This window comes from Melanotaenia boesemani, chromosome 7, assembly GCF_017639745.1.
Source record: "Melanotaenia boesemani isolate fMelBoe1 chromosome 7, fMelBoe1.pri, whole genome shotgun sequence".
NCBI classification, from domain to species: domain Eukaryota; kingdom Metazoa; phylum Chordata; class Actinopteri; order Atheriniformes; family Melanotaeniidae; genus Melanotaenia; species Melanotaenia boesemani.
In genome coordinates this window covers 14,749,029-14,992,890 of record NC_055688.1, presented here as the reverse complement: position 1 = coordinate 14,992,890, position 243,862 = coordinate 14,749,029, and the positions used below count along the sequence as shown (strand labels likewise).

The 243,862-nt window shown below is 38.4% G+C and overlaps 6 protein-coding genes and 1 long non-coding RNA gene across 12 annotated transcripts; 2 read left to right on the top strand and 5 right to left on the bottom strand.

Moving 5' to 3' along the window:
- Positions 1 to 14,562: 14,562 nt before the first annotated feature.
- On the bottom strand, positions 14,563 to 23,047 carry lrit3a (info leucine-rich repeat, immunoglobulin-like and transmembrane domains 3a). 2 transcript variants are annotated; one of them, XM_041990857.1, is made up of 4 exons: positions 22,430 to 23,047; positions 21,053 to 21,519; positions 16,398 to 16,703; positions 14,563 to 16,289 (listed from the first exon to the last, which is right to left on the bottom strand). In XM_041990857.1, the coding sequence occupies exons 1-4, from the start codon at positions 22,543 to 22,545 to the stop codon at positions 15,256 to 15,258; spliced, it is 1,923 nt and encodes a 640-aa protein (XP_041846791.1). In that variant the 5' UTR covers positions 22,546 to 23,047; the 3' UTR covers positions 14,563 to 15,255. The 2 variants fall into 2 exon arrangements, with proteins under 2 accessions (XP_041846791.1, XP_041846790.1); XM_041990856.1 differs by lacking the exon at positions 22,430 to 23,047 and having other exon boundaries at positions 21,053 to 22,336.
- Positions 23,048 to 23,965: 918 nt separating this feature from the next.
- Positions 23,966 to 39,572, bottom strand: gpm6aa (glycoprotein M6Aa). Its single transcript, XM_041990996.1, has 7 exons — positions 39,136 to 39,572; positions 29,696 to 29,888; positions 29,324 to 29,480; positions 28,441 to 28,594; positions 27,714 to 27,790; positions 26,903 to 26,968; positions 23,966 to 25,928 (listed from the first exon to the last, which is right to left on the bottom strand). The coding sequence occupies exons 1-7, from the start codon at positions 39,170 to 39,172 to the stop codon at positions 25,776 to 25,778; spliced, it is 837 nt and encodes a 278-aa protein (XP_041846930.1). The 5' UTR covers positions 39,173 to 39,572; the 3' UTR covers positions 23,966 to 25,775.
- Positions 39,573 to 54,151: 14,579 nt separating this feature from the next.
- asb5a (ankyrin repeat and SOCS box containing 5a) lies at positions 54,152 to 59,165 on the bottom strand. Its single transcript, XM_041989822.1, has 7 exons — positions 58,645 to 59,165; positions 57,402 to 57,481; positions 56,330 to 56,437; positions 55,931 to 56,081; positions 55,407 to 55,541; positions 54,947 to 55,138; positions 54,152 to 54,795 (listed from the first exon to the last, which is right to left on the bottom strand). Exons 1-7 carry the CDS (start codon positions 58,847 to 58,849, stop codon positions 54,668 to 54,670), a joined length of 999 nt encoding a protein of 332 aa, XP_041845756.1. The 5' UTR covers positions 58,850 to 59,165; the 3' UTR covers positions 54,152 to 54,667.
- Positions 59,166 to 59,526: 361 nt separating this feature from the next.
- On the top strand, positions 59,527 to 69,880 carry ctso (cathepsin O). Its single transcript, XM_041989821.1, has 8 exons — positions 59,527 to 59,825; positions 60,319 to 60,424; positions 60,702 to 60,826; positions 63,596 to 63,763; positions 64,023 to 64,144; positions 68,184 to 68,347; positions 68,988 to 69,080; positions 69,189 to 69,880. Exons 1-8 carry the CDS (start codon positions 59,607 to 59,609, stop codon positions 69,221 to 69,223), a joined length of 1,032 nt encoding a protein of 343 aa, XP_041845755.1. The 5' UTR covers positions 59,527 to 59,606; the 3' UTR covers positions 69,224 to 69,880.
- Positions 69,881 to 70,381: 501 nt separating this feature from the next.
- tdo2a (tryptophan 2,3-dioxygenase a) lies at positions 70,382 to 74,200 on the bottom strand. Its single transcript, XM_041989820.1, has 12 exons — positions 74,109 to 74,200; positions 73,859 to 73,961; positions 73,633 to 73,723; positions 73,394 to 73,464; positions 72,767 to 72,894; positions 72,452 to 72,638; positions 72,174 to 72,281; positions 71,953 to 72,064; positions 71,747 to 71,804; positions 71,128 to 71,207; positions 70,822 to 70,912; positions 70,382 to 70,546 (listed from the first exon to the last, which is right to left on the bottom strand). Exons 1-12 carry the CDS (start codon positions 74,141 to 74,143, stop codon positions 70,393 to 70,395), a joined length of 1,218 nt encoding a protein of 405 aa, XP_041845754.1. The 5' UTR covers positions 74,144 to 74,200; the 3' UTR covers positions 70,382 to 70,392.
- Positions 74,201 to 75,310: 1,110 nt separating this feature from the next.
- LOC121643655 lies at positions 75,311 to 94,075 on the top strand. Its single transcript, XR_006011147.1, has 5 exons — positions 75,311 to 75,523; positions 75,703 to 75,737; positions 75,814 to 75,878; positions 76,859 to 76,908; positions 93,995 to 94,075. It is a non-coding gene; the product is annotated as an uncharacterized LOC121643655 (long non-coding RNA).
- On the bottom strand, positions 79,459 to 230,265 carry si:dkey-237h12.3 (teneurin-3). 5 transcript variants are annotated; one of them, XM_041991187.1, is made up of 31 exons: positions 229,677 to 230,265; positions 217,882 to 218,344; positions 215,512 to 215,787; positions 166,155 to 166,380; positions 157,471 to 157,709; positions 148,605 to 148,730; positions 144,604 to 144,818; positions 140,852 to 141,062; positions 139,670 to 139,771; positions 137,414 to 137,608; positions 136,116 to 136,316; positions 131,279 to 131,464; positions 126,736 to 126,756; positions 126,197 to 126,220; positions 124,932 to 125,078; positions 124,187 to 124,403; positions 117,528 to 117,647; positions 114,683 to 114,944; positions 113,664 to 113,931; positions 112,532 to 112,675; positions 101,740 to 101,989; positions 99,100 to 99,120; positions 95,796 to 96,028; positions 93,967 to 94,121; positions 89,537 to 90,420; positions 88,249 to 88,424; positions 87,593 to 87,828; positions 85,731 to 86,027; positions 82,271 to 83,882; positions 81,676 to 81,806; positions 79,459 to 81,104 (listed from the first exon to the last, which is right to left on the bottom strand). In XM_041991187.1, exons 2-31 carry the CDS (start codon positions 218,150 to 218,152, stop codon positions 80,352 to 80,354), a joined length of 8,199 nt encoding a protein of 2,732 aa, XP_041847121.1. In that variant the 5' UTR covers positions 218,153 to 218,344; positions 229,677 to 230,265; the 3' UTR covers positions 79,459 to 80,351. The 5 variants fall into 5 exon arrangements, with proteins under 5 accessions (XP_041847121.1, XP_041847122.1, XP_041847123.1 ...); XM_041991188.1 differs by lacking the exon at positions 99,100 to 99,120; XM_041991189.1 differs by lacking the exon at positions 126,197 to 126,220.
- Between the last annotated feature and the right edge of the window lie 13,597 nt (positions 230,266 to 243,862).

Here is a 243,862-nt window from a genome sequence, read left to right as displayed (position 1 = left end):
TAAATTTTGCACATGCTAGTCCGGCATTGGAGAAAGGTCTTCTCAAAAACTGCTGTTTGTTTCTTAAGCAGAATGTGGAATATGCAAGAAAAGAGGTTGGGCTGAAAAAAGGCCCCAACAACATATTAGCCTTACTCCCCACCCACTGACCTATGTCCTTTGTGAATGTGGATGGATGTTTTCTGTTTGAGACAGAGCGTTTGTGTCTGGGCTAGACACAAGAAGATAGACATTACATAGAGCGCTGTCCCACAATGTTTATTAATTGTTTTTCAGTCTGTAAGACCATTCAAAAATTGCATGCTTACAGTATCAGCGTAATTTACAGGAACTAAACACATAGATAGTAGTTAAATAGATAAACACACTGTTTAGTGTTTTGTGTGTGAATGAGAAGTCAGAATGTCAGACTGTCTCCTGTTAAAGTTAATCTGGCCACCAAAGCAAATTGGCAGAATGAGTCATTTGTAGAAAATGGTGGAGAAATAGAGCAGATAAATCCCTAAATTGGTTGTCCTCACCCTACTCTGGAGAACAACTAACAAAGGCCAGGAACTACAACCTCTATTCATACCCTACATGACTGGGATATTGTGAGGAACCGCGTCACTGGAGACCCTGTATAGGAGCAGAAGATTTACACTGCTGAGAATGTTGCATTTTCCCCAGGGTACTGAACTTTTCCCACATTTCACCTCTAGCAGATGACAATAAAAGTATCAATGATCATAACCACTCTTAAGCTGATTATTGTGTTTGATAACAGTTACGCAGGAGTTTAAATAATCAGGTAGAGTCGGATTGAGGATTCAGATGTGGATACTGCAGTTGTTTAAACTGTAACCTCATGTAATTTAGGGGTTAAATCACATACAAACAGTAAGGATTCTCAAACTGAGATAAAATCAACTTTTTTTTTTTTTACAAGACCTCTTTTGATTTGTTGTAAAACAACAACGATAAACCATCTCTTTACAATCTTCTCTGTTTTTTCTGCCACTTCCATTAGAGCAATTCACATTTTAACTGGTGTTAAGCCCATTATGATATGCAAACTGTAATGTGTCCCGAAAGGTGTTTACCTGCTTATCAAGGACTTTTATATTGTGAGATGTTAGGGCAACTGGTCTGTAGTCATTTGGTTCAGATGGTTGGGGTTTTTAAGATACTGAGCAGAGGAGGTCTCAGTGTGTTCTGATGTGGAGGGAAATGAGGCTGTGTTAAGGTCCATGACTGAGTACAGGTTGACAGAGTGGCAGTGTAACAGAAAAGCTGTGGGTGCAGTGCATTTTACCCTCCCAGAGTAAACAAATAATTTTAGCTTTTTCTTAAAGCTTACCATATTATTATCTATAATCAAAAGTCAGGCAATTCATTCCATGCCACCATTGTTCTATAATTCATTGTCATGCCAATGCTTAAAGCCACTGGAATGTTTAGAACCAACATTTTGGTTGACACACTTTTAACTGGGTTAGATGGTGTGAATAAAAGTCCAGAGCCTGTCCATTACAGTTGAAACCCCTTTATTTCCATTCATTTCTTTTCAGTGAAATATAAACAGCATGCTGCATGATGACAGCGTGTTTCCAGCAAAGTGGCCAGAACTGATTTCCCTTTCCAGCCTAACACACACCCATACACACACCATTTCCTGTCTTATAGTGTTGCACTAATTGGCTCCTACATCTTCTGTTATAAGTTAGTTCTACAAGAAGGCAACAGAAAACAACATACAAATGTTTACCGTTTGCCTCGTGAAATTGTGTGTCACAAAAAGGAACCTTTTATACAATATTTCTTATGTTTTATTGATCACTATGTTTTCGATTAAACATATCAATGAGGTTGGGTATTTCTGTGTCACAAGAGGAGAGAAAACACATGGAAGTGTTTAGTTGCTTAAATTCCTCTTTCTTAATTATTATAGCCTACTTTCCTTTGGTATTGGTTGTCCGACCCATAATGCTAGAAGGGACAGAAGACCCTTGATTCGGAAGAACGAATCAAGATAAATGGCATCTAAAATAAAGAGATTGAGAGACATATCCTTACTTGGGACTTCTTTTTTTTTAAGTGTTAGTTCTAATGTCAGTCTATTCATTGACTAGAGTGAAACACAACTACTTACTTACTCAAACTATATCTTTGTTTGACAGACGCACACTTTTCAAACTACTGATAATATGTTAATAAAAGAACGACAAGTAAGAAATTAAAAGATTTAAATAATACTGATCAACATAAACATTTTACAGTATTGATTCCATCCATCTAGGGTCGCAGGGAAGCTGGAGTCCATCGCAGCAATATGCAGGCGAAAGGCAGGGTACACCCTGACCAAGTCGCCAGTCTATCACAGGGCCAACGCTGAGAGACAAACAACCATTCATGTTAAAACTCACTACTGGGGAGAATTTAGAGTGACTGTTTAAATTATCATGCATGTCTTTGGACCGTAGGAGGAAGCCAGAGGACCTGGAGAAAACCCATGCATACACAGGGGAAAACATACAAAGTGCACACAGAAAAGCCACTGTTCAAACCTCCCACCTGCCGAGGCTCGAACTAGCTACTGTCTTGCTGTGAGGCCGTGGTGCTATCCACCACAACATCGTGCAGCCAATATGCTAATAATATTAATTAGAGTCTGAGATTATTTCATTATATCTCTAAATTTCCATGCAATACCTATTTGAAACTACATTTGTGCCATTTGTTGCTACTTATAAGGAGGTGGTTATTGTATCTATTTATTAGAGATGTACAATGATTACCTATTCCCCTTTGGCTGGTGGATATATTAATTAATTAAGCCACTTCTTGGCGATCACTCTCTAGCCGTAAGTAGTAGTTAAGAAGGTGTTTGTCCTGGAAATTTAGGTCAGTTGGAAGGTTTCCCAAATACATCACATTAAAGCTATAAATAAAAAGGCCCATATGGTGCATTTTTCCTACAGTTCTAGAGTATCTACAGTGTTAAAACCATGTTTTATTACCTCCAATGTCACCGAATAAGCTTGTTTGAGAATTGTTATAAAATGTGTTTTGAGATTAAAGACCAAGTCTTCAGCCTCCCAGGGCATCCAGTGATCTTGGATCAGTGGATATAGTTTGGTTATTCTGGCCAGAAACACAGTCCCCAAAATGTTTGGATTTGTTCTTTATACTTGATGGACATCTTTTTTATTCACATGGTCCAACATGCTGCTGTCTTTGTAAGGAGACTGAAGCTATATGTTGAGGCTGTTCCAACACAAAGAAGGGTATGAGTTTGAACCTTAAACAGAAAGTGATATTAATGATCATACTTTATATACAACGTTATATATGTGTGTCATAATGCCCGGACTTTACTCACTACTGTTGACAGGTTAAGAACCCTCCTGTGTCAGCAGTACCTAAACTTCATTCAACCAAAGCCTGCAATGAGTTTTCCAAATTCTTCACAGACAAAATCCAGAATATCAAACAAGCAGTTGGTTCATCAACAGACACACTGTGTCCATTGAAAACCAGTTTAAACACCATGACACATTTTAATCCCATTAACAGCAAAGATCTGGGCGACATCTTATGTCAGCTGAACTTCTCCTCTTGCTGTTTGGACATCCTGCCCACAGGTTTTTTCAAAAAGGTCTCCAAGACTCTGGAGCCAGATCTGTTACAGATTGTGAAATTGTCTTTAATTTCGGGCGTCTTTCAAGAGCTTCTTAAAACAGCTGTAATCAAGCCTCTGCTAAAAAGGGCAATCTAGACAAGACACAAATGAATAAATACAGGCCAATCTCAAGTCTTCCGTTTCTAAGTAAGATAATTGAAAAAGCTAACTGACTTAAACACAAAACAACTGCTATGATGTCTTCCAGTCAGGTTTTAGACAGCACCACAGCACTGAGACTGCTCTGACCAAAGTCATTAATGACATATGTTTGAATACAAACAATGGAAAAATGTCAGTCTTAGTCTTACTGGACCTCAGTGCTGCATTTGATACAGTCGATCACAATATATTACTCAAATGACTGGAGAACTGGGTGGGCTTCTCTGGCACTATCACTACACTGGTTCAAAACATATTTAGTAGGGATGCACCGATATGAAAATTTTGCCCGATACCGATATTAATATTGTTGTTATGGCCGATAACCGATATTTACCGATGTCGATATATATATTTTGTTTTAAAAGGTTTAAGATAATCAAATTCTGTACAAAGTGAAAATAAGGCAAACATTAGGGGTGTTGGCTCCCCACCATTGTTTGTGAAGTTCTGGATGGCAGTTTTTTGGATGACATATCAAATTTGTGGTGCTAAACGAGTTGACACGGCATCCTCCTCGCATTACCTCAACTTTGCGGATATTGCATACTGCTTTTCGAGTACCTCCTTTTTACACCGTGAAAAATTACCACACAGCTGAAATTGCTTCTTGCTTCAGTTACATCCCACAATGAAGTGCTGCATCGCTGTCACATGTCCAAACATGGCTGCATCGCCAAACCTTCCAACACACGAACACAATCAGCAATTATACGAAAATAAATATCGGCTGTTAATATCGGCCCAGTTTTGCTTATCGGACCGATACCGATTTGTTAAAAAATGGCTAACATCGGCTGATACCGATATTAATGCCGATATATGGTGCATCCCTAATATTTAGAGAACAGAAAGTACTTTGTGTCAATAGGTAACTTTACTTCTGAACAGACAAGAATTACATGTGGAGTTCCCCAAGGTTCCATCCTGTGGCCTCTTATGTCTACATCCACATGCTCCCACTGGCACAGGTAACAAAAGAACAATAAAATCATTTGCCATAGCTATGCAGATGACTTGCAGATTTATATAACAATGTCACCAGGAGGCCGAGGTCCTGTACAGGCTCTTGGTAAATGCATTGAGGAGATTGATGACTGGATTGTATTTGGAGCCAAAGAGAAACGATTAAAGGTCACCACAGAGCTTCAGTCTATACACCTAAAAACCACCAACCAGACTAGAAATCTGGGTATATTGATGGACTTAGACCTAAACTTTTAAAAGCACATTAAGGGAATTACAAAGCCAACCTACTATCACCTTAAGAACATATCAAGAGTAAAAGGTCTGATGTCTCAGGAAGAATTGGGAAAACTAGTCCATGCTGTCATCTTTAGTCGGATTGATTATTGTAACAGTGTCTTCACAGGTCAACCTAAAAAATCAATTAGACACCTGCAGCTTATTCAGAACTCTGCTGCCCGAGTCCTCACTAAGACCAAGAAAGTGGACCACATCAGTCCAGCTCTGAGGTCTTTACACACTCTGTTTATTCAAATCCAAGTTAAAGACCCGCCTGTTCTCTGCTACACTTAAATAGATTTTATTAAAAAAAAAAAAGTCCAAATCTGCATGTTTCTTTTAAGCTTAAATTTTTTAACTCGATCATGTTTTAATACTGTTTTAACCAATGTTCTTTTTTTCATTTTTCTTTTGTTTTTAATGTTAAATTATGCTTCTTGTGTTTTGTAAAGCATAAACTTGCCTTGCCTAAATATAATAAAATTACTGAGCATGAATCTAGTTAATAAATAAAATGAGTAAATTCGGGTAAGTTCAGGAAAGGCTCGCCAATAAAAAGAGTGTTTAAAGACGACATTTAAAAGAAGAACAGACTGACTCTGCTCAGCTAATCTCCTCAGGCAGCTTGTTCCAGAGTTTATGGGCTTTGACCGCAAATGTCACCACTGGTGTTAACCTGTCTCTGGAACAAGAAAAAAACCCTCTGTCAGAAGATCTCAGTCTATGTACAGGCTTACGTAGTTCTAAAAGCCCAGATAAACACGAAGATGAAAGGTCCCGAAGGACTTCAGGCCGAGGAGGTCATTGCAAGGGAAGATTACTCGCACAAGAAATTTGATGTAACAAAAGACAGTATGTGTTTGCTCTATCGTGTTTTTCTTCAAGAGTTTTTAAGGCGGAAATTTAAAGTTTCTAAATCTGAATGCTTTCATACACATTTTGCATGGGCCAGGAGAAGTGTAACAGAAGATGGATTAGGCATGGAACTACCAAAAACTTCCAGTGTTGCGTTTTACTCAATTTTAAGCCCATTCTACTCACTGTTGTGTTTTTTATTTTAATTTTATAGTTATTTTTCTACTACATGTCACAGGCAAGAGTTGTACTAGTTACTGAGATAATATTAGAGAACATGAAAAGCTGAAATTAATGTCTTAATATTTTTTTTTTTATTAATTATTAAATTGATACTTTTGTAATTTTATCAAAGAACATTTTGATTGCATTTTGTTTAGGTATGAACTAGGCAGAGACTTGGAGCTACCAAGTGTGGTTAAAGGAGAGAGAAACAAACAAGAAAATTCTCCATGTGGTCTGTCGAAGTTGTGTGCAGACAGTACACAATTTGTGTTTTTTTACAAAAAAAAACATAAAAATAATAAAAACTAAAACAAAAATTGAGCTGATGGTGCAGCACTTTGTGTGTTCAACCACTGTCAGTTGTTTACCTCTATGTCCACCATACACAAGTTACCGATGTACCTGTCCATATTATCATACAAATGAAAATCTTTTATTCAGTCTCACCTCCACAAAGTGTACACAGCAGTCCATCTGCCCTGATCAGAGATACCTGCTCTAGTCTTACTTCTGGCACAGGGGAATGCTAAGGAGCACTTTTACAGTTCCACCCCCTTCATTTTATCTGGATTTACTCCAATGCCTCTTGAGAGCTTCAAAGAATATGGCAACTGTGACCCAGATTTTATGGGTGAGCACTTCTGGTTTTGTTGATAACTGAACATGTTATGTGTCTGCAATTCTTTCATACACTTTACATTAACAAATAGCAACTAAGTGCTATGTCTATAGTATATCATATTTTTCATTGCATGTTTCAGCACGACTTGACTCTTCTCTACTTTGTTTTCCTCTGCAGACATTATCTGCTCAATGTCACTGAGCTCATCTGCTCATCACAGTGCTGTGTGAATTAGCTGAGGGAAAAAAAAAAACCGTGAGAGTTTGTGACAGCTTCTGAGTTCACAGAGCAAAGACTGGTACTGGTGTGTGCAGAGCTTCAACCCAACTGCAGAAAAGCTGTTGATACACCTCCATGTGAGGTTCCTCTCTGGCCAATCAGTGATCTTCAGTGTTTTCATGCTACCACTTAATAATGGCTCAGCTTGCTTGGAGCATCAGCCCAGCTAGTACTCAGAAAAGTAGCTTGTACCAGGTACTACTCACAATAGAAAACCAAAGAACGCCAAGAGGAGTTAAGCTATGCTTTGGCATGGAAAGGGGCCATACATGGAAGTATTGTGTGTGACTCTTAGTCCACAATGTGTACTGTTTCAGTCTACTGTTTATGGAAGTTTATAAGGCTGTAGGACAAATTAAGATGGTAGAGGCTTTAATTAGTAGTCACAAAAATGTTTAATAATGCACCTTTTTAGTCAAAATAGTTGGTAAACAGTCGTGTTTTTGTGACTTTGTTAAATACATTTTTCAGATCCTTTCAGTAAAACAAAGACAAAAAAAATGAAGATAAGTGACTTTGGAGCAAAAGAAGAACAGTTTAACCCTTAAAGCACTGGAATTTTTAAAGCTTTTAGGGCGGGAATATATTTGTTGTGAATGCAAGCATACACGTCCGCTATGTTTGTGTATATACTTGCCGCAAACAACGGCTTTGGAAAAACGCTCAATACTGGACGTCATCGCAAGGGTAATTACACTGCAGCTGGACTTTGAAATAGTGAAAATATCAATCTACCGGTCACATTGTATTTCTGGGTCATCAACTCCCAAAACTCTTTTAGTTTGTTCCCAAGTGTTAAGGCATGAGGGTTTTTTTTTACTGTGTAATGGGTAGGAAAAATTATACAGTTGCAGGTTGTTGTGGATAGGGCTGCAACGATTAGTCGACGTTGTCGACAATTGTCGACAATAAAAATAGTCGACAACGAATTTTAGCAGTCGACTATTGTCGGCAAAAAAAAAAAAACAAAAAAAAAAAAACTACCGAGTGAGACATCGTCTTCTAATCGCATCTCTGCAGAGAGTTGCACAATGCACATGCACAAAGAGGGAAAAAAATACAGAGTGAGACATCGTCTTCTTTTTTAAACTCTGCTAAGAGTTGCACATGCGCAGAGAAGTCCGCCAGGGGAAAAATATGGTGGGAAGAAAACGGTGGCGGAGAACGTTAAAAGTCTGGGATAACTTCACGTTAAACTTACAAAATAAATTGAATACATGTGAGATTTTTAAAGCGGGCCTTGTGTACCACGGAAGTACGTCTGCAATGCTCGAACATTTAAAGAGGCGGCACGTCAGACTTAACAACCTTGTGCAAAATTTCAAAGCTGAAAGTGAAATAAAACCCATTTAATAATTATAAGATACATAATCGGATTGGTCGACTAGTCGTTTTAATAGTCGGTGACTAATCGACCATCAGAATAGTCATTAGTTGCAGCCCTAGTTGTGGACAAGGTCAGAGATACGGTCTTCAAAACTATTCGCTATTGTGTTTATCTCGGACCTGTCGTGTTCATGCTCTTGTTCGCATTAGCGACACTAATGCGACACATTACCTCATGTTAACGAGAGCTACCTATGTGCCAAACAAATGGTAGGAACGTGTGGCAGCCATGATACATACATAGATGCATCGTTAACAGCAAGTATATCCCATCCCTTAAGGTGTACTGTAGATGAGAAAAAAATTACTATGAACCATAGTTTATGATGGCAGTAAAATTATTATATGGCAGTCTAATAATAATAATAATAATAATATTTATATATATATATATATGTATATATATATGTATATTCAATAGGTTTAATATTTTTCAAATCTTAGTTTCCAAAATACCCAGTTGTCGTATCTGATCCACGTATCTGTTCTGATAGCCTTCTGATCCACCTGTGATGCACTTCCTCATTTTTCAAATACACCCAGCCATCATCATTGATATTTGTAGTACTATTTGGACCTATGTTGCTCGCATAGACTTTTCAGTGCTACGTTATCCACCCTTGCTGCCTTGACTACACCCAGAAACTCTCATAAATATTAGAATTCTGCCTCCCCGACCTCGGTTAGGTGAAGCCTCACAGTTGTTAACCCATATAGCCTATGTGTTGCTTCAGGTACACTATTATTATGGATGAATGCACTGGTATTTATAACAGAAGCATCACTTTCACTCACTATTAGATGACCAGTCATCATCCTCAGGAGGCCGTTATTCCCCTCCATAATCAGAGATGGCTAATAGCTGAGAAAGTACTACATCAATAGTGAAAAACCGTTTTGATACGTTATGTGTTTCCTCAAGCTCACACATATGCACACCTCACATACACACATACACATTTCAAATGACATGGTTACACTGCTGTTGCTGTATGAGCCAGGATTTTGTTTGTTTTTTGAAGGTGGACAGTTTAGTTATTGTCTTTATATTAGCAGAGAGAGAGCTCCACAGATTGGCCCCTTTCACAGAAAAAACATTCTGGAACTTTACAGTCTCCACATGTAGCTGCTCCTGTTGCTCTGGAGGTTTCCAGTCTGTTCACAAATTTACAAAGTGGCTGAGGTGCAAGTCCAGTCAAACATGTAAAGAACAACTTTAAATGACTAAAATGAACAAAATTCATAAAGTTTAAGATTTTGTGTTTACTTAAAATATTGCAGTGATGGAATTGAATGAGCTTTTTATCTGAAATTTTGAAGGCCCTTTTATAAAGCCTCTCAATAGGCTTTAGGGCGGTTTGACTGGTCTGAGACCAAACAGTGGTGCAGTACTACAGATAAGACAGGATCATTGTGTTCAGAAAGACATGAGCACATTCAAATGTCAGACAGCTCCTAATCATTCTGAAACAGTTTATACTGGCCTTCATTTTATTTGAGATGCTTTTGATGATATTTAAAGTTTAGCTGAGAGTCTAATATGACTCCTAAATATTTTTCTTGCTCTACTTGATGAATTCACCTTTCATTTTGATATTTAGGTTATTTGATGTACGAATTATTTTTATGGAAAAACAAATAGATTTAGTTTTCTTTATATTTAATGTTAAATATGAGTTGCTTTGCCATGTTGACACTTTCTCAAGACTTTTTGTCAATGTACTGCCGATAGCAGTAGGAGTTTTCCCAGACACATAAACCACAGTGTCGTCAGTGTACATTTGGAGGCCAACTTCAGGACACACATCAGGCAGTTCGTTCACATACAGGCTGAAAAGAATAGGCCCCAGTATGGTTCCTTGAGGGATTCCTGTATTAATTTTACATGGGGCAGATTTTACATTATCAATGACTACACATTGTTCTCGACTCTGTAAATGTGATTCGAACCATGAGAGTGCCTGGTGTGACATATTGAAGGATGACAATTTTGAGATAAGACGTCCGTGGTTTACGGTATCGAATGCCCTCTTCAAGTCCAGGAATACTGCACCCACCATGTTTCCTTTATCAAGTGGCTGCACAATATTTTCTAATAATGTGCAAACGGCTGATTCAGTCGAATGATTCTGTCTAAAACCATACTGTTGTGGATGTACATAGCGATGTGTTTCTAAATATTGAGTTAGCTTTCTGAAACTATTTTTTCCAATATTTTTGACATCACTGGAACTAGACTTATTGGCCGATATTTACTGACATCTGTGGTATCCCCGGACTTGAAGATGGGTTTAACTAGTGATTTTTTCCAAGTATCTGGAAATTTTTCAGTTTTAATAGAAACATTTATAATATGGGTCAAAGGCAATATAATAATTTGGGCATATTTTTTGAGAAAAACTGCATCTATGTTATACATGTCCTTAGAGTGGTATTCAGGTCTGATATAGCTTTCAATACCATAGACTGATCCACTTCTCTGATATTAAAATAATTCTCATCTACTGCTGGTATTAGGCCTGTCACGATAACAAATTTAGCTGTACGATAAATTTTCTCAGAAATTATCGCGATAAACGATAATATTGCGCAGAGCGCTAATGTGTCATTTTGAGACCATTCTCAACTAATATAGTGACATATGCCGTAATAATGCAAGTACACATTTTCAAAGGTCAATAAACTAAATAAATAAAAGCGCCTTTTTCACTGTTGCATCTTCAAATAAACTCCAGACAAGTAGACAAGCATGCCGGTTTTAATGACGAACCAAACTTCAGCACTTTACATCGAACAAAAACCCGTGTTCTTCTTCTGCTCTTCAAAATCTACTGCTTGTGAAACAAAGTCATTCTGCCCTCTGTTGGCCTTATAAGTAACTACAACCCAGCAGTTAGCTGGGATACCACATTCACATACGCCGGGACACCGGCCCAAAAGTTATGCGGCCCACTGGGAATCCTCCCAAACCTCTCGATTAGCCGGCATTGCTCTTAATGTGTATTTTGTCATATACGGTAGTATATAGGCTGATTCTATTTGCGTAATGTGCCTGCGGATTACAGGGGTTATTACGGTAGACCAGGAAGTGGGGGCTTTGTACTGACGTCGTAAGCTAGAATGTGTGTGTTCTGCTTACATGTGGGAAGCAGCGAAACAATAAAAGAGGAGATGCTTGCATCTATTATTTACATATTTCAGCATGAGAATCGGAGGTTTAGCGCGAGAGCGTGAGAAGCCACTTAAATACGCAAGTCTCACGGCCATTGCGTGTTGGCAGCCGTGCAAAACAAATGCGGCTTACCGGCTCGTGCTGCAACATGCTGCAGTCAAGTGTGACACTGGAGAGATCACTCCGCAAGAAACCAGAGCGTTTAGTCGAAATACTCCATAGTGAAACCTATTGTCATACACAGTCTATGGTAAAGGGGGGACGAAAAAAAATTATCGCGGCCGGCAAACTTATCGTGCTCTTATTTTCTTATCGTTCAATTAATTGACTTATTGCTTATCGCGACAGGCCTAGCTGGTATTATACTTAAATTGTTACTATTGGGCTCGTCATCTGAAAATTTAAAAGCAAGATCCTGTACAGATTTAATGAAAAATTTGTTAAAAGCATTGGACAGGATCTGATATGTTTTTTGCTTCAAATTTTAGTTCATATGAATTGTTTCTATTGGTATTAGGTTTAGTCAGACTGTTAATTTGTTTCCATATTGCTCTACAGTTTCCCTTAGCTTCAGTTAATATTTTCATGTAATAGTTTGCTTTTGAACTCCACAATTCTTTTACTACTTGATTTCATAAGCCTTTAAATAATAATAAATCTGTGTCATATCTGGTCTTGAGATAGGTTTTTAGAGCAAAGTCTTAGCTGTCACACTGCATCACTTACAAATGGAAGCTGTACTTTTCTTTGAGGCCTTTTACATAGTTTTAAAAACTTCTCTAAAATATTACTCATAGTTGAGGTAAATATATCACAACAGTCATTCACTTGACTATGTTTCAAAACTTCATCCCAATTGGTGTTTGTTAACGTATTCTCAAATTTAGTAGTGTCCTTACGTGGAATTATTAACTTTAGTACCTTCTGATTATTTTTATCTTCAGTTAGATGCTTTTTAGTGAGTGTTCTGGAAATTAATATCATGTTATGATCTGAAAAACCACATACCAAATTGTATGTTTTTAAGACTCTTCCGGGTTTATTTGAGAACACTAAATCTATTGCGTTCTGTGATGTTTTTGTTAGGCGAGTTGGTCCATTTATAAACTGATGAAAATCATATTTCAATGTTAATTCTTTAAGTTGTTTCCTACCAGATTTATCCAAACAATTAACATAAAAGTCCCCATAAATAAGCACTTCACTGTTGAATTTAAAACTTTTGAGTATTTTTTCTAAATTTTGATAAAATGTTTGTAAGCAGCTAGATGATGGGTTATGCACCACTAGGATATTAAACATCATGCGTGGGGATAAAGCAACATTTACACATACACTTTCAGTTGATAGAGTTTCATCTAATTGGACTTCCTTAGTGTTAAAAGAGTCTTTGATATAAACCAGAACCCCTCCTCCTCTTCCAGTAACCCTGTCCTTTCTATAGCACTTATACCCAGGAACATCTATCAGTGACGTAGGAATTCTATTGCGCAGCCACGTTTCACTTATACACAGAAAATCAATATTGGAACCAAGTAAAAGAATTCTGATTTCATCACATTTTGGAACCAGGCTTCTAATGTTTAGATGACCACCCAAAACACCTTTAGGCTTTACTGTAGGGTCCCAAACAATTTTTGTGTGATTTACTGTCTGGAAAAATAAATGTTTTCTCTACTTTAATATTGCTTGTGTCTGCAAAGCTTTTTTATTGTCTGTAATGTCCCTGTTTGTTCGCTTATTCTTGGCTTTATGCGTTATAGTGTATACTGTAAAGAGCGTGGTCTCTGGATCCTTGTGCGTTAAGTAGTTTTAAATCCTTCTCCAGTTCGACGTTTTCCGCTTCGTTGATAGTAGAATCTGCGATAGGAAGATTGTAGTTTTGGGTCAGGTCGCTCCAGGAGTCCGCCTGGCCATTTGTGGGCGCAGTCCCCACTGCAGCCAGGTACACGTGGGCGTATGGAGCTTCTCCCTCCGGGTTCTGCGGTGCCTGGGTCCGAATGCTGCTTGTCAGCTCAGGGCACGGCTCACCGATGTCTCTCAATGCAACTCCGCCGACCTGTCCCTCGTCCGCTTGCTGCTGTAGATGACGTACCAGCTCAGTTGCAGAGGTTCCTGCTAGCTCGCTAACTCGACCCGATGTTCCTCGTTCCACCGCCGCCGCCGACTCCATGCCGGTAGTTTGAATGTGCGGCGTACAGTCGGTGACAGGGCCGGGGTTAAGCTGGATGTCTCCTGCTAACAGGACAAGGAAGGAAAGATATATTATAGCGCGCACACTGTCTTTTTTCTTGCTATCCAACTCTGGCCTTGTGCATAATAAGCCTATTACGCGTGCATTCCCAAACTTCAGAAGTGAATGGTAGATGGTAAAACATCCATATCCAAAGTTGTTCAGGTATGGCGCATGGCACAGAAGACTCTCTGTATCGTTTTGTAGAATCCTTAGGAGGAGTGATCCAAATGTTAGCAGCAGAATAAGCCATACCAACCAGGTGAGTAGTAGGTCTGAATGCTCACGCTGTTTGTTTGCTCCACGCCGGCATTTCACTTGTTTCTCCTTCTTGTTTGTTGCGGCTTCTGGTTTAATGACAGATCTTTGTATCCGCTGCTTATTATTCTTAGTGTTGTCAGTAGAAAGTCTTGCAGAGTGTATGAAATTGCCAGATGTTACAGGCAAAAGCAAGAGGAGCACGGAGCCCAACCAAACGTGCACCATCTTGAAACAGGCCTGAAACCTTCATAGGCACATCAACATTGTCCTCATCAAATTAAAAAAAATAATATTGGTAGTCACAATGAAGAAAATATAGAAAAACAATTCTAGTGTATCTTTGAAATATTTACTATTCAAATGTTTGATATTTTCAATATGAACTTTCCAATGCTATTGTATAGCTGATCACTGAACTGATGCTCCTACCCTCTCAGATAATGTAATTCACAACACAAATGTGCTTTTAAAAATATTTAGTTTATTAAAAACCAAAGTGTACAGATCAGTTTACAGACATTTGTATACAAATAAACATATATATAGTGGCAATATTTATGGGATGAGTCACATACTGTATTCTATCAAACACACCGACAGTACTTTCACATCTAAGGCAACCGTTGGCTTAATCCTTAAAGCAACAATGATGCTGTAGATGAGATGGGGCGTATTATGGGTCTTCCGATGAGATCCCCACAATATTCATACCTGACACTTTACAACTTTGGCATTGGAATTGACATCTATCACCATACACAGATAACTGACATGCTCTTTGAAGGGCACCATTTTAAATGAAGCCCCACAGTAAAAATTCCTGTGTGAAGTATAAGGCTTTAAAAGCAAGACATCACTTAAAATATCAGCCAAACTTTTTTTTAAGAGAGGTTCTTTTGATAAACCTTCTGGGAGATTTTTGTTGTCAATTGAACTGTTTCAAATCATAAATATTCAGAAGTGAATCATTCTGTCAGCACATCACATCACTTTGTTTGTAGCCCACTGATGTAAAAAAAAAATGACATGTTTATAAAAAATGAATTCATGATTTTATAGTTAATCGTGTTTTGCGTATGTCCTGAAAGGCAGAGGGTATTTTGTATATTGTTCTAGCTATAATGGTGTTATGGTATTGGCCATGGAATTTGACCTTAGCAGAGATATTCAGACCGTGAGCTGTCACTCTTATAGGTCATCTGGGAGTCAATGCTTGACCGAGAACAAAGCAGTAGTCGCTCTGATTCATGAGTTGGCCTTCTTGCCCAGAGCTCGGTTGGATGTGTATTCAGAGTCCTTTGTTTCATTGAAATTGTCTCAAACTTGACATAGCTCTCTTTTTCTAGCTCCTCTTCCTCCAAAGCAGTGTTGCTTCCTTTGCAATAGAGAGCGAGAATCTTGTAGACTAATAGAGCAATGAGGGGCAAAACCAAAGCACAAGCGATGCCGCTTATAATGATGACAAGCTGATTCTGCCCACCATCCTCCACATTGTCCAGAGTGTAAAAGTCAATGCAAGGATCTTTTCCAGCAGCACTGCCTTTTGCTACCAGACAAACTGAGTATCTCATCCCAGGTGACAGTCCATCTAGGAGCATTTTCCCACTGCCAGCATTAGTCTCTACCGTCCTTTTAGCATCGTCCTCACCATAGGGTGAATAAACCACTGTAAGTGGGTCATCATTTAATAATCCACCTGCAGTCCAAAGCAACACTGCACTGTCAGCTGTTTCCTCTACAATCTTTAAGTCTATGATGGACTGCGATGCATCACTTTTCTTGCTCTTTTCATCTGCTGCAAGTTTCCTCCCATTCCCTCCCTGCTGATTTTTTGTTTGCTTGATTGAGCCTTTCTGTGAACCATTACCAGGGGTTGTTTTGGGCTTCTTTTGGATCCCAGAAAATGTTGTTGATGATCTTGGGAGGACTGTGGACACTGTTAATGGAGAGTTGGAAACGTTTGTTGGGGGAGTAAGAGTTGGACCTTGGTTGGTTGGTCCAGTTCCAATTCCAGGCTGTGATGGAGGGATGGTGGTGCTCATTGTACCAGCAACTGATAGAAAAATAGTGGCTTCTGCTGTGCCGGCAACATTCTTAGCTTTGCAGCTGTAGTTCCCAGCGTCTTTGTACTCAATTCCATGTAAGCTCATGATGGACCACTTAATGCCTTCTCCTGGTGACTCCTGAACTAAAAAGCAGAACAAAAACACAAAAATCAATATGTTTGAATCACTAGAACTGCACAAGAAACATTATTTAAACATATAATCAAACTATTCGAAGCTTCACGTTATACCTGTGTTGTTGACTGGTGAGCCACCTGACTTGGCCCAGTAAAGAGTTGGTGTTGGAGATCCTGTTGCATCACATCGCAGGAGAACATTACTGCCCAAAGGAGATGTGATCTTGGTTGCAGATGTCATTACTGATGGTTTGACACAGTTCTCAAGCTCAGCACGCTGAAAAAGGACTCCTGCCAGATTCTCTGGTGCAGCACAGGTCAAAAATAGATCCATCAAAACCACTGGTGTGTCAGCCATTTTAGAAATCTCAATGAGCTTGGAGATTTTACAGTCGCAGAACCAGGGATTGTCCTGAAGGCCTGGAGTTAAATAGAGAAAAGAAATCTGATTATCAATTGTTTAACATAACTTGTTGGAATTGCCATTTTCACAGTAGATAGGCAAAACAGAAGCAAAATGGCTGATTTAGATTTGGTTCAGTCACAATTTAAGGGCTTTTAAAAATCTAATTATGGTGCTACAAAGTATTTGACATAGTAATGCAATAATGTAATCCAAATTAAGTCAGTCTCCTTTGGAAAGAGTGGGCAATATTAAAGAGTATCATGCTACAGATATTAAAGCATTTATATACCACCACTGTCCTCATAATTCATTTATGTTCCTAGTTTTGATTTAAAAAAAAAAAATTCATAAGTCAAGGCTCCTGGCAGTTAATGGAGCTTCCTTTACAACTTGCTGTAAACACCTGATGCAACACAATATGTAAACTCGCGTATATGTCCCAGTGCGTGCAAAGCCGCTCAACCAGATTAGTTTGTCTTAACAGTACCAAAGCACCTTAGCTTCCTCTGGCCCTCCTGCAGTTTGTGGTAACACAGTTTCCATTAGCTTGGTGTTAACTTAAACATCATTAGATCAGTAACAACAAGCACTTTGTAATCCATTTGTAATTCATAATAAAAAAAACTATTTGAAAGGTGAAACAAACTGTTTTCTCATTTATGGAATAGTTCAAAATAGTAAAACCTAATGTTTTAAACAGAAACTTGTATTAGGATTCAGTAAAGAAGCTATTTGTTTTCTTCAGTAGTCATTTCCCCTTACTCTCTAATCCTGTTTGTTTGTTAGGAAGACCAAAGCACTCAACTATTATTGGCATGCAAAGAGTCAAAAAATACACAACAAAGGTTAAGTTATAAATAGGGAGAGGCAAGTGTTAACATTAACGTGTTGACATGAACTGGTGTCAAGTGTGTTCCTCCATCCATGCCAAACCTCCACTCCATCCACATGTGGAAAGAAGCAGAAGAGTAGTTACTGCAGATGTTTCATGGAGTTTGTATGGAAAGTGTTAAGCCCAGATAATTCTCTCTTTTTATGAGGTTTCTTTTTATTTTAAGATTTTTAATCCTAAAGATTCTCTAAAATAATGCTTTCCCTCATAATATGTGAGTCCTGAGGTTCTAATGTTGCTTGTTGTCTCAGCAGGGAAACACTCCTAATGGCTGGAAATTCACCATCAGATAATTATTCCTCCTGTTTAGCAGGAGGCAGGTTCACACAGCTTTAAATTCATCCTGCTGACTTTTCACCTTTAGTTAATAAATCCTGAAATGTTCATCCTTCTTTGTCATATATGTTTGATTTCATTACATTGGTATTTAATTTGAGATTTACAAGAAGTGTTTTACTGGTGATTTGTAAAGGGAATACTGTGGTTAAAAATCTGTTTGTTTAGAACTTTTGTTAACCAAAAGTAAATAGTTTCCGCTTTAATTTTTTATTTATCTTAAAGACCCATTTATGCTTGATGCAGAAGATGAATATGCAGACGGACGGACAGTTTTGTCAGTCTTCTGCATCGGTTACAGGCGTAATTTGGTCCGTTTTCAAGGAGCTTAGCTATCCGTCACTTGATGCAGAAGACGGATGAATACCACCAGAAATTGTGGGGGCAGCGCTGAACAGAATAGCTGACTTGCGACCAGCGAAAGAAACCAACCAGAGAAGAAGATAAGCATCAGGAAGGGAACATAAAAGCAGAAGAAGAATGAAGACGAGCACAAAATCTGTAGAAATTGCGCAAGCTTTTGAATAAAGATTGTATGTAAGTGTTTAGGGTTTGTTAGGCTGTTGGAAACAACTTTATAGCGACGCATTACCGCTCCCAAAACGGTGTCTGAAACCGACGTCAGCTGGTGGGAATGAACTCTGAACTCAGCTCTGCCCACTAGTGGAGGAACTGACTTAACAACCATGGCAATGCAAAAGACGCATGAAAGTATGAGGATGGGGTCGTATGATAACGTTTCAAACAGACTTCCCAGCTATAGTTATAATAATTGCTTACCACTGACTAAAATGCTAAACATGATGTTGCTGTAGATGTCTTGTGACATCAGACCTGATCAACAAATCCACCAACTGAAACGATCATTATTCATGCCTTTTTATGTCTAATAAAGACATTCTGTGAAGTATCACCCCTAAGGCCTACAAAACATACCTCAGCATGAAGGCCTGTTTTAGCTTCCCACTGCCACATTGGGGCAGTGCTCAAAAACAGGTTGAGCTGAACGTGTCTCTTGGTTTTGTTTTTCATGTTGATTTTGCTCTCACTGTATCAACTCTGCAGGGTAAGAAATATTAGCTTCCTGGAGGACCTCACATCTGTCTGTTTTCAGTTTGTGTAGGCTCTGCAGTTCTGCAGAGGAATTCAGACATATAAAGCAAAATGTTAATACGTCTTACATGAGTTACTTGGTTGGGTCAGAAAGCTAAGAGCTGCTTTTCAAACAGGTCGTTGTAAGACATGAGATTGAGACCAACATACTGTATTTTGTGCTATTAACATGGAAACTATTTAATAACACTTTTTTTTTCAGTTCCTGCTTGGGATTAGACAAAACAGGTACTTTGGTTAAAAAACAATCAGAGTTTCTGCTACAATACATTCTTTTCACAGCGTGGCCATTGCCTTCAAAGATGTTATTTGACTATCATTTTCCTGATTGGCTTTAGGCACTGACATGGTTAAACAACAACTAGACAGATAAACCAGGTTTCATGTGTCACTAACAGGAGATGCAGCTGATGGCTAAAGCCCCATTTTCCACCAAGGGGTCCAGCTTGGGACAGGACGGTTTGGTACAGTTGGTACCTGGTAGCCCAAGGCAGGCCTTATGCTGAATAGTGATAGGTGTGTCAGCTGTGTAATATTGTGATGTCATAGTGGCGTAACGTCTGCTTTGAATTATTACAAAGCGGAACACGACACAGAAGCAAAGCATGACAAAAGGCAGACATCCTGCATCCTTCTAAATAGCACGAGGCTTTAAATAACCAACAGTGATGATTCTTTAGACCAATCAATGGACTGCAGTGTCAAGCTCCACTATTTAAGGTTGTATCAGTAATATTGGAACCCTAATAAAAGGGTCTCAACAAACTGTAACAGCTTGGTTTTACTATTCTGGCACTTTTTTCCAGTTGTAACCTGTCGAAATGCAAAAAAAAAAAAAAAAAACAAAACAAAAAAAAAAGCGTACCATCCTGTCCCATACTGACCCAGACCCCCTCGGTGGAAACGATGCTTAAAAGTCCACATCAGGGCTGTGAAATTAAAATGATCATCATTCATACTTAATTGCTGCACTGTGTGATGCCTTATGTTCTCAAGTATTAGTTGTCTAGATATTTTTTATTTTGCTAAATTGATTTATAAGTGATTAACTACATAGCATATGATGCACATTTCAAGCAGTTTAAGTGCGTTGGATGGCCCCATTGTGTTTGTACTTGGATCAAGTGAATCAAATTTAGATTCTTATTCTTTTTACTGAGTATTCATAATTAAACTGGATAGGTGTTAATACTAGAAAGTTTAATTGTATTGTTTGCTTGTGTGTTTGTGTCTGTTTCTCATTTTCTGCATAATCAAAAGCCTGCACAGACACCTTTCTGAAATTTTGAAACATCCTCAGACTGTCACACAGTTTTCTTTTCTTTCTTTTTTTTTTTTTTTTTAAACTTTTTCATGTTGTTAAACCAAAATTCATGAAAGCGCTGTCAGACTATGCCTATCCATGATTGTAGTTTGTATGGAAGCACAAACAAGTCTGGTCTCTTTAATTCAAATCCACAGTTTTTGTGCAAACACAAAAAGTGTGTCTAGACTTAAAGACTTTAAGTTGTCCACCAATTACAGTGCACGGTGCAGTGTTCAAAAAGAAATCCATGCAGAAATATCTAAAATTTGAGGAATTGATAAAACGATTTAAGCAGTATAATGCTGCTCTTAGTACTATGACACTAAATGCTGGTTTTAAAAAATGATTTAAAATGCAAATGAAAACAACAGTGGAAGTCAAATTTGTAAAACTTCATGTCAACCTACATGTTTATATTATTTTATTAATTTACACGTTACAATCTTTACTTGGTTTACAGTTTTTAATTCTTTCTTTTACCTTCTTTTAAAAACCTGATGCCTTATTTTTAGAAATTACTGTAGTCTACACTTAATTAGGACAGCAATACCTAACAGTGAGTATACCTGTACTTAGAATAACCTAATTTGACTGTGCCCTGGCAGTCACCACCTCTCAGCTAGGAGTTCCTGAGGTCTTTACAAACACCACCAAAACTGTCCTGCCCTGGCCCTAATATCCTATAAAACCCAGACAGACAGACATTTTCCTCTTACCTAACACGACTTTCTGAGAGGCATTAGAAGAGATGGGTACTCCATTAAAGGGTGGCCAGATATCCATAAGATCAGATGGCAGCGTGGCTAATTTGTTGCTGGATAGATCCAAGTAAGTTATGTTGAGAAGGAAGGGAATCGCCTCAGTGGGAACATTAGTGAGCCTGTTGTTGTGAAGATCCAGAGTCTTCAGCCTGGGCATTTCTTTGAGGGACTCCCAAGGAAAAATAGAGATCATATTTCCATCAAGCCTAAGCTCATGGAGCACTTTTAAGTTGTAGAAACTTCCAGTATCTACTGTAGTTATGGAATTGTAGGTAATCCAGAGGTATCTAAGGTCCACCAGGTAGTAAAAAGCTTCTGTTGGGATTCGCCGTACTGCTGTTTTCTCTACACGAAGTTTGATTGTATCCACAGGGACATTAACAGGAATTTCAGACATGTCTGGGTCATTGCAGAGTACAGATCTGAAAGTCAAGTATAAAGTTAGAGTTAGAAAAAGGTTGACTGAGAATGCACCCTTGTATAAGCAGTTTGAGAAATCACATATCTGCCAATGAGATGTCAAGGAATTTACTTGTGCATCCATCCATCTAAGCATAATCCATCCATTCATATGGACACATCTCTAGTCCACCTGTAGAGCATCTCCCAGATCCCAAGGTCAGAGATACCCACTGTCATCATAAACATTGCCTAATCATGAGTGATAGGGGGGTGGGGGGAAGGAATCTTCATTAAAAGGGGAAAGAAACACCTTAAGCAGTGATATTAACTGATAAAATCCTGTGTCACTTTATTAGTGTTGATACTGATATACTTTTACTTATCTGTAGTTTTTCCACAGTTATTATCACACTTATCTGTGTTGTTTTTAGATGTGTTGTAAGATAAAGTTCAACACTAATTGGACCAGCCGTGCCGAGAAAGTAGGTCTTCCTTAGGTATAAGGGGATTGGCACCAGGCCACAGTATAAAACAAGCCTTGTCAAATCTCAAATCTTTATGGTGTTGCGGCCCGCCATTTTAACTGTTACTTGTGCAAACTGCATCACATTTTAACTTATTTTACAATTAAGAATGTGTGTAGGTATTTCTCACTAAATATGTAGTGAGAAAATTTAACTTTTAATAATTATTTTAGTTTAATTACACATCACTTAGTCTGATTGTTTCCCCATTGAAGATTGTTCTCATTCACATAGGTCATAATTGTCTGTCAATCATTCCAGAGAATTTTTAAAAACAACTTTTACAAACACTACGGTTTAAGAATAGCCTGTAATGTTTTTTATTTACTGTTCTTTTATTGAAATTAAACAAAAGGCTACCAAATTCTGCAATCTAATGCACAAACATTTATTCACAATCAATTACCTGGTTCCTGTTCCATCAGCACGCCCATGGAAAACACAGGTACACTGGGATGGACAAAAGGGAAGAGCCATACTGAGGCAGCATAGGAATACATGCACACCGAGAAGTCGACGCATGATGTCACCGAACGCACCCAGAAAGCTCACATCGAGGAGATATCAGGGAAAAAGACATCCGGATTCACTGAGAGTTCGAAGAGTTCTTCCAAGAAAAATAATGAAGGTGAGAATAATGAAAAAAGCTTAGTGAGTCCATAGGAGACAATGGTACACGAGCTGAGGATCTATCCTCAGTACAGGTGACCTGTCGGATTGACCGTGGCGGGGGGGGGGGTGGGATTAGTAAAGGATTTCAGAGGTTTGAAAGGGTCACGGAAGCTCACCACCGGGAGACACCAGTCTTTTCAACATGGTGCTTCTTCTTTCTGCTGCTCACCCCAGCGGATCAACCGTTTCCATCTCCTCTCTACGACATGTCGTTAATTAGTTTATTGTAGAGAGGTTTCCCCTCACGTGAGCGAACCATGCTTTTGATTGCTGTAGTTTGCAACATCTCCCTTTTTTTTTCTTTTCAATATTTCCCTCTGCCAAAAAAGTTTTTCTGCAAATTACAGAACTCTTTTTTGCATCTTGATATGTGTAGCTAAGACAAGACATGATTTATCCTTCCTTTTTAAAGACAATGATGTGTAATGTGTAAGAAAGACTGAAAGAAGACTGAAAGACTCTGTCTCTCTCTTTCTCCCTCTCTCTATGTTTATATATATATATATATCTATATCTATCTATATATATATATATATATATATATATATATGTATATATATATATATGTATTTTTTTCTTTTCTTTTTTTTTTTTACCTACCCAAAGAAGTCCTTAGATGCAAATGTATTACGCAAGTGTAAGACATTTAGGTAGTTAAGGGGGTTCAGTCTGGCACTGTGGTGCAAAATGTAATCTTGGAAATGATTTATCACCTGACTAGGTGGATCAGTGGCTTCGGACTGGGAGTCAAACTCAACCTGCCTATCACTGACAGGTTCCCAGTAGTGTAAACCTTTCATTAGCTTTGCACATTTTTGTTTTAATAATTTTATTTTATGTATATATTTAGTTAAGGCTCATGAGCATCGAGATGATTCTCAAAAGCTTATGCCCATGCAAAGATTCAAACTTCTAGTTTTTGTTAATCCTCTCAATTTCATTATTTTCTGAAAAATTAAAACTTAATAAACATGGATGTGGTTTTAATCCAAATTTTTCTCTTTTCGTCTTGTCTTTGTTTTTATTCTGACTTAAGCCTTACAAAGACTTTTGTTAGGAATGACTGAGGAAATGGAGACATCTAGTGTTGTCATGTTGGTAGTAAGTGTGTCAGTCCTTATGTGCATCCATTTAAATGTTTTAAATTTTCATATCATTTTTACGGGGTCGATTTTTAGCACTGACAGTTGATAATCTGGCTAATTTGGATGCCAATGCTCCTACCAGAATGACTGCTTAGCATCTAAACGCAAGAGACATGGAGCATTTATTAACAAGTACACAAGTGAATTTTATTTATGCAAGCAAATTTGATCATACAGGTCAAATAAGCTACTTCAAGCTGTTGGCACATGAATGTACAAAACAGATTTGATTTAAAGCCTGCTACTAAGCGTCTGTAGTGAAAGTACAAAAGACTAATACAAGGAGAGAGCTGAAAGCTTTTTTTCTGATCATTACAGAGTAAATGTTAAGTATCAGCTTCAAGACATGGTTTAAAGCTCATCACAAACTAAAAGACACTACTCAAAGACTACAGTCTCTAATATCAGTAGCATAACGCAGAAAGCGTGGGAGGTTCAGTACTGCACATATAAACAAAGGGTCGATCCAGCAAAAGTGTGAAAATGAAGAAGTGAAATAAAGTCATTTTTGAGTCAATAAGACTATACTGATGTGTGTCCATGCCACGAGAAACATCTAAAGTCACAGTCTTTACTAACAGTACAGTTATCCAACTTTGAGTTGAACACCAATGCGCTTACATCTAGAGAGAGCACAGAAATGGTCAAATAAGTGCAAAAAACTAGCTTTGATAAAATACCGATTTAAGAAGAAAAACAATGTCTAGGCAATGAAGTGACAGGCCACGTCTGTAGCCATGTGGCATCAGGATGTGTAGGCAACACAGTTACTGTCATGAACAAAAAAAATACTTCAACACACACTTTTATCACATCTCATGATTCCACCAAGAAGTGCCATTACACTGATGACTTTATCACCAGGCTTTCTTTCCATTTGAAACTGACAGATGCAGATTGGAGCCGTTTTTTCTTATTCTCATGGCAATCATCTTTAAACATCAAAACATATCAAATATGTTTGATATATCAGTATAAGCACTGCAGAGTTTTGCATGAACAGAATCTTAGCATTACAAAGTTACGCTGTCAAGAATTTATATTGGGATCATGAGAGCATGTGCTTTTGTGGCTTGTAATTCAAAGTCAATGGAGCCATTTATTTAAAAAATGCATTTCAGTGGCAAGATTATGATCAAATAACCCACAATTTATCTATAGTTGGCCAATCCCATCTCTATTATAAGTCAGTATTTCCTGTTTTTAACAGACTTGGCACATCTAGCAAATATTTCTTTTACATCGATTTGGCAATAATTATTGTGTTGTCTGTGCAGTTTGTTGTGCAGTTAATCCCTGGAAATACTGGTATGGCATAAGTTTACAATTCCTCTTAGTTGTGAGACTTGCAATATTTTCAAAAATAACCACTCATTCGCATACAGTACATAGTTCTTGAACAAGTAATCTCCAGACACACTACATGAGAAATGTGCTTGAAAACCCTTTGAAGCCCCTGTTGACCCCCTCAGAAAATCAGCAAAAAATAAATTATGCATGAGAGCAAAATGACTCTTAGTATCAAAATAAAAAAAAAAAAAAAAGAATTATACACTAAATATTTGAAAAAAAATAAAAGCTGAAATACTACTGCTATCTCTAATTCTACAAAATACACTAAAACTACTATCAGCACTAAACAACTCGTATTCAAGAGTAATACAACCGCCATAATGATAATCATAACACCATCCATGAGAGAGGTAAAGGGGCTTTTTTTCATTTAAAATGCTGCTTGTGACTGAGGAGCTTTGTGACGCACCCCCCCCAGACCACGCTGTCATATGACGCACCAGTAACATCAGCAGTGGCGAGGGCCCAAGGCGCCATCCGCCCCCCCTCGGGAGGGGATGGTAGAGAGAGACAGATAGAAAGAAAGAGGAGAGACAGAGGGAGAGAGGCCGGAGTGGCAGGGGCCAGGCCTCACGCTGCTCTTTATGTGTAGGCGTTGAGACGCTCCTTGGAGCGAGTGGAGTGGATGTCATGAAGCTCCTGCTCCTCCTTTGATTTGATGTCCTCGTACTTCTGCATCCGGCAGGCATCCTTCACGTAGGCCCAGTTGGCAGACAGCACCATCAAGTAGTGGATCTGTAAGGACAAATTGGGAAATATGAAACAAATACGTCGGCAAAATGAAGAAAATGTAGTTGTAGATCTTATTATTCGTTTCTCAGTTTTATTGATTTAGTATAATGTGAAGAACAATAATTCATAGTGTAATTAGGTTGGTCCTTTTAAGTTAAAAAGGAAAGTTCCAATGGTCCACCAGGTGGCAGTATAATGCCTTATGTATTTTTTGGCTTGTGTTGCCATGGCAGCTAAGATTATAATGAATGTATTGTGCTTTAATGACTGAGGTTGTAACTCAGCTTCTTTTTTTTTTTTTTTTTTTACCAGGAATGAGAGTTCCATAGGTGCACAGACCATTTTAAACACTAAAAATATTAACATTACTTGCCTTGTATTTATTTATTTACTTTTTTTCATGCTGTTTATTGATACACCTGCTGTACTTTCAAGATTTGTTTTTCCCTCTTTCCATTTGTAGGCTTTCAGTATTTATTCTGACCAGCTCATTAGGGACTTGGACTCTGGTTACCTTTTCTCCTACAATTTGCACCATCATCTCTGACTAGCATCCACTTTGTGTTACTTAGAAAATGGCTCCCACAAATTACTGAGTGATGTTTGCAACAATCTCTGTTCCTTTCTTCTCCTTGTTTCCATGACGACGGCATGACATGCTCGCCGCCTCTGAAAGAGGGAGGGAGACAAACCCTGTCTTCTTTCACTGCACCAAAATGCCTTCTCTCCTTTCTACATCTATTCTCTCACAAGCAAACACAAGCAGCCACAGCGAAATGCCACTAGTTTCCCAGCTACAATATTCCCCCTCAGTTACCTATCATTTATCCAAGCAGACCACGTTCTTCTATCAGACGATGAGATACTGCTTGAGCCAGTATAGATGTCATGTGTGGTATCTGCATCTAAAGAGCTTAATATGTGATGTTTTGGAGTGTATGTTAAATAATGTTTACATTGTTCTTTTGGTATCTCACCATAGCAATAACAGCAGCTCCTGCGCCAGCGAGAGCACAGATGAACAGGTGGAACGTCATGTCCAGCTGTATTCAAATCAAATCACATCACATTAGTCTGCAGTGCTTACAAGACACCGTTAGACATAACATTGAGTTAATGTTCGACATCCATACAATGTCTATACATCTCAGTTCATTCAAACACGCTTGAATCATTTAATACCAGAAAAGTATTTTGAATATAGTACAAATTGTTTCACTTCGTGAGCAAATACTGAGAATGAATTGAGTCTTGTGGGGGTCTACGTTTGGAATCAAAGGTTTGAAGTCACAGTTGAAACATTTTTCTGCTATACTTAAAAAAATAGAAAAGAAGTCTGATGAGAGAGATTTGCATCAGATTTCAGTTTTAATCTGTAAGCTGCATAAATAGTTTGTAACTTTGTCCAGATTCAAGTCAACAAAAGTCAGATGTTTATTATTTCAGATGAGACATTTTTCATTTTATGGAATAATGTATGTGTTCTTGTAAGAAAGCACAAGCTTTGTCACACTGTACAGTGACAAGCAAACAGATTATTAACAACATCCTGGTGCTTGATTTTACCAGCCACACCAGAGCTTTTGGGTCATGTGAATTCATGACTAGGTAGTAATATTATAGGTAAATTCATCTCTGTTTGATGAGTCTTGCTAGTGATTTGCATTAATTTCTGCTTGAAAACCATCAAAAAAGACTGATTATAAATTATAAAGATTATGAATTCTTGTGATTGTGATTATTAACATTTTTTTGGTATTTAAATATGATATTTTTTTTTTGCCATACCTCATTAGATTCGCACATCTTGTAGAATTTCTCAGATCCAGCGCAAACAGTTTTTACCTCAGCAATTGGCACAATACCTAAAATAATAAAGTTTTTTTTATATAATTCAGAAATAAATACCAAAGTGAAAAGTTATAACAGAGTGTAGAAACAAGGCACATGACTGGTCACAACTGGTTTATGAGTACCAGCACAACATTGCAATAAAGTTTTACTCATATGGGTTTAATGTCATGGTGGCAGCACAAAAAGGCTGCTGACAGACCCGCTATCAGCGGCTGTTGGTGGCTAATGGTCTGAAAGAGGTGGTGCTAATTGAAAACAATGAACCATGCACATGAACTCCTATGATGGATTTTTATACTCGCTTCACAGCAGTGTTATATAAAGTCTTTATAGGAAAAAAAATGCCAGGTATGAAAATCTGTCATTTTAAATAGACGGCAACACTCTTTACTGTCAGACCATGAAAGGAGTCTTTTTGTTAATTTCTAAAAGCTGGCTTCTTAAACTTCACTTTGGTGAAAATGACAGATCTCTTAATCAGCAATCCACAGCCTAAAGAGTAAAACTAGTGTAGCTGATTAACTGCAACAAAGTCATAGGTTTCATTTTCCCTTAAAGAGTTTGGAAGGATCAGCATTTTGCACATTGCTACAAACATGTGACAGTCTTCATAAATTATAGCAAGGAGATAAAAAAAAAAGTGGAGAATACCCATCCTTACCATATTGGCGTGGGTCCAGACAGAGTGTGGCTCCTTCAAGCACTGTTGCATTTTGGCAAATATTCCAGATATTAAAATATATAAAGACAGGAATGGAGGTAAAAGCAGTCACTCCAAGCCAAGCCAGCATGAAGATGTAAGTCAGCATGATGAACTGAAAGAGAAGCAGATCATGAACCATTTACAATTGATTAAATAATTAAATTTGCACCATTTAAAATTAAATAGCAATTTTCATGTGTGATTACAAGTATGACTAATGTTTTTGTGTCCAGCTGTAACTCTACAGCTGCAGACGAAAAGCTTAACTATTTTGTTTCAGGGTATTTTGGAAGAACACGTGCATTTAGAAAAATACAAACTGACTGCTGTGAACTTGGGATCCCTTGTATTATTGTAGGTGTTCCCAAGCTTATCTGTCCACTTGCCTGTTTCTGTCAGCTGGATGCTTTTTAAAATTAATATTATTAAAATGTAATGCTACAGAGCATCTCCACCCCTGTTCTCAGCTCTGTCTGAAGCACATATTGCAAAGTCTTCTTAAGTACTACAGCTGATCAGGGTACTGAGGTGTTGAGTTGTGCATTCTGGTTTATGTTATATATCTAGACAGTTATTAAACTGACCTATTCTTTCCTCTTTTCAGTAAATGTTGTATGCACTGTTGTATAAGCTCAGGTTATTGTGTGCTTGAAATACCATGAATGCCATCAGCTAGAACCTTAGCCTGCTCAGCCTTCAAGGGAAACTCTCAGAAGTGACCTGACATTTAGATTGTCTGATTACCACAATTTCTGGAAAAGTGCATGTTAAAGTACCCTTGGACTAGTAGAAATAAGCTGACCTAATTTTGAGCTAATGTGGAGTAAAATGGAGGTCTTACCCAAGCGCTGACACAGCGTCCACACGTGGTGATCTTGAAATCTCCATACAGGTCTTTAATGGCTCCACTGGTGAAGAATCCTTCCACCATCAGCAGGATACCATAGACGAAGAAAGCTGACGCAATACCGTAGATCACATACTTGATGATATCAATCCTGCATAATGATCAGAGAACCATTGAAAAGATCCACTGAAAACAAGCTGCAGGCATGCAAAGATACCCACAAATAAAGACATACATTGAACTATAGGTCAGATTTTGTCCTTTAGATGTGATTTAATTACTTTAAAAACAGCTAAGTTTGGGTCTTCTTTCCCCTTTCAAATAAACAACCCAGCACATAAACCAGTCTGAACCTTTCTCACTCACATGGTGAAGACATCCAGTGTGTCCACTGGGCTCCTCACCACCTCAAAGTAGTTCTGGAGGATGGTGACGGTGCCAGACAGGGCTTCATGTCCGCAACCACAGAACAGGGCCACACCCGCGTACAACAAGATGGTGGCTATGAGAGAAGGGTATGGGATCCCACCCAGGCATTTGAGGCAGCACTCAAGACATCCTAAACACAAAGAGGTCAATGAGTTAGTTTACACAGACAGTAGAGGAAAAAAATGAAAAGCAGAACTTTCACAGTGAGACTAGACTCTTGCTATTTTCCAGAACTTTGAATTATTCAGCAACACATTGCCAGTGGGCTAACGCATCAGCATGCTGCACACTCCACTTGCATTTACTTTTATGGGGTCTAAAACGCTCAAAGCATGGTCAAAAGACATCTATGCATGCATGGTGGAGCAAAATATGACAACTTTACTATGACAGATTTAAGTACAGATCCTCCTGAAATATGGACAACTGATTTGCTTTATGCACCAATTGTCAGAGTACTCAAAACACCAGAATCACATATTTAATCGCAACTTCACCTTTGTGTACACAGGCAGCTGGAACACACTTTCTCTTTTACACATTCATGCATCATTTGTACAATCAGTTGTTCAGCCCTGCAGATGATGCTAAGATTTTTTCAGCATCAACACCCTGAGCTTTTCATAGTGCCTGACCTTTAACCCTGTTCTTTTTTTACCTGAATATTTTTTTTGCCTTTTAGCCTGCTGCCCCAGGGACACCCTAAGGTGACTAATGACCGCTCGGTTCCAGCTTCAATCTCCTGTCGCTCAGATTGCTCCTAGAGAGGCTGAGTCTGTAAATACTCGTGTATGTGACTGTGTCTACATGAATTGCTTAGATTCAGATTCTCCACCTTGTGTTTGTGTTTGGTTTAGGCTGCTGAGACAGTCATTTCTCAGAGAAACAGAAATCAAGCTTATATCCTGAGCAGAACAGGTTCAATCATGCAGTGCACTGCAGCATATTAACCACCCAGACACATTTTTCACAAAACCACACCATTCTGAATTCATTGGTAACTCCTCATCTACACACAGCTGTTTCCTGAACATTAATTTCAAATTCCAAGTCATTAAATGCATGTGAAACATACAAATGTTCATAAAAACAGACAATTCTTTTAGATTACTAACACAAAGATGGTTACTTATGATTAAATTAATCTGCATATGAACTGCTGTCTTTGTTCTGAAATAAGACTGGTTTTGTTGCCAGTTGAAGCACTTCTCAAAAAAAAAACAATCGGGATGTTTTCAGCATCATTCTTTTGCAGATATTTCATTGTCTCGTGTTGAAAAGCAGGAGTCACAGCAATATCTCTCTCCTTCTCAACTCTCTCTGCTTCTGACTCTCATCCAGACCCGAGCTGAATACCAAGTAGCTGGTCTGCCTGCCGGGCTGTGCCGAGCACTCACAAGCTCGGTGCAGCTCCAACCCTCCACCAGGTGCTTCACTGCTAGTCTTTTCTGCATCCCTACTTAATTTTTAACAGTATTACCCACAAAGGAATTTACTAGACTGAGTTTTTTTCCCATTCACTTGCACAGCTTTTCACGTCAATCAATAACTTATTTGAAATGGACATTAGTTGGGTTGTCACGGTTTCTTGAGGCTCTCTTGTCATTAGATGAGCTGAAATATTATTTTACTATCTGAGATGTGACTGAGACTTTCATTGAAAGATTGCTGTTCTGCAGATTGCATCATAATGTGTTTATGAATTTAGTGCACATTTTTTATTACTTAGAATGCAGTTTTGCTCACTGAGATATAGAAGAGAAAGATCATCATTTTCACATGTACTTTTGTTTTTTTCTTGAATGCAAATAGCTTCAGCAAAAGGTTAGGCCAGAAAATAAACAAAAAACAACAACCTGCTCTGCAACTTGCTGTCCAGCATGATGGTGCTTTGGCCAATCAGATACATGCAAGCAAAAATTCCTGCCTTCTTTGCAACATGAATGTCCTGTTCTTTGCCTTATCATCACAACATAATTTCAAATATTTGCTTTAAGATAATTTTTCTGAGAAATTCAGAGTATTCTAAACCATTGTTCGGTGTTTTGATGTCTGATATGACATTTAAATCGAAGAGCTGTTGCTTAATCTGGACTCATTCATGTCAAAATATGTACTATTACTGCAAAAAGAAGGAAAAATGGAAAATAGCAAACACACCCCCTGTCCAGTTCGTTTTATTTTTATTTTGAATATCCTCCAAGATGGAAAATGATCTGCCACCACTTCTACCCTCAGATTCATTATCTGGAGTTGCTCTATCTGTTCAGGAAGCAGGCAGCGACAGGATTTATTGATTCAGAGCTGTTTACTGACAAGATGAGCGTGAAAGATAGAGGCCGGTCGCATTTACCCTCCGTGCTCTGGGTCAGAATCAACCGTCCGGTCATTTAAGGTTTTAACCAGCACATTTAAGACAATATTTAAAGGAATTTGTTCATTTTCATGCAGTACTGATGGTTCAAAATACCATTTACTGTTGATTCTTAATTAATTAAATTTTTATGTTAAACAAGGACATTTATTAGCTCAACTAGTTTTTCGAAGACAGTTATTTTGCAAAGCGCTATGAAGCTAAATCATGCAGTCTTTCCTTTAGCCATTTTTAACACACAGATTTGGTGCTGTAGGTGTGTGAGCCGGTGCTTAATGGAAGATGAGTGGTACTATAAATGATTTATATCCTGGACTCAACTGGGTTTTATTACCTTTTCATTATTTACATTTTTGCGCAAAGATTACACCAACACATCTATATCAAATCTATGTGCTCTTATACATATATATATATATATATATATATATATATATATATATATATATATATATATATATATATATATATATATATATATATGTATATATTTTCCCTGAGGCACAGTCAAGTCAATTATCATCAGTGTTTCTTACTGACCTAAATAGAACTGACTACTAGTCTGAATTTTTAAGACTTTTCAGCTAAGATAAATAATGTCTTCTACGTGACTTGACTATGAGGAAGCGTTGTTTCTATGGAAACAGTTGAATAAAGTTACAGGACTTGATTTGAGCTTTAGTGCGTAGATGTAATTACATAGATGCTTTATTGATGGTCTGCTCTTAATTTTGTGGAAATTCTCAGGCTCGATAAAAAGAGGAAAGGAGTGAATTAAATGATGATTTCACAGGCTGGCAAAGAGAACGTCCTGGTGAGTGTGTATGTGAGTAAAATCCTCTTTTTATGCAGGTGTTCTCTGTCAAATGTCTCTAGTTCAAGTTCATGAAACTAGTATTTGATAACCTTAATTCTAATAGCAGTTAATGTCTCATTTCTCCTCTGTAACAATTCATTGAGCTTAAATGACTAGAAGGTTAGACTGGTGAAAAATGGCAAGCAGTTGTGCTTACTGAGGAGGAAGAGTGAAGCCTACGTGACCCCAAACACTGCAGGCCCAATCAACAGAAGGCGTCTCCCTAATACAAAGAGAAAGGATGACCCCCCTCCCAGGGCCCCTCCCACCTCCCACTTCTCCTCCATCTGTCAGTGTCATATCCGACAGGCAAAAGAACAACACATGCTCAGATTCTCTCTGACCCCGTCAACGTTCACATGAGGGGTGAGGTTATGCTTAAATAATGCCTAGTGCTAAATGACGTCCATCAAAGCAAAGATGGCTCAGGAGGACAGTTGAGGTTAATTAATGAGGGATTTGTTTCTTTTTTTATGACTCCTGAGAATATGAATTTTGTCTGTCTATATTACTCATATTAGATCTGTAGAAATGTCAAACTACTTTCCATTTACGCAAATCTATAAGTAAATCTGCAATTTAAAGGAAGCACAGAAGCACTTATTAGCAAACTTAACATTGTGTTTTTATTTATTTATTTATTTTTTAACCAAACTCAAATTCTCTACACATTTACTTATATAAGAAAGATAAATTTGACATAATTATTAAAAGTTTTAGGAATCACCAATTAAGTTTTGTTTCAGGTGCTTTTTTTTTTTATCAAACTGAGAGCATATTTTGCTTAGTTCAGCTGAGGCTGTGATGTTTGGCATTGATGCCATCTAACCCCCTGTGTATATAAAATGAGCTGAAGGAAAAAACTTTCTTGCCTTTCAGTTAAATGTATTAAAGCCTGGACTGAGCTCCTAATCCAATGTGACATTTTAGCATGGCATGTGAGTCGCATGCCATGTCAAGCACATTCTGTGTGCGTCTTTGTATTTTAGCGTGTCATTTAACAGCAATAAAGGACACAGAAAATTATTAGGGTTAGGGTTAAAGGTCATTTGTGGGTCTTAATCACCTAGACTGCTTGGCATGAAATAACAAAACAAAAAGAACATGACTTGCAATGTTGTATGTATATCATTTTACGACTAACCAGGCTGCTGAATCCTCTGTTTGCGAGCTGTCAAGGCAAATTGGCAAAATCATCTTTATTATAGTTTTATAATTTGAGTTAAGAAAACATGAAAACATTAATAGCACCATTAACACCTGACAAGATATGACCTGTCAGAGTCTGACAGCTTGAAAGTTGCATTAAGAAAAAAGAATCCAAAGAAACATTTGCTTTCTTCTAGAATGATGATCTAATTTTATGTTAGATCCATGTTGATTTTGCTTGCACCACAAGGCATCCAATCAGACACTATTGTTGCATATACAGCCAGTAATTATTAGTGCTTGTTACCAAAGGAGTTCTGTATGGGGGTGGGGTGGCAGTCGGCCCTTCCAGAGCAAAAGAAAGAGAGATCTGAGTTGGGGGATGGTGAGTCTGTGTCAGTATGAGGGTAATGGGTGTACACACGTCTCGATGCTTTCCTTGTTCCTTTTAATGCAGCCTCCCTCCCCTGTAGCCAGTTTTTTTTTTTTTTTTCAAGCTCCCCCATCTCTTCTGCGCATGTTTAATCAACCAGTATGGTTGCCATGTCAACCACAGTGCGAAATCTGAGAATAGACCGGGTACTTCAGAGCCGTGACCCACTTACTGTATGTCAACAAATTCAGTGGGACAATAGTGAATGAGACACATTACACACATAACCCCCCAGGGCAAAGAGGATGTTACAGACCAGATCCAAAAGACTCAGCCACTGATTTCCTTTCTTTATTTCAGCCGAGTTTTTTTTTTTTTTACTGAGAGATGGGAGAGTCTCAACCGGACTGTGTAACTGCAGAGTGGGAGATGTGTCCTTTGTCCAACTTCTCTCCAACACAAGATGCAAGGAATCTTGTGCTTTTTGTTTCTGCTTTTTAGCTGTGCTAGTAAATCTCTTTTCTTGAATGAAATGAGCTTAAATGTCTCGTTCGCCAGCACAAAAGAATGTGGGGATTTAAGTCACAGCTCCCAAACAATGGATCACAATTAAGGCCTGTTCTCAGTGTTGAATGTGATAGTAGTAGTTTTACTTGAATAGTTTATGAATTACATAAATATTAATATATAATATTGATCAAAATAACTTTTTTCAATGAGAAAACCTCTTTAGGGCATAGTCATGACTAAACACACTCATCTTCCAGCATAGTGGATGTAAATTGTAGTGTTTATAAGTAGAATAATGCTAAATCACTATTATGCTAACATTAAGCATTTTCTAAATTTGCTTCTAGGTCATTGAGTATATTTTGAACACATGTTGTTAAACACTTGTGAAGTCATTCCTTCAAGAATAACAATAAGTCCCTCTAAAAGTTTCCACGAAAACCTCCAAAAATGTCAGAGGAACAATTGGTGGAACTCCCCTGACTTCTTCTGGGTCAGCATGGGCTAGGATTCAGGACATTTAGATAAAGAGGGGGGTGCACGTAAACAGAAGGCTCATGGATGATCAGAGGTCCAACATCTAGGCAAATACTGGACAGAGACTCCTAAACTAGAGTTTTAGCAGCTCTTTAAGATAAAATGGTCAACCTTCTAAAATGATAAAAAGCTTATTATTATTATTATTACTATTATTAATAATAATAATAAGCCTTAAGCCTTGTTTTCACCAACGGGTGCAGGGTGGGTCGGGACACTTTTTTTTTTCTTTTTTTTTTTTTTTTTTTTTTGCGTTTTCACCCATGAAAACTGGGAATGGTATCCTAATACCCTAATACTTACTTTTTTGGGATCCATCCGTTCGGGGATCAGTCAAACTGACTCAACCCAAAAGTATGGAACTTGACACACTGCAATCCATTGATTGGTTGAAGAGAAAAAAAAGTCACTTCCTGTGTGACCTGACATAAAAACAGAGCAGGAATAGCTCCTTGTTTAGAGCAATAGTTTTTTTTTTGTTGATTAGATCTCTGTTTAAAATGGCGTTACGAAGCTCCATTTCGTAGACGTCTGAGGTCTGCACTTTCCTCAAGATCACTGGGGAAGAAGAGGTCCAGAGAGAACTTGACGGGGCCATCCAAAACAAAATGTTTTGGTTATACTTTAAGGAAGGTGTCACGCTGCAACGGCATAACGCGATTACATAGCTCATGCATCTATCGCTATCTGACTGATGCTTCACCTTTCAAGTAAGGTTACAGCTGGCGGTGGGAAGAGCTTAAAGTTTAAAAACCATATTCGCACCCTAAGGTCTAGACCCTACTGCACCCCTTTAGTTAGAACAATGCAGAGATGACACTTATCACAGGGCCTACAAATTTTCAGTGCATGAAATTTAATGAATTGTTATCCAACACAACCCAATTAATAAATCTTAAAGTTGTGTTGTGCTTTTTGTATTTATTCCATGTTCTTTGACAGAAACTCGCTACTTATATACTGACAAAAATATCAATGAGATACTCAACTTGTGACCACTTGCCAAGTCAGAAGCCTGATCAAACCTATCAAACAGAAGGACAAGCTGTGCCTTGCAGAGAAGATTCTTGGCTTGGGAAGCGCTAACAGGTGTGACTTTCTCAGTTTTTCCATTGAAAGACAATTAGCACACTGGGTGTGAATGATATGCAGAATGTAGTTTGGTTGATTAGTCAATAGTATTAACTGTCATATGCTCATTTGCAGAACTACTCTGCAAAAAAATGAATAATTTCAGTCCCCTGTTAACCTTAGTGGAAGCCTGCTTGTTTAGGGTGTTGTTTTGCCCTCCTGTTGCGTTTGGCCACTTTTTGTAAGAGTCCACTCCCACATTTGGCCAGCAGCTGAGGTGAGCAGTGCCCACCTGGTGCATCTGACTCATAATCTGAGATTTGCAGCCTCACAAGAGGAAGACAGAAGGATATTGGCGTGCTGTGAGTGCACTCAGTGACACCTGCAACCCCTCAGAGGTGGAAGTACCTACTAATTCATCATTTTTTTCAGCTTGGATGATGTCTACAGCATACATTTTCAATATACTGTATATGTGAAGGAACTGTCTTTTAACATATCATTACATTGACACAGATTCTATGGTATAAGACCATGTACATTTCAAAAATATTTCTTTCTCATAGTTAAACATTTTTGTGCAATATCTACTTTGAAGTGGTTTAAAGTACTCATAACCAGAGAGAAATGCATGTTTAGAAATCTGCTGTGCACTCTGCTTGCATGAGTGTCTTCTCTGGTCCTGATGTGATGTTTTGTGGACAGAAGTTTGCACTGTAGAATAATCACAATATAAGAAGCTTGACACCTGCTCTTACCTGGAAGTGAGCAATGATTCTCACAAACAGAATTTCACAGAAAGATAGACATGAAATCAAAGTGACATGGATGAAAATGTGAAACGATGGTTTCAGTGTTTATCTTGCATTTTAAGAGAAGTCACTCCAATATAAGAGCAGCTGAAGGTCAATCATTTAAAAAACGATGCACTAAGGTACTTGTTCTTGTTCGATTACAGTGTAATAACACACTGAAATTCAGCTTTTAACAATCTTTTCTTTTTGAACTAACGTAGATCAAGCTGATTTAATTGCCTGTTGGTTTGGGGCACACAGGCTGCAGTCTGAACAAACGTCTCACACTTTCTTCTGTCATCTTTTAACAAATCCATTGCATATATATTGTTACAATGTGTCAGTCAGATGAGGTTGCTTAAAAAAAATAAATACCCAAGGCAAATTAAATGTCACTGGAAGAAATTAATTTTTGTTCTTCATTAATTTTTGCAGTAAGTGGTTCATAAAAACACATTAATATGAGTAGAAGCTCTCAAATGGGTAATCAATGTGCAGATTGTGGGTTAAGCCATAAAAGAATGGGCAGGGCATACAGAAATGCATGCACGACTTGTTCGACTGCATCTTCCATTTGAGTTGGCATTTGTGTTTGTGGTCAATATGTCTCATACCTAATCAGTGCAGTTTGCACCACTGCATGAAGTAATCCATATAATAAAAAATATTTATTTTCTGGGCAATTTTCCTGTATTACCATCAAGCTGTCATAGTGTTTTGCAGCAAGTGTGCTTTTCCCTCTCCTAACTTAACTGTATGCTGGTATGCATCTACACCCTGTTTTAGTCTCTTCTCCTCCCACACTTAGACAGTGAACTATTCTTGTGTTGCTGAATGTCATCAGCAGGAGTGGGTGAAGAGAGAGAAGGTAATGACTACACTTGGTCAAGTCCATGGCAACTGCTTCAGCTCCTGTGTGAGTCTGAGTGGTGCTAAGATGCAGGAAGGAGGGAGAGGAAAAAAACACAAACACATGAAGGCATGGCTGCCGCGTAAAGTAAATTTGAGGAGAGCTGGGACTGTAGAGATTGAAACAAAGGTGTTTTTGACATGACAGTAATATACTCCCAACCTGTGTTCATGAGATTTCTAGATTTCCTTAATAATTATGACTTTATTTATAATGTTGCAGTTCATTTGAAAATATAGCATTCCCTGCCCCTTGCTTGCCCAACCACATACTGAATCATTCATGCAGGGGAAAAGTAGTGGGGGCGTGAGGTATAAATAGCTATTCCACCTTGCACAAAGAAAACACAGCCCCTTTTAAATTAATGAAACAAGAATCTCTTCTGCATGAAATCCAAATGTCGCAAAGCATCATCCCAAGATGCATCATCTTGGTGTTTGGATAAAAATGTCAGAACCTGGAAGCAGATGGATAATGTCTACAGAAACCTGGTTCAGTTTTTCTCTCTTCATGTTTCTATGTCAGTCTGCATGACAAACATGAAAGCCTTATCAAGCAAACAAAGGCTGTTTGGCTGTCGCTGGAGCAGTTCACACCCCTCTGACTACCCAAACAACACACAGAGACGTGCACTTTTCAGTGGAGAACTGAACTCAATGGACAAAGGAATTACTGCAAAACAGCTGCTCCCCTGTTCAGAGGTGGAATAGCTAACATTTACGCAGAGACACAGCTGATACCACAATCAATTCAAATTTACCTTGGAAAAAAAAAGAGAAGACTGCAAAGAAATAGTTTCTTACCTTTCTGGGTCTGTCCCTCATCCATGTCTTCTTCCATTGTGCTGATCCTGTTTTTAGTTACTTAATATGTTTATTTTAAAAAAAAAATGCCTGTTTGGGTTGCAGGTTAAAAATCTTTTTTTTATTTTCGGAATAATCCACAGAGCACTTCCTCTTTGATTCTTTTGTCTCACTTTCCCTCACTCTCTCTATCTGTAAACGTACTGAACGGTGAGATTGGCTGTCAGCTGTCGTTTCTGTCAAGCGTCTGGGCGATGCAAATGATCACTGAGTCTTTGTGGTACTATCCATTGCTAGCTGCCGTGTCAAGTGCTGAGAACCTCCTTGGTCCCTGGTGGAGGAGGAGGAGGGGTAGGGGGGCGAGCTTGAGCAGAGGGTGGTCTCTATGGTAGGCAGAAAAGCGCATGTGTAACAAAGAGGTATATGTTTTAGAAAAAGGGCCGGTTTGCAGAGACTGTGGAATTGAAACAGTGAGAACAGCAGCAGCTGAAGAGGATTTAGACCTTTTGACTGTGTCATGTAGACAGCCGTGTCCATGGGTATGGGACACCATCACTTGCTTTAAACACCCCTGGCTCCAAAACAGAATGGTTACACCCATTAACAACCCCCTTCCCTCTCTACTCCTCCAGAAGCTGTTGCTTTACCGCATTAACTCAGCCTGTCCTCAAATAAGGGAGGGGATGAGGGGCATCTGATTTCAAAATGGGATTCTCCTAATCTTATTAGTCATACTGATTCAATTATACAATCACCAAGGAAGTGTCATTGGATTCTTATACAAACACACTGTAAACATACATTGCAGAGGCATGTTTGTTTTCTACCTTTGGTGAGTTTAGGATTTCAATTTTAGAACAGTCTTAATATTGGAAACAGACTTAAAAATGAAAGACTAGAGTATTCGGTTCATCTATGTATTAATACTCAATGCTTTGATACTTAGTACTGAGCTCATCCACATTCTGCAATCCTAATTCCCATAAAGTTAGGATTCTGTGTAATATGTAAATAAAAGTAGAAGACAGTAATTTACAAATTTAATAAAATAACGTTTAAGTCACAATGGAACAGAAAATGTCAAGCATTGCAAGTCCATTTTCATAAAAAAAATTTAGTATGTCTTAATTTTTAATTTTTATGACACATCTCCGAAAAGTTGGTAGTGGTCAATAAAAAAGTTGGAAAAGTCAGTGGGAATGAAAAGCAAAAACAGGAGGAATCTAATCAGTTCAACTGACAACAGCTCAGTAGCATGATTTGGTATACTAAAAAATACTAATAATAAATAAACATCTACAAATTGTTGAGCAATTTCAGAATATCTTTCTCAAACTAAAATTTGCCTTGTTTTATATTGCATTATTTACATCTGCAGTACATAGTATAATAAAAAGATCCCAAGAATCAGGAGACATCTGTGCACATGGGCTGAAAATCCATAAAGGACATGTGATCTTTGAGCCCTCAGGCCCACTGCACTAGAAACTGCTGTGATGTTATGGAAATAATTCTGTATGAACTCAAACACTTCCAGAAATCATTTTCTATGAACGCAGTCGACCTTGCAATCCACAATATGAATTAAAGATCTGTTGTTCAAAGAAGACATATGTGATTATGATTGATGCTGTTTTCTCTGGGCTAAAACTCTTAAAATGAACTGGAGCCTTTTCATTTTGGAAATCATGCATGCTGCATTCTCCACACTAGGCAAGGCAAGTTTATTTGTATAGCACATTTTATGTTCAAGACAATTCAGAGTGCTTTACATAAAGTATTAAAAGCGTTAAAGCAGGGAGCAGACTGAAGAGTAGAAGGACCAGCTGTTGTCAGTGCTCAATTAAGAAGCCTGCAAATTTGATTGTATTGGGGTATATTGATGTACATGAAGCTGTACTGGCAATTTGTACGTTTGGAAAATCAAGGCATCTGGGCTAAGTGCTGTTTACAGGTTTATAGGTTTACCAACATATGGTCCCATTCAGACATCCTTTGCTAGGAAGGATTTTTGTGTTTTAGCAAGACAACGTTAAATCACATAGTGAAGATGCTGGGCTAGTCTGTCTGCAGTCCAATCCTTTCCCTAATTAAAAAACATCTTATTAAATATGTCAAAACTTGATAAAAAGGGCTCACAACTAATCTCAAATATTTACAGACTGTTGTTAAGAGGGTATACTACACAGTGGTTAATAGTTCCCTGTTTTTTTCAGACAATTACTGCATGAATCCAGAGACTAATTAATATTTTTCATGAAAGAGTAAAATGCCCAGATCCGTCCAGAGTTCCTTGAGGCTCTGGATGCTGTAGGGCTGTCTTGGTTGACACACTTCTGCAGCTTTGTGTGGACATCGGGGACAGTGCCTCTGGACTATCAGACTGGGGTGGTGGTCCCCCGCTACAAAACAAAAGGGGGACCGGTGGGTGTGCTCCCACTACAGAGGGATCACACTCCTCAGCCACCCTGGTAAGGTCTATTCAGGGGTCCTAGAGAGGAAGGTGCGTCAGATAGGTGAACCTCAGATTGAGGAGGGGCGGTGTGTTTTTCATCCTGGTAGTGGAACAGTGACCAGCTCTACACCCTCTGCAGGGTCTTGGGGGGAGCATGGGAGTTCACCCAACCAGCTTACATGGGCGTTGTGGAATTGGGACACCTGTGGGGGGTGCTTCGGGGGTTTGGAGTGCCAGATCCCCATATTTGAAATGTCCGGACCCCGTACAACCGGTGCCAGAGCTTGGTCTGCATTGCCAGCAGTAACTCGGATTAATTTGCATTGAGGGTTGGACTCCACCAAGGCTGCCTTTTGTCACCAATCCTGTTCATAACTTTTATGGACGTAATTTCTAGGTGCAGCTGAGGTGTTAAGGGAATCTGGTTTGGTGACCTCAGGACTGGGTCTCTGCTTTTGCAGATGATGTTGTTCTGTTGGCTTCATCGGGCTGTGATTTCCAACAAGCGAAAGCTTGGCTCAAGCGATTTACAGCCAAAGCATGAAGCAGGATTAAAATCAGCACCTCCAAATCTGAGACCAAAGGGTGGAGTTTTTTCTCAAGGTCAGGAATGAGGTCTTGGCTGGCCTGGGAACGCCTCGGGATCCCCCTGGATAAGCTGGCAAATGTGGCCAGGGAGAGGGAAGTCTAGGCTTCTCTGCTTAGGCAGATCTCCCTGCGACCTGACCCCAGATAAGCAGCAAGATAATGGCTGGATGGATAGTAAAATACCTCATTTTCAGCATTTTATGTTATTTGTGTTCTACTGAAGAAATTATTAGTTTGTGAGATTTGCAAGTTGTTGTATTCTGTTTTATTTATACAGTATTTTACACAGAGTCTCAATTTGTTTGAAATCAGGGTTATACTTCTATCTCTTAGAGATACTTTTATAATTTTACTGGAATCCACTTGTGACATTGATGTGTAATTTCCAAGCAGGTCTTATATATTTTTTGTCTGTGCCGTGTTTTTTTTTTTAATGTTTGAAGATGGGATAAGACATGAACAATAAGTTAGAAAAAAGCTAAAATAAAGTCTTTTTTTAAAAATACAAACACCAACGTTTTCCTACTTAAGCCAACTTGGAAATGTAGGGACCTTTTTTATAAAACTGTGCGTAGCAAGGCAAACTAGAGGTGGCGTCTGAGGTGCAAAAAGGAAATGCTGCACACTTTTACTTTCAGATTTATAAAAGAGTGCGCACGCACGTGCTACATAAATCAGAATCAACTCTAAAGCAGGCGCACATGAGGGAACGCCTTCCCATGCCCACATGGTGACTATAAATGGTCAGGTGGATGCCTACGATACACATTCATCATATCATTTGCATGAAGGCTCGGGAGGGAGATGGAGTTAAGAATTGGAATTTTTCGGGGTGTGACACTGATATCCTGATGGGCCACATTGGAAAATGTAAAAATGTTTAATTGGTGGGCATGGCGTGGGCATTACTTGTGTAAGAAAGGTAGAATAGTGGCAGCAGGTGGCAGATGCTGTCATCGCAGTGTCAGAAGGCAAAACACGCCAGAGGCATCGGATGTTGGAGCTGGATATCTCAGTCGGTAGGGCATCCGTCTTGCGTGCAGGAGATTGAAGTTCGATTGCTCCAGGGGTGAACAGTAACACCTTCCATTTGGGTCCTTAGGCAAGGCGCTACAGCCCACAGTAAATCGTTTTGGAGAAAAGCGTCTGCTAAATGACAGTAATGATGCAGGTAATGTAGTCTTTTGTTTAAATGTATAAAATAAACATGTACAGATACATCTGATATTGGTAGCAGTTAATTTAGTGTTAAATTATATTTCTTTATAGTGTCTGGGTGTTCAGACTGGTTCGTCAGTGCTGCAGCTGTGATCGGAGAAACTTGCAGCACCTCAGCAGATGTGTCCTCCAAAGAAGTCCTGCAGGTGCAGAGGGACACAATCGACACTATTAACAATGTGGCTAAGGAGTTGCGGGAAATGGAGACGGTCATGATGGAAATTGGGACAACAATTATTAAAGCATTGTGTAAGAATAAATAAATAAAGGAAATCCACCTCTTGTGTGTTTCATAAGCATTGCATCACTTCTAGGTGCTCCGGTCTCCAGTCTGCATCCCACTCTGCTGGATCTCAGAATAAATGACCAAAGTTTACTTTTTGCATTTTCTTTTACTGACTGGTACATGTTGACGGCAGACTCTCCACCTCATAATTTCCTTGATTTTATTCTGTACCATTGGTGTCGCGGTTTCCTGTTTTCTCAGATTTTGTGCGTACACCTTTGTCAGAGTTGCCGTGGAGGTAGGAACATTTTCCTAGCAAGTTTGGTTTTTATAAATCCCTTTATAAATAAAGTTGGCTATATTTGGCATAGGCCGGTTTTTGTACCTACACCAGCTTTATAAATGAGGCCCCAGGTTGTGTAGGAGACTGTGTGGGCATGGCTGAGTAAAAACGTCTGGCTCACCAAAACCCAAGTGGTCCAAAGTTGCTTTGTAGAGATGTACAACTCTTATAGAAAAGAGTTCTGTGCTAAATCCAGTTGACATTCTATTGGGGGGCCCTGCAATGAACTGGCAACATGTCCGGTGTGTGCCCTATTGCTCGCATGCTAATTGCTGGGATAGGCTTCAGCTTCCCTGTGAACCTGAATTGGACTAAGCGGTAAATGTATGGTTAAATTCTATTGGGGAATTTGTCAAAAAGCACCTGAATCCTCTGATCTAATGAAGAGATAACTAATCAGACTGCTATTTCTGGTGATGTGCATCCAGTGCATCTCGTCATTGAGTACTACGTTCAACGAGGGTGATGAGAGTGTTGTTCTGTAGGAGTGTATTTCTACAGCAGTCTGAGCTTCTTCATAACACTGGACAACTTTGAGCAAAAACCTTTTCAAGAGTTCTCTAGACCTCAGGTTGGTGAAGGTGGGTTTTCCAACAAGAAGACAACCTGAAGCACACTGCCAAACAACAGATTAGCAAATCTGGCGACACCTGATGTTGTTTTGGTGATCCCATTCAACCTTGCAAGTTTCTGGTGGAGGTATACAAGTACCTTGGAGTTCAGCTAGACAACAGACTAGACTGGAAGTGTAACACAGAGGCATCTACAAGAAAAATGAACTATTACTGGTTTTATTTAAAAAAAAAAAAAAAAGAGCAAAACTGCTATGTCGTTGAATATAAAAATAAAGTATTTTTTTTATATTTTATTAATGTCATTTTATGAATTACTTCAAACCAAAACAAAGGTTTGAATACTTATGTCACTTTTTAAAAATTATTAATAGTTGTACAATTCATTCCAATAGCCTTAGGTTTTTAATTCAGAGTTGTGTGTCATATTACATGATGACCTGTATCCATTTGAAATGATTCTAAAATATAAAATTAAAAGATGTGAAGACTTTCCATCATTACTATATTAACTTGTAAATCATGTGACAGCTTCATATGTAATACCTTTTTTTGTCTGAGATGCATATCTTCAATTTACAAGCAGTAGACGCCAACATGCAGGATTGTTGATGCTGCACATGCTGTTTAAGAAACCAAAATATCCAGTAAGTATATGAATATGAGGTATAGAGGAAAATTGAGAAGCTATAAATTTAACTACTGTTAAATTAAATGTGCCTAATAAAATTACATTTTTGTTGACAAACTGTGGCCCGATGGTTGAATAAATGATCATGACAGGCGGATTAGATGAAACTTTAATGATGCCTATTGGAGGTTGAGCTTCTGCTGAAGCGGACAGGTAAACGCCAGTGGAAAATTAGGCAAATAAAGAGGTCTGAGGATGATGCAAATAAATGCATTGACTCAAATAAATTAAAAATAATAAACAGATCTAAGAGTTCATGGACAAATCTATTTGAATATATAGATGTAAAAAGGTTAGTTTTCTTTGTGTTTACTTTGTTCCTGTCCAGCCTAATTAAATTAACTCCTACAGCGATCGATACGGTTTCTGGAGGAAAAGTACTGTTGTCTTTATGAGGGTCTATTTAAAATAATTATGATAATGTTTCCAAATATATTTAAATACTTATTTATGCAAAAAATATAATAGTTTATTAAAATATATGTCACTGTTCAATATACTTCAATTAATAATTTAATTAGCCTCCTGTAAATTATTGTCCAACTAAGTCTGTGTCCACAAAATACCTCTCTGTAGATGGTAGTAGCTTCTTTTAGCAACTATTCTAAAAGAAAGTGTGTAATGTACCTGCTTACTGTTATTGTGATTTAAATTTTGAGTGTGATTGCTTTCACTGTATTTATGCGGCACATTTACCTGATTGGTGGCTTTATAAATTACCCCAAGAAAATCCATTTCATCATAAACCAGAGCATGTTTTACCATTCCTTAAACATGCTCAGTCCTTTTCAATTCAGTTTTATGTATATCGTGCAAATCCACAACAATCCAGACTCTTAAAATATCTAATCCAGTCCAATAATTTAAGCACTTTTTCTAAACAGTTTCCTTGTACGACTGCAGATTTCTATGTATGATGCTTATGCCCCGCCTCCATATATTACCACCTACTTTTATGGTTGAGAAAAAAATTCATGTATTACACAGAACTTTTTAGTTTTTTTAAAGAGTCATTTACGCCATTTTTCTAACAACTTTTTTTTCTGACGACACTGCTTTACATGGACTGACGTGCATTGGAACAAGCCTCGTCAAATTCAATGCAACTGTAGCTACCTTGCATTTATGCTATTGAAACTTTTTATTCAGACACGAGATATGTGGCTTTATTAATCTGTTAAAGCTATAGCATTTAATCATTCATAGCTGCATGTTCCTCACAGCTTCACAGAGACATGTCATAACTGTGACAGACTGCTGATGTTTTCCATTTTGAGACTGTACAACACATCCAGTGAATATATCTTGAAAATTTAGTGAAAAGCTTTCTTACAGTAACATGTCACAATGCCATGGCAGTTCATATTAAAATGTCCTGTGCTTTGTAGTTATTAAATAAATAATGAAATAAAGAAAGAAATCTTTATGTTATAAAGTTATGCAAATACATTTGGGACAGTTCTGTTATATATTTGATAAACTCTACAAATTATTATTTTCAAAGGAGATGCTATGCTTTGTGTTCGAAGTTAAATAAATTTTACATGGACTGATAAAGACTGTCTTCACATTTGTACAGAAAAGCATAAATTCCACTCATTCAGACGTGATGTTGACACGTTCAGCTGATGTCAGATTAATTAATATATTATTAAAATAAACAAGTGTCTGTTTGACAGGGGCTTAAGGGATTTTTCTTTCTTTTTATGAGGTTTTTATGAAGAAACTGAGTTGGGATGGGCTTAAAAGTCAGTCTAGTTCACCAGTAGGTGAGCTAAGCTAAAAGCTCCTCAAATGGAAGCCATGAGAAGGGTGTCTGAAACATCATAAACCTCAAGAATTTTATTGTGATTTGAGCAAACACTGTATATAGTGAATTTAAAGCACATTACCTCAGTATCAGACAGCTTTTTTTTTTTTTTTTAATACTTTATTTTCTCAAGCGCAGAACATCCATGTTACTACACACTGCTGTCCATTATAACACCATCATACAACATCAGGCAATTTAAAGAAGCTCTACAAAATTTTGGCAGTTTTTTTTTAGTGATGTACCCCCTAACAACAGCTAATTTGGCATCCTACCTTTGCTCTGAGCTCTCTCCAGACAGTAAGTCAGTCTGATGTTGCCTTTTATCTTTATCTTTATGTCTCTTTCTCTCTTTTTTTCCTCTCTTCCTCTGATAATGTTCTCTTGCACTAGTTGTTGAATCAGTTGGTGTGCATTCAAAACAGCCAACGACGCAGTGCGTAAAGTAAAACGTGGTTGTGACATGACATCAACATCCCAAGAGCAAAGGTTGTGACTTGCAGTTTCTATGCTTTTTTTATGTGGACCCTGTATATAAAAATGTTTTCAAAATGTTTGTTAGGAAACCTTTCTGCTCCTCCAATCTAAGATCTGACTCTGCCATATACTACAGGTAAAAGAAAAAAAAAAAGCTTCTGCTATTTTGGCCATGTTTCAAGGAGCTTAGTAGGTTGGTGAAGTGAGAAATGGGGCAATTTTTCAGATAATTTTCTACTTTTCATCTAGACAACCACAATTTTTTATTACAACCCCATATGTTTTCCCTTTCTGGCCTTTAGTTAGGATATTTATGGCTCGTCTGCACTGGATTTAAGAGACTGTAACCATTTTCAAGATTGTGCATGACAATATTTAAACCAATAATCTCTCAATTAAAAGTCACATATCACTGTAGGAAGGAAAAAGTAGCTATTCTAACATTTTAAGCCTATTATCATTAAATTCATGGTTTACGATCTTTCATTACATTTGCCTCAGTACTTTCTGTAGTTTTCCAGTATTTTCTTTAAATTTTAACTATTTTAATTTTACTGCTTTATGTCAAAGTTTGATCTAAACTATCTAATAAACATTTATACTTCCTATTATTTTAAAGTGTGAATGAACTATAAAACTAATGACCAGAGTTCAAATATTAAAGAACCTTAATTTGCATGTTTCAAATGAGAAAATACTCGTTGGCACTAACATTTCTGTTTCTTGGGATTGAGAGAATAAATGACCAATAAGTACAGTGTGTACTCTACATAAAAGTAGTTCAGTTGGAGACGTTAAATGAATTAACAATATACATCAGAATCTGACAAGCACATAGCCTTTAGCACAGCTGTGCCCATGTCGTACTCAGTGTGCCCCACCCTTGTCCTGAATAACCACAGATCAGCTTATTGTGGCTTTGTTAATAGGGGTGAGATTTATTCTGAGGGGGCTTTCTTTCTGGGGGAATCCTTAGCTTTCAATACTTCACAATATCCCCCCCTGGCTACTCATGTTCCTGTCTGTGTTTCCAACAAGGCACTGACACCCCTCCCCTCCCCTCCTGCTGCATCCCTTCGCCACAAGAGATTCCTCAACACTGGGCGCCATGAAGCTGATAGGAAAAATCAGCAGATGGTGAAACATTTTCTGAGGGCATTTTAAGGCACAGTTCCTAACATCATTTAACTGGCATTTTCAATGTCCATCTTACTTATTTAGCATTTGAATTCAAGTGTACATATATCTTAAATAAATCTTAAATAAATGGGCTGTCATATATCATATTACAATATGTATGCACATGCACAGCTTAATCCTACAGCCATTCCCTGTGCTTTTGACCAACAGAAGGAGCCAAAAAAAAACCTCACTAAGCCTATTAATGTGTCCTGGTTGCTCTCCAGTATGGGCTTGCTTGTTGCCATAGCAACCAGGACTTAGATTATTGCTCAGTTAGAGAGGCATGTTGCTGTAAAAATAAATATAAACATCACCTTGTAACCCTGACCAGTTCTTGTTATGCATAGCAGCTTATCTCACTTCTCATTATTAGTAATCAATATAAAAATATTCTAAAGCGAAGCTCTACGCCAAACACTCAAATTTCACTGTTGATCACTCGGCGCCTGCAGAAGTCAACAGGCGACAGTGCTCTCCATCTTAAGTGCGGATGTGTGTTAACGCCCAGTCAAGCTGAGGAAAATCAAAGGACACTGAAAGATTAAGGAGGTCAGGTTTTCAGCTCTGCCAAGGGAGTCGGTGTAAAACACTTTATCAACCATTAACTACCATGGAAACAGAACAAGCTGCAATGAAAAACTGTGAGATATGTTACTTGTTTTTGGACATGTTCAAATGTCAAAATCTGACACTTTTTTCCCAACAAACTAGCAGATTCCTTTTCTTTTTTTTCTTTTTTTTTATTTTAACCAGTTTTTGGTATGTCATTAGCCACTGTATGGTTTTTCCGTCTATAGTTTGAATGAAACTTTAACTTAATGTAATGTAAGAAATTAGTCTTATGGTCTAATTGGGTATATCAGATTCAATTTATTACATATATGCTCCACACATAGATTACAGAGCAGCACCATACACACTGGCCTGCAAAGGGGCATCCCAGCAAACTGCAGCCCAGAGTCATTTGAGGATGTAAAGATCATATCATTCCAGCATTGTCCTATTTCTCTATTGAAAGCACAGGCTCTTAGACCACAAGAAGCTAGGCAGTCTGCCAGAAACAATTACCATCCTGTCATCTGTTTTCACAGGCTTCACAGCTCAATGCACTGTGCATCCATGAGAGCTTAACGTTTTAGGACCTTAAGAGTGAGTCCTGTGGGTTTAGCACCAGAAACACTGCCATAAGTTTACAAAAAAAAAAAAAAAAAAAATCACTAGAGATGACATTGTCATCTGTTTTAGCAGCTTTTGTGTCATGGGTCAATTACTTTGAAGCAGTTAATGTTAATGATCTCTCTGGTAACTTCCTGGAGGGCATTTCATTTTACACCATCAGTTTTTAACAAAGTGAGTACCAACAACATGCAGTTATTACATAAATTTAGTACATAATCATGTAATTTATGTACAGCACCATGAATAACATGAATGCAGTAAATAAAAACAGACGACGTGGGTTAACCCACACATTCAGTTTTTATTTTTGTCTTGTCTGGTCACAAATATGGTGTAAAACCATATAATTCAAAGTATAAAATTTAGCCTCACAGTTGGTTAAAGTGTGCACAGTTTTAGTTTTTTTAATAATAATAATTATTATTATTATTATTAAATATTACGTTGTAAGCACCTGTCACACCACAAGTATGATTCCAAGTATGATCTCCATTTTTTTCCAACATACTATCACTAAATGAAAGCCGTAAAAAGTGGGGATGAAAATATTTCAGATTTATTCTATGCACAACTTTGTCTTTCTTTTGATGTCTTAATGGGACTTGTGGAGGTTTGAGCTGCTTTGAGCAAAGTTTCCTTGTTATGTCACCTGAAAAACAAGAAGAAGAAAAAAAACCCTTTCAGTTTTTAGTTATCATCATCATCATATTAGTAACATCTTTAAAAGCAAAACCAATGATTTAACTTTCAGAGTCATCACAATAATGTAGAAATATAAATCCAAGTTAAAGCCGCAAGCGGCGATGAAGGCCCTTACAGCTTCGGCCCCACTTCGGCCCATGACCTCCCTGCTACGGCACTCTCGCCCTTACCTGCAGCTTCGCAGGTGTGTGCAGCATCACCTGTCCATCCCTTATGCCAGAGTCAATGCAGCACCTGTTTGTGTGAAGGCCATTAAGTTGTTTGGAATCATGAGTGAGTGAAACGAGGCAGTATAGTGATGTTTTTCTGATGAATGCAGATCATTCAGAATTTAAAATGAGTAATCACCTGTTGCCAGAGAGCAGGGTCATAGCATTGACTTTGGTGAGTTGTGGGGCATGTTCAGGCACCCAAAAAAGCAATTCATTCAACCGAAGAATAACGATAAGAATACAGACAAAGAATAATTCACTTGCACTTCAATAGCCCTTTGCACCGCCTTCAGTGCTTGGGCCTGGCAACAACTGAGACATTAAAATATGTACCTATAGGTCTACAGCTGTATCAAAGTTCAGCACATGACACAATGCTTCCACCTACTGGTAAAGAACAAAAACAGCATAAAAATGAAGTTTTAGATTCTATAACATTATTTAAGTCATGTGATTCCAAATACATTAGAATCCAGTCAACACAATGATCTGAATAAGCATATAAACACATCACTGCATGAAGTGATTTGTGCAATATATTAAAAGAACACAGTTATGTGTTCAGATATCTTTATTGGGTAACCAAAGAGCATCTAATAAGTGTGCCTTTAGTTCCTCAAGAAAATGAAGGAGACAACTTCAGAACAGGAGAAACTGGATTAAAGATCCGTTCAGTTCATAAGTTCTGTAGACAGATATTGGCCCCCAAAGGAGAACAGTAACCAAGCAATAGTTTAGACTACGAATTTATGTTTAAGGAAATAATAAAGGGGCACATGTTGTCATTTAATTTTTAGTTTAGAATTGAAAATTCAAATTAATAGTTAAAGATTCCTTGAACTTCATCATAACTAGTCAGAATTGTGTATGTGAACCTTACCCCTGGGCCAACAAACATCAGCTGTCACAGTTGAGAATGTGATGGTAAGAAAATGTCATGAAATGAAGAATGTATATTTCTCGCTGAAAGACCTCTTTGTGTAAAAGTTTCAGAGTGAAAAGAAAACAAGTCTCACACTGTTTTTATGGTGGTACAGCACAATTTTTCCTGTTCAAAATTCCAATTTAGGATCTATTACATTTTTACAAAAAAACTAAAGATACCTACAATTTAATTTAGATTAGTTATAAGTTTAGTTAAAATATCTGTAAGTAGAGCTCTAAATAGGATGATGCAGATGCATTGAAATAAAGGTATTAAATGTATATCAAACTAAATGTTGACTTCTCCTCAGTAGATATAAATAATGAGAAACTTAATAATGTATAGCAAAAGTGACAGAGTTGAGTGACTGCATATATCTAAATGGTTTTTTTTTTACAAAAATTAATAAGTAGATAAATAAGAACAAGGCTTGATGTGCTGTGGTACATCCTATTTTACAATTAACAATTAAATGTCAGTTATTCCACCACTGGAACATCCACATAATAGGTGATCCTTTGGCAAGATTAAATTAAATTTGCAAATATTTGTCAGTATTATCCATCAATATTTGTCAGGGATCACACAAGACTTTGGTTTTATTTATTTGTGGTTGTTTTTGATGGAAACATGTTGGATGGTTTAGGTTTTTTGGCTGCCAGCTGTCTTTGTGCAGACTTCACTCAACTGCATCCTGCAAGTAAACAGAAGAAATTTTTGCAGCATCTTATTAAAACTACTGCTACTATCTTAAGGTGCCTCTTGAGGAGGATTTGTGCCTTCCACTGATGTTTGTTTATATGGGGCTTGACTTTCATCTCTGTAACTGTCAGATTGTTTTTTATAGCCTTGGAAGCTATGGAATAAGCCAGTGAAGGCCACAGCTTTGGCTGCTCTTCATTGGAAAAGTCTGACTCTTGCCACTGATACGGTAATGTAATGATTATATTGTACAGCTTCATGTATTTTACATATATTTCAACCCTCAAATTAAATATATTTGGGTCCATTCAAAGAGCAACATTACAGATGGTGCAATCTCACCTACAGTTATATAAAATATCATAAAGCTCCTGCATTAATATCTCAGGTTGTTGCATCAGTGGTCTTTATCATCTAGTACAGTTTATGTTTTTCTATAGACAAGAATAATAAAAAAAGGTACTGATCTGAATGTGGTGGGAAACCACTTTGTGATTTTTGTTCCTTAGGCACATGTAGCTTATGAAAATATCACAGTGGTTTACCACTGGGAAACATCTCTGGAAATGAAAAACCAGCAATGCAAAATTAGAATACTGACTTTTCCACTGATAGCGTTTTTTTCTTTTTATCAAATCAGTCTTTCATTTGCTCCTAATGTCTGACTAATATTTGACAATAGTGTATGGGTGAATGAGATTTTAACCCAAGGTTAAATATGGGAAATAATACTCTAAAAAATAAGGAGTGAGTAGGCTAATGTTCGACCTCTAGAATATATTTTTATATATATTTTGAGACATTTCACCAAAATATCAATTTGGCGTGGCTTTTGGTAAATGTATGCTAATTACACCTAGCTATCATTTACCTGGTTATTCACTGAATACTTTTTAAACAAAGGTTAGCATTTTTTTAAGGCCTGTAATCTTTTGAAAATATTTCTTTTTTTATATATCTAAATATATACATATAAATATGTACCTGTGCTTGCTGTTAAAGGGTTAAAATAAATCAAGGGTTTGGAACAACTCCATGACATCTCTTGGCAGTCCTGTTTTTTTTTTTTCTTTTGGACTTCTTTTAATAAATGTTGCTCTGACCTTAAAGAAATCTACAAACCTAAATGTTTCTGTCCTAGTAAAACAATGTAATTCTTGGAATCATGATTGGTCTTAGCTAATTAATTAGCTATTAAAACTCAATGTTCTTTATTTTCCCCACTGGCCTTTTGTGTAGATGTGTAGATGTTTCCATGACAACAGCAAGACTCTTTAATTTTGTCCTGTGGCTGCACCTACAGTACCTAACAATGTAGGTCTCCTGCCCTCTAGTGGATGTAACACTAACAGAATTTCAGAGAAGAAATGCATTTATTTGTTTCTTTTGGTCCCCATGAAACTTCATATACTTTTCTAAAAATATAAATTAAATTATTTTAGCTTTTTATAAAAACAGCAATGACATAATGAAACAAACCAAATTACATGTTCAAACGCAACTTAAGGTTTGATGTGATTACATGTAATATGGAAATGAAATTATTCAATTGGAATATTATGTTATTTATTGAATAACATGCAGTGCTTGCTTAAAAAAAACACGCTTTACAGTTGTTACAACTCAATAATTCATGCTTAATTCTATTAACTGTCTGGGTAGGTGGGTGAAGGGGGGGTGAATAATTATAAAAAAAAACAGGCACAGACAATTTACTACAAAAAAAAAAAAAAAAAAAATAGAAAAATAATGAGTGAGCAAGATTTTAACATTACTTTTAATGATCCAGTAGTGTACAATGCTTTAAGTACAAAAAGCATAAAACTCACTCATGCATATATTGTGGTCTTCATATAATCTTTAGTAAAGTTTTTATTATGCAAAGTGCTTTAGTCTCTTGTAGCTGTTTTAACTCTTCTGAACACACAGAAATCAGAAAATAATATATTTGTTTTATTACATAAACCATAAATCATTTCAGGGAATCCTGAGGACCCGTTATGGCAGCATCCTCCTTTTCATTCATCCATGTCCTTGCAGTAAATAGACATGTCTGCTGTTGGAAGTTATGCAAGCTGATCACAGCTTGGTATTGTCAGTTGCTGCTCTCTGGCTTATCAGTATTAATTGTGTCATGGCTAATATAAAAAAATTAGGAGGATTGATTTTCATGGCATTTTTGTGGTATTTTGAGTCAAAAACAAGTTTCTGGAAGTCCCATTTAGGTTGACAGTTTGGTTATTTTGCCTGTCATTGGTACTGCAGGTAGGTCTTGAGCCTGTTTGGCAGGGGAAGGTGGGAGAGAAGATGGAGTCTGTCACGGCCGACACAGTTTCTGATGCAGTGACGACACAACTGGCTCAGCAGTCGAGGTGTAGCTATAAAACATGAGACAATGAAAATACATTTATCATGTTATACTTGATGACAACTTTAATAGAGGTAGCTCTGAGAATTATTATTTGTCCTTTTATCTGAAGCTAACTTAGACAATAGATTGGGGACTAGCCAAGCTGAGTCAGTTTGTACCTTCGTAAAGCAGGAGAAAACCCTCTGTTATACTGCTGGGTGGAGCCACATCCACTGGTCTCTGAAACTCTGTGTTCCTGGCATTAATATCTGCACCAAAGTCCAGCAGCAGCTTCACTACAGCTGTGGAGTCTTTTTCTGCTGCTGCATGTAAGGGTGAATCCAAGGATCTGCCTTTCTGTACATTTGCACCTGTATGAGGCACAGTTAGATTATCCATTTGAGAGATATACAGTATATACTTTTTTCCTCATAATTAGAGATAATACAAGAATCATTTCACTGTTTACAATGAAATCTCAGTTTTTCAGAGGCTTTTGAAATCCTATAAGAATGCATTTAGTTTGCATTTATTTCCTCATGCGTCTGTTACATGTGTGCTTTTGCCCATGCATATTCATAAAAGACTTGTGTTTGTCTGTATGGATGCATAAAGATCCACACAGAGCTGCTAGCTGACCTTCCCTCAGGAGTTTCCTGGCACACTCCAGCTCCTGGCAGATGCAGGCAGTATAGAGCGCTGTGCCCAGGTGAGGAATGTCCATGTCCACATCTGCCCCCCAAGTCACCAGGGCCTCAACACAGCCATAATGACCTGTATGTAATGAAGCATGAAGACAGCAATCAGTAAGTGACAATGTGAGATAATTTTCCAAGCTGTGTACGTAGGTCATGTTGAGATTTATTTTTCAAAGCTGTTTTTCACACTGCAGGTTTGTTAGGAAGGACATTGTGGCACAGGAAAAAGACACAAATACAGGCTGAAAGATAATATCAAGTATAACTCATAATTTGGAGGATAATTGAAGGGTGAAAATACTGGAAATCATCAGCTATAAGAGGCTGTCACTGAGGCTTTTTCATTGGCTGAACACCAGAAAGGATTTTATTAAACTAACTTGTGACTTTGTAAAGACAGTGTCTGACCCTCTTACATTGGCCAGAAGCTCACTCTGAAGTGTGCAATATTTTGTCTTGATATACCTTTGCTGGTCGCTTCGTGTATCGGTGAAGGATGGTATACAAGGCTCTGGGGCTTTGCTCCATTTTCCAAAAGAATTTCAGTGCAAGCCACACTGCCCACTGTACAGGCATTGAACAGAGGGGTGACTCCATCAATTGTAGAAGCATTGACCTGTGAAAACATTTTCTTTTTTATTTTTATTTTTAGTCCTTGTTTAACCATGCAAGTTGACTAATAGCAACAGCCAGAGGGAACAGTTGAACGGGACCAACAATTTAATCGCTCTACAGTGACTATAGATGGAGAGCAATGTGTAGCTCATTTGTTATCCCCACCCCGAGTTCCCCAACCATGGAAATTACATTTGACCTGTGCGGAATGGCAGCATTAAAGAGTTTGCAGGCCAGTATGTGACTTACATTTGCTCCTGCATCAATGAGAGCTCTAGCACAAGCAACATGGTCTCCAACACAGGCCTCATGCAGGGGCGTCACATGGTCTATAGTCAGAACATTCACATTGTGACCCTGGAAAAAGAATCAAACAGCCACAGAGATTTAGTGGAAATAGACATTTTAAGGGGTCTTAAGCAACAGACGACCTGCCGGTCAAAAAACATCAATTACCAGAACATTAACAAAGCTTATCTCTTACAAAACAAACCCATCCTGCTCATCTATGATTGTCACTAATTCACAAATTGAAGGGATTAATAAGCCTGCTAATTAAAGCTTCAAACTGGAGGCTGGTTAAGAGCTAATAAATCACCATGTGAAATACTGTAATGATATCGCTGGTTTGACTTGAACAAGACATACTTGATATTGCAGCACAGCATTCCCACTGTGTGCAGCACAAGAGCCAAGTGGTTTTAATGCACTCCCTTTCTGCTTCATTTTAAAAATGTACTTCATTGTACATGCAATCAGATAGCTGTTTAACCCCTCCTCGTATGCTGGAAAGTTGTATGGTAAAAGCAGATGGGTAGAATAACCTTGGACAAAAATGGCATTTTTCCAATGATAGCTGCATGTTAGGTATTTAAATCAGATGTGGACATTTGGCCTCCCTCTTTCGGTTTCAGCTTTTAAAATCTATTGTAGCGTGGATGGGCCTTTACAAATCATTAACCTGTCGCTATGAAATATATTTAAATAAATGACACTGTCAGACTGGATATTGCCAGTTGGCTCTCAGACATAATAATAAGCTAATTATGGATGAGGTAGGTGAAAGACAAGTCAAATATGACTTTTTATCTTATTAAATATTCTGTGACAATAACTGCTCCTTGTGAAGAGAGCCAGAAAAAAGGAGCTACAGACAACTACTGCCACCCTGACACTTATCCACCATCTCTTTTCTGACAGGGTCTGCAAAGGTACTAAACCCAATTTGATGGCACAAGAGATGATTTCAATAAACACTTTGCTTCATGTGTGCAGATGTAAGGACGCACAATAACCTCCTCTGAGATTGTGTTCTTTTCACCTGTAAAATGAGGGTCCTTAGGGCCAGGAGGCGGCCCTGACTGGCAGCATCATGGAGGGGTGAGCGATCTGCCCAGGATCCTGGGACAGGAACAAGAATTCAGAGCAAGCTTTTTTGTCATATTTATTGTTATTTACTTGATTATGTTATCTTTAATTCTCTACAGTAATATAAAGAGCTGGGCAAACTTTTTCCTTTTATTATACATCATATAAGAAGTCATCATTCTGACATATATATGTATATATATATATATATATATATATATATATATATATTTGCAGCCACTTCATCTGCATTATCCCTTCAACCATCAAGTGCACCTGAATCAATGTCCAGAATTACAGCTGATGCGTTCCACACCTCATCATCATTATCCTCTTCCTCCATTTTTACTAATAAATTATAGACAATAATTAATTATTTCCTATGAAAGTCATGCTATTTTATTCATGCAGCCTATTTTCTTGACTGACATTGATCTGAAACACAGATATAAAGGACCAGCTAAAGACATTAAACAGCTTTCTCCTTACAAGGAAGACCATATCTACAGGACCGTGACTAATACCCTGAGCTTAGCTAATTAGTATTTCCTTTGAATGATAGCTACAAATTATGTTGTTGTCGTGTGTCTCTCTTGCCCCAGAATGTGTCTTCAAACCGCTTGTCCCTGAGAATGTGAAGTGTTGTTTTGGTTGCTGTGCGAGTGTGACATAGCTGGGAATGGAAACTAGGGCAGGATGATTGTGGGGGAGGGAAGAGAAGGATATCATGACTGTGTTCTATTAATACATTAGGGAGAAAGAGCTGCTGGGCCGGTGGTGTCTTCATTTAATATTGAATGTACACTTCAGGATTCATAAGTGGCTATTAAGCATGAAATGAAAGAATGACTTCTTTCATTCATATCTGCAGTAGCTTATTCATCAATATGAATACAATTATGGCTTCTATGGATACTTGATAAATAAAGCAGTTTTACAGCTCATGTTTAAATGCAGAATGTGTGTGTAAACTTGGAGCCCTTGCATTTGATTCTTGAGATTATCTTTTACATCTCAGCTTAATTGCAAAGCTGAGGTCACTTAGTGTGTTCTGTTAATTAAGTTGCATTGTTGTGCTTCATATTTGCCTTTATCATACAAATAAACATACATCAAATCATACGGCCTTCTGAAATTAACTCCTTCAAGAAATAATAATAAACGTCATTTCAGTACATTCTTCTCCAAGTACTCACTGTGTTGTTGGCCATAATCATAGAACTCTGCTGATATCCGGGCAGCTTCTTTACGGTTCCCACGGACTATGTAGAAGTATGTAAGTAAGTTTAGAGAAATTTTAACAAAGAGCTTAAAGCAGAACAGTGCCAAGATGCTGAGGTAAACATTGGACAACTGGACTGCGAAGGGCTTGTTGGTGAGTTCCGCTGTTGGATCTGACATTTCCTCTGGCACGTTACAAAAGAGCTTTGGTTATGATGAAGGCAGGATCAGATACCACTCCAAAAAGCACAACAGTAGCCTACTTTTGATCCCAGTGAACTGAGTGGTTGGCTTGTCCTGAGAAAATGCAGGCTGGAAAAAAAATGCTCAGCAGCTGCTGCTGTGTCTGAGAGCAACCACTGTAATGTTATTATACATGTGGGTGTGGATGGTCACAGGATATATAAATGTCCATCTTGCCTACTTGTTTCAGTTACAAACAAGGCAATTTAGTTTAAAACTGTTTTTAAATTAGAGAATAAGTATTTTAATAACACAATTTTTAGATACATTTTGGACAGTTTAATTTAGATTTAAAAATAATTGAAGAAAAGAAATCCTGGATATGAACTCATGCTTGTAATAAATTCTGATTATTTTGAAAATTCTATTTTTTAAAAAATCTATTTTAATGCATCTTACGAACTTTATTCCAGGAAACTGAATTAAAAATCTAATCCACAAGACCAAGAAACAAAATCAAGTAGTTTTATAGTGCCTCTGAATAATATAATTTAGGAAGTTTGAGGGGCTAAATTAATCATTTAACTGCAGTTTAGGTGTAGTAATTGTTTTAATTTACTCCTACCTTTGCGGTGGTAGCAATGTTTGAAACGCCTCCGCATTACGGCGCATGCGCCGCACATTACTTGACGCCTTTTCCGCGAACATTAAACGCTTCTTACTTCCTGTATGAACTTCTGGGCGTTTGTAACAAATGTCTTGTTGTCTAATGGGTGGTTGTCAGTTGTTTATATTTGTCTCATATACTGTGGGCGCACTCTTCATCTGTCTGTACTGCGGAAATGTGAGCTCGAGCGAAGCTCGCATCAAATTAAATGACTCTTCAGCTGACTTCGAGACGTTCACAAAAAAGTTTAACCGTATGTATGAAGTCGACGGCGAAGAATTTAACCGTCGTCATCTGTATTTTCAGGTAAGAGACAAGAAAAGAAGGTGAGAGTGATATAAGGTTAAAGAGAAATAGCCAAAACAAGTCCTCACTTGAATCGTGAAAGAGCGAAAGTGTACGTCAGTATAAACCACGCCCACCCAAGCAGGTGAACAAATGTGTAAAAAATGAAATGTTTACAGCTTATTGGGCCATAGATTAATCATTTGTCATTGATGTGTAGCGTTTGTACGTCTTGGTTAATTAAATAAAAATTGTTTTTTTTGTGTGTGTGTGTGTGTAACAAATGCACACAGTGAAAATGAAAGAGGGTTTATAATTTACATGTTACTGCTAGATTGTTCTGCTTTGGCCTTATGTTATATTGTCTACCATTATGCTTCACATCCTTGATAGCATTTTGATAATTTATTGCAAGAATTTCAACATTAGCCATTTATTGTGTTAGCTGGACTTGTCTATCTCCTTCTGCTGCCTTTCTAGTCAGTTTAAACTTGTGTCATTTGTGTTATTGCAGAATGCTGCAATGCGGCATATATACCTGAACTCATTTCCCACTGAGCCACAGTCTGCCAAGTATGGCATCAACCAGTTCTCTGACCTCTCACAGAACGAATTCAGGGGCAAGTGAAATTTCTTTTTTTGTGTGTATTGTTAGAGAATGTGAGGAATTGCATGTGCTGTGTTTTTGTTCAGGGAGGAGTTTTAAAAAAAGCCAAAAAACACACAATACCTTTTATCTAAATGGCATAATTCAGTTTATTCACTTTTCCTTAATTTGCCCACAGTATTATTTCAAATGTAACTGTTGGCTAGAAGAACACTCATGAATCTAGAGTCATTGCTTACCTGCATCTTTTTATCCATAAATGGCTTTGAAAGTGCATCTTTAATCCACAGACCTTTACCTGCGAGCGATCAGCAACAGAGCCCCTGTTTTCTCTGGACTAAGTATAGAAGGGCTTCCGGCCAAATTTGACTGGAGGGACAAAGCAGTGGTGGCACCGGTCCAGAACCAACTAGCAGTAAGGCTTACATACACAGATGAGAGATACACACATCCGCTATAATAGTGAAACCACCATCAGATGAAGTGAATGACATTAATTATCTTATTATATGACAATGTTCTGCTGGGAAGCCTTTGGTCCTGGCATTCAGATGGATTTCAACATGTAGCACTCACCCAAACGTTTAAATACAAGCTCGATCCAACTCCTGCGCTCTCCAGTGTGCATGGGTGGGAAATGTGGTGGTTCATCTTTCTTTTATAAGTGACAAAAACAGTTATTGAATAGCTGTGACTCACCAGCATAAACAGAACACAGGTTTGAATGCTTAATATAAGGGAGCTCTATAGTAAGTTGTGATATGAAATGAAAATAAATGTGTGAGACACTCACACTTAATTCCTGCAATCTGGCTTCAGTTCTCCATCTGCTTCCCCAATTCCTCCTTTCTTTAAGAACACATGCGTCAGAGTTTCCATACAGATGCAGGCATTTTCACATGTCAAGTTTATTTATTTTTTAATATCCCAATTTTTGTTTGGGAAGTGCTGTATGTCATTTTTACACCCTGTTTTGTACATACACTGCAGTAATAAATAAGGCCCTTCAGAATGCTGATCAGCTTACTGGTATAATGAGGTTAGTAGCCTTTTAGTTCTTATTAGAAATAAAATTTATTATGCCCACTGATAGATGTTTCTAATGGTGCTTCAGTTATAGGCAAAAAAGATTTTAAACATTGAAACACACACCTTTTCAGAACAGTAATTTGTACTTCGCTGCCAGAGAGAAAAAATAAATAAATAAATAAAATCACAGGAAAAGGCTTCATGTTTCCGAACAACACTTACCAGCATAGGGGGCATCTTAGGTCATGATTGTCTTGACTAGCTGTGATGCCAGATTTATGGTGAGTGCAGAGAAAATTCCCCCTTCAGAAGATCAATTTTGGTCCTCTAGTGTTCAGCTGAAGGTCAAACATTCAACTGAAGTAGTAATGAACAGAAAATGTATTTAAGTGGAGGGGGACTTCAGTGGTTATGGAAAAACAATGAGCTCAGGGAGCAGAATGGACCAAGGATACAAAAGGGAGAGGTTTAGTGAGATAGAGTTGTTGCTTGTCCTTTATAAGGGCTCACTTTGTGCTCTTTTTGTCCTTTATCTCTTTAGTAAGTCAGTTGGCTGCAGGGCATGATATTTTTCCTGTAAAACTCTTATCCCAAGGGAGAGAAATAACCTATACAAGAAAATGGCGAATTATAACATAGTATATACAATATTTCATTCTCTTGAATTCAGGATAAAGTTTAGCGCTCTTCGGGGAGGCTATAATTGAACGCATACCAACCAGTCAGCTTTGCTGCAATTTATCTGCCCAGATTTCTTATTGTCTGGCTCTGTCTGTGGATCTGCTTGGGCTGAGTTCCCACAGCAGATAAATGGATAAACAAAAAATAAAATCCAATACCATCCACACAAACACAAAATATCAAGCCACTTACATCTGGTAAATTCTTCTTGATTCAGTGTTTTCCTTTCCCTTGATTCTTGTTTTATTGCTTGAGTGCACTTCAGTGCTTTAAAGACTGCAAAGATTAGCTTTACATTTTGAATGCTCAACAAATACCTACCTACAGTCCAGGAAATGTCTGAATTTGATTTCTGTATTGAGCATAAGCCATGGAAATGTATATGTATATTTATATATGTATACATATATGTATGTGTGTGTGTGTGTATATATGTATGTATGTATGTATGTATGTGTATATATATATATATATATATATGTATATGTATATGTATATATATATATATGTATATATATATATATATGTATATATATGTATATGTATATATATATATATGTATATATATATATATATATATATATATATATATATATATATATATATATGTATATATATATATATATGTATATATATATATATATATATATATATATATATATATATGTATATATATATATATATATATATATATATGTATATATGTATATATATATATATATATATATGTATAAAACGATACCCAAAGCGCTTTACATCATACTTCACATTCACCCAGCGGAAGCTGCAATGCAAGGTGCTCAACCACGACCCATCAGGAGCAATTAGGGGTTCGGTGTCTTTGCCAAGGACACCTCAACATGAACCCGACATGGCCGAGGATCGAACCAGCAACCCTCGGGTTACGATATAGTTCTCTTCACAAATTATGAGCAGGAATTAAATTATGTACTCCCAGTTACTTCCTTCTCCTCCTTTTATGTTTCTCATTGCTTCAGTAAAACAGTGCAATCTGATAATGCTGATACCATAGATGACAGTGGAGTACACAAACTGAGGCAGAAATGACAGGTTTTACTTCGAAGATGTTTCTGTCAGTAGATGGCAGCAGAAAGCAATTAGTTACAATTCATTCAGACAAGTCAGATCACTGAGTCCCTGCCTTGGAAAAAAGCATCCAGGTCAGTGAAGGCACTTGATCAAAATATCTTTCAATGTCAAAGATTTAGTTGTAATCAAAACTTCACTATGACAAATCTTTATCTTTTATCTAAAATTTGAGTTGTTTATTAAAAAACAGGTTGAGTGATGTTCAAAGACACAGAATTAATTCATACAGTAAGGTTGCATTAGAGCAGATCACTCAGTATGATAGAAAAAAAAGTATGATACTGCAAGTTGTAGCTAGGGTCATAGCCTGGATTCAGATCTAAATATTTATTTATTTTATTTGTCTGTTTATTGTAATTTGCAGTGTGGGAGTTGCTGGGCATTTAGCGTGGTCGGTGCCATACAGTCAGTCTGTGCTATCAAAGGCTCCCAGCTGGAGCAGCTCAGTGTGCAGCAGGTTCTGGACTGCTCCTTCAGAAATGAGGGCTGCAATGGAGGCTCCCCAGCTCAGGCTCTGACATGGTTAAAACAGGTAAATTGATATTTCTATATAACAGGTTTGCAGGTCTTGCTTCCAAGATGATTACGAATCTTAACTAAGCTTTAGCTCCGTATACTTTATATGGACTAAAAATATAGTCAATATTTGTGTCAGTAAAGCAACTACTTATACAGGAGTTTATGATAGTCAGCAGAATAAGATTGCTTTTAACATATGAATTTCATCTTTCATAAATAAGTAGGTATGTTGTATTCTGATAACATACCGACAATTTTATTTTCCCGTTTAGACCAGAGTGAAGCTGGTGGCTCAGTCAGAGTATCCATACAAGGCCAAGACGGGAATCTGCCATTTCTTTTCCCAGTCACATGACGGTGTTGCCTTGAAGAACTTTACTGTGCATAACTTCAGGTAAAAGATACATCTCTACTAGTTGTTAAAAATGAATATAGGCTAGAAAATTTATGCTGTATTAAAAAATTTTTTATAAAGTTTTAACTTCATTTTCTTAGAGAACCAAGAACAGAGGAAAGGTGGTGTGGGACGAGTCCATTCTATTCTACTTTCTATTGTACGGTCATTTAGCAGACGCTTTTATCCAAAGCAACTTACATTCCAATGGCAGTGTTTATTTTTGTTCAGTAGCATAAAGTTTCCTGACTCTGGGTTAGCTGTTTTAAACCAAAGGTTACTTTTCTTTAATCACAAACTCAAGTATTCCTTATTTAGTTTTGAGCAGAACTGCAGCTTCCCACATGACATGATCATTTCTACTCTACTGATTCTTAATCTTGTGTACCACCAGATTAGCTTTGCACCCATCATAAAAGTGAAATTAGCCAATCAGGAGTATATTAAAGTGTCGTCTGACTGGCTGAATGTCAGAGTGGAGTGGCAGAAGGGTGGGGAATGATATATCAGAAGTTTACCGCAGTTCATATACAAATGGAATAACTTTTACAATCATGCTGTTTCTAAGCATGACACAACCTTAAATATAGCCGTGCGCCTTTGAGTCCGAATTGGTTCCACAACATGAAGGTGAACAGCACAATGAACCACCACAATGAAGATTACAGCAGGGCTTTTCTTTTTGGTAAATGTACTCCTTACCTACCGCTCTGCATCTTTAGGGCTTGTGTCGTCTTTAAGATCCTCACTGTATATATATAGTTTTGTATGAACACTCACCATTCACTTTATTAGGTACATCTTAATAATACCAGGTTTGACCCTCTTTTGCCTTCAGAACTGCCTTAACGGTTATAAAAACATTCCTCAGAAATTTTGATCCATATCGGCATTACAGCAGCACACCGTCGCTGCACATTTGTCAGCTGCACATCCATGATGAGAATCTCTAGTTCCGCCACATCCCAAAGGTGCCCTTTTGGATTAAGACCTCTCGAACTCATACGTGTGAACTCATTATCATAATCTAGGAACCGGTTTGTTTTAAGCCTTGTAACGTGGTGCATTATCCTGCTGGAAGTAGCCATCTGAAGATGTTACACTGTGGTGATAAAGTCAACAATAGTACTCAGGTTAGCTGTGGCATTTAAACAATGCTCAGTTGGTACTACAGGGCCCGATGTTTCCATAGAAAATATCCCCCACACCACTAAAACACCAGCTGCCTGAACCATTGATACAAGGTATACTGGATCATCATGTAACATAAATGCTACATCCTCCTTGATTACACGATTCCAGTAAGATTTTTTATTTTCTGTGACTGATGGTGAACTCCTGCATGCATTTAAGTCACACAAGAAACACAAGGCTGCAAACAGTTATTTGATGCTTTTATAACTTTTGAGCATTTTGGAGTCGGGCCTCAAACAATCTAAGCCTCTTTGACTTTGGACTCAATACAGAGGAAAAAGACCCACCAACATGCAGCAAATCGCTTCAGACAAACTACTCGGAAACAGAAGGACTGTCTGCTTGGTTGTAAATCTGCATGTAGCAGTCATCTTATGTGCAAAGAGGAAGAATTAATGACTTGCCAGGGCAATGGGAGGATGAGTGATAGCCATGGCCCAGTGCCGAGTGGTTTGTGATGCCACCAGCTGGCCTGCTCTTCCATCCAGACAAAGGGCCTCATAAGCCTGTGCTTACTAGGACACAGCCATGGGCAGCTGTAAAAGGGAGAGTTCAAGTGTCTCACTCAAGAGAAGATTTGATCTGCGGCTGCAGGACCTTGGAGGTCCAGCAGGTGACCTGGATAACCAGTCATCTTCATCTAAAGCGAAAAACTACTTGGAAAAACTAATAACGACTCCTCAAGCAGTAAGTATGTGATCTTTTTTTTTTTTTTTCCTTTTTTTCCTCCCCAAGACACACAAAAGGATAAACATTAAGAACAACACAAATCTGCTGCTTTTCAAGGGGTCTGGTTTGTGATGCAACAAAGAGTCTTTCATGTTCTACCTCTACTCCCAGCTGTGAAAACCATCATGTGCACATAGGGACCAATGACACTGTGAAGCAACAATCAGAATTTCTGAAATGAGTTTTTATTGATCTATTGAACGTGTTCTGCTTGTTTAATAGTGTGGTGTTTAATACTGGCCTTCAACTACCAGTTAGAAAGGGTAGTCAGTACACCACACTGTACTTTCTGTGTACTTTCCACAGCCATTCTTCTTTCTTTTTTTTTTTTTTGTTTGAACTTTTTTCTGGCATCGCAGACATCTTTACGGACTTAACTTTGAAGTAAGATAGTTCCTCTTTTTGTTTGAAATTTCAGCTGCACTTATCTGCTGTCCTTGTCAAGGCCAGGAAATATCAAAAAACAGCAGTGAGACCAAACGTGATGTATTAGAAACGTTGAATAAAAGACACCACCGCACCTGCTAGAGAAGAGTTTAAAACATGAGAAATACCAGAGCCAAGCCCCCACACAATGAGCAAACTTTCAAGATGTTTTGTTTCCCACCCTTTTACACCAAGCAGAGCAAGATTTAAGAGTTTCATTAAAAGACAGTGAGAAACTCAGCTTTACTTCCAGTAATTGTGAACTTGATAAATCATTGTGTGGTCTGGAAAACTTACGTTCATTTAGTGCTGCTGCATGTTTTATGATTTATCCAAAATTCATTTCTAGTCAGTAACTGGAATTAGACTAAGTCAGACTCAAACACAGTGAGGCTGCCGTTTCCTACTGTGTTGCATATGTATTGATGATTTAACATGAAAAAAATGCATCCCAACTTTAGCCTCTTGTGCATTTGAGTGATTGGTTTCTATAGTTCGTTCTTATTACCTCTGCCCAAGGCAGATTTCATGTATTCAGCAACTTCAGTTTGTTTGTTTGTCTGTTAGCAATATAACTCAAAAAGGTATGGATGGATTTTGATTTAACTTTCAGGAAATTTCAGAAATGGGATAAAGAACAAGTGATTACATTTAAGAGTGATTTGGATCACCGCCTGGATCCAGTCATTTTTAAAGGATTTTTGACTATGAGGAGATATGGGTAATTTAGCCGTTACAGCTTCTAATTCAAAAATAACGCCCACAATCATTAGCAAAAAGAAAAAAAAAAAAAGAGTGTTTCTAGTTAACTTTGCCTCTTCGGGGGGGCAACTTGTAGCTTTTTTTTTTCTTATTGTGGCATAACTACATTTATATTTTACTACTGGTTTGCATTTTTTTCAGTATTTATTTTGTTATTACTTTATGCTATTTGACCTCATTTCATTCTATTGCATTACAATTTATTTCACTGTTTGTCTCAGAATGGTGCCTGAATGTTTTTCATTACTATTTTTCTTTGCACTTTGAGTTACCCGTGTTTGAAATGTGCCATAGATACAGGCTTGCCTTGTTAAATACATCTTAAAAGTAAAGCAAGTAAATGTAAATGTCAATTTCATGCTGCTACTCGATTTGCTGGTGTACCCTTTTCAACAATCCACCAAGTATGAAAATGTCCCTTTTGACCTGCCCCTGTCTTCTGGAATTGGATGCCTCAGCGAGGAGGAGTCTCATCAGGGGGCCAGGTCTTTACTGATGCACAGCAAGAGACAAACATGATCATAAAGTCAGAATGACTTTTCTGTACATTTCAGCACAGACGCATGTTTCATGGACCCTATGTAATGAGCCTAGCAGTGTATGGCATCACAGATACCCCCAGTGGGAATCATCTGGCAAAAGGACAGGAAGGGGTGACGGAGGGGAGCTGCATATATATGGCATAAAAAGGAGAGATGTGCAATGCTTGTTGAGAGCAAATGTTCTAATGAGGAGATATCTAGAGAGGAGATTGATTCAAATGTAGAAAAGATGGTGAGAAAAAAAATTGAAATGTCAAAATAATCGTTCAGTGTTTTAGTGTCTTAGCCTTATTGCGTCTGACTAAACTGCATTTTGTACTTGAAAAAGCAATTTTATCACCAGGCCAAACAAGCAACCTGAAGGGGAATTGTTTATTTTTCCTTAGTGGTCAAGAGGAGGCAATGATGGGTCAGCTAGTGGAGCATGGTCCTTTGGTTGCTATTGTGGATGCTGTCAGCTGGCAGGATTACCTGGGAGGCATCATCCAGCACCACTGCTCCAGCCAATGGTCTAACCACGCTGTTCTAGTTGTTGGATATGACACTACTGGTACGAGCTGCCACTACATCACCATAAGAAAGAATCATAGTTCAGGAAACAAGGAATTTCATATTTTACTTAAGCTAAAACTGTTTTAGGACAATGAGGTAAACAAGGGAATGTGAAAGTGATATAAAATAGAAATATACCTGCCTTTATCACAGAAAAGTGTAACCTTGTGTAGGTGTTGGGAAGAAGGCAAATGTAGTAAGAAAATATTTTAAAACCTACTTAACCAAGATTGTATCTCTAACATCACATTTCTTTAAATAGCTAGTTATTTTCATGCTAACAGTAGAAGACATTTTGGATGTTTCCAGTGTAACTTATTTAATATTTTTCTTAATATGTATTGATGTGTGTTATTCAATCAGTGTTATTTGCATAATGTTTTTATTTAGAGGAAATAATTAATTGAAGCAGAGTATTCAGTTGGCATGTGTCATTTTAGTGTTTTAGTACTTCAGCCTGTTGCTTAATGCTGTTTGTCATCATTAGCAAACAGTAGAAATGTACTTGGTCTCACGTCATGTACCTGAGGTCATGTTTGTTTAGAGGTTATATAATGTTTTAGTTTCATGTTTTAGTTGGATATAAACAATTCATTCCCCTTTACTCTGTGAATGCTGTATGTGTTTTTATGTTACAGGTGAAATTCCATACTGGATTGTGCAAAATTCCTGGGGAACTTCATGGGGGAATGAGGGCTATGTTTATTTAAAAATTGGTGGCAATATGTGTGGTAAGTTCATTATCTCATATCGTCTTACACATCCTTTTGGGACATTTGTAGTCCTGTCTGGTATTGCCTGGGGGATTAATCATTGTGCCTTCTCTGGTTTCTCCTCAGGTATCGCAGATTCTGTGGCTGCTGTTTTTCTTTGACAAAAGCTTGTAAATTGTAACCTAAGTCATTGTATGGGCTTGTGTGATGTATTGTATGTGGGTGTTTACAAGTGCCAAATTGAAATCAGTCATCCACTTTCTTTGAGTGTCACTTTGGATAATGATTTTATTGAAATGTTACTATCTTTTATCACTAAAGCAAAATAAATCACTTCATATGTTTGCAAATGTTAGATTATAACAGAGCAACAGAACACTTACTGTACAAAATATGTCTTATTAAATACATAAAATAGATAAATGTTATAATAATAAGACAATTATAACCACAAGACTCGTGAATTCCTCTATACAAAAAATCACCTTAATTACTACATAAATATATACAAAATTAATTCAGCATCATATAGAATACTATACAAAATATATCCATAACAGCTACGTCCCTGGTATTATGTACACATTTTATTTTTTATATTATCATATTGATGTGCAAATAGTTCAGTTTAGGTTGTTCATGTTTCATATTATCTACACTTTCTTCCACTTAAGCCTCATGTCAGTTGTCCAAAATGGACCCCTTTGACTTCTTGACACATATATGTTGCATTTTATGTAAAAACCCACCAGCATTGTCCCAGCACGTAAAGTTTGATCACTTCTCCCACTGATTTGTTTGCCTCCAGGTCAGTCAGTGTTCATTTACATAATTTTATTGAAAGAATATCTAAGCAGCTCTTATCAAGGAGACATCTGCAGGACTTTGTGACCTACAGAGCAGATAAGAGTCAAATCTCCTGATTTGGTGTCTTTTTTTTAACATTGTTTTACTGACTGTAGCCTGATTTATCTAATTAAAGTATTCTGTGTGGTTTCCATTGCTTATACAAGCCTAATTACGACTTCACTTGTCTTATTTTAATGTTTCTACACATCAGGAAACATGTCAACCCAATTTCATGTCTAACTGGTACAAAACAAAAATCCTTTGAAGTTTACTACATGATTCGTGGTGCTTGAGTAAAGTAGAATATGTTTAAACTACCCTTATTCATTACAAAATATGCAAAGTATTGGCTCTCTCAGGTACACTGAGCTGAATGTAGTGTTTATCTTGACTAATAAAAACATCTGTCTTTGACAACATGCTGTCTACCTACACACCTGTCACGATAACTTTCAAGGGAAGCCAACACAGACGGCACAGTCTAGTCTGAGTCCTCACTGCTGCAGTAGGAGCTGTCGCAGCACTCTGCCATGTACAGGAAAGTGTGAACGTTGGGATTCAGCTTGGGCACCCAGCTCCGAGGAATCAGGAAAGTTGCCAGGTTGAACAGATCCACAAACACTTTGTAGCGGTCACTAAATAGACAGAAAATCGTGTAGCTGTAAATTCTGAGTTATATGCGCTTAACATTTTATTAGTAGACTAAATTCCTGCTCTGAATATAGTTTCCCTGAAAAAAGAGGGAAAGAAGTTTTTTTCCTTTAAATTTAAATGTATTGTGAGCTCTTCAGGACAAAATAACTGACAGGTTTAATAGATAAGCAGAGGACCACTGTCCCAACCTTATCTAAATTACTTGAAGGTTTTCAGTGTGTATAACTATGAGATAAAAGTTAAAATCATACAATACCTGACAGTAGATCTCAGGTACTGGTAGCCAGATGAACCCCCTGTGCCTGCCTTGCTGCCAATCATACGATGCACCATGCACACATGATTGTCTAGAAAAGAAAGGAAAGGCAAAGGGTCAAAACACTGGCTACATAAGCAGTATGTCGGCTCTGCACGAGCTGTACGCTGCCTAAATGTAAGCGAGACATAACTCAGTATTTAGCTTAGAGAACTCCACTGTTTGCCCAGCTCAGTCTGTAGGCTAACTATAAGCATTTATTACCAAATTATACACAGGAACTCACAGTGATGTTTAAATACTCACATCTCCATTTTGTCATGAGGGTGTCGATGTCCATGAGGTATGTGAGCAGCTGGAAGGGAACCTGGAACCTCGGCTCCTCCCTAAAGGGTAAGGGAAGATTTGATGTTTTACACTTGATGCTTTTTGAAAGTCGCTCTAAATTTTAATCACTGTAAAATGAGAGCAGCTGTCACCTGTTCACTACCAACCGCCCAGCAGTTTTGCACTAATTATCACTTTCCAGTAACTGTTGCATGACTTTGTTGGCTCTGGTGCAGCCTTAATGAGTCTCATGTGACATTCTGTCCTTATTGCATATGTTTTTACAAAACTAGCTCCCACACCTTTAGGTAAAAGTGGCAAGCATCTTTAGACTGTTGAAGCTTTCTCAGACTATCCTTAGAACTGCTGTAGGTGTCATGAATTTGATGCCACCAGGTTTTAGAACAGATCTTGAGATATGGAAATTTTATATGGGAAGGGAAGAATTAATGAGTCCTGCATCGGGAACTTGTACTGATGGGATTTTAAGCTTAATGTCTCTTTGGTGATGTCTGCACCTCTTGTGTAAAAACGCATTAGGTATAATAATACTCTGCAAATGATGTGGTAGAAAATGAAAGCTGCTGGCATGTCATACCTGTAGAAGTAGATCATAAGAGCACCTTGTAAAGCCTTGTAAGAGAGACGCCTCTCACCTAGTTAGTAGAAATATAAACATTTCACTTAAAAACAACAGGAATTGTCTGTATTTGTTCAGTTTTATGAGCTAAAAGTCCATCAGATACAACTTTTAAGTAAATTCTAAACAAACACAAACCATCACTGACAATTGTGACCAGTTACCTTTGCTGACCAAGTGGTCATGACGCTTTTCATCAAACAGAGATGTGAAGATCTCTCTCTGTTTGACCAGCTCAGCCATCAGCTCCTCCTTCTCTTCAGAGTCTGACATTTTCTTTAAAAGTAAACAATGCCCACAAATAAAAACACAGCTCCTGTCAGTCAACACTGCACTCTAGGGGGAGAGAAGAAAGTTTGTTCTGAATACTGGAGTCGTTCCTTACCTCAATTTTCTCCTTCTCCAGATTCAACCCATCAAATATATTGATTTCCAGCCTTGCCCAGAAATTGAATCCATCCACCTCTAAGCCAGGAGTTCTCTCCAGCCATTCCTGAGAGAAAAGTACATGGCTTATTGGCATTTATACTTTGGTTAGTATCACATAAGCATCTCCAGTGATGTACAACAAAACAGAAAAAAGATATGAGCAGATAAAAATATTCCTGTGTTAATTAAATTAATGTTTAAGTCGTATAAAGTCAATGTCCATGTGAGACAAACCTCCACCAGTTTGAGGAGTGTTGCCTCCTTTTCAGTGGCGAGCAGCATCTCACTCTCATGGCCCTTAAAATTGTCCCTGTAATGTCGTCTGTTGTATGGGACCCTCAAGTTTTCTGGCACTCCGATTTTGTTTTCCAGGATCCGAAACTGAAGGCTTTGGAAGCCAGAGGCTGGAGCCAAGTATTCTCTGTACACACAAACACAAGTAAGCATACGTGCACCCCACTCAACTGGAGCACACTATCATGAAGAAGTGCATCTTATAAAAATTTTACGGCTGAAGAAGAGAGGGCCACAAGTTATTTATAAGGTTACCTGAAGTCAAAAAAGTCCAAGGCTGTCATTGTTTCCAAAACTGCAAACTGGTCGACCAGCAGTCTGAAGATCATTACGATCCTGTGTGTGCGAGTGTTGACTTTCAGCATGTTACGTTCATCTCGAACCTGAAGGATTAGAAGATGTTAAAGAAATGGCTGCCTATTTTTAAAATCAATAGTAAAGTTGTCAAAATTGTAGTGGATATATTAGAGCTTGTTTGTTGTTTATTTATTTATTTACTTTTTCTTCTTTTTTGGGAGGGGGTTTTATATGTGTTTCTTCCCTGTGGAAGAGACCTATGGGTCACTTTCAGTGTGTCTCTTTCAGAAAGGGAGAAATAAATAAGTACCGCTCCAGAACTTGAGCCTGGGTGACAAGAAGGATTTCAATTTTCTTTTCTGATTGAACTCCAACACTAGGACAGCTGGTGAGTTCAGCTTAAATTTCAGCACATCTACAGAGGTTCAGCTATTCTAAAAGTACTCAATCCTGAACTAATTTAGATCTCAGGTTCCCTCTAAGCATGGGATCTGCAGTATATTGTATGTTGCATCAGGTTTTAAAGGGTCAGTACAACTTAAGATTTGAATACAGTATTACAAAATGTTGTTTCAATAGACTTACGTGTCCACTGATAAAGATCTCTCGCACTGAATCAAGTTCAAACAAAATCTGTTTGAACCACAGTTCATAGGCTGAAATAAAAGATAAATTCTTTATCATTATATTACATAATGAACATGTAGATCAGAAAGCAAAGGCTTTTAGATAAAAAAAAAAAAAATCAAATTTGTCTTTTTGTCCTTCTGAAATTAAAGCAACAATCTGGTTTAAATACTCAAACAATATGAGCGTGATTTTACCTTGATGGGTGACGATGAAGAGATGCTCATCGTGGATTTTATTGCCCTTCAGTTCACTTTGCAGCACCTGGGCCGTGACTATTTTGTCAAGCTGAGGGTTGGAAAGAAAAGGGAAAAAAAGCACATTCCACTTCTCATCTTTCTTTAATTAAAATAAAAATAAAAAAAACAGAGAAAAAAATAGCCAATTACTGAAATGGTACATTAGTCAGCTTGTGTCCTCTACCTGCAGGTAGTCTCCGTAGATGATTCCTCCTTTACTGGCCTTGTTAACCCCTGCCTGTGAGGCATCGTCATCTTCCTCTATGGGAGGTTTGTTTTTGAATAACCTGCATCATGAAGAGACAGTCTTTTATTATCTGCACTCTGTCCCTGGGATTAGTAATAGAAGAGCGTTTGCATTTAACGAATGAGGGAAAAATTGAAACCAAAATCCTTGAGAGCCCCCATTATATAAGATGACAGTTTGCACGTACAAATGCCTCTTCTCAAAGTACGGACATCCACTCATGACTACTCCAATTCAGTTGCAACAAAGATGTATTCTTCTTCCTCGACTTATATTTACTAAAACTGTCTTCTACATATTCCAGGTTTTTAAAGACTTGTCTTGTCCAATCAGTCACGGGCAATGAGTCAATATCCGGCCCGCCTCTATTTGTCCCATGAAGCCTCTTTTTACCTTTAGCCAAGTTTACTTCTGGACTTTGTTTGACTCACTAAAGAATAAACAGTCAAAGGTTTTCTTTTTGGATTTTTTTTTTTTAAATTATAAAAGTTGAAAAGACTGTTGCATAATTTAACTGCAATTTCCCTATTTATTCCAGAATTAAATATCCTCACTAATGTAAGATTATAAATGTGAAATCAATGGATTTTTTATACTCAGATTTCATCAGGAAACTTCTGTTGTAATGTTGCCGACATGGTCACAGGGTATCTTCAGTGTTTGCAGTGTCCTTCTGGGGTTTGCTGTTGTAATGAATGTAACAAGCTGAACCTGCTTACATAACTGACAGGTGGACACTTTCTTCTACATACAGTACCAGTCAAAGGTTTGCCAATAATGGCAAACTTTTGGCTGGTACTGTATGTATTGGGCTGACTGACCAGCCTACACTTTTTTTTTTTTTCTCAAATTTCTCTCTTCTAAAAACTTATAATTATGTTCACATTCACAACATCGACATTATGTTTTTTCATTAAAATTTTTTTCTCTTCAAATCTTTATTTGCTGTAAAATCCTGTTCACGAATTTTTTTAAACTTTGTTTTAACCTTTCCATGAACATATGACCATGCTATCTAGAAACCACTATAGCTGCTGTGGGTCATTGCACTCCTCTGTAAATATTTTGCTTTTAGTTAATATTTTATTTAGCTTATTGCTAGAGATGTGTAGTTCCAAGGTTATACTACTAATGGTGCATAATGTACTTTTTAAAAAAGATAATTGAGGTTTTTCTTTTCTTTAGTTTTTTTTTTTTAAGCAAAATATAATGCACCTTATTGACAGCTTTTTGGGAGCTAAAAGAATGTCTTTTTGGGCTGTAATATCAGGTGTCACACAAAGTTTGTGGCAACTATTTGTTTTCAGTCACACTTGGCAAGTTCATTTAAAAATAATGATACACTGATTGCTGTCCACAAACTGAGCCACAGCGTAACACACTGCCAGTTACAGCAGGCAGGTTTCTTTTGAAGAGCAGTCATGCCAGTTTATCAGTAAAAAAAAAAAAAGAAGAATCCGCAGTCCTCTCTGTAAATCTCACAGATCATTAGCTTTGTTTTTCTCTTTGTGGAATTATCAAGTGGAGTCCCATCAGTGTGAACAATGGTCCTACGAAGATCAGAGGAATCATAACAAGCAGCTATTTTTGAATTGGGACAAGGTACGAGCCTAGCATGTATGAGCCACAGCAGCCCCAAAATGCTTTGTTCTTGTACCCATTTAGCCTGGATGAATAGGACGCTAGTGGAGAGGACTGCACTGGATGAGATCCTTGAGACGATGTGATACTACCACTGTAGATTTTTTAAGATTTAACAAACCTGTCTGTCTTCTCAATAGGACACGTGCCATTATGTGTCATCGCCAAGGTCTGGGTAAGTCACTGATTAAAAGAAAAAACAGAAATGGTTTGTTTTTGTTCTTACTGCCATGTAACCCCCCCCCTTACAGTTTAACGCTACAGCCGTCCACGCCTCCCTGTCCTTCAACCCTGCAGTCAAACGTTCCTGCTGTAGGTGTGTTTTTATCAATGTCTGCATTGCCATCAGCTACATCTTTACTCATTACATCACTTTAGTCATTTTCAACTCTAAATCCATCATCCTAAACATCACTGTAGTTCTAACTGAAGTGTTTTAAAAAAAAAAGGATTGTTCTGACGAAAGCAGAAAACAGATGTATCAGCAGTAAGAGCTGCTGTTACCAGCTATTATCACTAAGGGAATCATTACAAACAGGAATAATGTGCATTTTTTAAAAAAAATAAGAAAAGGCTTAAGAGCATCATTTTCTCATCATGTCTGATTAGAAACACTAAAGATTTGAATACAAGAATGTTTTTATAATACTAAAAACTGTTTTTGTACACTACAACAGTGTGTATTTAAATTAAACACAATTATTATCTCGAGCAATTAACTGCAACAACACTTACATTTACTTATTGTATAATTTAATTTTAGCATGATGCAGTAATGTGGGATTATAAAACTTTGGTCAGTGGTGCCCAAAGAGAATGTCAAAACAGAGGAAACAAGTTCAGTTAGATAGAAACAAAGAACCCAGCCATTTTAAACATATTTAAATATTTTCAATATCAAAGTATTACAGCGTCTTCAGAAAGGGTTGCAAGCGCAAAGTCATTTAATGTTAAATTAAAATATGTGAGTTGGTTTTTTTGTCCATGAGAGAAGCTTTTAAGCTTGTTTTGCTGGAGAAAGTAAAAGGAGGACTGTGTGATCACAAGTAAACAGATCCTTCTGAACATCTGTTGTTCACACAGTCTGTGTGTGTGGAACATTTGCACTGCTTTTATCCTGCATTTTGTCACTTCTGTAAAAAACATTTGCAAATAAGTATAGGTGTATCTCTCACAGTAAAATAACTATTTATTTCTAAGTAGGCGAAATGAAACTTTTGTAAGAAATGTTTCCAGTAAATTAAGAGTGATATTTGGTTTCTATTCAGGCTCTCTAATGACCTTTTATCTCTGCAGGTTGGGTTGACTCTGTGCCATAGAGAGAATCCACAAGCTGGAAGCTGAAGGTGAGTTAGAGGAAAAATTAGATCACGCTCACATTTTGTGCTTGTATTGGGGGAAAAGCATCAAAACACATTAGATGCACTAAGCTGCACATAAACTAATTATTTTATATGCACTGCCATAAGAATGTAAATACAAGTTTTAAAATACTCTTGTATTTGTCAGTGTGATTCTCTACACAGTATTTTATTAGCTATTACACAGTCAAAGAACTCAATCTCTTGACTACTTTATGAGCTCATAATTATCTAATAAGCTTGGCTGATGCTCTTGATAACATATCTTTTTTTTTTTTTTTTTATAAATGATTGCCTCATTACTGTAAATTCAGCCTAATTTTAACATTTAATTTTAACAGCCTGCAGCTTCCCTTACTCCCAGTTCCATGCCTTAAAATCTTCATTTTAAAAAAAAATTCGGAGTATAAAGTCTCAGCTTTCATCTTAAATCCACACGCCTACAAAAATGTCAAGTATGAATACACAAGTTGTAGATGTTTCACTGCAGTGGTAACACATTTTCAACATAAAGTAACTGTACCACACCACAAGTCAAAACCAACTTCCTAAATAGATCCAAGCATCAAGACAAAGCATGCATGATACCATCTTTTGCTTCCTTTTAAGTCCTGTGACGCGTCTACAAGTTGGAACATCTTGTAAAATAATTTCATGTTTCATAGTGTGATTCCATATGGCTACCTTCATCTGAAAAAAAAAAAGTTCGATTGAAGTATACATGCTTGATTTTTTCCCACCCTATTCAGTTGCTCTGATGTGGTTATTGCACAATACTTTTGGGTCTTTGATGTTCTTGCAAAGTCGTCCCATCTCTTTTATATAAGCCTTTGAAGTAGGTCTAGTTGGAGCATGGTGATATACCACACTGTCTCTTTGGCAGTACTTAGTGTGGTCACACTGAGATACTGCAGCACTACTGTGATTCATTTTAATAATACTCGCTTAACTATTCCATTTGATGTCTCTTTAGATTAACCTGGATAATGTGGAAGTGATAGTTTAGCTCTCAACATATGGTGAACTAATCAGAAGAATTGACTTGTTTGAAGTTGGAGCTCAAAGCAACAATGCTTTCTGACCTTTATGAAAGTGCAGTGTTGGCTGTTGGTATGAAAAATGTGCTGCGATGTGATGTGTAGATAAAGTTGTCTGGATGACTTTCTGAACTATGCACTTTGTACCACTAGAGAGCATCAGAGGACTTTTGAGAGAATTAAATATTTGAGTGGCCCATATTTGATATGGCTAAGTTTGTGAGGGAACAATAGGCACTAACTCACAGGGGAACTTAAATAATACATTTCTCCATAGGTTGTTGATGGGGAGGGGTGGTATACCCAAAGGGAGTCTGATGAGGATATTCAGTGATGCAGCTCCATTGAGCTGCATATGTCATAAAACACTTTTAAATGAAAAAATAATAATGGCATGTTAAGAATCTGCGGGATGCTCGAGCAGCAGAAGGGTCAAAAACAACAGCATAAAACAGCTTATGAGCAAAGAATTTTCTGCTCCCATTTGGTTTGAAATGCCGTTTGAAGTTTATAATGAAAAGAAGCCACTTTAATATGAACGGGTTGTTTTCAGAATTATGCATTCCATCATCGGAGAGCTTCTGAGCTTTGATTAATAAAGCTTTGCAAGATCAGTGGGAAAGCTGATTACAAACCAAATGTTACTTGTAAAAGCTTCATCATTCACACAAACCTATACCTGAAATGCTTTCTAAGAGTATGACCCTTACTGAGTGGATGGTGCTTTGGTCAGCTGTACATTTCAGGTTCATAACACTTAAAATTTCCTCAGCGACAATTTTCACACTTTAGTTCAGAAACAGCTTCAAGCAGCAGACTTCAAAGCAGAGCTGTATTTGTCTTCTTTGGCTTTGTAGCTTAGAGGGTGTATTTTCAATCATTAATGCAATTTGTGATGTTTATTTTTTATTCAAATACTGATGCTATTCATGTATCACTACTTCGAAAGACTTTCTTTGATGATTTCTAAATTAGCGTCTTGATTAATCCCACACTAAACTCATTTTCATTTAAAAAAAAAAAAAAAAACATAAGAATTCATTTGTAGCAGAAAAACATAAAAGTAGCAATCCCTAAAATAAAAACAATACACCTAAAAGTACCTCAGAACCATGAGTGCATTTAAATTAAAAAAGTTACATACCGAGATCATGGAGGGGATCTATATTTGGGTCTTCTGTAACCTTGTTTATGTGGGATGGTTTCATAAAATATTTGTGTTGATGAAATATTCATTGGAAAGGAAGGCAAGTCAAAAGGCATTATGCCCAATAAACATTAAATTTAGTGGAAGTAATGGTTGACTGGATGCTATAGATACATCACCATTTGTAAATACTTATCACTACATGCACAAGTTTCTGTCAGTTACCTAAATAGAAGCCAAACAGTAGCTGAATGGGTCATAAAACAGCTTGAAAACAAATAATTCTCCAAAACTCATTATAACAATGTCCCTAGGGGAAAAAAAAAATCACGTAATATATAAAGACTTAAATTAAAACCAGCTGGACTTTATTTATGTATAAACACAACATAAATTACTGTTAATGACTCATACAGACAGTTATTCAGTTTCATAAAAAAGAAAATGACAAAAAATGCATAAAACTCTTGGATAATTTACAAAACATGGTGTCCCTGTGATATCAAGACACATCTGTGCGGCTCCACATCTCGTCCTTCAGAGTTCTTCATACCTTCCTGGTTTTTTTTTCCCCAGCCCCCACAATGAGTATTGGGTATTTAAACAGCTTCTTTTTCCCCCCATTTAAAAGCATCTCAAAGAGAATAAGATGTTTTGATGTTTACAGTGCTAACTCTGGTATACATAGTGGTTGTTTGGTGAAGATATTTCAAACATCAGAAGTCTCTGATTTTACAAACAAATATTTGCTCAAAAACACTCACTCTAGGACTGTGAACCCATGAGCCTGGTACTTCTAGAGAAGTGCAGATATGCATAATGTAAACATTCCCTCTGTTCACACAACACTCATTGAGCCAAATTTTTCTTGATGAACAAAAATAAAAAAATAAAACATAAAACACCTAAATAATCTCACCGTTTCCTCAAAGACATCATTGTTCCTCTGTGTTGAAGTCCAGAGTCCAGAAGGCTTGTGCTACAGAGGAACTGACCTGTAATTGCCATGTTAAGGCATAGTGTAATTGTACATTTAATATGAAGTCTTTGAGTCACAATGCACAGCACTGCTTTTGACCCCTCCCCCACACACAGTTTTTCTTTCTTTCTTTCTTTTTTATTTGTACAAAAACACAACACTCAATGTACATATCAGCAACTACTGAATACAGTTGCTTTTCATTTTTTCCATTTTTATCTCCACCAAAACAGAGTCTCTTTGGCAGAAAATGCACCTCATATTGTTACCTTTTCCCAATTTCACTTTGCCGAAGAAAGTGGATGTTATTAGAGCTATCTGCTAATTCTGGATACTGCTCAGTGGACAGCACATAGTACCCATCATAGCCCAAAACTTTTCCACTACTCAGTAGCTGCCTCTTCTCCCCTTCTGTCCAGGGGCGAACCCCTTCCTCGCCATCTCGCACTCGTTGCTGCTCTCGGGCCCAGGCACCTGCCAGGGCTCGCTGACGTGCAAGCTCAACAACCCGTGCCTTCTCCTCATCCACTGTGGATCCATAGCGGATGTGGAAAGCGAGAGCACCGGCACGAATCTCCACATCTGCGAAACGGCGAGTCCGACTATCCATGACTGTGGTGGACTGTGACACCGTCACGTTGATACCGTTCTCAAGAGTCTTGTGTCCACTGGTGAGGTGCAGTGCAGCAAGGTCAGCATCTGGAAGGCCTGGCTTAACAAAGAAGTGTGTGTCCCTCCCTTCAATAGTGAAGTGGAGGTCTTCCAGATAGAAGGCGTTGTTGAGAATCGTTGCAACCTTGATACAGTCTTCACTTGCCACGTTGAGAGTGTGAGTGTGGACACTGCCTTTGTAGATGGCAAACATAACAGCTCTTCCGATGGGAGACATTGCAGCTGAGAACCACAGCCAAGACTTTTCACCTCTTCGACCTCGACTGAGATGGACCTCTGGCAGTCGCTCAAATGACAAGAGGGAATGTGCTTGTCTGGTTACTTCCTGCTGGACCCCAGAGATAGACTGTAGGAAAAGTGCAGTGAAACGTTAACATCTGAACATGGCAGAACCTGATTCTCCAGGCTATTTAGAACCAGCTACTGCCCTGCTTCAGAGAGTTATTCATCCTCATTGAAGATGATGATGTTTTCAAGCTGTGTTCTCAAGCCAAAATTAGATAAATCCCCTGTGACATTTTTTTGTGTTAAGGTCTGAGACCAAAGGCGCATTAATAGTATAAAAAGACTGATTGTACAGTAGCTACACCAGAATATTACATATGAAACTAGAAAGTTTTAAACTGTGTTCAGCTGGTAACTAAAACAAGGCAGAGAAAAGCAAACTCGTGCATTTGATTTATTAATACAATGCAAATATGGAGCAATTAAAGCTGATATTCTGTGAAGCACATTTCAGTCCAATTAAGAAAAAGCATATTTTAAATATTTCAGCAGTAGGAAAACAAAAGTAAAATAATTTTGTTCTTAAGCCAGATAGTCTGCACTGGCTTAAGTTTAGCTCTTTTAGTTTTTAGTTATTTCTGTTTTGCTTTTTCTTTTGTTCAGTATCTATCAGAGGTACTTATTTTACCCACCGGCAGATCGTCCCAGAGCTGACTCTTCCTCAGTTCATAGGATGGCATGCTTAAGTCAAACTTTGGGACTGGAAACCCAGGAATGGTGTTGTGAAGGTGAAAACCAAAGGTTACAAGCCAGCTGTTCACATCTGGATATAAAGAGAATTAAAATTCATTAGAAAGAATGACCAAAGCTATGACTTGACCTGCTTTGCACCTCAACATTTTTTGGGGGGGGATTTTGCAAAAATTTTTCCAGTGTATAATGTCTTATTAACACATTCTCTTATACTAATACATATACTGAGAGCTCATATATTTGAATATTTATTCAGGAATAATCTGATAAAATGCATAAAAGTGTCCTTTTTTAACTCTCATACTAATAACCAAAAATTTGATAATGATGATAATAATGTGCGATTCATTGATTTATTTATTGACATAAAGATGGACAACTAAATATCTCAAAACAAAACTGGCTAAAATTATCAATGGTGATTCATGTGCCTATTTTCAGTATTTTCTTAATCTTGTATAACATGATCATTAATAGCAACCTTAATGGTTGTTGCCAGTACTTCCACCAGCTATGAAATGCAGCATGTCTCACCTGCGACATAGTCTTTCACTTCATGGACTTTGCTGATGGGGTTGTTATTTCTGAACATGTACAGATTAAAAGGGGCTGGCTCTTTGCCAACATTTTTCCAAGCAGAGATATCTGGAAGAGTCCATCTGCCAGACATAATGTCATAATCCTGCTCCCCAAAGTGCAGCAGTTTGGTGAGGGGGTCATACAGTCCTCCATGAAACCCGAGCACAAGCTGGAAATCTGGGTTAGAGTCGAAGTAGATCTCACCATACGCAGTGTACTGAAGCTGTTTGACCAGAAGGCCGTTGCTGGTGAAGACAGCAAGAGGTGTGCCGGTGTTATCACAAGCTATGTAGAACTCTTCTCCACTGCTGATTTCCATGGCAAACAGGTGGCCTTGGAGATCATAGTAGAATGAGGTGATCTCTGAGCTGGAGTGGTTGTATACATGAGTTATCCTAGCTGGGTAGCTCAGGTCCGCATAGAAGTACTGCAGGTGTTGGCCCAAGCTGGTCTTGGTGGATACCCTGCGACCAAGTCCATCATAGCGATACTGAATGGTCCAGCCACTGCTCTTACTGTAGACCCGCACCAAGAGACCTTTGGAGTTGTACTCGAAGATTTCAGCCCCCCTTTGTCGCAGGAAGCCGTCTTCATCCATTCTATACTGGATATCTCCAAGACGAGTGATGCGGTCTCTCAGGTCATATCGCAGAGGCAGAAGTCTGGCGCTGTTTCCTGCATTCAGCAAGTGCAGATTTCCATTAAGGTCATATGTGTAGCGCCACATAACTTTGTCATTTAAGTACACAGTCTGGAGCTGGCCATCTACATCATACTCGTAGCTGTATCTGGTGGTGTTGGCAAAGGGGCCAATTTTGATTTCTCTCTTGATGACCCTACCCACATCATCATACTGGAAGGTGATCCAGTACATAAGTGAACGAAATATCTCATACTGAATCTCCTTGATGCGCCCATGTGCATCAAAGTGCTTTGTGTATGTCATGACTGCCGTGGATATGATCTGATTTATGTCGTAATAGATCACACCAAACTTTCCAAACTGCTCAATCTTTCCTGAGATGTCATCAAACTGATATAGGTCGATGGGTAGTGGTGTCTCGTTGATAACTCCTTGCACGCTGGTGACACGCAGGCTGCTGTCATACGTGTAATCAAAACGTGCATTGACCATGCCATCTTCACTGAAGCGGAAAATCTGCCGGTCCACCAGGGGACCAACTTGACGATAACGAATGGAGCAGATGAAACCCTCATTCTGTAGGTTGACTGTCTTCAGCACCCCTGCTGTCTCATCATAGGTGAAGCTGACCCTTGTGCTGTCATAAAGGATCTCTGACAGCTTATTTTGCCGGCGGTATCTGTACAGGACTCTACGACCTGTGCCAAAGTGAGCTACTCTAAGTAGGAGGCCATCTTCGCTGAAGTCCATAGCTACTGAGGCGTTGCTCTCTGGGGGATGATAAAGGTTTCTATAGTAACCCACTGAACGGATGGTCTGCATGGTGTAGCGGGCTACGCTTGGCATGGTGACAGCAGAAAGCCGGTCCAGAGTGTCAAACTCAAATATATACTGGCGCTGACTGTGGAGCAGGAGAACCATGGACTAGAGGGAAAAAAAGCAAAAAAAGAAAGTATTTTCTTGAGTTATATAATATGTCTACATAATATATGTGCAGTATAAGGCAGGGTGAGCACAAGCAAAGTGTAGAAATTTCCTGTTTTGAGAAAAGGAGAAAAACAGTTTGTATAAAAAATGTAGGCGGTAGTATTGACTAATGCTGTCCTGAGACCACAGCTACCATTTATGTTGCACACAAGAATATTTACATGTTATATGTGACCTGTTAAAGTTTAGTGCATGGATATTTGACATTGGCTATGTTTCTTTTTTAACTCCTGGTGCCCAGATAGAGCTGTTTAATTCATTTAGAAAATGCACAGTTAAGTGCGTGGTCTGTCTCACAAAGGTTTACCACCCATTCTGTTAAAATGCCATACCCAGTCATCCGTTGCTATCCCTGTGCTCCCTGAGCCCCCTGTGTTACTTATGTCAGTGTTGACATGGCCTCTCCAGGTCACGCAATGACAGGATGCAGCCAAGAGTGGCTGAGAAAATGTCTGTATGTTTTTGTTGCTGAACATCCTTGTGCAATCTTAAAAGCAATTGCAGAATAGCTATGTGGACGGTATGGCGGCAGCGCCACATCAGCAGGAAGCTGTGTAACTTTTGTGTTATCTAACAACTTCTGACCTTTTTTGTATGTGTGTGTGTAGTATGCAAATACATTAAAATCCATTTTTCCATGGACTTAAATATAGTCCCATATATGATAAAAAAAAAAAAACTGGTATAAAGCAAGGGACATAGCTTTGAAGTAGGTTAATTAGAGAAATATTTTCCAAAAATATTTTTCATTTTGAAAATTAAATCAAACTAAGTCCCAATATTTATTTCAATGCTAACTTTCCTGTTAACAAAATTGTATATAATGTACAATTTCACTTTTTACAGAAGCAAATATGTAAAAGCATCATATCATACACAAAAAGACGGCGTCAAATATCCAAACATCAATACTAGGACAAACCTATATACATCTTATTTTTGAAAATGTGAAGTTTATTGCCTAAATTTCTACTGTTTTATTGTTAAATAACTTTTTTTTTATATGAGTGTACAAATGACTGTGACATTATGGAGACTGTCATTTTTTTTTGTACATTCTATGACAGTATCACAAAAAAAAAAAAAAATCCTCCAAATGTTTTGTCTGACAGATATAAACTGATATTTAATGACTGTAAATGAAGTCTTTATGTATTTGAAAATGTGAAAACCAAGGTTTCAATATTAGCCATGCAACATTATTATTTAATGGCTGGAGGAAATAGATGCGATGTTGCTGGGCTTCTTTTTTTTTTTTTTTTTTTGTATTTATTTGCATTACTTTTGGAGATCATGGACAATGTTAAGCATGAATTTTAACTCAAAGCTGTTTTGATATTCAGTCCTTTGGCAGGGCACAGAGGTTTAACAAGCTTACTTACTGAATACAGCAAGTAATGCTTTTTGAGTCATGTAGAGCTGCCTGCCCTCCTCAAGGTAGGAGGATCAGAGCCACACTAAGATTATCCACACTGCTGCTAGTATTATTTTGAGGTCATATGACATTTATTAACCCTGACAGACATTACATTAACATATGGATATTTTGTTTTTACATCTCAAGCTTTTTAAACTATGAGGACACTCATGATTTTGCAATTAGCAGTAATAGATGTGTTTACTAGATACATCTCAAGCAAACCTAAGCTAGTGGATATTGTAAATAAGCCTTTTCGGGTGACTTCTGGTACTGTACATGTTTAGATCCTAATTGTGGTGATAAAGGTTACACTGCTGCACAATATATCACACACTTTATTTTGTCTGGACCTGCTATTTTCTCACCTGCTCAAGATAGGTGTAGCTCCATATCTTTCCATCAGCGAACACCCTGGAAATCAGGCGGCCTTGGCTATCGTACGCGAGTCTCTCTGTGGTGGGACCTCTCTGCAGGGCACTGATTTGCCCGCTGCTTGTGCGGCTCACATTAACTGGGAGTAGCTTACTGCTGGGCACCCAGAGGACTGGGTGGCCTGCAGTGTCATATATAATCTTTAAAAGGAACTTCCTGTGGTCATCATAAATCTTCTCTGTCCTCAGGGTGCGATCATAATCAACAGAAAGAATGTTTCGTCCATTCACCTGTAGGAAAAAATTTAACGATGAGTTAAAAAAAAAAAAAAATTACTACAGCTAAGTCAGACAGAAATACTTCATTAAAAAAAAAAGTGGAAAAAAATCAGTTAAACATGAAAAAAGATCTTAAAAATGACAGTGAACACCATGCTGTAGTTTCAAGAAGAAATTCCATATTTTAATATCACTGTTTTATCTCAATATTAAAACTATATTCATAAAGATTTGCAGTACAGTTGTCACAGAGATCAACGCCTCCTTCATGAGGCTCATTAAACTCAGACACACTCTGGCGAATGTTCAGGTACATTTAAATTAAAACCTCCTAAATTTAGGGGTGACAAAAATAACCGTAAGGCAAAGCAACCACCTAAGTTAAGTTCATGAGGTACCATATATAATAAATCTGTGTCAGAGTCTAGGAAGGCGGAGTAAGAAGAGGTGGGCTTATATAAAGCACTAGAATATTAATGACCTTCTAAATCAGGGTAAATCTTGTGACTGATGAATTAAAATCTAAAGGAAAGAAATCCAGAAACATCTTCATGAGGTTAGAATTGCAGTGACACAGACATATGGTTATTTATGGACATTTTGATTGGATTTTAAATAAATATTTTGGTTACTTTGATTCATTCTTGAACCCTTACAAAGGTTTTAGGAAATACCCTCTATTTTGTGTTTAACACGGTTTCTAGAAAAGCCGAGATGCCTTATTAAATGTAAATAAAAGTAAATTCAGTGCCTTGCAAATTATTTATACTTTATTTGAAGTATTGTAATGTTAGCAGTTAAGATATTTGTCAATAAAAAACAAACAAACAAAAGACAGGATTTTTAATTTAATACCAGTAACACATTTAAAAAAGTTATGCCTTAGTTCTTATTGTGTTGCATCACCTCATCTTTTTACAATGCTTTAAATATGTTCAGCAGCAGAATAAAAGAGGGGAGTTTGTAGTCGTTATCAAAGCTAAGCATGAGCAGGCATATAAGACGCTGTGTAACTTTAACCAAGCAGAGCCATTATGCTCAGAACTCACCAAACCTGATTTTGATCTGTTGGATAATTACCGTTCCATGTCTTCAAATTTGTTGCAGAAACGTGAAATGAACATTTTTGGATGTCATGGATTTTTTGCATAATCCAAGATTTCAGCAGCTTAAAAGTTTAGGACCTTCTTTAATGAACAAAAGCCTTAAAACTGTCAGCAGCATTGAACTGCAGGTAGACCAGTTTTTTTTTAATTCCCAATCATGCACTGACCTGTTGTCAAATAACCAGAATAGCAGCGAGATGTGCCATAAGGTGTTTCCCCTTCATCATTGTCCCTATTCCACATTCACTTGAGAAATGCTGCTGGGACCATTGTTTAATGAATTTGCTGTAGTTTTATTGAAATAGTAAGCTTAAATAATCATTAGGAGTCAAACTATATTTAAATTAACATGAAATAATTTCACCTCTGATTTAATTATGGGTTGCATGTGTCACTCATCATGGGTTTTACATGTGCCCACAAAGAGAGAAAAAAAATAACTGAACAAAAACTAAAGAAATCTGGACATACCCTTAGCTTGCGTCCAAACACAATCACCTTCCCCCTGGCTTGTTCTTTGCGGAAACGCCACTCCACCAAGTTCTGCCCACTTTCTCCCGGTAAGCTCATGTTGCGCCGGGCAACTGTGGGGTTGGCGGCTCCTGTCAAGATGTGGGGCTCAGTCTGGTAGTGGGTGTCCATCCCATTGGCATAGGTAATCCTTAGCGAGTTGTCAAAGCCCACTTGATAGCTACTTCTACACTGGTCTGTTGATAGCAAACACAAGGTGAAACTTAATACAGTAAAATAGGTAATTAGACTGAAATTATGATTGCCGGCAGTCTCCTAGGATGATCATTGGTTGTATGTAATTAAGTTTAAGTATTTAATATTTGAAATTAGAAAACTCTGAGATGAAGGAAAGAACATGAATGATGTGAGGAAATAACTGGACCATCTGGCCGTTGCAGAGAGTGGAAACCACTTAGTAACAAGGTTGATGCGCCTCTCTGACTCTAACACCCCAACCCACAGTCCCAGAGAGTAATCATTTACACTGTCGTCTGTCAGACCCCCTGAGTTGTAATGATACACGACTTAGGCTTACTCAACATTGCCCTGCCGACCCCTGAAACAATGACAAATAACAACTGTTCTAGTGGGGAAGATGAGCGGCAAGGGCTTACCCTGAGCCAGAGTGTAGAAGGCACGAATGGTTGAGGTATTCGTTGTAATGCTGATTTCCTCCTCTGTCAAGGAGCTCTCAATATCCACCGTCAAAGCACTATATATGTCCGTGTACAAGTTATTCACCATTCCAGTGGGGAACGTCACATTCATTAGCCGGCCTTCACTGTCATAGCTGTGTGACAAAAAAGAACATCAAATGACAAAGCATTGATATGTATGAGAGCTCTCTGTGCCACAATGCATTCAATTATCAGCTTGCACTATACTTGAGTGAGACCACCTACTTTCTTGTAATTAAAATGTCACATTTCTTTCTTTGGACATATTCTATTTCCAGAGCATAAGTGGACAGATGTCTGCAGTGCAGGCTAAGGCAAAATTCAAATATTTTATATTGGTGAGTGACATATCTCATCAGCTATCAGTTTTATATAGAAACAAAAATTATACGTATTTGCAATAAATTCTGCTATTTGGATGATTGACGTGTCATAATGGCATCTGGATGCTTTGCTTTTTTTAGTTATAGTGAGGATATCATCCATGAAGTAATGTAACATGACAGGAAGAAACACCAGGGAGAAAAAAAATCAATCACAGAGAAGCCATGCTAGCAGAAAGTGGGTTATAATATTAAGTCCTGGTAGCTGGTTAGAATGAAATCCAGTAAAATAATTAAATTTTATCTTACTTTTAAATGTGTGGACAGCTACACAACATGATGTAATGTCAGTTAAGTAAAACATAAAAATGTAACATACTTTATGGACACTGAGTTATTAAAAGTATAACTAGGCTATTTGACAGATCTGAGGTCAATTTTATAAATAGATTTCAATTAAATGTGCACCCCAGAGCAGTTTGCAGGTAAGTATTGTTTCCATTTATAGTGTAAACTTGCAGTGCTGTGAGACGAGAAGGGACAACCACAGGACGATACACATATGTGTGCAAGTAGAAAACTTTTTTCTCATAGTGCTTATGACTTCAGATTTAAAGTAAATTAAAAGGGAAAAGCATTAGCTGCATTAACAGTCGTAACATGAGCTCACAAAATTTTCAGTTACAAGACTGTTAATAATGCCTTCTCATCTCCAAAAAGGAAGACTTTTGTATTTTTAAACATGAAGTATAAATAATTTGTGTTAGTATGCACACAAAGGGAGGTGTACTTTAATTTGCACAGTGGGCTGTTTCCAGAATCAGAGGACATAAATTAATTAAATCTTAAATCAATCAGACGTTAAAAAATAAAATGATCTTGCCAATGTTAATCATACTTACTCATAGAAAGTTGTCCAGCCAATCTCTGATGTCTTTGTAGCCAGCAGACCATTATTACCATGGTAAGTGAGAAGCACCAGCTCCTGACCCTGCGCTGTGAGCGTTTTCAGACCACCGTTGGTGCCCATAGTCAGCCAGATAACCTGGTTGTCAGGAGCAACAACGCGTACTGGCATGCGATTAGGGTCTCGTCGGATTCTTAGAGTGTTGCCGCTGCTGTCAGTGACAGCCGTGATGTCGTTCTCAGTGCTGTAGCTGAAAGTATATTTTAAGTCTCCAGTGAGCAAGCTCGCAGTGTGCTGGTGTGTACCATTGCTGTCAAATATATACAGCTCCTGAGCATCAGGGGAAGCCACCTCATATGTACTGGCACTGGAAGTCAAAGTTGGCCCGTTTCTAGAGATGGCCCGGATTCGGATGTTCCCTAGGTCTGCCACGTAGAGTGTTCCATCTGGAGCTGCCACTAAAGAAGATGGAGCATTGAGCCTTGCATCTTTGGCATAGCCATCCCCTGTCTGGTAACAGTCGCAATTGGCATCATTCTTGCAGTCGCAGTCGGAGATGGCCCCGGCCAAGTGCGTTATCTCACCATCCACAGAAACCTTCCGGATCCTGCTCATCTTCCTCTCATCTGTTTCTGCTATGTAGATGGCACCATGGTAAGAAATGGCAATGGAAATGGCAGATTCTAGTGGGGTCAAATGTGCCCTTTGACCACCAGCCACACCACGGTCCAGTCCAGCCAATGGGCAGTGGACAGGTCGACCCACTGCAATGCTCACTTGACCGTTCTCTGTGATGCGCAGCACTATGTTGTTGTCCAGTACATACAGGGAGTTGTCCATTGGGCTAACTGCTAGATCTGTGGGCCACTCCAAAATCACCTGGAAAACAGGACATCAACTAATTACCAGCCTGCCAATATGGAGAAGCAGTTTACACAATATTGTTTCAAACTCATATTAAAATCCTGGCAGATATATAGACATTTAGACTCTTTGCCTAGTAATTCTTTTGGATGTAACAGCACTCAATATTGCTTGTTTCTTTTCTTTCTTTTTTTTTTTTCATTACTGAGGCCAACTAGAAAGTATTAAAAAAAAATCCCAAATGTGTCAATACCACATGGCCAAATGAAAGAATCTTGAATTTGTGCAGATTGAAAATGAAAAGTAACAGATGTTGTTATCAAGAATGAAAGTACAAACCCTGGCCCTGTTCTCACCTCCAGACAGCTTGCTGGGAATGGCAGATTGTCAGTCAGCGATAGAAATGGTCACACACAGAAGCCTGTAATCCTTTGTTGTGGGGGAAGGGCCTATCTAAAGCATCTGACGAGGAATTCTGATGGAGTAAAGCGATCTCTTTAATTGAGCTATTTAGCCAAGATCATTAAGGAGAGTGAAGACGTGATGTGATAACAGAAAATATAGTATCCAATTTAAAAAGCTATACATATAGTTCAGATAAGAAAAAATACTCGTATATTGATTTATCTGGCATATAAAGTCAAAGCCCCGCTCTTCTTTAAGCCTACTTTGCTTTGACCAGTCGTATGCAGACCCTGTGATTTTCCAAAGACAATGTCCTCTGTCTTTTTAAACAGCTGAAATTTAACTGTTGTTTTATATTCTAACATAGCTGAGATCAACTTGTTGATTATTTCAATAGTACAGGAATCAAACATGCAGAGTGCTTATTCTCTAGTTTACCAAGTTTAGATATTATATGGTTTTAAAGGAAAACTTAATGAATTTACTGTATAATTCTTCTCATTATCATCTTGTTGTGTTGATTCCATAAGCTGTACAAAACAGACAGAAGTTTACTCCCCTCTGGACAATAGAGCCAGCATGGGAGCGCCTGCGTTAAACCTCAGTCTATCTAACGACAAAAATAAAATGCATATTTGTGCATAAGTCTGTGTGAAAGTTACATTATTTTTAAACTGCATTTAAACCTCTGTGGTATTAAATATGTCGTTTTGAGTCAGATTAAAGAGGCATCGTGTTTATTTCGAGAGATATGTTGTGATTCACAAGACGGTGACCATTGAGCTTCCAAATTCAAGTCCACAGTTTAATGGGTGATGTTGCAGTAGCTAAGTCTATCTATTTCACACAGTTTAAGGATGATACCTGCTGTACTTGCATATTTTAACTTTGTGCTAATGCTGATCTATGACTTTGAAGGGCAGCTGTGGCAATGCTACAACATTCTTTGACATATTTCGAACTAAGTTAAGTAACCCGTGTGACTTAAGTAGTCTCAAAAGAACATTGATTATGCACTTTGTGCTCTACTCATGCTGTAACCTGAGGGAAACGTGACATCCTGCAGGATCACTGATGACACAAAAGTAAATCCAAATTGCATGAAAGTTTAAGTCTAACATTTGCAAAGTGTGAAAGTGATGGGGGAAGTAATCACATCTTGTAAAATTGTAAGTACACATTATAAGCCAAAGCTGTAACCCTGGTCAGTCATTACAGCCTGTTTGTCTGCAATATGTGTATAAAAACCATTTGCAACAGCATAAATGAATGGTGTGGCCTTCAAATACAAAACCGTGTCATTAAAACTGCCAAAACACTCCTGAATTGTGCTTTTCCACAGTGTGATTAATAATAAAACACACTGTCTTTCAGGCTGCCGCTAGTTAAACTGCACTGAGCCAGTTCTCCTGTTCGGATGCCCGAGGATCACAGTCTCGCCAAAACCGTGTCTTCACTGGCTGGTGCCAAATGACTTGATTAATTAGCAAAAAGTGACAAGCTTTATCCTTTGTCTTCATGTTCTCTTATGTTCACCCCCTTCATGTTCACCACCCACACACATGCACAAACTTGAGGCTTTCTCTTCTGTTTACATGAAAAATATCCTAATATTGCCAAAAACATACTTTAATTTTAGCCTTGGTCTTTATTTCTGTTGATGTGTTTCATTTATTTTTTTTTTCATCTCTTAATAAGAAGCAGATTGTGAAATCTTCTGCAGATGTCACTTGTTTATGACTTTCTGTGCCATTTTATTTTCAGCCTTGTACTTTTTTTGTTCCTAGCTGATCCGCTTTGATACAAGCAATGTAATTAAAATGTGAACTAGTTAGATTTAAACAACAGAACTTTTCTCTTGTGCACATATAGAAGAGGTGGGAGAAACTGAGGCAATTTCATTCCCAACATCGGAAGCAGTAAACAGCTCATGGTACGAAAGAATCTATTTTGATGAGATAAAACCAATGCTTTTTTTATTTATTCGTTTTTATTTTCTTTTTCTCATTGTTGATCTTCGGTCTCAAAACTCTAAGGACTGAAATGAAGATGGATATTAATGCTGAAGCACAGAAAGCAACCCCACTGTTTTTGGAAGAAGTATCATAGTAATTCTTTCAGCTATTACGTCAGGAGCACCCTGCCTTTATGTCAACGCACCTACAGATAGATTGTAAATGCATATTTTCTCGGACAAAGCCAGCCATTGTCCGGCTCTGCCTAAGAAAAGGTTTTATATGCAGCAACCCTGCTTCCAAGTGCTGCCTCATTATCATGTGCAGTGTAAGTGTCCTCAATCCTGAAAATCTCAAGTGAAACACTAAACACTAATTTAGCTTCAAATACATGAAAACACCCCCACACCCCCACTCTTCTCCCCAACAAACTGCATAATAATTATTCCTCTATATCCTCAGCTTTGGCCTGAAGACTCATCTCTTGTACTTCCTGCAATGATCTCACCGTTGCTGCACATTTCCCCCCTGTAGTTTCTGCCCCCGCCACCACCACCATAAAAAAATATCTCCTTTTAAAAGCTTTCTATCATAATAGGCGGCAGCAACATTAAACAGATTGCACAAAAAACTCAGATGATCAGAGTTAAATAAAAACAGGATTAGAACGATCACAAATATAATTTACTGTATAAAGCAATTCAATGAACACATCCAGGAAAAAAAAGACTCAGCCTGCAGGGCAATCAAAGCCATTAGCATAAACTGATTTAATTTGATGGAATAATAAATGAATTACAGTAAAACATCCAGAATCTAAAGTACTATCAAATATTTGTAGCCAGAAAAAGAGTCTCCAAAGCAATGATTTAAATTTCCAAAAACTAATTTTGGTATTCAAGCTGCATTCAAAAAAACTCCTTCACCAAAGACTTAAGAGACTTCTTATAAAAACACAGCCTGGGAGATAAAATGAGAAAAAAAAATTGCCTGACTGTGTTGCTGTTACTTAAACTATTCATTATTTTGTGTATAACTGGATGCTGTAGTGTGCACAGATACACAACAATGCATGTTGCTGATGATTGACCAAGCTGAAATAGGGTTAGATAGCCGGAGGCACAAGGTGGCACTGTGACACACTCTGCAAGAGCATGATGCCAGTGTTAACAACTGTCTGGCACTTCTTTATTTAAGTCACCTGATTGATGTCCATGCTGCTGTCACAGGTCAGAGGACGAGCCGATGTCAGGTCGTTGGAGCCGAGGAAAGTGGAGATGATGCCGTTCTGGTCCACCTTTCTGATCGTAGTGCCATCAACAAAATAAATCAGCCCGTTCTTGTCCACTGCGATGCCTGTTGAAACCAGGTGAGAAGGGGAAAAAATGTGATAAAAAGAGCGAACAGAAAAAAGAGCTCGTGATAACAGGAAAACATGGTAGATGTGCTGCATCTCTGCTTGCATGACTCAGTGGACAGAACACGATGGATACATGTGTCAGGCTCGCCTTCCCATTATTCAGGTCACTGCAAAAAGCACAGCCATCAATAATTCAAAGGCTGCTTTTCTGGTATTAAATAATTTCTCAGGCAGAAGTGGGAAAGGCTGTATTCATGCGGTGTATATGCACTTGCCTTGTCTTGTAACCCTCTGTCTAAAAATGACCTCAGGAGGTGGGGGTGTCAATGAACGGTACTTTGTGGAGAATTTTTGACTCCTGTAATCATCAACAATCCACAGGGCATTTGAGAAATAAATAAGCGAAGGAATGGAAATGACAGCTTCTGACAATTTTACATGAAAGAGGTGAAAGACAAGCAGTTGCCTTGGTGACAAGTGTGGACTAAATTGTCTAAGTGATTGAGTGTTAGCTTAGACTTCTAAGTTGCAGCCAAGCTGGTGTGGAGTTGTAATAACCATATGTCCCAAACTGGGAAAATACATTAACGGGGCATGCCAGCCTCCACATCACTCTCTGTGTCACCATGCTGCTTAATAGAGATCAAGGCCTATGGGAATTCAGCCATACCTCACATGCAGGGAGGCTGTTTTTCATTCTCCACACTGGATTTAACATGCTGTGGTTTGGGGTTTAATTTCAAAGACTTAGCTGCTGATCTGAGGATTACGCTATAGTTTTTATAGGAATCAAAATATTCTGAATGTGCTATAACTTTATTCTCTCCTCCAGAGGATTTCATTTTCAGTCTTTAAAAGCCTCTATGGAAGGTTAGTGGTTTGGTTTGACCTGTGGCTAGGTCTACGCAAGATTGCTTTCTGCTAAAACATTGACGAGCCGTGGGAGCTCACGGTGAATCCTTGGGAGCTGGCTATCTGGCAGCCTGAGATTCTCAGACGGATGAAATGTGTCACATTTGAGCAGAGTTCAGCATAAAAAAAAAAGGAGAGAGAGACATTTGCTGTTTCTTCTCTGGTCACCCACTCCATCAATAGAGTCGTCCCTCAGATTGCTTTCACTCAAGCCTTTATCACCTTGCTGAATCTGAACTATTGCAGTTGGCACTTAGAGCAGACAGCAACGAGTGCAAAACAATTCAGCATAGCCTTTCATTCTGGAGGAATTTATGGATAAGTCAGTAATTGTACCAGATGTGACACAAACGCACATGTGCTCTCTGAACGTGGACAAGTTGTGCGTAGCACTTATTGACTCCTGGGTAGCAGTTATTTTCCTGCAAGCCTGGAAATTCAACTTTTACAGTCACAAGGAGGAAATGGGAAAAAAGTGAATATTTTTCCAAATAAGAAAAATAAGTTGTATTTTATAGGAGTGCACAGCTTTAATTTCCCAAGAATCCTTGTTTTTCTAAGTAGACAATCCTGTTAACTTTTAATTTAACATCAGAACTGAAACCTAAATTCATTAAATTGAGAAAGCCTTTAGCTGGCACAGAAGCCAAAGCATGCATAACTTAAAATGTCTCAGGTGCCACTTGTGAATGAGAAAGCCAACACTGCGTTCCACCTCTCCATTTGAGCACAACATCTTCATTAGTTTTAAATAATACCTTTGGGTCCTATGAGCGAGGCCTCTGGTGCTTTGCCTCCATCACCACAGTGGTTCTCATCAAAGGGCAGACAGTGTTCACCGGTTCCTGCTACCACCTCTGCGTTGGACTGCAGGTCCTTGGTTCCACTTAGAATTTTTGGTCGGAAGAGCCGCCGGGAGTTCGTGTCTGATACATACAGCTGGCCGGTAACTGGATCGGTTGCCAGGTAATACCGATGTGCTGGGTTGTTGCTGCATACAAAGTGATATTGGGGTTATATTGTGTAGCTGCAAGTGTTTTTTCTCAAAAGAAATCTTTACATTTTCTTATCTTTAGTTACATGACTTTATTCCTAAAATGTGATATAATGCAACAATCTCTGTAAAATACTTAAAAACACAGAGTGAAAATAAGTCTAATCTGCCTTCTGAAATTATCTTAAACAAATAGCATTTAGATGTAAGAAAGTTTGAACGTGTGCTTTATAAGGGATTGCAAAGAGAGTTCAAATATCTTCAGAAAAATGCTTTTTTTTCTTGGTGATGAAAAACTGTGAAAATAAAATAAAACAAAAACAATTTCTACACTCTGTCATGATGAACATTAAAGGGGACATATTAAGCTAACCTTCAGCTTTATGTTTCTGTTCTGGGACTTGGTTAAAAAAAAAGATGGATAAATAAATAAATTTATATTTATCATACTGGCTGTTAAGCCACCTGTTTGTTGAGCTTCTGCCAAGGAAAACAGCAACATTACCTATGGGGTCTTTAAAGGCTCCCTACCAAAAACTGCACTTTCCTCTGATTGGCCAGTATCCAGAAGCCTGCTGAGGGATGCTATTCTATGCCTGTGAGCACCACCCCATCCCTCTGCTGTTCTGAAGGTTCAAAAAGCTTCAGAAGGACTAAATTTGGAAGTTTTTGCCAGGTCAAAAGTTTAAACAATAACTAACACACCAATATTTTAATGTAACGTATTCCAGTGGGCTCAAGGTGGTGTTATATTATTAATATTATTAAAATGAATTCCAACAGTGATTCTTTGTTTTCAAGCTGTCATTAAGAAAGTTATTTTCCAAAATGCAAACACACCATGAATTAATAATTAAAAGATAAAACTTCTTTGTTGTTTTCCAAGCTTAAAATATAAACCTTATTATCCACCGCAACATCAGCATGTGCATGGATAATGAACTGAGGAGGAGAATAATTTTCTATTTTTAATGTTGTAAAGAAACGTTACGGAGAATTTCCATAACAGGGAAACATTTTAGAGCGTTTGGAAATAGAAATGTGGGAAAAAGAAGGCTGAAATGATGGAAGTTAAACTAAATTTATCAGGATACCCCCACAGTGGGGTTTCCAGTTTGCAAAGCAGAAATGACAACTTGTGTTACTGATCATTTCATTTATTGTCAGCCTCCTGTGAGGAGAAGCTTCTGGAATTTACAGAAAGACTGGCTTATGTTAACAAAGTGTGACAGTTGATGGCATCTGGTTCTGCTTATTTGCACGACTTAACTGTCAAAGAAACGATCACAGTACAAATATAGCAAGAATTAGGAATCTTACAACTCATGACTGATATTTTATCTGCATATCATTAAAGAAGACTAAATAATTTATAATAGAGTGTGACATCACATTTCAACAAACTAGAGATGTTTAGAAACAGTCGTATTAAGGTACAATGGATGCACAGCAGGTACTTAAATATAATTAAAGAGCTCAAAACAGAAGCCGTTAAAATGAAAAATAGCTTGTTTTACAGTGCTGTTGTAAACATGGATCCTCTGGTTGTACTCAAGCTTAATGGTACCTCACTCAATACTGGTTGGCTCTGGAAGTGGATAATGTGATGGCAAAATAAATGTGGCAATGAAACGTCTTTATAAAATGATAAAGATTGAGTCATAAAACTCGACAGTCATTACGAGTCAAAGTAAATGTTTAAAATAGGTGGCTGCTGTCAAGTTCCTATAAACTATTCAGGAAGTCAAACATTAGTAACCCTTTATGTTTGAGTCAACCTGCAGGGGGTTGACATAATAAATGAGACACCTGGTCCGGTGTTTTATAATCCAATGAAATACTCATGCAATAAATATTACCTTTGTGGAGCTTTTCATGTTAACACAAATGCAAGTTTTAAAGGAAATTTTATGTGGTGCCAAATTACCTACAGCTAGCTCTTTGTCAGTCTCAAATAAATATAAACAACTTCCACTGGAGTAATTTTTATAACGTTCTTTGCATCCTTTACAACATCTCATTTGTTTGACCACACCTGTCGCAGGTGCCAGCTAACTGCAAGTCAGGCAAACACAGCATCCTGGTAGCAGGGAAACATCTCAAGACATAACCTGCTGCATGTCCCTGCATGTCTGACTCCAAAGTAACCTAAATAGCTTCATGTTGATGTCCATAATTGGTTGAAAATCTTTCTGCTAGTCTTCTCATTCCATTTTACTCATTACAACTTGGTGTAATTTTTTTTATGATGAATAAAGACTTGTTGTGGACCAACTTTTTACTGGACTACTTTTACTGGACCCTTACTGATGTAACACTGAGTATCATCTTCTACTGGAGTACAGCACGGCTTCAAAGATACATTCCATTTGCAAACAAAAATAAATGTTTATCGAAACTACATTTATAATAAAATACAAAATACATATAATACATCTAAAATACATATTTATTTGCCATGTCCTGCGCACCGGGTGTCTTGTACCAATGGGTTAAAATAACCGGAAAATTAACAATATTTGGTGTAAATTTGCACAAAAGCCACATATCCACATCCTAGAATCACACCAGAGGATAGCCAGCTTTGTGAAGTTGCTGCAGTGTACTGTCTGGAGAACCTCTGGCACTTGTCATGTTAATCACTAGAACAAGCTAATTGCTGCCAATATGCAACTTCCCTCGATGCAATGCTGCTGCTGTAATCATGAATACAAAACAGTTGTGTGAGCCCCTCCGGATGAGAACATCTGCCAAACACCATCAGTGGATATATAATTGTGAGCTTCAAAATTATACTATTGATTGTTCACATGGAGGTGTTTCTTTTAATTTCTACATCCTTTTTTAAATCTGTAACAGATCCCAAAGTTTGTCCATTTCTTATTTAGATGTAACTAAGCTATCACTGACTTGCTATAATGATCGTTATGATGATCATCATTGCTGCTTAACCAATTCCCAATGAGGGATTCATAAAGTCTTCACCATAAAAGAGAGGTGGTCATATGTTCTCAAAGATAATGTGCAGAAAGAAGGCACTAAAACGTGCACTAACATAATACACCTACCTGTGTCTAAAGTCTTTATTTCTATGACAGGAAGGAAAGGAAGCAAGAAAAGAAGAGAGAGAATAAAGACAAAGTTAAACATCTTGAAGGGAGAGTATCAGAGGCAGTTATTTACCCATTTCGTTTGACACGAATTACTTCAGCTCTTGACTTGTTTTGCTAAAAAAACCAAACTTTTTTTTATTTGTTTCTTATCACGCGAATCATTAACAGTCAGCAAAGCAATTGATATAAAAAATATTAACCTTAAAGTCTTACTTTCCCCCAAAGGATCTGGTAAAGACACAAAAAAGTCGAAGTTGTCCCCTTAAAAAGTCAACACAGCTGACAGAGAAGGTCAACGACAGTCTGTTCAGCAGACAGCGAAGAGGTGGGATTACAACAGAGTTACAACCCACAAAAAGGAAAATGTCTTCCTGTGTTCATGAAGCGCCATCCTGTATTACCACTGCTATTCTCAATTTGACCACTCATATTGAAATATTGATTCAGCCCCTTGCTTCACTGACCACTGAAGCCAGAATCAAGCACACTTAACACTAAAGAGGTTCAGGAAATCCAGTTATACAACCCGATGTGACAGATACAGAAGTCTCAGAAGCCGGTTTGGGCATGCCACTGCGGGAGCAAATTGAGGTTCAGCCTAGTGTCCGGTTGGTGCTCTGGGGCCCATAGTGTCTCCCAAGTGGGTGGGTGTCTAGTTTTGTGGTAGGGAGGGTGTAGAATGGGTATATGGTGGTCAGGGCTCTTTGGGTGGACTACCTAGAGGGTGTCACCTCCAGACCTGCAAGGCTTTCTGCGCCTCAAGTTTAACAATTTTAACTGCTTTACAAACACACTATCCAACCACTAGTGAGCAGAGGAGCTGGTGGTGGTGGCTTTTCACACCCCTGTTTCCTGGGTGCTTCCAAGGAGGATGGAGGGTGATTTGATCCACTGGCTTGGGGTCTGGGCTGGTGTTACTGCTGGGGGCCTGCAGGTGTGTCCTTAGTGCCACCACTGGGAGAGAGGAGAGGGAGGAAGAGTTCCCCGGAGGGGTCATCGTGGTGGCCGGTGGCATTGGGTAAGCATGGACCTGCAGTTGGTGGCTGTTTGGGCTGGCCCTGCCCTTTCGGGTGTCGGGCTGGGCCTTCCACAGGGGCGTAGGTGGCTCTTGGGTTTATGGGGCCCTTGGTACGGCCCCCGACTCATGCTCAGGTGGCCAGTGCATAGCGGGGGCTTGCAGACTCCTGCCCCTGGTTTTCTGGGGCCTGCGCTCCGTGGCAGTGAGGAATCTGGGTGCTGCCTTCCTCTGCCTCCTTCTTTATCGGAGCGTGGCCATCCCTGCAGTGTGCCCTCCCGATTCTGTTCTCTGAGGGAGCTGCTGATTGCCCGATGCTTGCGGCCCTCTAGATCCACTTCAGATGCTTGGAGAGGGGCGTGGTTGCATTTGCATGATGACTTAATAAATTCACCCCTAATATTTTGTACACACACACACACACACACACATATGCTTGTTGCTGTTGTGTTCGTTGTTGTTCAGGGTTTTTACAGTTTTCTTAGGGGCCTTTAGATGTTTACTGTCTCTTTACAGCTGTAGTAACTGATTGTTTATTTTCTATGTTTGATTGCACAGTTGTAGTTATTTTCTACCTTTAGTTTCTCTTGTTTTTTCCTCTATACTTTTTCCTTCTCTTCTCTGTTCACCCTCTCCCTCTGTTCTTCTGGTCTGGTCCAGCCATTGTGTGTACATTTGGCAACAAACTAATATAATAATAAGATAAACTAATAAGATAAAATATTAATAAAGAATAACATTTAAGATTCAAGGGGAGCTTCATATTGAAAAGGTTCCTATTGGCAAAGCAAATTTTTGTTTAAAAGAAAAAAAAAAAACAACTGCAGTGGCTGATGCCAGAGCACAGCAGGTTTCTGGGGTGGATGAAGACGATTTTCCCCATTCTAGATTTTCCCAAATATCCACCTTTGCTATTTTAACCTAACTTACAAAACAACTGTTTGATTTTTAACTACCTGCCAACAATGCAGTGACCTTCATCTTTTTAAATCTTTCTTATGTGTTTGCCATGTCTAGATCTCATGTAAGATGATGGCTCAATGTACATTTTACCAACATCTGCCACTTTAAAATAAGCCAACTGGCCGAATCAGAGTCATTGCAGAGAGAAGCCAACTTGGCATGAGTGTGTAAATCATTCCAATTACACACTGAAGACAGGATGTCGTTCCTAATTATGGAGATGGATAGGGAAAAGATTTCAAATTTCTATGAGGAGGGGAAAGATGTGTGCAAATTGAAGTCTGCCTATGATTACATTTTAGTTTCCCTTCCCCATACTGAAGACTGAGTGTAAAAATGAGAAGCTAGATCTTTAGTGTCGTTACATTTTGGGGGTCATTTAGAGTACGCTGAGTTTTTTTTTTTTTTCCTGTCTTTTTGTCTCTTAATATATAATTTGCATATTTTCGATCACTTCATCTTGAATTTATATGCAACAATTCCTCTATACCGAATTTCAAAGTCCAAAGGCTAATATTTAAATTCTGAAGTTTGTGCCATCATAGTTAAAAATAATCTCCACAAACCAGTGGCACATTTCCCTTTAAATGATGCTAACAAAGATTATTAGCTTTTACCTCAGCTCCATGATACTTGTCACATTTCCAGAAGGGTAGATCCGGCGGATGAAGTTAAAATCTCCCACAAAGAGACTTCCATCAATGCCCCACGCCAGAGCCACTGGTGCCAACAGCTTGTTGCCCTGAGCTTGCCCGTTACAGCTGGGACACGAAATGCTCCTGCGCCGTCCATTCCCCATCACAGTGGAAATCACCGGGGGCTGGAGAGAGATGAACTGGTTCTCCCCACTACCTTTGTAAAGAATGCCTGAGAAACAAAGCAGCAGTTATTTACAGGTGTGAAAACATGACCCGTGTTCCTCAGTGGTGGCAGATAATTGGGCTGATTAGGTCTTTTTTTAACCAGAGCAACCTTCTGCCTCCTTCTTTTGTGGAATTTGGATTTTTGTTTTGTGCCTGTGTGGCTTTTCTGTGGAAGAACTGCTTTTCATCCACAGCTCAAAGACATGGGTGTTAGGTTAAGCAGTCACTGGAGCTTGCATGGGAGTGTGCACAGTTGTACGTTTGGACTGAAATGGACAACCAACTGGGCTCGACTTCCTTCTCTTGCAGATTTACTTAATCCTGTAGTTAGAAATAAAGCATTAATTTAATAAAAATCACATTTTAGAGGTGTATGCTGCCATATTTTTGCTTTTGCCCCGTTATCCACTTCACGGCTTCAGCTCACACCATCAGCTATTTTCAGAACAGCAATATCTCTTGGTAAGACAGTAATGAGAATATTTTCTTAATTTAAACATGTAGATTCTTTATTAGCCAATCAGCAACAAAAAAAAGAAGTGAGAAATTAGGTTCAAATCATTTCTGTATATTATCTTAAGAAACACTCAGATAATGATCTGTTTTATTTAAGGAGTAGAGGAGGCAAACAGGCAGCTACTGACCATCAATTTCACTGATATATCCCAGTACAGCAGAGCTAGCACTGCATCAGTGGATTCCTGGAGACCCTCCAAAAGGCTGAAGTATATTTTATGTAAACTTATGTTCTTTTAACTTGACAAGGCACATGTTTTCCCCAAGTCACAGAGAGGCGGTAAACATAAATACGGAGCTGTGGACATCCCCTTAATAACAGTCCATACGTTGCAGTGAGGACTGAGAATGTGGTGAGTCACAACAGATTAATATTTTAACAGGAAGCAGATATAACAGGCTTTTTTAGGGTAGGGTGGGGGGGCAAGCTTATAGCACTCTCTTCAAAGGGGGGGAAACACATCAAAGGAAAGAAGTGCATGCTGGGAGCACTTAATTATTCACATCCAGCAACTTGTGTGTGAATTCACTCTGCCTCTGTCCTAATTAGCAGATCTATGACACCACTGAATGGCCACATAATGCCGTTTCTCCCACGTCGCCGAACCGTAAGTCTATATAACCCTGGGTATAAGTGAAATCAAGCGTGCAGATGTTGCGGCTTGTCCCCTTCTCTGATTAGCTCTCTTCATTGATTTAACTGATTGAAGGGCAAATTCAAATGAAGGCACAGCCAGGCAACACTCTTGACGAGACAATCTGACCAATCCGTCTTTTGTATCCGACAGCGTTATACATGAGCCTCTAACAAAGACAAATAGTTCCGGGGCGAGGCTTTATGTGTGCCGCCTGGAAATGTGTGACCTTGGGACTTTAATTGAACTGTGATCCATTCGTCGGCTCACTGAAAGAAACACACAGCATGATGAAAACCCTCAGCAGGCTGAAAGGTAGAAGCTGCAACCAGGAAAAAAATGCATCAAAACTAACAAAGAAGCTGTAGAATTTGATTAGAATTTTAATGTCTGTCTGTGGGATAATTTCTCAGTATTTCCTTGAAAAACCAGACAAGACAAGTTTCTCATTTCCAGGACGTTATGCAGTGTAGGACATAGATCAGCCATATAGCAGTTGGCTTCCGTTCAGCTTTAAGAAACTAAATAAATTAAATCAAATAAAGAATGCTACAGTCATTTTGGCAAGCCACTGTGGCCCTTTTCATTTGCACTTCCATCACAGTTTACTGTACAGACAAGTCTTAACATAGGCTATTAGACGGTGTAACTGAATAGATTAAATACACTTATCAATCATCCCCTACCCCCCACCATCGCTCCTACATTTAGTATTGACACTATACTTTTTCACTCTGATTTCCTCACACACACAATGTCTTCCGCCAGCTTAAAGTGAGTGAGCAGATTAAGGTTCAGCTTTCTTCCCTCAAGGACACTTGGGCATGACACATTACTGCTGATGATTGTTGCAAGAATCAGACTAGTGACGTCTCAGCTGGAGAGCTCAACTGATGGGAATTGGGCTTCTGACTATCCAGTGCTCTAGGCTGCAGAGAAGCGACTCCTACAGTGTCTCCACTTAAAGGGCTTTGGATTCCACAAACATGTACTGAAAGATCTTTTTGCACTTTAACTTATTTGAGTCAGGATGCAAACTCAAAAACTGTGATATGTCCCCAAAGTGGGCCCCAACAGTTTATTCAGACAGTTCATATTCTTTGCAGAGACTAAAACAAACTCCCTCTGCAGATTTTTTTTGGAGAAGTCAGAGTAAGAGAAGTATGGCTGTACAAATATGGATCAGCAGGATGTGGCTGCACATTGATTAGTAAATAAATGTATTTTATGTGAATGTTTTATGTGAAGTGCAAAACAAATTTACATACAGTGAAACACTTATACATTTTCCCAATTCAAATTTACATTAACGCGAAACACTTTCACAAGTTTACCAAACACTTTTACAAAGATATGACCCAGAAATTATATCGTGAGGGTGGGGACAAGACCGTGTAAACAGGAAACTACTCAGACTTCAGTAAAGTTGGAAAGATATTCACAGATTTGGCTTTTCTGGAATAATAACTTATTAACTGAACATTGCTTCCACAAAACCGACACAACCCCGCAATCGCAACAATGTAGACTGCAAGCTACAATCGTATTTTCCTCAAAACGAGCCGTCCTCTGAGCTAGGAGACTTGCATTAGGCTCTATGCAGAGCCTGCTGGTGCTCAACTGGGCAGGGACTGTCTGCAAATTGTAACACCGAAAAAAATATGAAAGGAAAATATTCAATAACTACAATATGACATGTTGTAGTGCCACCAAACTCACAGTACAAATAAACATCTCATCTTGATCATACTACAGCTCTTACTTGGTAAAATATGCTTAAATGTATTTTGATGATTATCATTTAATTAAGTGATAAGTTTGCAATAACTATGACCACCAGACTGTCTGGTACCCCCAAAGCCTTTTCATTTTTACCATGGCATATAGATTCTTTCAAATAGTAATTATACACATATATATATATATATATATATATATGTATATACAGTCAAACATAGAATGTTTAATAAAAGTTGTTTTCCCATTTCAGTTCACGATCAAAGATTTGTGCTATTTTCTTTGCCAGATATGGCAAAAACATAAAGGTCAGCGTAAGCATTATGACTTATTTTATCGGTGATCAGATTTTTCGGTAACTCTAGAATCTACAATAGTGACTTGAAAAAAAAAATTATATCCATGTTGGAGAAAAAAAAATCCATTAAATTAGAAAAAAATGTTTCCAAGTTAAGTGTCATGATTTTGGATAAATGAGACCCCTATGCTGAAACTGAGTACTGCTACGATAAACTGAGAAAGAAATTATGTTGTTTTGGGGAGGTAAAATGCTCCTTCTGAACTGAGGGAAAGCCAGAATTCACAAGCCAAGTGATGTAGTGTAAACAACATGATGTGGAGTATATGTGATGTTGTTTATGTCATAATAACAATTGTAAATAAAAGCTTGAATTTATATAAAGGCAAAGTGAAATATTTATCATTTTACCAAAGTAAGAGCTGTAGTATGATCAAAATGAGATGGTTGATTTTCACTGTGAGTTTGGTGGCACTACAACATGTCATATTGTAGTTATTGAATATTTTCCTTTCATATTTTTTTCAGTGTTACAATTTGCTCAGTTGCCCAGTTGAGCACCAGCAGGCTCTGCATAGAGCCTAGTGCAAGTCTCCTAGCTCGGAGGACGGCTCGTTTTGAGGAAAATACGATTGTAGCTCGCAGTCTACGTTGCTGTGATTGTGGTGTTGTGTCGTTTTTGTAAAAGCAATGGTTTGTTAATGAGTTATTAATCCGGGAAAGGAGAACCTGTGAATATCTTTCTAACTTTACCAAAGTCTGAGTAGTTTCCTGTTTTGTCCCCACCCTCACGATATCACTTCCAGGTCATATTTTTGTAAAAGTGTTTTGGTAACTTGTGAAAATGTTTTGCATCACTGTAAATTTGTACCGCGAAAGTGTAAAAGTGTTTCACTGGATGTAAATTTGTTTTGCACTTCCCGGCCACCATAGAATCTGGATGGAAGTTGGCGAAAGACAGAGTGAGAAAAAACAGATGCCTGTTATATATAAATGTATATATATTAGTGCTAGGCAACGATTAAAACTTTTAATCCCGATTAATCGCATGACATGTTGCGATTAATTGTGATTAATCGCATTGTTACACGCAAATTGTCTCTTTCCTTTAAAAGAAGGCCTACGCCTATATAAAGAAAATGCAGTAAATTGTGGTTTACAAACACAACATCAGGGGTCTCCAACCCGCAACTCTGGAGCTGCAAGTGGCTCTCTGGACCTTCCACAATGCCTCTGAATACATGGCTAAAATATTTTTTTAAATCTGTCTTTCTTGTCATTAGGTTGGAAACCAGGGACTTTTTTTTTTCCCACAAATATCTACATCCCTTAAAGGAAGTTTGTCTATCCTCTTCTTATCAAGGTTTTTTTTTTTTTTATTTTATTTTAAAACCTAAAAATGGAAATAAAAATGTGGTTCTTCAAAAATAACAAACATCCTATGGTGGCTCTTCATTGAAATATATATACATATATTAAGTTGCGTTTTTGAAAAGTCTTGTAAGATTTGTGTCTCTAAAGGAGTTTTATTTAGCTGGCTGAAAGAAAAATGGCTCTTTGGATCAGAAAGGCTGCAGACCCCTGCACTAAACACATAAACAGTTTTAACAGCAGTTTCCTCTTTTTACAGCAACAGATAAAATATTTCTTCATATATATTCATAAAATCAAATATTTATGACAAAGAAGGATGAAATGTTTAGGATTTACTAACTAAAAGGTAAAAAGTCAGCAGGATGAATTTAAAGCTGTGAAGCTGCTTCCTTTTAAACACAGAAGGAACAATATGTGATGAATATCAGCATCAGGTGAACAGACAGAAAGCAGGTAACAGCTCAGTAAAACCATTTCTAGGACCACCAAACACAAATTATGGCTCCCTGTGTCCACCCAACGGCATTAACAGACAAACGACTCCTCTGCTGAAAACACACATCTCACAGATTCCAAAACTCTAAGTTTCATCTAATCTTTTACCATATCAGAGGCAAAAAAGGCCCAATTTATGCATCATGTTTGTAAAACATTGTCATGAAATGTCTTACCTTTGCTGTCTTGCCTCAAAACGTTTATCCTCCAGGATAAAACAGAATTTAGTAATTAAAAAAAAAAAAAAAAGCTTTGGGAGCAGTTTTCCATCTAAAAATCAAAGGTTTCTGCCCATTTGCATGGCTTTTAACAAAAAATTATCAAATAATAAACACAGACATTAATCTTGTAAACTTAAGCTCTAGTAATGTCTGGAAAAATGCTTTTAATTGCATTTTAATTTAAGTCAGTAAAAAAAAAAAAGAAAGAAAATATCCCTGCCCAAAACTGAACAGAACTAAATTTAAAATGTCATTTTAAGTACTATAACTAGCAGCTCTGGCTGTTTTCTGATTATCAGTTTACAACATGAAACAGTACTTTAAACTTTGGAAATCTTTTCACCCACACTCTTCATTAATAGACATTAATATCTGACAGTAAGCCTGGGCGGGATCAGCCAGCAGCAGCTTTGCACGTTTAATTTTCAGTCTGGTCATGGAGCAGAGGTGAACGTCTCCTGCTCTGACTGCAGCTGTGAGCGCTAATGGATGGAGGAGGGGAGGAGGCAATGCTCATTGAGAAGAAGTAAACGTGCTTTCACTTCAGTTTCCAAAAGTCTCCAATAACAACAGGGGGAAAAAAAAACTGTGTGTATATATATGTATATATGTATATATTCATTCTTTTAACAGCACTTTTAAAAAAATGCATGATTAACACATACACCATCTGCAACAGTGAATGAGATATGGAAGAAGTCTGGAGTCCATTTTCTTAAAAAAAATAAAATAATAATAGAGGAAAAAAATAGAAGAGAAGTCATTACATGAATATTTGAAAAAGGGCCAAAATGTCATCTTCACAAACTCTGGCTGCTGCCTTTATATAAAAATGATAATTCCTCACTGAGCTGCCCCAAACTGAATTGATTCCTTCCTCTGAGACATTACAGAAGGTAATAATTTGTCTGATAAAAGGCTAATTTGAATCATGTAGAGGGAAATAAAAAAAATTCTTTCATGTCTACATCACAGCTTCAGAGATGATTAATGGTGCAAATGCAAGGCCGAGCCTCTGTATGTGATAAAAAAAAAAAAACTGGAGCGCCCTAAGCAATGTCACCTTGGTGACACATGGTACAGAGTACAGAGATTGGTAGGGGACAAATGGGAGTGTGTCTTAATTGCACCCTGTCCTTCTTTGTTCTCCTTTGCACTGTATCTTTCTTCAAGAAACCACCCAAGGTCCCACTGATCCTGATTGAGGCTAAAAGCAGGCAGGAGACCTCTCAGGGCTTAAAATGCAGTGTGTGTGCCAGCCGCACAATACTTCTACTCAGAGATACTGTCTTGCTGAACCCTGGCTGTGTCCAATAAGTATCAGCTATGTTACCCGAGATAGAGACAAGCTGCAGATTGAGGAAAGGCATATCCACTTGTAACGAAGAAACGAGGGGCAGAAGGACACGACTACAGCACAGACACCAGCAATTTGCCTTATCTAGTTTGACAGGCTCTGGAGTGGAGGAAGAGTGAGGGAGAGGGCTTTTGCTCGGGTCTTACACCACAAACGATGAGAGGAAAAATCCTCAGATGTTCCAAGTGGTGCGAAAATGAAGCAGGAATAACAACAAAGTGCGATAGCAAATGTTTGGAGATAAACTGCTGTGCAGCTGCAGAGGACCACTGCTTGCTAACATGTCCGACGAGGACATTAGTCAAGGTTTACAGCATTAAAGAATCAATACTGGAGCAGCAATGAAGGCAAACAGTGATATTTGGATTCATCTTCTTGCCGACCGAGGATATCGAACTGCATTCCTCCCCCAAAAACCCACATGCACCATAAATCTCAAATGTCAAAAAGTGGCTGAATGCAAGTCTGAACAGTTCAGTTTGGATGGAAAAAAAAACGCAAGCGAATAACACCAGGTGCCTACTCTCAACTTCTAGGATAAAAATTAATGTGTGAGGAGAAAAGTAGAAACTATCACAAATCAGTGTGATTCTTTGTGATTCTCATGTAGCCTTACAGAGAGGGTTGTGAACTCTCTAAAATGACGTGCCAAAGTTGCAGATAAAAACATTAAGCCTCACTGAGCTCACTGTTTTAGCCTCCTGCAGCATCAAACTATTTTGCCAAACATATTAGACTTCTATCTGTAGGATGAAGCATGAAACCACAGTTTTTGTTCTGTTTTTCTTCCTTTTGCCAGACTTTGTTATGTATTTTTTGTAACAGGACAAGTGTGAAAAAAAACAGCAGCCTTGGGGAAGCTGCACCATTTACTGCATTATAAAAAAGAAAAAAAAATCCTCCACACCATCTGGTTCTTGTTTTATTTCTGTCATCACTATTTTCATGTACAACAACAAGTATGCGCATGATGATTTTTAATGCATTTTGGTTTCTGATAAATTCAGACAAAGTACAGCTCAATCTAATAAAGGATGCAACATAAATTAGCATATCACACATGCTACACCTATCTGTGTATCACAAATGCATCTCACAACAACTCCAACTGTGATGCTGCCACGGTGAAGGCTTTGGAGATGGCTGTGCTCTTCTTTGAGACAGGTGGGATGAAACGCAAATGGCACCAGCAGCAAACAAGCTAGAGGCATATTTTCAGTGTTCTTTTGCTTACTTCACAAACTTCAGGTTCTGAATAGCATGACAGATTGGGTTTGGCAATGAGCTCCTACGCCTCTTCTATTTAATGTTCAACAAAGACGCAGGACAAAGTAGCATGGTTTGAACAAAGGGAGGAAACAGCTTCTCTGACATGTTTTCCGCAACCGTATCTGATAAAAAAGACAGTTTGTGCAATATCTGAGATGTTATACATGCAGAACACATGACTGATATTGCTGAGAATTGTGCGATGAATAGCCGTGCCCCTGCCAACTGTGGGTGTGCATACAAGCTGCTAGAAAAGATTATTCATAACGTAGGCAAGAACCAAGTTCAAGATACACATTTCACCACACACACCACTCCTCTGGTAACTGAAATATCTCTTAACAAAAATAACCTCAGTGGTTTTCTTAAACTTTGATGGACTGGGCCAAAAAGAGACAGAAAAGAAGCCAATTTCTAGCTTTGTGTCTAGCGGTAGCAGAGGCTTTGAGAGGAAGCTCCAGAGCTCATTTGAACTTCTTCATAAATGTAACTTCACACAAGGGCGGTGGGGACAGTATGACATAAACCCTCTCTCTACTGTGACTCGTGAGCTTACGCTGCTTCAGCTGTCTGTTAAAAGTTCATGATACTGGTAAAAAAAAAAATAGAAAAGTAAGAAAATTCACCAACAAACTGCAAATATTTTGTGGATGTTTATTTTAAACGTTAATCATTTATAAACCATGATGAATAAACCTATGCCCTTTACCCACACTACGACTTTAAAGCGACAGGTTGTGTCATATAGGAACCAAGTCTTTGCCGATCTTGGAGCCTCATGTGCTGCACTTGATTTGTGATTGAATCATGTAATCATCCTGTGACAACTGCATTCAACGCGAACCAGCCTCAAAGTAGTGCACACAATGTGTTGATGGCGGCTCAAGGCCGAGACATTGACAAAAGCATAAATGAAAGCAGAATTTGTTGTATTTTTGCTGCTTTTTCATGAATCTACTTAATCACTTTTCAGAAACTGTTCTTAAGATGGGGGTGAATCACACAAACATGATACACCTACTGTGTGTTGGGTAAAGAGTGTGACCCTAAGAGCGGCTATAAAACTGTACAGTGGAAGCAGTGATGCATATTTTACATTCAATGTGATGAATGATGTTTAAGTAAAGATTATTGATACTAATGAATCTGCCTTCCCACCAGATGAGCACATGAGGAAATTGTTCATCCCACCAAAAGGTGGCAAATTGATATTAAAAATGAATAAATAAATCTACACTCTCTTGCTTATTCTCCACATTTAATATCCATTAAGCAATATAATGACATTTGGTTTAACCTCTTTTTAACTATCTACAGTTTTGAAATTGGAGGCAAATGACCATTATTTCAGAAAAGTTGAGTACTTGGACCCTGAGGTAACAGGTTTTGCCACCATGTTTTATGTAACGTTGCTGCCTCTTGAAGACCACCCTTGGCTTCATTAATTCCTAGAAACAACATACTGCACTTCAACAGACCTATACCTTTCCACATAAATAAACCTGATACATGCCCATCTTGAAACACAAAATGAGGAGAAAATAAAGAACTAAAAAAAAACTGTGTCCCCAGACTCTGAAGGGATGATATAAAAATTCAGCCAAAACCAAGCAAACTGTTACTACAGGTGTGATTTAGAGTTTTTAGTTGCATTTGAGGCTAATTTGAACACACTGTGGTGGGAGCAAGTGAAGCAGAAGGAATCTTACATTAATTTCCCTGAGCTGTCTGAGGGTGATTCATCACTGGGATATTGATTAAAAAAACAAACAAACAAAAAACAAAAAGAAAATATATGTAAATGTTAAACAAAACAAACGTGAATCACACACAACCTATTCAGTGAAGGAAAAAAAGACATTTAGTCACAAATTCCAATCTGACTAGGGGCCAACCTCGTTTATTTTCAGATGAAAGGGACACAAATTGTGTTGGACAACTGGAACAACGATTGTGCGCTGCAGAGGGTTTAATGTCAAAACAGCAGCCTGGCAAACTGACAATGCACACCAGCTTGAAGCCCTGAGGCATACTTCTTAGAAGTGCAGTCATATTACTGCATCCACAGCAGCAACACACTGAAACCCTTAAACACTGTGCTGACTGGATTCCTCAGATTATCGACTGTGACCTCGTGGTGCTGTAACCCAGCAGTGACTCTGCTGCATTTATACTTGATTGTTTCATTATGTGCAGTTCACTTTCTCGTGTCCCTGCCATAGCTTGACAAGACAGAGTCGTGTCCATTTATTGCACTTTCCGATTACAAAGGATCTGATTGATGACGAGGAATTAATTGCATTTATTGAAGTGATGCAAGAATTAAACACAAGGCCTGTTCATCAGAAAGGTGAGCCTTCATGGACAGCAAAAAGGCAGACATCCTCCTAAAATAGCTGAGTGGTGTAGAATCACAGTGAGCCCTGCACCCTGCTGACTTACTCACTGATTTATTCAGTCATTACTGTGAATGATCGGCCCTTCAAAACTCTCCTCTATTATCTGCAGATGGGATGACGAACCATATTTCATTCTGATTCAAGCATTTATAGCGGTGATTCGGGGTAAAGACCACCTGCCTGTAACCCTAAGTCGATCCTGCAGCCACACACAAACACATGATGTAAAGACGAGCATTTCTTACCATTCTGAATGTCCAATATGTGCTGTTTGTCCAACATCCAACCCCCCATGTTGGAGGCATCCAGTTCATAGCCTTGTAACACCGCTGTCCTCTTCTCCCAGAGCACCACATCAAGGCAGGACTCATATTCATATCCCACTGACACTGGAAGTAATGACAGCAGATACCTATGGTGAGCAAGGCTGCAACCTTTTTACTTGACACTTACAGCAGCAATGAGGCTTGTAACTTGGAAGACATTCACCACACCTTGCAGCTTTTTTTTTTTTTTTTTTTTCCCTGTATCTGCCGACTACTGGCTCTTTGACTATGTAATTCTGCCCAGCTAGAATGATTTTAGATGACCTGCGGGGTTTCTGTGTCTAACCTGCACTGTTTGGATTTTACGTCATTCCCTCTCATTTGTCTGTTTTATCTTTTGTAAATGCAAATAACCCAGAATGCAAAACTGACTGCAAAGTGGAGTGAATTATTTAAACAATAAACAGCTCAGATGAAGCACATTAAAGTAATTATCATATACGCTGCGATACGCTTGCAGCCATAAGCCGTGATTGAATCTTTTTCACTTTCGCTACAACATTCATCCCTCTTAACAAAATCCCCTTAGTTCTTTTGAGATTTTTCTCGGCTTTAGTAGCATGTGAGCGTTATGGCATGTAATTCTGTAAAACAAGCCAATATGATCATACAAAAAATGAAGTGTAATGCTTAAAGTTATGCTTTTATTATCATTAAAATATACATATGTAAAATCTTTCATTTCAATTTGAAGTAGTTATTGTTGTGACTATGGACTCTTTGGATATCTTTTTCAGGCCAATGCCTCATAGGCAATATTTTCATTCTTGCGCAGCTGCTGAAATATCACATATGCAAAACAAAGAAGTCAGCAAAACAGCAATGGCCTTCAAAAATGCAGCATTGGGGGATTTCAGGATTTCACACCACCTGCTATATATCTTTATTGCTCTTGGTAACAAAAGCAGTCCCTGGCTAAATAATCCCCAATTTAGAAATAAGTAAAATCAATCTCTAAAAGTTCAGCCAGGGTTCAGCGCCTGAAGGCATCTGACAGTGGACCTGTACTTGCGCAACATCATCAGTGGGAAGCTTCACAGCGGGAACTCACCCACAGCCTCTGCCAGGCCAAAGACCTTCTGATTGTAGGCGTCTGTTTTATCCCAGATGAAGGTGTAGGAAAGGTCAGGGAAGGCAGGGAAAGACTTCTGGAACTGACGGCCCATAACGGCAACCATCAGGTGGACCTTCATCAGGCCAAAGGGGAGACGCTCCTGGGTCAGGAGCACCTTGAGGATGGGCTTGTAGCCAGCTGCCCTGGAGCTCAGGTAGACCAGGTTGAGGTCACTGCCTGGTATGGCCACTTGCTCATGAAGTACCTATGAATTTAATTAACAGTCAGACTGGAGCCAAAACCACAGTGAGAAGTTGAGACACAAAAAAAAGAAAGAAAAAAACTGCTAAAAAGAGCAATGGGAGCAGGTATTTAACTTCGAGAATGACTCTAATTAGAGCATATAAAGTAAAGAGACCTGCATGTGCAAAGCAATCGCACCCCACAGGAAGCAAATTCATTATTATTAATTAGAAAAAAAAAAAAACTTAAATACCGCAACACTAATAACTGACTAGTCTTTTTTTAAGGAGCCTCAGTTCCCAGCTGCTATTATTTGCAAACACCACAAATGTAACAGAAATATTTTGTTCTGACCAATTTTAAACCACAAAAACTGCAGAGTCACTTATTTTAGTTTGGGGATTTTAACTCTCATTTGCTATAAATGGCTGCAAACCAAATCCTGAGGCATGTAACCCCTACACAATGTGCCTTGAAAATGTATTTATCAGTGTTGCTGTGAGAAAATTTATGGCTTAGCGTTTGGGGAGATGCCTTAATTCAATAAAAGCCCAAAGGTGGGCTGAAAGGCCGATTTGACTTGTTTAAAATAAACAGGAAAAGCCATGGTAAAATGAAGATAGCATAATCATTTTCAACCCTGCTGTCAATAATTTGGGGTTTAAACACAGGTCAAATAATTTCACCTGTTTCACACAATTTAGATATGAGCTGAATTGTGGAATTGGCAATAAAACACCCAATAATGCAACACCTCTGAGTCACCATCTCACCTGGGTTTCGGGGATGATGGGACTGTCCTCTGGGGAGGTCTTGTACAGAGTGGAGAGGGGCGTGGCCAGGATGAGGGGGTTAGGCCTGGTCAGGCCTGTCAGGTAGCAGCTGGGGATGTCGTTCTCTTCCCGCTTCATCACCACAGTGTCCATCACGTGGAAGATGCTCCAGGGCAGCCACACAGTGCGATACAACGTGGGAAACGGAGCACGCTCGTAACTCAGCGTCAAAGAGGCACCGCCATTAACCAAGAGGTCAAACCTTAATATAATAAACATATATAGTCAATAAAGAACAATAATTTCATAAACTCTAGATTTTTTTTTCTGAGTTTGATTTAAAAGAATATATTGTTTAAAGTATCTGTAGAATGCTCCGTTAAGATTTGGCAAAGTAATAGTAATATTTGAGATAGTGATAATTGAGAAAAATACTCTTAACAAACTGCACCACAGAAAACACCTTTGGGTAATATACTTAAAATATTACAGGAAAAAAATGAGGAGTCATAATTAGACACAAATCTGTTTTCAGATGTCAGACTTTTCCTCTGAGCATTGAGCTTTGGGGAGATGTTGGATGATCCAAACATATATTAAAATGAAACCAAGTAAAAAATTTTGAGGGTTAATCACTTACTGAGAGCTGAAAATATGACTCTGACTACACTCTGCTTTTTGTTGAAGATAGAAGCCTAAAGATCAGAAACATCATGTTTGATCTTATCACACCGTGTAAAATCTGAAGGTGGCAGATAAAAGTAGATGATAAAATGTTCCCCATTTAAATGAAGAGGGATGGAAATTCAAAGTAGCATAAAATGAAAATTGGAGCTGCACAATATCTGAAAATCATGTGCAATATAATATTTTTTTTATATTGTGATAATGACCCATCTAGTCATTATCTATACTTGCATATTCAACTACTGCTCTCCTAGAGATGGGTTAAATGCCGAGTCAAATTTCCCAATCGGGATTAATAAAGTAAATATTATTATTGTTATTATTATTATGGTTGTTGTTGTTTTTATTACTTCTTTCCACTGAGTTTATTAGGAATAAGAATGATGGTCACATCTTAGATGTCTTCTTGGGAGTGTCTTTATATCAGGACCACCAAGGACCACTACTCAGTATTTCATTTGCTGCTGACTTTCTTTGCACTGTTACACTTTACTCCAATCATTACATTGTCACTGTCATTTCATTTACTGTCACTGTTTGTTCTGTCACTATTATTAAATTTAAACTAATGGGATTTTTTTTTGCACGCTATATTCTGCTTCAACCTTTTTTAAAGTATACTTTTTTTTTTTTTTTTTACAGATATAAATGCATAAACTTACCTTACGCTTCATTCCATCCCTTTGTACTTTTATCTTTTTATCTTGATCTTATTAGTGTTTCATTTTTTTTATATTTTATTTTTTTTATCTTTTGATTAGATAGAAATAGAATTTCAGCTCTCCTCTATGCCTGCTGCATACAGCAAACTGATAATGGAAGTCTTTAAAATGTTGAATCTAAAGCAGGACAAACTTTTCCTCATTAATTGAGTTCTATCTGTTTAGCCTCCATATATCATTATCATTGTCTGAATCTAATTCATGACTTTGTTTAACGAGACATGGTGCTGGCAGACACTTTATGGCTGAGTTTGGTTTGGAGTGGTGAGTCTTGGGAGTTTCCTCTGGTGAACTGGTTTAATTAGTACAACATTACTCAGGGAAAAGTTACTGATTTGGAAATGAAGGGCGAGTCTTTGAAGTGCTGCTCTATATATTCTGTGAGCTTCACTACCCAGGGGGTAAAGCATCTGTGTGGTGACATTGCATGCATTCTCATGCACAAAGATGCACTCGCAGATCTGAATGCTTATGCACACCTCTCATGCGCACACACATACCCAGAATGTCACACATGCACACCACCAGCCAAGCTGTGCAGCTGACCTAAAACAGCTTCCTTCTCAAGCTCTCTCCACTTTTGCACTTTTGGGCAGTGGGGAGCTCACAGCTGCAAGAGGCCAGGCTTTGATGCTACCCCCCCCCTCTCTTCTTAACACACTGAGCGGATCTGTTGGCTAACCAAGTGTGATTATCCCCTACCATTTATCACGCTCCTTGTCAGAAGAGTTACAGGGCGGAATATCTGAAGAAATCAGCTAATCCTCAGCTATATGTGGACCCAAGGATTGTGATTCATAACAACAGCTGTACAATTCTCTGCCACTCAAAAAGCCTTTTTTACCACACTGGTGACACATAAACATGCTCTTTATCTGTTGAATTTGAACGAGGACCTGGTTCACATTATCTTATGACTCCCAGCAATATAAAGTCCCAGTCTGAGGTGAAGCCCCACCCTGTAAGATTTGTGACATACATTTGTCTTGTATGTGTTTGCACTCCCATTATTAAGGACCCATCTGTGGTAATAGCAGGAGAAGGTCAGACAGTAATCCCATGTTTTACTACTCTGCGGGCAGATTGATTCTACCCTTGCTGATTCAATGCATTTTAAACAGCTTGGTTCAAAATGGCCTCCACCACTGTGGCATTTGCATGAAGAATTGTTCTAGGGCACAATGTGCTGCTGTTTCGATTTCTTTTGAGCATTTTTTGGACAACCGCCAGGACTGTTCTCCCACTGTTGGACAGCTTTTTCTCAGTTTTTTTCACATTTGTCTGGAGAGTTTGAAGCGGTTCACACTTTAAAGAAATAATTTTTAAAGGCATGGGCTGAACCTCGGGACAGAGCTGTGTTTATATTTGCAAACTGGTCGCTGTATATCCCTACATGCTGCGCCTATTGATGTATGTGTGCACAGGGAAGCCCTTACATGCCGTCTTGCCGTGTGACGGTGTAGCCATACTGTGGGTAGTGCAGGAAAGACACGTTGACTCCAATCAGAGGCGTCCCGTCTCCCGTTAGTACCTGACCCCGGATGACTGATGCCAGGCTGTGTAGGCACACAAACAGAGAAAGAGCTGAATAAACAAATAGTGCCAGTCGGCATCAACAAGCGGCTACTGCATCAGCACTGCTAACAACTGTCATGCCTTTGCCAGCGGCGGGAGCATAGAGGTATGATTTACTAACCATTAGGAACACACACATGTCAGTGGCTGTTATTCATGAAAATGTCACCTAACAAAGCCACTTTCTGTGTCTGTTTACTGCTTTTAAAACACCATAATTCAAAGGGGGTTCTGTTAACATTTAGCAGCATCCTGAATTTGCATTATAATATTTACAATAGAGAAGGACACAGAGAGATGGTGGTATATTTTCTCATTCAAATGCCTTTTTTTTGTTTGTTTTTGCATTTTTTTTTTTGTATTACTCCAACTCAGAGGTGGGTAGTAACGTGTTACATTTACTCTGTTATATTTTACTTTGTACATAAATTGTATTTTTAAGAGCAATTTTAATATGACATACATATAACTTTTAGTCAAGTATATTTATGAAGAAGAAACTCTGCTAGTACTCTGTTATAATGGCATGCATTCTGCTCATTACTTTTATTTTTGATCATGTGTTTCAGCATGACCGTCTCAAAAATCAGACGTAGGCAGTGTCTGTCATCTATGTTTGACTCCGTACCACCAATCAGAATCACGGTGCATTACATCAGTGTGGCTGATTGGTCTGGCACTGACACCTGTGAACAGACAAAATAATTTGTGCTCATCTGTTGTTACAAATAATAGTGACAGTAATATTTTTTTTTTAAATGATCAACACGAGCAAAGCATGTGAAGGCAGAACAGCTGAGGTGCAGAAAAAAATGGTGGCAAAATGGCCTCGGAATAACGATGAAAGGGGGATTACAAATAAGGAGGCGGACAAGTGTCCGAAAATTTCGGATATTTTCAAATTAGCAGAAGCAATGACATAACAGGAATTTATTGTTTTATAAACGAATGACAGAGAAAAAATGGCTCGTGTGTTACAAGCTGCAGATCTGAACATATTTCTCATCAGCTCAAACATAAAAGCTACTGGTTATTCCAACCTTGGACATACAGCGGGTCCTATCTGGGATTTCCTACTATCATAGATAAAATATTAGTTAATTTTATGTGTTGTGTTAAAGTGACAGGTGAATATTTCAATGCTAAGGCTGCTCATCTAAACTACACATAGGCTACTGTCCACATCTGTCCACACCTGTTCTTGTCCAACTCAAAAACAGATTAATATACTATGATATGAATAATGGAATCCTGCAGTGACTGTTTTACTGAGTCTTTAGATGAGAGTATGAGAGAGAAAAGCTCTGGACCGGTGGCTTATAGTTGTGTGTGGATGTCAGTCTGTATAGAATATTGAGCTTCACTAGCCTATGTATGTGTGTGTGTGTGTATGCATGCGTGTGTGTACTTGCATGTGAGCATAGGTGTGCAGTATATAAACTGGGGCGGCCTGGGTGAGTGTATGTGATGCGCTGTCACCTGTGTCTGCCCAAACAAGTCGACATTTCAGCCAACAAAAACTCAACTTCGAATCTGAGAAAACACATTGCGGTATATGGCAAACAGGAGTAACATTATTCAGCAAGACATTTAGTCAGACATTGTGTTTATGTGTCCTTTATTCTGGTCTCAAAATTTTGTTAGGAAAGACTTTGACAGCCAGGCAGAAGCCAGTGCTCTGACAAAAAAATAAAAAATAAAAAAAAAATATATATATAAATATATATACATATTACACACACACACACACACACATATATATATATACATCTGTATTTTATTTAATATGATTGATGCTTTCATTTATGTTTATATTTATTAACATTTTATTGATCAATATTTATTTTAAAGGAAGTACAAAGTATTTGAGTAGCTTTTTTTTTCTTTAGGCATTTTACTTTTACTTAAGTATTTGGATGACCACTTTTTAATTGCACTTGAGTTATATTTTTCTAAAGTAACAGTATTTTTACTTGAGTATAATTTGTGTCAAATCTTCCCACCCCTGCTCTAACTGCAGTGCTTTGTTCAGCTCCTAAAATAGACATATCATTAATAAATTTCTGACATAGAGTAGCTTCCTCAAAACAATACTGAAAAACAATATAGAAAACGCTGTTTCTTCCATTAAATGCACATCTTTATTAAAGTGATGTGGAGTTATGACCACACTCAGCTTCACCTTTCTTCAGGATCTGTGTCTTTTGACATCTGTAGAGGTCTGAATACTTCAGTAGAGCATTTTATATTTAAGTCTCCCTCATCTACAGTTGGACCATGGGTAGATATTAGGCTAGGGATTTTTTTTTAGCTACAATTTAATAATCAGTGTTGTGCTGCCCAAGTTGCTAACAGTTGAACTGAATTGAACAGTTGTTAGCCATTACATTTGTAACAGACACGCCCTGACTGTCATGCAACAATATGTAGCTACCAGCCTCCGCCTGAAATTCGCTAGGTAACATGGACGCTCGGTAAACATACTGATGGTGCATTCAATGACAAAGCAGAAATATGAATTTCTGGCATCCAAATGACAGAAAAAAGTAAACTACAAGTCAGATTTCTTTGTTGAAATGTACAGCATTAAAGATAACTTCACCAGCTCATTTGTTTCTTGTATTAAGTTAACTAAAAAGTGATAAGATTTGATGTTAATGGCAAAAGCAAGAGCAGAAGAATTTACAAAATGATGGCAATATAATCAGTAGCTAAGGTTATGCAGAAATAACAACGAAGGAAGCTTGATAACTTTGTCTACTGTGGTGAATAAAGCACATACAACATACTGTTTTACCTACCAGTCTTCACAGTTAAATGTTTGTTCTGCTAAGTGAAGTTATACACACTTATAGTACAATATACTCAGCAGTGAGCCTATTAAAAGAGATAAACGAGTAGAATATTCAGAGAATTGTTATTACCCTAGCCCAACCAAAAAGAGAATTCTACTTGAATTGTATTTTAAGTGAAGGTGACTCATTCATGATTATTCAGTAGGATTGCTTCCAAAAAAAAAACCCTTCTGTCTGTTTCATAGCAAAGTTTTATGCTTGCATACTTGATAAATTTCTATGGTAATACTTGTCATCAAGGATAATCAACAATAAAAGTTGTAGAACACGCACTTTAGCTCTGTTACAGATATCCTCTCCATGCGAGAAGCTAAAAAAGCTTGGTGGCTCACGTGTCAAGAGGCACTTTATTGCAATTCGAAACAAAAAAATGTAATGCAGAAGGCAAATGATCACAAAGAAAATATGATAAGGGCTTGAAAAAAGGGAAAAAACAATGTTAAAACAAAAAGGGAAAGCCACAGGGGTTCTAGTAAAGTGGGTTCACAAGAAGTGTAAGTGTTAAGGAAAAGTGCAATTCACACACAAAAAATAAAATATTCAGCTGTAAGGAGTCGGAATACTGAGGATTCTGGTGGAGGGGGAAAAAAAAAAAGAAAAACATTTAATAGTTGTGGAGATTTTCGGGACACATTTTTACAAACATTCACGCCTGGCAGCTGCCTTGTATAACCTGCCTTCAACTGCTGGCCAAACAGTAATGCCACTTGAGCAGATAGGGGGGTTGAATGCTTCACTTCAGGCCACCTCTGTGGTAGTTAGTCTAGCATATAGGAGAGCATTACTCATGTGCTGTCCCCACTTAGATTTTCCCTGCTGGTAAATGGATTTGCTTCTGGTCAAAAGGCTTTGCACCTCCAGCGTCTCCTCCCCTGCTTTCACCTAAAAAAACTGTATTTTCTTTGGCGTTTTGCTTTATAAATCACAGACGCAGAAGATTCATACATGATTTAAACCTCTGATATCCTCAACCATTATTCATCATGACTGCAGGGCCTTCAGGTAGAACATGTCTAACACTGATTCTCATTCCTAAATTCACAGGTGTGAAGTAATTTGTTAAGTCAGTCTCTAGTGCGAAGGTGGGAAGAGGGGAAGACAATGCTATATTTCTTCATCCACATTTACTCATTGCCCACCTCTGAACCACAGAGTGGAATTTCAAAAGCATTTTTCCCTACATTTGTCATTGGTGGGCAAGAAAATGTACCATTTTGCTACTTTATCTCCGGGTCATTACATATATAAGACAAGGATGATCAACAGCTAGAGCTTCTCCCTTATTTCCCTGCCGCTTCATGTCTGGCACAACCGTCTCCCATCGTTTATTTACTGGCTCAAAGAACAAGGCCACTTAAGAGCTCCCACGAAGGCTCACTCTTTCTTCCCTGTGTCTCTATTAATCTTTTGAGAGGCAGACAGATGATAGTAGAACTGAACCCCCCCTTAACCAACCCAAAGTAACACCACCTGCTGAAACTCCAGAAATGAATCATATAATGCACACATTCTTATCTTTCATTGTCCCACTCTGGCTGTAGAAAAACACCATCTGAAAACCCAGTGGGAGACTTATGTGGGGACATGTGATACGGCTGGGGAACTATTGTGGGGGAGTAGTTTGGAGGGGAGTGCACTATACCACAACACATGTTTTATTCTCTATGTTAAGCAAGGGACGAGTTTACTGCTGAGTTCTGAAACCAAACCACAATGAAATCTGCTCCCCTTCTCTTGGCTTACACAATGGCTTCTTAAACGGGGGGCGGGGGGGAGGAGAGGAATGACCTCCAAGTATTTCCAATTTATGTACCGTTCCACTTCAGATGTTCTACGACTGGGTGCAACAGTCCCCTCTACTGTTGGAAGTCTTTTTTTTTTTGCCATTGTTGCCATGATTCAGAGACTCCTTTAGAAAGTATACTTTGTAAAAGCTGTTGATAAATTATTGACCTTATAACCTAACATGAACGCTAAAAAAAAATTTAGCCTCCATACACATTTTGCCAATAAACTGTACGTTAATGTCTTTTAAAAAGTATTTCCACAGCCAGTACAGTATTTGTGCTGGTAAGATAATGTAAAAAAATGAAATTTAATTTAGCCATTTTAGTGGCATGTGTGTTCGCAGAGGAACTGAAATTATGTTTCTGAATATAAAACTAACTTCCACAAGAAGATAAAATGATTTTTTTTTTTAAAAAATAAGGCTAATGCCACAGCCAGACATGCAATTGACAGTAAGCTGAAGACAATGAGGATGAGGATTACCAAGAAACCGTCTGAGGAGAATTGCCTCATTCTATATTTTCACTAAATCATGCTATTTACATAAGGATTACTTTAAACTGTTGGAGAAAATATTTCCAAAGCCTTCAGCACACAGTTGGCAATCATTTTCCTCTCCATCAGTTTAAAAAAAAAAAAGAGAAAAAAGCAGTAAGTGATTCAGAAGAAAACGTAGTGAGGTTTTGGTGAAAAACATAACCCTCTCCTTGGTTTGCACATTGACGTAGAACAGTAGTCTATTCATTTTGTAGGTCTTTTTGCCCTTTACATCAAACTTTCCAATCAATGACTTTGCCTTGGATAAACACGCTGAAGCTTAAAATCGTGCAACAAGCTGAATGAAACTGTGTAGGTGCATAACAAGGTGTCAAAACTAAAAAGACAGATATAAAATAATATTAGATGCAGGTTTCCATTGCTGTTAAAAATATCTTTGAACAACATTTAAACTCTCACTTGTAGAAAGTGTGGTTGATAAATCTTTAAGGGACATGCAGAGCAAAGTTAATCCAAATACTAATTTGCTAATTAGCACTAAAAACAAAGCTGAGAGGAATGTTGATATTTTTTAAGGTATCTGTAGAAGCAAGAGCAAAATAATCATCAGTTACCTTAAGGGAAAAATGTCAGCACAAAAGTCTGAGTGACCAGATGAACTAAACTTCCACAGAGCAGAGTGGTAATAACGTTACATGCAGCGCTTCACAACTTGCAGCAAAACATAAAACAACAACTTTATTAGAACCAAAGCATAAGCTTGATATCAAAGTGAAAATTGTGTCAAGTTATATATCATTTCATAGCACAGAAATGTGGACTTTTGATACATTTTTCATGCTGTGATAACTTAGAATATAAACTAACCCCCGTTTGATGTTCTTTTGTTGTAAGAGATTTTTCAAGCTAGTAAGGATCCTAGCTAATATCAAAGATTTCTCCATTTGTGTTCCAGCCTCAGATGTACGACGGCCCTGTGAGATGGTTGGCTCACTGACACAAAATATGAATACGTATTTCTAATAAAAGAGACATTTTATAAAATTACACCATCTTGTTATCTTGATGTAAGCAAGCTAATGCTCATGTTTTTACAGCCTTGACGGCTGTTTATTTACTTATTTATTTTTTAAGGAACAAGCTCACTCTAGAGCGGCTAGTCACTTGGATAAGTGAATAAATAAATGCCTCTCGTAGCCAAACTGTTGCAAACAAACTTGTCACTTTGACTCCGAAGACAAACAGAAGTGAGACTCTTGGACACTTTCAGAGTGGCTGCACAAACACAGGTGCCTCCCTTGGTGGGTAATGAGACATGGCAAACAGCTAACACGATCCAAACAATTAAGGAGCTGTCAGTAATGCACAAAGCTGCTTACCTGCTGTTGAAAGGGTTATCCCCAGGTATCACGTGACTGCCACTGGGGCCGATCAAAAAACTGATGCGTTCGTAAAAGCTCTTTGATGAAGTCTGGGTGGCTGCACTCTGGCCTTGGCCAGCGACTGCAGAGGGGTCATTTGAGCCACGACAGTAAGTTTGACCCTGGCAGGCGATTTGAAAGCAGCAGTCTGGGTCCATGCAGTCGACAAGCCCATCTGGTTAACAGGGAGGAGACAGGCAAGACAGGGAGGAAAAACTTTGTTGACCTGAATGCTTTGGGGTTTGACAATGGAAACACGAGGACCTCCATTACTGTGCTGAGCTTTTGGTAAACACAGATGACCTTTAGCTTGAACTTAGGTTCACTAAAGCAAGCACGAAGATGTTGCACTGACAGACAGTAAATATTTCAATATACTTAATATGATCCTCAAAAGTTCTTGTCTTGTTGATCAGGCCAGGGAGAAGTTCTTTAGAAATCCAGCTTGAGGAGTATTAATATATAATCCCAACCTCTCTCCTAATTGATCTATTGTATATTTTAAGGCGTGCTGTTTAACAATATGCTCTGCTGCTACATTTGCATATCCTTCCCACTGATGTTTTATGTAGGATTGATTTATTTTGTTTGTTAGCATTGTCACAAAGAAACCAAAACGAAATTAGTTTCCTGTCTAGCGCAATTAAAGGTTTCATGCAAGTTTTTCTGAGACCATTTATACAAGGCTTTTACTTCTTCCTACCTCCTTCGTTATCCTTGCCATCAGAGCAGAGTGTTTCGGTCGCGACATCGCAACCGAGCCCTCTCCAACCTGACTGGCAGATGCAGTGCCAGACGTTCTGATCCAAGACGCACCTCCCATTGTTGTTGCACAGCCCAGGGCAGCCGTCTGTCAACACATCATGCACGGGTCAGAAACAGCCCAGCAAATAAAGAGCGAGGAGATCAGGAGGAGAAGGTAAGGGAGGAGGCAGAAGACAAGAGCAAAAAAAGAGAGAGGGGTGGGGGGGTCATAGAGAGTGGACAGGGGGCAAAGGAGGGACAAAAATGATAGAAAACAGTAGTGAGTGAACATACAGTACAATAACACCTCTGACAGGACTGGGCATGAGGGGAGGTTGTGAGGGGTTACAGTCGTTTCACATGAGTTTTAGGAGCATGTACAACTATTGTGAGAAGTGAAATGTATGGGAGAAAGGGGGTGAAGCCTAGTGAGCAATTTACCTAGGAGAGCAACATTGCCAAGTCTCATTCTTAGTGGAGTTTTATGCATTTTTGGGGGTTAATATCAAACTTTCAATAGGGGTTTAAATGACTTTTAATATGATTTCATGAATCCACAGTGTGAGATTTTTTTTAATCTAAGGCTGTCCTCATATCAAATCCACAAGATGTTTCTATGGTAATCAACATTTCAAGGATATTCTTATTTTCAAAGTTGCACAAATCGCATTTATGAGGCTGAAAAACCCCTCGCTCGGGAAGTTCATTGGTTTTGCCTGAAAATAATTACAGCAGGAATAGCCCACTGCAGATGTTAGAAATACTCATGTGAAGTAACAGCAACATCAAAGGGTAAAGGAGGTATATATGTAAATACGGGGAAGAGGGAGAAGAAGAGGAAGGATCAAGAGGCTCCACATTTACAGAAAACAGTGCATTTGCTGCCAGATCGCATTCCTTCTAATGGAGGGTGAAGACAGGGAGCCGAAACATGACTAAACCACACCAGTTTGGGGCGTTTAATCTGGCAGACACAGGGAGTTACGACAGTGGGGGGTGGGGGTGGGGAGGGGAGTGAAGAAGGGACCGTGGAGTCTGGTGTGAGACTGGTTAAGACGGACAGGAGATGAGGGGACAAATCTGGTGGGGAGCAGGATCACAGCAGAAACATTATGATCGACTCGGACATAAAACAGGTGTATATACGCCGTGCTAGGAGAGACAGAGAGGCAGGGAGGGATTGTTCGTGACAATCTCCCTTGTGAGGGTAGTGGTTCAATTTACCTTTATATCCTATCTTGACTGCTCCTATTACACAACCGAGGAAAGGGAAACATTTGGAAAAGAAAATTACTTATCTCTGTGGTGGCAGTGTGCGAAGACTGGCAAACACATTTACTTAGTGTAACTTTCAGAAAGTGGAAATGGTTTCTGGCACACATCTGCCTGCATATGTGGATTAAATATTAAAAAAAAAAAGCTTTGCAGGTTGTTTGGTTGAATATTACTGTCTTCACCATGTGTTTCCTTCTGATCTAATTTCAGCCTCTTGACTGTGTATGCAAATCACAGTATTTACGCTGATTGAGCTGAATAGCTAACACTAAACATGAGTGACAGGACATGACTTAAAAATCTAAATGAGACGGAAGCTGGAAGCTCAGAAATTTAGTTATTCTTATTTATTTATTTTTTTTACAAAGGTCACCTTTTTTACTTTTTTTTTTGTCAAGCAAAACAAGTGTCAAGCTGGATAGTAAAAAAAAGAAAAACATCTAACATGAAGAGTATAAATTTCATGCAATGAGAAAACAGTTATTTACCTGATACTCTGGAATCCAGGGCTATATACATGTAAGCCAAGAGAGGGTTGGAAAGAGACAGAGAGGTAGGCAGACGGGCATACAGACACAGAATAGAGAAGAGAATGGATATAAGTAGGAGTTAGGCAAAGGAATGCAAATAAAAACAAGTAGAAAATATATTTGAGAAGGGAACACTAAAGAGAGAAGCTGCATATTTTGAGGAGGTGCAGCGAAAGGGAAAAAATCCAGTGGTTGATGAACTTTAGAGTGTGCTCTGTTAATTAAATGGCTGAGTGTTTAATTAGAGTTATAGATGTCTCTACTGTCAAAACCACGTTTTCTTTCCTGTAACAATGCCTTGAATTGTGATTATGTTTCTGTCTATAGAAGCAACATAATCAATTCAGCATCTGTACCTCGGTAAAATATTCATTGCTCGCACTCTTCATCTGCTTTTCTTTGCCAAAACAAGAGAGGCTAACCCACTACAAATAAGAAAAAAGAAAAAAGAAAGGAATAACATACTGTTTCTACTGATATCTGAGTGCTGTAGCACTCTTTGTTATCAGACCATATGAGTCAGTTTCATCTGGGTGTGCATTTCAAAACATTTCACTGTCTGTTTGTCAGCGTGTATACAGGCTCAGCCTCATTCTAATATGAATGCATCGTCAAGCAGAATATTATGTTTCTGTGTTTTTTGTCTTTTTTTGTCATCTCTGCTTCAGTGATTATAACAGCAGCATGCCAATGACCTAGCAGTACACTAACACAAATCAAAAACACCTTAGCAGTAAACTGCAGTGCTGAGAAAGCAATGACAATAGTGTAAGCTTTGCATACAAAACAGGATCTAGATGGTTGCGACAAAAGAATGACCAAGGAAGTGCTCCATTCAAACTCTGGCCATGTAATGTGATTAAAAGGCTCTTTGTGTGAATGGCAGTTATTCAGGATTTGAAAGACAAAATAAGCCCCCGCTTCTTTAAGAAAAGGTAGCGCACTGCCTATTCAGAACCACTGCATCTAAACCATGAAGTTACTTTCCTGACGGGAGCCTTGAACAGAGGGGGAGGGGGGCGGAAAATGGATGATGTGCAGGCGGCCCGGAGGAGGGAAAGATTAATAAGATCAGGAATGTGACCCCTCCAACAACTCCCTCACTGCAATCTCGTCTCCCCTCAGAAATGGATTTGTGCTGTAGACAGAGGATTGCTTATGAGAGAACTTGTAAATACATAATTAGGGTTCAAGAGTTTGCAGTGCCAGATATTTTTTTCTCAGGGAATGTGTTGTCATTGAGAGGTTGGAAATGACACTTGGGGGAATGGTGTTAGAGGCAGTGTGTCAAGGTTTAACTACAGGACCTTTGACAGAAGGTAAGGTGTCAAGGAAGTTTGAGTTAAAGGTCAATAGGAAGTGGCATCTCAGAACTCATTATCCTCATTAATGCCAGGCGAATCACAGCTATTTCAGAGAAAAAATTATATTCCAAAGAGGCCTACCCGTGGCTTTTTGGCTCCCTTAATACCTGCCCTTGACTTACGAATACATAAGCATCACTTTAACAGTCTAAAAGGTGGAATATCTAAATGCTTCATAGAAATTTCAAAGTTAATGTGATTTTTTCGAGGGATCATGCTGTAAAGGCAACTGAACAATAGGTGGACAAAAACTAGGAAATGACACACACACACACAATTGAGGGTGTTAGAAAAGTATTTTTTCATTTGCACTTGTTATGGCCCTTTCCCACTGGTACCCACTTACCCCAGCCCGACACCACCCCTTCCGATTTGTAGGTGTTCCCATCAGGATTTTACCGGGGCGAGTACATATATTTTTAGCACTTATTTCGTCTGGGTTCTGGAGGTGCAGAGCCGAGTTGAAAATCGAGATTGCAGGCCACTATTGACTAAAATTTGACGTCATGGGATGAGTCATGAGAGCGACTCCTGACCCCGCCATCTTTACAACCCCAAAGCTGTGACGTTGGATAACAACATAGGCAGTAGCAGAAGCAGCTGAGAGCATTTCTAAAACAATCACCATGGTCCAACGAAGAGGTGAAGACCTGTTTGTGCTTGTTGGCTGACGAAAACATCCTGAGAAAGCTGGACGATGAAACTCATAATGAGAAAGTTTTCCAGTTAATGGAGGTTCACATAGTTGTTTCATGTGTGTCAAACAAATGACTTCACCATACTTACTTGCCGCCTTGCTGAGACGACCCCGCCCACACTGAATGCGGCCTTAATTGTCCTCTGTTGTAATGGGAACAATCAAAAACCAGGGTGGTGTGGTGTCGGCTAAATTAAGATAGGGGCTAAGTGGGTACTAGTGGGAAAGGGCCATTAGTTGTGACAGAAGATGCACAGATAAGATAATATGCAGCACCTGTAGAATAAAAGACTGTGGGAAAAGGAAGAGAACCTTCATCCATGTAAGTTTATTTCTAACATCATCATATTAAGTTGCTGTCAAAATGATTTCCAAGCCACTTTATTCTCTATTCATCAGAGGAACTCTAAGACAACCTGGAATCTCTATTCTCTTCTACTCTCTATCTCTACTATACTATCTCTAACAACAGCTACATCCAGAACTTTCTACAGCTCTGTTATGTTCTTTGTCTTATTTGATTACATTTGTTTAGTTTGTTTTGATCAACGCACCATGAATTGTGTTGCTGAGTTGTCCCGAGTGGAAAGATGACTTTACCAAATGGCAAGGGGGTCGTGACGTGCCCCGAGTTTAGATTCACATCCCGCCATCATGTAGAATTATGTGCGATCAGCAAGCTGCAGTGACAGCTGGCTGTTAACTGCAAAAGGTTTTTCTTGTTATTGTTGTTCAGCTTGATGTAAGGTGTTAATGACTCTTCTTCACCTATGTGTGCTGTCTGATCCTGAACCATCAAAAAAAAAACAAAAAAAACATTAAGATATTTGAAATAGTCTTATGGCATTTATTTATCAGAGCAAACCCAGTCGACAGCCTTTTTTGATCTGAGTGCATCATGAATATTTTAACCGAATGGGTTCATGTTTATGTAGCCTATGTTACAGCCACAAGAAACAAGCTGAATTTGTGCTGGTTAATTTAAAGGCTCTTTATTGTCAACATAACTGGTTTTTAATCTAATTTGTGCTTCTCTTGGTATACTATGAAATATCTGAAACCAAGGTTACACTTGTTTTCTTATTATTTAATTGACAAGATATTTGGGGTGGTAGTGTAGAGTAGTTTGTTTCATAACTAGAGGGTTAAAGATTTGTATCCCCCTTCATCCCAGTCAACCTGTTGTTGTGTCTTAAGGCAAGACATTTCAGTCTTCTCACCTCCAGTTGGTGTATGCATGTAAATGAATATTTGGTGGTGATCAGAGAAGCCACTAGTGTGAACTGGCTACCACGTTTCCGTCAGTGTAGTTTACCATGATCAAGTATGAATGGGGACTCATGGATTTATTGTGAAGCACTTTTTGTGCTTTGAGAATCTACCAATATATCCATTATTATTATTTTACTTCTCAGGACATTTTTTATGTACCTGGATTTTCCCCAGATTCCCACAAAAAATTGACATCCATGTTTACAACTAAAAACACCAAAATCATTACAGCTTTTTGATTAATGCTGGTGAGTACAAAATGGAGACTATTTTCTGAATATCAAGCCAATTATTTTCATGTTTATTCTGGCCACTTTAGTTTTAAGAAAACAGTGGGAGTTTCTGAGAAGGTTTTACTTGCTTTAGAAAATCAAAATTTCTTGTTCTGCTGATATTTTAACCTTTTAAAATCTGAGGTTCTTCAATTGGGAGACTTTGAGAACAAATGATGCCAAACTGTGCTAAAATGGCCATTTTGGAGACCTCGTGTGAACTGTCTGTACTGAAATCTCTCTAATTTAATCTAAGCTCTAACAACTCGAGGTGTCGAGCTACAGCTGAATAATTCCAAGGGATTTCATTTTCACCTTGAAGGTGTTTTTTTTTTCCTTTCTTTTAGTTGATCCTAAAACCTTTATTTTAATTGTGCTATCTGCCATCGTCATTTATTCCTCACCAATAGCATATATACTGATTTTTCTGTCTTAACAAATTTCACAAGTCTTCTCTTTAACATGACTCCAAAAGTATTCAAATAGACCTTGCAGAAAGATGACATTTGGTGGAGTACTGTGGAAAAGAAGAGTAAGAATGTCTATTTCAAAGTCATATTTAAATACTTAAGTAAATGTTTTCAAGCAGCAAATATGGCAGACTACATCTTGGCTGCAGTGTTTGGTTCAGTGCTCTGATGTAGCGTAGAAGTTTATCTTAGGTTTATCTTTGTGCACTGAAAACACCACCAAAATGTCCTGATGACGAGCTTACCATAGTTGTTAAGAGAGTGTAGGCAGAAATATATCAGGATCTGGTGGCTAAAACCCTCTCTGACATTCACACTTCAGCGTTGCCCTTTTAAGCCTGCCAATAAATGAATTTTCTCTGTAGATGGTGCCCCTGTGTGACACATGTGTAGGTGTGCAGAGCTGTACGTGTTGCCGTGGCTCACCGATGGTGCAGTGTTCCCCCGTCCAGCCCTGGTGGCAGTCACACTTGCCCTCTCGGCAGACTCCGTGGTCGATGCAGCGTGGGTGACAGTCCCTCTGCTCACATTCTGGTCCTGTCCAGCCTTCTTCGCAGTGACACACACTGCCGATGCAAGATCCATGGGGACCACAGTCCACCACACACACCTCTGTCGCAAAACAGAGAGCCGTTGAGACATGTAGCTTCTGTTCTGTGAAAAAACTGTTTTGTTTTTGTTTTTTTTTCGCCCCTTCTGCACTGGTGTATTTTTGTATTCTGCATAGATGCGTCTGCCAGCACAGAAAAATGCTCTGATGTTTGCTGAGAAGTGCTCGCTTCTGTGGTTAAAGTGGGCCAATAAGTTTAACTGTAAACAAGACTTGTTTTCAACACTTTTCCTAAAAATGGTGCTATAATAAATTTTTATTTGTCACTGCTGTATCTGGTATTATTTAAAGTGACTTAAAATTACTGCTATTTGTAAAAGTTTTAGATGTTTTACACGGAAAATGTGTTTTTACTGCTCGTGATATTTGGATCTCAATAGATTTGTTGTGCACACACTTCTTTATTGCTAGATGAGTACTGAGTGCAATACAGAGTTGACATATCAAACATCAGTGGAGTGAAACTCAAAAGAAATTGAAAGCCCTATCAACTTTTATTCTGCTGCCACTTAGCCATGACACACAACGGGTAGTGATTTGCAGAAAAAAGTGCATAACTTTTCTTTCAAAGAGTATGATATTAATCTTGATAGTGTTATTATTTTATGGGTTCAGCCTATAATACAAACCCTTCCATTCTCAGAAGTTGACATTTCATTTAAAAGCTGTTTCGCACAAAACACAACGTCCTTAGAGTGCACTGAAACCAGCAGAAATGTGTCAACAATGCACACTGATGGGATAAAACCTCAAGCAGGACATTAAAAGGGAACATGTAATGTTTTTATAATAACAGTGGGATGCATTCCAGCTCAGCTCACATCTATTTTGACTAAAATTTCTTCAACAACTAATTCCAGAGAGCTTAAATTATCTTTTCAACAAGCTGCTTGTAATCTATGTAATGACCACCTTTTCTCTGTATGCAAAAATTACTGGTGTTTATCACATAAATTAAATATCTGTCTGAATAATTACACTAACATAATAGAAAAAAGACTTTTCTACTAAGCAGATAAACAGGAAACAGCCCATTACTGTCACTTTTGTCAGTGCAGCTACTTTAACTCAACATCATCAGAATAGTTTCACAGACCTCTTGATTTTTTGTTACTGGTGCACTGGCCTTAAAATGAACCAAAAGCTTGTCATTGTTCAAAAAGCCTGAACGAATGAAGCACTGCAACTACTTTGGGTCTAAAAACTTCTGGAATAACCACTTTTGCCTCGTATGAACTTTATTTAGATTTAGCTTGACAAACTGAAGCAAAAGTTGTGGATTTAAGCAAATTTTTGTCACGACTCATAGATACTGGATCAACATGTTTTCTCAAAATATGAAGCGACACAAACAGCAGAGAGGATGTTGGGAATCTGTGCTATCTTCAGAAAATTCAAATGACTGAATCCTTGGTAGGTAATCAGCCTGTAACAGGCTAAAGCTAATGCTCAACAAGCTGTGGCTGCTCTTGTCGGAGAGTTAGGAATGCTGATTTGCAGGAACTAAAAGCTTCTATCAAATCTTTTGAACAAAAAGCCCACAAAGCTTTGTGATGTAACAGAATCCATTTGGAGGAATGTAGTTAGAGTATATCCTTACATTTTAAGTGATGAGATGCTCCAGGAAAAGCATATAATCCCACAGCAGAAAAGTTTGTGACTTTTTTTTGAAAACTTGCTTTAGCCCTCTAGAAAACCAAATGAGCCAACATCATTCTGCAACTCCAAAAGCATCAGGCCATGGATAAAATATCCACTAATTTTTTGTGAATTTTTATTCTTAAGCCAATCTAGCAATGCTACTTTGCCATTATTCATCCCTTTTACTGAGGGTTTTTTTTTTAAGACTGTCTGTTCCAGTTCTCTGAATAGAGTTTTTCTTCGATTGAGGGACCTTGGATGGTTCTGATTAAGCTGAGCAGACACTGTAGAATATTAAGCATGCCTCTGGAGGGGAGTCATTCAATTCCAAAGGAATACCTCCTTCCCATAGAATCTATGCAATCAATTTTTCATTAGAGCAAAAGTGTTTATCTGCCTTTAACATGCCCCTGACTCGAGCTGGATAGGGGTTGTGGGCGGTCGATCCATGCTACGCGCTTGTTAATTAAAGTTTATTTAATTGAAGAAGAACCGCAGCATTAATTACGAAGGAATCCTCCACCCATCCAGATGGGTAAAATCTCCAACTTTTGGACAGCACTAAGGCCAGCCTCGTCTGTTCTGCTTTTAAAAAACCTCAGATGTCTTACTATGCAAGAGGATTGTGTCTGAAATTTCAAAAGCTTTAAGGGAATAGCAAATTACTTTTCTTTAAAAAAAAGAAAATAAATAGAGACACAAAAGAGAGATAGAGAGAAAAAGAAAAAAAACTTTTTCTCTCACATAATCATTCTTCAACCACACTGGCTGCATGCTGCTTCAAAAGGTCTACAAAGGCATCTATCATCTTCAACATGCCATCCAGCCGTCTTATGTTTTGATTTTCAGCTCAAGTTCAGCCAAGAGAAATATATTTAACAGCCTTTCATACTGACAGAAACAAACTGAAACTTCTGGTTTAATTGTTTGCCTTGGTATGTGTTCCTCTTGGGGTATAACACACAGGGAATGAGTTTATTCTGAGGTGGGAAACAGCGCATAAATCACCTTAATCTCAGGCGCAGATAGCAGATGGGAGGGGCCAGCCTTTGAACTAACACTGAATCTACCTGTGTCGGAAGACAAACCCACCAAATACAAAGCTAATAACAAATAGAGGCTCTACTGAACTGCAACAGATGGGAACACAAAATTGTCTCTTTTCCGCTACAGAACCAAAAGCTGCTACCAAAGACGATGCCTCTTTTGGAAAATATTTTCAACAAATCTATTTACAATGTAAGACTGCACACACATACACAAAAGTAGAGCATATGCTCAGTTACTCAAAGAGCCAAAGCTTTTGTTGTTAGCATATGCTGCGTATACAATCAGCACATGATTCAAGTGTTGATTACCAAACTTTGAGGGTGTGATCACACTCAGTTTGAATTATTGAATCCAAAACATTTTGAAGCAGTTATCTCTTTCTCTCTCTCTTTCTTTCTCTCATATTATATATATAAATATACATATGTAAGCAGATTTGAAGTTTCTGCAGATCAAGCTGTACTTATAAACACAAACTCTCCAAACACAAGTGACTTGCATATCAACATTTGTCTTCTCAAACCCAAGCCTTTTGTGTTTTAGGTTTGTTTCCTGTTACCGGTTCAGATTACTTTTTTACTCCTACTCGGGGAAGAACCGAGACACTGAGATGTGATGTCAAAAGATTTTTAATGTTGTGTATTACCCGTGCAGCTGTTACATTTTTAACCACTCCAAATGCACTGCAATTGCATCCATCTTGCAATGAAAATGCAAAAAATAAAGATTTAAAACATTTCTCAACAACAGAACACAAGTGGCAGTATTGTAACGCTGTAAAACCTCAATTAAGGCTAAAATTCATCACCGTGGGTGCTGACTGGGATCATGAATCAGCGGGACATCACAAATGAATAATTTTGTGTTCCTAATGCTCGCCTATGGGGGAAAAAAAAGGTGGCAAAGAAAAAAAGATTTATGATTGACTCAGAGATTTATTTCCAAACTGTGGCACATTCATTTCAGAAAGTAAATCGTTCCCCACATCAAGCTGATGAATCACCTTAAACTGTGATTATTTGCTAAACGTTAAAAATAAAAGCAGACATCACATTAATTTCTCTTAAAATTTCATAAGTATTTGTGTAACTGAGTTCAGCAATTATTCCTTAACTTCCGTAACCAGACACCCACATGTAGGGATGCTGTGCCATACGAGAGATGTTTCATTTCACCCTGTTAGTAAAGGCGTATACATCTGCTGTTTTGGCCACCTGGTGTCTAGCACAGCAAGAAGGGAGTTTGTTTAGAATAAATACAGAGAAATATGTTGCCAATTACTTGTTAGCGTGACTGAAACTTTACCCATAAAAGCAGTAAAAAAGACATAATACCATAGATCTGACTGCACTGATTGCAGCCAACATCACTGCACTAACATCAATAAAAAGGGATGGATGGAAGAAAGATTGCAGATTTATCTCTCTAAAGTTTTTTCAACTTTGGTGAGGCAACAGGATAGAATTAAAACTATCTAACTTTATGTCTCCAATGATTTCATCAAAACAGTTAAAAGACACCAGAACTGTCACATTTAATTAAAATATTCAAATTTCATTATAGCTGAAATCCTTGATTAATAATCCAATCAGTCAACACAACGAGCACTCAGCAATTCATCTGAGAATCACTTGTTTCCCATTTTACTTTCATATCAGAAGGTCAAACACTACCTGCTGTGGCTCCAGCTTCTCAGGTTTTTGAATTCCTGCTTTATTTGAATGAGCTTGTAATTTTAATATTTATTCATCATGAAATAAGCAATTTAAGTCATCTTGGGTCTGAGGCGAGTGTTTTACTGTTTGTGTGTTTCTTTCACTTTGCAAACTGTTAACGTTAACGAGGAAAGTAGCTGTATTTTCTGTTGATAAGTCTGTAAATGAGCTGCAGCCTTGAATTACACATAAACTATAAACATAATGATCTTTAAGGGTTGAAGAGGAAAGGGAAATGCTTTCTGACCTATAGAGCAGTCCGCCCCGGTCCAGTTGGCCTCGCAGATGCAGGTTCCTGAGTCCGTATTGAAGGTGCCATGACTGGAGCACTGCTCTGGACAAGTGCTCTTTAGAATCTCACAGCTGATGCCTCCCCAGCCCGGGTTACAGTGGCACTCGCCGTGATGGCAGGCTCCATGACCGGAGCACGTCGGGTCCACACAGTCCACTGCAGACACAAAGCGAGCATGACAGCAATGTCACTTTACCACTTCTAAACTGGATTTCAAACCTACTTAATTACTATGGCCACTTTGAATAATCTATCAGGCAAAAGTCTTTTTTAAGAGTGGAAATGCTCGAGTGTCGGATGATAGCTGGTGAGCCATGGCTGAAAGTGGGCAGGCTTTGGCGTTAGCCTGTAGTAATTTTCCACCCTGTTCAGTTAGCGCCTCTACGGTATATTATAGGGTACGTCCGACAGCATAATTACGACCCATTATAAGCACTAGGAAACAAAGCACAATTAGTGTCTAGACTGATATAATCAATTACTATCAACAAATTTTAGCTCAACCTGCTGATCTAGGTTAATAATTGGCAATTATGACCAACATAATTAACCCATTATTAACAAGGGAAAATTTTCAAACAATGTTTTTGTGTTTCCACAGGAGCTGCTTTTTCTGTGCATTTTTTTTTTTTTAAATCTACCCGGGCACTGATAAGGATCGTTTACCCGAACCAATTTCTCAAACAGCCTCCTCCCATATCTGTTATTTTCCCATGTTTTTTTTTTTTTTTCACTTCAAAGAAAACCACAACATATTCATTAAATCAACTCAATAGCTTTTTGCATGTAAGGTCAACAACTCCCACATGTAAATCTGAGCTGATAATTTCCTTTTATCTGCATGAAGATCGATAAAGTTAAATGCAAGGGAGTGAAAGGAGGTAGAAGGGTGGAAAGGGAGGTTGACAAGAAAGACAAAAGTGGTCCTTTCTTAGTAAACGGAGAAACAGATGCCATGTAATGATTGATTTTACCAGGTGTCGTCATCTGTGGAGCCCTCCAGTAGATGACTGCATCAATGGGCCATGTACAATCTGCTCTAGCTTGTAGCCTGATGTGGTTTTAACACTAAGAGAGAGTTAATTTATACACACAATGTCAATAACAACTTTCAAAGCATTATCCGCTTGGTGGAGTCGAAAACACTGATTGTTTCGCCAACACTCTGAGTCGATTCCCCCTGAGCATCACAGAAATTTGTTACATCCATCTGCTTTTGAGTCCCGCAGGAAGAATTTTTCTCTTTTGATTACCTTGATCACAGTTGACTCCTTTGTGGCCGGCGTTGCACACACAGTTTCCAGCAACACACAGTCCATGTCCCCCGCACTGAGGATCAATGCATTGGGAGGCAGGAACATCGCACTCGTTGCCCTTCCAGCCACTATAGCACTGACAGCGCCCCCTGGTGTACTGACCATTACTGCTGCACAGCACAGGACAGGCAGCTGAGGAGAGATGACAGGTTTTAAGAGCCTAAATTACAAATCTAAAGCCCCTCTTCTCATGTTCTGTAACAATTACTTTCATTTAAGTTCTAGTTTCCCTTAGATCCCATTCTAAACAAGTACAGTTTGTCCCGATAGGTCAGTGATGGAGCCAAAATGGTGGAGTCCAAGGCAGGTGCTCATTATTTGATCAGAATGTTAAAAAAAAAGAAGAAAAAAAAGCCATGAGGCAGGCTTCATGCAGGTGTATTTGAAATTTCAAAATTCTTTTGTACGTAAAAATGTGTTAATCTGCGACTGAGTCCAGTGGCCTCTCGTTCAGCAATAGGTGCTCTACAGGAAACCACTTAAAAACTGTGAGCATGTGTACTGTCTTTTTCTTTCTAGTGCTTCAGTGTCTATCAAACAAAGCCGATACTTCAGTACTGCAGTTTCAAATTTAAGATTGTTCTCGCTTCACACAGAGTTTTTGTCCATTCAGAGACACCACAAAAAAATAGTGGCATATATATATATATATATATATATATATATATATATATATATATATATATATATATATATATATATATATACATATATATGGCAGCTGCCATGTAAGTGGACTCACAGCAAGTAGCTATAAATGACTAATACTAGGAGAATAAAAATATGACAGTTATTTTAGTAAAACAATCAGATACCAATAGTTTTCAATGATATATTACATTTTTCTGTCATTGACTTTTGATTTTGTTACACACTACATCTTTAAGTAAACAATTAAAGAGCTGTGTTAGAGCAGTGTTTTCTGTAAGAAAGAATATTTTCATTTTATTGTAACTTTGTTGATCTTTTACAAGAACAGACTGCTTCATAACTTATTTAATCCCAAAGAACTTTTTTTTCTCCTTTATACTGCTATATTTACATTTAAATAAGGGCATGAGGGCGTTCTTTTAACCCATTCAAACTGAAGGCTTCATTTAAAACAGACTTCTAAAAACTGAAGGATTTCTTGAAATTGAACCTTAATATTTCCTCAGCCCCAAAAGAAAGTAAAAGATGGAATGAAAAACCATTGCAGAGTTTCAGGTGATCATGTTTCTGATTATCTTACAAAAAAAGAAAGTATTAAGTTTCTTTGAAATGTTGATGCTATTCCATGCTTGAGAGGTTAAAAAAAAAGAAAAGAAAAAAGACATTTATGCTGCTCCAGGTCATAATGGGTCAAAGCCCAGTGATGGAGTGAGGATCACATCTCGCCCTATGGCAGCTGGGAGAGCTCATATTCCCCTTCCACCCCTAAACAGGTTTGGAGAATGGATTGATGGATATTCTTTTTAATGACCCACATGCATAGATTTGAAATATTTCTTTAGACTGCCCTTTTGTTACCAAGTAGATGTCAGAAGCAGTAAAAATGGCAAAAATGTAGCAGGTATAGGAGGTAAATATATGTACTAAAGATACTGAACAAATAACATACAAAGACACTGATTAAATAGTACTTTTGAGTAAAAAAAATAGGATAATGTTTAACAACCAAAACAATAAATGAAAAGAATAAAACACTTGAAACTTATTTAAGCATCATAAAAATAAGCACAGTAATTTAAAACAATATGGAAATATTCTGTGATCAAGGTCCTTGAACCTGAGAATGTTTATCTCAAAGGAACATCAGGCCATTTCTGATCTGGGGTTTATTGCTTCATATAAACCCACAAGTTAAACTAACATCGGGCCAGGCAATTTATCAATAAAGCTCCAGAGATAGACATTGATTTTGTTTATTTCTATATTTATGTACTTTTCTAATTTCAACATGCACATTGAACAAAATTCAGTTTATCTGTTATACTGGGGCAGCAACATAAATCTAAAAAGAATCTAAAAACTGGGAGGAAAACAAATCGAAACCATGTGCATTCCTGACTGTGTAAGAGAGAAAAACACTTCTTGAAATTTAGGTGGACTGGGTTCATCTAACTCTTACCTGTTCAATTTTCCATTAATAAAAAGCTGAACTGATAAGCCTGAACTGACCCTTGAAGATAATTATAAAAGCATAGTTATTACCTCTGGAACAGTATGGTCCTATGAATCCAGGGAAGCAGTGACACGATCCTGCCACACACTCTCCATTCCCGTAGCAGTTGTGTGTGCACTCTGTCACAGATTCTGTGGGTGCAGAGGTGTGCAATTATTAATAATTTATCAGATTGTCACGTTGGAGCAAATCTGAAATTCCTCTTGAATTTCACATTTGACAACTGCACAGTTTATGATGTACTGCAAGACAAGCTCTTGACTTTCTGGGGTTTTTTTTAGGATGTGTGAGCATCTCTTCTCTTCAGTATTTGTATCAGGCATAGCTTACATTTACAGCTGTTTGTCCATGCCCACTAAGGGCTAAGCCTCCATAACAGTATGTTGCAGGCTGACTGTTCCCATCTAAGCCATGTTAAGTAAAACCCACACAGGCATTTTAAATTAGACCAAATAATTCAATTTCTTTGACACATTTTCCTTCCCTCCTGTCTCCTCTTCTGCTTCACCACCACACCAGCCCCTTGAATGACTGATCATGCCCACACAAGCCATGCAATCTCCTGAGTGTTTACAGCTCAAATCCTCTCTGAGTTGAAGTTAATCTGACATATCCTACAGACAGATCTTGTGTTCTTTCAACAGACCATCGCTCATAAATCGCGCCCCCCTAAAGACCCAGACCCTCATTTTGATCAGTGTTAAGAGAGCCAACTTTTACGTTATTACTCTAGCTTGTATTGGATGTTCATTGAGCCAGAGTCAGACCCAAGCAATTTTGGCCTCACACATCGATACCTTCATATTTGTAGCGCTGGATCAATGGAACTCCCCAAAGGAAATAGAAAAAGAAATACGCTAACTCAACCTTAGTGTTTTTCCTAGCTTAAAACCCACAAGGAAATTTCACAGACTTCAGAACACTGAAGAGGTTGTTAGGAAGACAGGATCAATGCTGGGTAGGGTGTCTTGCATTAGAGTGCTGAGTACAATAATCCACTCCCCAGCAATGAAAATCTAAATCTACCTCCTGTATGGTTAAAAGTAAAAAAAAAAAAAGATCTCATCTTGTTTGTGTGGCAGACAGATTTTCAAACACAAACGCTCCATGCAGGCACAGCTGTTTCAGGAAATTAAAGTCCTCTAAACATGTCATTACACATCATTCCAATCACACTCATTAGCCGTCCAGGCAGATGCGAGTCCTCGTACCCTGGATGATGGTGTTGTAGGAGACGGCTTCCACGCTTCTTCCATCGTTGTAGAACGCGAAGTGCCACACCCCTGAGTCCAGGTACTGAATGAATCCGGCTTGGTGGACAGTTACTGGGTGATCCACCCGGACCCTCGTGTCTTGTTCGATTGAAGTCCGATGCTCTTTGGCGATAAGCCGGCTGCCGTCCAGTAGCTCTACAAAGTCATACTGCAAAACAACACAGGGAAGAGACTGAAGCAGATGCACGAGGATAGTAATTTTAGTGCCAGTCTAATCAAATCAGACAGAAAATAGGCAGGAAGAGTTCAAAATGTGAGTCTTATTTTTGTTTGTTTGTTTTTTAAATATGGGATGCGTTGCAAGCATATTCAGTTTAACAGGAACTATGCACAGTTTTAATGCAAAACACAGCCAAAAGTAGTTTGTGCAAAGAGCAAATATTCAAATATAACAAATGCAGATTTTTTCAGTGGCAGTTATTTGGAGTTGATAGATGTTTTTGGAGAGTTGTTTGTGCATTGATTGAACTGATATTACTCTGACACAAACTCAAAAACTACACTCTGAATCCCGACGAGAGTTCACAATAAAGAATGAAGTGTTTATTATCGCCGTCTGTGAAAGTAGCATTTATAATGTTGAGTGTAGACGCTGCTGACACCTAAACTTCACATTGCTGCACTGGCTGAGACTGATTAAAAATAAACATCTACAGTGTTTTATTTTGTGCCATATTAATGTTAATTTTGCCAATAATCCTGAGACATATCCACTAATACCCAATGTGAAAAACAGATAACAAAAAACAGATAACAATAGAATAACCAATCTGTGCCTTTTCTTTATTTTACATTTGGAATTCAGCATCATAGTATCCCTATTTTTTTTTCCCTCAAACAAACATTGATTCACAGTGTAAACAAGTTGCTATGAGTAATTCCTGCCGATGAGTAAAGAGGCACATCTGCTCTCACTGCACCTGCTCAGCACCTGAACCTCGTTTTAACTGGAGCCGAGGAGTACAGAGCGCAGCAGCAGAAGCCAGTGTAACGTATACAGCTCAAACAGCGATCCCCAAACAGGCTACGGGCTGCAGAGGCACATGGCAGATGAAGGCAGCAGATTCCCTGGCTTAGGCGGTTGTTGGAAGAACTGAGTCTAAAGTGAACATCCAGGCAGGAAAAGGAGTCCGTGGGCTGCGTTAAGAGTGGGAAACAAACAGATTGACCCAGGAGCTGTTTTTAAAAATAGGTCCAGTTCAAATCGACTGATGAGGTTGTCCGCAGACAGCTTTTATTGATGAACCATCGATAATGACTCACAGCTAAACATTTCCAATTTAGATTTTAAACAAATGCTACAATATTGAAAAACAATTATTTAATAATAACATAGTAAAAATAAAGACACATTATTATTATTATTAATAATATTATTAAAAGCAGGAAATCAATGAAAAAAGTCCTGAAAAAATAAAATAAAATAAAAACACTGAAATAATAAGAAAATTATAAGATGATCACAATTATTCTAATAATTATAAGCAGTACTATTAAAAAATCAAAGCAAGAAATTGATTGGCAAAGGTCTAAAAATAATTAAGATATGTTTTCTTCTTTACATTGTAATAAATCCTTTTTGTTCCTTTGCTGGTCAAAGTTTGATGAATGGACTTTTGAATCCAGCCGTATGCTATACCCGGCCTAATGAACACACAGTGCACTTCCAATTGCTTGAAAGATGGAGGTAAAAATACATTAAAACAGGATTTTCAGTAAACATGATGGCACAGGTCAATGCTCTAATTTAAACCCCCTTTGAGCAAGATAGAGGGGGCTGGGTGGGCATATTAACCTGGTGGAAGTTGACTTCTTTGTGTTCTTGACTTAAGGGGAAAGTAATAAAAACAGTTCATCCCACAATCCTTTAACCCTCCTGCCCAAGTGCATACATCTTGATTAGCTGGTGTGAAAGCCGCCCTCCCTCCCACTCATCTCACTCCAACAATTTTGGTGAATCACAGTCAGGAGACCAAGCGCGGAGAGACTGCCGGTTGCTGCACGAACTGAGGAAGGATGCTTAGAGCCTGTAAATTCCACAACCTTTCGATGAAGTGAACTCAGTATTGTACAACTGAGTGTAAACCTATAAGCAGGGAAAAAACAAAAAAGTTTGTTTCTACGAACTTGTCTGGTTTGTATGCTCGCAGACAAACACTCAATAGCAGATGGAGGAAGTCTATATTTGAAGAAGGTGGAAAGGTTGTTGCACTTAAATGCTGTCTTGTCTTCCAAGCAGTGAATACGACTAACAGTCAATATCTCTCATTGGGGTCTTTCATGCTCAGTTAAGTAAATGCATTGATTTGTGCCCCCAGTACCTGAGCAGAATGTAATTTAGTAGAAGACACAATGGGCACAATGTCTGGCATTGACAAGCTTGAGTGTCTGAACAACAATAGCTTGAGACAGAAAAGTAGTGTCTTGTTAATTAGTACCCTTTGGTCTTTGATTTTGCTGGGTTACAGTGTTTTTGTTTTTTTATCCAGGAGGTGCAATCCATCTCTCCTAGTATTACTTGCATTGGACTTTGTTCCATCAAAGTGTTTCCCTAACTGTCTGCACTTGAGTAAAGATTGTCCTTACAAAGAGACAATGTCAAACAGGTGAAGCTGAGGGCTTTTGTTTCACATCAAGTGTGTTGGAAAATAACTTTGCCTGAGTACATTCATCACCATCTAAACACATTGGTGTGTCATTCAAAAGAGAAGTTAGACAGTTTTGGGGGGAAAAAGAAAAAAAGGAGAAAAAAAATCTTCTTCCAAATGGCTAAGATTTTGAGAAAATTGTGCGTGTCCACACATATGCCAACATAAAAGTAAAGAACAAATAATAACATAAGCCCCTGCAAAAACACAGATGCTCAACATTTAAACGCGTGGGTGAATTAATAAGGAAAAATTACCATATTAAATTATATCAATTTAGAAAGTTTGTTTGTATAAAAGTTGGGGACAGTTTGTCCAAAGCAAACCTAAACAGAATAGAACGTTTTTAAAGTACTAAAATGTTGAAGCTTAACAAGTAAAATTTATTAAGGGTGATTTCATCATCTACAGCAAACGATATCATTTACAAATTCAGAGAATCAGAGTAGTATCTGCACACAAGAGACAAGAACAAAAACCAATACTGAAGAGTGAACATGTTTTGGCCCTTAGGCAACACTGCTTTAGAAATAGACAGAATACTGTAGTGGAAATCACTGCATGGGCTCAGAAACACTTCTGAAAAACTGCTGTTATTGAATACAGCTTGTTTCTGCATCCAAACATACAAGTTGAAAACAATAATAAATAAAAATGTGTGAATCGTGCTTTCTGGAAATCATTATCACATGCCTTTCAGCCAAAAGAAAGCAACCCTCTAGGTTCTTATCAGTGAATATTTCAAATGCCAAAATCCATGATGCTTAGTGCACATGGCACAAATAACTGACACATTATAAAGGCACCATGCAAATGCTCAGTGATATACACGGGATGTGCAGCAACATGCCATCTAAAAGATGTCTTCCAGGGAAGGGCTTTCTAATTTCAGCAAGACAATCTCAAACCACATTTTGCATGCATTCCAACAAAATGGCTCTGTGCCCTGCTACAATCCAGACTGAAAGCAGGAATAGAGTTGTACTGCCTTTAAACAAATAAATTAAATCTGAAGGAAAAACATTTTTAAGAATCTTGTACCTGAGTGTGAGATGGTGCAAGACCCTTTCGCCCGTAAACTCCGATCAGTGCGTTCTTCTGCACCGAGATGTTGAACTTGAGGAAGCGTGGTTGCTCCATGCTTAGTTGGGAACGCCAGAAGACCCCAGGTGGGATGCTCTGAGCCACCTTTTTCCCAATGTCAACCTGCCCGGTATCGATGGAGTTGTTCTCCTGATGAAGTACGCCACTCCTTCCTACAAAATAGAAACGCACCCCAATGAATCACATGTGACAGTATTAAAACTAAAAGCGTAAGGTGTAAAGTAGTCAATAGGCTTAACCTTCTTTTTTTATTTTTCACATCTAAAGTCTCTTTGACTCTCTGTGATTTATTAATCTATGGATACCTATTAATGCTGAAATCCTCCTGTTACTTTTCAATGTAATCTTACTTCCTTATTCAAGCAAGGACATAACTGTAGGAATGTCACATCCATTCCAAATGAGCTGTGTCCAACTTGACAGGATTAAAAGCACTTTTTTTCATCTGAAACTTACCGAGAAAAATAATAAAAAAGAGAAATACCAGATATAATTGTCTTTTTATAAGACTCACAGGCTGAATCTCCCATCACTTCTTTGGTCCTTGTGGCTTATAGAGTGAGGTCTCATATCAGATAAGGTGTAAATGGAATCTGTCAGATACACTTTGAACTACCTTGCTAGAGCAATAACAACAAATCAAAACAATTTGCTGAATGATGTCCTTCAGTGGAATCCTTACAATGCCAGTAGTTTGTGGGTTGTAATATGGTTATAGTAGTCACACAAAAAACTGCGGTGTACAACACCATGCCAGTACCATGACAAATGTTATAGAAATGAAAAAATAAAATCAGTTGAGCTCCTCACCATTTCAAGCTGGGGTTGAGGAAAGAATGCATGTGGACGATACAGAGCAATGCAAACATCTCTGCACTGCTGCATGTGGACAAGTGCTGAAGCTGTGAGTATATCTGTTCATGCCAGACCTCCTTTATTTGCATGCCTCACTGTTGGGTGTGTAATGAGGCCATTGCCTGTCACTTCAGCTTCAGTCAAAGTGAGGCTTGGAAGCCAAGTTTACCTCTGGGGAGAATAATAGCTGGCTATTGATTGCCTTTAAACAGTCCAAAACCTGCCTCGTGCTATCTTAATTAGCAGTACTTATGAGGATTTAAATCTAGCCGAGTTTAAACAATTGAGCTTTTGCCTGGCCTCCTCAACTCAATTAATTCTTTCGTGGCCATGCATTTTAAATACTGCACTGTGCTTAGAGATTCATTCGGTGGCTTTTCCAGTAAAGGTGAGCTGAGATGGCCTACTAGCTCGTTGATGAATACACAATGGTCCAAGATTATGATTAGAGGGTACAAAGCTGTTTGGAGCCAGTCAATTGATTTTCAGAGGTTGAAAAGATTTCAATAAATTATCATGGCTCTGCATTGAGCTGAGCAAATGTTTTGCTGCTGCAGCTTGTCTAAGTTGTCATTTTACACTTTCCCTTTTTTAATTCATCTAAAAGGTTTTATTTTTAAAAAAAAAATCATCAAATACCAGATAAAGATTACAAATTCTCTCAAAATCTTGGGAAAAACCTTCAGCTTCCGGTAGGTTGCTTTCAAATATTACTTGGTTTTTAGAATTTGTATTTCCAATCTTTTTTTCTATGTGGAAATAATAACTTTCTATGTGTTGGGCTTGCAGGGAATCAGTCAGTATGAATGCAGTTTCGTGTTAAACCATATTTTATATGCATGTTGTTACAGGGCTTTTTTGAAGTCCTGATGTTTTTAGATCCTGAGGAATGGAGACCTGACCTGTGTGGATTTGGGACAGCATAATGTAGTAAGTCAGGTTTGGATTTGGCTGCGATCATTTTTCTGGATCTGTTTCCCTTAGATACTGTTCGGGTCAAATGTGACCCGTCTTGACACTTGACAGCAGGTGTTTAGCTCAGCTGACTGAACAGCCAGTTCATTTACAGAGGCTACAGCTCTTCTACACGGTGGCCATTTGCTGTATGTCTAACCCTCCCTCTGACCATCTTTAATGTCCACTAACTGTATAATAAAGGCCACTAGCGCCAAGAAAATCTTTGAAAAAAATATTATACTGATGATTTCTTAAAATACAGCTATTAAGACAGTGTTCAATGGTGGTTATATTGTAAATTCTAACAGTTCCAGAAACTTCAAAGCATTTTTAAATATAAAAAATATAAAATATATCCAAGGTATTATGACTTTTATATTTTATGTAAAACAGGATATGATACTGTGTAGTTATAGATGCTTCTTTCCAAAAACAAGTGTTATAAAACTAAAAAAATTAACTGTTCCTGCTCTCTTAAACATTTATTGAGGAAACATCATGTATTTATTAAAATGAAAAAAAGAATTTAGACATTCTAAATAAATCTATAGTTTAAAGTTTGATAAAAACACCTACTATGAGGGAAGTCTTGGTCCGGATCAATCTTGACCCTGACCTTACTACAAAATATGAACACTATGTAAGGGTTACTATTATCTGTAAAACACATGTGGGTCTAATAAGACCATTGCATGTTTATATAGCACTGATCATTAGAGATGGATGATTTTGTTATCTTGCTATATTGTGTGGCATTATTAAATCTGCAAGCGAACTACATAGTGCATCTGTAACCACATGCTGGTATCAAATGGCTTGTGTCAATTACCTCTCATACACGGAGAGCAGAGGTCAGGCTAGATGACAGTGAATCAGTGTTGCCAGCTATTTCTAATTAAATGTACCTAAAGGCTCCTAAAAAGCCTCTAAATGTAGCTACATGATGCCATATGCTAATTTACCTATTCATGATGTTGCATTTACTTTCTAACCGTGCCTGCCCTTTAGATCTTCTTTGCTTTTCTTTTATTAGAAGAGATAAATTTTAAATGAATCTGCTGCTTTCACGCACATTTTTTTTTCCTGTTTCTGTCATCACACAGCAAGAGAAGTTGTGACTGAAAAGTGGCCAATTAAGTCTACGTGTCAAACCGCAGCTAATGTCAGGGCATTTAGAGACTGCTGCTTCAATATTATCCTCATTTCATAAGCACAGCAAAATCTGACAAAAACACCATCTACAGAAGTTAAATATAGCTTTGATGCTGCAATTTGTGCTATATTTCCTTGTACAGTGATCTCTCAGACAGAATGTAAAATATGGAGGAGGATATCAACTTTTCCTCATGCAGGCCAAAACTGTGCTTGTGCAGTCAGCTTGCAAGCACCGCTGTGGCTGGTCTCACTGAGTACGTTGAAAGCATAAAGAGATGTCCATAAAATGGAAAAGAGACCTTATATGTGACCTAAAAGTTTCATAAAATGTCCCGAGTGAAAAAGCAACCGTACTGAGGCAATGTGAAAATAAAATGTTAAAATAACTTCACTAAATTGGCAACACTGCAGCTAATAAACAATGCTAATGTTAGTAGTTAATAACTAATGACCTAAAATAGTAGGCAAGATAAGGAAAAATGGAAAACCTAAATGTATTTTAACAACTTTGTTGTCAAGAATCAGGGTTCAAAATGACCCTAATGTTTGAATAAGTAAGAAATAGATTTTTCTTTTGACAATTTTCAAATGGATATTGTATTTTTTAATATCAGTAATATTAATTGTTGGATGTGTTGGTCGTTGAGAGCTGTGATTTTTTTATAGGCCTGGTACCAGTCAGGCTTCAACAGTTTTTTTTAATAAAGTTTTTAAATGCAGATGGGTCTAGTTCAGGTCTTAATAGTGACATTTTTTATATTTTCAGATTTATTTATTTATTTTTTTACACTTGTTTCGCTACTACCTCAAAAGATAGTGAGAGCTGGATGGTATGTGGAGGGTTACAGTCTGAAACTTCACCACTAGATGTCACTACTTCCTTCACACTGTAATAACATTATAATATGTAATAACATTACTGTATGTAAAATAACCGTATCATGGATTAGATATCAATATAATTTCCTTACCATCAGCAGCCAAAACTGTCACTATACTTGACTGAGTGGGTCTGATCTTCCCAATTCCTCCATTTTCAAAAGCTGGCTGGTTGTCCAATTCTTGGAGTTGCCAATTGAGGCCGAAAAGGTGCATCGCTGTGAAACACAAACACACAAAAGACTGTATGGGCTGGTAGAAAAATCATAAACAAGTAAGCAAACAGTAGCCCAAGAACAATCCGGCCGCTTAAGCACAAAAGACCTGGTGGAGTGCATGGTGGACGGACTCAGAGCAGGCAGAAAACAGCAGAAGTTTAACTCCAAATATTTTACACCACATTTTGTTTTCAGTGGCTACCCTGCCATGGGTGGCTTTTGTGTAAACACACCACTGATACAGGCCAGACAAAGTCATTTGGATCAATACTGTGGCATGTTTCCTCTGGGAGCGCTGTTCATTAAGATTCCAAAGTGTCAGCTCACAAGCAGCAACTGCATCAAAGAAAGCAGCAGGCTGACTTTATATTTTGACACAAAGCTTCCACTTTAGACAAGATACACTGGAAAAGTCTTAAACTCCCCATATCTAATACAAAGGAGATGGAGCTACATGTGTGTGAAAGAGTGAGATAGAAGAGGAGGCATAAAGTGAAAGACTTTTAAGAAAGTGGAAGGCAGTGTATTGAAAAAGACACTCACAGCAGGAGATGAAGTGAGAGGGTGAGACGCTGCAACACTCCTCTAGTTCTCTTACATAACTAAAACGTGTCTGGCTTTCATTCAGACATCCTGTTTTATTGTCACAGAATTGGATGCAGTCAAACTGTGTTCTTGTTGTTTTGGGAAACTGAGGTTTTTCTGTGAGCGCAGCAAGAGGCCCAATCTCCTTCAAAGTCACCAGCCAAGGAGCATGCTGAGGAAGCATCTTGATTTCCGACCATTTGATCTGCGGGAGGAACTTTTCTCTAACACCCATCGCTGGGAAGATGGATATCGACTGCAGCAAATAACTTGAGAGGTAGATGTGGGGCCAGAGAGAATATCAAATGTGAAGGAGACCAAAAGAGAGATGGGAAACTAGTATGAACAGTGTGTCAATAGATACTTTGTTAAGAAATTGGCTGCCTGTTTGCTTTGTGAAAAGTCTCCCTGATAAAAATATTTGGCACCGGTTGAGAGAGGATGTACATAGCCCTTGTCCTTCCTTGCTAGATCAAATAAACAGGTGCGGCATAGCCTTAGATTTCTGTTAGGCAATGCAGATTTAACATTTGAGCGATAACATTTGAGTGATAAGCTCATTCATTCAAGATCATGCTCCATCTCAGTATTCATTTTTGTTGGCGGTAAAGCCAACGGGGGCATATGACCAGCAGGTGCAGCAAATTCTGATTGTTTCATCAATAGTTGTAACGAGCCTGCTTTTCTTAGACAGAGCCACCTGATGTGAAAATCAGAGTTCAGGGCACATTTGTTACCACATGTGACAGCAGCATATCTGGAATTCTTTATATATTCCATCTGTGGACAAAGATGATCAAGGTGCATTGACAAAGCTTTAGGTTACACACAAGTACTAAAATGTAATAATGTCTACTGGAGGTCAATCCAATAATTTTTCCAGCTGTTAGTGTTCCCATTGCTAGTGATAAACATGTAAAAATATCTGGAATTATTATTTTTTTTTTTTTTTTTTACTGAAAGATTCTGATTTCTGCAAAACCAGAGAGACATCATTTGGAAGGAATCACACCAACCAACACACACAGTCCATTCTACTGAATCAGTATGTCTAATTCTTTGACCAACATGTCAGTAGCTTTCACTGGAGCAAGAAAGTCTACTAAGCTGGATCCAAAATTACAAGGATTGGCTGAGGACATGGAGCATTAAACAAAGTGAAACCCCTGCCTGGAAATTAAAAAAAAAGAGGGAAAATGACACCTACTCTTGCTAATGACAGCATCAAATTATTGCAGGTTAAGTCATTACTTAAAGAATGAAATGTAGCACAATCTGTTACTTGATTAAAAAGAAAAACAGATGACCATAGGAAAAAAAAAATTGGGACAAAACATTTTCTCTGATGTCCTGGCAGAAAACAGGACATCATATTTTATCAAAGGTTGTGCTGAATGACAAATAATATATTCTCTCACATGTAGCTGCCTCACGGCTGAAGTCTTTGCTTCAAATATGCATCAGGTGGAACAGGAATTGCTCTAGACGGTACATAGCAGCCTGTTGCAGCAGTTAAAGCCATGTCATGCGTTTCTCCGTTATGCTCTGGGGATTTTCTAATAAGCTTTTTCATTAAAAACACTGCTTTATTTGAATCATTCTTCACTGCCTGTTGGAATTGTTGGAATGATTTCTGCTTCTTCTCTGCTTCTTTATTTCTTTTTGTAACATCTGCATAACCTTGACAAAGGGAGATTGAGAATTTCAAAGCTGGAGTAAAGCCTGGAAAAAGATCCAAATCTAAGGGTTGAAAACAAGATCTTTGGTATTGAAAGCAGGAGCAAGAAGGGAGTTTAAACCTTTATTCCCTTTATCGTCATGGTGATTGTGAGATAACTTCTCTGCACCATGGGAACTTTGCAAGTTTCTGTCCACCTGTTTTTACCTGTTATGGTCTGTGGGTTTTGTTCTATTGCAGCCTTAGTTTATAGTCCTTTGTCGTAGTTTTGAGTTCTGGCTTGCTTCCTGCTTTTATTGTGTTGAGTTCATTCCTTTGTGTTCTGTTCACTTTACTTCCTGTTCCCTGATTATCACACCTTGTATCTTATCTCCCTGTTTCAGTTTTTGTATTATCTTCAGTTTCTTATCTATTATCATTAAAACCTCAGATGCTACTTAACATCAGCTCCTGTGTGTTTCTTCTGCATTTGGATCCTTTTCAACACCTCCTTCTCCTTGGACCGTGACATTTACCTATAGATGTAAAATACAAATTCATGGCTCAGTTGTTGTCGAGCTAGAAACTTAACAGCCTGATGCATTCATAGCGAACTGTGAAGACTTCAGCCATGCCTCTCTCTGCTACACTCCAACTGTTCAACAGTTTATCATCTGTTATTTTATTTAATACAATTATCTATACTGAACAGAAAGGATTTCTTTTCCTTGAGGGATTAACAAAGAGTCAGTCAAGTCAATATAATACTTTCTTTATACCTTTAGCTGGAGAAAGATTTGCTTCTTTGTTTTAAAACAAGACTCCATCATAGGAGTTATAGAAATGCAGTTTTAATCTGGAACAAAGTGATGGAGCACCCACAGGTGGAAATCACAGAAAGAGACGGAGAGTGTGGTGTTGGTGCCTGTGTGTGTATTGAAAAGTTTTACAAGATTTGGCACCCCATCAGTTTCCTCATAATGGCTTCGTCCTCCCCAGGTTTTTACCCCCTTCTTCCTTCCTGCACACATCCAGCAGCTCCAAACAGCTTTGTTTACCATGCAGCGATGTCAGCTCAAAGTCACAACTTCGTGAAGGGTAAATTATAACAAAGGATGCGTAAATCATTTGTCTCTACTTCGACAGAATAAAACGTGCTTGCAGCTGTAACCAGACCCTGTTTTTCCCCGCACTGCAGCAAGTGCAGCAGGCTGTCTCTACGGAAGCAAGTCAGTATATTTAACTAAAACTTTTAAGCTGTTTGGTTTGTTAGAAAGGTCAGACATTTATCTAAGTTACAAAGAGCTTTAGCCCCTTAAAGCCTGAATTTATTTGTTTGTTTATCAAAACAAACAAACAAAAAAAAGGAAGGAATCAGGAAAAAAAAGACTAATAAAAAACAATTAAATATTCAATAAATAAATAACAATTAATAAATAAAGGTAAATAATGAATAAATATTACTAAATAAAAAAGAAGGAAATTAATTAGTAAAAATGAAGTAACTGGATATAAAGAAATAAAATAAACAAAGGCCAGAAGTGGTTTCCCAACGTTTTTTTTTTTTTTTTTCAAGCAACAATATTAAGTTTTTATGGATTTGGCTTCATATCAGAGCTTATCTTAAACAGTCAAGTTGTAGGAATGATTTTTTTTATTACTGACTATTAAGCAGCTGCTATTCCATTGCTTAAACATTTACTTAAATACTAAACAAAATGTTTGGTTATTTCATCTAAATTAACTGAAAATCTTTCAACCCTGGAAAAATGAACTGAATTTACCTGCTTTAAGAAGTGATGCTACTCCTGTCAGTGTACATGTACTTTGTATGTATGTGTTTATATATTAGGTAGGGAGGTCAGTTGAAATGGCAGAGAAAATAAAAAGAGGCATCCAGTCATTTTTCAATACATTAAAACACCAAATAAGTGCAAAAGAAATGCCCTTTGTGGTTTGTAAATGTCTTCATTAGGAAAATGATTATAATGATAACAGTGTCACTGAGGAAAAGCAGCAGCAGAGACCAGAGACTCGCTTTTCTGATGGATAAAGAAACAGTGCCCCCCCCCCCCCACCCCCTTTTAACATTTGCCCTTAAAAGTCCTAAAGCTCACGTTCAAATGGGAATAACGACCCACGGGAGCACCTGAGCAGCTGCATGGTAAACAGGCCGACACTGCCGTCCCTTGGGCCAGGCAACCAGCATGACTGAAAATGAGTCCAGCAATGTTTAACCTACAGAAAATTAAAGAAATAAAAGAAGCCTGACACAAGTCTCTTTGCCTGAAAAGCATCTTTTCTTGGTTCCTCTTGATTGTGGTCCCTAAATCATTGAACACAGTGAGTTCAGAGGCTCTTGGCTCTACACGTCTTTTGTATCACAAACCTTCCACCAGAGAGGAAATTGTATGTGACAGTGGTCTCTTGTGTATCACAGGCACCACAGAACCACAGAGAGCCCCCCTACCTTCCCTGCTCTTAGTGCACCAGGGTCTGAATTTCCACTTACCTCATCAACAAATTGCTTTGAGGTGAATAGCCCTCAATTTATGAATTTGCATAAGTTATTTCTGCAGTCTGGGCCAGTTCAATTAATATTTATGGGCCATGAGCAATTCTCTTCCTGTGCAAGAAACTTGGAAAAGGCCTCTAATCGCCCTGTGGAGCATCAGCACTGCCCATGTAGGCGAGGCTGGTAAGTTCACAACATGCTTTTTAAGCTCTGACATCCACCGGATCAGTTGTGTTCAGAAGTATTAACGCTTCTGCAACATAAAATGTAACATGGACCTGAGAAAGCTCTCACGGCAAATTCACCTTGATCACATGATTGTTGGTTGTGTAGCCACCAGACAAGCAGTGTTTAGCTTGCCACATGTGAAAGATGTCTTTCTTCTTGTAGGTATAATACATATAAAAACAATCTAAGCCTTGGAGATTAGACAGCAAAACAGTGTGAAACTTTTGTATTTGTAATGCAGGTTATGCTGTTGGCCAGGAGAGAGAGAAAAAAAATAAATTTGCCAGACAGATAAGTGGCCCATCTGGAGTAGCAGAGCGCCATTAATGACTAGAAACTCAACAGCCACAAAATATTGAGATAATCTCTTATTTTTCCTTTTTCTTTTCCATTTTTGAAATAGTGTAAAGTACTTGTGCACAAACACTCCTGGTTCCTAGAAATAAGCTGCACAGCTCAGATATTCCTGTTCTCCAGGACAGGGATTCCATCAACCTCAAACTGATAAACACCCTCTGAACCAGAACACTGACCAACACAGGGCTTGTTTTATGCTCCAGTGGCAACTCAAGCTGGCCCAGAGTCTCTTTGTGTTAGCTTGGGATGTTTCTTGTATTTATTTAATAGAAGAAGCAGCCATTTTGCTCACTCAGCTTCACTCGCAAGCAGAGGCACCTGCAATGTCCTCTCTTCTCTTGTTATAGTGTAAATGCTGTCACCCTTTGATGGACTTATCTGACTTTTGTCTCTTTAGAAACATGTAAGATGCACTTGAGAAAGTAAAAGATGACAAAAAATGTTAGAAGAAAAAAAAAAAAAATTATCATCCTCCCTGCCGGCATTTGGTTTTGTTTATGCGGTTTAACTGTGAGCTTTTCCAAAAAATCCACATGGTGTTTCTGCACTCAGTCAAAACATCAAAGTTGGACTCTTTCCTGATTGGCCTTCCTCTATCCCAACAACAGCTAAAATCCCTCCAGTCAGGCCAGTTTGCAGAGCTGGAACAGAAATACTCACCTCAGCAGGTTTGCCTCATTTGACTTGCAGGAACTGCTGTGGCTGTTTTGCTAGTAAGAAATTTAGTTTTTTTTTTTTTTTTTTTAATAAAAAATAAGTTAAAAAAGGGGGAAAAAATAATAAAGTAACATGTTGCTATAAACGTCAAACACAGTCCAAATTAGGAAATAACAGATGCAGCTGTGCCTTCATTGTCTTTGAGCTCATCTTTGTAGTAATGGAGCTGTGAGAGGTGACTGCAGACAAGTATTAAAGTATGAGTGCACATTTGCTGCTATTTAAGTCATTGCACCTGGCAGGTGAGTTGGCGGTGGATGAAAGAGAGGGGAAGTTGTGGAAACACTCTCAGACACCTGAGGCAAGTGACATCTGTTTAACACATTCAAACACACACATAAATGGCGACTAAGCTGAAGCAGACACACACTCTGGAATCATGCCAAAAAAACAAAAAACAAAAAACAAAAACAAAATCCAAACATCCGATAGGTCTACAATTATACAAGTTAGTGATTGTTCAGATGGAAATGTGGAAATGAATCCAATCTGTTGGAACCGTTAATGACACCAGCTGAAAAAGAGCTAAGCGAGTTGAGCTGTTATAAGCAAAAACAAAAATAGCATCTTATTCTTCAGCGCAGATGAGCAGAGGCACTATATATACATACACCGTCATGCTAATTCATGATATGCAATCATGAGCCACAACAACTAACAAAACAGTTAAGTCAATAAAGGGATTATGAATATTGATACCCGTGGAGCACATTTATGACCTCTCCTCTGAGACAAAGCACTTCCTTCTCTGTTCGGCAATAAAGCACTGGTTATAGGATCTCTCCAACATCGCCATATTTCTCTTTATACAACTCTGTCACATTTCCTCTGCCTCTGACCTGGCTGAATACTTACATATCCACTCAAGCAGAAAGGCACAGTGCAAGGATTAAAGGCTTGGATGACAAGGGAGGACATGAGAAAAGATGAATCTGTAAAGATTTATAGCTGTGGTCAAGATTCTAAAGGTTAGCAAGAAGTCAGCTTTGACATATGATATAAAAACTAACAAACAAACACACAGCAAACAAACAAACAAACAGGGGCAGCTTGTGGAAAATAATGCCCAAAGGAAATGAGTGCAGTGAGTATCTTATCTTTCTGACTGAGATGAAAGCATTCCCTGTTTGACAGAGTAAGCCAGTTTTGGTTGTAGTACAACAAAGGCTTTGGGAACCAAGGTCGTATTTTTTACCTTTCAAGTGCTTGGAACTACTTTCTCTCCTATAAGAATTGAGCTCCTAAACCTGTGTTCCATTCTAATGTTGCCTTTTGTGCCATCTGAACAATCCTTCCGTCTCTGCATTTTAACAGAAATCCCAGCGGACGTGAATGGAGCTGGTGATCACAAGTGTGGGGATGATGCACAGCTTCCTGTCAAAGGGAAGCAGTCTGGGATGTCTTCTTAGAAACTGCACTGATGCCATGTCTGCATATCTGTCTGAAGGCTTAGTCTGATAGACTGAATCGTATCTGGACATCTGCTGCTGTTGCAGAGAGGAAAAAGCAGTGGAAGAGCAATGCCATCTCCATTCACCTCAGGCAGCCTGTCAATCATTTGTTCCATCTGACCGGAAGACAATTGTCAAACATCAAAGCAGATAATTTCCTTTCCCCAAAACTGAAATGCATCACTTCTGGCACATAAACTACTGGTTTCATGAACTCAGGTGACAGGAACAGTAATACTGCACCTTTTTATCAGGCAGCAAGAACGCTTACGACTTAATTGTGCATGACTTGATGGCTAATCTTGGGCTGTAAGGCGTGAAGCAGTTAGTACTGTTGCCTCACAGCAAGAGATTCAGTCCGTTTCTTGGCTGAGGCCACAGGCCAAAAACATAAATGTAAGGTTAATTTTTGCTTCTAAATTGACCCTAGGAGTGACCGTGAGTAGTTGCTTGTTTGTTTGTTGTGCACCCTGCTTCTTGCCTGATAACAGCTGGGACATGTTCCAGCCCCTCTGCAACCCTGAATTGGAAGCAAGTATAAAAGAAAATAGATGGATAGTTGCTTAATCTTTTTATATGTACAGATTGAAAAAATAATCCATATATTTGGCTTCTAATAGCGAAAATACTGTGCAAGATTTCAATCAAATAATAATTAGAATATTGACACTAAAGGCTCAGATTAAAAGATTTTACACTATTGGTATTCTAGAGCAAAGAGGGTAAAGTTGTGGTTGAAACCCACAGTCAGGCTTGAATATCTGTTGGTGTGAACAGTCTGTAGATTAGAGTTTCATCTGCTGAACTGCTCTCAAACATGAACATAGACCTTGCCTCATACAGTGAGTCGATCTGTTTGAGGACGGGAATGAGAGAAGTTTTTAAACTGCAGCTGCAACGTGCCAGTTTGAAAGACAGCCTCAGATGACAGGTTTGTAGAAGTGTGGCCTTGAATTTGATAAGGCTAATGTGTCTTCAACCGAACAGATGAAAAGGTGTGGAAGAAAAAGGGTGGTAAAAGTCAGATAATAGATAAAGAAAGAGGGCACTGGTGTGTGTCCATGATTGAGACAGTGCGAGAGAGAGACATGAATGTAGCACCTTTGAAGGTTTTTAGAGACATAGGCAAATCTTTTTAACAAAACAAAAAAAAAAAAAAAATACCACCATGTATGTGGTGCAACCTGGTTTTAAAATCACCATCTGTTCTAAGGCTGGTCTGAGCCTTACCTATGCAGTAGCAGAGAATGATAGACAGCACCACAGCTATGCCAACAGCGATCAGGGCGGTGCATTTCCAGGAGCAGTGTTTAGGTGACTTCTTGAACTTGAAAGCCCCTCTGGACAGGCTGTTTCTAGGCAAGGGACGCGCAGGTGTTGAGTAAACAGTCCCTGTTGCCATTGTGTAACCAGGGGCTGCTGTGCCGAAGAAAGGTGTCGTCCCTGTGCCTGTTTTAAAAAGAAAGTGCCTGTAGACAGAGGAAAAAAAAAAACAAATGGGAGAGAAGGTTACTGTATGCTAAGACCGTTTATTTTGTTATTCAGTGGAAATCTTGACTAATCTTGTGCAATGGTTAATGCCAATTATTTTTCTGGTAATTTCTCAAAGCTAAAAAATTCTAAATTAAATTTTATTAGCCAAAAGAATCACACATCTAATGCCCTTGTCTGTTATCTTCCAGGATGTAATACTCTGTAATAATCTGGCATCCAGTATTACCCTGACATTGGAAAAGGTGACCAAAAAGCACCTCATAAAAACAATCATCTCACTCCTGCCCTTTTACAACAGGGCCTTTGCTAATAGCCCATTATACCTGGGGTAATTAACAGGGTTTAATCAAATGCACTACGGAGTGATCGTCTTATTAACTTTTAAACCCCATGTGAAAAGCTCTTAAGTAAATGAATTAAGCCAAGTTGCCACCCTTGCCACTACTTAGAGATTAATACCCAAATGCCTTCAGGCTTATGGGGACAGCCAAGAAAATTGGACAGACTGACCATTCATTGCAGATGTTATTCTGGTCCATGACTGTAAAATGCAATTGCTTTGACAAAGCCTAGTTAAAATTAATTGCATAAAAACAAAAACAGGCAATAATGACAATGTTCCAATTAGAATCACCCTTCTCAAAGCAATAGATAACTTCAAATGAAATGCTTCAATTCATCACAAGGTAGGCTTTAGTAGCAAATCAAAGGCTTGAGCGTAATTAGAATTTCTTAATAATAATAAAAATAATAATCCAAAAACAAATAAAATTAACTTGTCTTTGTATTTTCTTTTTGTTTTTTTTTAATTATAAACCAAAGTGGGGGAAAATATTATTGTTCAATTTTATTTTATTTATTTATTCTTTTACTTATTTATTTATTTTTTATTTCTTTATTATTCAAAGAGGAGGTTGCTTCGCATGAATACTTCACATGCACTCTTGCACACAACATTACACCTGAAGGTGCCTGCCTGAGCTCTACAACTTTGATGTCTATTCAAGTGGAACACTTTGAGTGAGGTGGCTTAAAAGTGCCACTTAAACTCTAGAAGGTGAGGTCAAGGTGTTTCAAACAACCGCTGAAACCATCAAAACAAATATCTGCATTCTCCAAAAAAGATACAACAGCGAAGAGTTAAAACCACACTTATATCTGCACTATTTTAAACAGAAGAAATAGATGAGACCATGACAGGTTAGTATGCCTCCCTACATCTTCTACTTCCTCTCCTTTAAAACTTTTAAACAAGGCTTAATACAAGATGTGTTTTACGTACTAAATAGATCCCAAGAGCAGAGGTTTCCATGGTAACTGCTAATTCAAATACACTAATAAAGATTAAATGAAAATGAAAAAATACTTAATAATCCCAAAGAGAAATTGCAATGTTGGAGTAGGGTGTTTTTATTTTTTAATACAAACAACAAAATTAATCAGAAGAAGATAGTGCCTTGTTCCAGAAGGCAGAAAAGGTCTCTGTTAACTTTCTGTCTTGCATTACACTTGACAAAGGCTCACACACATGCTGTTGTTTCTTCACTGTGTTGTGTAGAGGATGCAATGAATCCGTTGTTAATAAACCGATAAACTACTGTTTGCTCATAAATTATTTGTGCAGCATCTGTGAAGTGTCTATGTAAGTTTAGTAAAGGCTGTGATTCTATGTTAAGGGGTTTGAAGACGGCAAATTGAGCGGAAAATCTGAAGCTGAGCACTTGTAGATTGAAAATCCAACACTTCCTAATAGGAAATTTGCTGGTTTTATGATGGGTAACCTGTTTTGGGGGAAACTGTGAATGCAGCTAAAATTTTTTATTTATTTTTCACCATCAAAATCTGCTTCCTGCTATGCTGAAGAAAATAATATATTAACAGACAACTGTTTTTGCAGATGCAAACTGAGAGAAAAACATAAAATTTACCATAAATTATTGCTCATATTTCCATGCTGCTGCTGATATTTCAGATGCTCAGAGTCTCCTGTGAGGATATCTCTGAGGTAAAACCTCTTCTGATCAATTCTCGGCTAAAAGAACAAATGTCAGATTTGGATCGGTCTAGCTCCTTAATGCCCCGACTGACACCTGCTGCCATGATCAGACAGGGATTCCATTTAAAGGTCACGATACCTTGCTGTTGGAGTGACAATGCACCAGACATGTGAAAAAAAAAACATGGAAAAGTTCACATTCCTGAGGCTGGAACAATGTGTACTGTAGTTGCAGAAATAAGACTGGGTAATATGCAGGTGGGTGTGAATTGAGGTCAAAACTTGCACAATGTTGAAGACGGCAGACGTGTAGTCAGACACACAGGCAAATAGACACCGCTATCTGGGAGTTAACAGCAAGTGGATGCAATCTGATGAGGTAGACAGAAAGGGATGTGGATGCCAGCAGAGGAGTTATGTACTCTATTTGAGGAAGGTGAATACCCATTGCAGGTTGGGGAGATTATCTGGAAACTGCGTTGCCTGTAAACAAATGCAGGGAAATCTTTGTGGACTTTTATTTAAGCAATGCTATGAATATATTACCTTTTCATGGCCTTGAAGTCAAAAAACCCCAAACCTAAAACACCATGAGCAAATTTGTAGTGCAATACTGTCGTGCTACACATGTTGCACTGAAAACAGAGCAGGTATTAAGTTGATGTCTTTTAGGCAAATAAGTGAAAAATGGCACGTAAAAAAATGGGCCTTTTTTCTATTACTGCCTGAGCAACACGTGTGCATACAAACTTGCCAGGAATATTACATGTTGGAAGTGGCTGGAAAATGTAAAATCTGGTATCGTCCAGTATGTGTTTTAACATTTTTCACCGGGGTAGGGTAAAGCTGAAATTGTCTGTGTACCAGCATCTCTGTAACAAATCCCTACCATGGACATTTATTGCGCTTTGCATTTAGAGTCATTTTAAGTGCATTTTTAGTGCTAATGGTTTTAATGTTACCAGCCCACCCCTATTTTTTCTTATAAAGAGCAGACTAAAGGAGTCTAAAGATGAAATGCTGTTGGACATGATTAACAAACAGCAGACCAGTGTAAATGTCTGCTGCTATAGACACTTGATGATCGGCTGTAATTGATTACAGCCAGTGTGCACATTACTATGCTAATCCAGCCAGTGGTGTGTTGGGAGTGTGAGAAAGGGAGACAGAAAAGAGACAATCAAGAGCGTGTGAGAGTGATCGAGAGCAAATGAATGCCTGTGTGTTGGTGAGATTGCAGCGTGTTGATGTGCACGCTTGTCTGTCCCATTGAGGAGTCTGTAACACAAAAGCAGCCTGGTCTTCTCTGCTCTCACAACATTGCTTGTCATCATGATGACATTTGAAAACATGCTCACAGAGGACAAAGGACTAAACAGTGAGTGGGTGGATGTGGGCTAATGCTCCAGCTGTAGGGGTGAGAAAACACACAAGAAACAATGAGATTTGAAAGCCTCCGAATATTTAATCTGCCTATTAGCCGCAGTTCTGTGTTAGCGTTAGCATTTCAAGGTGAGAGTTGGGATAATCAGGCTGCTTTGAATATGGAATGAAAAAATGGGAAGAAAAAGAAACAGATGTGGCTTGACATTGCAGTGACTTGTTTTCACACTTGCTGCACTGCCATTGTGATCGCCCCATCAGAGCACCACCTGCCCCGTCAGCAGGGGGTCTGCTAGCAGGTGCTATTCTGGTGCAGCTAGCTTGGCACCATATGAATGTGTTTCAGTGTCATCCCGCCCAAAGAAATCAGCATGGTGCCATCTTGAGTCGCTCCTACAGAGTGCTCTGATTGTTTGCACGTGGGGTTTATCGTATTTAACGAGTTTGATTATATTTGACAGAAGAAGAGCTTAGCTCTTTTGTACATATTATGCAATGATCTTAGGATTGTAGCTCTGAGACAATGAAAGTAGCATAATCCTGATAGACAATTGAGGTGCACATGTTTCACTGCAAGCTGGTTAAAACCGTAACATATAATAACTTTTCCCATTGCATCAGTTTTTCAATAAAACATTTATATCTGCAGGGGGGGAAAAAAAAACATCTGGAAAAGATGCGTGGTGTGTTGCCATCAGCGGCAACAGTTTACACACCAACATAAAAGGAAAATATTGCAGAAGTCTAAAATCATCACCAAAATGTGTGCTTGGCACTAAAGATGTTGGCAAAACAAATAAGGAAAAGGGAAACACATGAGAAAAAGAGAAAAAATACATCTTGAGGATTACTACTTTGTCTACACCACCATCCGTTTTGGCAGGTAACCAGCAAACACTGCAAGCTCTGCTCTGTTCCAAAAGGCTAGTTGGCTGGTCTCTCACACATGACTAATCAGTCCTGGTGCAATCATGGCGCAGTGGCTGGAACACACACTCACACACACTAAAAAAGTTCAATCCCTCCACCCCTCAGATGTGGAGCGTGACCAACTCATGATTTACATGTGCACACAACACAAACATCTCCACACATACAGTATATACACACACATACGTGGCCAAAATCCTACTTGAATTACTGCTCCCATTCTTTCTCACCCTTGAGAACAATTCTAGCACATTTTCTATCAGGAAAATGAACTGTCTGTGGGACACTGTGGTGCGTGATGATTTTAGAGCTGAGACATAATTTCATTTCACCGAAGGACTCCCTTGACACATGAATCCAATGAGGATTGACAGCACATTTATAACAGCAAAATGTAGCAAGGAAGGCCTTGAAAAGACTGGTTCTGAAATTTCAAAATGAGTACTGTTTTTGAATTTTATTGAATCTAAGTGCAGAAAATGTTGAAGTGGGCACAAAAGGACATTCAAATACGAGAACAGATGCATGTCTTACTTTATTCACTGGAGAACATACACTATAGAGCTCATATATCTACCATAAAGGAATCAAAAATACAAGATTCCCTCCCATTGGTATAACCTATTTTAAACAAAGGATTAAGTACTGTTCAAGAATAATTACCCCATATGTGCACTGGTCTCACAAGGGAGAGACATGGCACATCATTATACAATAGAATTCAATGGAATATTTCTAATTGAAAATATCAAACACACACACACGCACGCACAAAAAAAAACTATTTCAGTGAAGCCAAGTGGTGAATAAGTAAAACCTGTGGGGTTTATTAAAAGTACCTCACACTTTTCACACAGGAATGTCTTCTTAACGCTTGAGAAAAGCAATGGTTGGCAAGCAGAATCATGGTTCTGAAGCCAGCTAATTGAGCCCCTTATACTAAGTGGTCAGCATGAAGCAGAACAAGAGCTCAAGTACAATAATTTCAAAGAAGTAAAAAGTTCATATTTGGATTTATTCTTTTCCAACAAATTACAGCTGAGCCCAAACTGAAACAGGTCCATTTTAGCTTCATTTGACTTTTTGTAGAGACTTTTTTTTGTGTGTGTGTGTGTGTGTGTGTTAAGAGCAGATGAAATGAAATCAAACAGCTTTAACAAAATTATCACAGTGGGATCAGCAGACTTTATTCAGTCACCATATGACAGTGATCAGTAGTTACAGACCGCAGCAATTCACTAAAAGCTAGTTGGTACAGAGTCAAATTAGCACACTCGTGCTTTGAAGACCAACTCTTCCATGGGAGGTTACACACACATATTTCATGTCTGCTAATTGCTGTTAAAGTAGTTAAAGCCGTCAAATGAGTACTTTATTTCCGTAGAGGTCGTCATATTACAGGGCATATAGTAAGCAAGATCGTAACATTGTGAGTTATTCTGAGATTTTTATTTTTTTTTTTACATATTTTAATCAAATGCCTTGTACTGAATAATTTACCACCTGCACATATGACCACGTCCACTGTGCTGCATGACAAATAAAGTCCATGTCACTGTTGAGGACCCAAATGAGATTCACATCCCCATGGTACCTGAGGCTATCTCCATCCCACATATGCTGTGCCTGGACTGTGCCACCCCCAAAACCCCCTGAGGGGATCCTAATGAATACATTCTTGAGCTTCTGTTTACATTTCCCAACCCAGTGGTTCTTGACATCTGTAATTATGTTCTGAACCGGGTCTTCCCTTTTGGCCCTGCTCTTCCCACCCACTGACAAGCACTTGATTTAGAGTCCACTGTGGTGATGGTGATTTATGCCTTGGCTGATGATAGGTGTGTACATATTGTTTTGTCGATATGGCTAAGACAGCTCAAGGTCACTGCACGGTTAGTATTCAATCACTGCTTCTTCTTGCGAAAGTGAAATTGTCACCACATATCCAGGCTGATTCAGATCAGTCGAGAGGTTGTTTCTTCATACTACTACACCCAAAATTTGAAGTTTATATTCATCCAGCCCTCAGAGAGGGTACAACGTGCCAGGGAAATGTCAGACTGGAATACAGTTATCTACTTGAGGCCACTCCTGAGTCAGAGTGAGATGTACCGTGCTTCATTAGCCAAGATATTTTGAGCTTGCTGATTAAGAAAGATGTAACTGATATTGCAGGAACAAAATTTGGCTGGGACTCTATGACTAAGTCATATCTTGCACAGCAAAATTTTGATGTAACACGAAATCCGCTTACCAAGTTTCTTGTTAAGTTATGGCCTTTTTGATTTTAACTGCCAAGCTCTCTGATATTCACACACTTTACTCTAATCACAAAGTCTCCTTCTCGCCACGGGCTTGTCTTATGTGTAGTAATCAGCCTTTAAGTGTAGGTGATTACAAAAAGCAGAAAAATCAGGGAACATTGTGGTCATTAATCAAACTCAGCAGGAGCCACATTATGTCATGCCCAATTTGTGGTGTAATAGTTTAACCTGATGAGAGGTGGTCCTTAAAATTGGCTTAAAAATAAGCCATCTTTAAATATTTTAAATCCCAGAGTGAATTATCATTTTATTACCCCCTCCTGTTTGGAGGAGTGACACTAAAACATTAATAAAATCATCAGCTAGAAAGAAAAGTGTTATTCTTTTCAACTCCCACTGTGTTCCACAGCCGAGTTACTGGAAGCGTCCACCCTTTTTTTTTAATGATTTCTCTTTTTTTCTGCCTATTTGGCATATCCAAAAGAACTGGAAGCCAAAATGCATGGATAATATTTCATTTGAAAGATACTGTAGCATTGTCTCTTGTAGTTGCCATGGAGCTCAAACACAACCCAATTTATGGGTATCTCACATCAGCTTAAAGATGGTTGTTGAATATAAATAATTGGTCAAATACAAATATAAATCTCCACTTACTTTTCTCAGATCTCTGTGTGTACCCTGATGAGAGCCTCCTGGTGGTTTCTGTGTCACCAAAAATGTTCCCAAAAGCTCAAATGCTGCCAACGTTTTTTTATTTAGAACTGTGACAGTGGAATAAATGCAGCCAGTACTTTGATGACTAAACCTTTAACTATCATGTCAAACATTGCTGGTCATCAGTTTTGCCTGCAAGATGTTCTTTTTAACTGCTGATTACACTGCCTACATTCTGGCGCTTAAAAGGATAAATTGCTACTCATTGAAATGTCTTGGTTCATATGCAGCTAAGTGAGCATGCATAACACTTTTGGAAAATGATTCATGCTAGAAGCATGAATGAGCAAGTTGGTGATAACAGTCGTGAACAAATGCTGCATTTCAAACAACACACTACAGGAAACAAGACAAAATGGAGCCGATGTCAAAGGACGTTTTATCTTTAGTTGAAGTCGTCGGATAGAAGTCTGAAAGGATTCAAATTTGGGCTTGTTGTCTTCATAAAATGAGCTGAATGGCAGATTCATGGAGAGTTCAGATGATCCAACCATGTGAAACATCTCCAGATTGACAATAGTTTAAATATTTATATCTTGAGGAGTGGCAGCTCGTCCCTCTGAAGTAGGTTAATTGGGTCACTGGTGACCTTATAGTTGAAAAGAGGTTAAAAGGCTCCTGAAAATAAGCTATAAATCTATAAATATTTTAAATCCTCAAGTGAATTATCATTTTATTACCCCCTCATATTTGGAAGAGTGACAGTAAAACATTAATAAAATCATCAGTTCCACAGAATTAGTGGTGCGTTTTATTTATTTATTTATTCATCAATTTTCTCATGCTTTCCTTCACTCAAGTTGGTCAAAAGCAACATTTTTGTGTACAGGAAGAATGAAACCATGACCCATCAAGAATTCCCCATCCTCAGCATCCTTCCTTCCATACAGAACTTACCTAGAGGTCTGTGTGGATCATTGAAATAATCTGAGTTGTACTGGAGTCACAAAATATAAAGGTTATAATTCATATTTGCACAAGACAGACTAAAAAAGTACTAATTTACTCACAACCCAGTGAGTCAAATTGTTCATTTATCTCAATCTGCTTTCTGATTCAGTAAATGTGGCATCTGGACCTGGATTTTCCTGACTTACATATATTATATCCACATATATGTTCCAACTCACCTGCTCTCCAGGGCCACATTGCTGCCCAGGACCCAGCTGTCCTGCAGCTGGACGCATTCCGCCGTACTCTGCAAGTCAGCCGCCAGGCCGGCTGTGGGTGGGGGACTCGGGCTCCTTTGATTGGCCAGTGAGCTGCGGCTCAGGGATGTGATGGACGGGTGCTGCTTGTGTGGGGGCGGGGCCGGTGGGAGAGGAGGTGGGACCTGCTGACTAGACAGATGGTCACCTGGAGAGGAACAGGAAGAGAGACACCAGAATATTAGCTGAAGTAATACTAATGATGCCTAAATCTGAAATGAAAAAAAGAGAAAAGTTATTTGTTTTGCTAATTAAAATTCCACCTATAGTCTAGAAACAAGACTGAGGAAACAGCAGATGGGTAAGACATGCAGCTGCCTTATATGCAAGAAATGACTGCATGTAGCCACTTAAGAGACCCAGAAAAGTAAATACAACCAAAAGCAAGACATTAAAATGAGATGCAACCACTGCAAAAAAAGGGGGAATAGTATTCCCTTTTATGGCTATACACATAATAATTGTCACAAAACACCACACGGTTGACAGTTGGGTTCTCTTAAACAGAAGGTCACTTAAAGAGGCAGCTGTTCTTTTATGGGCGCTTAACGCAATGTTTCATGTTTGATTACAGCCAGAGAACACTCTCAAATAACTAATGACCAGAACATCCATTAGAGCTCTGAGAGAACAGGTTTTCCAATTTCACACAAAGCTGTGTAATTGGCCCCCAGAATGGCATGTGGTGATTATCTATCCATCTTCCCTGTTTAAAAGGTAAAAACCCACAGTGCTGACAATTCTGATTTGCTCCAATGAGCTCCAAATGGGTATCATCTTTCTTGCCTTATAGAGGCTCGGAAAATATTGAGAAAGCTAGGACCTGTGTTCGTCAGAACGTTCTGTTGTTTTTGCACTGACAGCACACATTTTTATAAAGCCTTAGAGGGATTCATATTTAAAGCATTTATATACACACTGGAGGGCAATGCATGATTTAACCTTTGCTGACCAAAATCTGCTCTATGCACACAACACAGCTCGCTGAAAGGACACAAGCCAATGTTTTGAATAGGATCCATTAACAACCATGCAGTTTGGGTCCTTGTGCGTGTTGCTTCCACTTTTCAGTGTGCCCTTCTATGCATAAAACGAGCTGTTCAATGCAGGCAAATGAGCCGTTTGGTTCCACACTGCTCGGAGGAAACATGACTGCCATTCAGAGCAAGGTAATCATTTTCACTGCTTTGTGGTAAAAACCTTCAGGCTACTGTACATGAAGCCTATTAGTACGTCTGAAAACTTTCCTATTATGTTAAATGTAGGAATGCATGAAAAATTTTCTATAAGGAATTCTGTAATATGAATCATTATTAAGAATAAATCTGCTGTGAGTATTGCACAAGGATACTGATCTTCGTGATAAAGCTGCATGGATATATGCATGGATATATCTATATATATAGATATATATATATATATCTATATATATAAAATACATTTTACAGGTCCTGTTTCATCTGCTAACAGACAAATGGACAGGTGGGTACAGAGCAAATAGGCAAAATCAAGACTAACAAGAATTCACAGTGCTAGTGCAGAAGGCCAATCTAGGATTAATTACTTCCTGACTGCAATTACACACCAACAGCATGTAGCCATAAAGTCCATAAAAGCAAAATCATCACATGCAGATGAAGGTTGTTTTTTTTTTCTTTTTTGTGGACTGTGATTAGAGTTTTATCAAACCCAATCAAACATGATCCCCTCATCACCCCACGCCACCATGTTCAAAGCCAGTCCTGATTTCTAAATTAAGCATGAATTACCAGACATCAGTTGCAGGCGCTGGCATTTGAAAAATGTAAGAGTGCCATGACTTAGTGATAACGAATATAAGACATCCACTCATCTCCTGGGCGAAACTGTGAGCCCCGTCAGAAAAGTGCTTAGTAGGCTGATAATAAGACGACTTATCTACCAACGCTGGCTGGTCTCACTTCACCTCTGGGCCGTCTTCCACTGTTAGAGCCTGCAGCATCGATGGGCTTCACTTCATATTCCAGTTGTTGCATTTGCCATATAATCAGCCTGAACTAATGTAACGGCAAGATGTCGATGAATGGGCAGAAGACATGCAGGTAAGGGGATTAAACACGGGCATTTCCTAACATTATAACAAGCAGAATGTTTCTGCTTCTTTGTCTTTTTTTATTTTTTTTTAAAACCAACAAAAAACTGCTGTTTAGTTTTCTGTTTTCTCTCATATTTTTCCACCTATCTATGAGATGGCCATCTCTGAAAACAACCTACTTTCCCATTATGCATTACAAATAAAGATACATGACAGATATTGAACAAATCTGAATCCATTCATCTTTGTGTCTACATATTGATCTCACCATCTTGGTTGCCCTTGTTTAGCTCACTGCTGCCCTGAGAGCTTGAAAATGCAGCACAGGCTAACTTCAGACCCATAAAATATACAGTATGTTGTGCAGGAGTGTTATGGTTGATGGGAATAGTGTGAACCGTTTTTAGTATCATCTAAAAGCCTAACGCAATTGAGATCTTAAAAGGTATGACGGAGTGTAACGTGAAATAAACAGTTTTGGAAGTGAGAGCACATCACCATAAGCTAAAACCTTCCAAAGAAAGGGATCCAGCATGCACTAAATCTAAATGTGTATGCCCAACAATAAAGTAAAGAAGCATAAACCCTCACTTGAAGGAATTAATGCGACTGTATGCACTGCTTTACAATCTGTAACAGGGCTGCTTTGCCACTTTTCATTGATCTGCAACCTAGAAAGATCCAACCTAAAGAAGCGACTGTCTGACATTTGCAAACGTGTACAAACCTCATATCGATTGTTTCATCCCAATACAAATAACTAGACTGGATTTATCACATCACTCTAAACGAGAAGAAACAGTTTTAAGAACTGATACAAAAATGTTTTCCCTCTTGCCCTTCAGCTTACAAATACAATATCATAATGCTCCTTAGATCATCACTTCATCCTCTGAGCTGCAACTGAACACCAAGTTTTGCCCTTTTAAGTGTTAAGATCTGACATCTGACTTTTTGAGGACTTTCAGTGATTAATTATGCAAACACTTTTCTCAGTTCATGGGGTTTTTATCATCGCCTTAATCTTTGTGCAGTCAAGATCACATCTAATTTTTTCAAAAGATACTTCAAAATCTTAAAATCTAAAATTAAAGTCAACATTTTAATTGTATTTTTTTTAATTCAATGCTTCCACACTTCAGTTTCAATTCAGGTCATTTGTTGAGAGGTTTGAGAGTGTGGTGGCCATTTTTTTTAACTGTAGGTCATAACACCATGTATTTTTTCCTTGTACTCAATTTCCCTGCACACGGTAGGTGTCAGTGTGTCTGAGTGATGTGAGGCGCTGTGCTTTCTGGCCTCCAATTTGAGGTGTGGGTTTGAATCCAATTTCTGACAAACAGTTTTACACTCAGGACAGGGTCCCTCTATGATGAAAACCTATAAGTGAGAACCTCAATATGATTCCAGGTAGCTCAAAGGGCAAAATATGGCACAAGCAGTGCTTATTCTCTGTGTACTTCACTGCAAGAGTTGGCGGTTTGAAAACCACCAGGGCAAATTGTAATAAAATATGGGCTTTTGATTTACATTAGCCACTGGAAAGCAAACTGAATGTTTGACTGTGCTTTGAAAAAAGCAAAAAGAAAACAAGATATAAGCTTGAAGAAAGCCTGGCATTGTTTTCTATCAAGACAGAGAGAATTAAGCCGGCCTTTAATGTGCAAACTCTGTGACTACGAAGACAGATGAAACAGCTGTGTGGTTTATGGGGCTTTGCTTTGAAATCAGATCAAGACGGATGCCTCCTTTGCATAATTCCTCAACATCAGCTTGTCATCATCTCCATCAGCAACATGCTTTAAAAAAGGACCTTAGTGATTAATACTGCATGCCTGCACTGAAATGACAGACTCATTCCCATCTTAATGATGCTTGCACAACCTATCAAATGTGGGTTTATGAAGCCTCTGCATTTTTTTATATGAGCACCACCTACAAATTAGTGCTGCTTTAATTTGCTTTAATACTCTGATTTTAGATGTCTGTGATCTTGACGCTGATTTATTATAGTGCATTTATGAGACAAAAGTGTACAAAGCTGCCCTAGTAAACTGACAATGTCCACTAAGAGGATGTGAAAGCATTTTTTTGTTTGTTTTTTTTCTTTGTTTGTTTGTTTTTTTGGGCATGACACAACATAAAATAATTCAGAGTTGTCAATTTCTTGGATTCTAGATTCTAGATACAGGGATGTTTGGGACAATAAGATTTCTCCTTTGAACAGATCTTTTTTTGATGATAGAATTGACAAGCCTTGAATACTGCGCATAATGTTCCAACATGGAGCTGGAACACAATTAAAAGCCGTTTTGCACTCACTAAAGCTTGGCAAGCTCTGTGAAAGTCTTTTCATATTCATTGTGTAAGTACTGCAAAAGGTCTTGTGCCATTTTACTCTCCATTAAGAGACTGATGCAACTGCTAATGGAATTGAAAGGGCATTTGCTTTGACTGGCTTGCCCTTCACCAATAAGAAAATTACTGTATGTGTGCATCACAAGAATTCAATCAAAACATATCACAGAACTTAGAGATATCAGCTTTTTTTTCAATTAAAGCTCATGATATTTATACTTTTACAAAAGAATGCATTAAAAACATGGGGAAAAAATGCAACTTCACTTTGAGAAGTTTGAGTTTCAGAAAACAATCTGGTGAAAAAGAGAGACATCTGTCAACATCCCAGTTGAGTTTTAAATAAAATGAATAATGGCATGATAAAACATGACATTTGGAGCAAGTAGGATGTTTATATATGTCAAATCATTAAATTTATTCTCATTGGTTACTAGATTTGGGTTTTCACCTCATCAAAGACTTGGAACCTTCTTGAAGGCAGTCCCAGTATTATTTAGTTGAAAGAGACAGCAGCTTCTAACTGAGAAGCCCTGAAGGTGGAGGGGGTGCTGTACCTAGTGGAATTTGGGACCATTAGAACAACCTTGCCCTAGGTGCGTTTTGGGGATTGATTCTGCAGAGAGGTTTGGCAACTTGGGGGTTTTGAGAAAAAAGTAAAAGAAAAAAAAGTTGCTGCGTGAATTCCATCATATTTCCTGCCAAAGAAGAATCCTCACTGCTCTCGCAGCCCTGCCCACTCTTCTTCTGACTTTTTGTCTGATCAAAGACAGACATTTCTTTTAAGTTATTTCTGAGCTGAGGAATCAGGATGTATCCAACATTTCACGAATTACATAATCATTGCATTACATAAAGGGACATTTCATTTAACCGTACATCATGTCATCCTACACACCCATAAAGGAATTCATTGAAGCAAATTCCTGACTGCTAATAATTTAAAATTTATGATTTGTAAAGATATCTGGAAAGCTGAAGCTGCACTGTGAATATAAGCCACTTCACGTCACTGTTTGTCCACCCCCTCCAACCAGATATTGCTACAGATGGCAGATCATCATACAGATGATGACTGCTTAGCAGTTCTTTCTGTCAGCTCTCCGATTACATAGCAATTACACTCCATCTCAAAAGCCGCTTTGACAATTAGACTTCTGACAAAACACTTAGTTGTATTTATTCATGCATGGACAGCTTTGGCTTTCTTGTTTATCTAGATCACATTCACATTAAGATAAAATGCTAAAGGTTCTAGCTTTGGGGCAGGCAGCACAATTTCTGCAGGTAAACAATAGCAACACATGCATCACCGTGTTTTCTCTTGAATTTATATTTCATTCTTTGGTTACAATGTATATGGTGCTTCTGAAACCAGGACCAAATCCAGCACCTTCAGTCCTCCGTGCTGCAACATTTCTCCTCACACACTCACCCACTATCTACCCGCAAACCTTCTGCCACCACAGTTGAACGCTCATTATGTTACCATAGAAAGTGCTGATAGGCAGTAGAAAAGAGAAGCTGAAGAAATTAGGCATAATACAACAGCTTAGTGCATGAACACAAACATAAACACATGAGAAAGATTAGCAGGCTACATGACAACCATGACAGAGAAACATTAGGATTTATTCATCTGCGCAGTGCAGGGACTTAGCCTTAGCTTTGTGTTGCATCGCAGAGTTCGACTGAGCATCTTTCTAGCCATTTTATTCATGAAGAGCATGTTTTGGTTTTGGTGTAAGCAGAATGTGTTAGAGATATGTTAATTAGCTATGTGTTTGGTGTTATTTATGCACATTTTCCAGAAGAGCTTAAGTTTTGCAACAATGCATATAATGAGCAAAATCATGTATTTTTGAGCAATAAAATGTAGAAACTTGATCCAATAAGACTCAAAGCTGTAACTAAGGAAGACAGTATAAAACAAAGAAAAATATTGCATAAATTCCAAATTTAAGAAAAACAAAATTACTAAATTAAACAAATAATATAAACTTATTTGGACATTTAATCAAGTTGTTAAAAGAAAGCTAGATTATCCTCAAAGAAATGGTAATAAACAGAAATGAATGACCCTAAATTGGGAGAAAAGATGTTTTCAGTTGAGTTTTTAAGAACAAGACGGAGGCTGTTTCAGAGTGCTGAAGCTTTAAAGGAAAAGGCAAAATCAGCCCAGGACATAAATCTGGATCTAAAAACAACTCAAATAAAAACAGAACAATAAGTCTGACATATAACCTGGTGTTTACTATTCAGGCATATATATATATATATATATATATATATATATATATATATATATATATATATATATATATATATATATATATATATAGAGAGAGAGAGAGAGAGAGAGAGAGAGAGAGAGAGAGAGAGAGAGAGAGAGAGAGTACAATTTATTAGACTGACAGCTAGTAATGAGGCCAGCGCAGGTGAAATGTGTTCATATTTAAATACACTATTCAAGAGTCTGGTGCAGCATTTTGAAACAGAGGTAGTTGTAATAGTAGAGCATGATCATCTTTATTATTATCGTTTTAAGTTTAACAATAAAAATAAATAATTTGAAGAGGATTATAATTTGTGTGACAGTTCTCTTCAAGTTATTCACTACAACGAACTATTCCCACCTAAATCAAATGACTTGTTTATGTAGAAATACTGATTAGAGCAGCTTAAAGTGCAAACTACATTAGTATCATTGCTACTTCTCAGTACATTAAGAAACTGATGAACCTACTGCTCCAGTCTCATATGAGATAAATTTGCAATCCCACCTTGGAGTCTCCATCGCATCAGTCATGTAAGCCATAAATCCTTAGACTGGTAGTTTGTTTACATATTTTAATGTGCTGTTTTAATAACCATATCAGCACTTCCAATCACAATGAAAATCCCTGGACTACTGTATCGTCCACTCTCATCTTCAAGCAAGATTAAGATGAAAGAAAACTGCAATGCATCAGACAACAAGGAAGCGAGGAGACACTGGAGAGATGTGCTATCACACAAATGTCTCTCTGCTCGACACTTTGCTGTGAATTTGTTGCATGTTTGAACTCAACTGGCCTTGAAGGCAGTCAATAACTCTATCTGAATAACAGTGCTGGCTTGATCTATAGTAGCTGTGATGGTGACCGGTTGAAAGACGGCAGGTTATTATTTATTTAATTATGTTTTATTGTATTTATTTTCTGCTTGGCAATTTATTTTCAACAGCATTGTGTCTCAGAGGGTCAGAACAGCATCATCTAGTTCTACTGAAATGTGAGTCACTTCTCTGACTATACCAGAAGTACTGATCTGCATCAGTAATTGCACAAAAAGTGTTGTCTACATCAGCTTGGGGGTCACAGATATTTAACGTGTATTCTGAGAACTATTCATGTGCCTCCCCTTTCATTTACAGCCCGCTCCCCCAATCACTTGAGAAAATGGTCTGAGGAAAAAAAACAAACCACTTATGGCTGTAGTGGTACAGTTTTTTCCAGTGGTTGTTGTAATTGCATTTCCTGTGCAAATCGCTCAGTTTGTGGGAAAACCAGACAAAGAAAGCACTATCCATCTAAAAATGGGAAAGCCTATCTTTTACTGATTAATTGTTGGCATATTGTTCTCAACTGCATGCACTCCACTTGCAGAGAGGACTAATTTTCACTTCCATTGTGACCAAATGTGAAGGAAAAGGAGATTTACTATGTGTATATCTTTGTCAACAAAATTAATAAAGAAATCAGAGTACAAAGCATAATACTCTCTAGACGCAGATGGCTGTATACTGTGCTAAAACTACAAGCAAAGTTATTCATTTTCATACTATATAGCAATATGTTTCTGTTTTATTAAAACAATTGCTTTCTCACAGATTACAAGAGACTCCAAAAGCAACATTAAATTCAAGTTTAAGCGGCATTTAAAGTGGAAAAAAGCTAAATGTATCATTCAATTTGACAAAAAAATGATCTAAATGATCAATAATCCCCACTCTAGCATGAAAATTAGAATGCTGATCTTGGTTATATGATATAACCTCATATCACTGAAACTAATTATCATGTTCATTAAAGATTCATATGCTTATTTCCTCAATTGAAAATGTTTCTCATTTAATGGGCAACTCAATTCATTATTCACCTGATTTTAGAGCAGAAGTGCAAAATATATATTACACAAATAAGAAAAACAGCCTTTGCTTACACTTGTTGAGCTGGAACCAGCAGGTGATGTATATATCTAGTGCTGCTTTACACCATACACATTAGTTCAGCCATTAATTATTAATGGGGTGTCATCCAAGTGTCTTTATCTAATGATCTTCAGTGAACAAACAATACATGCTGTTCCTTGTGTGGCTCACTTTAACAGACTCGTTACAACATTCCCACATGTGATTCTTTTAGCCAACATTTCTTGCAGTGTCAGACTCCACAGTTAGAGCTACAGCACATAGGCTGGAAATCCCTCTTCTTTCCAAAGAGCTTTCTTGAGGCCAAGGCTATGAATTGATATCCCACTGTTGCATTACTTTTGGCCACAGAGCAGAGCACGGGACAAGAATAATAATGGGGCAAATCATTGGTTTATTCTTATACTGCTCACCAACATGTGCTTTGGAGCGGGGAGGGTTGTGCTGGAGATGTCGATATCCTCAAAAGGCGTGAGTGATGAACTTTAGGTGCACAAGCACATGTTAGGATAGGGAGTCTATACAAGCACAAACTCAAACGCACTTTAAAGCCCACTGAGAAAAGCCTTCCAGCACTGGCAATGTTTTGGAGTTTTCCATCAGAACACCCTCTGCTCCTCTTGGCAAGAAGAAGATGTAACCTGCGTACCCTCTGAGGCTTGGTGCATGCTCAATCAGCAACATGATATGGCCCACGGCTGTGTGCTGAGGTCACTGCTGGAGTCTTGAAGACTGATCATGCATGAGGTAGCAACACAGTGCTTTCTGACTAATGTTCCACGGCTGTGCTGCTTCTACAGCAACTATTCAGCTGCATAGCCTGAGCTCGGACAGAGGAAACTTGGATCTGTCTAAGAGTGGTCGTTGACATGGAAAGTACATGATGTTTGTGTTTTAGATACTGCAACTAAAACTATAAGCATTTGATTTTTTTTTTACTTAATTTTGTTCCTGCTGTAAAGCACAGATACCATTCAGATATGATGATCAATCCACTTTAATTAAGATAACTGTGCTTTTGTGCACCCATCCTTTTAGGCAATGTCTTTTGAGTGCCTCCGCATCACAATTCATTAGTAAAACTGGGCTTTAAAGTTTAATCCGCCATGCAGTCCTTCTTAATTTTTAACCTTATCAACCCTCCTTTTCCGAGCGACTCTCACACACGTCTACACCACGCTAATCAACAATAAAAGTGAAGTCACATGTCCTGTCCTTCAACATCTCTCTAATGTCGCTTTGCTTGACAACAACAGACAGAGCTGCCTGCTTTCCAGTCTTCATTCACCTCAGAAAATACCACCCTAAGCCTCATCTGTCATGTATCGGCTGCAGCCTAACATTTCACTTTGTTTGGCAGACATTGATTTTTACCTCCAAGGTGTTGTCAAGGAGGCATCCAGCTCATACATACCTCCTGTGCTGTTTCTCCAGAGGCCGCTTTTGCAAGAACACACAAACACAAAGAAAAGCTCACAGAAAAGATTGCATTTGAAGGTAGCTGAAATTATCACCAAATTTGTTGAATAAGGAAGCTAGAAGGGGTGAAATGTGTGAGTTATAAGCTAAAGTTGATCAAAAAAGCATTTCTCATAGCCTAATTTTGCTCTGGTAACATAAAAAGTCCTGCCACTGTATAAATACACATAGATTTCAGCTGATTGTTGATGTGTATCGAGGCACATCATTTCTGTATAAGTGAGGACTTATTGCAGTTTCCTTGTGCTTTCCATGCCAACACACTCAGCCAAAATTCTCTCAAGAAACCAGACGTCAAAACATGTGGTCACTAACGGATTTATCCAATCCTCCATCCATATGGTATTTTTTTTGTTTTGTTTTTTTTCCACCAAAGTACAGTCAGATAACAACAATTTATCATCTGCCATCTTGCTACAGTCTCCACCCAACTCCACACACAAACACAGATATTTGCAACCTAGTTGAACGCCACTTTATATTCATTAAGTGTCATGATGTTATAACAAATAGCTGGTTTAGAACAGTAACAGTACATCTTGTTTAGGAATTATTTGGAATGAGAGAGAAATAATCTGTGAGGAAGCCTTAAAGGAAGCATAAAGTTACAGAGAAAAAAGTAGATTTGATGAGGATTTTTATAATTTACAAGAACTTCATGATAATGTTCTTCTGTAGAGATCACTACAGTTCTACTGTTTATATCTTAGTTTTTTAGCTAAACACCAGAGGAATAATTAGTTCAGCCAGCAAATGTGACATGAAATACATCACTGACAATATTGGCTGAGTTTGAGATGTGTTTTTAAGATGTGAGCATGAAAAGATAAATGAAAAAATCAAAACATCAACCAACACAAAAAAAAGACCTAAAGAAGAAAAAAGAACATTTTTGCTTGTTTTAGAAAAGACTTAATACAGGTGTGGGGAAACGGAAATGACTTTGCATCTTGCATCTGACCAATAAAATATTAAAGTAATACTACGGTACATAAGTTTCTTAACTTAAAACTCTGCGCTTCTGACTCATTTTGATGGCACACTGATATTTATTTTGCATATTTTCTGGGGTGCCTTGCAGCGTCCAAGGTCTAAAAAAACCGCACTTCACAACTGTGCGTTCCAGCCCCGAGTGTCACGTTACAGCTGTGCAACTGGATGTCAACGCAATGACAATTTTCAATGCTCACCACAGCTGATTCAGCAGAGAACTGCAAGAGGACATTATTGGAGGAAGGAAAAAGAAAAAGTGACCGAGCATAAAATAAGGCGAAAGAGTTAATAGAAGAGACAGGATGCAAGAAGGATGACAAATTAGCATTCGATAGGATGCAACATAGTCAAGAGCCACTTTGAGTTATATCATTCACCAGCTGTTTCTGGTGGGAGAAAGTAAACAACTGAACAGCATCTACCAAGATATAATTTAATATTAGAGATATTTCCATAAAATAACTTTTAAAGAGAAACTATCTCCATCACTCCTATTTATTTAATTGTTTGTGGTTTTACTTATTGAGGTTTATTTCTGCCATGTACAACTACTTCTTCTACTTAAATAGATCCACATGCAATCTAACCTATACTGCCACCCTAGTAGTAACAATATGCAGCTTAACGTATTTGCTTCAGACAAGTCAGTGGAAACGCATGTGATTTACATTTTTATTTTGCAACTTGTGTAAAGATTGCTTGAAACTTGCTTCACTAGTGAATGGAAACACATCTTCTAATTAAAAGCAACACAGTCTCGACTACTCAGTCCAGAAAGACATGATGGAAAAAGAGAATAGACACATTTATTATATCAGTAAAGCACTGTGTCAAACTGCTTCCCCTGAACAGAATAGCTACTAGTACAAAGCAAGTTATATGTCATCTAGTAGCACCTTAGAATTTGCTTTACTGGTACAAATATTACGAAGAAAAAAAAAAACATCTTTCTTTTTTCACAGGGTTTAATCTCACCTCCATTGTGAAATCATCATTTTGTTGAAAAACGCCCTCATCTAAAACTGCTGCATGAAAGAGAGGAAAAACTCTGGCTAGGTCCTGCTCTGAGCCTATTTACATCTTGCTGAGAGCAAGCATCATAAGGCTGCACTGTTTTTAAAAGCACATGATAAATATCCTGAAAATTTATGAAAATGAAACAGACCGGGGAGAGCAGCTTCATCATTCAGACACACGGCAGACTTGATAACTCTTCCAACAGTTCACTGGCTTATATATTAGAAATCCTCCTGCAAAACGGTCAAAAGTTCAGCTCCTGCAGCAGCTCTTCAAACTGTGCATGTCTCAGAACTGTTACGTGCTCACTTATTGTGAGTCACTCTAGAAGAACATAAAGGAAATGTCTAATGTGCATTTTTTTTCACAGCAGCTAATAGCATGAGCAGCAAAAACTATCATTTAAGGTAATGACTGGAAATGCAATCAATCCTATTTAATGGCTTTGATGAGCATATCGTATACTAATGAACTAGACGGAGAAACTTTTGTCTACAAAATGAAATTGAATTTCCATCCTTGGCTTCTTCATTTTGGTATTAAATCATGTTTTCACTTTTTAAAAAAAAATTTAAACAATAATGTCTTAACAATTTGCCAAAGTGAGCCCAACGTTGATGATATGGAGAGAGAAATATAATAACACCGAGCAGGTCGCGGTGGCATGTCTACAGCATCCATTATGTTCTCTGTGCACATTCTCCATTCAGACACTTCATGACTCCACGTCTTCAGTTTGGTTGCTGTAAACTATCCAATTTGCGTCTTGTGCCACAGCAGGCATCAATTAGCACTTCTCTCACGCCTCTACATCTGAACCGCATCAAATTTGGTTCCGTGCTGCTTGGAACATGATGTGAATTTGTCATGACTCAACTGACAGGAAGGAAATGTTCAAACTCGCTTATGGCTCACCTCGGGCTTTTAAATCAAGACTGAATTTCAGGCATTGTGCTTTTTGAAATAGTATTTATCACTTTTACAGGATTATTATCTGTGAAAATGTACAACACTGTGGAAAAGAAATAAAAGATATTTTGACTTACTGCACCTGCATTTTTAATAACACTACCTGGGTCAAGCAAAGTTCTATTTGAACAATTTCCAGAGAACTGAAATAAAATAATTGCCATTGAATTGCTGTCTTTTGTAAAATAAAAATCTTTCAGAATAGATAGTAAAATTGTCTGACATCACAGATGCCCCAGACAGAGATTCACAAAAAGCCAAGATTTCAGATTTTTTCACTTTTGCTTTGGCATTGAAAAGATGAAATTCATTCTACTATCAACTATCAACCAAAGTAATAAATTTCACTGTTATGACATTTACCTCAAGTGTAAATCACAAAAAAAGTAACAATAAAAAAAAAACTTTTGGTCCAGGTGAAATTTATAACAGATAACAACTAATGTCCTAAAAGTTTTGACATTGAATTTATTGAGGGTGTTAATTGAGGGCTGCTATATCGCTTAATATATGAAGGAAAACTAATAATTACCTTGGAGTTGCTTGAAGAGCAGATAATAACATATGCATGGACATTTTTTATAAAATGAGAGTATCAGTCTGTCATTTGCAAATTCATGAAATGCAATGTCTGTGAATATAAAGTCAATCTAAGATATAGGGATTAAGGATTTAAAATAATTAAATAGGGAAGCCTATTTAATTACTTTAAACAAAAAAATGTTAGGAAAATATAAAAAAAAACACAAAGATCAATTAAACATTTTTAAGTAGCTGAAAATTTGTATCAGGTCACAGAATTTGATGTTATATTGTGTAATTGTATTTTTCAAAAATGTCCGACTTCTGCTGCTAACATGGTGAGATCTCTATTAACTACTGCCAGACAGTTGTTTTAGTTATCTAAATATCTGTATAGTAGGGAGGAAATACTGAATTCAAGCAACCAAGTTGACAGTTTAGGTAGGAAAGAGCTCATTTTTGGAATAGTCTTAGAGTATAAAAAGGAACTTTGTTTTTCAGACATGTTTTTGTTGAGACAGCAGCTTGATGCTGTCATTAATCTGTGCTGGTCGGCCTTTCAACTGCGCACGCAGCAGAACGTGACACGTCTCTGTGGTGGAAGACACTGATCGTCCTTCAGAGTGGGCTTAATCATGTTTGCTTTTCCCCAATTAGATAAGGGAGGTGTGCCATCAACACACAAACTTCCTCCTGTCTTCTCTGATGGACTCGTGCTTTTCCTCCCGCTCACCAAATGGTAGCAGTAGGAGGCAAAGGAAGGTCCACATTCACACTCAGTTGAGTCATTTCACACTGGAATACATCCATCAGAATTAGGATCATAAAAGCCAAGATGAGACTGACAATGGAAACTGAGATGTGAAATCTGTGAGAAAAGGCTGCGGCAGCAGCATATGGCTTTGTGAAAGCTTAAGCTGTCAGTTTATAAAAGGCAGCAGCTGGTTAAGTTTCCTGGCTATGATTTATATTGTACACAAGCACTGTATATCCTTTACTATTGACCAGACTGAACTGAGTAAAGGCATATTGATACAGCAGCAAAACCATAGTTGACACCACAGTGTGCAGTCACACTATCATATTTCAGCCACAATACACAATCAACTCTCAATATTTGCATATGTCGTCCTTGTGTGTCCTGATAATGTTGTTTTCCTTCCCTCTGGAATCTCTGTAGCATAATATGAAGCCATATAATGGCAGCACACCCATTTTACACAATCTGTTTTTGAATAATAGCACAATACTAAAGACAAATGTTGCAGTTTGAAAGTGCTCCACTGCAGAGACGATGATGACAATCCTCAACTAATACGCAGCCAGTCTGCCATGCTGGACACAATCTGATACATCAGCTTCTAACACAATCCTCCCTCTTCTTTTCACCATCAAGATTACATCAAGATCAAATGTTTAACATTGAATTATGATAATTCATCAAAGAGCATAATTATGCAGTACATGGAAGATATGCTGTGCTGGTTTAAGAACCCATGCTCTGGATGCTGTGCAAATAATGAAAGACAATGAATTTTGACCCCATCCTGATGTTTATTCAAGGCACTGTCAATAATGTAATCCCTATGATTTAGTTAGAAATCACATCTGTCTCATTCAGGTGAAGGCCATCCTCTCCTACATATTCATAGGTAACAATATTGACTAAATGTCTTGTCTAGCTAAATATACAATGGGAAGTGTGGGACTAAAGGATCAAATAGCGTGAATATAAGCGGAAGAGAAATGCATACAGGAGATTCTGGGATTACCTGTGAAAGCTGGTGGGCTAATGCAGTCTCCTCAGTTGGGTCTGATTACTGATGCCCAGAACTTACTGTAGAAAATGTTTGGAAGACAAGATAGCAGCTGTATACAACTTCCTGAGCAGCACAGTGTTAGAAAGACTTTGAAGTTTCCTCCAGCACTGATGCCAAGCGGTCAAAAACAAAAGTCTCTGTTCTCCAAACGTCATGCTCTAATTCATACCTGCAGCGAACTAACCCGAGGCTACACTTGCACTCAGCTGCAGTGGTCAATAAATATAGCAAGACACATTTACAGAGAGTCTTTGTGTTCCCAGAGTGACAAAAGAATCTCATTGTCAGGTGTTTAGCCAGATAAGGTCGCACACCCTCCGGGATTAGCTTCTGCTTTTCATCAATGTAATGCTTTAAAAACAGGTTTAGCAAATGTGCGTTGGATCAACCAATTTAAATGCTAAACCTCTCTCTCACTTAGAAGATTGGGGCCATGGGCTAAACACATACAGATAAACAAATCAACCTAGCTGTAAAGACTTGCAGCGTAGAAGGCAAATGAATGACCCTCACATTTGATTTGTAGAGGGAGAACTGTGAAAACAGTGATACAGTCTGCAAAGTGTTGCGGTAAAAATCTCTTTTGACTGATAATATTTCCAGTGTCAAGTTCCTCAGAGAGGAAGAACCATCCTGGGGGGAGTGATTGCACACAGGATATGCATGCAGGGCTTCAAGAGTTTATAATAAAAGAGGTTCTGAAATGCTTACTGGTTTTGGTTCAACAGAAAACAGAAAGCCACTTGTATGTACAGTAACAATATGCACCACCGCGGCTCATATGCTACCCACAGCAGTCATTGAATTAGAAGCTGGCTGGATCATGCTGGGAAGTGACATTACTCTTTGAGAGCAGCATAATGATCACTATCAATCTCTTTATTGTCGAGTCACATTAGTGAAATATCAGGGAGGAGTACGGGAAAGGGGATGGAGTCGAGAGACATCCTCGACCATGGCGGCATGACAGTGCATTAATCACAGTGGCGGGGACCCTCTTCGTGTCCAAGCTGAAAACTGTCAGGGTAAACATTTTAACCAGCAGATATGCTACTGTTGAAGCCAGGAGAAAAAAAATCCTTACTGGTGGCCCACCATACCAACAGATTTTACTTGGGAAAATATGACTGCCAAAGGTTTTTTCATTTCAAATTCATATTTTCCTCTTAGGCTATTTCAAACTGTCGCAGCTGATATCTCCAGTCATCTTTTTTGAAGGAATACCAAGCCAGGCAGAAAGATAAAGCTACCATTATTTCATAATCGGCCAGGCTCAACATAGATTTCCAAGAACATATATTCAACTCAGCCGCTTTCAATGTAATAACAAGCTAAAAAGATGCTGTATTTAAAAGTATAACACCACATCTTACATGCACCATGAAACAGCTGGATGAACGCCTCATGACTTTCAAAGCCTGTATAGAGAGCAATACGAGAGACCTCGTAACGATTTCATCCATTAACTCCATCAATCTGAGTTTGCTCCATCAGTTTTAGTTAGTGTCGAATGTCTCAGGAGTCTCAGCCAGAGAGCTGCTACAAGTGCCTGAGCCAGGAGGATAAATTTTGGAGGTGAAACTTTTTTTTTTTTTTTTTTACTCTTTGCTTCTAGTGTAGCAGCACACATGTCATAGTCAAGTGGTTTATGAAACCACCTCTTCCCCAACTCCGCTACTTCCATCTAAATAATGAATACTCTGCCACTTGCAGTAATCCTCCAGCAGCCATTCCCAGAAATAGAACAAAGTCAGACAGCACTCATTCACTCCCCTTCACTTTTAAAAACAAATAATGCTGATTCCTGAAAAACCCCTTCAAGACACTGCTACTCAAATCATACTGCACATTAAGAGATGTGCAGCACTCAGTGTCTGCAAGCAAATAAAAAAGCCAAAAATCTGTGAAGTGCTGAGTTGTTGCAGTGTTTCGACATTCTTGGCCACATCTGGGTCGCGGCTTCAAAGTTTTGCTTAGTATCCATTTGAAGGCAACATCAAAGCGTGGGTAAGCCAGCGATTTCAAAAGGCATCAAGAGCTAACCTAAAAGGTACAGTATTGCAAAGGGCACCTTTGGGCTTTCTATGATGGATGATAAGAAAGAGAAAAGACAGAGAAGGGGGAAGAACAGGGAAGGAAAAATGGGTGAAAAGAGAAATAACTGGGGGGAGATGTGAGCTTATATGAAAGGTATCTTTAATTAGATGGAGTTTGCGCTCTTTCGCAAATACCTTTATGTGGTGCCAGCGGGGAAAAAAAGGCTGATGAGTCTGGGGAGAGTTATTCTCATAAGTGGCCTTTTATTTAGGGATAAAAAAGCTATTCTTTGTCTCTTTGCCCATCTACTGACCCTGATTATGGAAGAAGAAAATGCGGTTGAGAGAAGGGGCCAATAATATCTTACGTGTCATATTACATGCAAATGTCATGATAGAGTGCAGTTAGATGATTTTATCTGCTAAATGCCAACTGGAGATCTTCTCTTGAGAGAAATGCACAAATCCATTGTGACTATTTTAATATTCTAAAAGGGACTGTCCTTGTTTAATGCATAACACCACTAATCTATTGTAACTTGAGGCTTCCTTACAAATCAATAACACAGACATTACAAATCAACACTACCTTGTTGCAATCAACATTAAGGCTGTTTTAATACAGTTTTCATTTAAAACTTACTCTTCAATCTCGTTGCCACACACCAGCCCTTAAAATCACCTCATCGTGATGTCATGTGTGCAGCATGTTTATCAGATTGCACATTAAGTTTCAATTAAATTAGTCATAAAGGAAATTTGCACACAGCGACAATGATCTAACCATGCATTATGGTTATGTTTTTTCCACTAAAATGTGTCAAACTTTGCCACTCGCAGCCGCCTTGATTGATCAAGTGACACACTAATGACAGCTGTGAGACTAAGGGAGATTAGACGGCTGCTAAGCTTTGACCCTGGATGTGAGAACAGTGAGGGCTGGGGAAGCTATCATAAAGCTGCTAAATAGCTTATTTCACCTCAAGCTCTCATAGCCACCCACTGGCATCACCGTTTGGATAATGATACCCGTAAATGTCCACAGTAAACAACCAAAGAACAAGGACTCCAGCCTTTTTCTCCCCATTGACATTACACAAGGTAAGGATGGTCATTATCTTATGAAATCTGGTCACTACAAGACAGCTACATTCACAGCTATGTGTATTTAACAATTTATACGTGCACACAAAGCTGGCCAGACATTCAGCACAACACAATACATTTTAAACATGAACTATCCTGAATTTTGAATAAAGTCTCGTTTTAATAATGTTGCCAAACTGCCTAGTCTATAAGAAAACCACGAATAAAGAAAATGCAATGCTCCAATTTTAACATAGATAACACAAAAAACTATGTTTATTATTGTACAGCTTCAGAGTCAACAGCTTTCATTAAAATATCTGTTAAAATTATATAATGTAAAATTATCATTAGCAATCTATGGGGTTTTTCTCACATTATGATTTGTGATGTACGAAGTCGTTTCCAGGAATGCTGGGGGCCATGAAAGTTCCTTTTTCAGTCGATAAGTTTGTCATAATTTCAGTCAAACTGAAAGAAATTTTTCCAATAGCTTCTCTTTCATCATACCTTTGCATTTCTTCCATTAACATTTATATTCGCACGCTAAACTGTAAGCGTCAGTGGGACCAGTCACTGCAGATGTAGAGCCGTGCATGCATTAGTGTTCTCACGTCATACACTCACATCTTCCACAGCAAGCCGAGAGCCTAAGACACTATATGTTCAGCTGAAAAATGTAGCATTGAGACTCTTGACAGAGTGGAATACTACTTTTTGGTATACTATTGCAGATTAGAACAAATTCGAAACAAAATTGTCATGACATTAGCCAGTTTGTTGCCATCTTGTTCTTTTTGGAGAAGAAAGTGATCATATTTATATAGAATGGAAAGAGAGATACTTCTGATTGGACAAACGTTAAGGCCTTTGTGAAGGACTATGTAATTATTTCCAAAATGACTACAAGCAGCCCCACTACTCTTGGACACAATTGGATGAAGCAGTATAGATAATGAATGGATGGATGGATGGATGGATGGATGGATGGATGGATGGATGGATGGATGGATGGATGGATGGACTACAGTACAAGCAGACTGATTACAAGTAAATCTAGCCAATAAGACAATAATGACTTTGGAAAGAAATTTTTATTTAAAAAAGTTTATGCTTCTTGTCTTAGAGCCATAGATGTACTGGAACCAGCACCTTGTGGCCAATAGGGAAAGCTTTCCGTCTGACTATATCTTTATCAAGTTTTCTGCAAACTAAGAGTTTGTCTTAGACTGCATTTAATTTCAACTTAAAATACATATAAGTAACAGTTTGGTTTTACTGAAAAGCCTTTTCCAGTTAGAATTTAAACCTTTAATGACATTTTTTTAACTGCGTATGAATTGTACATGTATTAAATATTGTGTTTTTTTCACAGCTAATCTTGGGAAAGATACCTTTCCTTTGATGCTGACATTTTATTATATTAGAATTTTTTTAAACAAATCTTTTCAGTTCCTGTTCTCAGATATATGATCAAAAGTTGGATAATCTTACAGTCACTCATTTAACTTACTAAATTAAAAATAAATAAATAAATAAGCCCGCTCCACTTATGATTATAGACCTCAGTTAACGTTGCAGACTGGAACTATGTTTGATATTATTTATTCATTTTCATGCTTTTGGACCATCTATGTGTACAACTTCAACAACTAATTTGTTGAATAACATCATTCCTCAGCCTGAATTTGTCTGCTTGGCAGGTTAAACAAATATACAAAAACAAAGTTAAGATTTTATTCTCAGCATGACTGTTATGAAAATTTTAAACTGCTTGGATTAACAGTCATTGTTGTCAATATATTAAAAAAAAGTTATAATCTTTTTGTCATTACCCCAAAAAAATTCATTTATTTGAAATTTAGGTTTCCCGTTGTAATTATAACTCATTAACTTTCCCCAATAGACACTGGCTGAGGCTTCTGGAGCACCCATTTCTCACCCACATCATTTGACTCAGTTTTAATTGGAAATGAGGGTTCACTGTCTCCCAGATCACTGTGGACAATTTCACACTCACATGATTTTCAAAAACTTCATTAGGATTACTTTAGATTTTGAAGCAAAGATAATTTAGGAAAAAAATAACACCAGCTTTGTCTCTTGAGGAATCAGGTGCAAGTGCGTCTCTGCTTTTCAATTAATCATGTACTTGTGTCGGAATGTATTCAAAACAAACAGCATGCATATTGTATGGATACGTCTATCTGTATCGAAGTGCATGACTTATTAAGGAAAGACGATTGTTATTAATACAGATTTTAGCAATCAAGCAATGATTGTTTGTGGCTCATTTTCTATTATTTACAAGTTTTAGGTTTGATTTCTGTTTGTTAAGTAAACCTAAATGTGAAATTTGAGGATTAAAATAACTATTATAAGGGTTTTTATTCTTTTTTTTTATTATTATTATCATATTAGCCAATTTGTCTTTTTGAGATTTAAAGCTGCTAATGTGGTTCTTCACCATACCTAAACAGAGCCAAACATATTCAGATGTCCAAATGGAGACACTAGGCTCTGCCAAAGAGCACACTCCTCATTCAGATATTACATAAATTAAACAACAGTCCATCCTGTCATTACATAAATTATGGAGCAGTTTATCCAGAAACCATACTATAATGCACAAGAGCCTTTGTTGGAAAATGCTCTCGCTGGCCCTGAGGTCCAAATGTGTGTTTCCCATAAGAACAAAATGAGACTGGCAGAGGTGCTTGGTGAAACATGAGATTAAAAAAAAGAACTGTGCAGAAATCACTGTTAATGCCAGGGCCCAGCAGCTGTCAAGCACTGAGAAAACCCATGAATCAAAAGCAAGCATGAGTAAAGTACTGATAGTCCATCAGTCAACAGTGATTTATGATACTCAACTTATCATTCATATTCAGATTGCACATTTGCTCAAAGTTACCACCCCCTTCTGGTATATACACCACTCGACATGTGTGGATGTACGTTTGCCTCCTTCTCCTGGGGATAAAGTCACTTCTACAATGTAATTACTGCAGACACATTTGAAAATAGCTGGATCACAACAGACCCATCTCCTCAACACGATGCCAGCCCCCCTTAATTACTCCAACAAACCGCTAAACAGGCAAACATGACTAAAACTGAGCAACAACATAGCAAAAAGGAGGGAAAAATAATAAATAACACAAAACTGCAGCTTTTACATTGTGCAAAAAATGAGCATGGCTACAGCATAATTTATTATGATACCTCCAAAGATGTATTACCTGCAGGGGAAAGGCTCATTGCATTTACCTGCTTGTATTTACCTGTCGCCCGTGAACACATGCGTGACTGCTAGTGTGTGACCCTTTGTAGCACTCAGACTTATTCCTTTGTTGATGCATCTGCTCTGCTTACATTGGCCACCACTCACAACACACCAATTACTCTTTGTCTTTGTAGCTTTTGGTCTGCTAAGCACTTCAATCCATCTCTGTCTCTCGGGCCATGACGTCAACCCGAAATGATTAATCAAAGGAAAGTCAACATCAAAAAAAGCAACACCTAGGTCTCGTGTTTGCATACATTACCAATGAGACTGTCATTAAATGCTGAATGTCAGGAGAATTCCGAAATGAGCTAGTTTTTTTGGAGCAAGAGCAAAGAAATTTAAGGATCATGTCTTATCAGTCTGAAGCAGCTCAGAAAGCTTATGACAGTATTCTCTAATACTTTATATAATATAATATTAAAATATAAATTTTTCTTTCCTGTTTTGCTGCACACAATAAATCTAATGTGTTTCTTAAAAAAAAAAAAAAAAAATTAAAACACACCATAAAACACATGACAAAAATATTTAAAGGTGACAAACAACTTAACCCTTCTCAAGTTCAAAATTTGCACTACTTCATTTATTAGACATTCTATTTCTTAGCCTGTGGTTATGTGTGGTTGTGCTAGGTACTGTATTATCAGTTTACACGTTTCACGCTGCAGTACCATTTTGAACACAACACACCGCCCCCTCATAAGAAGATCCACAAGGGGATTGAAAGGACTACAATAGACAGTAGATTCCTGCAGTAACAATAAGGCCCAGGCAAAGGAAAGAGCTGCTGGTACACAGCTCTGGTAATGCATTAAACATTTTTTCACCACGTCCAAGTTGTTGACAATTGCGATTCATGTTTAACTCCACATTTCTCAGCATAGATGTCCAGAAAAATAGAGCTTGAATAAGATACAATAAACAGATGCATTAACCATATTAGAATTGCATATATTCTTTTTTTTTTTTATTTTGTTTGTTTGTTTTTTTTGTTTGTTTTTTTTTTTTTGGTTTGCTTTTACATTTTTTTGGAAAAAGATTTCAAAGAACTTGGTTTGTTACCTTAAGGAATGTCTGGAGCTATCCCCCACTGAAGCTTTACTGTATTAAGGTCCACTTCTCAGGCTGCGATGCTGCTTTGTAGTGGCTTTACAAATGCTCTGGATCTCCTCCTCTTCCCACTGCTGCTACACGAGCCACATGCTGCACGAGAACACTATCACACTGACACATGGATGGCACTCGAGCGATGTCAAAAGGGTTAAAACCTGCTGAACTGGAAAGTCACACCAGCATCGTTCTGGTTGCCAGCTACCGCTGCCGCACTCTCCCTCAGCTCTCTACCACCTCCCCTTTCTCTTTCTTCTTTCCTTTTTTTTTAACTCAACCTGTCTCGTGGGCTTCTCCCCCTCCTTATGAGATGGTAGACAAGAGCGCTGGGCGATTTGCACCACTCTATCATGGATCGTGTTACGCTGTCTGGCTGTAACGGCAGTCACAGATGATAGGCTGAGGAGCTTTGCGTGTGTGTTTACCCCCTCGAAAAAAGCAGCGGCAGTAAAGATGGAGAGGGAGGGAGAGGTGGGATGCGTCCTGCAAAACACCAAAATGTTGAGAGGTGTCCAGAAAAGATCATCAGGAAAAGTGATAAGTTCTGAGAGAAAAACTTAATGTAGATTCATGCGTTTGAACGCTACACAGCTGCATGCAGACCTTAAAGTGACACTTGTATATGGATCTGCGGCAGTTTGATACCATTTAATTAATCACCTTCGGCAAAAGCAAGCTTTGTTTTGTTGACATGCTTTGCAATTATCATCTATTAAAATTAAAATCAAAATAAAAAAAAAAAATAAAAATAAAAATAAAAAGTGCTTTAGATAATAACAGCAGTAACTAAATATCAAATTGAAATAATTTCAACATCAAATTAAAAATAATCCATCACATTCCTAATTAAACAACCTAAGCCAATTAAAAACACACACCTAATCATTCATTAGGCTCTCTCTCACACAATCTACACATATTTCAGAGATCACCGGAGCAGCAACCCTGCAGACTGAGTGAGTATAACCCATACCAATGAGGAAAACACTGGGGTTTAAATAAAAAGTTCAAAAGTAAATAAGATCATGTAAACCTAAAAACAGTGAGAAAAAAAAAAAAATAATGAAGAGCAACAAGTGTTAATGCTACACAAAGGGCCCAGAAGTGAGCCCTGTGGGACACCATAGTTTAGTTTGTAGCAATGTTTATAAAAGAAAAAAAGTTTATATTTACTGAGATAGTTTTTAAACCAGTTAAAAACCGTGTTCTATTGTATTACAGAACACAGAGGAGTGATCAGAAATTCCTAAATCTAAAATCCTTCCAACTGTCACTAGGAGACTAAATGATAAAATTAAAATTGTGACATAGGAGGACGTGTGACCACCTGCACACCTGATCCTAAGGACAGGGCTTCTTCCTATACAGAGCCAGATTGTTGTGAAGCCACCACACTCAGGCCAGTTTTGTTTATTCCCTTGTCTGTTTGACCAAACCTTGTAACCAGTTTGTCCTCTCCCACAGTCTCCAATCTCCCCTTGTTTTTCAGAAGCACCTAGATTGCTTGGACCTGCCTGTCTGGCCTATTGCCTAGAAAACATAATAAATTATATTTTCTTTTTATTGAACTGCTCGGTCTCAGATTCCTCCCTGTCTGATGTGTATGAGGCACTTTTGTAATTAATCACTACCTTTATTCCCGGTGTCTAATAAACTATCTATCAGGGGTGAAAAGCTATTCAATAAAATTTCCGATTCACAGTTCTTTAAGTTGTTGGAGCCAATGTGGACGACAGTAGTGGAGGCAGAATTATTAGATGCGATGAGATCCAGTACTTTCGTTATGATGTCCTTCACGCATGTTCCAGGAAAGCATACTGTTTCCGGGTAGCTACCCGTCGGACCATGGAGGATCCAATGATGAGGACATCCAACAGACCCGCTGATGTAGCGAGAAGCTGTGGACCATCGTATTTGAGCACAAGATCTGCAGAGATGTCTGAGCCTTTGGTGGTGACATACTCAGGTGGACGGTGGAAATCTGGCGAGGAGCTATGTGGCACCAGGGATGATGGAGAGCCACAGGAAGGAAAGGGTGAGGCACCATTCCTGCTGTCCAGAGGCCACAAATGCTGGAGTGAAAATCCCAGTGCATTCTCAGCGTGGAGTTTGATTGTTCCTCTTTGTTAGTACTCTGGGAACTTTCTTCCAGATGCATGTTAGTTAATTGGTATTTCTAAAATGACCCTAGGAGTGAGTGTCTCCAAGGTTCCACACGTTTGGAACGGAGATAGGCTCAAGCATAGCCATGATTCTGATAGATAAAACTGCTTTAGAAAATGGATCGTTGGAAGTGGAGTTAAATGAAGTATTTATTGACTTACCTGCAGCGGACAGTGGTCTTAGTTTGGAGTACTATTACCAAATTCTGATGAAGATGCCAAACTAACCACTGTTTACTCTACTTACATCCACTTAAATATCAAATTAATCTTAAGAGGATGACGAATATAACACAGAAAATTCTTCTCAAATGCCTAAAATATATTTTATATTGGTTAATCATAAGGTACTAAGATTTACAGAACGCAAAAGTAGAAACTTTGAAGAGTAGATAGAAATGAATCAACCGGACAGTCTGTAGCATGCACAAGATGGCTGAGCATGAAATCTAACTGACCTAGGCATTTAGAGCTACTATATAGGACAATTTAGCTTCTATTGAAGTTAAACCTAAATATGTTGGAAAATGACTAAATGAGAAACCACATTACACGTTTTCAGTGGGGGGGGAGATGAAAAACGTGCCTGCTGCCAAACCGCTGACCATCGAGTAAGTGATGCCAAAGCTTCAAAGCAAATTCTTAACTATTATAGCTTTGATCATTTCACATCCATAGTGAGTCTTACAGCCAGGACTTTTGTGTTATTATGTGAAGCTTTCTCAAAAATATTTTATTGACACATTGATCCCGGTATTTTACAGAGAATGAAACCAAAGTCATGGAGTCATTTAAGAAAGCAGGTAGGGTGGCGCTAACATGTGATTTGTGCCACACTGCCACAGAATCATAGCTGCAATTTGTCACAAACGATTAACAGATAACTTCTGTACTAAAAACAAGAGCAATGAACAATTATATTAATTATCCCATATATCAGGAGGGTATTGGTTGGAATTCTGTTGTTTTCATTAATGGTTCAGTTATGCAACAACTGCATTAACTTCTTTTTCTATAGGTTCATTTTCAATGTTAACATATATTTTGTTAATAAAAATATTGGACATACATTAACTATTGATTGGAACAACTACTTTGCTTTTAGAGTGCCAATGTAGTGATTAAAAACTAAGTCCTCTACAGATTTAACATTAAGATTCACTGATAATTGTTTTTGTTGTTTTTTTTTTTGTTTTTTTTAATCATATTGTAGCTGTCTGAATGGTAATCAAACTGAATAATTAAATGCCTACAGGATTTCATCCTTAGTGATTTGAGTGAAGCCTGTATATTGGATTTGTTTTAATATGTTTTATATGTAACACAAACAGAACATGTTGCACCACAGACACTGTGCAGATAAATCTGGCAGAACCATAGTGGTATATCCATACATTTCCTTTTTGTCTTTTTTCAAGCAAAAAGTTAAAAATGCACCATTTTGAAGAAGCTATGAGATTTTAAGGGATTAATAACTGCTGTGTAACTTTTATTAGGTATCCATCTACACACCCTTAAAGCGTGTAGAATAATTTACAGAATCACCTAAATGTATTGATTAGTGAAACAGATTATTTAATTGTGCTCAGGCAGCCTCCCTTGGCAGATTTCAAAGTTGTATAGGTTACAACTTATACAGTGATACTTCACTGTGGACATGAAACTATTCTTAGAGATTTCACAAAGTGTGTCTTCAAAATTGAACTTGGCCACTCTGATGTCCAGAGCAGAGTGTCTCCAGTTAAGTCAGTCATGCAAGGATTGCCACATTGCGCGATATTTGGTGCATTTATGGGCATTTAAAGAGAATTATAAATCAGCAAAATGGTTATTAGGCCAGTCTGACCAGGTCTCAAGTGCTTGCTCTTTATTTCTTTATAGAAGGGATGTCAGGTGTTGTACAAACTGGTGCGGCTTTCCACCTCCATGGTGTCAAGTATCAATTGAGACCGTCTCTAACCTGATGATTTGGTGCCCATGACACCGGTTATGATGTAATGTTGATGTTTCAGATTAAAACGCGATCCAAAATCTGCACAGTGATTTATTTTTAAAATTGACTGGATCCCCTTTGCTTTTCATCGACTGACTTCCTGCCTTAACAACCTGCTCTGCTCTAGATTGGTGAGGTTTTCAAGCATCAAGCATAAAAAATAGAACAGTCGCATATTTTTAGGCATCACAACACTTCAGAGATGTTTCAGAAATGCTGTGCGGCTCATCTGTTGAAGCATTCTGATTAACTAGAGTTGCTGCAATCAGCCGCAAAGCTGTAGAACAACAGCTTCATGTCGCTTCTGTGATGCTCCCGCGGTCAGTGGAACAGAGAGGTAAGGTCTTCTGAGAGCCACATTAGAGTTTACTGTGTATATAAAGCTCAGAGCTTCAAGGGTTAATTAATTATATTTGTATTATGGTTTTAAATTTACATAATGGCAGAATTTGAGTGACCTAAATGTGTGAGGCAAATTAATGGTAGATTAGAAAATGCATTTTTTTTGTTTCTTTATATATATATATATATATATATATATATATATATATATATATATATATATATATGCAGTTAACCATATATTCTTCTACTGTTACGCCTTTGTTAACTAAAAACTTAAAATAAATAAATACATCCTTTTATGTAAATCTAAAATCTGTTGTTTTACTTAAAAGTTTTCCACTTAGTAGACTGCTTTCCCCCCCTAGGAGTCTAATAAGTCATGGAGTGCAGCAGTGCATCATATCTTATAGCAAAATCAATGGGGCATTTCATTTTTATAAATTATCATGTGGACACAGCGTTCTGTAATAATCCACTTTCCTTAATGGCCAACAAGTAAAACAGCAAAAGACTGATAAAATTCCTTTGAAGGTGGACATCAAAAGGGATGCCTCTGGGGTTGAGAACAAGGGGGGAGCTTCTTTGACATTTTGCCAGTGCAGACACACATTGACTCAAACAGCTTGGTCACGCCTGTGGGCTCAAGTTGGGAAATATGTTTTGGAGTTTGGACTATGGTTCTTGCGATCAAGAAGTGTCCCAGTTCCATAACGCTTGAGTGAAATTTATATTGAGTGGCCCAAATTATTATATTCATCATTCGTCCTGAAGATAAGGTATTTGAGACAACGTGCAGGACAGGCTATTTTAAGATGGAAGCAAGTCTACATTACTCACTTTGGAACACCTTGGAGATGATGTCGATTTAAATTCTTTTGGGAATAACGAACGGCCTCATTAAAATCCCATGGGGTGTGTCGCAGTGAGGTGGCAGACTTAAAACTAGGTGCAGTCAAGTGGGAAAGTTAATGCCTTACTCACAGTATCTACCTAAAGGATAAATGTTCACTTACCATATTTTAAAGGTATATTTTTAATAATAATCTAGAACAAAACTAAAATTCAATACTATCTGTGCTTTGTGACATTATTTGTTATTTACAATGGTGCACAATGGTGTGCAGTAGAAGTGTGTACAGTAACTGGGGTAACCAGAGGAATACTGGACTAGGGTTTAGTTTGCCCAAGAAGTATCAGCCTTTTGGAGTATCTGTCTTTTAACAATCATCCGTTTACATTTATCCATTCCTTGTCATAGCAGGTTTACCCCACAAGCCCCCTTAGATATTAAAGCACCTACAGCCAAATGGCTCATTTTCACTACAGCAGCTTGTGCAAACAAAGAGGGTGGGAGAAGGGGAGAAAAAAAAAGCTATCTGCACTGGCAAAGATGCTGCAGTAGATTTCAATCGAGTAAACAATATGGGAAACAGGCCAGGATTTTCTTCGCATAATATGCTTAAATCTGCAGCTAAAGGGAGAAACGGACTCTTATTTTCACTAAAAAGCTGTTGCTTTAATGGCGGCTATTCAGAGCAATTTCAGTTTTGACAAGCCGAAGCTGTCTGAGGTACTCAGTTACTAGGGAGTGGGATGTGGGCGGGGGTGGAAGGTCTTTTTGCTCTCCTTGTGCACCATGGTTTCAGTCCAGCTGGCCTTTAGAATATGGATTATGTGGTGCCGTGGCTGGGCTCTCACTCCATGGGGGGCTGGACTGGGTGCCCAGCTTCGACAGACTCCCCACCGAGACCCCTGGGTGAGAAGACGCTGAGAAACCCTTAGTTCTCAAGGCTGAATAATTGAGAACGTGGCGGATGCTTTCCACACCAGCACCATACGTCAATGTGTGAAAGAAAACTAGCAAAAAAGAGAAAAAAAAAGACAGTTAAAAGGGGGATGGTGAGTGGGATGGCGCAGGATTGAGGTGAGGAACATTCAGTGAGAGGCAGAAGCAACAACCGTGAGTGTGGCAGAAGTGCGACGCAGCGTTACTGCCAATCACAATGTCTGCTTTGGCGCAGAAAAAGTAGGAGAAAATAAATAGGGAAAGAACCTTGGGAGTGCCACTGTGCAGTAGATTTACCTTTCAAAAAAGAAAAAAAAAATCAGGAGGGATAATAAGTATCCAAACGACAGCTCTGTGCCGCTGTAAGACAGACGAAAGTTAACTAGAGGTCCTAATGTCGAGTGCCAGCAGCAGACACAAAGGTCTGAACAGTGGGGCGCTAAGGCAGCTAGCACAGCATGGCTAAATGGGGCAGGTGATTTCCCATCTCCTCCACTGCCCTCGAGGCACAGCCAATCACTGCTGGGGAAAAGTGCCGCACCAGCCTGCAAGCTAGGAAGCCAGTGAGTGGAAAAAGCTAGAGAGGGAGCAGGAGTCTATCTGGGGCCATGCATTATTCACATGCATCGCTACGGCACTAAGACCTCCACAAAGGAAAGGCCTCAGGTTCCATCAGTGCCGACTTGTTTCCAATCTATTATTGATGGCAACACTACACCCTATACTTTTCCCTGATTTACTGGATTCTATCATTGTTTCTATAATAAAGGCTATTTTCCAGTAAAGCCAGAACAAATGAGAAGAATATTTCCAAGCATGGTGCCAGTGGGAGCTGCAGCTTATTGGAATCTCTAAGAAATGGCTTTAATTACACAAATCATGCATTGGATTTTTCCATTACCAAAAATGAAAGACTTTTTCATAATATAATAGGGAATATGCTCACCCTGATATACACTGCAAAACCTGAAACCTTTCTGAGAATCATCAGTCATGCCAAAGGTAGCTTTCCATGCAAAATTAATGCCAGCATGGAGACCTCCAGTTAGACCTAAGTGAAATAAATGAGCTATCCAATTACCACATTATGATCACATATAGCCACTGTAAAAAATGCACTGACAAAATTTACCCACCAGCTGCTACCCAGTATTGGATTTCAACTTTTATGGAGAAAATTTGTTTATTATTTTAAATCAGCAGCTGTGTCTGTGCCCACTCACACCCCACCATTTTTTGGACAAAGATGCATAAAGTGTACTTCTCCTCCACCTTTAAAGAACTTTTAAAGGAGTTGTGTAGCACAAGCATAGGATATGCATGCTATCTGTGCATCATTTATAGCCATGAATAGTATCAAAAAGCTAAATTATCTTTTATATTGAGATTCTTATCAGGAAATATTAAATAGCTCCAGAGCCTTTTTCACATTATTACTATGCATACATCAAAGATTTTTCCTAAATCTTTGGAGGAAACATAATCAATCTGCTTAGTATGCACAGCTTGGACAGTGGGCCATCTCTCCCTTTGAGGATGTCGGCGCATTTGACCGATGTGAAGTCGATCCCCCAGATTGTGGCTAATCATCATTACCGGCTGCTGAAACAATGACTTTCCTTCAGCTCGCTCAGCTTCAAGAAGGACACATGGGATCTGCCCGTTTTTCTTGGTGGCTTAACACTTGAGTCTGGATTTGAGGAATTAAGGCTGACTTGGACACAAGAAGATGTGCGCTCTGATCATCCATCCAAGTCATCATCTATGGTCCAGCTCACAATGTTAAGTCTGTCTCATGAATTACACAAAATCAGTTTTTGAATCAGTTTTTTTTTCTATTTGCAGGAGTGTAACAGAGTTGCTGTTTCAGCTGAGAAGGTTTAATTTCATACAATAGTAAATGGAAAACAAACCATGACAACTGCACTGCACATGCAAAAAGGACACAAAAAGGATGAACCAATAACAACAAAATAGGGACAAATGCATGGAAGGCACTAGTTGGGCAATTCTCTACAATGGACAGTGGATTATAAAAAATGACTTCTTCCATGCAGTGCTTAAAGGTTAGGTCTCTATTACACAGAGAGCAAAATGTCAGCAGTATCCCCTGAAAGAGTGGACTGTGATATTAATGGAGAGTCCTGGGAATGGGCTTCCCCTGACTGAGTTTCCCCTCTACCAGACACATTATTCATTTAGTTGTCAGACCGCACCTGGTGCATGTAACACTAACATCTACAAACTAAATGATGGAGAGAATACAGCCCACCCCAGTATTCAGCCAGTGGTGAAATGAATGTTGTTCATGGAAAGTAAAGCACTGCTAGTTTATCTAAAAGCTTCTCACCCACACAGCTGAAGTTGTCGCCCAGGATGTATTAGCATAATGTTCAATTTTCTAGCTGATATTGTGCTTTTATTTGACTGTAGCTCTGACAGTGCGAGGATGGGCCAAACAAAGCACACACACAGTAGCGATTCTGCCACCAGGAAGGGTAGAGAGATACCCCAGAGCCAATTTTTGATGGTGTGCAGAGAGAGAGAGTGTGTGAGAGAGAAGAGAGCTAAATATTAAGTGAATCCTGTATCAACTGAAACTTACAATTATATAAAGAATTGACAATATAAAACATCAGTTTGTTTGCAAACATTTTTATATTCATTCCTCAAAATAATCAAAGCAGTTTTTCACGTTACCAAACACTGAAGCATCTTCAAACATAAATGACACTGTACGTCATGTTCTGTAGATGCACTAGACCCGAGCAGAATGACATGATGATTTAATATGTTAGTTACGGTGCAGGTCATCACTCACGCAGCAAACACTTTATCCTAGATGCAAAATTTCTTCTGCACGAGGCCAAATGCAGCAGTGGATTATTTGTGAGTAATATTCTTTTGCCATGGTAAATATATTGTCATGCGGCAGAGGGTGGAAGAAAAATTCTCTCTCAAGCTTTTTTAATGAAGTCCCAAATGTCAACCCCATACTTCTTTCAAGAGCAAGACTATAAGACACCCCTCCTGAAGCCTGGCTGTCCCTCAGTGCATCTTCATGTGATGGGAAAACAAGCAGCTCCAGTAAAAGACAGCTCACAAGACAAGTAAAACAGCTTCACAGTGACAAAAGGGCCAAAGGTGGACAGTAAATAGGTAGTTTGGATCATTAAAGTGTTTTTTGTTTGTTTTTGTTTTGTTTTGATTTGTTTTTGTTTTGTTTTTTTTGTTGTTATTTTTTTTTGGGGGGGGGGGGGGGGGTTATGATTTAAGACATTTGTTGTAGTCCTGAAAAACTAGTTAAATGGAAGAATAGTTTGGTCAATATTGTGCTACAATGACTTTAATCATCACCACTTTTTTGAATCATTGAAAATTACCCTTCATGGCTGTATCTTTAGAAAAAGACTAAGAGAAGGGGATTGCAGAGAAACATCATTATGGTGAAAAATGTCACTGCAATTTAGCGGTTTTCGGAAGCGTAGCAAAGAGAGTCACAAGCTGAGTTCAAATTAGAACCAACACATTTTTCCTCAACAATAGTGAGAAGTGGGAAGGGGAGGGTGAACATCCAATTACTCGAGTCCTGTGAGTGTGTAATCTTGACACCCCGTTAAGGTTTTTTCACCAATGTATTGAATAAACGCGACGTAAATGCTACACTGCAGTAAGGATTGAAAAACGGAGACTTTGCTGGGATAGCCGCTACTGTGGGCGAATCGGAGCACAGTGTCATATAAACTCAATACAGCGTCGATATGTCTATTATGACAACTTCTGTCATCATGCATCTCACTGTACTGTTACAGAAAGAGTGATGCCACCCGTATGTCCCAACGTCATGCCTTTTAAATCAATTGACATTAGCAACCATTTCAACTAATCAGACATATTTCATGGCTTATGTTAGAGATGAAATAAGTGACATTTATTGGCTTGCACTGCTCTCTCAGGAAGAGTTACATTATAAAATCTATCTTTTCAAATGTTGATATTAAGTAGTTTAGAAAACTGAAACTGCTCTAAAAATGATCTGTTCTAAAAAATAAGTGTTAGTGATGTGTATTAAAAGTTTAATACGACAGTATTTTGATGATAAATACTCATTCACTGGTGCTTTCACGGTAGAGCTCAGTTTTCATTGTAACACTGTCGAGATAAGATTTGAGCATGAACACCATTGTTTTCCATGCTGCATCGTCACTGATGTGTATTCTTTTATGTGAACTTGTGTAGATCAAACAACTGGATTGTCACATTTAGCAAAACTATATATATACCTCTAATGTGTTATTTTCAAGTCTATTTAATGGTGTGACAGATTTCACCGTAGGGGAAAACAGGGTGGAGTCAAAAAGTGAGACAATACAGAAAGAAACAGTCAAACTTGGGTGAACTTACTTGAAATAAAAATCACGGTTCTCAAGTTTAAAAAAAGACATGAAAGACCGAAAGCACAATAGCGGTCAGGAGTGACATATTTGGAAGTATAGTTTTGTTATATTCCCTTTGTAAAGACATTCTTCAAACAGCCTGTCCCCTTCTATAGTGAATGTCTCTCTCCAAGCTTTAGAGCTGCCATGCAAAATCCTGCAGCAGACAGGCTCCTTTGGGTAATGCAGAAAAAGACAATAGGTGGAAACTGCTCTAACCTATTTGCCAAATGGTCTGTCATTTAATGCCCTGTTGCTGTTCTTTTGTCTAATCCTTCTGCTGAGGCCTCTAAAAGGATACGTCGGTCTAATAAGATGAATGGGTTTTGACCCCGAAGCTGCTAAAAGCCAACCTGGCCAATTTATCTGAGTGACCTCTACTCTTGGCACAGACAGCTTCACCTCTCCTGGAAGCCTTTAGGCATGATCAATACCCCAGAGGCAAAGCAATCCAAAACAATAAGAGTCTGGAAGTTAGTATCCGTACCCACTCCTCTTTATGACCCTGGATTATGTACATAACAGCACAGATCAACAATAGGTTATTTGTCTGAACTGTGATATCTTGTAGGTTTCCTTTTACTTTGCTGTTTCTCTGCTCTGGTGAAAACAACAACTCCGACACTGCTGTAAAGAATGAACCACAATAGAAATGTCTGCAACATAGCTGGGCTGTTTAAATCCACCTAAATCCAGTCGTGAATTCTGAAATCACAAACACCTCATGTAAATTAAGATGCACAAATTACAAAATAAAATAAATGTCAGCTTGATGCAAATTCCTCTATAATTTTATTATGCGAATGACAATCGTACCTATTCAAGGGGCCAGGATGTAACAATGAGAAGAGTCTTTTGATGTAAAATAAGATTTTGTCGACTAAATTAAGGATTCTGTTTCATGTTCTGTTTGTTGGTGTTGGGTTGAGCTCAGTTCTGCCGAGATAAAAGGCTCGGCTTGGAATGTCGCGGCGGGATACGGAGAAGAGACGCTTTTACAAGGGAATATGTTTTCTCTTTCTTTGAGCATGAATCAGTTTACATGGTATACAATATCAATCGTTGGCCTCAAATCCATATCTGCAAAGTGCTTAGGTTTGCATTGGTGATTAGATGAATTGAACTGAGAACAGTCTGATACTTGATCATCCCTTCATATCTTGGATACCTAATGCCTTTCCCCTGCCTCTGAAGTGACCACAGTTTCAGGATTATTTGTTCTGGGCAATTGGCCAGAAAGCTTTATGTATTCTGATACCATTCATTTTTAATCAGGACCAGAATATCCTTCCAAAACTCTTGCAAGCTGCCTTTGGCTGCAACACTTCAATTTTGTTATATTTTAATTGATTTGGCAGTTCTCCACATTGTCAGTGGTGTAAGCTGACTGTTACTATTGCTGATATTTCGAGTGAGATCCAGTGCACTGCTCATTTGAAATGATTTCCCAATTTTTTTTTTTTTTTTTGGGGGGGGGGGGGCATTTTTCTCATTGCAGAATCATGCATTTTCTCATTATAGAGTGTAAAAGAGTAAAAGTATAGTGTGCATTCAGCACATTTCACATTGCTTCCCACTTTGACAAGCTCATCTCGTGTCTGCATGCAGTAGAAAGGGTTTTTCCACATTGCTGCTGTGGAGAGAGGACATGAGAGCAGGGGTGGGGAATCTTCTGTGGTATAATGAGTTTGACAGTGAAAGTGACACTGCGTCCTCCCTGGACCTTGCCATGTGATCAATCATAACAACAGCTCACCATTTCCTCCTCTGGATACTGACCTTTCTCCCTTAAGGAAACTAAAAGTGTGTAGGTGTTGAAGTGTGTGCGTTTCCTCTCGATGGTGCCATCACCGTCTTTCCAATCAGCCCTTGAAGTGTTTCTATGTAGGCATTAGACTGTCCTTTAGCAAAGGTGCTTCGCTCAATCAGAACGCCTTGCTGATCTGTGTTATTCTGTTATATGAGCTACTTTAAGCATGGGTGATGCGAACAGAAATTAGAAAGAGAAGGACATCAGGAGCATATATTTAAAATCCATCACACTGATAGCTAAGAAGATCTGATGCTTTTACTCTAAAAAGCAGACCTGCCAAGATTTGATGGAAATATGGGTATGATTTTACTAGGCTGATTTTCTCGCAGTGCAGTGCTCGAGAAGAGTGACAGAAAAATGAGTCATGTGTGGAAAGAGCTGTGAGCATAGACAGGTGACCCCGCCTTCAGGACTTGTTTCGCAGATGAGTCAACGGGGGTTTTCATTTATAGCCTGTTTTTTTCTGTCACATTGCATATCACAAAGTCTCATATTTAAATAAAAATAAAGATAAAAAAAAAACATTCTACTCATAATTACCCCATATATGTAAACACAGTAAACACTGACAGATGCAAACAAAGCAACATATAAATCACTATTTGTAAACTGCTTTGTGTGGTAAAAATGTAGAAATGTTTCTTCACAAAAAAGGTGGTAAAAGATGTATTTGCACTTTTATTCTATCTTAATTTTTTAAAATTGTTATTGATGTTTTCTGGCATTAATATTTTATGTTAAAGAAAATTTTAGTTCAAATAAATGCATGACAAAAAATATGTATATAAATATAATGCATGAATTTTATACAAGTAGACCTAAAATTTGAGGCTCAATAACGAGAACTATGAATACGTTAGAAAGAAAGTAAGTGACTAAACAAACTAACACATCTGGTAATGTAACAATAGAAACTCAAGAAAAAAACAAACAATTATTTGCCTTAGAAGTTCTATAAAATAACGTAAAAATAATAATAATTAAAAAAAAGAGAGAGAGAGAGAGAGAGAAAACTGTCCACTGGCTGAGTTTCATGTTGTACAAAAACAACCTAATTTAACTCACATTTGTAATTTGCTTATTTCTGAATAGGTCAAAGCACAAATCCTCACTGAGTCTGGATCATAAATCAGAAATTATGGACATAAACTGTATTATTTTATCAAATTTGTCCTCTAAAATTGGGGGCAATTTGTCATAATTTTGCCTTGCACTGCAAAGCTTTAAATAAAAAAAAATCATATAAATATATCATAAGTGTTCTTGTTTCCATTAATGTTTTTATGCAAAAATGAATGAAAAAATATTTATGATCAAGTGTGTGTTTTTAAAATTGTTCAGCCATATACCTGAGTGTGTGAAAACTTGTGCTTCGATTGTGCCGCAATATGCCAAAATTGACAATGAAAAGTGATTTTTAAAAAAAATGTTATTATACACACACACACACACATACATATATATATATATATATATATATATATATATATATATATATATATATGGGACTCGATTAAAAAAAAAAATCTACATAATTTCAGGCTTTGTAAATAATAAATCTCGATTAATCACATTATAATTGCACAACAATATTTGCTCCAGAAAGCAAGATTTCTTAAATTTAAATTGACCTTAGTGGACAACTGAATCAAATAATAGACACAGACATTAATATTATAAACTCAAGCTCTAGTAATGTCTGGAAAAATGCATTTAATTGCATTTCAATTCTAAACAGTAGAAAGAGAAATAGAAAATATCCCTTGATCAAAATGAACAGACCTAAAGTTAAAGTTTCATTTCAAGTACTTTAACTAACAGCTCCAGCTGTTCTTTGATTAAGAGTCAACATGTTACAGTATGTTTAACTTTTTAAATGTTTTATGCACAATCTTCATTAATAGACATTAAAATCTGAAATTAAGCCAGGGCGGGATTGACCAGCAGCAGCCCTGAGTGTTATTTTCAGTCTGGTCATGGAGCAGAGGCGAACGTTTCCTGCTCTGAATGCAGCTGTGTGCACTAATGGATGGGGGAGGGGCCTGTGGAAGCGCTGCTCATTGAGAAAAAGTGAACATGCTTCACTTTTTCTTCACGGTTTCTGAAAGTCTCCAATAACAACAGAAAAAGTCACTACATTTGTCGCTAGTCACGTCTTAGAAAATAGTTACCATATGGGTCTAAAAACCTGCTAAATATAGACACCGATTTAAGCCGGATTTATGCTCGCACGACATTGTTTACAGCGTAGCTGATGCTGACGAGTGTAGGAGGTACATGTAGAATTGGTGTCATGTTGCAGTTTCTAGTCCTAACCTGAAGGTAGCAGCAGGGGTGGTATCGGCCGGTAAACTCACTAGGTTGAACTTCTTTTGATGGTTCACTTCAGTTTGGTAGGTATTTTCTGTATTTAAACAACAATGGTGTCCAGTATGGTTCAGTGTCTTTATTGGATTTTGGAAGATAACAAAGAAATAATTTGATCAGCCTCCTATCAACTTGATTCACTAGTTATTGTCTTTAAAAATGGTGGTTACCACACAAATTCAAGGAGAAGATTCAGATATCCGGCAACACGTGATCCCAAACTGACCAATCACAAGAGAGTACCTACGCGTAACCGTCTGCGAAGCAGGGGTGCACGTCAGGTCTGGAAGAGGTGCGCTTCGAGCCTCTGCGAAGCTACGCCGAGCCCACGGCGGTTACGCAACCATAAATTCATCAGGCTTTAGCCGCGCTCTGACATGTGTCTCAAATAAATCAGTGTACCGTGTAGTAATTTGTGACTGGACAAAAACACTTGACCATCAGCGCATCTTAAGTAGAGAAAAACTTTAAAAGAGTCTCATTTGAAAAGTTATAAGGATGCTCCCTGTACCTTGCTGGAACGCCCTTCACATTTCCTGTTTCAAAATTTCTTCTTTGCCCAAGAAAGAGCAAATTGCAGGGGCATGTAATACAAAACTATTTGATATATTACTATCAAATAGTAAACTAAGATTGAAGTTTTTTCGTTTGTTCCATCACTGAAGATGAAAATGTTCACATGATGTAAATTCCCTGAAATCCTAATTGAAGTCAGAGCTTTTCATCAAACATGTGTATGAAAGACTCAAAGCCATTTCCATAGCAGATGAAAAGATTCAGTGTTATAATTTGCAGCACAGATGTGTGTTTAACTGTCAAAAAGAAAATTAGAACAGTCTCAAACAATTACCACAAAATACTATTTCACAGACTTGGTCAACCACACTAGTTTAGATTAGTGTGATTTAACACGTATTTTAGTAACTTGTGCAGCATATAGCTTTAGAAAAGCTCCCTCTATTAGAGAAGGCAATACTTTGTAATTCAAACGTTTTGGTCTCAGTGTCTTAGCGAAGGACACGTTGGAAGCAGTGAATAAAAAAGGTCCTATAGTGTGGAAATTTAGAGAGCAGGGTTATTTTTATATTATTTTTACATTCAGGTGCAACGAAGGCAAAAGAATTACCTTGATCTCCAACTTTCCAATTGCCAGCATCCAAAAGTGAGGAGAACAGCGGGCAAAGCTACAGCAGCAATAGATACAACAAATATTCCTCTGTTTCAGGATAAAGGAGAAAAGGGAGATTATAAAAGAATGAAATGAAATGAAATGAAATGAAATGAATGAAATGAAATGAAATGAAATGAAAAATACTTTATTAATCCCAAAGGGAAATTCAATATTGTAGTAGTAGTAATTTTTTTTTTTTTTTAAACAATCACATTAATTAATTAAGGGCTTTGTTCTTCAGCCTGATAGCTGCTGGAAGGAAGGATCTTCTGTATCTCTCTGTCTTGCATCGGACTTGAACAAGCCTCCCACTGAACACACTCTGTTGTTTCGTCACGGCGTTGTGTAGAGGGTGTGAAGGATCTTCCATTATCTTCGTCAGCTTGTACAGAATTCTTTTTTTGATGATCAACTCCAGCGGCTCCAGAGTTACTCCAAGCACAGATCCAGCTTTCTTGATCAGTTTGTTAATTCTTTTCAAGTCTCTGGTTCTGATGCCGCTGCCCCAGCAGATTGCTGCAAAGCTGATTGCACTTTCAACAACAGACCTGTAGAACATTTGCAACATTTTGGTGCAGACGTTAAAAGATCTCAGCTTCCTTAAGAAGTAGAGTCTGCTCTGACCTTTCTTGTAAATGTACTCAGTGTTGCTTTTCCACTCAAGTCTGTTGTCCAGCTGAACTCCAAGGTACTTGTATTCCTCCACCACCTCCACCTCCTCTCCCATGATGGAAACACTTCTATGTGTGTTCTTGTTCCTCCTGAAGTCAACAATCATCTCCTTTGTTTTCTTGGTATTCAAGATGAGATGATTGTCACCGCACCATTTCACAAACTGACCGACCAGTTCTCTGTACTCTGCTTCTTGTCCATCACTGATACACCCAACAACTGCTGAGTCATCAGAGTATTTCTGCAGATGACAGAACTCAGAGTTGTACTGGAAGTCTGAGGTGTACAGCGTGAATAGAAATGGTGAAAGTACAGTCCCTTGTGGTGTTCCAGTGCTGCTGACCACCATCTCAGACACACAACCTTTCAGTCTCACAAACTGTGGTCTGTTTGTGAGGTAGTCGTAAATCCAGGTGGTTGTGGAGGGATCCACCTGGAATTTCTGCAGCTTCTCACACAGCAGAGCAGGCTGAATCGTATTAAAAGCACTTGAGAAATCAAAGAACATGACCCTCAAAGTGCTGCCTGACTGGTCCAGATGAGAGTGGGCTCTCTGAAGCAGGTATATGATGGCATCTTCAACCCCAAGCCCATTACGGTATGCAAACTGTAATGGGTCCTGAAAGGTGTTCACCTGCTTGCTGAGGTGAGCCAGTAAGAGTCTCTCCAGGACTTTCATGACGTGAGATGTCAGGGCGACTGGTCTGTAGTCTTTTGGTTCAGCTGGTTGTGGTTTTTTAGGCACTGGAACAAGGCAGGATGTTTTCCACAGCACCGGGATTCTTTTCTGGCTCAGGCTGGTGTTGAACAGGTGCTGGAGAATCGGACATAGCTGTTTTGAGCAGGTCTTGAGAACTCTGGGACTGACACCATCTGGACCTGCAGCCTTGTTCTGGTTCAGTTTCACCAGTTGTTGCATGACTTGGTTACAGGAGACAGACAGAGTGGAGGTGGAGGCAGAGGAGGTTTCAGGAAGTCCTGATGTGGAGGGAGATGAGGTTGTGTCCAGGTCCTTGACTGAGCTGCAGGGTGACAGAGTGGAGGTGTGACAGGAAAGCTGTGGGCTCATGGAGGGTGTGTGGCTAGTTGGGGTTGAAGCAGGAGATGAGCTAAACCTATTGAAGAACATGTTCAGTTCATTCGCTCTGTCCAGACCTCCATCGGTCTGATCCTCCTTTATCCCGAAGCCAGTGATCTTCTTCATTCCTGACCACACATCCCTCACATTGTTTTTCTGAAGCTTACTTTCCAACTTCTTCCTGTAGTCCTCCTTGCACTTCTTCGTTTGTGTTTTAAGTTGTTTTTGTGTGGACTTCAATAACTCCCTGTCTCCATCCCTAAAAGCTTTCTTTTTGATGTTCAGCAGCTTTTTCAGGTCACTGGTGATCCAGGGTTTGTTATTGGGGAAGCACCTCACTGTTCTTGTTGGAACGGTGCTGTCCACACAGAAGTTAATATAATCTGTCACACACTCAGTCAAGGCGTTGATGTCATCTCCATGAGGTTCACATAGGACGTTCCAGTCTGTAGCCTCGAAGCATCCTCTCAGAGCATCTTCAGCTTCATTAGACCAGGTTCTAATAGCCTTTCTAATGACTGGTTGTTGCTGAACGATGGGCTTGTAGGAGGAGGAGAGAAGAACTAGGTTATGGTCTGATCTTCCTAAAGGTGGCAGGGCAAAGGAGCTGTATGCATTTTTAATATTTGCATAAAATAAGTCCAACGTTTTGTTTTCTCTGGTGGAGCAGCTGACAAACTGTTGGAAAGTTGGTAGAGTTGCAGAGAGGGAGATGTTGTTAAAATCTCCAGAGATAGCCACAAATGCGTTTGGATGTTGTGTTTGAAGCCTGGCCACTACAGAGTTAATGACATCACAGGCTGCGTCTGGAGCGGTACCAGGTAATATATATACCGCTACCAGAATAACGCATGTGAACTCTCTGGGTAAATAATACGGGCGGAGACTCACAGCTAGCAGTTCAATGTCTCTTGTGCAGATCTTCTCTTTAACAGTGACATGTTCAGGATGACACCAGCGCTGGTTTACCAGCACCGCAATTCCACCTCCCTTCAACTTCCCGCTGAGTTGTTTATTGCGGTCTGCACGGACCGTCCTGAAGCCGTGTACAGACGCATTACAGTCTGGGATGTGTTCATGCAGCCATGTCTCGGTGAAGCACATAATACTGCACTCTCTGTATTCTTTAAGAGACCTGGTTAGCACCTGAAGTTCATCAATTTTGTTAGCTAGCGATCTCACGTTTCCCATAACAACCGTTGGAAGAAACGGTTTGAATCGCCACCGTTTTTCTCTCTGCCTCGCTCCTGCCCTGCATCCTCTTCTCTTTCTTTTCAACTCCGTTGGGATTTGAAGTGTTGTTTCACTGATAATCTTGAGTTTGGAGAGTTTTATCAGTTGATCCCGATGGTAAACAAGTCTCGTTGCCATGGAGACTCACAATAACAAGTCTTGCAAAAACAGAAAAATATTCAGAAAAATCTCCCGTATAGCACAGCCTCTGACCAGCGTGAAAAATCAACCCGAACAGACACAGATTGACAGCTGATGTCTTAAAAAAGACGGCTATATTGCAAAAAATCACGAGTTAAAAACAGAGCTACTACAATTGCTGCTGCCACCTAGCGGCGCATTCTAGAACATATATATATATATATATAGAACATATACAGAAGAAAGACATGAAACCAAATTAATCTGATATGATGGTCTAGTCTGGAAACAACATCTGAACAACCGCTGTAGATCCAGGAGAGGACAGAAAATCTATTTTAGGTCCTATGAAACAAAAACAGATTTAGATAGTATATCCTGACCATCCACAACGGTTGTCTAGCTTTTCAAGGTTATCAGCTTTCTCCTATCTCTTTACATGGCGGTTTTACTTTGCCTGAAATAAATAGAAAAACTAAACTATGCCCTTTTAATTATTCACATTACAAGCCATCAGTGACATGTCTGTTTCCCTGAGAGATTTTTCGTGTTTCAGATTGAAAGGGGGCTCGCTGGGTTCAGAGAGACATTGACTGCACAAGGAGATAGCAGACGTAAATGTAATTATTAACAAAACTAATGGATCAACATGCTAATTCCTGCTCCATACATTAATATTCATAGAGTATAAAAATGTCTTCCTGTCTATTTCCGTGTTGCGTGGTAATACAATCACTCAATTAGGATGTGTGATGAAATTAAATGAGCCATTTTCTCTTGAGGACGGTAAATAGTGGCCTTGTAATTGACAAGTGCAGAGTAATTCCTAATCGTAATAACACATCCTGCAGTCTTCCACTCGCTAGTGATTAGGCTGAAACACGTACAGGGTTGAGACGGTGTCACCCGTGATGTTCTTCAAAACTCATGCTGAAGAGGAGGATGGTGTTGCACAACCGGATGACCGCAAACAAATGGAGGACAGAGATAATAACTTTTTAAGGTGCAACTCCATCTTTGCCATCTGTGTGAAGCAACATTAAAAAAAAAAAAAACTAAAAGTCATGATGCTGACTGCTGGGCCAGACCAGTTTACACACAAGTGCTCCCATAAACTGTAGATATAACAATGTCATTTCAGAATGACCAACAATTACCGGCTGATTTAGTTTTGCAAAAATCCCTAAAGGTTTAATAAATACTGTTCTATTATGTGATCTTTGAAAAGAAATTGCATTTAAAAGCTGTTTGCTGGACAGAACAAGACACTTGAAAGCATCCTCTAAGGAGTTTTTAGATTTCTTTTCTAAACTACATACATTCATCATGCTTTTTCCAGCCTTATCTAAAAAGAGTCAATCATCACATTTAGTTAAAGTCTAAAAATACAGTGTTGTATTCTATCTGCCAAGCTGACATCTCACAATATCCCAAATCTGTCTCTCCTTATGCTACTCCATACTCAGCTTACCATATTAAGAGCAGGTTACGACAAGCATATGAATAATACATTAATTGGCAAATATTTCTTAACAAAAAAAGTAAATAAATAAATAAAAACAAATCTGTCTTCACATAGAATATCCATCTTTGAAGTATTAAAAGGACATAGGAGCTTCAAGAAAATCAGTTTTTTCTTATTAATATGCAAATTTATACAGCCAGACACTCCAAAGTCTAATCAGATCATCTACTCTGTGGGGGGTAGCTGTGGTGTGTGAAGTTTTTCACCATGTGCTGCAATTGTGTTAATGTGCTACCAAGAATGTGTCTACACACAAAAATACAGCGAGAAGGGAAGAATGGCATCTGACACATATGGTCCACGAGGAATGTCAAAGCAAACACAGAACATTGGTCATCATGTGCTTCCATGAAGGTCTGAATATCAGAAACCTTTGCTCTGCACAGAAAGCGGGCAGTGACTCGCCAACACCACCGTCAAGAGTTTGCAAATCCCACCAAAAACAGAATCCTTGGTGTGACTGATAAGCACAACACCTGTGATGACATCTCAATGCCGAATGCCACAACCCCTGTCGCCCCTGAGCACTTACAGTGTGAGCACTTAAGTGCTGACAGGACCAGCAAGCAGAGAAGTGATGACAGTAAATGATGGCAATCAAAGCACACCGCCTCTTCTGACGAGGCACGAGATGAAACACAGACACACCTTTCCCAGCTCCTATCAACAAACAATAAAACTTCTTCCCGCTCCCAGTTTTTGGAGCAATCTTCAAAAATATTGCAAATGGTCGACACCTCTGACCAAGGAGACGGGGAAAAAAAAAGGAATAAAAAAACATCTGTTTGATGTTATTTATTCCTTTTGTGTTTCACTTGTGCCACATTGAATTATGAAAGCAGTAAGGAAGGATTTGTTCATACTACAATCAATAGTCTGATTCCACTGTCACAATACAAGGCACAGATCTGAGACAGGAGTTTGACAGATGGTGTGTCACCTTCGTCACCACCACCCCCCACCCCCAATCCTAACCCAAACCCCCCACCCCCCCCGGACGTGCATGTGCAAGCACACATGTCAGCACGTTTGCTTGATTTTCTAATCTTAGAAATAAAGTGTGAAAACCAAAGTGAGATGTGCAAGTGTGTGTGTACGCATGAGTGTACATGAGACGGAGGAGAGGCAGGGGCGCATAGTGAGCGAGCATTAATACATGCACACACGCAGAGAGGCATGTTAGAAGATGCCTGGTACACTTTCATACTCCCACCCAAAAAGCCTTTGGTGCTCGCTGTGCTACGGCACACTTTGCTGTGACTCCTCCACTGATTTAATTAACCTTTTACTGGTGCTGCTCACACAATGAATCTGCGAACTATACACAACTGTAAAATGTGTATGACCGCAATGTAGACCTGTGACTTGAACAAATTGAAATTCTTTGCTGCTACATCCCCTTGTAAACAGTCCCAGATGCGAACATGGCGAGGCAGACACACAAGGCGCTGCTGCATCCTCACCAGCCGTGCATCCTCCGTGAAAACATCAATGCGACACACTTTTTTTTTCCTCAGTAACTTTGAACGGAAGGCACGGGCCAGAGCAGAGGATACCTCTTTAAGTGAGGATGACAGGCATCACAGCGGAAGTCCCCTTCTCCAAACCAGGGGTCAGCAGGCATCAAGCCCCTCCTACTGAACAACAAACCCCTCGTGAAATGGTTTATAAAGCCGAGGAGAGCTGTCATGAGGTGCTGCAGCTCTGTAGCTGCGATACCTAACAAGTAAGTGTAAGTTTTTTCACACTCTATTAGGAATACAACTCAACTGGGCCAATGTTTTTGCTGCATGCAGTCATTCATGTTTTATGAAGGGTGTAATATTGATTTTAAATCCAGCACAGTCAACAATGGGGTGGAAAAGGAAATCAGTCTCCTTGGATGTGTTGACTTTTGCTCAAGCTGTACTTTAACCTAACACCCCAAATCTAAAGATTTCTATAATAGCAATCTATACGACAATAATGTAATCCTAACGCATAAAAGATGCATTTAGAGATATTATTTCACAAGAAGACTGCCTTTTCTGTTCCTTTAAAAAGTCATTTGTTTCATTTTTGTAAAACAGGAATTTTCTGTTCTCATTTACTATTTATTGTCCTCAGTGTGTGTGTGTGTGTGTGTGTGTGTACTTTAGTAGAGCTGATAGCAGAGCACCTCTGAAGATTAGCGTACACACATTCTGAGGTATTAAATCTTGAATTTAAAAGACTTTCCGTTATAATGGCTTTACGAAAGCGCATCTCGTGTTATAATTTGAAGTGGAAAATTACATTCAGAGAAGAACAATAAAAAGTACATGGATTGTTTAATTATGTATTTTCAATTTTTCATGATGTTTTAGAAATATTTTACACGTTTGCTGTGAAAAGGCCTGTGCAGCTTAAAAACTCGGGGATAAACAGCGACCCATGCTTTAACCCATGTAAAAACACAAACGTTATATTTGAAACCTTGAAAACTGGCCATTTCTAGCAAAAGTAAGACTTCACTGAATATTAAGGTCAACAAATCGAAAGTAGCTCTGAGTCTTGGCAGGTGGGATATGTTGAATAGGTTTTCTTCATCTATTTAACATATTAAACCTACAAAAATTATTGTAGAAAACATCAATTTCAAGCACTAACACTTCCATTAACTGTTATGACTTTAAGTGTGGGTCAAACATTTCATTTAACATTAAGCTCCCATAACACCTTTACAAGAGGCTTTAGTTGGAATTTTTTTTTATTTCCCTCCCTTTACAATCAATATACTTTTACAGCTGAGTGTTTAAAACTCCATTTTCTACGAAGTAAGTGCCAATATTTCTGTTTTTAATCAGGTTACCATTTAGAGCAGAGTTACACTCCCCACAGACAGGAAGTTCCGAAGCTTACAGCTGGCTGCTAACGTATGAGAGCAAAAACATGCATGTAATCACCCAAGTGTGTTTGTCCGTGGTGAAGTTTTCACTGCCAGGTATGGGAGAATTATATTAAATAAGTTCTGCATGAAAGGAGAGAGCACATATAATATGTTTTCTTATTTGCGTGGGAGTGCATCACTGTAGGCTTGAAAATATTATACATAAAAGGGTGAGTGGTTATTGATTATTAAATGTTTAATTAAAATTCCTGTATGTGCTACATTTGACCTTGTTCATCCAAAATATGAATTGTTCACTTATATGCCTTTCTTAACGATTAAATTTATAGATTAATCAACAAGCTAAATAAATACATCTAACTTAATGTTTAATACATAATCTGTTCGTATGTTTAAATTAGTTTCTGGCTTAAGACCAATGACAATCATAAAAGAGAAATGTGTGTTCTTTTGAAAAGTGAAAAATAAAATTTAATATTATCTTATTGTGTTTTTTGTTCTATTAGTATAATATAAACAGAACTTAACAAACAGTGAGGGTGTTGTTGTCAGTAGCTTCAACTCAAGCTACTGACATTTGCAAAAATGCAAATGCATCACTACACAAAGCAACTCCTCTCACTGGCCGTGGCTCCACATGGGTTACTGAGGGCTGCACATCATCAAGATGACCACTCATGACCACTCTGGATTCATCTTTTTAAAAGGGCGTACCGTTCCCTCGTAGGTTAACATCTGCAGATGCTGCGCTTCTGTGAACGTGCTCAGGCTTTGGTACTTGTCTGTGTCGAACACTGTAGAACAGAGCAAATTAGAATGAAATATTGAGTTCATTTATGAATAAGTGGGGCTGAACGGCCCCTTGTCGGAGCTTCCGCATGCATATTGAGTTGATAGAAGCCTTTGGATGGGTCATTTCTCTTAGCTGCTTCATTAAATAGTGAAAGTCAAAAGTGCAATGCCTCCTGACAAAGAAAAAGAAAAGAAGAGCAAGATTTGTCTAGGTAGAACAGAGGCAAGTTTTTTTCTTTTTCATTTTTGCTCTGATGATGAAAAGGGCTCTAAAAATAGTTTAAAAGTGTGTATGATATGTCAGTTAACAGAACAGATGAACTGAACTCAATACGCTTGGACCAAATGATTTGCTTGTGCAACCTTAGAAAAGGTGTGGTACCTGGGAAGAAGCAGTGCTGGTTTTCCCTTCAATAAAACTTACAAAGACTTAAACTCACAATTGTTTAGCGAGTTAGTTTAAGTCTCAGTGGGACGTTGTACAAACTAAAGCCAATCAGCAGGAGCTTCTGGAGGCATTTCCTAAAGAAACTCCACAGGAGGCGCCTCAGGGGTGCACTGTGGTGTGTGTATGAGTGTGTGTGGGGTCACTCAGCTTAAGTGGTGCAGGGCAGGAGAAATCAAAGCCTAGAGAAGAACCTACTGAAGCCAAGCTCTGCAATTCTCTTGCAGAATGGAGCCATGACCGGTGATATGGTTTCATTCTTGGCATGAACGCCAACAAATATGAGTGGAGCCACACAGAGAGGAGGTGAAGGCTATGTTTACAGACTCTTCTCTGGTTTCAGCTGATCTTTAAGCGACTTTTAGTGTGTTTAGGACAAAGGAAATGCCAGATACCGAAAAAATAAAAAGAGTTTGAATTCTGATAGCATTTTGAAAAGGTACAAGATTTAACTCACCTCCCCCCGGAGACAAGTTCACTATGATGAATGCTGCCATTAAGAAAATGACTTGTCTCAAATGTCAGACTGTAGCAAATGTTTTCAGTATAAAAATTGATAGCACGAGAACGCAAGACATTTTCCTTTTTACCCTCTCCTTAATGTTCTTGCCATAAAAAGTGTAATCAACCCTAATTATTTAAACTGCCTGCCACTCTGAAACCATCGATTTCTTAAAATAATTAGAGCTTTACATTGCATGTGTTATAATGGTGATGGCTCACACTATGATGATGATGAATGAGACGCAGCGTCAGGAGCACCAACTTTTGAGAAGTAATTTCAAAGATTTACGCCAAAACGGTTGATGAAATGACTATTAGTAGGGCTCCTTCCAAACTGCAAATGAACATTTCAGGAAGGAGCTGTATAATACCAGCAGGAAAACATCAAAATGAGGAAACTCTTTAACCTAAATTAAAGGATGCAGCTACACATATAGCTAATCCATAAGCATTGCCTCCATTTGACGCAGTAGAGATTTGCCCGTCTCTTTAAACAAAGACCCTCAATCCTCCATCTCAGGTTTCCAGCATGATTAAATTTGCACTTCAAACCATTGTGCCCATTTAATCAGCCATTATGTATGCCCAGTCAACCACTGCAGAATTTCTAAGCAAAATCTCCGACCGAAGCACACAAAGCTATCTTTGATTATACGATAGCCCATGGGGAAACTTTATCAAACTCCACTGCTTCCTGTGGAGAAGGACCAGGTGACTAGCAAGTACTCAATCTGAAGGCCACATTCTTCTCTGAATGCAGCAAGGAATCGTGCCTTTGATCCAAACAAAGACAGCTGCAAATGCCCCACCAAGCAGCCCCACCAATCGGGTTTCCACTTTCTTCCACCAATCAGGGCCTTGTCTCCAGCACCAACCATAATCTAGCCTACTGCTGTTTTTTTTATACATAGTGATTTCTCCCCTTAGCAGGGCAATGGGAGCATGAGCAGCATACAAATAAGCATTTTTAAGATAAAGGAATAGAAAGTGTGCCCCGCTCACCCGTCTCGGTGTCCGATTTATTGTCCATTTCCGTGTCAGTGAGCGTGAGTGCTGAGTTGGAGCGACTGGAGAGGCATGAATTCTGACCAGATTTTGCCCCCGTTCCCCAAAGAGTCATGGTACGTTCCGGTGATACAGGTTCATGGTTTTCTGTGGCGACCGGTCCTCTGGAATAGCTGCTGAGTGGGTGGGACAGGCCCGTCTCAGGGCAGAAAGCCAAGCCTCTGCGAGCCGGTGGCTCACAAATCCCGAGTTGCCTCAATGAAAATGTCTGCCCTGTGAATGACAGCAAGTAGTAAAGTTAACAAACCAAGCAACAACGTGGTTAATAGCCAAGAACACAGCCGCTGGAAAAAAAAAAAAGCAACGAGCAAAGAGGCAAGGGAGGGGACCTCTATGAAATTAAAGCCTTGACAACATCCTCCCAAGCTACTTAACACTTATAAACAAGCCCATCAGTGGCTTTTACCTCAAATCACAAAGCTTTTCACTCTACATTCAGATAAGTTGGTTTTGAAATAAGAGTCTCAAAACACACAAAGAATTAAGTAACGAAATAATTATTTAAATTTTTGTTTCATTAAAACTAATAACCTAAATTAATTTATTAATTAATAAATTAACTGCTTTACTTTCATTTGGAGTTAGTTGGGATTTGGAAAATATATATATATATATATATATATATATATATATATATATATATATATATATATATATATATATATATATATATATATATTTATGTGTGTGTGTGTGTGTGTGTGTGTGTGTGTGTGTGTGTGTGTGTGTGTAAAGGTCCAATATAATAATAATTACTTATCAGTTACTACATATTTTCTTTGTAATTTATGAGAGGAATATGCATATAATAATAATTACAAATTTAATTGGTGATGCCAATAAAACACTTTCTTCTCATCCCTACTGTGTTTACACACACACACACACACTATATAATATATATATATATATATATATGTATATACATATATGTACTCCTGACGTGTATCACAATATCACAGTATCATCTGACATCTAAAAGCATGAATTTTTAGCATATATTTACCTGTTTAATAACAATCAATGGCTGCTTTATCTATTTGGTTTCCAGAATTGTTTTTTTTTTTTTATTTCGAAGTTGTGCATGTTGATGCAGTGTAAATAAAGTTAAATAACTGCTATACATAATTAGAGGTGTTCATGAGAGTTAAACTCCTTGGTAAAAATACATTTACAGTGAAGTAATTGATCATTTTCTGATTTCCTTCGTTTTAACTATTTGTATGGAGCAGGAATTATTTAAAATATCTTGATTAATAATGACTTTATTTTTATTACTTTGTGATATGTATATAGAATAGTGTTGTAAAATATATGTAAAATTTTCCATACACTCTCTCTCTCTCACACACACACACACACACACACACACATATACATCCTGCATTAAGCAAATACCGAATTTTACAGGAGACATGCTCTCTGCCCACCACAGACATTAAATATGACATTTAATGTGATGATGTAAGAAGCAGACGTTAACACTGAATGTCTGGTTTTAAAAAAGGAAACGGAGAAAACTAGCTTTCCTCCCACAACTTCATCATGATCCCATTAATTTTAAAATGGACACCAATTAGCACACGGACAGAATGTATGGGAGTTATGGATAGATTTTCTGATTGCTATCTTATGAACCCAGGGAGTGCCATAAAGTAGAATAAACTGCTCAAACTTTTTAATTACAGAAATTAGAGCAGTTTCTAACAGCCAATTAAAGGAGATGGTTACTTATTGAGCATTTATTCTTATTTTAACTTTGTCCAGCATGGTGTGAACATTTTATTGGGCCAGAGAAGCCCACTGCACCAAACCCAACATTACATTTCTAGGAAAGTTAAGAAAAATATAACTTAATTATGCCTTTTATAGCATGCTTTAATTGTGTTTACCGCTGTCTTGCATACTGGTGGTGCATTGTCTTCTTTTTTTTCTGTCAAGCTTGCACCGATAAAGTGGAGAATGAAATTGTGAGATAGTACAGTATAGTAAACAACCGACAAACTCCTTGCATCCATGTTCATTTACTAATGAAGCCTCACACTGGTAAACAGGAAACAACAATCATATGAGGAACTTGTCGTTTGTAGAGGAAAACTGAGAACATCTCAGCTTTAATCATTACAGTTCCCTCTTCTGATTAAAGAAAATTATTTTCTGAAATTGCTTTTGTGGTCGCTAACATCAAATGGCTGTCAAATTGATAGACTTTGAAAGCCAATGCCTTTAAGCCGAACATAGCCGTCCTCTAATATCTAATCTAACAAACCTTGAAAACTTCCACAGAAAAGAAATGTTGTCACTAACCTGGCCTGGTGTACTCCACTGTCTCCTTGTGGACCATCTCCTTGGTTCTGCCTCCAAACAGCATTCGTGAGGGATCATGGTCAAAGGCCTGAAGGGTTTCACTAGAGCTGTACGATTTCTGAGTGGGCACACGGCAGGCTCCCTCGTCCCGGTCAGTAGAGGAGGCGGTGTAACGACGCTCCCGATCCTTTTCTCTCTCGCAGTCTCTCTCCCGGTCTCTCTGGCTCTTGGACAGCGAGCAGAAAGGCCGCTGCTCCCTCACCCTTTCCATGCTGCCTGCATACTGGGTATCCAACTCCCTCCCCTACACCACCAACACTCTCCTGAGAGCCTCACCACTGGATTAATTCACTCTTTACTGTGATTCTCGTCCTGTGACTGATTTCTTCCCAAATCCCTCCTCCCCACTTCTGAACCTCTGTCGGCCACTTCTTCAGTCCGCTCAGCCGTCCACCGGCTACACCTGGAAGAGAGAGATGAGGAAAGGAAGCAAGGAGCTCAGATAACACTAATCCCTCAGCTTCATCTTCAAAAGCACACACTTATCCCCTCTCATTGCCCCACCCCAACACTCTCCCTCCCAACCTCTGAAACTTCACCCATGAACTCTTGCATACTTGACTTCTACTTTTGAAAGATTGTGTCTTAACTCTGCCTGTTTCAGTCATAAAAAAACTAACTTAGTCTTCTCTTAGGTTTTTTTTTTTTAAAGTTGTGATTTAGAAAGACATTTTTTTAGATCATGGACTTTTGAAGAAATGGTGGTCCAACATGGCATGGCAAATAAAGCTTTTGTTATGTCCAATTTATAGATATTTGAGCAACATTCGCTAAATACAAGCAAATTTATGTATGTGTGTAAGTTCAAGAACAATTAAGCAAATATTAATAGGGTAGTTTTTGCCTAAATTTGTAACTCTATTACAGTTCCAAATATATAATTTAAGTTTTTAAAAATCTGTCTGACATGTCTGTCTCTGCACCACTAAAATGGAGGTAAAGGAAACTCTTTTGAGCTCCTTAAGGCACTGAAAAGTCATAACAGAAAAAAGTTTCCTGTAAAACTGCCTTTGTTACCTGGCATAATCCACAGACTTGGTGAGCAGCACTTTTCACAGAAACTATTTCTGCAGTTTCGATGGAAATTATTCATCGTGAGCTCAAACTGAAAAGTGAGGAGAACGGTATCTTTTTCTAGATTTAAAATTCAACCCATGAGACCAGAAATAAGAAGTCTGAGTGCACGTTTCTATTGTAAAATACTTGTTTATGCTTTGTTTTAATGAGCCAGTGACATCTAAGAGAACAAAAACAAAAGAAGAGGGTACATTTCATTCTACATGTATGGCTGAACTGCTGAACATATCTAGTTTGCAGATTCAGGCTGCTCTAGTTTAAGTATACACAAGATGTTTATGTGCTCAAAGTTTTGAGACTCAGAAAACCTTAAACCAATTATTTGTCTAGACAGTTAACTCTTGTCATTGCACCTGCAACAAAATTACCCTTATGAGCGCTGTAGAAATACAAATTTAGAATTTGATGGATTTTCAGTTATTATATTACATTTTTGTCTAAAAGTTTATCTTAATTTGACCAATTCATTAAGTTATTTATTTTATTTTTTTTTTGCAGGAGCACCTTCCCCTGATTAAACATTATTCAGGTATATGCACACAAACATCAGATATATCAGTGTTGAAACCCTTGTGTTGCAAAATAAATTAAAAGATGACTCTGTCACTGCACTCTAAGATGTGAACAAAGAGGACGAGAATGTGACAACCCCCCCCCCCCCCCCTCCCCCCCACCAAATAAAACCTAGAGTGGAAAGTGAATGGGAGCCGTGGTGTGTCAGAAGTATTTATTACCAGCCATTTTCCACTGCCTCCTGACACACACGCACACACTCACACATACTACATAGCACAATTTCATTTCTCTCTTGGCTGAGCTGTAAGACTAGAGTATCACACTCCTTCTTTTCCCAAATGAGATCTACTTCGCTTCACATCAAGCATCAAAACTTTCCAATGAAGCCAGTCGCACTGCGAGATAGCCCCAGCCCCAGAGACTTCCCAAAAACTGAAGCAGTGACAGGTAGCAGTACTGAATTCAGGGATAATGAAAATTGTAAACTGTTCTAGACCTATTAAACTTACCCCCCATCTCTTAAAGTTGCTTGATATGATTCTGTTTCCCTGAAGAGCTGAGATGCAATCAGTGTAACACTCTTGCAACCCATACACTCAACTCCCAACACTAGACCCCACACACTTGTTTTCCAATGCCACAAGTCATCTCAATCATGTCTCATCACATTTAGAAAAAAAATTGCACATGCCCATCCAGATTGGCAGATTAATGCACAGGATGAGTGCAAGCAGACACGCCCAGAAGCATCCCTGATTACGATCCTCCACTTCTTTATGGACTTGTAAAGAGATTCATGGTCTGAAAAACGGCTAATGCTGCAAGTCCTACCCACTAAGCTGCAGCCTGTACTATAGGAGGATTTAGATTTGTGTACTAATCAGCTATAAGCCCTTGAGTGACCAAGCATGTCCCTACATAAACATTCCTGTATTATTCTGAGAATGCCATCTTTTCTTAGTTCATCTAAGCATGCAGCTTGTATATGGGCACCACACTGCACACAAGAAAAACATCCATGATAGTCTAAGTTATGCACAAAAGGTCGCAGAGACTCTGAAAGGAAATCTATTATGCTTCTGCAGACTTTAAGTTCCAGTTGTTTCTACTGCAGTAAGGCATGAACTAGACAACACTCAGCAGAAAAAAGAATAAAGTCAGTCATCGATGCCGTGATTATGCAAAATCTGCCTCTGGTACACCAATCTGTCAAAAAGGGACAAAAAGAACAGAAAAGCAAAGATGTGTCTGCTTAAATTTTGAAGAGAAATAGTTGGATTTAATCATAAGAACTTGTGGCCTCTTTTTCTACTCCTCTGATATTGCTTGCTTCTACATTTCCTTTTACCTTTGATCATGCAGTTGAATCAGGACAGTCGGTCACCCGTGACCGCTCAGTGGAGCAGTCGGCACTGCAAAATTAGTGTCACACAGCGGTCCTCTCTATGCTATGTGAGGCATGAAAAAAAAGACAATTCATGATCTATGCAATGTAGCTCCATACACATCCCAACGACTCCCAGGCCAGTTGAGCACCCGCCCGCCCTCCCCCACTCCCTCGACACCTAGTGCTGTCCTACACCTCTGCACTTCTCTGAAGTAAAAACCATAAACCATCTGTATGATATGGTAGGAAGAAATGTGTCCAAGTCATTTGGCTCTTTGAGGCAGTTGGAATGGTTTCAAAGGTCTAAGACTTACTTGTTTCATGTCTGACATACATTATGTTATTCATCAAAGATGGCCAAGGGGTATTTAATCAATCCAACCTGGGATTTGGAAAAGGTGACCAAAGGAGAGAAAAGCAACTTTTTAACATGTTTTACCGTCAGCATGTCGGTTCATTGAAAGATGAACAAATAACTTTTTTAATTTTAATTATTCATTAAAATTATAAAAGGATTTTTTTCTTTATCCTATAAGCAAGGATGTTTAAAATAGAGAGCTATTTTGTAAGCTGCACTTCATTGATTAGTCAGCTCATTACAGCTAAAATCATTAATTAACCAATTAGTGAATTGACTGAAAATTAAAGTGTAACATTTGAGATTCCTCTGGGATATATCCCATTTATTTTCTGGTTGTAGCATCCTCAGTCTGAGCACTTATTGCTTTTATCAGTTTTATTTCATTCTTAGTTCTCGACCAAACAACAGAAGCAATTTAGAGAAATCCTTGTGGGAATGCTTCTGATTACAGAAGCAATAATCAAGTGAAAGGATGTATCGTATGGTAGGATGAGGTTTGAAAAATCTTTTCTTATCTGCCCCGTTGGGAGTGCATCATGTGGTTAGATCAGCTTTGATTGACAGAGACTAAACAAACCCACAACTGGTGTCTATGCAAAATATTGCTTAATTCTGATTGGTGCATGCAAGGGTGTCATGTTTTGCCAGCTAAGCCTTGCCCACCTCAAACCAGTCACACAAACACAGAAAAGGGAGATTTTATTTATTTATTTGTTTTTGAATATCAAACATTTGCTTGTTGTGTCAGCATGTGCTGAAAAAAAAACTGCAAATAAGATTAAATGGGAAAAAAATCTATTTGCGTTTGTAACTGTTCATTTCGATGCTAAATTCATTTAATGGGCAAATGTACCTGCTGAAACTGAACTGGCATACACGTTTAACTTTAGCACACAAAGCATTTTGCAAAACAAGGAGTAGCTGCTGCTGACCAGACTGCTGAAATTGCAACTATTCACTAAGTCTTTGCTCAGTAATTGTATTTCCACGGGGCTGCTGTTGGTATCAGCTTAGATCTCCCAGTTGGTGACCTCTGTAAATAATGGTAATAAAGAGCGTACTTGTCGTCACCAGTGTGTCCCTTCAAGACAATTCACCTGCCACCAAGTGGCCTGGCTACTGCCTACACCCTACCACATACACACACACACACACACACACACACACACACACACACACATCTTGTTGTTGGCCATTTGCCGGAGCACAGATCAGACGGCTCTCAGCTACGGGGAGTGGTGAGAGTGGTTGATGGAGCTTGTGGAGATCAGGGCTAGCTCGTTTTAACACAGCCAGCACCTCCAACAATAGCCGCCTCTGACAGCTTTGCATAATTCATCTTGTCGAGTCGCTCTCCCCTTCCTCGTTGACGCTCCTCTCTCCCTCTCCCTCTCCTTTTTCAGTTTCTCTTCAGTTCCTTTTTTTTTTTTTTTTTTTTTTGCCTCTTGGCGCTTGGAGAAGGGGAGAGGGAGAACCAAGGCAGTGTTCCATCAGATGCTGCCTGTTTCCCCCTGACACCAGTGATTCTGGAGACAGAGAAGTGTTTGTCTGCGGGATGATGCCCAGACTCTGTGAATCCTGGATGCCGTCTGAACCACATTGTTTTCATTCTACACTGAGGCACAATGCCTACACCCCTCACTGCAGCATGAAGTGTGGAACTATTACCTCCAAATGCATGCATCATAATAAATTAGAGAATTCATTTCCTTTATTATCTCAACTTCTTTGTGCAAATTTGAGGGAATTTGCTCTTTTTCCCCTATATTTGACCACATGAACCCCTTGGACAAAGAGAGAAAAACAGTGGGGAAAAAGGCTAGTAAAAGAGCAAACTAAAACATGAAAAGATCAAACTTTAATTAAGTTTCCCTGGCTGTTACAACCTCTGCAAACTTGGAGAGGGGTGTGCTTATTGCACTCTGTGAGACTCTCAGAAAAGATGATGAAATCCTTCTCCATGCTAGATCTCTTGCCTGGGTGTAAGCCGCAGAATTTTCACAGTTGGAGTAAAATGATGCAAATCTCTGATACAGCCACTTCAGATTATTCCATGTATATGAGGCTCATAGTTCCAGCACATTTTAAGGACAAACAAAGCTTCAGTGACTATGAGAAACAAATCAACAAAGCTGAGTTGCAGTCAACGTTCTGTTTTCTCTTTTTTGGGGGGTGGCAGGTGGGTTTGTAATTGCTAAATCATAGCGGTCACCGTCAAATCCTAACCATTTTATTGCTGTCTTTGTGTATGTGTGTGTGTTTGTGAATTAAGTAATGAAAAATGGCATGTGCCAGTCCCAAGATAACATAATAAGCAGCACAATAAGCTGAGCAGGGATGTTTACAAATCCCCCAAATAACTCTTCATTGGTGACTTCTGCGAGTTATATATTCATTGAATCTTTAGTGGGAGAAAAAGAAAGAAAATAAAATTGCAAGCACAGCCAAATTCAGTTTTTAAACTGCAACTCCTAGGTGCAGACAATTGGAATATATATATATATATATATATATATATATATATATATATATAAATATAAAAAACAGTTTTTTTTTTTTTTTAATGCTTCGTCTGCGGTATCTGCTTATATCTCAAATGGTAATAACAGGTTATTCACTATATATATATATATATATATATATATATCTGTATCCAATGCTATAGGTACTGAACCCTCTTATCAAAATAGGTTAAAAATCACACAGCCAATTACACCAGACAGTTTTAATTCAATGGGCTACAGTTTGATACTTTCAGCATAAATGCGGTTTTATTTCACACAGGGGATCCAAGGAAGCAATGCAATTCATGTACACTAACTTAATTGAGAATCTTGCAAGATGGCATCAACAAATTGTCATCTAATGCTTACTCACAATGTAATGACTCCATGCTGCATAAAACAAATTCAGCTGCATGGACCTGTGGCAATTTACAGACAAATCCATGATCGACCCATTGTCACGGAAATAAATGAAATTGTAGTGATACTGCAGCTGCATTTGTAATGAAGGCAACGAGCAATTGCAACATCGTAGAGGGTGACTACAAGAATAAAAACACTTCTGTACACAATATATCTGGTAAACAAAAGAAAGTGTATCTGAATGATCCTGATAAAAAAAACAACACCAAATTTATTCAGAAAATAGCGTCTGTTTTATAACTACAAACTCAAAATCAACTATTAACCAATATTCGGTCTTATCTGGACATCTGTGGAACTACTGCAGTCCATCAGCTGAGTTCTCAGACAGACACTAAAAATCATTACTCTGGCTACATTTAAAATGCTTGGAGCATACACACCTGGCTAGCAGATAAAAATTCAAATATGGCGAGGTGTTCTAAAATGCTGACGCTGGGTGTCATTCAAATGCATCTCACATGATTGTACCACAAACTAACCCTCCCTCTATTAGAATGTGCAGGGGTAGTTGGAATATACACAGTAAACATATAAAAAGTCGCAAACAACAGAGTTTAGGGGACAGCTCCAGTGGCGACTGCTGCAATGGGAATGCAACGCGCCGGCACGGCTGCGACACACCAGAAAATATCATATCTGACCAAAACGCAGAAGCTGACATGCATCTGCAGCTAGACATCTACATAAGTGTTACAAAAGATTCATTCTACTCTTCATGGGTATGAAATCATAAGAACTGCATGTGACACACACAAACACACAATGAAAACTGTCATATTGGGTGTGTTTTCTTTTAAAGTGTATTATGCTGCATACACCGTACAATGCATTTAAAAAAAAGGAAAACTACTGAGTGGTTTTATTCTTTAGTTGTCAGCATTTTAAAGAGTATGTAGGTCAGGATGACACACTATCAGAATACTGAAACACTACAGGGCTTATAAAAGAAACATCAATCTCAAAATTCACCACATTGCTCTGGTTTTTCTTTATTTCCAGGGGTGAAACTCAGAGATTCTGGCCTGTAGTGATTGGACAAAGACCGACTCCTGAATACACATCCCGCGCTACTGGAAGTCAAAGATTGCTGACCTGTATACCATTATTCTGACTGTGAGATACCGGTTTTACGCTCTTCAGTGGTCTAATATTCAATATTTTCTTTCTCTTCATCCATCTGACAAATAAATCGACAGAGAATGTGTTGCTGGCTGGCTTCACACATAAACCAACACCTCTGCTTCATCCTCATCATCGCTTTTCCTCACCCATCAGACCTGAGGCTCTCAGCGTCACAGAGGTCTCGTCAACTGAATTATTGAGGCCATCAAGCGGCTTCATTGACAAGCATAGCTGACGCCTAGCTTCCCACAGGGCTATCCAGGGGCCACAAAAGACCAGGCCTGAGGCCCTTGGCAGGTTGAGGCTTTTCTGAGAATCCTCCTTCAGGCCTAACACTGCTTAGTAAAGATTTTGCAAAACAGCACTGGACATGTTTCTTTTGAATCTTGGTAAACACTTTTGTGAGGCTCAGAAATAAATTAACTTGAATTTAGGAACAAAAGTTTTAACCTGAGCTGAACAACCAGCCAACGATGAACTATGACATCCTTTGAATATGCAACAGTTCCGGCTATCATATTTAATTGCTCTGATTATAATGCTTGATTTTCACAAAAGATGAATCTACACACAGCCTGAGGGCAATTTTCACAAGCAGAAAGCGCAATGCATTTCTATTTTATTCTACCTATAACACACAAAGCACATTTCTGTTTGGCTCTCCTCACCAGGCTCGGCCTGGAACATGTAGGGAGAGCCGTACTGTTACAAAGTCAAGCCTGCTCCCCAATCTTGCTACTTGGTCTTGACCCAGAAAGCCCACTGGAGCATGCTGAGCCATAAATGTTAATCTGTAGGTTACAACAGTGTGAAGTGGTGCTGCTCCCAGAGCTGGACCAGCAGGACAGCATCCTGTGGCTAATCGCAGGTGACTTTTATCTCAGCCTGCTTTGGCCAGAGAGCTCAAATCAAAACAAAGCACCGTCATGCTTGAATATCTGCTTTTCTTTGTTTTAAGTAATCTGAGTACAGATACAGAATGGCTCCCACTTCATCACAGACAATTACCAGACTGGTTGTTTTGTCGAACACCTACGCACAACACCATCACCAGTACATTTGCACATATGTGTGCAATGAGATGCAGATTCAGTTTATGTTATGCATAACACATTAGGTCATGCAGTCAGTCCAAAACAGCCTCAGATGGGTAACAACAGCCATTTCCTGGAGAACACTCATGTCTCTTTTCCAATTAGAGTCCAACATCTGTGTATTATGTTGTCCTTCACAGACTGTCAGGACAAAAAATTCATCTTTATGTTAATAGAAATGTCTATTTGTATTGTTAGCTGTCTCATGTTCTTATTATTTTTTATTTAATGAAGTATTTCTGAAGCAGGAAAGAAGCTAATCTGGTAGACTAGGAACTTTTGCATAAAGAAAGAGCCATGTTTTTCTTGTGTTTGTTCTTTGTGAGTTCAGCATACGATGTAGTTAAGGACCACGGTAATGCATCAAGTGCTGTCAGTAAATATCCCTACTCTAAGCACATTTCAAGAGCATGCAATCTCCTCCTTTTCAAATTCTAGGGTGACTTTCAGCAATAATTTGGAAACTTGCACAAATCTCACAACTTTTTTTTCTCCTCTTTTCCAAACAGGGTTAACTTTGCTGCAGGAGAGAGATCACTGTTCTGAACACATGTAATCCTCTGAGTTGAGGTCATTAGTGCAAAACTGCAACCCTGTCCGTTAGTGGAGGTTTTGCCATCACAGGGCTCAGTTACTTTAAATTCCAGTGGACCTAAAGAATGCATCATGGCATGCTTTCCTTCCATGTCCACTATTCATCATGATGTCGCGCTACTCTCATGGGAGGAAACAAAAAACGCACAGAGAGAGAAAACAGGTGAAAGAGAATAGAGTAGACAATAGCAAGCATGCCGTGTGTTAATAGTAACAGATTAGAGGGCAGCAATTATGTAAAGTAAATATGACATGGAACCGATCTGTCGAGCCCGGGGAACTGTTGGTAGTTTGTCAGGCTGCATTAACCTTCTCGTGTTTGCACGGATGTGTTGAAACAGGCGACTCGGCCATGCTGTTTGGCATATCAAATGTTTTAATCCCTGGGGGTCATCTTCTGTGCCACTGTCGGCATCCACAAGTAATAAGGTGAGATATTATAGGCGGAAGTTTGTGCATCGAAGCTTCTTCCAGATCTCAAAGATCTTAAAGGAGTAATTTGTGCAGATGAACAGGAGTCATCTTGATTGCCCTTTTAAAATCTATAAAACTGTTTAAGGGCAGTATTCAAGCTGGCATTATCCCTAAAGGAGGCAGTTCTCATCACACAGAATATTAAATTCTCCACAGGAATAATGAAAGGGGAAATTACTTAAGGATATGAACACGGAGCGCTGGTGTTGTGTACACAGTTCGTCTAATATTTCTGAATTAATTAGATGATTCCAAGCTCCAAGCATGGTTTAAAAAAAATCACTCAGAGAATTTCTTCAAGAACAAATCAGAAATTGTACTCACCTGCTTACACTAGTGGGCTTAAAGGGCAATGATGCTAATAAGCCTGTAGCCTCAATAAGGGGTAACAGCAGAAAGCCTAATTGTTTATATGTGTAACTGTCTGCCACATTATGGCAAAATCTATATATAGTGAAATACAGCATGTTTTCTCCATGCAGCTGAACTGAAAAAAATGTGGATAGTCAAAAAGCATTGTTCTGAATCCAGGTGATCTGAAAGTGTCCACACAACACGTGTCATTTATCAGGATGCTGTGGCAACAGAAAATTTCTCATATAGATTTCTGTGTCTTGCACAGGAAGGCCAATGTCAATTATGATCAGTGCTCCTAAAGAGGACATGTGACTGTTATGCTTTTACAGGCTGGCAGAAGAAAGACAGACCGCTGTCTCAGATTTAACTTTTAGTTTTTGTCATAGTGCACCTGCCAATTTAAATCTTCCCTAACTATTTCTTTTCCACGCTAATAGAGGCATGTGTTATGATTTGCAGGTGAATAAGAGGACAGCGAGCCTTTCAGCGAGCGTCATTCATCACAGCGGCCTGAAGTAGTGAAGATCTGCATTAGTTTACTTATCCACTCCTGGTCAGACATGGAACATAAAACAGAAAATGGCCTCAACTGCAGCAGTTCCTCAGTCGCACTGGGGACAAACGCCATAAATCAATTTAGCTGAGCAGATATACTTGTCCTTCTGGGTTATCATGTGGACTCAGATGCATGTGTTTGCAGGATGTATTTAGCTTGATCTATGCCACAGTGAAATCAGATCAACATTTTTCTTTTGTGCATGCCAAGCAGTAAGACAAGTCACTAAATCAGACTACAGAGACACGAGACAGGGGAATTAACCCAGCTGATGTCTAATAAGGCTTTGTTTTATTTGAGTAAAAATATCCAGCTCCTAAAAATAACTTTATTTTTTCTTTATTCGGAGGATGTTGTCCTAAAGGTTACAGCTTCAGAAGGACAGATGTCAGGCTTTGGATCTCCAAGCACAACCTTCCTCGAGGCTTCTTTTAAAGTCAATATTAAGTTTCTTCACAACCTCCTAAAGCTGAAACCACAGGCTTGGTGCAGTTTAGTGGTTGTGCAAGCAACATCTCAATTATTAGTAGCCTGAGCAGGCTATCTTTGCAGGTGATTTACACCCCCAACCGCTCCATGTGAGGCTGTAAGGTTTTCTTATCACATTTTATGTGAAGATAAGATCACTTTTTTTAGAATTAAGCCATCCCACTGTGACAGCCTCCTGGTCAAGAGACAGAAAGGTAAGAAGTAGTGGAGACCAGAGGGGAGACTGCTATTACTTTCATCATTGCTGAGAAAAATGTGCTTAATAATGCCACAAAGCAGCAACAATATTTAACATTTAGATTGTCTTTTTCTTTCTCTGCCTCTGCAAGATAATCCTGCTACATATTTTTTTAAAAAAGATAACATGTTGAATATTTTGAGTCAAAGTGGGTGACTTTTACTAAACTATGTGTCTTTGATTATTAAACTTAATGTTGCAATTCCCAAAACTAACTGTTCAGAAATACCCTGTACTCATTAAAGCGGTAGTTTTACATGGACAGAAAAAGAAGAATCCACAGGGTGTGAATCAAAGTATGTCTAATCCATATTTATCAAAGTAGAGATGAGGAAATGGGGCTGGGAGCACAGCAGGTTGCGGCTCCACATCTTGTCAAAGGAACCGGGATATTGCAGAAGAGCACACAGACCAAATCACACATTACTACTGAACAAATATAAGCAGTCAGCTATTTATTCAAACTGCACAAATGGCATCTGTGTACTGTAGGACCACAATAGAAAAACGAAGAAGAAGATACTCTAAGGGCGCACTGACCTGCAAGAAGCTTCTGCGACTCTGTCCGAGGCAGCAGCACATAAACTTCCAGCGGTGCGCTTTAGTCCAAACTTACAGGCAGCAGTGGGCAGAGTGCTAAGCGGTCCTTTTTACGCGTGCAATTAAGCAAAAAGAGGATTATTATCCTCGGAGTCTTTCTTTCGCCTGCTCCACAGAAAACCTCTTTGTGTGCTCTGACGCCGAAACCTATTCCGTGCGTCTCCGGAGCGGCAGACTTTTGTGCTACATACACAGGACGTCGTGCAGCTCCGTTCGGTTGTGGTGAGGCTGAGAGCTTCAGCTGCCAGCTCCGTGAGAAACGTGTCTTTCTGCTCCGAAATCTTTCCCAGTAGTCCTCCAGGCGAAATCAAGCTCAGCCAATAGTTCCAACAATGCAGCTGTCCCCCCCTCAGGAGGTAACGCAGTTCTATATTTCCTGTCGCCAAGCAGCTGTGCAGGATGTTTAGGACAGGGGGGAGGGAAAAAAAACTCACTCGGTAAGGATGCGGATGCTCGCCACCCGCTCTGCTGCGCTTTTGTCCGATATGCACTTGTCAGCTGGTGAACTGCGCATCCCGTCCTCAGCCTCGTCTCTGCCTATCAGCACCGGTGTAGGCCGTAAATACAGAGGAGGGTCAACTATGACCTCCGGTCGATAAGCAACATGCGAAACGGAGGCACCTGTAAACAAAACCAGCCTCAAAAATAAAGGAAACCCCAAAACATCATGATTTTACGCCACAAGTGAGATGCATTCTTGTTATATATAGTCAGAAAAAAATGAAGAAATAAAGCAGCAGATTTAAATTAACTCTGGGCCACAGCTTCGTCTCAGGCCACCTGCCTGTTTTCCCCTCTCAACCTGCTCTCTCCTCTCTTTTGTTTAGAGAAGCTGTTCATTAAACTCACCGACTGTATGGGCGCGCGCGCTGGTATTTAATTGGATAACTTGCAAATCTTCAATTTCTCACCTATAGTCTGACAAAGGGAGGAGAAAGGCAGGCAGGATGCAAATAAATGTGTTATTTCTCAGCAGCAAAGACTGGCAGCTAAAGGTTACTCAAGCTGTTAATTAAACTGTTTGATAAACAAGGAGGCCTGAGCCACTCTCTTTAAATTGAAATCTTGCTTTTGGAGTAAGGCTCGATTCATATTGTTTTCTCCATTCGCCATCTGTAGTGGCATTGATCAGCTGCAGAGGGGATATGCAATAAATATGCATAATTTGAGTTCCATCAACCATAGCCACCAAAGAGTGTTATTCTCATCTAAAAGATTTCAATGGAATATGAGCATGCTTTAATGGGGCTTTGGTTGATGATTATATGGACAGACTTGAAGTTCTTCTGCACTTTGTAAGTGTGGAAATTTCATCTTGATGAGCTCGTCGCAGAGATAAGTACACTTGCCTCCCAGCCATTTTCTGCCCTACCAAGACCACATTAACTTTGAATCAGCTTTTACAAAAACATAGGAAAGACTATCTGATAGGCTTCAAATGATAGCATTTAGAGGATATACAACAGAAAGCAGAGTTTCATTAATTACAAAAGCAACAGTCCACTAATCCCTCTAGAAAGGCATTTTTGAGGGTGAGTCGTTGAGGTTCTGAAGGAGCGAGAAAGACTAACAATACCAATGGCAGATCACAGACCTTCAAACTATGGTCTGCAGGCTCCATGGCTCGACAGGGGGCCAACTACTGCAGCTCTGACTGGGCATTTTTCCCTTTAAATCCCCTTCCTGAATTTACCCCACGTCTGGCCACATGCAGTGATGAAGTTATCACTGAGGACAGCTTTTCTCCAAGCAAAGTCAGCCCTACCCTTCGATGCTTGATTCTTTTATTATACCCGGGGCACATCAAAAACTTGCCTTCATCAAATGGCATTATCTGCATGAAAGCCAAATGCCCAACAATATATCTCAAACTCTGCCATTCAATCTTCAGTCAAGGGCATGCAATAAAGAGAGGAAAGACGGAACATGAAAAGGAGAGGAATTTTTGTAAGAGGGCTGCTTAAGCTAGTAGTCCTCCCTCTTCCCTCTATTTCAAGATAAACTGCTTTTTCCCTCTTCTAGATAAATTTTGGAAGACCTTTCAGAGAGACTTTAAAGGAGACTGTAAGTTAGTAACCAAGCAACATCAACATGGGAGTTCCTTTAAGTTCCCTACACCAGAGAGTTAATGATACGTTAACAGTCATTCACTTTCTTGAGCCCAAACAAAATGGCTCCACAATACAAAAATACTCCAACATGGGTTCAGTTTTCATACAAAATCCCCTCATTTTTTCCTTCTGTGAGACCTTCAGCGGGGCTTTATGTTTTCCCAGTCACACACAGAGCATGTCCGTGCAGTCAACTGTGCCCTCTATTGGAGGCCAGTCACTTCCAACATCCAAATTCAAAGGCTCCAACACAATATTATGTACATGAAGAGAGGGATGCAATAGAAGAATTTTTATTTACAAAGTGAATGAAATGGAGATGTACAGACTCAAATAAAAAATATGTGCTTTACACTGAATAAATGACCCACACAGAGTAAAGATTGATAGGTTCCAAACAGGATACAGTTTTATCAGCATGAACACGCACTGTTCGATTCCTGCATCCTGCAGTGTAGCTCTTCTGGTACACTCATAGATTAAAGTCAGCACAAGCCACTAAAATTAAATGTCAGAACATACTAGGAACACAGGACCCTATTATTTGCTGTATTTGCTTTCCAGGCTGCTTTCTTCTCTCAGGGTGCATGCCTGAATACACAAAACATGAACCAGAAACTTCACTGCTGAAGCCCAAGAGCATAAGCATACACTAAAGAATAGAAGAGTGTATCTCTCTTCAGCTCCATATGTTTTACATATGTACAGCATCAGCAGAGAAAACAGATGGGCCACACCATGGGGACAGAGAGACCTGTGGACATTACAAAAAAGCAACATTGACAAATTATGCATACGTTCTGTTACTCATCTTATGTATGCAGGAATTCTGTCCTCAAGGGGTCAGACAGCAAGTCTAAGGTGTTCAAAACTGTGTCTCGTCTTGTCCGATGTCTGTTAAAAAATCAAAAGTAACAATGGATGCGCTCTCTATATGTGTGCAGTGCGTTATATGTGCGCCGTAAAGGGTATTGCCTTTTGTAAGTCTGGCATTGTGTTCAGCAAACTAAATGGACATGTATAAAGGGATTGGACAGAACTTCTCTTTTCATGTGGAAATGAATCCCTTCTAAAGGGACAAAAAAAGCTTTTACAGTGAGGATTTTAGGGTAGCACCTTTTTTTTTCTTCTCCCTTTTATAAAGAGGGTGGGAAAAAAGGCAAATACTTCATGCTCAAATGCAAATTTATGTCTGGCAATATCAACATTTAAAAAAATGCTAATGCTTCAATAAAGAGGAAGTGTTGCATTTTGCTCAGGTTTTATTCAGTGGAGGGAAATCTTTCAGAGTCACCTGCAGTAAAAGAGGACAGAGACGGATGCTTCACTGCAAGGCTCGCAAATCTCAGAGGACATTTTGAAACAAGCTGGGGATGCTTTGGTCGCCTTCTAGGGTTGCTCTTTGAACCTGTCTATTGATTGTAAGGGGTCACTGTGGCACCGCCAAAGTCAAAAGGGGGAACCAGAAAACCCAATCAGTAAGAAAAAAAATCAAGGCAAATAAAAGATAATCAAAACCCTACCAAAATCATCTTCCGTGTGTGTTTCTTGAATACACTGTTGTTATTGTCAAGCCCTTAGACTCTGGAGTGACAATAATATATTTGCAAGGAATATTTTGAGTTAAAAGAAAAATCTACAACTCAGTAAACTTCAAACTGACAGAAGTGGAGATAAGAGTTTGAATTTGTGGTTAAAAGAGGATTTACAGTAAAATGAAGCAGCTTCTGAAATACCAGACGGGCTCAGTGTCATTCCGAATTTTAAAGATGGATGGACAACCTCAAAGGCCAGAAACTTGTAGCAAATCAAAACTAGCAAAAGAGGAACCCTGAACCGCATTCAGTTCATGTGAAAAGCTTAACCAGAAAGCAAAGAGGGCACCCTTGAGAAATTCAAGACATGTTTTTTTTTTTTTTTTTTCTGGGATTATGACAGATAGACAGTAATGTAGGCAGGGTGTGTTTAATTTAATCTTTTCTCTGTGACTAACATAAAACACCACATCTGTGGAATTAAAAAAAAAATGCTTGTTGAAATTGCACCAGTTACTCATCAGTAAGCAGCATTCAGCTTCACAATCACAATTTTGCAATTTTCATGGCTTCAACTAAACAGACATTTTGGAAATTAGTAAATAAAACCCGGTCCGACTCTAAAATGGATTTTTCAGAAACATTTCATAATTATGATTGACATAAAAAGATTATTTTTCATATTTGTAGAGTGTTCCTGCTGAGGTTAAGGTGGATGCAGCACATCATTTCCGTTTAAATAACTGAAAAAAACATGTTTATCTTTTTAAGAACTAGGAGATAATACAAGCTGATATAGAATTTCTCATTGCTTTGTTCATAAAGATAAAAAGAAATAGCTCTTTTATAACTCAGATAATTGTGCGTAAATCTTTGAAAAGCTTATGGAAAAAGTAGAAATAATAGGGAAGTACAGAGTGAAATAAAGACACAAGAAAAGAGAAAGGGAAAAACCTTGATCCTGGGGTGAAGTAAGTGATTTGTTTTGAGAGCTGGAATGCAGCCTTAAAATACAGCTGCATTCATAAAATAGATAAGCTTGAAGACTGACATGTTGTTAGATCACACATCTTTCTGTCAGTTTGTAAAACATGGAGCACATTAACTGTCAGACTCAAGCACATTCATTTGATATCTGTATTTACGTACACTGTGGTATGGGTAAATATGTGGACACATTCATTCAAAGTTTTGCAGATGACTACCAGTGTGTTAACGAAAATTATGAAACACAGAGTATGACTATCTTCAGAGTCAATAAATGCAAAAAGAAACAAGTTTTTATATAATGTATTATTATATATATATATATATATATATATATATATATATATATATATATATATATATATATATACCTGGTTTATTATTCTCATATATTTTTATTTGAGAAAAAAAAAAGAGCTATTGGTCAGGCACAAGTGCACAGAAATAAAAACTCTCACCATCTCCCACTGTGAGCCAGCAATACACCAAACTCTAACATGCGCTCGCTACATCTTCACTTTTAATAAAGAATATGTCAGGGTTTTGTCTCGTCTTACTGGATCGTCTGTGTTGTCCATTCCTCTACTGCAGCTGTGCGCTCATTGTACAATTACTCCACTTTTTCAGCTGTGTCAAGTCCATTAGAACTGAGTCCAACTGAATTCCAAGACAATAAACCAACACTTCAGCTCTATTCAAAGATGAAACAGTCAATAATTTGTGCGTCCGTAATTGCCTTGTATTTCTTTGCATTACAACACAATGAAAAAAAATAAAAAGCTTTTGACCTTTTCTTTATTTCATACACATTTAACAGTTATATTAAAAAGGCCAGCATTTTTCACATTTCAGTAGTAGTGAATTACCAAAAATTTAAACCACTAATATCATTATAGACTAATGGTAATTTAATTTAATTTAATTTAATTTAATTTAATTTAATTTAATTCTGTTGTTTACTTGCATTAATACATTTCATCAAAATTTTTATGCTTCACTTTTTTTCTTTATTTATTGAGTATTTTCTTTAGATTAGAAAAAGTTGCTGATTCTCTTTCTTAAAAAATAGGATGGCTTTGTTTTCTTTTTTGCTAGCTCTGCATACTGATATGAAGGATCGACATGGATCCACTAAACATGCAGGGAAGACTGGTTTCTTATTTTATTTTAAAATAGATATTTTTTAAACTAGTTTGAGAGCATTTAATCAGAATATCTGCACTGCTGGGTTTTTTTCCAACACATCCATGCTATTCTCCACCACCCAAGTCAGCAAGAAGATTCTTTCTTGGGTGACATTGCCACTTTAAAAGTCCTTAAAATACTTGCTTCTTCCCAGAGTCTCAGGCTTAAACACGAAACATTTCACACAGAGGAAGCAAGAAGCTCTCTAAATAATTACATATAACCACACCTCAGTCTCAGGCTCATGGAGAGTTGATGTGAATCTTCTCAGAATATGATGATAACAAGGCCTTGTGGAACCTGAGACCACTTTTTAATTGGTTCTAAACTCTCTGAGACACCTCTGGTTTGTTTTCCATCTGGGTAGAAAGAACTCAGTTTTGTTAAGTTTGCAGTGGTAACTGAAAACTAGGATTTGCATAGCAAGTTCACAGAGTGTCTGCAGTCTCAGTTTACCGCTCAGGGTCTTTATCACGTTATAATAGCCTGACCTTTAATTTTCAAAATCAAAACTGATTCTAAAAATTACAAGAAGAAGTTACAACTAATCAGATTACACAGTCGCATTTAAATTAGCCAACTCAGGCTGATACTTGTAAGGCATCATAAGACCTGACAATGTCACTTCCTTTAGAAAGATGACCCAAAAAATAATTGAATAAGAATTATATAAAATAGACCATTGTGTGCATCAGCAGAAGGAAGGATCTGAATTTCCCACAGCTATGGCAGACCTTTATTCTGTATTTTATAAAATAAAAATGATCAAGTGATTACTGGACGTACCCTGTAATGACAACAGCAGATTTTAACGACAAAAAAAGTAAAATAAAAATCATTGTGTTTGATTAAATGAATGAGGTCAAACCTCTTTCCAGAAATAAAAAGTTCAAGCACTAAAAGGCCTCCTCTTTAAATTAGACCTGCCCGATCAACTAAAAACAAACCTATGCACCTAATTTCTCTAAAGTCTCTTAGTTGTTCTAATAAAGAGAAACAGCTGAATGAAATTGGTCTGAAGCCACATGGTGCACACTGAATGTGTTGTATTCGACTGTACAAATAAAAAGAAGTAAGATCAAACAAGTTCTCAGCTGAAATTTTCCCAGTAATTGGCTGACACAGATGTTTGCTCTGTGCTACATGTTAACACCCTGCAAAGCCGTGAAACTGTTTGTGTCTCCACAGAGGACTGCAGTCAGGGTGTAGACAATACATATGCAAATCTGAGGCACAAAATGCAATAAAACTCTGCTTTACCTAAACAGAAGCTGCAGTACCAAATTCCTTTAGCTACCCGAGTTTGACTGGTTCTGCTCTAATGTTAGCTAAGTACACCATTATGCTCTCTGGAGCTAGTTATTTCATTCATGTAGTGAGCAATAACATTTTCTCTGGGAGGACTTGCTTAAATGTAGGTAACTTTTGTGTGCTAAAAGTACCGTGCTAAGAAAACAGCACTGCGTTTATCAAAGGCTGAGTGAATGTTACTGTACTCTGACACAGGGCTAATGAAGAGATATGTTCTCCATTACGCAGCGATATTCCTGCTGCAGCGATTAGAAAACTCTCCAGAGGGGTTCCATCACAGACTTTCATTGAGTCTGGACCTTTGCAAATCTTCATATCCTGCACAATTTTCATAAATTGAAGTCTAATGAGCACAGTTGACATAACTAGGATTTATTGTCTCAGAGACTCACCAATTTCACCACTGCACTGGAAATTGTGAATGTCAAGGGTTTAATCATATTCATATATATTCTCAATAAGTGGAATGTGATGTGTCATGTGAGTAAAAGAGTTTAAATGTTCCTCTTCCTTTGTTGTAGGTGTGTTATGATAATACATGCAAACATGCAGAGCACTAACAAGCTCCCTTAGGTGGCCCGATATTGTTGATGCTGGGCACAGAGCAATATCTTTCTGTGGATCTCTTTGGGACTTCATTCACTTTGCCTTGGCATACTGCTTACAACTACTTTCTCTTCAAAGACATAATAACAATGCAAGTTTTATTAATGTTGCAGGCATAATTTGTAGTTTGGTACCGATGCTTTAGTTTGGTGATTGACTTTTAATTTTTCTGCATGCTATAGGTTGAACAGTTAACTGTTAAACTGGGAGATGTAATCTAAAATCCCACGTTTGCTGTTAAAAAAAAATAAAAAAATAAAAAAATAAAAGCACTGAGCTCTTTAATGCTGATTGTTGTATTGCTTCACAAATTAGTTTTAGACATAATTACATTTCCTCTGTGAGATATTAGAGCGGCTTTAATTCAGGGCTGAGAGCAGCGAGAACCAAAGAAAGGTTGTAAAATTGAATTCTTACAAGTTGAAATCAACACAAGTCCCTTATTGATAGCTTTACATCTTCTTCTGAGTCTATGACCAGTCCAGGAATGTGACTGGTCAATTTTTCAATTAGCTTCTCTTTTCACCTCACGAATTATCAAGGGGGTCTGCTGCGTTATATTGCGATGGATGGCATACAACAGACCTACAGCCCTCGGCCATTGAGAGCAAAGCAAGCATTGATAACAGCCCTTAAAACTATTGACATGATAACATTTCAGTCTGCTCGGCCACAGTGGCACTGAGCTGCAATAAATTGAGATGAATGATCGGTCGATGACAATTTCCATAATCGTTATACCTTCCGTAATTCATCAAGGTAATGATACCCGCGCCCCTAATGTCACATTTATTCCATTTTGTGCACAGCGGCAGGCACAAAACGTGAACCCCCTCTTCTTCTGCCCCCTTCCAAAAGGATTGATTACAAACCAACTGCTTTTTGCTCATGCTTGTGAGTGGGAGAGCAATGTGTTATTTGACCAAAAATAACAATGAAGGGGATGGGAAATGCAATTTAATTCCACTCATTCAACTTCCTTCCTCGCCACCAGTGACAGGCATACAGGAGGCCATTACAGTTCAGCACTGGCACGGTTTCAGAACCAGAGGGAAAAGAGAGCTTTCTGTTTTCTGGCTCACATGGAGATTCATCATTATCACATCTCTCTCGTCTCCTTCCCCCCCCCCCCCCCCCCCCCCCCCTCCACTCATTAATGACGTAGTTCCTCTTTGACAATTATACGTCATTATTGGTGAACAATAGCAGTGTGAACGAGCACTGTGATTAAATTACAGGCGCACTCATTCAAGATGAATTTCCTCTCCCTCCTGTGAGCCTACATGTCACTGCAGACATGCGTAAGCACACCTTGAAAAAAAAAATAACAGCTCCATTCACACAGGCGGTAACTAGGGTCTGAGAATTTTTCAAAATGTAGTCTTTTCAGGCCTCTGCTATTCAACTCTTCTGCCCCTGCAGTATGTCAGCCTGTCGATAACAGTTCGGTTGTGCTTTGATTAGCGTGTTTTTTCAAGGAAGTGGCAACACCCCATCAAATAAACCCAACATCGCAGCTGTTGATTTTTTATTTTGCCTTAACAATCTACGGTGGTGTTGAAATCATCAAAGCTAACATAATTAGATCATTTCATGTCAGTGTGGCAGAATGATTTGGTTACTGATATGCTTGGCTTAATCTAAGATTAATTGAGCTAAATGTGTGACATGAACAACTTCCTGATTTGACTGATTTGTCATGACTAGTACATAATTATATGGATGAACTGTGATGACAAGAACAAGAGAGCACTTTGTACAGTTCCTCTAAGTTGACATATCTGTCATATCTGTATCTATAGGCAGGACACAACAACTGACGAAGAACTCTGTATATCGGCAGGTCAGCTGAAATAAATTTAACCTTAAATTGAACTGTACTAAATAAAACTTTAGTCATCATCCAAATGAGGAAATCACATTGTTTAAGTATTATTTACAGAAGAAAATCATAAAAATGAACACAATGAAATTCAATAAAAGTTAGTTAAGAAACTGTTGGAAATGGATGGAAATGTAACATTGGCATCAGCACATGGCGTCATGCAAACAGCAGCGAACTAATTCTGCTGATCACATGGATGGAAAGTTACAGCCAACAGTTAATTATCCAAGGTTGCAGAGATGCTCAATCTCAGTATAAAATCCAAGATTATGCAGCGTGTTTACATTCCAATCCCCCCTCCATTAATTTTGTTGTTCTGTTTGCAGTTTCTGTCTGCCAGCATAGTCTGAAAGACCGGTAGAGAAGTGTTGGAATCCTATGCCAATCCAGTCCTATATTAAAATATATTTAATTAATACCCTGCAGGAAAATGATTTTGTTGCAGTATAAAACAAACAACAGTCATTTGTTTGCAAAGCTGAAGAAGCCTCTGACTGAACACACTCCACTATTTGATCTCTATGTTCTGTGGGGTGGGCAGTTTTGATCATTATCTTAAACAACTGGTGCAAAATCAGTTCCAGGGGCTCCAGAGTGGTTTCAAGCACAGAGTCAACCTTTTATACAACTTTGTTCACATTCTTTAATGGACCAGGTCTGATGCTGCTGTCCCAACAGATGGCTGCAAAGCATACTGGACTTTCCAAAACAGACTTTATAGATTCCAAGAAAAGTAAGATGTCATATATATATATATATAGTTAAAAACAACATAGGTTACAGCATTATATTTCACATTAGAAAATTAATTTGTATGTCTATACATAACAGATGAAAGCTGGATAGCTTTGCCAAGAAAAAAAAAAAAAGACTTGTGAAAATAGTTGGTGAGTTTGTGCAGCAGTATTTGCAGAAAATTCACAGCAGTTGTTTACAAATGACTTGCAGCTTATTTGTCAGCTCCTATAGCACTGTGTGCACACAGTAATGCAAGAACCCTTCCTCTTATGTTTCTATTTTTTTCCTCTTGTGCTAGAGTTCAAGTAGAATGTCTCATTAAGCAGCAGCAGAAAGATAATTTTTTTACAGAGTAGCATCAGAGCTTTACTGCTTGCAGAGCATTTCCCTTCAGTCACTTTATGCCTTTTATTTATTGAATGCTATTTTCCCACTTCTCCAGGTTCAACACCAATTCTATTATATTTTCAATTAAGTGATCACCAAAATACATCAACTCTACTTGTATCTGAATTCACACTGTGGAGGTGCAACTTCTCAACACAGCTTAAATTTCAAATCATAGCATGTCACAGGTAAAATAAATATTTCCTAACCTGTCTAAAAGCCTGTTGACTCTGCACATCATCCCATTTTGGAAACTTTGCCTGCGTGTATGAGAGGTTGCTATGTTTAAGTAACATGTTCCCCAAGGCTCAAGCAGTCATCAACCCTTGCATTCTATTGATTTTGTTTTAGAATCCCAAAACAAACTGCCAATAAAAATGTCTCAGTATGAGACTGGCTAAAAAAAAAAAAGATGAGGAGGTGTGTGTGTGTGTGTGTGTGTGTGTGGGGGGGGGGGTCTCAAGCTGGTGAATCAACATTCCTATTAAAAATAGCCAAACAACTGGATCTTAAGTTTAGTATTAAGAGAAATAATTATCTCAACATCTTTCCAAGATAAGAAGAACTTTCCCAGCAGCTTAGCTGAGCACTACAGAGGGCAAAAGCAGCAGGGAGTGGATATAATTGAGCTGAAATTGGTCTCCCATGGCAATGATACTTTGTTCAATCTCATGCTCTGCAGTGATTGGACGATCATTTCTCTCATTCCTCCTCTTGAAAGAGGTTGAAAAAAAAAACATCCTTTAGGTTGCCTACAATCAAATCTCTGACAGGAGACATAATTCCTTCCTTAAGGGATAACAAGATGGTTTATCGGCTGGACACACAGCAAACCTGACTGCTTTCAATATTATCTGATATGGTTTTGTCAACAACAATTCCTAACAGATTTACAGCCTGAACTCTTTGAATTCTTGTCTAGCATCAAGTTCATACAAATTAAATAAAAAGCACAAATGAAGGTTGACAGTTTTAGACACACGTGCACAGAGATGCAGACTCACACACTGAAAATCTGAATATTTTTTTTTCTCTTCTGTCAACTTTGTGTTAGCCTGCAGCAAGCCTTATGTTCTTACGTGAAGCAGAAAATCAAACTTGTTTATATTTTCTGACCTAAACCAGCGTTTGAATAGACTAATCAATTTCTCATGCATCTCCTTTGGATCAATATATACATGTGGGAGAACAGAAAGTGGAGCTAGCGGGGGTTCCACAGGTGTCTCTGAAGATACAGAGGCTTTTGAAAGAGAGCAGAGATGAGTCTTCTAAAAAAAAAAAATGGTCCTGATCTCCTTCTGTTTTACATTTAAAGTAATACTAGGTATAATTTTGGCCACCAAATGTGACTCTTATACCCTGAGATAAGCCTCTCTGTAGTTTTTCAATATCATTCACTGGCATGTAGTTTGACTCACCATTTATCAACAGTGAAATGATTTTGACAGAACCTTATCCAATACAATTAGAATATGATCAAATTCCAACACCATAAGCTATTTTCATGGTGATGATGCATGAATGCAATATATAACTAAAACACTGCCATTTTATCTGTGATAAATTTCATAATCTGGATTACAAGGATTAACAACACCCTACTATGAAGTGTCACATCGCTATTATTAGTTTATGTATAATGCTTTTTGAAATGAACAATTAGTGATGACAGTATGGTGAGATATTCTCAAAATAACATTAAAAAAATTCTGTATATAAAACTGGATATTATTGTGATTGTGATGTAATCCACTAACAAATTTATGACTTTTTACTCATAATTAGGTCAGTTTCTGTAACGTGCAATGAGAAGTACATGCAACTGAATATGTCCTAAGAAGTGATTAAAAACAGCAGCTCAGCAGTTCATTTGTCTTTTCTAAAGAGTTTTTAATGACTATAAAAAGAAGCTGAAACAGCAAGTCAGAAACCAGTCTTGCAAATTCCAAAAACACATCACTTAATAGCAATGTTTTCACTTCAATGTCACTTCATGACAGATAATAAAACATTGGTCCACAAAGACTGTGTAGCAATTTTACAATAAAGGTTTCAAAATTGCACAACAGCCACATCACAATAATGATGTTGCTTGCTGACACTCTTGACTGGGACAAAAATTACTTTTCTATTCCACTCCCACTCACTAATGGACTTAAAAGCATATACTTGGGATTGGATGTTAAAAAAAATACATGATCTGTGTAGGCGAACCATTGTATTGTCACAGACTACGCAGCATAATGCTCATTGGTCATAGTTTCTGCCACATGACCCCCACTATCCAATTTTGAAATCTAACTGGTGAAACTGCAATGTCTTTTACAAATGTTCCTATTCCTGGTGGGACTGGGGAATAAGTGGAGTGGGAATGTCTTTTCTTCATCTGAACTAACAACAAAAATCAATAAAGATTTTGCCCCAAGTTGGGCAGAGCTCACACTTTGTCTAAGCTAGCAAACCTTTTGACTACTCCTAAAAAATTTGTTGTGGTCTAGTTTCATAAAAGGACCACAAAATGAGACCTTCCTCACACGTCTGTGCAATGCCACGCTTGGCTGAACCGTAGAAGAAGAGAAGCATTGATCGGATTGAGGGTGGCCGAAGCAGAGGAAAGATAGCCAGAAGAATTAATGTCAATCATTTCACAATTGTGTTTCTGCGGCAGAGGCATAATGCTACTGGGATCTGCCCTGTCAGATCAGTTGCGTCTAACCACCACTCGTCTAACAAAGACTAACAAGCTTGCTTTGTCTACCAGTGAATCTGTCTCAATTCAGCCTTACTATCTGCTGCTAACATAGTGGAAAAGTACAACAAGACCTATTGGAAGAACAGGAAGGAAGTATTATCAGCTATTTTATTTGAAGAAATGTAAAAAAATTAATAAATAAAAGATAATTTATAAATATTGATACAAGTAGTTAGTCAACTGGTTAACATTAGGGCATATGACTGGAAATCATTTCTCTTGTGTAAATTGCTATATTATGGAAAATTCCTCATTGTTCTCTTCCCAAGCATCAGTTTTTCAAAAATCCAAAGTGATTCAGTTAAAACATCCTATCACAGCCAGGAGTTTCCTTCTGTTGTCAATGCAAACCACTTCTACAGACGGTGTGGTTACTAGTTGTAGCAGAGGTGCAGAGCTGAAGCACAGCAGAGAGGGAGAGGAAGGGATTTGCTAACTACATTCACTCAAATGTTTAACTTAAAAGTGCATTCACTACTGCCCTTGTGAATCGAGTCCTAGGGGCCGTCCCCACAATGTCGAATTGCAGTAAAACCGCAAAAGTATTTTAGCAATCCACCTTTTCATCCCCACGAAACCAGGAATTAGCCTCCATGAAACCAATCATGTCTGAAACCAGGTACGAAGGT

Excerpts from the sequence above, each read along its gene's own strand:
- ctso (XM_041989821.1), top strand. The coding sequence starts at position 59,607 with ATGTCTTGTTGTCTAATGGGTGGTTGTCAGTTGTTTATATTTGTCTCA. Across the intron at positions 60,425-60,701 it reads CTCACAGAACGAATTCAGGG|ACCTTTACCTGCGAGCGATC; the intron begins GCAAGTGAAATT and ends TTTAATCCACAG. Across the intron at positions 60,827-63,595 it reads CGGTCCAGAACCAACTAGCA|TGTGGGAGTTGCTGGGCATT; the intron begins GTAAGGCTTACA and ends TGTAATTTGCAG.
- asb5a (XM_041989822.1), bottom strand. The coding sequence starts at position 58,849 with ATGTCAGATCCAACAGCGGAACTCACCAACAAGCCCTTCGCAGTCCAG. Across the intron at positions 57,482-58,644 it reads TGATTATGGCCAACAACACA|GATCCTGGGCAGATCGCTCA; the intron begins GTGAGTACTTGG and ends TTCCTGTCCCAG. Across the intron at positions 55,139-55,406 it reads CAGGAAACTCCTGAGGGAAG|GTGCAAATGTACAGAAAGGC; the intron begins GTCAGCTAGCAG and ends TGCCTCATACAG.
- gpm6aa (XM_041990996.1), bottom strand. The coding sequence starts at position 39,172 with ATGGAAGAAGACATGGATGAGGGACAGACCCAGAAAG. Across the intron at positions 29,481-29,695 it reads ACACTGGATGTCTTCACCAT|GATTGATATCATCAAGTATG; the intron begins GTGAGTGAGAAA and ends ATCATTATGCAG. Across the intron at positions 26,969-27,713 it reads AGATGTGCGAATCTAATGAG|CTGGACATGACGTTCCACCT; the intron begins GTATGGCAAAAA and ends ATTTGAATACAG.
- tdo2a (XM_041989820.1), bottom strand. The coding sequence starts at position 74,143 with ATGAGTGGATGTCCGTACTTTGAGAAGAGGCATTT. Across the intron at positions 72,895-73,393 it reads AGATCTTTATCAGTGGACAC|GTTCGAGATGAACGTAACAT; the intron begins GTAAGTCTATTG and ends CTAATCCTTCAG. Across the intron at positions 71,208-71,746 it reads CTTATGATCTACTTCTACAG|GGAGGAGCCGAGGTTCCAGG; the intron begins GTATGACATGCC and ends CTTACCCTTTAG.
- lrit3a (XM_041990856.1), bottom strand. The coding sequence starts at position 21,668 with ATGAATGGATGGATTATGCTTAGATGGATGGATGCACAAGTAAATTCC. Across the intron at positions 16,704-21,052 it reads CTCTCAGAAAGTCGTGTTAG|GCCTTCAGGACAATCCCTGG; the intron begins GTAAGAGGAAAA and ends ATTTAACTCCAG. Across the intron at positions 16,290-16,397 it reads CTCACCAGTCAACAACACAG|TTCAGGAGTCACCAGGAGAA; the intron begins GTATAACGTGAA and ends TCTGCTTTTTAG.
- si:dkey-237h12.3 (XM_041991187.1), bottom strand. The coding sequence starts at position 218,152 with ATGGAAAGGGTGAGGGAGCAGCGGCCTTTCTGCTCGCTGTCCAAGAGC. Across the intron at positions 124,404-124,931 it reads TGGCAAGGATAACGAAGGAG|ATGGGCTTGTCGACTGCATG; the intron begins GTAGGAAGAAGT and ends CCTGTTAACCAG. Across the intron at positions 87,829-88,248 it reads CTTCTACACTCTGGCTCAGG|ACCAGTGTAGAAGTAGCTAT; the intron begins GTAAGCCCTTGC and ends TGCTATCAACAG.